The sequence below is a fragment of the Chaetodon trifascialis genome, chromosome 14 (genome assembly GCF_039877785.1).
Source record: "Chaetodon trifascialis isolate fChaTrf1 chromosome 14, fChaTrf1.hap1, whole genome shotgun sequence".
Taxonomy (NCBI): domain Eukaryota; kingdom Metazoa; phylum Chordata; class Actinopteri; order Chaetodontiformes; family Chaetodontidae; genus Chaetodon; species Chaetodon trifascialis.
Window position 1 is genome coordinate 11,378,670 of NC_092069.1, and position 288,358 is coordinate 11,667,027.

A 288,358-nucleotide genomic window follows, 5' to 3' on the forward strand; every position below is an offset into this window, starting at 1 on the left:
AGCAGAGGTGTGTCATTGTTGACACAGACAAGGAAGAATGCCTGGACAGTTTTCCTCTGTTACTGTGACTGGATCCACTTCTGTGGTCTGGGCTGTGTGTTTAGAAGCGGTTCCAGGTCGTTGCATGTGATCTGTGTCATGGGCACAGGCTGGCTTTGTGTCTGCACTCTGTCCTCTGGGTCGGAAATCATTGAGCAGAACACGTTCTGCTGCTTTGTATATACCACAAATCCTTTGTTTTGAATCAATGTAGGCATACGAGCATTGTTGTGGCTCCTTTTTTTTAAGTCCATTACTCTGATCATCTGCTAAACCCACCCCCCAAACAGAAACTGTCTAATCTTAGCTTAGCAATTGTGAGTAGGCACGGCAGCGCTGTTAAGATTTCTCCACATTCTGACACCACTTCCTTACTGGAAACGATGCAGATGAGCAAACATCAGATTGTTTCAGTTTCTCACAATGAAGTTGTCCTAACCTGCTCCAAGCAAAGCGAATCACAGTAATTCGTCATTCTAGTTGAGGAAATGGGTAAGGGGAAAATGACAAGCAGCGGAAAAAAAAAAATTCATATATCATCCCCTCCTATGCTCTGGCAGAGTTGTAGATTTTTTTCGATGAAAACAAAACTATGAAATAAAACTATATATAGTGTAACTATATAAATAACTATAGAAAACCGGTATTTGTCTTTCATATTGTAGCCAGTTACCGCAATGTAGCAAAAACATTCCTGCAATCTATTAAGTTTGCATAACCCCTGCATGACATAATACACAAAACACGCATTTCTTGTAAACATGCCTTCACTCAATAGATGTTAATTAAGAATTATGCCCTTAGACTTTAATTCAGCAGTATCCTCAAGGCACACACACAATAATCACACACAGGCTCACAAACAATACAGTAGAAAAGCAGCACACATAATCATTAAACATGTGTGGGCAGAGTGGGAAATTAACTTTTCAAAATGTGAGCAACTACGACCCACTGACAGATAAACGTTCAAATTCACCAGCCTCTCAGTAGCAAATCATTATTTTGTCTATGAAGTCTACCAACTGCTTTAATATTTTACCACCGTTTGGCTGGTAGCTGGTGCTAATTTCCCTATCTGTGTATGGGCACTGTTGACAGGAGAGCGAGAAAAACAATGTATATTCCGTTATTGGCTCTAATAACCACACTAAAGACAAGGAAGAAGAGGCACAACTTATGAGTACAGTAACTGCAATATACTCCTGCTCGCTGTCTCTGTTTTCTTAATTTTTCTTTCGGCAGTGCATCAGGAATACTGGCATTTAGAGGCGCCATCATGTTGTAGTTGAGCAGAATAATGACTGATTGCTGCAGTTGCTGCCTGTCAAAACCTCACACTATACCATGATCTATCCATTGACATAGGCGCCCCCTGGATCAGACTGGCTGCAAGGCCCTATGCAATTGCATATTCAGCATATAGGGATGGCTAGCTGTGGCTATGGTATTAGCAATTCTCAACATTCAAAGTGTTTAACCTTCTAAAAGCTTAAGGGTTGGATTAAACAGAGGAAGCCACACAGCATTTTTCAACCAATTCCTGGAGCTACATTAGCATAATTAGCTAGCTACAGCTGGCAAAATTGACAGTTGTCTGCTAGGAGCAAGAGGCCGGATGTCTGAAGGCAAGACATTACGGGATGGGCTGAGTGAATGGTCAACTCTGGCCTCATTTTTTGTCCATGCATTCTTGCACTTTTTCCTCGGCATTTTATCAGCTGTCCTTTGGGGCGAGTCTTCCAGATCAGGCCCATCGGAACGCTGGTATGTTCCCCTCAATTGCCTAATCAGAGGAGATGGTGAAATCAATGAGGTGGATGGATCCTAACAGGAATCTGAAATGAACACCAGCCCAGAGGATCAATGTGTCTTTGCCTCTGCGTGTTTGTATGTGTTAGTGTGAGGGGCTGAAGAGATTCGACCTTTGTCAGGACAGCAGCTCTTACTGCTTGCACTGTAATGGACCACTTTTGGGAAATGATAGAGGGGGAGGAAGAGGAGGATGGAAGGGGTGTTAATTAGAGGTCAAGGGTCTGCAGAAACCACCACAAGCCACTTCACTAAAATCAGAGCACAATCTTTTGAGGCTAGATCAATCTATTGTATGAAAGGACAACTGTACAATCAATCAGAGCCACCATGAAGGATCTGTGAGTTGAAGTGAAGGCATTGATTTAGTCTACGGCAATTGTATTGGAAACCATAGGCAATAAAAAACACTTTGTTGGCGACAGCAGAGGCCAAAACTCTGAGAATCTGACAGATAAGATAAGCAAAGGCTCAGAGGAAACCGCATGGATGAGACGTGAAAAGAAGAGAGACTCAGGAGTGGCTCGTCACCATCTCTTCACCATCTGGTCCCCATCACCTCCACTATGACTCCACTGATGTCACTCTGAGGGGAGATGGTACCAATTAGGAGCCAGACTGAAGACATCTCCTGAACAAGGAGATATGGGCTCAGTCCCAGGTTCTCTGTACCAGTAGTCAGTAGGTCAGAGGCTGAGAAGGACAGCACCTTTGCCACCAAGGTCAGGCATGTATGTTTCTAATTATGGCTGTCAATATTGTCTACGCACCTAAGTATTGATCCTGTAATTGTCACAAAAGAAGAAAATCACATTATTCAGACTGATAATAGCAGTCTGGCTGGGAAAATCTACCACGTTTTAAAGCTCTTCTGTCACCTCAGGAGCGAGACAAGCAGCGCTGGCTCTCCTCTTATTTCTTTATCAGGACCGGAGACGGCCCAAGCTCTTTCCCAGAATCTGTCAGGGACCGGCGCGCACAACGCTTCATCCATCACAGGAGCCAGCTCCACAGGCTTTTCATTTTACTGGGGAGGCCCACTTCAGAGGCCAGGCCCATTAAGTTTTCACATTCGTGTCCCAACGCCTGTCATTTGGCTCACATCAACCGAAGCACTCTTTCATTCTCGCTGTTTCTCTCCCTCTATTCCTCATGTCCCATCTATCTTTATTTCTAAGCTTCTCCCACTGTGCCCCCCCCCCTCGCTCCATCACTTTTCTCACTTCTAATGAGGAGTGAACTCGTTTTGAAAATTATGACGTGATCCCAAGGTCAAAGCTGCAAATGAAACACACGTTTCGGAGCTCACCCAAGACAAAGCAGTAGAGGATGTGCAGGGCTTCCAAAATAAAGCTGCTTCAGTGCGTGCGTGCATTTGTGTTCCTTTCATGGTGTCACTATTGGATCTGAGTTATCCCACATTAACAGAACATCACACTGTAATTGCTGGTTTCACAAAACAATGTGCCTTAATCCACAGGTCACATACACCAAACAAAAGAGTGAGAACAGCACTGGTCTTCCTCAGCAGTTAAGCAGAAAATTTCTGGATCTGCTGAATGGCTGAATCTAAACACTATCAGGTTCCTGCTATTACTCTGTTTCCCCTCCTAAAAGCATTGCGTGCAGTGTGTGTCGTTCTGGAGCGCCAGATCACAGGCTAACATTGTTGACAGTCAGATTTAGTCTTGGAACAGACCTGATGCCTCAATCGCTTTTTCCCCCTTCATCTTCTCTGGCCATTTAAAAGTGGTTCTGGTATCACTGCCAATCATTCCGCAAACATTTCCCCTAATAGGAATCCGATGACTCAAGGCAATTTATCCCTCATTCTGGCGCTGCCTGAAATTGTTGTGAGGCCACAAATCTGGCATGATAACATTTGGTCTCAAAGGAGGCGAAATGGCGTCTCTGAACTATCCTTGTTATGGGTCTGTACTGTAACACAGTGATGCAACAGTGACCCTGAAATACTCTCTTCTATATTGGTTCCTGTCATGTATGCTACAATATGCCCCATAGCAAAAAATAAATTGTGCATTCATTCTCTTAGAAATGAAAAGTTAAAAATGCACAAAAGCTCATTTCTATACATTCCTGGGTTTTACCAATACAGGCTTACTTGGTCTGACATGACCAGCAGTTTACTTGTTTATTGTCTTATTTGCTAGTGTTCGCTATCCCTGGCTTTTGCTGTGTAACGGACATTATTCAGTCCGCCTGGTAACTTGATGACTTCAGATTCATTATATTGCGAGTCCACCCCTGACAGAGAATATCTATGCTAACATGACTCAAAATCTATCCATCCATCCATTTTCTATGCCACTTATCCCTTTCGGGGTCACAGGGGGGCCGGAGCCTATCTCGGCTGTCAATGGGCGGGAGGCGGGGTACACCCTGGACCGGTCGCCAGCCGATCGCAGGGCACATACACACAACCATTCACACTCACACCTAGGGGCAATTTAGAGTCACCAATCAACCTAATGAGCATGTTTTTGGTCTGTGGGAAGAAGCCGGAGTGCCCGGAGAGAACCCATGCATGCACGGGAAGAACATGTAAACTTCACACAGAAAGGCCTGACCCGGGAATCAAACCGGCGACCTTCTCGCTGTTCGGCACGCGCACTACCTGCTGCGCCACCGTGCAGCCCCTGACTCAAAATCGTGATCGTTAAAGAATTAATAAGTCGGTGTTTCTCACCAAACCTTGTTTTTTATTTATGTTTTGCCATGTTTACAGCAGTCTTTTTTCCTGCATATTGCTGGCACTTTGCTGTGTGTTTTGGATCACTACCAACATTATTGGTTGATCAGTGGAATAGTAATAAAGCTGACCTCGCAAGAATATGTCGAGTCCCCCGCATGCATGTGAGCACACGTGCATGAGTGTGCTTGTGTGTGTTTCCAGTAGAGATACAAACAAAATGGGGACCTGCTCTTGAAACCTCGACCCCGTGGCACCACTGGTGGTCAAAAACTTGACAGGGTACCTCCAATTAATTCAGATTTTTCTATCTATTTATACTTTTTTGTTTGTTTGTTTTTTACCTCTGTCATCCATTATGCATAAAACCTCTTTTCAAACTTTGAATCATTTGATCTGCATATTATAGGCATGATCTAGTAGAAGTAATGTAAGTCTACTGTTTGCAAATGCAGCCAAACCCAAGTTCAACCCAGATTCCAAAAAGTGGGGACGCTGTGAAGATTTGTTTATCCAAGCACATCTGTCCTTGCAGCTCATCCAGTCTGAGCATGTTTCAAGCTGTAACGACGCCTTTTTATCATTGCAAGCGTGTCCCCACAAACAAAAAAAAGGCACGCTGGCTTGCCTTTTACTTCAACAACAAAAAGGAAGTGTTTGTCCGTTTCTCTTGGAAAGCGCAAAAGTCCATTTCCACTTTTCTCGACAGTTGCCATGACATCATGGCGATTGTGACAACATAACCGCTACGTGTGGGTTGCTTTCAGGGGCCACCCAGAAGGATGTGTTAACCCACTACTTTATGTTTTCTTTTATCGTAGGAAAAAAAAGTGATTGCCTCGAGAATTTTGTTTGTATTTCTGAGCTGCTTTTTTTGCTTTTATGAACTACCTTGTGGGTCACATGCAGCCCAGAGGCTGGACGCTAAACGTAGCTGTCAAGTAAAGCCGCCAATGATTTCTGAAAATAATCGCTTATTCAATAAGTTTTAGAATTCCTGGAGGTTTCAAAATCATTAGCACAGAAATAACAACACTAATTCTCACTTCATTTTAAAATGTGTCTCCACTACGGTGAAATTTACTCCCCTCCAGCTGTTCATTACAAAACGTGCCACCCACGTTAGTCAACCCCATGTAGTATTTCTGTAATAGGTGTTCTGATTGTAACCACAGCTCCCAACTCATTAGACATGAGCAGACACGGCCAGGGTTGGGTTCTGCCATCTCATTTGCATGTTTTCATTGTTGTTGTGCCAAGTAGAAATTTGTGGCAATCCACATGAGACAGCCAATAAAGCTGCATTTAAAGCATCATCCATCTCATCCAGTTTAGCATGTTTCAAGCTGTAGCTGTAATGCTTTGAGATTAGCCTTTTTTAGCAATATGAGCACTGTTTAGTGTCAATTAACAGTTAGGGTCCAAAAAAAGAGTATTGATTAGGGGTCAGCGGTGTGCACACGGTTTGTTTACTCCCCTCTGCAGCTCGCAATTTGAGGGGAGGAGCTGACAAACTTTGTTGAAGGGCCTCTTTGTCAATTTTGACCTTATCACTCTCAAGCACTCGAATCTCCATCCAGGAAGGAAGCAGTTGTTGTGAAACACTCAGCCGGCTTCCTCTGTACATCATCTGTCAGCTCTCTCGGAAAAACAAAGACAGAAGTGGTTTTGGACATTGCTCTATCTATCCATCAGTGTGTTTGGGTTGTCTTGCAACGCACCAAACATTGAGTTTGAAGTCTTTTTGCATATGTGCAGCATTCCACTTTTATTTAATCTCTACGTTTTGAGAACTGCTTTTTGACTCTCCTTCCCGTTCTCTCCCAGCTCTTTAAGGTGTTTACATAAAGAACATATTGAATTTGTTACTGGGCCCAAGTCTTATTTCCACTTCGCTCTGGGTAAATAAAAGGATAGACCTTATATTAAAACATATTTTTAAAATTATATGATAATTAAACCAATTAGAAGTTGTTTATGAGCCTATGCTTGGGTTATGGCCACTTTGGGCATGCCATTGAACAATGTGGATCTTGTTTGGCTGATGTTTGAAGCGGTTTGGCTGTTTGGAGGGTCCTCTTAACTGAGACTTTTAAATAGCTGCTTTTTGAAGCCCTGTCATGCGCGCCGCACTCAGCCCAATCCGTTGGCTCCTGGAAACCCGAGGGAAACATTATCAAATTTAACACAAAAACACACATTCTGTTTTACATTTTGTCAACCATATCCCCTCTACCAGCCAACCCCACCCCCCACCCAGCCACCATAAAAAGACTCTGGCCCGTTTTTTTTCTACCAGAGCTCCACCTACTGCATTTCACCATCTTCATCTTGACTAGAGAGTGTTAATCAGACCTGGCCATATCTCAAATTCCCTGGAAAGGTGCAGGTATGTTACATGTTGATGAATCATGTCACGTTTGAGTCACTTTATAAAGGCATTACAAGCTGCTTTATGCATCAAAATATAACATTTTTCCATCTAATTTCCACTTCTACAATAGGAAGTGTTTGAAAACCTTCATTTATTTTTCTGTTTATATCACCTCAGCTTTTAAAAGATCTGGTTGATTTTTAAAAAGTTCACTGCACCTACCGTCTTGCTGTCTGGAGTTCAGCAAAGACTGGCGAGAAACCATTCGCCAGTGCCTTTCCTCCTGTACATTTCAGAGAAGGCTTTCACAAACCGCTGGTAAAAATGTTTGTCTCAAGTTAATGGTCCTCCCCTCACACTTGAGACCAAACAGAACAAACAAAAAGCACTTATGTCAAACAGCATCCTTCATTACATAGGAAAGAGAATGTTTTATTAACTCTAAATAAGCCCCACACCTATCGTAAACACCTATATTACTGTAATGTTATCATTAAATGAGCATGAGGAAGCCTTTCAGCCTGATAAACAGCAAACAGCTCTCCATTTGCCTCTGGCTAAAATGATTTAATGGCCAGATTGAATCAGTGAAATTAAGTTGTTGTTTCAGTCCCAATGTATGAGCAGCCTAGCCTGAGCCAATGGGAACTTAGAGTATATTCCTCTAACTCTGCGTAGTTATGACCTCCAAGAATTTGCAGCCCTTCCAAATATTTATACTAAGTAACCCAAAAGAAAATATATGTTTAGGTCAAAATCAAGAATATACCTAAAGATATTAATAAATATTATTAAAAAGAAATATAATTCCTTTTTCCACACAGAGACTCCGGTCCAGTGCTTGTCCTTGGCCTTACACGGACACGCCCATCTCATTATCATATAATATATCATATGCATTCCAGGTAATATGAAGACTGTGTACAATGTCAGCGACAGGCCTAGTGTGTAGGGGGATTTATTGATAGAAATAGAACAGAGCATTCATAATTATGTATTCGTTTGGGTTCAATCACCTGGAAATAAGAATCATTGTGTTTTCATTATCTGAGAATGAGCTCTTTATGTCTACAGCGGGAGCAGTCCTCTTCCACGAGACCGCCATGTTGCACCGCCATGTTTCTACAGTAGCCCGGAACAGACAAACCAAATACTGTAAAAAACAAAAGCTTTTCCCTTTTTTTACCAGCTGCTTGGTGCACACATAAATCTATCCACTGCTTTGAATATTGCTGAGTGTAGATAGACACAGCATCATTACATCATCATGCAGCACGATAAGGCCTTGTTTACTTTTGAGTATCAAACGACTTGTTTTACCCTCATGTCTTCATGTGTGGGAGAACTCCCGCGCCTGCACTCATACATCTGGTTAACCATTATCTTACATCAGGTTTAACATGCTAGGCCACAACCCAGATCAGGCCTGAAATGAGTGCTTGATGTGAAGTGTGTGTGTGTGTGTGTGTGTGTGTGTGTGTGTGTGTGTGTGTGTGTGTGTGTGTGTGTGTGTGTGTGTGTGTGTGTGTGTGTGTGTGTGTCGGCTCCAGCGGATTGGTGTTAGCTGCAGCAGTTCGTCCTGCTCAGGGTATTTTTAACTGTCAGCACTAAATGCCTCATTCAGCCACGCCATACCCCCCCACCCACCTCGTAACCTCAGCCAGAATACCTTCACTTCTGTTTGCACAGCACCACAGGCAGGCTTGCCAGCTGTTTACACATGCGCACACACACTCAGACTCACACACACACTCTTACACATACCTAAAAACACAAATATGCAGCATGCTTTCTCTGCTACACACAGACAAACACTCAAACAGAGAACACATCTATATAAACTCAACCTCCATGAAAACGTATTCATATTTGCAAATGTAGACGCACAAATGGACTCTTCCACTCATACTGCACACACACACACACACACACACACACACACACACACACAAACATCATGTGATTTGGCCCAGGCCTGTCCCGTCTGTTGGCGAGTTAGAGGAACGGAATGTGTTAGAAACAGTGCCCACACATCGAGCAGCCGCCCAACGCTCGAGTTGGCATCACACACAGTGGGGAAGTGTACAGAGTGAACAGCAGGAGAGGAATGTAGACAAATAACTTAGTAGTACTCAGTATTAAACAATACTGCTGCAATTAAACAGCTCTTCTCACCTTCTGCCTCACTCTCTCTATAATTAGATTGGAGATAATGCGTGGCACTATGTGACGAGACGATGGTTATCTGTGAGAGCCAGCCAGACGGCTATCATTCATTTTAGTGAGACAGCTTTATGAGTTCTAATGAATTTCTCCCACGCCACCACCAATGCTGGATATTCAATTGTAGCCAGAAGGACTTTTTGTCTCCATGCAGGCTGAAATCTGAAGGCATTTATCTGAAGTTGTGCTCATAAGTGTGTCAAAAGAGCCTCAGCTTTGGGTGTAAATTAGACCTGAAGTTGTCTCATTGTTGACAGCCATTGCGTTTCCACACCTACTGTTTCAATATTGCATCACCCCGTGTACACAGCCGTCTCCTGGGCCGCTGCGTTTCTTTCCCTCTGTTAGCTCCTGAGTCTGGTCAGTGCTAATGAATGAACGAGGGGAGCTGTGGCTCAGCTTCTCTGTATTTTTAGGGCTGTGCGCCTGTGGTCTATGTGGCCTGTCCCATTCAGAGGAGCCTTGGGGGGATATTTTTGGCCACGGGCTGAGTTGAGTCCAGGCCCACACAGAATAGCTTACAGACACAGGCGAGGAGGAAAGAGGGATGTTTTCCTATTGGGAGGAAACCAGGCCTGATTATGGAGGGAAGAGAGAAACCAAGAGAAAAGGCAGATGGCTGTGTTTGAGTGCGTGCGTGCGTGCGTGAGTGCGTGCGTGCGTGTGTTGTGTGTGCAGGAGCAGACATGAGGAAAGATAAGATCATTTTTCCCATCTCTGTGACCCACATATTAGAAAAGCTTCAGATTTGACATTTAGATCTAATGAAGGAAACAAAGTGAGCCTTTTGTCTTACCATTATCAGCTTTTTATGTTTAATTATTGGTTATCAGTTAGCCAGTGAAACACACGCACACAAGGTCAAAGCGGTCACAGTCACATGCAATTAAAAAATTAAAGCCAAATAATGATAATTACAGTAATTAGTTCCCAGTTTGGTATTATTTTTCCCTCTGCAGTTGGTTTAGTTTATATTAATGATATTAAAGATGCCCATAGTCTTATTTATACTGCGCTCCAGATGCTATTTCAGTTGGCTTACTGATTGGAGCGATTTGCATGCTCCATGTAATGTGGATACAGCTCTCAGGCTATGATTCCCCATATTAATATTTAATTGCCATCAAAGTGTGTTTTCAAAGTATAGGGTGACGCTCCGGTCTCTCAGCCCAGTCACGATAGAGCTGATTCCGGAGCGGGGTGAGGAGCGTAGTGCGGTTCCAAGGAGACGACTTTTCGGTCATCTTATCCCTCCCTTCTCATGTGCTGGCACCTGTAGCGCCTCTCCAGCAACAGTAAATCACGTGACCATTTCCTCGCGAAGAAATCCTAATCCTCGTGCCAGATCCGTCCGAGTGCAAGCAGCTGCCTCGGCCCAAGACATGTTGAAACCGGAGGCAGCGGCATTAAGAATTAAAAACGGTAGAAAGTGGTCCCTGTGCGCGCCTTGTTTTGTCATCAATGTTCCATTAGTGTCACTTTATTCTGCGCCTCCCCTCCTTCTCCCCTCTGCGTGTTTGAGTCAATATCGGGAAAGCCGGCCCGTTTCTGCCCAAATGGTTACAATATACCTTCTTCACGCCTAAAGAGCTGACAAAGGTTATTAGGCTGGTCTGCGTTCTGAGCAGCGGGCAGGGCCGAGCAGATAAACCAGAGCTGCTGAAGATATGTAATCTCAAGCCCTGTGCTCAGAGAGAGAAAGTGTGAGCAGACGCAGGCCTGTTGAAGTCCATTAGTTATTATGAAGCAGCAAATTGAAACCATCTTAAGCTCTAGAAGAAGTCAAACTCACATTGAGACACATTTCACAGTCATTCTCGCCTCTATAGTTACCCTTTAATGTCTTGGTTTCAGAGCAGGGTACCTGACTTCCTGGACAGTGGCCTTGGTGTTTAGATGGCTGTCCTCCAGCAGGAAGTCTCATGGATATAATACCAATGTGTGGCTCCAGCCAGTGGCCAGTGTGGTGATGTTGATACAGAAGCAGACCCGACACACAGCTGTTGTTTATGATGTGGCTAGCCCAGGTGGACAGGCCACGGCCACAAGCCAGGCTAAGCCAGAATCCACAGATCTATAGTCCTGAGCCGAGTTGTTTTTAAGTCTTTTGGGGAAAGACAAGTCAGTCAGATCTGTCCAGGCAAGTCTAAAGCACAATCCCAACTCCTTTCAAGCAAGTCCAAGACAAGTCTGATCATAAGCAAACTGCAAGTTGCAACATGGGTTTTAATAACTGTCAACATTTCCTTTTAAAGATCTCGGTGCTGTCAACGGCTGAAATCAAGTCCTTCAAACCCATTTTACTGGATTTCTTCAAAAATATGAAATATGCAACAGATTTGTAGGAAGAAAGAAGTGTTCAAGCTTTTACAGACTTGATATTTGTTGCTCAAACAGGGATGTTACATCCTTTACTCTCCAGTTCTGTTTCTGAGCAAATTTCAAGAGAGGAGTTTATATGTAACTATTCATTTTATAAGAAGTTTCCTGGAGCCATTATTATATATTCATTACATTGAAAATGGAGTAAAAAGTGCACAAAGCACAGTTGGTGAAGGCCTCCCAGATAATGTTGCTTTCGACGAAAAAGTCCAGTAATTATATAGTGGTTAGGCTACATAAAAATAAAAGAGGTCAGTCTGATTGAGTCCATAAAGACACTTTTAATGTCTAAAAAATATTTTCCTGGAAAGAACTGTCAGGATACAGGATTCATTGGAAAAATTGAGGCAGAGGTCCATTGGCTAAGTGAGTAAAGTTTATTTAAATGCTGGAGCACCTTTCTAGAGTGAGCCTCACAAGTCTTTAATAAAAAAAATATATATTAAAAAAAAAATAAATAAATAAAAAAAACAAGCAAATGACAGACATTTTTTAGACACACAAACATCAATGACAGGACAGTCTGTGCAAGTGAAGGTTTTCAGAAGCTGTTCTAAATACAGAACAGGCTGCTGATGGAAGCCACAATGGGAAAAGCCACCCTCACTGTTGGATTTTGACCAAGCGACTCTTCCAGAGTCCGTCATGTACAATAAAGTGTTGAAGGAGTAGTTTGACATTTTGGCAAATAGAGGACGCTTATTCACTTACTTGTAGAGAGTTAGATGAGATGATCGATACCACTCTCACATCTGTACTCTGAATATGAAGCTGAAAACAGGAGACAGCTAGCTTATCTTAGGATAAATACTGGAAGTGGATGGAAACAGCTAGCCTGGCAACGCCTGTAATACTTTTTGGCTTTTGTATGGAAAAAACAAAAAAGATATTAAGTCTTAATTAGTGAGCTTGTGGTTCTGGGAGGTGGATTTTGCAGCCTTTGGACAGAGCCAGGCTAGCTGTTTCCTAAGCTAAGCTAACCAGCTGCTAGCTATAACTCTGTACAAACACGATAAATCTTCTCACAAACTTTCAGCAAGAAAGCAAATCAGCATATTTCCCAAAATATCAAACTATGTTTCTGTAAAGTTCTTCTCCTGGCATTGATTAAACCTCATCTCTGTTCATCAAAATTGCATATTCATAACTTTTGGCAATGATTCATGCCTTAAAATGGCTTGCATGTAACTCTATACCTTTGCCTTTATTGAGCTTGTGCAGATCTGTGAATACGCACCACTCAAACACACAAACACAAACAATGGCTCTCTCTGGTTGAAAGCCCTGAGGGGAAACTTCTCCAACATGCCCTCTGCACTTGAAGTATCTTGCTAACGCTATACTAGAAGTTTCTGAGGACGACCTTTATCGTTCTTCTTTATCTTTCTTCATGAACAACCCCAACGTCATGTCAGGTTTTCTGTCAGGTTCATCATATTGGAGACAGCCATCATCTAAATCAGCAGCTTAGCCATCTGACAAACTGTTTTGAGCAGCGTTTGTCGTACCTTTCTTCATCAACACCCCCAAGCCATAAAATGTCTTGTCACCACTTGACATGGATCATCATGTAACTTAGCACGCTAACGCTGGCTATTATCTAACACATGCAGATTGCCAATACGTAGCTACAGCTGACTTCTTCTCTGATACCCCTCACTTCACTGTAGCCCACCCTGCAAGCTTGTCATCAGTCCCCTGCAGTTCCAAAACGGCGATGCTCAGCCAAACACCATATGGACATGCTAACAAGGTTAAACACTTGAGAACTTAAGAGTTCAGATAAAATATACATTTACAATGAAACTGAAAACAGTCTTCTCAGTTAGCTGTTAAAATGTAGCTTCTAACCACAAACAAATATCCTTCCTAAGAAACAAAAGAACTCAGACATAAAGATGATTATCTGTTCTTTAGGGACAGTAAAAGATATTGCTCTTTAAGCTTTCAGCGTTTTTGTAGGAAAATACAAGCTTCATGTGTTTTTTTCCTGTCATGAGAAATGAGATTTGACAACCCGTAGGTGGCAAACAGCCTAAAACATTGTTAAACCCGATGGCTGTATGTACAGTGCTCGTATTGAGTCGTACTGATATGCATCTAAACACAAAGGCAGTAACAGAACTCTCTGCTCTCTGGCCTTCGAGTCCTCTCACTACATCAATAAATACAGCAAAATAGCATTAGCAATAACTTCAACTATATGACCAGGCTCTAATATGATAGAATTAGTATCAGTGTTTTAAGGTTTGGCCATTTAGGTGAAATTCTAAGCCGGGCAGGGAGTAATTTGGACACAGGGAAAATTGATTTTGACCATCAGCACTTTCTCATTTTCAAACAGCGCCTGCGGCTAAATGGGTTAGCCTGTTAAGCACATTACACAGGTAGCTTCTCCTTTCCTCCCCAATGATTATGTGTCCGCCTTGAGCAATTGATATTTCTTGCAAATAAGAAAATTATCATATTCTATGACTGGAAAGAGAAATTAGGGCCTGCTGCTTTAGAGTCTCAGGACTGAAAGAGGGAGAGCGAGGAATATTTTTCTTTTCTTTTGTTGTTTTTAAGGGTGGGGTGTATGTATCAAATGTCCTAAGCTATATTGGAATCGGGGCGCTGTCAGGCCTCATCAATAAAAATATGCGGCGATAGACTGTAAGTGGTGGAGGGGGGACAATGAGGGATGGAGGGACGGCGCTAAGATAGAAAGGACAGGCTTTTACTCTGCGCTGAGGCAGAAAGAGCTGGGAACATATACAGTAGGGTGTGTCATAGAAAGCTGCAATTTCACCACCAAATTGTGCATCGGTCTCATAAATCATAACTCAAACAAAATATCTCCTCTGAATTTTTATTTTGCTGCTGCGTCTGACTTAAGTTATTAAAGAAGCATTTCATCCAAGTTAGCATTTAATTAATGGATTCATCTTGTAATAGATAATAACAACCAGACTGCCTCTCTTTGACTTATCTTATCTCGAGCAAGTAAAGAAGCTCAGTAATGATCACTGGTCAGTAACACATTCACTCGAGGCAGCCAGGCACCAAAGAGGCCATGAGGCACCAGTTGCTAGCAATGAGGTGTGCACCATGATGTGGGTTATTGAGCGTGCTGCATATCCAGTCAGTGGGGCCTTCCCCTGCACCGCTCCCACCCCATGGCCTGAGAGGCTGTCTGCAGACTGCAGCTGGAGCGCCTGGCGGTCTAAGTAGAACCACATGGGGGAACCTGATAGCGCCGCTTGGCCAGAGGAGAAGTTAACCTGGGCAGTGCGGCAGGCAGCTCCGGGCCTGTGAGATGGATAGTCACCACCACAGGGCCTGACCCTTTGCTTCAGCATATCCACTCAAACAGTCATACACAATATCATCACGTAAGGTCATCAAGTATGCACTCATATGTACAGTATGTACACTAAATGACATGCCAGACACTTTCTCTCACTTGCCCAGATATATGCACCTCATCCATCCTACATCCTCTCAGGGGTTTTCTGCGGCTGCAGTGCCCTCAGGAGCGGCCGACCGATAAGGAGCATTTACCGTAGGGCCAGTCGGCATGCAAACAACACCAAACACACTAATGGGAGGGAGACAAAGCCACAGGCCACAGACATCCAGTAAACAGCAGACCACAGTCCACGAGATGTATGCTCTCTCCTCCATTTGACCGTGCAGGTACACCAAGGCATCAACCAGAGTTGTGACTTCCTCAAGTCTTTTGTGTGTTACCACTTGCTGTGTGGCCAGGGTAACCCGAGCAACTGTCTACAGTAGGCTTGTATAGACCAGCAAAGGGTCAGCTACTGTGGGATAACAGTGTCATTAAGATGGTCGCTCTCTTACACCTCAGCACTGTGAAGGATCTTTAATTGGTGGGTCAGTCAATAGGAATAATCAGTCTCCCTCTATCTAATGTGCTCTGCAGCCATGTGCTTCCAGTTAAGTTGGCGCTCAGCCCTGAGCAGAGGTTAAGTGAAACTACCTGCTCCTCTGTGTCTGGCGATTATTTGCTTTGTCCGCAGCGCTGCCAGATCATAAAACACTTGCGTCCACTTTCCCCCTGGTCTCAAAGTCCCCAAGGTTCATTATTGTTACGCCTGGACGTGTGGCTGTACAAGGCCGCCTTTTTAATGTCGTGCTGTGACAGCCCACTGAGGGTTTCACTAACAACACGTACCACAGGCCAATATTTCAACAGCAAACTATTATGCACTTCAAACCTCTTCCAAAAACGTTTGCCCCCCCCCCCCCCCCCCTTCATTTACACAATATTGATGATCATCAATCTGGAAGTGATACAGTAAATAATGAAAAATGAGGTTTCTGCAGGCAAATGGGATGAGACATGAAAGCAGACTGGAGTGCTGGCTCTGGTTTCCTGTCTGAATGGCTGTTAATTAATGGAGCAGACGAAGGCCATAATTCTCCACCGGCCCAAGACTGCCAAAGTGCCAGGCAGTTCAGTGATCACAATCATCAACATGCTGCTGGCCTCCTGCTTACATTGTTTTAGAGTTGCATTTTTTTCAGTATGGAAGAATTCATGTCTATTAGTCTTCTGAGAAACCCAAGCCACTCTCTCTCTTTCTTTTTTACCCCACACACACTTCCAGAAATAAAGACAGATAGGGAATCTGAAGCAGTCGATCTAACAAAGATCAAACCTTTTTCACCCCCTATCAGTTTGGAAAGCCAGTCCCTTCTAAATGATTTCCAAAACCGCAGGTGATTCGTCTCTGTCTCTCCCCTTGACTTCATTTGCAGGATTCAGAGATCAAAAGGGGCGCAGCTCCTCTAAGATGAGCTCTAATCGCTTGAACTCCAATGCAGTCATTAAATACAGTAGTATGGATGTCTCTGCCTCAGTGCCAGCTGAAAACGGCCCGCTCCAAATTTCTGCTCTCTTTAGCAGACGCCACTCATGGGGAAACACTGGCGCCTCCCATCGGCTGTGATTAAAGTAAATGAATGAAATAAGATACAAGGAAATTGAAATGATTAGTTTTTATAGTAACCACGACGATTGGCAAGGCCCCGCCGTTTCAGAACAGGAATGACTGAGCCAATTAAGCGATTGCATTCATCTGTAAACCAGAGGGTGGGCAAGCAGGCGAGGAGGCTATAAGAGACAAAAATTACATTGATTATGTATTCCAACCCATGGATTTCTCGATGAAATATGGTCGGCTTTCAAACATGGTTGAATTTCAGAGGCATAGTCAGAAATCCCCTAAACAATGTCTGGTTTCCATCATTGACAGTGACATATCTGCCATGCATGTAACATCCAACAAAACGCCACTCAAGCGTCAATTTTGCTCCCAATGTTTTTTGTAATGTCCATAACTTATTTTGGCCTCTTGGAGGCAGCAGAGACAAGCTGTGACCACACCACGGACATATTATTACCTTTTAAGTTAATATGTTATTACCTTTTACACATCCACAGGATACAGAGCAACATTTGTCTTTTTAGCGAAGTTCTCCACTGTGTTCCTTAGCTGGTCACTAAACTTGCCTGTCAGCCATTTCTGTCTGGGCAGGTAGGGTAAAGTCAGTTGTTCGTAGTTTTTGTCTGGAAACATTTGCCGGCTACACCCGACAACATGACAGTGGTGAACCAAAACACTAAAGCTGCAGGCCAGGAAAGCAAAACTTTGAGCTGAAAGGGACGATTAAGTTTTAAATAGTTGAGGGAAACTGCAGGGTTGAGTGATAATTCTCTATAAATTCACCACTATTAGCAGCCCCTTTCACAGACATATTGTCATGTGATGCGTTGTTTGTATAAAAATGTAGATTATTGCTGCTTTAATGTTTGAATTGCATAAGAAGTTCAGGCTAAGCTTACACTACAGTTTCACCTTTGACCTCAGCTATGATTTAAGAATTAGTTTCCTCTAAATTCCTCCTCACCATAATGAATACCCAGTCACTCTCATAGCCCATTCCCACAGTATAATGTATGTCTCTTTTTATAGACTGAATTCAGACATATTTTATTCATGCTGTTTCTTGGGGACTTAACTTAGCGACCTTGTTTTGCAGTGTCAGTTTCACTCCCCTTGGCCGTATTTCTTTCTTATTTTTGTATTTTTACACCTCATCCTCCCTCTCTGTGTCTTTAGGCGTGGGTGTAAAAGGGACCGCATTCCCAGCGGGGACAGTTAAGTCCCTCACAAGGGGAAGCAATCAGACCCAAACCTCCAAATGACGAGTGTCGTCTTCTTCTCTCCCCATCCGGCCGGAGCCTGTAAGCGGTGGTTGGTTTGTCCCATCCTTACCACCACTTCTGGCCTGGGGTTCCCCGCCGAGAACCCACACGCCTGAGCTGGAAGAGCTGGGATAATGAGACGCTACGGGTACAGCAAATGCATCTGCCCCTGCTCTTAGTCACATTGCAAATATGTATGTGAAATTCCCAACCTCAAATACAGTATGCAGAATCAGTGTTTGGACAGTGATACCATTGACTGGCAAATTACAGACATCGGTCATGGTGAAAAAGTGTTATATTTCATAAAATATAAAATATAGTGCATGGGGTGTGGCAATTTAAAACATCATATTCATTTAGTGAGCTTTTCATCTATAGGATAAAGAGAGTAGGATCTTTTTTCGCTTGAATGTTTGCATGGAAAAGAAAGTGAAATACAGCTTCTAAAATCTTAATGAACGGGTCATTAATGGCCCTGGGACTATTCCAAAACCAAAGATGCGGGGTGCAGTAATTAATTACACACGAATTAAAACCATCCAGTCAATTGACCGGTCCTCACACTCACCACACAACCACCAACCCCCACCACTGTCACCCTCCACTGCCTCTCTGCTGTTTGATCCCAGGCCTGTGTCCGCCCACCAGCCCCCCAGTGCCCCCTTTCATCCCTCACCCACCTGGCACAAGAAGAAAGGCTGCTTCTAAACACAGTGCAGAGTGGGCTGGGCCCAGCGGGCATCATGCCATGCGTACATTTCCACATTCGCTCATCGCCTGCGCTGTGTTTCCTCTCCAGAAGCCATACATCAGCCACCGCTGGGCCCGCACCTCGCCCTGCCCTGCTCCTTTCCGCCTCGTAACACAACTACAAAGCCATGGGGTAAATGACAGGAGTGGAGATCCTGTACAGCATGACAGGGAAAGAAGAGGGGGGGGTGGATATTTAACATGGAAGAATTAAGGTGAGCGCAGAAATAAGGGCACAGTCAAAAGCTCTTTAGTGAATTAAAACATTCAACTGCATTGCTGACTGTCTCGCTGTGAAATTGGGTGAGGGTGTGGATATCATGGCCGCTTGCCAAGTTGGAAGCTTCAGAGCTTCCTCGTAGGGCACAAATTGTCACATGCACCAGTGGCCAGACCCAAACCACCATGACCAAGGGTGGAAATGACATCATTCTCTATGGCTTGGCAGGCAGGGATGATGGCATTATAATAGCGATGGCGTCGCACTAGAGGGTACGAGCCAAGAATTGGTTAACCGCTGAGGAAAAGACATGGGGATGCAATGAATGACAAGAAAGGAAAGGGGAGATTTGTCCCGCTTGTCAGGTGAAGGTTAATTGATTTTGTTTTTAGCCACGCTAGCGGCATGGATCTCGCAGTTGGTCCTCCCACCACCGGCATATTCATAACTGTTTGATGGATTGCAATGAAATTTTGTGAAGACATTCATTAGAATGAATCCTAATGAATTCAGTGACCCCTTAGAATTTCTCTCTGATACCACCATGAGGTTTTGAGTGTAGTGTCTCCACAATTATTGGATAGATTGGCATGAAATTTAATACACTCATTTTATTTTCTGCTCAGGATGAGTTGTAACATCCCTTAACTTTCTGCCCAGCACCATCATCAGGACAAAATTTGACTTTGTCCTACATTTAAGCTTTGTAAGTTATTAGTCAGAAACTGACATTGACCATTTGACTAGGTCGAATTGTGCTCAGTGCTAATTAGCAAATGCTAGCAGGCTAAACAAAATGATGAACATAGTAAACAAATACCTGCTATTTATCAGCATGTCACATTGTAATTGTGACCATGTTGGCCTGCTGATGTTTGCATTTAGCTCCAAGCGCCACTGTGCCTAAACACAGTCTCAGAGCACCAAAAGCATGGCAGTGGGCTGTAGAGTCTCAGTCTTGCTCTCAAATACACTGTTAAATAAAAGTATTACATGTGGTAGAACTCAAATATCCAAATGCAGAGTAGAGTTTCTGTTAGCCCGGCAGTTTTAGAGTAGCTTCGTCAAGTGGCACCGTTTCAACACCTCTTTTCGCTCTCAGGACACTGAAGCTCTATGCTCAGCACTGGGGCTTTCAAACGAATGATCCTCCCGCAGCATCCTGAATGTATGTTTATAAACAAGACTCAATATTATTGTGATGTCTGAGCTGAATTCAATAGATTCCTCCTCTGTCAGTTGTGCTTCCACTGCAATACGATCCGAAATTACATTCAACAGCAACAGGAGACGGGCATGGCTCATTCTCTCTCCATGCCGTAGCGCTCCTGCTGCCTCTATAACTTCATCACGGGGGCTCGGCGGGATTCGCAAGGGGCCATGGGAGTCTGAAAACACCCTGGTCCATTACTCAGAGTGAGAGGCTAACCTGGAGTTAGAGTGTCTTGGCTACCTCCATCAGAGTCCCATGTCTGGCTAGAAGCGTTCCCTCAGAGACTTTTGGCTTTAATGGACTCTGCTAAACGCATTCTCTCTGTATATTACCTTTAGGATTGGCCATATCTGGTTTCTATATACTCTGTTTACACATGGCTCAAGCTTGTTCTGCCTAATGCTCTCCTGTTCCTTCCTTCTCAACCGTCCATTTCTGCAAATATTCCTTTTAACTCTTTCTCCGCACTCCTGTTTGTTCTTGGTCGACAGCGATTCTCTTTTCTCCTGCATGTACAAGATTCAAAAATGGACCTCCACTCTGAATTCGAGCTGAATGTTTTCCACGGCACTCCTCCTGCTCCTCCCAGGAGGGTCAGATTATAGCCCACATTAGGGAAAACACCTCATTCGTTCACACACACAACCCTACATCACTGCAGATTGTCTGGCTGAGACAGTTCATTGACTCTGGAATATCCGTCATTGTTTTCCCTGTCCTGTGCAGCATTCCCACGTGTGTGTCTGGTTTTAATGACTGCGAGTCACCCACACACCCGTTTATAACTTGATGGGCCAAATAGTGCCAATACCACACTGGAAATTTTTACACTTTAAAAAGGGCCTTTTTTCTGCCTCTTCTACCACCAGCAATTGCTTTTGTCATTAATTGTATTTGGTTGTCATGGTTTGGTTGCATGCCATGGCTCTGTCCTCCCCTCTTTCCTCTCCTGCCTCTAGCAGCAGTTCATCACTTCTGCCTGTTTGCAAGCCTCTCCTTTCATCTCAGACCTGCCATTCCTCACCTGGCCACCAGCCGTCACTACTGGGTTTCCAGCATCTGCTCGCTCACCGGCCTACAGCCCCTCATCGACAGTCAGTCCAGCTGTAACGTGAGGGGAGGCTCACCACCAGCATTGACCAGGATGTCTCTGTTGCTTCAGTTTTGTGTCCTTTGTTCTATTAACCAAAACATGAAGACATAATGCAACACAAGACGACATCACAGGCAACCTTTGAAGAACAGATAAGAGAACAAACAGAAGAACTCTGACCACATAAAGGGAGCATAAAACACGACAAACTGATAACCGTAAAGTACGAATATTGTCTCCCAAAGGTGCAGTGGTTAAAGCACATACCTCACAGCCCAAATGTCCCCCATGTTATACCTCTTTCTCTCTTTCCAGGTTTCCTGTCTGTCTCTACGCTTTCGACTGTCAAGTAACAATGCAAAAATAACATAGATACAAAAAAGTGGAAGCACATTTTCACAGTAAAAAACAGCAGAAATATATACATCACACTGTTACATTTCCTTCTTTATATGAATTAAAGAATGAGACCAAATGTCAGAGAAGTTCCCCTGATAATTAAAAGTCCTTTCGATTCAAAATCCATCATTAATTTCAACCATCCAGCAAAATCTGGACGTCCTTTGTCTCACTCTTCCATCAGAACAATTCCTGATGTATTCTTTTTCTCTTACACTTCCATTAATGATCCTCGATGAGTCTGATTGAAGTTTGAGTGGAGTATGATGGTGGTATGTGATGATTCATCTATTGATAGAAGTGAATGATTTTGGTTGACAGTTTAGCTCTTGCTGATGTGACCTTGGTCTTCAGATGGTATTTGCCTGCTCTGGCTTCTTGTTGCAGATTGTATGCCTGTCTTTTGTCCAAATAATAGCTGTTTTTACATGCTTTGTTTCCTGAATCAAATGAAACCAGAGCTGTGAACCCGTGCTGCAGTGTCTGGATCCAAATGTTCACACAAGGTTCATGGAATTTAGCCAGTTGTCATGAAATTGTAGATGTATGCATTTCCATTTTTTCAGAGTGCTTTATATGTGATGTATAATTATTTTTATGCACTGTATGATTGAAAGTTTTTATGGCTGCAAAAAGTGTTCAAATTCTATGAGTAATAAGAGCATTACATTTTCGTTCCCGGGGGAAAATGCTCTGCACCTTGAAAATGAATGAAAATATTCTGCCCCTGTTTGTTCATGAAAATAAAAGATCTCTTTAAGCCTGAAATAGCTCAGAGAATAAATCATACTGACCCTGAAGAAAGATTTCATTTATCACTCAGAAGTTCACAGTGGTGTTGTTGTTGACACTTGTTTTAGATATTTGGCACTGGTTTGCTCATCATCAGATTCTGAATAAGATCATCTGCGCCTTGAACTGGAGATGAAAGGAGCCACCACAGTTTTTGCACTAAACAGATTGTTCGTTCTCAGAGCACAAAATTGGGTGGGAATGGGATTCACTTTGTGTGTGAGAGTGAATGCATTTTGACACGTGTGTGTGTCCTTGTGAGGTTACTTGATCTGGCTGCTGATTTTGCGTGTCAGGCCGAGGACAGATCGGGAAAGCTGTTTGCCGACACAGCTGCATGTCCAGAGGCTGTTGACTGGCCACCTCTTATCGCAGGCCTCTACAACAGAGCATTGTTTGGCCAAGTGAGAACTTTACTCTCTCATTAAGTTCACTGGGTAAGAGGATGGGAACACAGAAGCGGAAACGCATGACACTTTTGGACCCCGCTCAAGGGGAGACACTCATATTGAACTCGCATGTGGGTATGGTGGTGAGTGGATGCTTCACGGCAGATATTCAGCCCAGTGCTTTCATCTGTGGTGAGAACTCAGATCTATGAGTGATCGTGGCTGTGGGAAACAAACACACAATAAGTGAGAACAAACATGAAAATGTGCCCTTTTTATTTAATATCAATCACTCAAATTTAATAGGACTCTCATTTCAGGTAAAATATGAGGGAAATGCCTCCCTCTTGTGGTAAATGGGAGTTTAATGGGCCGTCGTGGCCTCAGTCACTGCCTCTGATCGCTTCAGTATACTTTCCTCCTCAGGATGAACATCTCTAAAACACTTACCTCTGATAGTCCCACTTGGCCCTCTTTACCGGAATCGCTCAAACTTTTTTTATTGCGTCCTCTGAGTTTATCTTGTTTTTGCACTTTAATTTTGATCAGTAATTATGATCATAAAGTTTGTGGATCAGTCTGAGTTCCTTTGGATGACAACACAAGAGACATCTGTGTGCCCGCAATGTACGGGCCGTGGAGCTGCTCTCCCTGTGGTTGCTGCTAGTGGAAAACCCATAATGGCCTTTAATTGGGACTTTAATTGTGTGTGGTGGAGCAAAAGCATTGACTACAAAACTGGTGGTATTTGAGTGCATGCATGCGTCTTTTGTGTAAGTATATGTGTTGCTCACCAAATCCTCTTCCTCTCTTGGCCTCTGAATGGCTGCAGTTGGAATCAGAGCAGCTAGTACTGTGTCAAATCTTATCCCCGTACATCATGATGTACATGCTATTAGCATTATTCGGTCTGCAGGGGAGGATGGTAATTCAGACAGTCAAGCACAATAAGGACAAACATACATTAGCATCCGTGCTGGCGCAATGATGCTTTTGCTGTGAGGCAATTTACAAATATTCCCATCGATATAGCTCTATAGTTACTCTGTTCATCCATGCCCTTTGGATATGTCTAACACCAGCTGCAGCAGCGGCAGCTTTGAAATCAATGGGAAGCATTTTGAATACTCAGAGGGGCTGATAATGATGTATTGTGAGGAATGTTTCAGCTGAAAAATTGTTTGATGACATATGACCCTGTGAGAGACTGCAATTTCTCCCTTAGAACATATGTAGCCGCAGCAAGAATTTGTAGTTATTTTTGCAGCATTACAGACTGATGCTCTCTGAAGTCTTATCGTCACCTCATATGTAATGTTAACGAACCTGCTAACCAACATGGACAAGATAGAATTGGGAGACATGTCAGAGAAAAACCAAGGGAAGGAATGAATGTAAGGGAAGAGTAGTATAAATAGGGTGGAGGAAAAGGTGGAGGGGCACGTGTTGAACAAACAGAAAAGCAGCAGGAGAACAAGAGCAGGACTGCAGAGGGGAGGAGGAAGGAGAGACATGAAACAGGACGGGTTGCGCCTGTCATTATTATAGTGGCACCAGTGGGAACATTTGGATGAGATGGAAAACAAGACGCCATCTTGTGTTCCATTCATGTCTGCAGCGCCTTGGCCTCTGTTCCCTATACACACACACACACACACACACACACGTTCACAGCCACACAAACGCACACTGGCAGAGCGAGGCAGGAGCTTGTGGTTCCACTCCAGTGACAGCGGCCTGTAGTCAGGGTGGCGACGCTTCAGGAGTAGCTCCTCGTATTGGAGAAGCATGTTTGTGTTGGCCCTGAATTAATAACTTTTCATTTAGTGCGGAAATGACAGGAATAGTAATTAAGGAAATGGAATGATTTTATTGGCCATGATGTTTATATTAAGTTCCAGATGTTAAGCAGCTGCTTGCGCAGCAAGAGGCCCTGCCCCCCATGTGCTATCTAGAGGAACTCTTATTAAGATCAAGATAACAGCCCCAGTTAAATGTATGTCTGTGTGTACAAACAACATAGTATCTCATTCACAGCGTGTAGCAAACTGAACTAATACCATGTCCGGTTTGATTAATGGGACACGGTTATGAAGCACCATGAGGGCTACCCTGTATTTATAAATATGTCCCAAAAGTGCAATTTATTTGCAGATATAATGTTACTCTATTTCAGGTCTGATTTGGCTGACTGGAAAAGTTAATATTGAAGAGTGGCTGTTCAGCATTTTTGGGTGGCCTTAACACATGTGAGATTCAACTTGAACTGCACTTAAGTTCAGTATCCCCTAAATGGTCATGACAGCGTTGCTTAAATCCTCACATTGCCTGTCACAAGGTCAGTTTGGATTTCAAATTTAGATCAAACCAATCTCTACTGTAACTTATGAAGCTGTTGTCAGGCCCATGACAGGCACTGGCACAGGAATGGACAGAAACACACCTTTTCCTTTGCCTTAACCAAACCTAGAGTGTCTAAACTTACAGTAATGTCCACACATGCTCCACTGTCAATCCTCATGTTTCTGTTTTGTGCAAAAGTTTAATATTCTCGTGACATACTAAGTTATCCTAAAATTCATTCTCTGCATTTAACCATGGGTTTCTACATGACATGAACATTAAACAAGGCCTTCTAGTTGTTACTACTAAAAATTCTTGCTAACCAGCTCTCTATCCAAGCCAAACATGTTGGAGCTTCTAGGGCAGTGAGTGAATGCACCCTGAGGGTTTAGTTCACACATGAGAATACTTGAGAACAGTAAAGGATGTGTAGATGACAGAGATTAACAGCGATTGCAGAAAAAGAACGCACCCATAGACCTTAAACACACCGTAAACTCTCACGCTCGTTTAATTTTGATGTTTGGAAAATTAAGTCATATACACAACTCCGAAAGTCTCTGTTCCTGTTGTTTTGCAACTGCTCTGCATGCTGCTGTTGTAAATTTGAATGAAATACAGAGGACATGCTAATTAGTTTCATTTTCTTTTTTTTCCAGTTATTTTACTGTTTCTCTCTCTTACCCGTTTGAGAGTCATTTATTCTGAAGATTTTTTTTCTCTTTTGCACGGCTATAGTAGAGCCCTGCCGATTACTGTAGCCAATGATGTTTTGTTCTGTTGTGATGTGCTCCCATCTGGTTTCCAGTGAAAATGCATCACTCCATTAACATTGCCTGTGATCTAGAGGATGCTTTAATCTAAGACTATAAACTCCACTTAATTACATCCTCCAAAAGAGCTCTATTAGTATAATGCAATCAAACAGGGAGCACATCCATTTTGGCAAGTCAAACATGCTCAAATGGCTCTTGAAAGTGTTTACTTTCTTCTTCTGATCAGATTGTACAATCATATTTGGAAGTCCTATTTTACGTTCCAAAGCCCTGCTTCATGGCTGTGTTTTTCTGTGGGTAAAAATGAGATACATCGGTAATGTATGAGATTCCATTTCTCGGGCAGAACGGTTGAGTTTAGTGGAGTCTAAACAGACTCTCTGTGTGGCATACTGATGACTTTATGCTTGACCTTTCATGCCTCTCACTGTATAACCTCCAGTCATATTCATAATTGCTGTCTGTGTGCATCTTGGCAGTTTCCATTAGCCTACCGGTATTTTTCAATTGATTTCAACTTCAAAAGGATGTACGATTGCCTGGTTTGAAATTATACACAAAGACATTACTGTAAAATATAAGATGCCTGGCAATTACTTTCGCCACTGTGCTGTAATAAAAAGATCTACCAAGCACACATCTTGCAGTGTTATAGCTAATAATTATGAGTTTCTTGCAGGCTTGACATTGTTTTTATGTCAAATGACTTGAGTCTGATGACACCAGAAAAGACTTTCTAAAAATCAGATCATGTTCTATGGCCACTCAGCTGTGTGTTAGGTGTGTGTATGATGGCATCTCATCTTACAGAGTGCAAACATCACAAGGAGAGGACCATGGGGTGTGTCTGATGTTGAAAAAGTGCCACATATGTTTGTATGGCTGCAAATATAAATTGGAGTCTATCCTCACAGAAATTGCATATGCAGCTTCCTTGTCGTTAAGCCTGTTTTTATGTGGTGTGATTTCTGTCAGCTTTCCTACTTAAACAATAAAAGGACAGCTTTGAAATATGCACCAGATCAAAGAGCAGGGGAATCAGAGGCTCGCCTTGGTATACGTGATGAACAAAAGTAAATGATTTTGAGATTAAATATATAATTGTTTTTGTAAACAGCAAGTTTACATATACATTTGTTTGCATATACATCAAAGAGAATGGTAAATGGACTGTAGTTATACAGTGCTTTTTTGGTCTGAGGACCACTCAAAGCACTTTTACAGCACAGGTCTGCATTTATTATTCACACAGATGTGCATTGGGAGCAATTTGGGGTGAGGTATCTTGTCCCAGTATATCTCGACATGTAGACTGTCGAGGCAGGGGATCGAACCACCGACCTTCTGATAAGTAAACGCCCGCTCCACCTCAGCCACAGAAACTTGAATAAACACGTAATTTTAAATATAGTTCAAATAATACAAATGGTATGAATGTATTTTTCACTGGCGCTAAGAACGAAAGAGTGATGTATTTCTGAAATTAAAGAAAGGGAAAAAAGATTTAGAATTACGAAAAAAATGTAAGGTGATCTTATTCCACAAAAAACTAGAAAAGTTGTCGGTTGTCTTATGAAGAACAGAAATGAAGAAAAGTGCTTCAAATGAATCTATTCGGTCATATTAAAATGAATAGATGAATCTCTCTCACAAAATCGACATTCATGTCTCTACATTTTTTCTGATAAAATAATGAAACGTAACCTTTCATGGTTATTGTCTTCGTAATTTCCGGTCTGAACGCGCACTTCCTGTCTTCTTCCTTTGCTAAATGTTAGCACAACAATGGCGTCCTGTGGCGAGGTTGGTAGTTTGTTCACTGTAATGTCAAACGACCTCGTTTATTTGATGTTGTGGCAGAGTACAGTCGATCCTTATCATTTCTTTGAGACCGATATTTGATTTTGCCGGCGGAGACGGTGTTTGTGTCTCACGCTTGTTGTTTCTGATGTCGCGTTTGTTGTGCTAAGCTAACCGATGTTAGCCATTCCTATTTAACGTCAACGTTAACCCGTTACCTGCATCCTTTCCCTCGCTGTTTATTTCTTCTGGGTATTTTGGGCTCTCTTGTCTGTTCTAGAATACACTTGGCTATCAATCAGTCTCATTTTATGCCTGTATTGTATGATTATTAAGTGGTAACTGATGTTTTTAGGAGTCTGCTAACGTAACAGCCACCGAAGAAGAATCAACTGAAACGCTTCCGTCCCAGAAGAGAGAGGATAGACTGCGAAAATTTCGAGAGTTACATTTCAAACGGGTGAGTTATTTACCTTTACCTGATTAAAGCACATGAACGGTACACAGAAAATCTTATGTCCCCCTAAGCTGTTTCGCTATGTAGTGCTGGCAACCTGGACGTATTGCTGTGAAAAACACTTTTGACATGCTGTTAATGTTCAAGAGTCAATTCAAAACATAGTTGTGTTGACTCCAAGAAATAGTCATGTTTATGTATGCCGTCTGTCCCAAGTGATTGGACGCTTGAATGGGTATTTGTGATGAACCTTCTTGCATGCAGTTGCTTGTACAACATGTCAACATGTGTTATTTTCCACTGCAGAATGAAGCACGTAAGCTCAATCACCAGGAGGTTGTGGAGGAGGACAAAAGACTGAAACTCCCCTCTAACTGGGAGGCTAAGAAAGCCAGACTGGAGTGGGAGCTCGCTGAAGATCAAAAGAAAAAGGTATTTGAATATAGTATTCATAAGCCCAATAGTAGTCTGAAAATTCAGCACAGTGACGAGATGCCCTGATCACATTGTCAGCGTTTAGGGTGAACTGAATCACAGATCAGACAGAGTTGCTGAACCCAGAGCAAGTTTACCGACATGGAAGTCTTCTGATCATTTCTGTCCCCATATTGACATTCTTGTGATGTCAAAGTAAAAGCTAAAGTATGATAAAATTGATGATAAGGACAGGAGGTGTAGCTTGGTCAAGAGGATGGGTGTCCTTGGGATCTAAATGTTAACACACACTGACTAAAGTGCTGTGTTAGTGTATCAGAGTGTGTGTTCATGCATGTCTGCTTGCAGCAGTTGTTTCGAAACCAATAACGGTTCTCCCCCAAAGATAGGTTCACTTGGGCATATATGAACACAGTAGCTGCACTCAGTTGTTCGAGTGAGATCACCACCACTTCCACTCGAACCCTGGAGTTTGTGGTGTGAAAGCAAATGTATCAGCCACCAATTCCATTAAGTCATTTGGCAGACACTTTTATCCAAAACGACATGCATATAAATTCACACACACCGACGGCACAGCATCCCGGGCAGTTTTGGGATTCAGTGTCTTGCCCAAGGATACTTCTGCATGTGGACTGCCGAGGCGAGGGATTGAACCACCGACCTCCTGATTGGTAGCCATCACTGTTTTGTGATGGTACATATGTGATTTTAGCATGATTTCAAGAGTATAAATCCATCTGCTGAATGGGAAAGCTGTTAAGGAAACGACCGTATTGATCTGTATTTAATTATGTAGGTCATTTGTAGTCATGGTATTTTGTCTGATCGACAGGTCAAAAGCAGTTAATACTGCTTGTGTCTACTGTTTGTCAGTTCATTAAATCCATTATAAATTTTGTGACAGCAATCCAACAATAATCATTGTAACATAAAAGAACATAAATATTAACATCAGAAGCGTTGAAGGGCTGCATAACGTCTGTCTGTCACTGGAATGTGATTTACCTGCATTGAAGCAGGATGACAGTCGCCAAAACTGTCCAGTCAGCGAATCACCGGTCAGTCAAAGACTTTGTGTTTACTCCTCTTGGTTCATTTGTAAAAAGTCAGTTTGAACAGGAACTGTACCAAAATTAAATGTAACAATCTATCATTTTAACCCTGAATCGGGACAAAGCAAACAGGCAATGTGTGTGATTACAGCCTTAATTAACTGTGCAGAAAATTTAGTTCACACAACAACTTAACAAGATGCACAGTGCATCAACTTCCATTCCTGCATATCCATTTACATACGTACATTCAGAGCCTAGCTTTTGTGTTAGTGCTTCATCTAAGACAATGATAATAATGATTCAGTGGGTGCTGTTGGCGAACCCTAAAATCTTCCACCAGTATATCGTAAATATTGCCACAAACCGAACCCAGAAGCAGTTGACTTGTGAAATATCAAATGCAAGACTCTGATGCATTTAATCTTGCTTTGAGTTGATGAAAATCTATTTGGTTTTCAGGAATGTGCTGCCAGGGGGGAGAACTATGACAGAGTGAAACTGTTGGAAATCACTGCTGACGATGCAGAGCGATGGGAGAGGAAGAAGAAGAAGAAGAACCCAGACACTGGATTTGCAGGTTGGGACAAACTCGCATCGTTTACAGTGCACTCTTTGGTTGCACTTAGTTTATCGGCTATGAGACGTTCAATTGGGAACAGCTTAATTGGCAAATGACCGGTCATCCTGGTCAGGTTTTGTTTGTTTGTTTGTTTGTTGTTGTATAATCACGGGTGTATTGGTCTCAGATTAACCTGACTCAGACCGACTTGCACCCTGCCTGGTACAAAAACCAAAGCCCTCTCTGTTAAATAGCTGTGTGAGTCAGTTGAGTTCAAAACACATAATATGAATACCACTTTCGCACAGTATTAAGCTTATTTTTTTAAAGAAGTCTCAGATGATTACACATTTCTTCATTGATCAAGGGGAATGTTTGTCTCTTCTACACCTAATATGATGATGGTTGGCAGTCATTGTTTAACACACTGAAGTGGTTGACTCTTACTGATTGTGATTCTGAAATTTTAGAGACACATCAGGAAACAACATGGAAGCAAATGGCGATTTGATCAAACTGCTTTATTTCAGGCACGAGTCACTTCCCAATCACACTACAGAACCTCAGTCTATACATTTAGTAAATGGTATTATAATAATTTACCTTCAGGAAACAAGTGGTATACAGTGATTCAGGTCTACTGTTCTGTTCTGCTGTGTCATGGCATGTGATCATTTTAGAAGTTTTTCCTCTTATTTGTCACACAGAGAAAAAGTTGTTACATAACAGCAGTGCATCGAGCAATACTTAATCATCTCGAACTGCTCCCGATTTCATCTGCCGACAAAAGACGTGCTGTGTCTCCAAAATATGGCTGCCATCTGTTGCATCAAAACCTCCACTGAATTAAAACTTCTGGGGAGAAAATTATCACCAGAGGGGCTTCAAGAGAGGAAGGGAGGAGGAGAGTTGCCTCTTCATGCCCTCTTAACCAGCCGCAGGTTGTGTTGCTGAGCCTCGTGCCTGCTTGCTGTTTGTTCCGGTAATTATAACTCAGTCAATGTTTTTTTTCTCTCTGCCTCACACAAATGCACCGCAGGTTATGCAGAGGCCCAATTCCGACAGTACCAGAGGCTCACCAAGCAAATCAAACCAGACATGGAAGCCTATGAGAGGCAAAGGGAGGAATGGTGAGTTCAGCCTCTGTCCCGTCTCCCTTTGCTGTGACAGTCTGTGGCATTACTGGATTGTGCATTCCTACTTACACGGCCATAAAAATAATGCATGAAAATGCCTTTTCCATTAAAACAGGAACTGTGAAATTTCTAGTTAAGTACAATAAATTCATCTTAGAATTCCCCCATCACATGTGCACAAAGCGTTTTCTATACGGTAGCTTGTACCCCCTTGTTTGCCCTGAGGTTATTGTTGGCCTAGCTGCACACTAATGACACAACTTAAAGCGCAAGCACGCAGACAAGTTCAGTGCCCGCAGGTTTTTTCGCCCTTGAAGGCTGATACATGCAGAACTGTGAAGGATGCACCGACACATTATGCCCTGAAACCAAAGCCTCTCCTCCCGTTAGGATGGCCTCAGTGACAATGATGGAATAGAAAAGTCAGTTTAAATGGTTATTACCAGGGGTTATGCATTCCTAATTCCTTTACTTGTGCTTCACAGTGGTGAGGACTTCCACCCCACGTCCAATAGCCTGATCCACGGCACCCATGTCCCAACAAAGGAAGGCATTGACCGCATGGTGGAAGATGTTGAGAAACAGTAAGTCGTTCTAAAGGCATGCCATATCCTTTCCAAACCATCAACTAGTTTAATCTCCCAACCTTCCCATTAATTATCAGCTGAACTCAATGGACACTGCGAAGATAAACCTTTGGGCCAACAGATGGTTCTTTAATTTCTGCTCTCTGTGGCTGCTCCCAGTTAGAAATAAGAAGCGCCAGACTGTACTAAGAAGCTAAATGCTAATGAAGAGACAAACTAATGAACTGTACATAAAGCAGGTCATTAGTCATATGTGAAATCTGAAAATGCAGCACTGAGATGAGTACTGTTTAGGCTCCCTCGTGCTTATTTTGATTTGCTTGAGCGATTCAGACAACCCAAAATGTTTTTTTTCCATGTGAGTTCGGTCAGACCGTTTGTCGTCGCTGGCACACCACAAGCCCAGTGTTCAAACAGGGCTGGGTATATGATACTATCTCAGTCGTAATAAATGATGTGCGGGTGAGTCTGACCTTTTTGCCGATTTGGAAGAGGGAGACATTGTGTGTGAACCACGGCCTGTGTGGCCTCCAGAAAGCAGCCCCAGAGTGAAAATCAAGCAGCTGACAGGAGGCACTTCATTCTTATTTGCATGGGGTGATGCTCGCGTTGGGGGGCACCGACTTACCCCAGTGTGCCACCATAAACAGAATATCTGTCGGGATCGGGATATAGCTCCTGGTTAGACTATGGCTATGTCAAACAAATGGCCCATAGCATACTGAGTGTTGTGGTGAGTAGGTGTGGGTGGTTGGTTTGGTGAACCTTTATGAAAGCCTCACAAGAGGCCACTGTAAAGTCACAACACGGGGGATCATACCACCAGTGTCAGGCTGCCGCTTCAAACACTTAAGTTCTTCATTAAGTTTTTGTCTCGCCATAGAAGCCCCTTTCACCTTTGATTATCCTGGGCTTTCCCTGAGCTGTTCTATATTTGAGACAGTCTGAGGCTTGTGTTCGAGATGCGACTGTGGGGCATTAGACAAGGATTCGGTTGCCAGGGTATGACGCACAACAATGCTTTGAAGACACAGTGAATCAAGACTGGGAGCTCACAAATTGACAGTATTTTCCCCTGAGTGTGTGTGTGTGTGTGTGTTAGGTTTTCCATCACCACTCTCCTTGCCAGATTTAAACGCCCCCCCCCCCCAAATTATTGCCTGTAGCCAATTATTGTTATTGGATATGCCATGGATAGCGGCCATACTGGTTTATGAAATCCTCCCTAAGCTGCTTTTATTTGCGATTGTCAGGATCGAGAAGCGGGCCAAGTACAGCCGACGCAGGGCCTACAACGACGACGCAGACATCGACTACATTAACGAGAGGAACGCCAAGTTTAACAAGAAGGCAGAGCGTTTCTACGGCAAATACACGGCAGAGATCAAACAGAACTTGGAGAGAGGCACGGCTGTCTAGTGGGTCGAGTCACCTCAGGGTACAGGTTCACTGCTTCAGTTTTGTCTTCATTTAGGACTCTTTGGATGCAGTTTTTCCCTCTTACTTACTGTTGCATTCCATGAGTATATGTATTAAAATGCTTCAATGGACTCTATTTTCATGCTGAGGTTGTTCTGGGCAGAGATAATTCAGTTTTCTGTAAGATATGTAATGTGTGATGTTTTTTGTACAGTATCAGAAGCTGAATAATTTACTACTCTGTCCTTTGTTTTTAAATAAACCACTTTCAGTTATCCAGTTATCTTGCACACGTTGTTGGTTTTTCTGTTGGTGGTCTCAGGACCGAGACGTTTTGAGCGTGAGAATGAACTGCCATGAACTACCTCAGGGCATGTTTAGCAGAAGATGCCAGCCAAAAGAATGTTTCAGTGTAGGTGCACACAAGAGATAAGGACCAACAATCGAGCTATTCACTTTATTCATTATCACCGACATCTGCAGTTCAATCCACTTGCCCCCAAGCTGTGACACAAGCAGGACAGCCTTGTGACTGAAGAAGCCATGAAAACAGGTTCTCATGCAAGTCTCCCATTCCTGAGCTGCTGCCTGTCAGTGTGGGGGCATTGCACCCTCTACAGGGCACACGGGCATCGGCCTGTGAAGGGAAAGAGGACTCAAACATATATGTCTTAGTTATAATATTCTGTTTTATTGGCATGAGTCAATCTTGGTGAACCACACAGTAAATTTATGGGGGGCCCTCAAAGCATAGTGTGCAAAGACACTGTGACACAAGTTGTTTATGTTTCACTGATGAAGGGTGGGGGAGGTCTTCATATGATTCCTTTGATATCTGAGTCTGCTCTGGAGCTGTTAGGGAGTGGATTAAGTGTTCGGCTTTGTGATTGGGATATATCTGTTGTCTAATCTGATTAGCCGGAGGATATTGGCTGAGAATTGTGTAAGGAACAACAAAACATAAATTCACTGTTGTGTCTCGCAGGAAATCTGACAACTCTGATTCTTTTGAAGCCAAATGACAGTTTAAGTGTTCCGTGTAAAGCAAAATGAGTTTGATTTAAGCCTGGTAAACAAAACGACTAGATAAATAATAAGTAAGTGTCAATAGGTGAGTTTTCCCACAGACACAAAAGCCTGCAGGTGACTGAGAGGAGCCAACCGAGTTTTTTTTTTTTTTTTTTTTTTCAAACTCCAAGAATAAACAAAACGTACTCGCACAGTGACTCCATAAGACAAACCTGTCGACTAAACTTTGTTACTGTACATATTAATGATGTGTACCAAGTCAACAGTACCTAGTCTCTGCTCTAGAACCTCCTCTGCTCCAATCCCACCAGCCTCTCTGTGTTATGTATTTGCATGTCTTATCTTTTATCAAAGTAATTAATCAGAATTGCAGTTAACAGCAGGAGACACGCAGTCTGGCAATCAGACACATTCAAAACTGTGATTTTACCTTTTTCTTACAACAGATTGTGACATGTATGGAAATATCACCCTGAAAAGTCTTCAGAGGATTAAAATTTATTAGCTGCTCAAGAGATGGTAATCTCACCTAATAGATACGTTACCCTCTGGCATTTACTCATTAGCAGTTTTAACAAATGCCAAGAATCTGTCAAAGTACATACACACAAGCTTTAGGGTATGTAGCACAGCAGCCACAACACTGGGATATATCAAGTTGCTGGGTGGGGGGGCATGTCCAAACACTGTGCAAGCAGACACATGATGGTGACTGATGGTCCCATCAGCAAAGAAGAGCTCCGTGAGCGTGCCTGTGATTGAAACAGTTATCGGTGCATTATTGCAGGTGTTACTCACAGCAGACACTCTGACTCCTCTTAGGAGAAAAAGTACAGGTATAACTAATAACACAAGGATGGCTCTGCTCTGTTAAAGTGTCCAGTGAGCATTTTTACATTTATGTTTTACCTGCAGCCTGTCAAAACGTTCTCTGTGAAGAAGGCTACTGTACAATTTGAGTAGAACGAACTCCAAATCACGAAGAACCCTGTCATGTGAAGTATCGTGGGTTTGTGGAAACTCTTTTTGTCATGTAATACAGCTGTATATTGGTACCTTGGTTTTGTTATTTTTATGCACTCTTGGGACCAATGCATCAACTAGATTGCTAATCACATCATTTATATTTAAATCACCAAACAAACTGGGTTTGTTGGGGATGAGTCACAGGTCTGGAACCAGGCTACTGTAACAACTGCAAATATATGATAATACTGGCACCTAGCGGTCAACATAAGAACTTGCATCTGACTCGTATGCTCCAGGTTTGGTTGTTTGCCGGAGTACTTGGTCAGACAACAGTAATAATCTCTAAAAGCCAGACTACAGTGAGGCAAACGTGTCACTGGTTGTTCTCAGCAATGAGGCTATTTACACATTTCCAGGTTGTTTTTTTCCCCAATTGACATTGCATCACATCAACAGATTTAGGTATAATAATGGCTGATGATAAAATATGAGTAATTCAGTATTCCAACTTACCCCTATTTGACACACATTAATTTGCACCATTATGTATTTATCAATCTTTTAATGTGTCCTACTGGAATAATTCTAGTCACTGACAAGTAATAAGGAGCAATCCTGTAGGAATAATTAACCTTGACATCATTAATTCACAAGACCTAATTTTTCTACATGCATCAGTGTCATCAGTATTGGAAGAAACTAACACATTTTATTCTCATTGACTCCCCTTTAAAGCTTTTCCTCTTAATAATTTCAAGGCTTGATGGTAATCAGTGATACATAAAACCAGTTACAGAAAGACAGAAACAGTCACTCTTGGTCAAATAAATTTTTATTGAATCCATGAACGTCACAATGCTTGAGGAAGGAGGAAAACAAAAATTCCCACCTGGACGAATCTTCACTTCTTCCCATTTAACTCTTTCACATCTGAAAAAAATATCAGCAATGATATGTACAATATTTACAGTATTTACAGTGTCCATGAACTCTGCCACACTAGCGTAATGTGGAGAGTGTGTGTCTGTGTGTGTTAGACTTTTGGCCTGATTTGACTGGAACCCAGTGGCCATAGGGCTTCCTGCTTTCATAGATGTCCACTCTTGGTGTTACCTTAGCACAGGATGGAGCGGTCACTGCAGGTTTGACCACAGAATTCTAACAAGATTAGGAGAGAAAAACATAAGTTAGAACATAAATACACATGCTGAATATGTAAAGAAATGTTTGGGGGAAGAAAGACGAAATTTTCATCACTTACATTAATGCTGAAAGAGATGATTTTCCTTTTTGGGGATATCCTTGGGCTGGACACATCATCAGGCTCCACCTCACTGCTCTGTTTCAAAAAAGACAAGAAAAACAGACCTAGTTAGAAATGTTCAGAAAACATGTGGTAGAACGAGTTTTGACAGTTTTAGAAGTTCATATAAATGGATGATATCTTCTACTACTAATATTATAAAGCACAGATAATTATTTTAGAGTTAGCTTCAACAAGCTGCAGCTCTCATGCACATCTCATCCCCTCACACTGCTGTCAAAGGCTAGTCTCAACCATTACAATGAATGCTTCAAGGGCAGCCCTCGAAACAGAATAGAACAAAAAAAAAAAGCAAACAAAGCATCAAAGTAAAAAGGATGTCTTCTCTGTCTACAGTGGCAGAATGATGGTGACGTAGGTTTCCCAGCCCCTCAGCACACGGCCCGTGTACCAACTTATCTTTGGCATAGGGAGAGGAGTTCTTCGTCTGTTTTTAGCTCTCTTGACAGGAATAGTCACTATAACGCAGTCCACACGCCTGCGCTCCATCAGCGAGTGGAAGATTCTGCTAAATAACAACGACCCATTTCAACTGCAAGCATAAATACATTTGCAATGTCAGAATTCTAAAAAACAAAAAAAAGTGTATGAAGGAGTCCGTGTAATACAGTAATGAATCGCTTGAGCATCATCTACATCTCTGCTATGTGTGTAATTAGCATTTGTATGGACTGTGTGCATCGTGTCTACATGTGAGGTAATCTACATGTGTTTCATTGCAAACGTCTGGTTGTTACACTTAACATGGTGAACATTTCAAGAGTTCAATTTAATCAACCTTTCACGCAAACACATTTTGTCGTCACCCAAGTCACATGACAGCCCTTTAATCCCAGGTGCCGATGAGTGAAGGAGACCACTGTCATGTTATCTATGAAGACAGGAATAAATAGAGAATATGTGTGTTCCCTCAGGGGTCCAAAGGTTAACACAAGACAGGAAATTCAACACAACATAGACCTCAAGCTTATCGACAACTGGAAACATTACACGATGCTTTACATACACTATGTATTTGTTGCAATGTAACTTAATTGTGCAAGAAGTAGGATAAACTATGATTATAAATAATAATTCTTCCTGTACAGCAAAGGACTTAGGAGTCCATTACCCATGTGTTAAAAATTAATGGTCAGTGCACTGCTATGCACAAGTGGTATAACAAACTATTAGCTGGCCCTAAAATTCTCAGCAACCTTTGCCTCCTTACTTACATCTCGTCCAAGAGTAATAAAATATTTCTAGATTTTAAGTTACAATCTGTGACAAAGCCCTTTCTTAACTGTGTCATGTGTTCAATGTGAAGTCAAGAGGCACTCTCAGACACCCACCTGTGACGGACTCTTTTCAGGGTCTTGTCTCACCCTTGTCTCTGCCGACACCCATTTGGACTCCACCAACTGCTCTGACAGGATTGGTTCCACATTCTTGGGAAGTTCCACATTTTCTCCTCCTGGGATCTTCGTAGCGTTGGCCTGTGCAGCATTAAGGTGTTCCCTTTTTTCTGGAGAACAGAGAAGTTTTGAGAGAAGACTGAAACCATTGTACAGTTCAACATTTTTGCCAACTACAAAATGCCTCTCTTGGCAATTAATACAAATAGAGTAATTACTATTGTCTTGTGTTGTCCAAGGAGCTTACCATCTAAACTCAAACTGACAGCGCGTCCTGAAGATCTGGACTTTGAGCGGCTCCTGTGGGTTATGGATGGGGATTGGGACAACCTGTGTGTGGACTGACTCACATCCCTCCTGCGCCTGCTGGAAGACCTGGAGCGTGGCTTGTACTGTCTGCGATGTGAGTATCTGTCTGGTGAGGGCGAGCGGCTGTAGGAGCGAGAGTGGGCCCTATAGCGCCGTGGTGGGGAACGGCGGGAGCGGCCACTGCCATATCTGCGATGGCCATCACAGCGACAGCGGGATGAGCGTCTGTGGCAACGAGGGTGAGAGCGGGACCTGGCGTGAGAGGAGGACCTGCTGCGGGATGAAGATGAAGACCTGTAACGACTTCTGTGGCTCCTGCGTCCCCTGTGGTGGGATGAGGAGCTGCTGCTGCCACTGCTGCTTCTGGATCGGGAGCGAGAGTGAGATGAGGCGGGGCTGTTCTGGTCGAAAATCACACTGATGCCGTCACTCTGACGAGCACGGGCCATTTCAGAGTGGGAGTCTTTGACCTTGGCCATTGTTTTGTTTTTTGTGACAAGCTGAAATGAGACAAACAAAAAAAAATCAATATTTTAGAGATAACTTTTTACAGTAAATCAGTAAACTTTGAATTTGGCTGTCCCATCGTAGTCATAACAGCAATAATCTGCGTCACCACATCTGTTGGAGACGTGCCTTGATATCAGCTAGTCTGTGTATAAGCTTTGACTGTTGTTGCATAAGTTTTCTCAGTGCTGCCCCCGAACGACTAAAGCAACAATGTGCAACAGTATCGCCTGACCAGAGAGGACTGGAAATTTCCACAATGACGCAAGCTAAAGATAGCTTGAGCTACCGTATGCTAGCACTCAAAAGACTTCATTCCAAATTCTTCGCTCATTATTGAAAAACATTCTGATATAAACTCTACAATCACATGAACAATATAATGGTGTTTACAAGTAACTGTTCACAAAACAAAAAGCTTAACAAAACAAGGATATGCTAACGGCTGTTGCTTTTCTTACCCGTTCGACTGTAGCTCGAGACCTTTGTTCTGATAATGCCGATTTGAAGGATCTTTGTTGAGAAAATCGCGTCGAAAACGTATCAAGAGACAATATCTTTGAAATGGTACTAAAAACGCTCAAACTTCTTGGTTTTTAGCAGTATTTTACGAAAACGCAATCGTCTGCTCTTCCTCGAAGATACACCTTCTGCCGTCGTCAGAGTAATGGAACAGACGCAGGCGGAGCAACGTGTTTATGAAGTCTCTGGAAAATTCCAGTCACGTGGTGTTCGAAAGGATCTGATCATTTTGAACGACTGTCTGAACGGGTGAAAGGAGTCGATTCACTCTGAGTGAAAGATAATACTTTTTTTTATTTCCATGACATGTAAACTTCAAGAGTGACCTTGTACCTATGCAGGTGTACCTATTAACAAATAAGGTTTCAACCTGGATTCGGGACTAAATTATGTCGATTCAGCATCGGCTCGTGCAGTCAGACTGATTTGTTCAAAATGATCCAATCATTTTACTAACCCGCAATCTACTTTGACCAAAACTTTGGCAAAAAATTACTGAATGCAGTATTTGCAACAACAACAAAAAACGCCTGTTGTGTCTTCACCGCTGTGGTGAATGCATATTCTATAAAATCATAGTCTTACTGTTTGTGGATGTTTTTTAATTAGGGAAACATATTTGAGCTGAGCCAGCAGTGCCTTCATCAGCATCCATTGCAATATGTTTCCTTCATATGATGGGGGGTACGACTGAATCCTGCAATTCGCCTTACGTAATCACGTCCTTACATGAACTTTCCCCTTTAAAGCATGTGGTCGGAATTGTTATTCCACTTAAATCTATCTTCGCCATGTATGTAATCTCGCGATATTTTACGTAATCTCCAATCTGTTTACCGCGTAGCTTCCTGCCTTTTCACTCTGCTCAAAAACCTGCCTGTCGTAGTTCTGTGTTCACTTGCTGGAGAAATATCGAGCAAACATGGACATGCTGACTGTTCTGCCCCCCAACTTTGGATATGCCATACTTACGTACTTGTACTGCTGGTTCATGGTGGCCTATTTAGGAATGAAGGTTGGGAGTGCCAGGAAGAAGTACGACGTCCAGGTAGTTGAAATGTGACTTAAGTGAAAAATATTGAAACCAAATTACTGGATGGATACTGGATGGTTACTGCATTGAATGCATTTTGAGTTTGTGTCTCCTGCTAATTTTTCCTATATTTGATCCTCTTTTACTTTGCAGTATCCCACTATGTACAGTGACAAGGAGCATATGTTCAACTGCATCCAGAGAGCACATCAGAATACCTTGGAGGTGATCCCTCTGTGGCTGGTTTTCCAGACCATTGCAGCTCTTGTCTACCCGGTATGTGGCATTGGTACCCACACACAGCCACAGATTAGTTTTTGATTAGTTTCTGCTATGAAGGCCCAATACAACTGTTACCACACGTGTGGGAGGGGTAGGCAGTCTTTGTGATCTTTGGCAGAGATCGTTCAGATCAGAGAGTCAAGCTCAAAAAGACAGTGTCACAGTGATGCAGCATATTTTCCTCAAACTGTACTACCCCTGTATTTCTTAGCTGTTTTTGTAATTCTCTGTGTTTTTTGTTCATAATATCAGTTATCAGCATCTGTGCTGGGGGCTATTTTCGTGACCAGCAGATTTTCCTATGCCTGGGGCTACTACACAGGAGGTAAGACGAAATTATGTTAATGTAAAGAAAAATGAAATTAGATTATGAAATACAACACATCAAAGATCTCTCACAACAAAGCAGTGTCAAGTTGGGCCCTCTTGTTACATTATATGTCCATGAGCTGTCAGCAGTGATTTTCATTCTGAACTTCTCATATGATCTGATTTAGATAACCTTTCAGGTCCAAAGAGGTAAAACTATCCAACATTTCCCAAAACACTTTGCATCCAAAATGCCACCTTGGATTTATCTCAATCCATGTGACCCTATTGGACGGGGCCAACCACCAACCACTGAATTAAATAACAGAATATGGGTAAAAATAGATGACATAGAATGCACAAAATCAAGTAAAATGCAACAGTTTAAAAGAAGTACAGCAGTGCATAAGTGTGAGGCAAAGCGATGGCTTGGGCCTCACCCATTCAGGGTTTTGTATGAAAGGAGAAGGACCTTAAAACAGTTCTGAATGTTATAGGCAGTCAGCACAGAGCAGCAAAAACCAGACTGATGTGCTCTCTTGTCTTGCTTCTGGTTAATAACCGAGCTACAGTTTTGAATGAGCTCTCTTTTTTTTTTTTCGGGAGGTCAGTAAGTAGTACATTACAGTATTCAAGTCATCTTGAAATAAGGCATGGATGAGTTTTTAATCATCTTTTTAATTTAAAATGTTAATACCGTAGCTGTTTCTAAGGTGAAAAAATGAAGTTTTCGTCACCCTGATGTCAGACTTGAATCTTAGATCTGAAGGTAGATGGTTAGATTATTCCAGTACCAACCAGCGTAAAGTTGATCCTATCTGTCTAGTAAGAAATGTTCAAATTAATCATTTCCAATCCCCAAGCAAAAACACTGTAGCATTAGAAGTGTAAAGGATGCATGCCAGGTGTCACAGAGATAACAGTCCAGTGTGGCTCAGCATTTTTATTGCTCTACACCCAGTTTTGTTGAATCATTTACAGAAGATAGCATATGAGCCAAGGATAATGACAGAGATATAACACATACAATACATCAGTAAGGTCCAAATGATTGTAACTGTTTAACTGAAGTGAGTGCAGTCATGTAATATTCATGTTTCATGTTTCATATAACTCTGCATTGGTCAATGCTTACAGTGCCCTGTTTTATGTCTTCTTCCAGATCCACAGAAGAGGATGAGGTCTGCATATGGCTACATTGGATTCTTTGGTGTCATGATTCTGTCCATATCTATAGCCTTGCAGTTGCTTGGAGTCTATTAAGACAGTTGGAGTCTTGTTTACTCAGTTACACTGGCGTGCATTTTCAGTTGTATCAGCTCTAAAGTAGCTGGATAATTCTCTAAATACTCATTTCAAATTATGATGACAAACATGTTTTTGGACTGCTAACTTGAGGTCTTAACATTCCAGTATTTGTAGTGAATGTGTTACTCAATCTGATCATCAACAATAAAGCAGATGCTGACTGACACTTCAGCCCTTGATATGTCCTTTATATTGCTGTGTTCATATTTGCAGGCATTACAGTTTGTCTGTAATGAAAGGGTAAGCAGCAGGCATGAAGGCCCCATGTGACTCACACATGATGTCTCAGGCACAAATCTCTTATTAGTGCAGCACCAGCAAATGGCTTCAAGAAAATCTACTGGTCACCTTAAGAAACAGCAATAGATCTAAGAAAATGTTCAGTTGATTGGGTCTTGAGTTGTTTCCTCTGAGATGACCAAAGTGTAAACCTTTCTCCTTTGTTCCAATAACCAGCATGTTACAAACATTTATCCAGCTGCTCTGCACCCCCACATCCCTGAACCACAGATTATATGGTCACATGCAAATAGGCCTATACACAAGGTATTTGGAGTTGTTTTTGTTTTTGTTTTTTTAATCCTTGCTTAGATATATGTTGGTTTAGTGGTAAATGTAAGATACTGGTGTATTATTTTCAGGATCAAGTCTAGTATGTGTGGCAACTTGCAATAACTTTGATAAGTGAATGTGAAAGTAGCACTGTGCTCACCCGCTGTGCGTCCTTCAAGAACATGTGCTGCAATCGTACATCCAAACAATGACCCATAAATGCCACATGCGTACGGCAATTTAAGCATTATTTTCTTTGGACATAATGGACACGATAATTACGAAGTCGACTCTGTAAAGGTTGGTCACTGTGTGCAAGATAGGTGTCACATACTATATATTCAGAGCTTTATTGTACACTGTTGTATTAATCGGCGAAAGTACGTATGCGCTATGTTCATTAAATTAGTGTTAAGAACTGGTAGTTCCGAGGTGGAACTTCTTACATCATTGCGCTCATTTATACATAACATCTTTGTAATGTCTCAGTAGATTAATGTCTAAATAGAGTGTCGCAATCTTGAGTAAATTCCCGTTTTGTCAACAACACCTGAAGGCACCAATATCAACAGCGTCTCGGCGGTTCCCTCATCAAATGGGTGTGGAGCAACTGCGCATGTGCGTGACCGAGATCTTTCGGAAGCGAAGTCGGGCTTATCTTGGGAGAGCACATCAAAAAACAAGAATAAAAGGTAAGAAGTCCTTTGAAAATGACATTATAGTCGAATAATGCCGTCGGTGCGTCTGTTTTCACTCGATTTTCCCGCTGTCGTTTGAATTCGGCAATTATTTTTAGCGACTTCATAGCAGCAGAAACCTTCAAGGAAATGTTTGCTAGTACCAAAGCGATGAACAAAAGAATCCGACGACACGGCCGTGTTTCGTATCGACTGTGTGAATACACTTTTATGTTTTAACATCTATGAAGTGGATACCTCGACAGACTTGTTGTCGCATGGGTGTTACAGAGCTTGAGCGTAAAAACCAGTAGTTGGTGATTGTTGGTGCTTGCTTGCTGTATAAGGCAGGGAGTTGAGCATCATCCTGACAGGACAGCGACTGCGCACAAACACTGTTTTCAGAGTTCTGATATCAGTTTGTGAAGGAATTGAATCAGGCTATTATACACCATGAGCATTTTTCATGACGAGATGACTGTATTCCTGTAAAGTTTTTTTTGATGTTGTTGTCATTTCCGCGCATTGTTGGACCTAACGCCCTTTCCCAGAGTCATGTCAGGTTTTCTGGACGGAATCCGGTGCGGAGATTGCGAGTGCAATGTGGACTGGGGAGAGAGAAGAAACACCATCGCATCCATAGCTGCTGGAGTTCTGGTAATTCAGATATTCTCAATTAAGACCAGACAGACTGTAACTCCAGAGGAGAGATGCAGGCTCCTCTGATTTGTTCCTGGTCTGTGCGCATTGTGACATACATGTTCAGACCTGTCATGCGAGTCCTCGGGTTTACTGCGGATCTTGTCGTTGCAGTTCTTCACCGGTTGGTGGATCATCATAGACGCAGCAGTGAAATATCCTGACGAGGGACAGTTTCACCATGCCTATCACACTTGTGGAGTCATCGCTACATTGGCCTTCCTCATGTAAGACAAGACTATGCCGATTTTTTTGTCACACGAAATGTCAGATTCTTCCATCACATGGTTCAGTGACTTGGTGCTGCTTAAGCCTAAAGTCCTGTTTCCAGGCCTCCCTCCGCATATGGAGTCGCTCATTTGTCATGGAGATGGTGTAGTTGTGATCACATGATATTTAAGTGTAGAGTTTCAGTCATATGAGAACTGGTTGCCCTCTGTTGGGGAGGTGGGGTTGTTACCTCTGTCTCTACATGCAAGAGACAGAGGTAACCTTTCTTAATCTTTCGCCGCTGACCCACTGACTCTTGGTTGATGAATATTGTTAATGATCATTGCTATGATGTGATTGAAATTGATATTTAGGTCACCTCAAATCAATTTCATGGCAACTGGGAAACCCGTTTTGTCAAGAAGGGCCTTGCTTTGGGGCTGAAAGCCTCTGAAACACCTAGTACCTAGTGGTAACTTTCACTCACTCATTAGATCTGTGAGTTTGGGATACTGTCATGCCTTTAATTCTTACAATCTAAGGGACAGACATACTTATTCTATACAATTATTGCCATGGGGTCTGTCAACACAAGAAATCAGGTAAAAGTTACTGAGTTGCTTCTGATGCTTGTAATTTTTTTGTTTTGTTTTATCTTGTTTGACCCGTCTAGGATTAATGCTGTTTCAAATGGCCAAGTGAGAGGAGACAGCTACAGTGAAGGCTGCATGGGACAGACAGGTGTGTGTGTGATTATATCTCCCCACAAACATGTCATTTTCTCCATTTACTCTAATGATGGTTTCTTCTCTCTTTGATACAGTCACACCTGGGTTCTGCAGTACTAATGCCCTGATTTCAGACTTTTTTTATAGTGGCATTACAACATACATGCTGTAAAACACAAACTCATAAAGAAGCCCTGTGTAGAGTCACCCAGTGATCCACCCTTTCTTATCTCTGCTTGCAGGCGCTCGAGTGTGGCTCTTCCTTGGCTTCATGCTGGCTTTCGGCTCCCTCATTGCTTCCATGTGGATTCTCTTTGGAGGCTTCGTCGTGCCTCGTAAGTCCTGTTTGTAGGTGTTCGGTGATCAGCTTTGGGGTGTGACATTGAGGGGCATGTTAAAGTATTTGTCAACTCATAAGTGTGTTTTGAAAATTAAGTGAAGCCATTTTGATGCAGTAACTTAAACGTATCTGGTATGAAACAAGCAAGATGTCAGACCAGCTCGTACTGAATGTGATGGTTGGTCAAATTAGAAATGCAGCCTCATTTTGTAACCTGTAAATCTGTTGTCCTCTGCAGAAAAGCCTGTCGTGTATCCTGGCATTGCCATTTTCTTCCAAAATGCATTCATTTTCTTCGGGTAAGTTAACGGTCCCTTTGCGGTGTCTCACTTCAGACCCATGCTTCCACTTCTGCACAGCCTTTTTTTGAGGAAATATTTTTCTTATACTATGTTTCTGTCTTCTGATCAGGGGGTTGGTCTTCAAGTTTGGACGTACAGAGGATCTGTGGCAGTAATGGACTCTTGTGTGTCTTTATGTCCACTGTTTATACACTCTGCTTTCTATACTGTATGAGACTATGCTTTCGTGGTTATTCAGTTTATATATATATATATATATAAATATATACATAAACTTTTTCAGCTTAACATGTTTAATTTATATTGTTTGCTGTAAAATGGCTAAATCATAACTAAGCACAAGTTTTCATAGATTCCTTGAAAGTTGAATATTTTCAAGTGTGGCACATCTTTAAATGTGTCTATTTGCACTCAGACTGTAGCCATGTTGTTATAATGGTTTACAACTTGTGTATAAAACTGTGTATTTTGGGAGCTTTACTTCCCTGAACTGTCCACATTTCCTTTGGGTAGACTTACTTCTGTGACATCCTTTAATTTCAACTGTCTCTTAAGTGGATAAACATAAATTATTATGGTACAAATTATCAGTGAGGGCAGTGTTTCATAATACTGAACACATTTTCTGAATGTAACCTTGTGGGGTTGTTTGTATTTTTCCTGAAATAACAATGTCAGCTCTGAAACTTTGCAATCATCCAGATTTATTGTTGGCAGTGAATTTGCTCACAGGGCTGACCTGAAGTCAACAACGGTTTCCCAGCTGTAGGGTGTTGTATGTGTAATGAGAATTTGTATTTGACTGCAACACTTATCCATTTGCTTGTGTAACATCCAAACCATGAGGTCAGTTTCTGACAACTATGGCAGCATTAAACAGAAACATACTGAGCAGTAAAGGAGTCTTTCATTCATGCTCATTGTCACATTCCTGCTTCCGCAGTGCAACCTTGATTTTTTTTTTTTTTCTTTATCCTAGTCTTGCACAAATAAAACATCTACCAAGCACTTTATACAAAGCTAAATAGTTGTATGAAATTATATACATTAACCTAAATGAACAGCAAACGTGTTTGTACTTCCAGACTTGGTCTGCTTCTCCATACTCTTACTTGCGCACTGCAAGATGGGGGAACTGCAAAACATGAACATATGTGGTTTTCTGAATTTACCTTGTTACAACATAGCACACCAAAATCGAATTATGCTGAGTGCGTTACCGTGAAATATCTCTATATATCATTAGAACTGGTGACATCTGTTCAGTGCAAATGTAGAAATCTCTTCAGCTAGACATGATTGCTTACCTCCCAGAAAGCCTGATCATCAAAACATTTCTTGTCTTGTGGTGGTCTCCAGAAGTTCCACTTGAGAAGGAGCCCTTTGAATAATTAAATAAATAGTCATTAGGAAAACTTACCATACAACAGTGTTGATCTACACCTGTGGTCACCCAAAATACTGAGAAATATTTATGTTGTGTCCAATTTCACTCATAATGGCATTCTGCTGCTACAGAATAATTCAAAATGCTGTCGATAATGGAAACCTAACAAGAGGACTTACCTGTAATGATTCCCATGGACAGACTTAAAGCGATGGTGATGAGGAGAGCAGAAATGTGATATACAGCAAACCGGATTGCCCTACAAAATACAGGACCGATTTCACAGGGCGTCAGCCTTTTTCTATGTGCATATGCATCTGAGTGTGTGTGTGTGTGTGTGCGCGCGCGCGCGCACGCTCACATACGTGCATGCGTGTATCATACGACAGTTGCATTCTTACACTGTATGATCATCACTGTCTCTGATCTGTAGAAAGAGTTGTGCAAGCCATCCGAGCAGACCAGGAAGCCCATGTGTGCTCAGTACAGCACAGGTGTCATGGCACTGAAATGCAAGCTGCATGTGGATCTGTGGAAAAAATAAGAGCTCATGAGGCGTTGTGATGGAGATTATTTAATCAAGGGGTGCGTGTCCATGTGGTGATGAAAACCTTGAGGTATCGGAATCCAATGGTTGATACAACAGCAGCACTGAATCCAATTGTCATGGCTTCCCATGGCTGATGGACCGCTGACATGGAAACCCCAACAGCAACACCACCAGCGAGGATGCATGACTGCATATGGATCTGACAGAGGAGTGAGGATATATACCTCATTATGAATCACATTTCACTGATATTAGTAGGACTGATTCCTAACATTTGTTGAGGGACTGTAGTGTCAAATCTTACCAAGTTGAATTTTCCCTTGGGACTGGAGAGCACAGACACAGCAGCTGCTGTTACAGCACTGACAGCCAGGGCCAGGTAGGTGCTGCACACGGCCCCCACCTTCTTCCAAAGAGAATGATCGTCCACAAGGACTGAATTAAAACTCGGCCAAAACATCCAGAGAAACAGAGTCCCTGGAGAACGGAGAACACAGGATTCTATTCAGGGTCTGCTTTGCTTATGCAGGCTTTGAACTTAAATCTCCAGCTGAAGGATAGACATCCCACTTGCTAAGTGGGATGCCTAACTTACCCAACATGGAGAATAATCCTGATCTGCTGTCAAATTTCTCTTTTTCAAATTGCTGCTTGGATCCATTCCGATGCAGGATCCAGGTCAGCATGAGTCCAAAGAAGGCCCCAAAGATGTGGAGCAGCATGATGCAGTTCAGGAGCTGAACCTAGAGCCAGAAAACACTGTTATTAGCAAATAGCATCTTCTTCATATGCATAATATAGATATGCTTGGCCTGAAGAAGTGATGTAAGGGTGAAATACTTAGCAGCTGCTTACCTTGAGCAGAGTCTGGAGGAGCCATTGATTCAGGACAAACCCTGACACCTCCAGCAGCGTGATGATGATGAGGTGGATGGGGTTGGTCTTCCCCAGCATGGCTCCCATTGCTATGAGGGCAGAGGCTGCACACATCTCTGCAACTACTAAGCTATATTAATAAAACATTATAAGCATTGACTTGTAAATCACAACTGTGAAAATTGTACATTATGTTTGTTGATGCTACACACGATGTGTCATTAAATTCAAAATGTGTCACAATGACTGCCTCAGCTGATGACCTACCTTTTAAAATCGATCCTGATCTTTCCTCTGTAATACCAGGACTCAATTCCATTGAGTATGATGCCCCACTGGGTGGCAATGACTGCCACAAGGAGATTGAACCCAGAGCCACTGAAACCATAGCGCACTAGAAAAGTACATAAGAAACCAAAACCTAGAACCACCATCACATTCACATCCTGGAACTCTGCAAGAGAAAAGAAGAAGTAGGCTTTAAAAACCTATTCTGAATCACAGCCCAGTTCAATACAGTCCCTTCTGCTGGGGTTCAGCTGAATTTTTATGAGACAAGCCAGTATTGCTTATCAATATTCAGCAGTTTTAACTGCAGCCCCTCCCAGCACTCCTGGGTTCTAGAACATGTATAGCTTTGTTTAAGCTTTTTGAAGAAAAACACATATGAAGTATCTCACAATGTAAACATGAAATGTCTTCCTTTCAACTCCCCTTGCCCTCCCCCCAACCCAAACTCACTACTCACCTGTGTAAAGGTTGCTGAAGGTAATCCGATCTACTTTCACATGGCTTTCAGTCTCAGTGTAAAAAGCGTATATCACAATGAACCCTATCTGCAGAAAAAGCAGCAAAGGTGCCAGTCGGGAGCGCAGACTTGGTGCATACAGAGGAGCCATTGGAGATCTTCCCTGCACTTCTCTTCCAACTGACGCATGTGTAGCCCCGACTCTTTGAGTAGGGTGCAACTCAAAGCGCTTGTTTTTATCAGCTGCTGGACCTGTCTGCCTACTCTGCCCTACCCCCACACACGAAAACTGCCAGACACACACACACATAAAAAAATACAGTGTCATTAGCCTATATAAAATGAGTGATGAGGCTAATTGACATCCTAAAAACTGTCAAAAAAACTGTTGAAAAATGTCGTAACATAAATTTGCAGACTTGTGTTTTTGCACATTTCTCTGTTCTGTTATTTTTATATGCATTTTTGTCAGGGTCCTAGAGACAACGATAAAGGACATTTCTACCAGCATTGTGCATTATCTGTCCTGGATGTATAATATTATTATATATAAATTATATAATCCAAAAATATCTAAAACTGACTAGATGGTTGATTTCTGTGAGTTGTTCTTTGTAGGAATCTATCATTCATTAGGTTCTCTTTGTTAAAAAACACTTTTAGAAATTATAAATCCTGATAAATGACCTGTTACATCTTTCATAGTTTAGTTATGCAAAAAAAACTGTCATCAGTTATTATCACCAACAGTTTCAACTTGGCGGCACAGAAGATATAAACAGTCAGCACAGTTTCAAGGTGGGCACCCAAGATTAGTGTCACCAATTCAGCATCTGACTGGATGTAGACAGTTATGGCGTTGAATGACGGACATAGAATTCTTTTTGCAGAACATTATGACTTCACAGTTAGTTAACATTTGACATTTTGAATTCGGAGTTTGGAGTCGTGTGTAGCAACAAGGTATTCCTTGGTTTTTGAGAGGAAGGGGTGATCGGTGATTGGCCAGTCTTGGTTGAGGTAAGATGGATCAAGAGATGAGGGAGGGAGCAGCTGGAGTGAGCAATGGACAGGCAGCGTTGGTGGAGGTTGGAGAGATCAAGAGGGATGGAGAAGAGAGGAGCAGGAATAGGCACTGCTGGGTCAGGCACAGGGCACAGTGATTCATGAATACACGTGATTTTGTCTGCAAATTGAAGGAATAAGTAGCATTATTAAGATGGAGAGGACATTGACAATGGACTTGAGGAGTGGAGAAGAGGGCTTGGTGGTTATATCTGGACTCACTGATGATGGTGGAGTTTGCGTGTTAGCTAACATATAGCTAACGTATTAGGAACTCCTGGTGCCATTGCCATCATTGTAGACTTGCGTTCATGTTTCTCTTTTGACACACTGCTTTGTGTTTGATGTATTGTAATGTTATCATGTTTGTCCACACGATGTAAAATCTCAGCGTGGACAAATGCACTGAGATTGTGATTTCATGAGGGAAATGCATATAAAATGTATTATTTAAAAAATTAAAATATGCTGAAATGGCAGTTTATCACGTAACTGCAACCCACTCTTTTTAGTCAAACGTCAAATTTTAATTACATAAAACATAGATGGCACACAAGGCCTAGGGGCGGGTCTGTCCACGATCCACATACAAAGACCCTGATAAAAATAACCTCACGTTGGAATGGATGTTTTGTATCGGGCACAAACGGAAATTTGTCCCAAAGACTGCATATTATCTGCTCATAATAAACCAAAGGAGAAAAAAAAGTCGAAGACAAAAAACCCCGCCTCCGTGATCGTTTCATTGGTCAATCAACGATGCCCAATTTGTCCACAAAAATCTGATTGGTGTTACTACAAGACCCTCCACACACAGCGGCCCTCGCCATCTCTGTGTACCCAGTTGTCTTTGACGGAGGAGAAGCGAGTGACCGGCGACGGTGGGAGATAAATGGCTCATCTCTGTATCCGTCAAAGAGAGGGGCCACGGCCGATAGATTGATTGGTTGTACCACCCGTCTGACAAGTGGACGTAAGAGGCAGCGCGGTTTGGACTTATTGAGTCTGCGCTAACAGAAAAAGAGGAGGTTCCCGAATAGAGTCCTTTATTTATTTCTTTGTTTCCACTGGGGAAAAATAATAACAGCGACATATACCACAGGCACTTCATTTATTATCTTTGTCCGTATACACAAGAAAACTGGATAAGATTACAGTCGTTACTCGAAGGCCAAAGCCAAGGGGAGGAGGATGAAGCGGCGCAATGCGGACTGCAGCAAACTCCGACGGCCGTTAAAACGGAACCGAATCACTGAGGGTATATACGGCAGGTAACTTCTATGGAGACTGACGAAAGGGTCTTCCTCACGACAATGATGGGGGACTATGAATGGAGATATTTGCGGCTTGATGGCTACAATACGTGAAACTTCCCTAATGTTACCATTGATGTCAATGAACTGCCAACGCTAGCTAGCTTATTAACCTAGCTAGCTGCTAGTGATAGCGTAGTGTATGCTAGCGCTGTGTTTTCGTTGTACATTAGCAAGTAACGTTAGCTGTTAAGCTAGCTGTAGCGCTAGGCCCGAAAGAGCCTGTTTTGAACCATGTCACAAGGTCTCTTTCTCAGCAGTGTCACTGTTTTCAATAAGTTGTGTAGGATTTTCGGATACTAATGAAGCAACCCTGACTATCTACCGTTTGCCCACGTCAGTTGTCATCTGCTAGTCGCGTCAAAATGAGCCGCTTCACTGTTAGCTGAGGTTACTTGTGTTAGCTAGCACCAAAGCAGCTTTGTCTGCTCATTGCCAACTTCTCCACATTTTCCTTATATATCCAGTAATCGTGCAGGTTAACATTAATTTTACACATGAGTAGACCAGACTGCAGTCAGTCTGTCTAACTTTTGAAAAGCTTGTGTTGCACTATTTAGTTTGGATAATTTCATTTTGCTTGGTTGTCCTTCCCAGCCGTACCTGACAGGTCCTACCTCTCTTTGACTTCCTATGTATCTGATGAACCAAACGTTAAAGGCCACTCGTTACACACGTGGCATCTAGACCTAGAGATCTGGGACAGTTCTTGAATTATTGAACTGGTGACCACCACTAAACAGTCATGTTTTGATATCACAGAACACCCCTACTGTGCCACTTGATGGGTTTCAGTGCTCAACAACAAAAATGTCAATAGCAATCAAATCTATTTATCTTATTAAATTGACAAGAATTGTGGCCCTAAGAAAGAACCAGCAACAGATCACAGCATTCTATATTTTTTGCATTACCTCCATGACAGAATATACTGTAGTTTGGCACTGTTGTCATGCTCAAAGCAGCACCATGGAAGAACATACCAAAGTAGAGACATAGACCTTTTAAAGAAAGGCTTCAACAGTGATAATGTGCCATGCATATTGACATGTAAGGGTAAAAATGAGTGCCATTCTTGTTGACACAAATCAATATAAAAACAGTTGTGCTGTTGTGGTGTGTTGGTTTTCCAAAACAGCTTTTGTCATCCAATTTTTCTTCTAATGTTTTAGTACCTTCCTGTACCTGAAGTTCCTGGTGGTGTGGGCACTTGTGCTACTGGCAGACTTTGTTCTGGAGTTCAGGTTTGAATACCTCTGGCCATTCTGGCTCTTCATCCGGAGTGTGTACGACTCCTTTAGATACCAGGGGCTGGTGAGTGGCTATGTCCTGATATTTATTGTGCTGTCAGAAAGCCGGAGACAGAGATAGCTGTCTTTTCTATCTTTTGTTCAGCACAACCTTTAGGTGCTGCAGTAAAATAAGCAAGTTAGGACTTAGATTATAACCCTGTTCTGATTTTCCTATTAATAAAATGAGTTTTGAAGGTCTTCAGCACCAGCTGCTGTCACAGTCACTGCAAAAAAACAAAAACAAAAACAGGTTATTATTGCCTTCCTTCAGTAACTAATATTGTCTTCCTTCAGTAAAAAAAACAGGTTATTATTGCCTTCCTTCAATAACTTGTTTTCTTAGAAGAGTTAACGCTACCTAGATAAGAAAAGATAGATTCCTGTTGGTGAAATAAAGCTCGTTGGACATGTATGTATAAGATTAACTGGGGTTCTAACAAGGTTTGTATAAGAGAAACGTGCATGAAAAAGAAGATCCACTACTGCTTAGAGAGCAGTGTGGTGCAATGAAAGGAAAGCTCTGTACACGTTGTGGTGTGTATTTGTATCCACAGTAATCCAAAGACAATAAAAAGAAAAAAAGTCGGATTATTGTAAGTAATTTGCCACAACTGAACAGTTAAAGGTTATTTGTAAATGTCGACACCTGCACACAGTGAGAGTGAGAGTCAGTTCAGATGCTTCAGCCTGAATATGAACAACTTGATACAGTATATTGTTTTTCACTCTTGTGTTCATCTAAACATAATCAGATGGTATCTCTTCACAATCATAAAATATCCCACAAGATGTTAACATTGATTCTGAGAGAGCCAAACCCCAAACAAAAGGAGTAGAAACTCCTTGAGAACCTGGGAGGTGAGCAAGGCTGATGAAAATCAGAGTTAGAGGATGCTGCTGCAGGTGTCCAGTGATTATGATCAGATTATGAATGTAGGAACATCCTCAACAAATCTGAAGTTTCACTTAGTTTCAGATGAGTTCTACTACACGCTAAAAAACAGCCCGTTGTTTTCACCTCTACATTTTTTGCTGCCTCGGATTTGAATTTTTTTGTCAGATCTTAGCAGGCTCGCAAGTCATTAGTCTTCCTGTTGTCTACATCACATGATAACGATTCAGTTTATTTTGCCATGGGTCCGTTATTGAAGGCAGGCAGCTTGTTCTTATTGAAATGTATTGTGTAGGTGTGTGTTTGTTGACACGTCTGTGTCTCACAGAGATGCAGAAAGAGAGAACCAAAATGTAATTTTTGTGTAGCCATTTGTTGTTATTTCATTTGTGTGATATAATTTTTCATCAACGAAATGTTTAGTTTAATCAACTAGGATCAGCTCACTCCCATTAGAAAGAACTTAAATTTGGCAACCAACCCTTCAATGAACTGGTGTCCAGCAGTTAAAGGCTGGATGCTAGCCTGGAAACAATTTCCATTTCTTATTTTTATTTTAATTGCTTAAGTTTAGACCATGAAATAGTAACAAGGACAAACAATCTACATCTCTACTGCAGATGTTACTGGTTTATCATAACCTGCTCTCCTCTCCTCAACAGGCTTTCTCAGTATTCTTTGTGTGTGTTGCGTTTACCTCGGACATCATTTGCCTCCTCTTCATCCCAGTGCAATGGCTATTCTTTGCTGCCAGTACCTATGTGTGGGTGCAGTATGTTTGGCACACAGGTAAAGTCATCCAGTGTATTGATGTCTTGATATTATTTAGCAGAAATACAGCATATGAGAAATACCAGAGATTAACTTGACTAATGTTTTGCAAATGACTCAAACTGTGAATCAGGAACAAAAGCTTCTTTGTGGTTATGACCTTTGTCTCCACATTAATTCTCTTGCAAACAACGAAGCAAGCAAGGAAGAAAGAGGCTTTCTGTGTATTTACACGATGAGCTATTAACACAAATAACTCTTTTCAATTATAGGCCACACCAGTTCTCAGAAATTGCACTGTTTTGTGTTGTTCTTCCACTTAGTGCTTCAGGGAAAAGCAGGTGTGAAAAGCATTGTGCAATACCCAGTCACATTGTGTTACCTTATTTACAAATTGTTGGAGTACTTCTTAGAATATTGCTTGGTGTATGTAAGTGAGCTGCACTCTGCAGATAGGTTGTCAGTCTGATTTAGCGGTATCCCCCCCATGTTGACCAAAGGCCAGGTGTCAGATTGAAATCCAAGTGCTAGTTGGGGGAGGGAGAAACATAGAGTGGTCCCCAGTTGCTTTCTGAGCCCTCCAACTTTACTCACCAGTGACATTCACATCCATAGAAAGTCACAGGAGTATTAATATCTCTTAACACTCTGCAGCCTGGTGGGGAAAGTGTCTGAGTTTATTGCAGCCAAGGAGACAATGACAGTGTCTGTATCCTGACCACCCTGCCTGTTCACTCATAATGGTGTGTTTGTTTGATGCCTTTATATAATAACTTTTTTCTTCTTGGTTTTTCAGAGAGAGGTGTCTGTCTGCCCACCGTGTCCCTATGGATACTCTTTGTGTACATAGAGGCAGCCATCAGATTCAAAGACCTGAAGAACTTCCACGTGGACCTGTGTCGTCCTTTTGCTGCACACTGGTGAGCCAATATTCTCTTGTAACTCGACCATGTTCGTAAAGGGGGTTGTTTCCCTCTGACACCACGCTCATGGTGAGAAGATGTCATGCTGTTATCAAAAGGATGTCGTAATGCAGTGTTTCAGATTGAAAGTCAGCGTAGGGAATCTGACTTTCAGTTATGATTGCACCACATCATGACCTGACAGCTGTATGTTTGGTACTGGGTTCTGTGTTTAGGGGAAGAAAAAGCCAAAACAAAAGAAACAGGACTGAGGTTTCCCAAGACTCCTTTAATGAAGAGACATATAAGCATGCAATCTGCACATTTATGAAAACTCCTGAAAGGGGTTAGAATTATATGATATTAGTATCTTAAGTGCATTTTTGTGTTGTGTGTTGTCTTATTTAGTGATACTTCTTGGTCTATGACCAAAGAGTGGACTTATGAGTGTACTTTTTGTGTCCATCTCTGTAGCATTGGCTACCCAGTGGTCACACTGGGCTTCGGCTTCAAGAGCTATGTAAGCTATAAGATGCGCCTCCGGAAGCAAAAGGAGGTGCAGAAGGAGAATGAGTTTTACATGCAGCTCCTGCAGCAGGCTCTACCTCCAGAGCAACAGATGCTTCAGAGGCAAGAGCGAGAAGCAGAAGAAGGTAAGATTCAAACACACATGCGCTGTAGACTGTATGCACACATGAAGCAGCAGGTTCAGGAAATCAGAGGCTCTTATCCATCTACTAGGACTAAAGAATAAAATCACCTATTTGATTAGACATCCAAGTAGACATAAAGTGTTATCTTGTCCGTTTACTGTTTGGTTAGTGAGCTCACTACCTGGGTCACTGATGACACATCTATGGATTGGGTAGTTGAAAGATCTGTCATTCTTGCGTCAGTCAGTCAAAATTGTTGGCAGAGATGGTTGTTGGTGACCAGAAGGTTCTGAAAAACGTCAGCAATGCCTGTCATGATACAGGAGTGGTTTGGTCCTGTGAAGCCTGATAATACAGATGAGTATGTGTTTGAATGATGTCTTCGTAAAAATTATAATCATCTGTACCTTTGTTTCGAACTTGTCTGGCTTTGTGTTGAGACAGTTTGCAGTGGACAGTTTTTGTTCATGTGATTTAATGGATAGTGACTCTAAACATGAACCCTAGAAACAGAACTGTCCTTTTAATCACATCCAGGCTTTTGTCAAGTTCCTGTTGCTTTGTCACGGATGTGTTTTGTCAAACAAGCCAGCTAGGTTAGTAGCATGTGCAGCATTTCTCTCTATTCAAAGTCTGGGGTTTCAGGTGCACCTGCCTCATCGTTTAAACAAACACACCAAGCACATAATGATCACAAGAGGCTCTGGTTGTTGGCTGTGATTAGGCAGAGATTTGAAAGGAGCTCTAATATTCCCACAGAGCAGAAAATTGCTTAAAAATCACATTTGTGGCTAGCAAAGGATTTTTGACTAGCGAACCAATAATGATGATGATCACAAATGCAGCACAGCTTTGTGGTTATGTTGTGCTGTTGTAGGCAAAGTCTGGCCATTTCACACAAGTAACACTTCAGGAGCAAATGTGAACCCTCTGTCAATGTCCACACTGGGTACATAAAGTCATGCTTTAGGTGTAAGATATGGAGAATTACACTGGTCAAGAGAGGCTGGAGAGCTTCAGGAGACTCTCTTAGTGTCATGGCAGTAGTCATATATACTCTACTTGATGTGTTTCACCTCCCTCTTTATTCATACAGCAGCAGCAGCAAAAGGAATATCTGAAGTGGACACACCTCCAGTGTCACAGAATGGCGCCCCAGCCAATAAAAAGACATCGGCACCACTGCCAGAGTTAGAGTATAGAGAAAAAGGGAAAGAGGGACGGGGCGGCGGGGAGGCTAAAAAGCAGCACAACAGCAACAGCATCCTGCCATCATCAGTGGACTCTAAACTCCAGGAGATGGAGTATATGGAGAACCATATGAACAACAAGAGACTGACCACAGAGCTGGGCAGCACAGAGAACCTGTTGCTTAAAGAGGACAACAATTCCTCCTGCTCGTCCTCATCCTCCTCCTCCTCCAAAAACTACAAAAATGCTAGCAGCAATGCCGCGACGCTCAATTCCTCGCCCCGCGGCCATAGCGCTACCAACGGCAGCGTGCCCTCCTCTGCACCATCATCCTCCTCTTCCACGGGGAAGAATGAGAAGAAGCACAAGTTAGCAGTGGGGAAGGGGACGTCAGGTGGCTCCCACAGGGATCCCACAGACAACTGTATCCCCAACAACCAGCTGAGCAAACCAGAAGCACTTGTTAGGTAAGAAGCACATGCTCAGACACAGACACAGCTCATTCAGTCTATACCACACTGTGCCATGCTGTGTTAACAAATGAACGATACTAACAGAAACATTGTGGTCCCATATTATGAAATCATCTATTTTAAGAAGTCTTAGTCAAGTGGTCCAAGTGTTTTGCAGCAGAATATCTCTTTCTTAGGAAAATAAAGCATGCATCAGAGCTGACCTTTGATGGTTTCCTGGAATATTTTGTTGTGTGTGGTAGTTTGTCTAATATCTGTGGTCAGCAGAGGAGTATCAGTGTGGTTCTGATGTGACAGAAAGGTTTGAACAGGATGTGGATTTATGTTCAAGACCTCTCATTTAATAGCAGTACTCCTCAAAGCATAGCATATGTTTTTTAGTTTTCTTTTTGCATCACTTGCTGCTTCATGCTGGCATAGAATTCACTGGAACTCTTTGGCAGACTGCTGTTTATTTTATGGTTTGTTTATTTTATGCTTTGCTCGCAAAAGTAAGTGGTTCCAGTGTTTTTATGTAGTGCATCAGTTACTTTTCGACAGCTGGTGCACCTGGAGTTAACAAACGGAGGGTCAAAAATTGATTGTGCTTTTTATAGCTGAAATAGAAAAAAAGAGGGAAAAAAAGCCTGAATTGGCCCCCTATTCTAATCAGCTTGTGACATCCTTAGTTGCAAAACCACTGATTGCAAACAGATGGTCATTAAGAGTGTCTCTTGCTGGTACAATTTAATTGGACTGAGGCTGAAAAATGTCATTTCACTCTTGATAAGTTTACAGTCTTTGGCACACAGCACGGTGGAATGATGATTTAAAAGCAGATAATGGTGTTTTGTAAGGGAGTCAATTCTCAGGTGTAAAATTAGGTTCAGTGTGGGGTTGATGTGGCAGATTATTTAAATTTACAAAGAAAATAGGCATAATGTGCAATGTCTGTCATTGTTTTAGTGCCTGCCTTTATGTGTTTTCTGTTTAACTGTCAGTGATTTACTCTCTGCAATCTGGATATCTGGATTGTTGTTGCAGATTTTTCTTGGTGACTGCCACATTTGACAGCAAATAAACCAATATAGATTTACCGTAACATCACGTTCTGCAAGTCTCAGCTTGTTTTCATCATAAATCTGAGACTTTCTCAGAAATATTGCTGAAACTAAACCAGCACTGATAACATTCTTTCCTCTGAGTAGGCTACGTTTACACTTAGGGAAAACGCATGTTTTCATGCGGTTTGGCCTCTTGTTTACACGCAAACAGAGTTTTTTTCACAGAAAACGATCATTTTTAAAAACTGCAGCCAAAGTGGAGATTTCTGAAAACGCCGGTTATGTGTTGCCATGTAAACTGGGTTAAACAGCGTTTTAGGTTCCGAAACATCACAACATGCGATTGAAAATACTTACTGTCATGTGAGTGACCTATGTTTACACTCGCACCCATAGGTTTGGCATAGTTATGATGGCGCTCGACGGCGCATTTATCTGGGTTCATGTAAATGACAACATTCTTGAAAATGATGTTGTGTGCACGATGTTATATACCCTGCTACGTGTAAACTTAGGCATAGACATGACTATGTAGCTTCGAAAGAAACACAAAGTAAAAGTGTAGTTTTCGTGGTGACACTGTGTATGTGACTCATTTAAGACTGAGGGTAGTGTTTATTTATAGTCTGCAAAGATTGAATATGAAAGTGCCTTGGCTGCAATGAATTAAAATACAACCCCTAAGAAAAACAGAATTCAGTCATTTGCAAATAAACTGTGTTTACCGATATCATTATTCTTGAGTCCATGCAATAATATCCTTTGTACCAAACAGTGAATGATCTCCAGCTACACTGAATATTCAAGGCCACTAACAATTTATTGATCAGTAGTAAGTTTATTTCAAATTGAAAATAATGTTTCATAACATATTGTGGCCAATTCATAATGTGTAGTACAGCAAGGGTCCTCAGCAAAATGTTTCCAAGGGCCAGAGTTATCGACCATCACCCTCAGGACGTCCAGGGCCATCAGCGAGTAATGTTAGATGCTCACATTTTCTGAATTTGATAAAATTTCAGACTGGATGTGCCCTGCTTTATACAACCCTGTGTTTTTCAAAGTGGTGAACCTCGCCCCATCCTTGCTTGTGGACGACTGAGCCTTTCATGAACCTGTTTACCTGTGGAATGTTCCAAACAGGTGTTTTTGGAGCATTCCACAACTTTCCAGGTCTTTATTTGCTCCTGCCCCAACTTGTTTGAAACATGTTGCTGTCAACAAATTCAACAAACTTTTTTGGAATCAGGGTTGTATTAATAATGTCTGGACTCATGTATCCACAACAACATACATGTATTGATACTAAGGTATAACTTTGAATGTGCGGATGCACTTTTTATGCATTTTTATGAAATTATGCTAAATGTCATATAACCAACATGCGAGTGTGTCTCTTTCCTGTTCACTCTCCCACCTGGGACAGATTGGAGCAGGATGTTAAGAAGTTGAAGGCAGACCTGCAGGCCAGCAGGCAGGTTGAACAGGACCTGCGCAGCCAGATTGGCTCGCTGGGCAGCGCTGAGCGCTCTATACGCACTGAGCTGGGCCAACTGCGGCAGGAGAACGAGCTGCTGCAGAACAAGTGAGTGAGGCTACTACTCTCCAGATCAAAGCAAGGTCACGCAAGTGATGCTTTTGGTTTTGGATCATTACTAATTGGGGCATTGGGGTGTTCATTGTCGTGCGTTAGTATAATTTAACACTGTCTGAAAAGAGCAGTCGGCAGCAGAAACATCATCACATCAAAACGGCTTTGCATTCACAAACTAATTTCTGATCGGGAAATGTCTGCTGAAGAAGTCCCTCCGATTGGTGCAGACTTCAGTCAAACCAAACAGTTGGGATGGGCTGTGCAAATACATTCCATACATGTGATTCAAAGAGTGGTGGATACATACACTGCAGGTAAGAAATACTGATCCTGCCACCCTGGATCTCCTGTCTGTTAATGTTCTGTTCTATGATATGTGTGTGCACTTGCAGGCTCCATAATGCTGTGCAGGCAAAGCAAAAGGACAAACAGGCGGTGGGCCAACTGGAGAAGAGGCTCAAAGCAGAGCAGGAGGCACGAGCCGCTGCAGAGAAACAACTAGCAGACGAAAAGAAACGAAAGAAGTTAGAGGAGGCCACAGCAGCCAGAGCAGTAGCACTGGCGGCAGCATCCAGGTAGCGTCCGACACTGGAAATTTGGTTTCTGTGTTATCCTTGCACATCATAATTTATTATTAGCATTGGTATAAATTCACCACTTTTTTTGCCTCCATTTGTTCAGAGGGGAGTGCACAGACACGCTGCGGCGGCGGATCACTGAATTAGAAACAGAGTGTAAGAAACTAACAATGGACATCAAGCTAAAGGAGGACCAGATCAGAGAGCTTGAATTGAAAGTTCAGGTATTATTCATTTAAATATTTCTAAGAATTGTCACCATAAAGTACAAATATGAATTACTATATTTTTCCAGTATTATTGTGCTTTAATACTTCTGCGCCTTGCCACTTACATCTAGTGAGCTAAAAATGTTACAGAAGCAAATATCAGCTGAACACAGACCTTCCAGTTGCACACAGTAACTGCCTGACTTGACCCTAACTGTGTCTGTCCTCCTTCTTCTCTCAGGAGCTTCATAAATATAAGGAGAATGAAAAAGACACAGAGGTGCTGATGTCAGCGCTGTCAGCGATGCAGGACAAGACCCAGCACCTGGAGAACAGCCTGAGCGCAGAGACCAGGATCAAACTGGACCTCTTCTCTGCGCTGGGAGACGCTAAGAGGCAGCTGGAGATTGCACAAGGTCAGCCAGATAAATGATTTCTTTTTTTTATTTGCCATATTGGAATAACGATAGCCAACTCTGAACCATATTCTCAAAGTGACCTTGTGTTTGTCGTCTTTCTTCAGGTCAGATCCTGCAGAAGGACCAGGAGATCAAAGATCTGAAGCAGAAGATAGCCGAAGTAATGGCCGTCATGCCCAGCATCTCCTACACAGCCGACACCAGCAGCATGACCCCTGTGGCCCCCCACTACTCCTCCAAGTTCATGGACACCAATCCCTCTGGCCTAGACCCCAACGCCTCTGTTTACCAGCCACTCAAAAAGTGAACACTTCGTCCCGCCCCTCCCCCCCTCCTCCATCCCCCCATCTTTTTTTTTTCTTTTTCTTTTTTTTTTTCTTTTCTTTTCTTCCTGCAGGCCCAACACCTTCCAATCTGCTCGGCATGTCTGCGGCTGAGAACATTGTTTTTCTTGGGTTTTTATTTTTCTCCTCGCCAGGTCAGAAGGATGTTGTATTGTGTGACTGTATTTGTTGTAGGTAAAACAAAAGACAAAAAAAACTTTAAACGGACATCACATGTCAACTAGAAAGTCCCAGTTTTTTTTTCTCTTTCTTGTCTAGTGAAACCTCACAGAATCGGGTATGTATCGTCATCTCAAGGGCGTTGCTCTCCCTCTCCCACCAACACTGCAACCATCTGCAACCAGTTCCCTGCTCTCTGGTCCTGGGGAATAGCTGCTCTATTATTTTAGGTTGATTTCTTTTTCCCTCCTAAAAATTGAAAAACAGAGTTCTCCTTTATCATACAGCCTTACTTGTATCACAGTCTCTTTTGACGGATTGTTTTCTCCCACCATAGTATGGCAACATCTGTACAACCAGAGGAATGTAGTGCAAAGTTGGCACGGACTCTTGCCCCTGTTCTGTTTAATTTATTTTTTAAGGCACCAAATCAACCCTGCTCTCGGCTGCTTTGGAGTTTGGTGGTAAATAGTTTTTAAAGTGTATTGTGTGGTTCTATTTGTTCACTCTTTATGATTCAAGTGTTGATTTCAACAGGCTGGAAGTGTTGATTGCAACAAGTTGGAAATGATCTTGTGTTGGAAGCAAAAACCTAGACCTTCAAATTAAGCAAACCCAAGCAGCTCCTATTAAGTTTTTGAATTAAAGAAAGAGTGCAGTAAGAGAAGAAGTCTGTGTGTGCAAGTGTGCCGGCTTCTCAACACTCTGCATGGTCTTTCATCAGTTGTCATGATCACAGTGCCTTGAGTTGAGGACATAGAGTGAGTTTGATAATGAGATTTGGCCCACCCCCTCTGATTTAGTGCTGAAGCATCTGGCTAAGCTGGAAAGGATAAGAGTTTGAGTTTGTCGAGTGGCATGGGACAAAGCTTCCTCTGGAGGCCGATTTGGTTTTTGGACTCCCTACTGATTTCCCACCTGGTGGGGAAGCTCATCCATTGTGTCCACTCGAAGACAGCTTTGTCCCTTATGTTAGTGGCATTCAGCAGATACACTGGACAGCACCAAACGCAAGACTTTTCCCACATTTACCCACATATTTACCCACTGTCAGAATGTTGACACGATGTTAGCCTCCAAAGTCTACTGCACACAGGTCACGTGGCACATCCACTCATAAAAGATCATCTCTCCTGCTGTTAAAACTCAAATCCCTCTGTTTAGCAGCTGCCCTCTCGTTTCATTTTGGTTTCCACTTTAAAGTTGCAGCATAGTAAAACACATGCTGTGTGAAAGGGAAAACTGTTAAGACAGGCTGTGCAATGTAAACAAAGCTGTGGAAACGCCAACTTAAATATAGCAGTTCAGTAATTTTATTTAATTAATCCTCCACTTCAGTTCGAGTGCCAAGACTGAATTGCTTGTTTCTCTAGTAATGTGTAAGAGTGTGCTGCAAATACATTGGCTGACATGTTTGTCAAATATCCAGCTGAACATCTCTTAATGGAAGTTTCTGTTAAGCAGGTAGAGGAAGTGGTCACCTGTTCGTAGTAGGCCGTGTAGTTAAAAGTGAAGGGACTAGAAAAGTCTTTGTGAATGTTACAGTATTTGCAACTGTTCGGGACAAGTGGCTGTGGAAAGCAGTTTTCCTCACTCCTGTTTCTAGTATTATTGTTATTTTCCTGCAGGGAGAAAATCGCTCGAGTCTGATGTGGTTTCACCATCATCTGAAATGGTCATTGTTTGCGTGTGGTTTTCACTTACTGTAAATGGAGAAGCTTTTTTTTTTCTCTCTCTCTCGCTCAGATTGCTGTCATTGGCTCCTGGAAAAAAAATGTTGTGCAAATTACAGTTTAGTCAGTTGTTTGGTCAACTGATTGTTGAAATTATAGAGAAGTGTTTTGTTTGTTTTTTGTTTTCTATGCCCACAGTCACTGCTCTGTTTCTCCCCAGGTCTGACCTTGGCTGTGCTCTCGCTCTGTGAGGTTTACAAGGAATAAACATTTTTTTCTTGCAAATTCACTTTTCTCTGCTTGTTGCTGTTATTCTGACAGTTTGTCTGCACATTTCAAAACAACCCGTCAGCTCTGATTGTGAGTTTGTTTTGTTTGCACAGATTTTACACAGTCCAGTTCATTCACTTTCCAAGCAGATTAGTCATCAGGGTTAGACTCGGAAAACCTGCATTACACACTGAAGTTGTAATGAAAGGCTGTGGAATTGCATTATGGGAAATGTAGGATCCAGTGTTTTTGTAGCTTGAGCCATGCTAGAAACTTAAAGCCAGGATATCTCACTATCTGTTGCTTCTATTTTATTGATCTGTCTCTTGTAAGTCCCTAAACCTTTATGGAGGTAAAGTACTAAAATGGAGTACTCAAGAACCACAGTTGATGTATAGCATCCCAAACACTGTCAGGCAATTTTTTATTGAGTGACATGGCTCTAATGAAAGACTTAAATACAGTTGAAGTCAAGAAAACAAAAAAGCAGACCAAACAAACCTCATCTGGTATTAAAGGTTAGATGCACTGTTGTTTTATTGCCAGTAGGAGGCAGTGTCCATTTATATAATGAAGGTTTAAAGAGAACCTGTCCACATAGGCTCTGGTTATTAACTCTGTCAAGAACCATTAATTCCTTCTATTCAAGATCAGAAAATCCCATTTAGGTCTGACAAAAGGAATTTAAGGAATTTATGAATAATTTGTTCATGCTAACCTCTAATCACGACTAGTGAACACACGGTGACCACTGGTGCTCCTTCAAAGCTGTGCAGCAGCATACGGTTGGTAGGTAAAGGAAGTGTGGGTATGAACACCAATTTAAATAATGCCAGAGGGGAGTACCAGTCTTTAATGTTAAAAGTCAGCATTTAAGCACACCTTTCCACACTCCCCTCGCTGTCGACATTTCAGATTCAAAAGTAATCACCATCAGAGAGTTTATGTGTTCTGCTGACCTCAGGGCTTGAGATTTCACCCAGTGATGGAACCATAAAAGGGAACAAATTATGGGCTGCCACGTATTTTGATCTGAGTGATAATTCATTCATGTAATGCACTTGGAAATTTTGGGAAGGAGATAAAGAATCCCTCTGCCAAGGACACTGGATTTCCGTGCATGAAAGAAGCCCTCAGTTCAGCATTCTGTCACATGCCAGGCTTCCCCAAATACGCCTGATTAACCTGTGCAGCGAGAGCGATGTGGGTAAAGCTCCCCACTCATTTTCCCTGCATTAACCGGTGCCTAGGCCGGGCATAAATTTGTTTTACTCTCAATCCTTAGTATTTTATTGCTGCTCTTGTTCCAGTTTGGCACCACGCTGTTTGGCAGAGTCGAGCATGTGGAATTAACAGATTATAAACGGGTCTTTTCTAACAGTCTGCATTTGGCACAGCTGTACTCGCAACACCATTAGGCCAACAAATCTACAGCAAATCCAGCTGTTTGAAGAGAAAGAGCCACAAATGAGAAATTCCAGGAATAGCTCTCCTGTTTCCGCTGACCTCCTCAATTAACAAAGTCCACAAGCAATATTCTTGATGGAAATACACTCTCCACCCTCCCGCCTCTGTACCTGCTCCTCTGGAAAACAGAGACCATGGAGCGATATATTAAAAATGAATTAGTTTTCCCGTATGAGAACTAAAGTTGGTGTATTTACAGTGTAAATGAGTAGATATGTGTACAGACTGAATCCCATGGCTGATGCTATGAGGCTGCTTGCCTGTGTTTTGTCCTATAAATAAATCATGTGTGTTTTGGCTTTCATACTCACCTTCAGACTGAAGAATCATCTGTTGAATGTTGGGCAACCTGCTCACGTACCCCCACTTCCTTGTGTGCAGTTGAACCTTTCTTTTTCGTTCCCAGCAGAAACTCATTGATTTTTCCTCCCAAGCGCACCTACTGTTACTATTACTCTTGCTGCTGCTTTAAAAGTCAAAGATATGTCTTGCATGCTTCAGTAAGTGGCAGATTTACTCACAGACGGTGCACTCCTTTGTCTCAAGCTATTCAGTGGAGTGTGGTTGTAGCTGCCGACAAAGAAACAGTGATTTAAAAGGAACACACCTGCCTGAGTACAGAGGGATGGTTTAGTTTTCAGTGCTGCACTGATGAGGTGATAATTCTCCCTTGGAGTCTTTTTTCCCCCCTCCAAAATAAACTCTGTCTATGCTAACTAGGCTTCAGAACAAAGGGGATGGTGTTGCCTAATATGTCCTTGGGGAGGTATTAGCCTGTTGCACTGCTGTATCCAAACTTGTCATCTCAATGAAATCTGGTTCTGCAAGATTTTTTTGAAACACCATTCTCCTGAGTGACTCACTTGGTGGGTGACGACACAACTCAGTGAAACATACTTCGAGGATGATTTTCACTTAACAAAAACGCTTAATGTCATCTCCATAACTTTGCCTAAAACAGTCTACATTCATTAATTCATTCATGTCTCATTAACATTACAATATAAATGAGCATGCCATCAAAGAACTAAAATAACTAAATAAGACTTAAGTTAATAAGTGCTATGCTACATATTTTGGTCAGCACTCAAACAGTATTGATGATCAACTAAGCATAAAAAGAAATATATTATTCATGATATGGTGGTGCCAATGTCACTAAAAATAATTTGTTTCCCTCCACATCTAAAAGTCTTAACACTCTCCTGAAAATGTGACTTTTTATAGTCCTATAAAAGAAATAGTCAGACATAGTCTCTCAACTGTCACAATTGCTGTTTGTTGATCATATCTCATCCTTTTAGCCATTAAACAAGTATTTTTAATCATGCACAAAAGAGGTCAATATGACTGTGGGGTTTTCTCCTCAGGCTTGTTACATGAGGCATCTTTGTCTGCAGTCTAGATCTCATTAACTTCATTTTTTTTTTTCCATCAGCAGACCCCCTTTCTTCCAGATGCCCAGCAGGGACTCAGTGGTGTTCAATTTTGAACAATGACTTACTGTTATAGCTCGTCTTTTCCAGGAGAGACCCCTTACAGCCTTCCTGCCCTGCAGCTGTTCACTTGGATGATGGGCCACCAGAGCACAAGGGCAGAATATTGGGTGTGTGTGTGGGGGGGTGCAATATTATATTAAGTGAATATAATATATTCACTTAGGTGTATATGGCAAAAAAAAAAAAAAAAAAAAAGTACAATAAATAGGTCTGTCAGTGGTTAGCCAGCTGCTATAAGATTTGCAACAGTAGTAACAGTCAGCCTTTAGTGACTGGGATGCATAATAAGAATTTGACTGCTTTCTGGTGCTCCATCAACTTGAAAGCGTGAGTCAACTGAATTGAAGTAGTTCCACTCTCCACCCTATTTCTGGTCATGACATTACTGACATTCCCACTGAATAGACGATGAATTTAGAAGCTCGGTAAAGAAGAAACCATGAATTAAACATGAACGGTCTAACCACAGCCCGTGATGTGACTACCAAAGCATTTGTCACAAAAGACACTGGGTGGGTGTAAAAGTGTACCGTGTTATCAGCAGGAACAACAGCAACACCGCCCGCCCGGGATGTGCTGCTGCTGCTGCAACAACCTCACTCGCGTGATTCCACAAACGGGCGTCACGCGCATTATCCGGTTCATTTACATACATAACGCCGCCCAGGGGGACGAACATGATAATCTGCCATCGATTGAAAGCTAACCGTGCGGAGGGGAGGAAAAACAGCTGAAAAAAAGTTTGGACGTGAGAGGGCTGCTCTGAACCAAGAGAAGTGTTTCGACAGAAGGGAAGAGGCGCTTATCGGGCTCTTTGCCCCACTTTTGGATTACGATATGGACGCTTTGAAATCCGCTGGAAGGGCAATTATACGGAGCCCCAGCATCGCCAAACAGTCGTGGGGTGCGGGCAGACATAAAAGTGAGTGTTCAGTTGTTCAACACATTAACACGAAGGCGTTAGCTGCTGCTAATTTGACTAAACCAAGGCTAACTTGGCTAAACCAAGCTAGCCCTGACATGGAGCTAACATTACAACCGACGTGTACTTAACGATAGCGTTACTTTACAACTCGTCTGTGGACGTCAGTTCACGTTACAGTTTATGGGGTCAGTATGGGGCATGCTTCATAGACCTGGTAACTCGCAAAACGACGGGTTTGACGTAAGAGCGAGCGTGTAAAGTCGGAAATGTTTTGGTGTGCTTCTGAACTTGACGCTCGCGCTGACAGCAGCGCTCCGCCGCCCGTCAACTGACTCCTTGTTGAGGCTTTTGTAGCAACTTCAGCTTCGAAACTGCTTCTAGCAAAGTCACATGAGTTGCTCGGTTTCAGCCGCTCGGACTCAAAGCGACCGCGTGTCACCGCAAAAGTTTGAGAGTGCTGTGAAATCGTTGTTGTGCGCCACGTCACTGTGCCGACGGGCTGACACGGCTCACAAATGTACGACAGGGGCTCCACGGGGAGCTAATATGATGCGATGTGGACTGCGGAGAGGTGCAGGTGAGTCACGGGAGTGAAAACGCAAGAAGAGACGAGTGGTCGTCTCCTGGCAAGGCTGCACGAGCCTAGCAACGTACTGTTGCTAGGCGATACACCATGTGAAACAAAAAAAGAGAGAGGCTGTATAAGGAGTGGTTACAGAGTCCAAATCTTAAAGAGAACTGTAGTTCCTCCCAATGCCAAGCTCATATTAGGGGTTGGTTATCATGAAAGCCACCTGGGTTTTGGTTTGGATGTCCGTTTGATGCCTGGCCTCAGCTGCTGCTGCTGCTGCTTTGCACTCTCCAATGTGAACAATCAGACAGCTGGCCGTGATCACTCTGACGATGCTAGCGTGGCTTTCGCATGCAGGCTGAGCCGCCTCGACCCTTTTATGTTTGCTTCCACAAAGGGGCAGTGCCCCCCGCTCCCATGCGTGTCCCCTCTTTTTTTATTTCATAGATAATAGAACGGTTGGCAGCAAGACGTGACACGTGCCAGACAATGCAATCGATGCTTTGTTTTGGTCCACTCCTCTCTGAGGGGGTGGGGTTGATGCACAATCAGCACTGTGCCTCCACATCTGACCAGGCAGTGGTCACAGAGCGCTGACAACCAATCAGTCCCTAATGCTGGCAGTTCAGGCTGATCGTGAAGCTTTGCCATGACTTCACATACAATCCGTGCAAGAGTCACATCCTACCCTCTCTCTGCTGCTGCTGCTGCTGCTGCTGCTGCCACGGACAAAACAGCCAAGCAGAGATAAGGTGGTCCCGTCAGTCCTTTTTATATCCATCAGATCATTTCTTCACCCACGTTGTTTGTCAATTTGAGCTTCCTGTTTCGTCTGTGATCAGCTACAGAACTGTTCATCATCCTCTTTTTTTTCCCCGTCTGTTGTTATAATTATAGGCTTAACTGTGTTTCAGAAGGCGCCAGTGAACTGCAGAGTCATGAATAAGAAGGCAACTTGTTTCATCTTGTAGTGGCAGTAAGCTTCTGCTCCAAGGTGGACCCTGACTTATTTTTTTTGCATGAGATGTATCCAGATACTGCAGATATTTAGAGGGCAGAACAAAAAAAAAACAAAACGTGTAATTTCTTTCAATGTTGTGCCTTCTGGCCTGGGTTGTATTATCTTAAAAATACAATATTACTAGATTTAGACATGCCCATAATCTGAGGCCAGATTTTGCCACATGTCTCTAGTAAGAAGTCTCTTCCTCCTCTGTCTAGGCTTGGCCCTGTCAAAGCTGCCTCTTCACTTCATTGGCATCTCTCAGCACTGCATTCCTTCTCTACCATCGTCAGTGTCAGATTGTAACAGGTTTCAATGTTGGTTTCATAAAACCGCCCCGTGTGTCTTTAATGATTGCTGCATGTCAACATTGAAAGTAGGCTGACATTTCCTCTGCTTTTGCAGTCTTGTGCCTCTGCACAGGCAAAACTGTGTCAGTTGTGTCATTTCCTGCATGGTTCTAAACAGCTTGATTGCTTCTTGGCAGTCTGTGGGACTGACGAAACATTCTGCACTGCCCTAACATTACAGCCAAAAAGTTTCCAATTTGAAGCAGGTGGGGGGGATTGGCTTGTAACATTAAGCATCTTTTTAGGCCACGAAGGCCCTGATTTTTTTTTTCCTAACCAGTCTGAAAAGTATGGGATGCAGAAAATCTCACTCTGCATTGAAAAAGAGACAGTGCTTTCCTATGTTCCTGATCAAGGACCTGACTTCTGTCGGATTGTCAATACTGAATCATATCAGGTTGTCAGTTGACACATGCATGCAGGTGGCCAATGAGGACTGTGCACGGTCTTTCAACCATTTAGACCACATCATATTTAACACCTAGATGTGTGAGCCAGTGTTGCTGACACAGCCACCGGAGATGGTAGTTTGTTGGTGAATTTGCATTTTGCACAAAATTCAGAATGTGTCACTGCAGTGACAGCAGTTAGGTTTGCGTTCAAGAATTCATCTTTAGCCTTAATTTAAATGGTTAATGACAGACACGGTAGGTCTTAATTATCTTTGTAAGCACTGTTTATTTTCAAGAAGTAACTGTTTTCTGCATCAGCCAATTCCTCCCTCCACCTCTGGCCCTGCCCTGGCCTGGCTGTGCTATGTCCCCTACACAAAGTCATCCAAAGGGGGCTGCCAGGCCGTAATGAAGATTGCCTCCTACAGGATTCCTTTATAGAGTTGTAAAGTCCTCACTGATTTATTGCCCTATGAGATCTACTGTATCTGTAAGCTGCTTCTGTATATGGAGTCAGTGTATGGAGTCACAAGTGATTGTGTTTGTGGGCAGCACTGCATAGTCATGCATTGTCACTGTTCTTAAGAGGATGATTTTTGGACTTGCGGGGAAATCAGTGTTTGACATTGTCCTATCAAAATAGGATAGTTTAAACATCAGAATTGTTACCATTACCACTGCAATATGATGGATTTGTGAAGCAAAAGCCAATCTATTTGCATCTGTTATTCACTGTGCTATATTGCACTCAGTTGCCTGTGATTAGAAAAATGGACATCTGTTCCCTTGTGTTATTATTTCAGATTAAACACTATTTCCTTTTCTTTTCAAACTGCAAGATTAGCTCCAAAATACATTTTTAAAAACACACAGAAAATACAGAAACAAAATTAGACAAGCACCCATCAGCTAATATTGTTTTTTTTTTTGAAGAAATAGAACATCTTCTTTTTTCCCCCCACTTTGTCACAGTAGGGACTACTTTGAAAGACTATGCCATAGTCTTTCATAGCCAGGAGGGAAGTCTGGGCAGGAAGCACAGTGGCTAACCAGTTCACCTTCCTGGTGAGAAATAATTGATGTAATCTCCTTCAGCCATATGTGTAGACATATGGTCAGTGTGGTAGTTCTTTCGCGTCATGGTCAGTAGGAGAACGTGTGACTAAACAAATGCCATCTGAGACTTATACAGCAAGGGGGAAGTCTACAAATCCCAATTAAGTATTTTTAGACAGCTATCTGAGCCTGGAAGCAGTTGCACTGTTAGTGACTCAGTGTCCCCAACAATTACGACGCCTTCCCTTTTTATTTAATCTGTTCTGAGCAAGTTAGTTAATAATGCTAGATTCAACTGCAGGCATGATAAGAGCACTACTCTACAGCTTCTAAAGCATGAAAAAGAAATTTCTGTGCACCCCATTGTAATAGCCTTCCTTTTCTCTAACTTGTCAGTCAAGCTATGGAGGTTTATGGATGTCCTGTGGGTGTTTCGTCAGTAGACAAGAGTGAAACTCAGGCAGCAGATGAAGAACCCTGTTCTCTCCACTCTGGTGAGCATGTAATTCAGGAAAGACTTGCTCTTTTTTAGCCCCCCCCCCCCCCCCCAATTGATGCTTGTTCCAAAACTCGTCTTTTCTTTTTTCTCCAAGCTCCCAATACACCTGTGAGCAATTGCCTGGAGAAGATACCTGTTGTGCTAGTGGTAGTGAAACTTCATGAAACCTCTCATGACACACCCTTTATCATAAAGTCTTCTTGTATATGAAGACCATAGTAAAAAGGGTATTACTTTTATTAATGCAAGATTCATTTACCTCTCAATGCCCCGTCTTTGTCCATCTGTGCCAACATTCCAAGTTGACATGTCTCTGCAAACAAGCACACACACATATTTGGAAGGATGCAGAGAAGCTGACAAGCAAAATCTCAGGAACACACTGTGCAAATCTGTGGTCCTGTGTGTCAAAAACTGGTTGAACAGGAAAGAGTTTCATCAGCCCTTGGAGCAATATGTGGTGAAATTGAGTCAAACAGGAAAAAAAAAACAAAATAAACAAACAAAGGAATGGTTTGTTTTAATGCTTGTGCTTCATTTTATGCCAGTTTTAGATGTCTTTGTGGGTCTTCTCACTTCCTAGTGACTGACACCTGACCCCCGATCTGAGTCAGGCTGGATCCAAATTATGTTTAGTTTAATTGGGTCCTGGTAGGGTCTCATTTTATTGTGTGTCAGTTATCTGACAGTCTGAACCCCTGAAATATTCAGTTTACTTGTCAATTTGACAGAGAAAAGCAGCAAATCCCTGACATTTGAGAAGCTGGAATCTGACATCGTTTTGCATTTTATTTTGCAGTTTGTACATCGGTTGTTCGTTGTCTGTCTCTATTTCGGTCTTTTTTTGCTCAGCCACATTTTGTATAGGGTCTAATTGCCATCAGTTTTATATTGGACTGGTTCTGACTGTCCTTGGTTTTGTTGAGATCAGGAAAGATTTTCCACAAGTGTGTTTTGGATCAGGTCCGGGGTTTTAGGCCTGTGAGGATATCTGGCTTATACAATCCCGCCAGTTTACATGATTTGCATGTTCTGTCTATTCATAGACTTAATGATGCACCCAGTCCTCTTTATAAAAATGGTATCTGTAGTTGTCATAATAATTTGAGTCTCAATAGAAACTAGCTCCTCCTGCTTCGCAAGGCTGTGCACAGGGTGCTTTAAGGATCAGTTTCATAACCCTGTTTCTTGTTGAGAGTACATTCTGGCCTCAGCTGGTCATCAGCTGTAATCCCTGACTGGCATGACCACTCATTTCTCCTCCCTCTCCCTCTCCTCACTTTCCTTCTTTGAGTGGATTTTACCACTACTGAAAGACACGTGTCTCGCTGTTAGACTTAAACCATAAGACTCTTATCCTCTACAAATCCTTTCCTTCACCCAACTGAAATTGTTTTGGATGGTCATCAAATTAAACACTGATAGCTACACAGTCACGCACCACTTCATTTGTATTATTGGGAGAGCTCCAACACATACATTTAAGAATATCATAAGTCTGCTGGTGTAGAGGATGAAATTAAAGGAGCAGCCTCGTGTCCAAGGACATATACAAAAAGGTCACATGCTGCTGGCCATAACCAGTCCCCCACTGACTGTTCATCTTATTTACTTTGTATTGATTGTGCCTTTAGTGAACTGGCCTGTAGTTTTCGTATCTCATGCTGTTGGTGTATTTGTGTACACAGACACTTTGAGCTGGGTTTCCAATGATATGTAAAACATTTCCTGTATCCTTTTCCCCTGAAGCTGAAGTTAAGAGGGGAACAATAGTACTGGATCAGCCCTTTGTACCAGACAGGGACAGACAGTGACAATTGCCCCATGTGTAGTAACACGCATTTCCCTTTGACTAACACTCACCCTTTCTTTTCTTAACAATACTCTATCTCAGCGTTGTCCTGTAATGACTGTGTTTCTTTTCAAGACGTGGTGATGATGGTGCTCATCTCTGACCTGCACTGAAATGAACAGCCTGAACAGAACATACTGTATCAGGTTACATCCACACAGTGCATAACATGGTTACATGAGACTCGACCACAGAAGATAGTCTGCACTAGAGATGTAGGACTTTACTTTTTCTGGCATAGCTAGAGGTTGTCTCTCTCAGCAAGCTGTGTGCTGTGTTTGTGTATTCCTCCAGGCATCTTTCCTCATCTGAGTCGGCAGTTTCTAAATTAGCCCAAAGTGTCCTGATTGGAGTCTAATAATGCTGGAATAGGACTTTTCTGCATGTATCTCACCATTGAGAGATAAGAGGTTTTCTCCTCACAGGCCTAGGTCCGCGGACGACACATGAGCAAATTTAAATCTTTTAGTCACTCCCTTTGTTTTCAAAGGTTGTTTGGGATTTATCTTAAAGCACAAGGGTGGTGATGTACTATGTTTTTCTTGTCAACAAATAGCACGAAAAGAGCTAAACAAACACAGGATTGACCCGAATGATTTCTCTGTGTGTATCCAAAGCCTGATAAGTCGTATTACACTGTGCCATAGATTTTCACTGTTGTCAAAAAACAGTTCAGTGAGCCTCACCCTTGCATGGGATCTTTGGAGTCCATTCCAAATACACTGTCATGCTGCAGGACATACTATACACAATACATGACAGGCATGTCTTTGACTGCCAGTTTGTTTGGGTTGAGAATTGCCCCTATCTTGCACATGGACACACTAAGTGTCCCTGGTGAGGAGATAGTGTTACCTCTGTCTACAGTTTAACACTGATCCTCTGAGAGGACCTCATGAAAGGCAGCCAAAGTGCACACCTTTTCCCAATGTCCCAGGGTGACGCACATCTCCGGCACAGCAAAAATTGAGACCCTGTTATTTGCCTGGTTTCGGTGCTTGTTTCACTGTTTGGCAGCCGGAGTGTTTTAGAGCAGCGAAGCCCCAGTAGAGAATGGAGATTTATTCATTTCCCACCATGTTCAGGGGAAGGTATGCAGGTGCGCAGGCGTGTGTCCAGCCAGACCAAAAACAATGAGTCATTCACAGTTTTGGTATCCAGAGGCTCAGATGAATGCACTGGGATTCTCTCCTCTCACTCATTGACCGACGCCAATGCGACACCATGCGGACAGCTCTCAGTGCTCAGAAGCTCCTTTCAAATCTCAACAAAGGGGAAACTGTTGATGCAGCAGGCTTGACTTGTGAAGCCTGCTGGAGCTGTGGAGTGGTGCTGGTGCTTTGACTGTTGACCCAAAAGTCTTTAGTTGTGTCTGTATGTTAAACCAAGCCACGGTGCGTTGCTGCTGGTGCCCCTCCTCTTCCTTAGAATCCAAAAATCATTCATAACTGTGAATATGTAACTGCTGTAACCCAGGGTTTCAACACAGCAGTGGCTTACTCATGTACTCACAGCTTAACTGGCATAATCTGGTATCACTTGTAAGAATGATGTCAATAACAAGGATGTAAAAGGATTTTCCTGGATACGGCTAGAACATTAACTCCCACTGTTTGATGTGCTAAAAATTGTGCAAAGTCGCAGTAGCTCTGACTCAGTGGCACCTAGTCATGTCACCTGCTCAGCTTTGTCACCTTGGAAGTGGTTTCGGTCAAGAAATGTGTCACTGACTGTGAGGAAGAGTGGGCATTTTCATCTTGAATTCATCTCTGTCTGTCCTCAACTGTTGGTCAATCAAAGCTTATATTCAGCAGGGCTTTTTCATCCATTTTCAAGTAGAGAAACACTATTAATGTTGGCTGGAAGCAAACTAGATCGCAGTGATAGGATGGCTAAGTTGTCAGGATGGCATTGTGGTGGCATTTGTGTTTTTACGCCTGTGCCGATGCATGCACGTCTCCCTCTTTGCCAGCTCCAGACTATTAACTTCATTATTTAGCCTGCACTCACCGCATAACAGAGTGCTTTTGCTGTTTCCACTGTGATTAAACTGTTGCATCTTCCTAATTGTTCATTAGATTTGTTGTACGCATATGAATTTGTGGTGGGAATTTTGTTTCTCTTTTATCTGCTTGTTTTTAATTTATGAATGTCTTGTTGCCTCCACCCATCTTGTCTCCCTCTCTCTACCTCTGACTGTCTGACTTTCTGTCATTTTCTCTTCTTAAAGCAGAGGCAAAGCCAGGAAGAGCAGATCTTCTTTCCTCATTACTGCCTCGCTTTTTGTTGACAGGGAAAGCGATAGTGACTCTCTCTGACCCTCTCTTGTTCAAATTGCCTGCTTCATTTCCTCTATGTTGTCTTTGACCAAAATACCCACCACATCCACCACCCCTTCTCGTACGCTACGGCTGCACAGGCTCAGTCCTCAAATCCCTTTGATTATAATTCCCGAGACCTCTGTGCCGTCTTGCCTCTCCAGATCTCTTGTTGCATCAAAAGGGCCCAACTGCCTCTGTAGTTTTAGCTTCATTAAAACTTCATGAAAAATCCTGGCTTATGCATGGATTCAAATGATCGAATTGTAAAGAAGAGACCAAGACCTTTCCTAGTGTGTTTTCCTCCGCAACAGTCTTGTGTAACCACCGTAGGAGTTCGATGACCACAGCCTGGCCTGATGCTGCCTCCAACAACAGACACACTCTCCGTCTGGGTTTATGCTCACAGTTCATTGAACCCCACAGCTCCGATAACCTCGTTGAATTCTGCAAATGTTGGCTATTGTTTTGGATACTGGTGTTCATTTCAGTATGAGAGAAAAGTCTGGTAAAGCAGAGGTAATTGGAAAAGGTGGTATGATACAGCAGACTGCTTTCCTTGAAATTCTAATTACATTGAAATTCATTGAAATACCACAGATTTTAGGAACTTGAAATATGTGTTAAACACATTCTGACATTGTCATGCAGCCTAAAATACAACCAGACACATTCTTTGTGAAGAAACTTTGTGGCTTCAATGACAGCTGTGTCATTTACAGGAACGTTTAGTCCACAGGTCTGATGTTCATGTCTGCTTTTTACACTCAGTTGACAGTGTGATATGGAGATATTAAAGGTTGGTAGACTTGCACTACAGTTCAGATGAGGTGAACTGCAGAGTGAGGAAGTAGCCTCCTGTTTTCTTTGTTCCTCTCATCGTCCTCTGGCCGAGCCTTGCTGCTGGAGTGTTGAGACTTGTCTGAGGCAGGAGGAGACAGAGGGGATGGAAGCAGGTTTGCATCTGACTGCAAGAGTGGACTTCATACTGGCTGTGTGATACAGGCCGATTACGCTTCAATGAGTGGCTGCCAGTGGGTTTTTTGTGTGTTTGTTAGGTGCTACTCTGACTGATCACGATCACACCACATACTGCACGTGAAATGTGTATGGATAGTTAATTAGGTGTTAATTTCAGATCCTGTCAACAGACAGGCTTGTTATTTTCACTGTAATGTATATTTACAATATAGAAAATTTAATATCTTAAACTACACCAACACTGTTTGTGTTTTATTTTTATGTATTTGTGCTTTCTAATGAATGATTAGAATGATGTGTACGTACAGCGACAAGTATTATATTTGAACTCTGAGACCTAAATGAACTTGCAAAACTATCACATGTGGCAAATGTTGGAAACACTACTGGGACAATGGTACCACCAGTAAATACTAAATTGTTTGCTGAGATAAGATCTATCTCATGGTCTGATTCTCTGCCACACACACACTTGCAATACTGTCAATACCCTGATAAATTTGAGCAAAAACTTGCAGGTAGAGGGCTATGAATGCACTCATAAAACTGGAGTTACATCCACTAACTACTATTTTCTTCGCTATAATGCCAGCTCCAGCAACATGAAGATGTGGAAGGTAATGAGCAACGCAAGCCAATCTTTCTTTTGGTGGCTGCAAGAACTAACACAAAATCTTAACTAAAAACCCTGTGAATTAACTTAACCTTCTGCAGCTAATGTGTCTGGTAGCATCCATTGTAGACTAATGTTGATGGACGGACGAGAGAAACTTTGTGAACATTAAGCCTCATTTGAAGCCAATTAAATACCAGACTAGGAGGCTGCATGTGGAAAACTGTTTTTCATGTTGCTTTTTGTGCAGTCTCACATAACCAGATATTATCTCCATGCTTCATACCATAATGCAAACTTATTTAATAACAATACATTTTAGGTCATATGGCCTATATTGCCCACTGCTATTAGTATTTTTTCATGAAAAAAAAAAACCCAACAGAGCAAAAGAGATGTCACTTTTCTGTTTGAGGGCTTTCATTTTTCTTCCATCACTGAGAAGAGTCTCATCTGGGAGTTAATCCAATGTTGACAGATGCAGTTCTTATCTTTCAATTCACCATCATTTTGTGGTCAACCAGCAGATATTTGTTTTGTTTCTGTTTGCTGATTCTTTGTCCATAGCACATATTTCCCTCATCAGGCCTGACCATCTGTGTTGTAGTGTGGTTGATATTTATGGTTTGTGTGTTTGAAGAGGTGGTCAGCTGGGCAGCTAGAAAATGTTTTCCAGTGAATCTAGGTGCAGACACAGTGTTGATTTTCAGAGCAGGAGCCAGAATGAAAGACTGAATGAGCCCCACTGGTTCATACACATTGTTCTTTAAAAATGTTTGGTAAAACACACCCTTGCATATCTTTCGCTCACTGTGTTGGCAGCAGCTGCAGCCTGCTACCTGTCTCTCCAGTCCCATCCCTTTCCACTCAGCAAACATCACTGTTCCATTGCCTGCTCTCTCTGGCTCATTTACAGGCAGTGTCACCCAAGCAAGCAGCGCTCACTGACCAGCCAGAGATCCAGCATAGCCAAGAATCCTTTGAAGTTTGCTCTAATCAGCACCGCAGCTGCAGAGAGCTGCTGTGGAGGGGGGCTGCTGCCGATGGGGGTGTTGGGTGGGGGGTTGGTTGTGTAAATGCAAATGTGACCAATATGAAAATGGATTATTCTTCCGTACAAAGCAGCACTCCAGGGATATGTACCAGTCTAAAAATAGCTATGAACCAAAGCTATTTTTGCTCATTTTAAATGCCATTGTGTCAGTGTTTGATACAGCTGTTGTTCATTGGTCACTAAAACTGCTACAGTGAGGTTGCACATGTTTTTTTTTTTTTTCACAGAATTCATCTCCTCATCTATTTTAGGCAGACTGGGCTGAAGATTTCCCATCATCTGCATAGTCTAGTCTTAGAATAGCTTCCTCTGGACCTCTTAGGATGGGGGGGATTCCCAAGACTCTGCAGTCAGGGTGAGCTGCTGGTCAGCCCCAGAGACCTGCCTCCTGCAAGCATTAGTATGGGCGGTTGAAGTATACAGGCTTACCTCTGATATCTCCACTGGACCAGCACAAACCTGCTGCTGCTGCAGCTGCAGCTGTGTGTATTACATGAATGACACCTCTCCTAAGCCTTGAATCACTCAGAGCATTTTCAAAGTACGTCTGACAGATTGTTGAAATTCAGTGAAGCAGACCTGTCAGCAGTGTTGCCTTTTGTAAACACTGAAAATCTCTGGACTCAGGTTCATTGTTGCCTTCACTAATGCAAGCAAGTACTCCAGGTTAGAAATGTCATGCTAGATGACATTTAGCCTGCATTATCCCCATCATATTTGTGCAACTGTCTGCAAATGTCCTAAGTGGCTACACCTTGTAATGGACAATTATCGTCCACTTGGTAGATTGATTTAGATCATGAATAGGAGCTAATGATTCCTCGCTGCAGATTATATTACAGTCAGGGTGCTTCTTATTGAAGCACTAATGTAAGTACATGATCAGCTGAGGAGGAGAGCCTGATCTGTTCCCCACACTTAGGAGCTCAAAGACCTTGACCTTAGAGAGGGTGTTCACTGTCAGACTCACCCATTAAGTATGGGTTTGGTTATAGCTACATTTAGACCATTTTTAACCCTTCTCCATAACCACTCACGGTTGCCTTGGTTTGGCTGGAGATGAAAGGAATATTATAGGCTAGCCTCTGCTGCCTTTCACAAGTGGTTTATGCTCCCTACACGATATGGGTTCTTCAACCAAGTGATCACACAGTAAATGCGTCCAAAAAGCTTTAAAAATACTTCTGCTACTGAGCTCACATCTGGTCATTATGCAGATGATTAATATTGTGCACTTGTAAAAGCACCTTGAAGTAAATGTGTTCCTGTACGTTTAGTTTTTTTTTTTTTTTTTGTACATTGTTTTAAACGAAAGATGGATGTAAAAAGGAAATGCTAATATTCAGCAACTGTCTCATCATTACAAGCTAATAAAATACTAAATGCATTGCTCAGTGGAAGCTTGATTTGAACAATTAACATGAGCAAACAAGTAACACCTTCTACTGTTCCAAGAATGAGCTTGTTCAGTTAAATAATTAACTGAAATTGTGTAAAAATAATGTGTCCTACAGAAAATTAAAATACTCAAGCTATGAGGAAAACAACTTAAACCTTTATGTGCGTGCTTGCAGATTAATCAGTTTTCATTATCAAGTAAACTGCCAGTCTGTTTCCTATTTTTTCAAAAAATATTAAATTTACTTTCATGTAAGACTAAAAAAACAGGGGTTAACCCAACATTTCAGACCCAGAAAAATATTGCAAAGCACATGAGCATAAGCTTTTTTTTTTTTTTTTTTTTTAAACAATTGCTTTCTGCACATCTCTTTAACCTGCATATGAATGCAGAATCTCTAGGAAAGGGACAAGATTTTGGTGGCGCTCATCCCATTTGTAGTCTGTTTGTGGTCTGAGTAGTGTTGACCAATCACATTTGATCAGGCTTTGGTTGTATGCAGGTAGACAGTCTGTTTGGATAGCAAAAGAAGTGAAGAACATTGGCCAAAATGCAGTCTCAGAACCCGATTTATTTATTGTTTTTTTTTTTTTGCATTCATATGCAAATATCTATTTATAGAGATTAGCAAAAATGTTGAATTGTTGTGTCAAGTTGCTAATCGGACAGTGAACAGTGACTGGCCCATGGAAGAGCAAGTCTTAGCCTCAATATCCATTATTCAGATGTCTGCTGGCTACTCCGGAAGCCCTGCAACATTGGCTGTTGCCCCCAGAGGCTCAATTATCATCAGACGTTAGCCAATGGGTTCTGAGATGCGGCAGCGGTGACCCCCCCCCCCCCCCCCCCGCAGATACTGGGTGCCATGAAAACCACCCAGGAGGGAAGGTGTGATGTTGTTGATTGTGTTTTCTGATGGACCTTTTGAGGAGACAAATGGATCTCTCTGCCCCCACTCACCTCATTGCAGCAAGTCCATAAACCTTTTATGAGCGTCAGGGAGAAGTTAGTATGTCTATTGCCCGAGCAAATGGCTGAATACTGAAGAAGCAGTTTGTTGTTTGCATGTCTGAACTTCCACTTCCAACAGCTGGTTCCTAATTGTCTCATGTTGGTCAGTTTGAAAGCTGCTGAATATTGACAGTCTAGTTTTGACTGTCAGCATAATTCCAAGTCTGAATGATATGCTGTTATTTAAGGCAGGTCAGTTCATACAAGTTGTTCTCTGTCACTGCTCCCTCTCTGTGGTGTAGTCCTGTGACCAGGCACCCCTCTCTGTCACCATACTGACATAATATGAGGAGAAGGGCACTCACTCAGCATTCCTGTGATAAAAGGAATCAAAACCAGTGTTTCATTCTCCAGACAAATGTACAATATTGAGTCCTAGATAAGTCTCATTCTCTAGTGCGCCAGAGGGGATTATCTTTTATAAATGACTTCACCGACAGTAGTTGGCAGGATTGTAACTGAGTCCTGGCAAAAAGTCAAGAGGACCAGTTTTATCTCTTGAAAGTGTATTTGATGTCCGGTTTAAAATAGTGAAAACGTACTTATTCCAAATGCCACCGCTGGTGTTTATTTATGTTTTTTAATATTTTGTGGTGACTGAAGAGTATTTGCAATTGCAGACTAACACGGATGTCTCTTTACATAGCCAGGTCACGTTTAAAGCTGTTAAACCACAGTCAGAAAGAGGCTGCAAATAACTTACAAGCTTGGCTGAAACCTCACCCACCTAAACTACACTACCAGCAGTGACTGTACCTCAACACTTCCTCTGAACACTTCCCGCTTCACTTCAGTCATCTCATCTTGAAGACTTTAACTTTGAAGCTGCTGTAGGAAGTGTTTGTAGCAGTATTGGGAAATAACATGTACCCTTTGCTCAATCTTGACATCATCAACCAAAATTTAAAAGCTTTACTGTCATTTATTTTTGTCTATATTGATGTTATTTTCTTTTCTTTTTTCACACATAAAAATTAGGTTAAATTTTTCTTGTTTTGTACAAAGCTAGCGAAGAGATACATCCCATCTGTCTACCTGGATAGGAAATAAAGAGGCAATTTGGAAAGTTATTTTGCAGCAGAATGTTTTTCCATCCAGGATTCTCGACATACTTTCAGAACACGGTTTTTGCCAGATATTTATTTTTCAGAAAAAAAAACTATGCTCAGCTCTGTGATGTGATTGCAAAGGTTAAAAACAGAGCAGCCAGAAACTGGAGCTAATTGTGCTAGCGTTGGACATAGCCCTCACATGCTGGTCTGTCCACGCATCTGCTTTCCCTGCTGCTTTTGCCCTCTCTTTACAATGAAGTTCACATGAACAGAACTACAATTTGGAAGGCCAAGTTTATGACCCACCCTGTCTGTTTTCGATTTGCAAGAAAAGCTTGGTGCCAGATTCTTTATTTCAGCAAACAGTAGGCGAGCATACTCTGATTTATTTTAGCTGGTGAAATGTATTTTTTGTCAGATTACTGGCTTTGCCTTCCTGCAAGAAGGAATAGCCAAGGCATGTGCTCATCACTCACACCCATAATGAGGATATGGTTTGGCTGCTGTTGCTTCAAAAGCGGCTGAGTTTACCATCCCACAAGTGGGCTGAGAAAATGCTGTGCTGCCCTTACAATTGTCTGACAGAGTACCTCTTAGCCTCCAGCAGGGTTGTTGGCGAGCAGAAGTGTCAATGGTGCGTGTCTCTCATTTGCAGAGCTTCCAGAGAACTGGACGGACACGAGGGAGACCCTTCTGGAGGGCATGGTGTTCCAGCTCAAGTACCTCGGGGTCACGATGGTTGAGCAGCCCAAAGGAGAGGAACTGTCGGCGGCTGCTGTCAAGAGGATAGTGGCCACGGTGAGAGACAACACACACCTGCATACCTGCAGTGGGCTAGACACACACATTACTGGAATAGCTCAAACACGCAGAGAAAACTATTGACAGAAAATGAGTTTCTCACAAGCACGTGTCTTTCCCACATCATCACCTCCATCACTTGGAAACTGTAGTCATCCAGTAGTTTTCTCCTGTTTATGACCTGACTGACACCTCAGTGAAAAGTGAGTGCTTTGCTGCCTACCCCCCCCCCCCCACCCCACCCCCCACCCCCCCCAGGCTGACATTTAGAGGAGGATGCAATTAGTTTGGACACTGTTGCTCAATGTATGGCTCAGCCAGCTTTATCATGTTAGAAAAGGCTTAATGTTATTGGATCTGGCAGCTCCGTGGATAATGAAGTTAGTGGCGGCAGAATGGTGGGACTCGAGACACGGTGATGTATGGAGGGAAAGGCAGAGGCTGTGATTGGGCCTAATCTGTTGGCTGCCCTTGGTGTCCCTCTGAAAAGGATGTTAGGCTGCTGAATGGGATCATTTTTAAATTGTCGTATTGTGCATTAGTTGGGACATTTGATGTAAAGTAATATTTTGTCCGGCCATAGTTGGAAAAGTTCTCATTTACTCAGGGTTGGATGTCACGATGGTTGTCACTCACACACATTTGTTGTTACACTAGTTTTCTTCGGAATCTCTCTTCACATGTGTTTATGTGTTAGTTTTGATGACGTCTTTGTTAATTGGCGTATGGCTTGGGCGCATTTTCCTACATTTAATCAGTCCAGCAGCTCGGCAATGTTTGTTTCCAAGGTCTGTCATATCTCCAAGGATTTAAGTTTTCTTTTGCTTGACATCTTGTGACCTACAGTTTTGATTCTCTGTGAGCTCGATGACGGGGAATTTGCTTTGTAACTTGATTGTTTTTGTATATTGTATCCCCGGCATCACAATCCCTCTTTTCTCCACCCTTTCTTTCTCCTTCTTCCCTTCCGTCCAGGCCAAAGCCAGTGGAAAAAAACTCCAGAAAGTCACATTAAAGGTCTCCCCACGAGGAATCATCCTTTACGACAGTGCCTCCAACCAGCTGATAGAAAACATCTCCATATACAGGTCAGTCGTCCTGTCTCGAGCTGTCAGCTCTTTCGACTGTTATAGCGCATCATGTGTCCTTGACTCAGTTGGGCGGCCCCAGTTGTGCAGTGATTTCACCCTAAGCTTGTCCTTATCACCTACAATAAAACAAAAGTTGTTATTCTCCCATTGCTCTCATCCATCAATGGGTGGATGCAAGTGTAAGGAGGTGTGGTACTCCAAGGCACTGTGTGTGTGTGTGTGTGTGTGTGTGTGTGTGTGTGTGTGTGTGTGTGTGTGTGTGTGTGTGTGTGTGTGTGTGTGTGTGTGTGTGTGTGTGTGTGTGTGTGTGTGTGTGTGTGTGTGTGTGTGTGTGTGTGTGTGTGTGATGGAGAGAGAGACTACTCAGTCTATCAGCAGTAAGTCTCATCAATCTCAACTCACTTGGGAGCACTACAACAGCTGTATGTCTGAGCTTGACACACACACACACACACACACACACACACACACACACACACACACACACACACACACACACACACATTCTCTCTAGTAAATGCCTACAGATCTCACTTGCCTGCCACAGCCTGTACGCTTAAAGCTGCCTAACCTCCATTGGCCTCGAGCTTATGAGCCAAGCTTGAATCACTTTTCTAAAATTCCGTATTTATGAGTCTGCATATCAAGGAGAGATGGGACTTTCCATCATTTTTCCTAGCATGAATAGGCTTATGTTGAATAATTTCTCCTAAAAGCTGGCAGATTGAGGACAAAATCTCACTGCTGAGAGTTGTCTAAAGTTATCCTGGAACAGTTTTATTTACAAGTTGTCTACACTGACCATGTTCCTGGCTTTCCAGTGTCACTTTGAGATGTTCCTTTACTTCAGACGGTGTCATTCTTCCCACCTGCTTTATTTAGCATAGCATGCAACTGTGTCCTGGCTGTGCATCTTCGAATAATGAGGATGGAGTTAATGTCTCGGGAATACAGCCTTTATCTATATTAAAAATCTGGTCTCCACATCACTGAGCTGTTTTTTCAGATTTCACCTGAGGAACATTGCACACAAAAGTTCATTGCAAGAGGGGAAGGGCAGAATGAGAAACAACAAATCTCTTACGCTGTGATAAAATTGAACTGATAAGGTATGTTCCTGCAAGCTTTATCTGCAAGACACACTGAGATCAAACTGAACCAACGTGGTCAACATCAGCTGGAGTATTTTCGATGCAATTTTGATTCATCGACAAGTTGGGCGGCAGCTAACGATTACTCTGAAACTGAAACTGAACCAATCCCTTAAACTGTCCAGCACCTCCCAAGGGGGGCCAGGGCTCACAGTTTTAAGTCCTCTGAGCTTATTGTCAGCTCTGCTGACTATGTTTTCACCACAAATTTCTATTATAAATTTATCTTACAGTGGCGTCTCTTTTAGTTTTGTGTGCAAAAATACACAGCCTGTACAACCCCCTTTTTTGCAATGCATCTCCAGGAAAATGCTGCACCGATAATGGATTCTCTCATTTGAAGAATACGAGGTAAATATTACCGCAATTAAAAGGCTGACGGTGCGAGGTGAGTCCAGCTGTGACCTCAGGATGGCGTGAAGACATAAAGCAGCTGGTTGTATCTCGCACCCCACTGGAGTTCTCATCCCTAGACATCTGCTAAGAAGATGGACGACCAATAAAAGAAATGGATTTGCCTAGACACCCAATTTCCCCGATGCCCTCCTTCCCAAACATTTGCCCGTAAATCCCGCTTGTGTTGTACAGACAGCAGCTGTGATTCTTAAACCTGTCCAGACTTTTCCTCCCTTGCTTTTATTTATTTAGTTATTAATTCCACAAATTCTGTGGTCATTAGTTAAGCGGGTGTGTGACTATCCCACAGTGAAGTTTCAGCTGATGCTCAGAGGGGAAAGGAAGGACAGATGGCAGACATTCATTATAACCTTCCTCTATCGTTTTAGGTCTCCCTCCCCAACTGGCCAGTGTACCCGTCACTTTGGTATTACGGTAATGACATGGTGATCAAATAGTGGAGGAAAGCTATTTGTGGAGCATTACAGCTTAATTTAAAGCCCTGCTCTGCACCTGAGACTGACAAGCCAGACTGATACCTCTCTCACACGCGACAGACAAATCGCAGTGCAGAAGACGACCTTCTACATCACAGACAGACAAGGAACAGCCACCTCTGTCTGCATGAGTCTTTTCATGTTCCTTGCAGGGGCCTGGCCCAATCTAAAAGCAATGATTTAAAAATCTGTGTGTGTCAAGGTTGTTAAACAGGTGGACACAGCGGGAGTGTGCTTTAGTGACTTGTTTGAAAAGCAGAAAGGAATGGCAGATGTCCGCCGCACACGTGTTCAGCTCACATTCATGATATTGTTCAGCTCAGTACCTGCGCACAGCTGGGGTGTGTATTTGATCATGTGCAGAGCAGTGAAATTGCGAGTGCAGATGGGGTTTTTTTTTTTTTTTTGCTATAACACTTAAGAGAAAAGCTGGATTGAACAGTTTGACTCGGATTGCTGGACTGGCTTAAGGGCTTAGTGCAGATGAAGTTGCAAGATGGCTCCACTTGATCTGCGATAACTCCATAAAGTCTCAGAGTTTTTATTAAAGTGTGTGTGTGTGTTTTTTTTTTTTTTTTCAGAATATCATATTGCACGGCAGACAAGATGCACGACAAAGTGTTTGCCTACATCGTCCAGAGCCAACACAACGAGACTCTGGAGTGTCATGCCTTCCTCTGCACCAAGAGAAAAATGGTAAGTAAATGAGTTTGTGCATATATGTGTATCTGAGACACCCACTGTGTGCACAAGTAGATGTGAGTGGACACAAAGAGTTTGAAACCAACTGGATCTGAATGTTGGGTTTAACGTTCAGTGCTCTTTCCATTTCTCACATCTAATTGAAGGACCGACCAGCACCCCAGTGTAAAAACGACTATTCTGCTTAATGTCGGACTGTTTCTTGGCCAGGTGCAGTGACTTTCTGAAGTCTCTTGGTCACTGTGAGGTTGCCAGGCAACCAGTGGACACTCCAGTAAGTCACTGCTCCAAGCCAAGGAACTGTCCAGCACATCACCCAAATTTTTGCACAGTCAAATTATCAATCCAAGTCTAAAATCATTATAGTAGCTGCCCTCTTTTGCATAATCAAACTAATATCAATCAAATCCTCATTCAAATACCATTTTAAAATGCATTACTTAAGCAAATGTTCAATAGTCCAGTGCTGGTTGTGTATAATGTCTTGTTGCCTGGTGATTGCTCCCAAGTCCAATTCATCCTCACTGGATGAGCAGAGTCACAAACAGAAGTACAACAGAATGAATGTTTCTTAATGAGACACAGTTATAGGGTGCATGTGTGATGAACATAACACAAAAGTGATGTATGTATCGTGTGGATTTTGTTACCTTTTGACAGAATTAGGCTAGCTGTTTCCAGTCTTTATGATACTCACTGTGGCTTCATGTTTAGCGTACAGATGTGAGAGTGAGCGAATTTCCCAGTTTTGATCTAATGCTTTAAAGCTGTTCTTTACATATTAGAATGTATAGTGAAATATAAGCCTGTAACTTCAAATGTAGACTGCAGATTGTTGACGGCGCAGAAATCTGCATTCAGGTATTCAATTCAGCTTTTGCCCATGGCAATCTGTGGAGAGCACTTAATGCAGACACAGTATGCTGCAAAGAGACCTGAGAACAACCGTGCTGCCACTTTGAGCCACACTTCAGTTGTATGCATGCAAATGTCCAAGTATCATGTCTGAGAGTGAGAACATGAAGGGCGTGGAGGTTGTCATCCCTCTCTGGCATTCTCTCCATCCCTGGAGGTTTCCAGAATGAGTGTGCCACTCCCTCCTTTTCCTTCCCCTCACTAATTTAGTTCTGGCCAAAAGGCCACGTATCCTCCCAGTTACATAAACAACTCGTCATGGAGCTCACAGGTTTCTCTTCCTCCTCTTCAAGTGTCCATGAAGGAACTCCTTCTTGTGTATGTGTTACTTCCTGTTTTTAACGTGGTCATAGCTTCTAGACTTCCTTGTGTTTCCATCCTGTCGCTGAGATGCATGTGTGTATTATTCATCCTCCTTTTATTCTTTCACTTTATCCCTTTGCCTCACTCTTTGTCTCTCTGGCTCCCTCCAACAGGCCCAGGCGGTAACCCTAACAGTGGCTCAGGCTTTCAGAGTGGCGTTTGAATTCTGGCAGGCTGCCAAGGAAGGTATGCATGGTCGCCCCCGACGACTAGAGGAGTGTGATGGATGAGTGAAAATGTTCCTCTCTTCTTTTTCCTCCTCCCTCCCCCACTGTTGTTATTCTCTTCACTTATTGTGTACATCCTCTATCTTCCCTCTTAGTGGCCAAACAGTGATCCTGTCTTTTATCCTGAGGTTTCCTGTACAGTGTGGAAACATAAATTTTTTTGGCGTCTTCCTGGTCTTGGCCTTGACACCCTCTCCAGGGGTCATGTGAAATAGTGGAGAACTGTACAGCTGTTCCTGACAGTCACTGTTGTTCTTCTCTCACACACACACTCACATATAGTAGAGGAATGTCTCCATTGATTGAACCAGTCCCCCCCCCCCCCCCCCCCCGCAGACAGACACACAGTCGTTAAATGATCACCCAGAGAGCAGAGACCTGTTTCAGTTTAGTGACACCTCTTCATTACAGGAAACTCAGTCATGGTTAAAGACTCATCTAGGTATCGACATGGGGAGGGGTGCAGGGGCATTGAGGCTCGCCTGGAGCAGAGGTGGGCTGACTGGAGTAAATCTTCTCTGTTTCCTTTACACTGACAATATGACTCTGGTGTGTAGGAGCTGGGATTTTCCCTGGATGTCTTTTATCTTAGCTGCAAAAATGTTCCCTTTTCTCCTCATTATATATTTATATTTTTCCTGTTTCATGTCAAACTTGGAAAGCCTCTTTAAATTTGTGGGCGCCATTAATACAGCAGATGAGGAGGTGAGCAGACGGTGCGTGTTGAGGCACCGCTGTGGACACAGCAGGCAAAGTGCTGTGTAAGGATGGTGTCACACACATGCTTTTGTACAGCTCAGCAGAACATGCATGTAATTTACTGCATGTATGACTCCAGAGTAAATGAGCGTTTCATGCCACATAATATTGGCTTCGGCATCACCACCCCCGCACACCTTCTCCATCCTTACATGGGTGTAGCCTTGTAGGTTCTCTTTGAATTTTGTGATTATCCATTGTTGCCGTCCGTCTTGTTTTGCACCTGGCAACCCCCCATCCCCCCCCTCCCCCTTCCCCATCAAATTATTTTCTTTTCCCTCTCCTCCCCCCCATCACAGCGCTCGGTTCTGTTTATTATAAGGAAGGAGACGGGTGAATGAGGGGGATGGGATGAGGAGAGAGGGCAAGAGAGCATGAAAGGCTGGTCAGAAGGGTTTGTTGGGATGGAGAGTGTGTGAGAGAAAGGAAAATGATTGTGCGCGTGTGTCAACCCCCTGACAGATTCAGTGTCGGTGCCATTGATCCTGTCTCACGCGAAGGCGGGCTTATTTATTCAGTCCTTTAGAGACACACACTTGCACTGTATGAAAATTCTAGCATCCTCTTTCATTTACTCCACATTTCCATCCCTTTGTCTTCTTCTTCTGCTGTGGTGTTTAGGAATGTTTTCATGTGGGCACATTTCCATTTAGGGGGGGATTATTTTTCCCAAGATCAAGGCCACAGGCTCCTTGCCTCACGCCTCTTGGTTTGGTTATTTGTTTTTTTGAGTTGAATAATAAAATCTGCTGCTTCGCTTGCTCTTTCCCTCTCTTGACATTCGTCACCTCTGCTCGTCTTCTTTTCCGAGGCGGGCCTAGTAATCTGTTTAATTTGCCGGTCTGTTTTCCTTCTAGTTCATTTTGGTGTCACTGATGAAGGGGAATGGTAGGAGGTTATGGAGGGGGAAAGAATGTTTTTTTTTTTAAAGTAGTAATTTTGTTCTCTTGTGGCAGAGAGAGAGATGGGGGGGTTCTTTCGAGTCTGTTTCATTAAAGTTACACAAGCCTCGAGGATGGGTGCAGGAACAGGGGGTATCTGCTGCATGTCTGTCTATTTTTGCTGCTTCTGTTTCCTCCAAACTCTCCTCCACCACCCACAGTGGTTCTCCACAGCCCACCACACATTCCTGACCTACATTCTTCTGTATATTACAGCTTACATTGAATATTCACTGTAAACTCGACAGCTAGCTTTGAACTGGCATATCTTTAGGTTGCTTCCATGTTTAGCAGGGGTTTGATTCCCAGACTGAAATCTAGGCATGTGAGAGGCCATGGGGGAAAAACGGGAACACTGCCATCACCAAGCTACCTGGGCTCATGGGAAACGGGATGTTTTTAGAGCCCAAGGATGATGATGTAATAAAAAACACCTTCTTGCTGTAAGCAGATGTCTTTTGGAAGGACAGAAATGGACATTTAATCTGTAGCCACAGCATTGAAAGTCTGAGTTACAGTGGGTCAGCGTCTTATCACACTTGCTCACGACAGTCTCATGTTTTCCTTTGTGAGTTTCCTGTAGCTGAGGCAGAAATGTGTCTTTATGGATGCATGGACTCCACCATTCATTAAAATAATATCTGGCCCTCTATTAATCAAGTGTCACAGAGTAGGAAGTGAGTCTCAAATTTTCTTAACTTTCTTAACTTAGGAAATCACTCGTATCTCTGCTAGTATAACTCTGCTAGTAAAATAACCATAAGGATGTGAAAGCTGCAGTTTCCGCTTCTCAAATGAAAGGATTTGCTGCTTTTCTTTGTCATTTATAATAGTAAATGAAGAGGCTCTGTCAAATTGCAATGAGTATTTGTCACAGTTTTTTTTTTTTTTTTTATGGAGCAAACCATTTTTGTAATTGATTAATCGTGACCGTAATTGCAGATTCATCAATAGTGAAAATAATTGTTAGATGCAGCCCTCGTGAGCATCCACGAATGGATGTAAACAGTAGCTCTAGCTGTGTCCGCAGCTTGGGAAAGTGGATGCTGATGACCTGGCTGATGCCTGTCAGCGTTTCCATCGTTCATCACATCTCTCTGAAAGTGATCCCAACAACGTTGTTAGCGACTGTCATTGTCATCATAGTTGTGGTGTGGACACGTCATCCACTTAAGGTAGAACAGTTTTTAAAAGGATGTATTTATACTTATTGTTGTAATCATGGTTCTTTGTGTGGACAGCCCTTCAGATGCTAAGAGAGGATGGTGTTCAGATTGAGGTACATCATGAGATGCTGTGCTTGATGACAGTAAGCTTATTGAAAAGATTGCTTTGAATAATATGTTAGACTGACCTTGTGTGGGATGCATGGGAAAACAACACGCTGTTCCTGCAGAAACTGATGTCCTGTTACGAGGAAAATTCAGCTTCTGTCTGAACCAGCGATTTGGGGAAATAATGAATCAAACTTTGATCATGCTGCTGCTGCGCCACACAGTGAGGGTCCTCAGTGACAGAGGACTAACACTTACTGGAACGCAGTCATGTCCTTCTGGTTGGATGACAGCTGCATAATGAAGGATACCTCAAGTTAATGACAACAGGTCAAATATATTTAATGGTCTTATATCTTATGTTATATATCTTCAAAAAGTAGTGGGCTTATAATGTTACACCTACACTACACCTTCCCCTAACAGGTGAGAGTGTTTGGAGTGAGCAGAGCTCATTATCTGTCTGACCCAGATGCTAAATGCTGCAGTTACTGCACTCACTGCTGTGTGAAGTATGACATGTGTTACCATGTTTGAAGGCCAGACCTTCTAGATTTCAGCAGATAGCTTGAGTAATGCTAATTTGTTTACACATATTATATGCTTGGTTAGTGAAACGTTTAATACCCACATTTTCAGCAGCTAGAAAAGTAAACAGTTCATTTAGCAATGCACTGCGAGGACACTCACCCTGTGGGTACTCGGCCCAGAATAGTTTGCTTGTCTTCACCGACTGCCTTTTTTTTTTCTTTCTGTCTCTTCCTCTACCACCATGTCGTTCCTCGCGCAGAGAAAGAGAAGCGAGTGAAGTCGGGTTCAGACGGAGAAGGAACCAGCAACTCTCAGTCGGACAGCTCAGCCAGCCTGGGTAGCCTGAAGGGAGGAGGTGAGTTGTGTCACCCATCATCACCCTCTCTGTCGCTGCAGCCGTAGCCTCGGGGGAGGGAAGAGTATTCAGCCGCTTGTCAAAGGTTGGCTTATATTGAGGCTGCAGGTCAGCTGATGACAATCTGCATTTTCTAGGTTAGTCTTTCTCAATAGCATCATTACAGCAAACAGCAAATGACATTTTTAGGTGATTATGTGTGATGATAATGGCAGTGAGGAGGCTCTTTAATTTAGCCCCCATGCCATGTTGTTGGTCGGTTGAAAAATCTCTGCTCACTGATCCCTGTGACATTTTTCGCTCATAGAGAGCTATTCATTGACAAACAGTCGTATCCTGTGTGACTCTGGAAGTGCGTTCGTGTAAAAAGCATGAAAGATGCCTAGATCTCCTTGTTCGATCAGGTTTACTAATTTTCCAGGACTTAAGGCGCGGGTTATCCCTTCTAAACATGCTGTCGACATTCAGTGAGCCAGACAAGCTTAAGGCATCATGAGCTCCATATATTGTCCACAGCCTAAGAGACAATAAGATGAGAAGAGGAGTGCCCGTGGCACAATGGCTGTTCACTTATTCCTCATAATTCTGTCTTTTTTTTGTGCTTGCTTTTTTCCTCTTTCACTTTGTATGTCTGAAAGCTTCTTTTGGGACAGGACGTTTCAGTCTGAGACAGTGGTAGTCTTTTTTTTTTTTTTGCAGGCAAACATCTAAAAACATCTGCTCTGTACTGAACACCCCCCCCCCCCACTGGGCCAGGTGGCCTCCAGCCAGAGAGGGATCTCCCTAAATCTGTTCTGACACTTTATTTGAGTCTGTGGCCCTGAATGTGTAGCATTTTACGGCCAACACAGGTTTTAAGGATGATCCCTTGTGTGAAGACTCAAACTAGGACTTGGATTCTGGTGACAGAGAGGCTTGCTGTGTGATTTTGGACCAATGTCATCCCACTGATCATTCAGCTGCCAGCGGATTGTATTTCTGAGAATCAAATTGGTGTAATTGTACAGCAGAGTAGTACATGATAGAAGCTTCTGAGTGCCTTTTGAAACCGACTGTGTGTGTTCCTCTCCTGCCAGAGGTTTTCAGTGCCAGTCCTAAATCAGTTATTGGGGACAGCAGGGCTTTAAGAGCTATCAGAAGGTTACATTTATGTACCCTTCACTTTGGCTGATCAAATGGCATGCCACTGAGTCAGATGAACTCTCAGGATCAGTGGTGTTGTCGGAGGCGAGTCAGCTTTATTCATGAGACATGATACCTTCAACTCTCCCCTGGCGCCAGGCCTCTTAGAGTGACTGCCACTTATTCCTGTGTTATCGTCTGATTGCTGGGGGATTTTGCCTGCTTGAAACTGATTGTCCTTTACGCAGTCTTCACAGGGCTGCAACTGACATCTTTTATCACTATCAGTTAATCTGCCCATTATTTTCTCAATGGATTGATCATTTAATCTGTAAAATGTCATAAATAGGGAAAAATGCTCATTGTGACATCCGAAATGAGATCCTCCCATTTCTTGTTTTGTAAAAAAAAAAATCATTCACTGTCAGAAATGACAAAGAAAAGCAGCAAAGGATTTGAGGAGCCACCAAATGAAAATAGGTGAAACAATTAACTACTTATCATCTTTCGATGTACCGGCTGTGCTTTACTCCCAGAGCCCCACTTACATCCCAACAAACACCTAAGCTGTTAACTTAAGGGCATCATTGTAAGAGGAGCCTTGATCTCCCCGCTCTTTCCCCATGAATGACAGCCTCAGTCCCACAATATTGCCTTCTTCATAACAGCAGAATACTCTAAATGCCTTTGAGCCAGTGTTGACAGAGAGGACAGACTGAAGTCAACTGGTATTGCATCCTGTGTCAGTTGTATGTGAGACTCTCTTTTGAGGAGCATAGAAAATAGGGAAAAGGTAATTTAAAGATATGAAGTTTCTGCATAGATGAGCTCTAAATAAGGAAGTTAAGTTGTGCTAGCATGATACGAGTCACTGAGTTTTTACTGTTTCCTATGGACAACGTTAGCCTAAAAGACTAGACAGAAATTAGTGTTGACACATGTTACTGACACTCATTAATCATCAGGCAAGGCCATTACAAGCCAATCCCATTACAGATCAGCGGTGTCAGTGTGGTTAGGCGTGCCAGTCAGGGGGTGACTGTGTGCTCACTTATCACAAAGTGACAATCCACAGATGGCTGCATCCGTAACATACATTAGATGCTTAATAAGGAAAGTGGACCTTAACAAATAGTTTGGCGTCATAAACTTTGTGTTTGCACGCTGCTGGTTACTGTTTCATGAGAGTACGATAATCACAGGAGGTGTTTGGAGCAAATTTATCTTTATTATTACATCTTTATTATTATGTTGTCTGTGAGCTAGGAATTGAATCTACTGGTGAATGTGGAAGCTTGCACGTGACTTTTAATGCATTTATATGTAAATGATCGACAATGTTTCTTGTTTGTTTTGTATTACAGAGGTAGCCACAGGAAAACTTCTGGATTTGGCCGAGGGAGCCAATGTGGCGCTGGTCCACTCAGGAACAAAGCAGACCGAATCGGATCCCTTTATGGTGCATAATCACACAACAGAGAACAACAATACTGTATGGGTAAGACAAGAGTCGGGCTGGTCAGTAAGTTTCAGCTGCTTGGGTTTGATAAGATGGGAAGACAAGAATGGCATGCAGGAAACGCTGATTAATTAGCCAGTGCCTGGTGATGTACTGTACCTGCTGTATTCAAAGGAGTGGATTCTTTAGTCGTGCAGCTGCTATGCAGAGTCAGACAATAGCCTATTGAACAGAACTGGCCTTATCAAACGGTCACATAGCTGGAGTGGGTGTGGGGCTGCAAGTAGCCCAGATTAACCCCCTGAGACCATTCGAGGCTAGAGAACAGTGGCAAGAGGTGACTGTGTGCATGTGTGAGTGTCTCAACATCTCATGACTAAACACATTTCACTCACCGGAGACATAAACTTTGTCTTTAACTAATATGTGTCCATATGTTCTGTCTGGCAGGAGTTGGAGGACGGTCTGGACGAGGCTTTCTCAAGGTGAGAACCAGTGTGGATTTTGGTTGTCCCTAGGGCCCAGTCTCTGCTAAACAGCCACATAAGCTCCTGTTCTGGAAATAACCACCTGTGGTTTGGGCTGCTCTCATCATAAACACTGCCTCTCCCTGTCCCTCTGCGCGGCTCACCCTTGGTGCTCTCCCACAGGCAGAGACGGGCTCGGTTTACAGGCCCGGGCGCAGTCGACACCCACCCTGAGTCATGCTGCTTTTGCAGGCTCTGTTTACCATCATCTCAGGCCCACACACTGATTTCATATGAGCTCATAAAGCCTGTGATTACGAATGACTGCTGCTGAGGTTAACCTATTTTATGGTATAGTACTCTTTTGAGCGTTGATCATTGTAGTGGAGTAAAAGCACACTGAGGAAAAACTCAGAATAAAGATCAGCTATCATAATTTGTAGGTTTAAGGTTGACAGGAAAGTCCATTGCCTGTGCTGATTGGAATTTCTTAAATTCCATCCACACCATCAACAGACTAATCAGAACGGAGTTGGAGTTGTCTGTGATTAATGTTTCAATTTAGTGTGTATCAGCAGCTCGCTCAGATAAGCTGTGGTGGTCTGCTGTCAGGAGGCACAGTGCAGCTGTTTACAGCGGTTTGTTTGGGACTGCCATTCAGCACTTTATTAGTGCATTTATTTCCTTTGGCTCTGCTTTTCATCCCCTCTGCTAATTCAACAGTGGGGCCTCATCTCCAATGTTCATTTAGTGAAAGGGAGAATGGGCTCCGCAGTCTCTGTAATCAAGCGCTAAGAGGCCATTTTAGCCCTGTTATTGGGCAATTATTTGTCAGCACACACTGTAATTGCACCCCAACGCTGTTAATCTCCCGCTCTATGATTAATGAGGAAGCTCTCGGCGTAAGCAGAGATGCATCCACATGTGGATGTCTGTAATTGAGGGAAATTCAGGGGCCTGTGGGCCAGGTTGATGTCTTTGTCCATCAGGAGAAGCTGATTTTACTGGTTGATGTTGGGGTCAGAGCAGAGGAGAAAATTAGAGACAGTTATGATTCTGTGAATGAGAATATTCCAGAATGATGGTGTTTCCAATCTCTTCACTGTACCTGGTCGTGTGGCACATTTTTGCTTGAGGATTGAGATAAGATCCAGATTAATGCACTGTTTATAGACGAGGAACATAAATGTGCCTTGTCATCACAATATTATTTCAAATACAAAGACTATAAAGAGCAGAGTGGGCAGAGGGTGTAACTTACAGTAAACTTGAGAAACAGGCACCATATACAGCTATTTTGAGACTGCTTTCTTAGGAAGAGATTATGCATTCCTAAAGCTGATGATCAAGGTACTTATTATGCGACATGTAACAGGGAGCAAGTTGTGGGCATCACAGAAACACCTGCTCTCTTACTGCAACACCTATGTTTCAGTTCTAAGGTCCAAACTGACTGTTCCTGACTTTAAGTTGTTTTTATTGTCTTGATTGGTGACATTTGAATTCTTTTAAATGAGCAGTTTAGTCACTGTACTTGTCACTGCACCCTTGATCAATTCATGCCAATAAATTCATACCTTTATACGTTCTTGTTGCTATTTGTGAGAGTCTACTGCCATCTGCTGGTGGTGAATTGAACACTTTTTTAGATGTAAAGATGTAGATACCGGTTGATAATATTGGAGGAAAGGCTGGTATGATGTGCTTATGTGTTGTGCCTCACAAAGATGGAGGTAAAATGGGCTGTTTTCTACCTAATATTATAGCTTTAGCTTTGTCAGATTTCAGCATAAGAATTTGGACATAAAGTCACATTATGGTGACATTAATGTATCCAGTCACTTTATTATGAGGCTGTTCAGGATAGTTCAGAGATTAATTGTTGCCTGACTTGTGATGTTTCCTTTGCACCCCCAGCCGCAGTCTGGATAGCTTTGAATCCTACTCAGGTAACGATGTCATTCACTGGATCTAGTGACTTCCACCTCATTTTCCCCTAGTCAACCCACTCTTCAAATGTGCTCATCTGTCTGGACATCAGTGTTCAACCAGATTGATTAGAGACTCATGTTGTTTCACATTTTGTTTTCAGGCCATATACCATTAACGAGACTTGTCTGACTTAGAGATACATGAATGGGGAGAAGTCCTCTCTGTCATCGCCACAGTTTGATCCATCCCTGAGCTTCATAAGACAAGGTTCACTGCCACAGAACCTGATGTAGTCTGCCACTGTGTCCATGTCTTCATCACAAATGTGTGTCTCTGCCTCACATCCATCAGCCGTGCACTCCGCTAGTGCCATGACACTGAATGAGAGATGTCATGGTGAATGAAAATGGCATGTGTTCACATGTAGAGCTAACATGTTTTGTATTTAACAGGCGTTTTTAAATGTGTGTTTGGATGGGCTCATGGTTGGTTGCTATGATTAGTTCACAAAGGGAATCATTTTATTGCTCTTTTATCATGATTCTCTTCATTCCAAATAGGAATTGTACTGTGTTTATAACTCATGCTCATACATGTACACACTGTACCTGCTTTTTCGATGATGTGATGAATTGTCATTAGTAATAACAGGAATCTTGATCATCGCCCAGGTTTTATCACAGTGCTAATAAAATGTCTGTTTTCCTTTGTTCCTCCAGACTCGCTGAGTCTCGCACTAACCCCCAGGTCCTGGACATTGGGGTAAACCCTCAGGACTTGAACACTGAAGAGTGCCTGTCCCCAGACAAATGGGACCAAGAGGACACAGACTTCACTGCACAAAAAGACACTTTTGGGTTCTAACGTGAAGCCTCTCCAAGAAGGGAAAACAGGGAAATGTGGAGAAATGGTGGAAGATCGTTCGGAAACTGAAGTGACAAAAGAGACGTTTGTGACGTCAGTGAGGTTTCCCACCTTCTCCCTGCTGCCAAGTCCTCTCATTGCTGCAGACTAGTAGCTCTCTGAAACTTCTGCATCTACGCAACCAGAGAAGGACGACATGAGCAGGCTGCTCTCAGACAGGCCAAAGCAATACAAACCAATTTATCCCTTTTCTATGAAACATGCAGTCATTTAATGTTTGTTACAGTCAGTGTATTACTTCCTTTTGTGTCTGTTTACCCATTCACTGTTCGTAACGTGTTTGTGGTCTGTGCTTGTGTACATTGCGTTAAACAAAGTGTGTGAGTGGATGTACAGTATATAAGTGTACAAAGTGAGATCTGAGAAGTATGACTTGAGTTTATATCAGTTCATTCAGTGTCAATAAGGTAAAGGTCAATAAGGGTGCTGTGACATGTTTGATTTACTTCCAGATGGAAAAATGTAACTGGATTAGAGAGAACACTTACTGGTGAAGCCACCAGTACACCAGTTCCAGTATTGGGCAAACAATAAAGTTACTACCTATGTGCTTCAAGGATTCAGCCTTTGGTTGGGCAGAAAAAGCTTTAAAAAAAAAAGTGTGTGTATGTGTTGTTCAAAGAGTGTTTGTGTAAAAAATGGATATGAACAAAATGACAATCTTATTTTCTTTCAAATGCAAAATCTATTTTTGCACTCAGCATTCATCCATTTTTAAAAGCACAGGTCATGTGAGGGAATTTAATGTCATTAAGCATCCAACTCATTTTTAAGGCTTACGTGCAGGCCTCTCTTCACTCTTCCCCTTGGACTTTCTGCCATTTTATTGCTTTTTTTCAATTTTGAATCACGGCGGATTCATTCAGCATTTTTCGCTGTTGTGTTGGTGGCAGTTTTGTGCCTCACAAGATTTTCAAAACTTCAAATACAAACACATTTCAGTCATAATATCCACTTGCAGGGGATGGAAGTTCAGCGTTGCTTTGTTTTTACTTGTTCATTTCAGTGTAGCAAGTTGAATCAATCCACTGTGATCAATAGTTGAAAAAACAAAACTTGAAGTCCAAGAGGGCGAGTGTGTTTTACTGGCTCTCTACCACTGTTAAATTATATTGTTACATTGACTTTGCTAGTTTACTATTTTTTCCAGGGATTGTTCCCAGTGTTATTTTTGGCATTTGTTTCTGTATGAATTTAATTTAATTCATTGATTTACATAAATTTCAATCAAAGTCAAAGTGTGTGTGTGTGTGTGATGTTTATTCCACAATCAGATTGTTGTATTTTTGCAAACTCTGATGTTCCTCTAACCCCAAATGCTTTGTGGTATCACTGTTGTCTGTCTGTCTGTCTGTTTGTTTGTTTGTTTGTTTGTTTGTTTGCATCTTTAGTCTCAGTGCAGCCAGCGCACAAGCTCGGAAGAAATATTTAAGCAGTGAAGGTTTGTGATGAACTGAATCTGGTCAAGCAGACATGTTGGCTTTCATGTTTTCAGATCTCTGGCAGCTCACAGCAGCACTTTGGAAATGTGTTAAGCTCATTAATGGTCTGTCAGTCCAAACACTGCTAACTGTCGGCATCTGACTGGTGCTGTCGACACTGTGAAAATTTTTTTTTTTAAGAGCACAGACACATTCAGTGAGTTACAAATGCAAGTTTTTCGATGACCCAGTTGAACTCAGAGAGAGATGCATCGCCCAGGCAGCAGAGAACATATGATTGCTAGCTAGTGGCAAACAAGCAAACTAAAGAGGAAACTCAACGGACCAGTGACTGACCCCAGTTCAGGTGTTGCACCACCTCAACATGGAGGGAAAATATTTACCATTTGAAATAATTTTAAAACGTTTAAAATCGTTTTTTTTTTTTTTTTTTTTTTTTAATTCAATACCCCCAGTGTCGTTTAAGTAATTAGCTTGTTACCTACTGGCTAATTAGCCAATAGCTAACAAGCTAACTTTGACGTTAGCTAACTTTAATGATTTAAGATTTAACAGTCAAAAGTTCAAATTCATGAATTTAGAGTAAATTTCTGTTATGTTTTAGCATAAATGATTGAAATTCTAACAAAGATGACTGTTTAAAACCATTTCTTCTGGAGCTTTTTATTCCAGGTCTCCACTTGGCCAGTGACTGCTCAGAGGTGGAAAGCTTCAAACCATGCATTCAGTGTAAATAACTGAAATTTTGTCTAAATAACTGAATACTGATTAAAATTACGGCGCAGAATAAACAACAAACTGACAGATGCCTTTTTTGAAGTAACATGTTTGGGGTAAACAAAGGACTGCATATTGTACAATCATACATTTCGCAAAGCTAACACCGTCATAGCTTTTCAGTGCAACAATCAATAGGCAATTAATAACATGATAATAATCGCTGGTTTGTCACAGGGCTGCCTTGGCTTTGATGGTTGCTGCATTGATGATAACAAAATGTATCTAAAGTCTCGGTTCAATGCTGTTGCATTAACTGATTGTGTGTTACTGATGTATGATGCTAACCCTTGTAATACCTCATCATATTTGTCCCCATTTACAATTCAAAGAAATTTCATTTGTAATATGACATACTGTCCAATAGTTGTTGTTTTTTAAAAAAAAAAAAAATCCAAAAGTTTAATAATAATAAGTGTTTTAAAGGAAGCAAGTTATTTTCTTCAACCAAAAACTCTGTCTGACAACATTAGGGAAAGGGTCCATACAGAGATAAACCTTTTCGTTAAAGAGTAAGATCCGTTTTGTCTTATCAGAATATTTGTTGACAACCCAACCAACAGGTGAGTCTTGCTCGGCCAGAGAGGAGCTCTAGCCTCCAGCCATCCACCTCTGGACAGCGCTGTGGAGGGCAGGTGGCAGCAAGTCGTCCACCCTCAGCACACAGGAGAGTTTGTCTGGAGCAATCCTTGAGCATAATCACTTTCTAATGAATCCCAGGAGGCATTTTAGAGGAGATCATTTAACAATAAGGCTGTTCATGTGGATGGACTTTTTTCCTCCAAGAAAATATGACTGACTTGTGAATAGTCTCAGTGTTTCTGTTGGCAGAGTGACCTCCACAACCTCCCTCAACCCAAATGACTTGACTGTTTGTTTTTACTAAACTAGTTTGATCTGTTCCTTTTCCTCCTCTGTCCATCTCGCTAACAACCTCGGGAAGGGAGGAGGAGGAGGAGGCAGCAGCATGTTAGATACCACAGACTCCATTTGACCTCATCTTAACTATGACTGCTTAGGATATAGTGCAAGAATTATTGGCATGGAGGATCGACACTGTGTTAACGCCACATCAGTAGGCTATGCATCCTATGAAAGTATCTGCAGGCATGTGCATCGTGTCTCTCACATGCTTACGCATATACATATGCGTTCTCAAGCACGTGCTATGAGAGCAGCAGACACAATCGAAACAGGAACCAAGTCTCCATAGTTCCTCCAGTGATCAAAAACCCCACAGGGTACCTGTTATTGAGATTGTACCGCCACTTTAACACTGCACACTCCGGACCTCTTGTGGCTGAAACTTTTCCAACACATTTTCTATGAGCTGCTTCGCTCCTGGTATTATATCAGGAGGCAGTATCAAGAGGAAACATATTAGTGTCAGCAATGCTTCTGTCTATGGTATTAGTGACATTTCAGCCTACAAGGCCGTAGGTTTGGTTTTCACTTTGGTAAGGACATTTTTTGTTGGACCGCTAATATGTGTACTTGTGAATGTTTGCATATGCTCTATAATTATTTGCTCTTTCATATGCATAATGTGCAAACACGCACGAGTAGCTTGTCTCTGCAAAATGTTTACTTTATTTGATCTGTATCTGCTTAAATAATTCTCCCAAACATGCTGTATATCAAACATCAAATATGCAGTGTCACATATTTCCGACAATTTTGTGTATGATGTGTATTTTTGTATCTATGTAATGTATGGATTTATTACAGAATGAAGGATTTTTTACAGAATGAAGCCAAACCACATTTTATGTACTCAACTAAGAATCTAGGAAGTAACCAATAGGATGGGGGGGCTACCCAAGCGCAGCTGACCAATGGGCTAACCGGAAGTTTAAAGTGGGCGTAACTTCCTGTTTGGAAGTCATATGACCAAATTGAAGTCGTATGATGTGAATTTTCCTGTCGTATCGAGCGTTTTCGGTGCCGGGACACAGTGTTCGGAGGAGCCATGTCTGTTCGGTATGTATGACAGAGATTTTAGCTCGTCTGTGGGAGTAAAACTCGCTGTTTTACACTTCTCCGTCTTTTGCTAGCTTGTTTGTCGGCCCTGCTGTTTGTCTCCGCGGTTGTTTTTTTGCTAACTTTACAACACAGCGACTGTAAACTCGAGTGACTCGTCATGATTTTGGAAATTGGAAAGTTTGGCCTAAATGGATAAAACGATACTTTTCATTTGTTGTTTTTGCCGATTTACGTGAGGAAACGTTCGCTCATCACTGTTTGAGGTCCAGACTCAAGGACCAGTAGAGCGGCACAAGTTGAAAAAAGTCGTTTCTAAGTTGAACATTTCCAGAGTTGAACGTGCGCCTTAGTGGAGCCTGGGTACACCTGTCGTTTGTCTGCAGCCATAGTGATGTTTTTCATGTGTGTTTAGTGGATGATGTGCTGTCTGGCTTTCCTTCGGCGGCTCTTGTAGGTGGTCCACACATTATGTTCTGCCACCTCCTGTTTACAGTCCCACCTGCAGCTGAGCGTCTCCTCGGCCTGACCTCTCTTAAACACGATGAATCCAGAGCAGCCGAGCAGCCCTCTTCCTCAGCCCAGTGCAGAGTACTTCTCATGGGACTACCGCCTCCAGCTGATTGGCCTGGGCTTTGCCTTCTATGCAGCAGTGTTCCTCCTGTCCCACCTCCTGTCTGTGGCTCTGTCCCACACCTACAACTCCCTGCTGGCTAAGGAGAAGGTTTTCTGGAACCTTGCAGCGACTCGGGCGGTGTTTGGCATCCAGAGCGCTGTGGCCGGCCTGCGGGCCCTGACAGAGGACTCGGTGTTAACCAGAGACAGAGTGAGGGGACAAGAGGACTGGTCGTGGTTCAATGTCCTCACAGCCACAGGTTTCTTTGTGTTTGAAAACGTGGCACTTCACGCCTCCAATGTGGTATTTCGGTCATTTGACCTTCCGCTGGCAACGCACCATTTCTTCGCCCTGTCCGGATATGCAGGGGCAGTGGTGTGGGATTCCCTGGGCCACTTCCTGCCGATGGTGACGCTGCTGCTGGAGATGAGCACACCATTCACCTGTATATCCTGGATGTTGCTGAAGGTACTTCATAGTGTCCTTGTGTTCACTACCTGTCATCACTCTGCTCTTTACATGTCTGACACATGGTTTCTTTCAGGGCTGCGACTAGCGATTGTTTTCATTCTCAATTAATCTGTCCATTATTTTCAGTCAGTGTATCCCAAAGCCCCAGATGACGTCCTCAGATGTCGTGTTAGAGTAATTTCATAGTTGACTAAACGATGAATTGATGATTGTTGCAGCTCTAGTTTCTTTCCTTCATCACATTGGAACAGTGCTTCCAGTAACAGATTATTGTTTGATGTGTGCAGAGTTCAAGCACGCTGAGTTGCACCTGATGCTGCTGGTTGATTATCTTTTTCTTACAGATTCTTGACAGTCAAATTACTGGAAGTGTCACCAGGTTCTAGTTCCTCATTGGTCTTGTGCACTTTGTGATTGTCAACAGGTTGTTTGCATACTTAGTAAAAGTTCTATGAAAAAAGATTGAGCCAGCACCCACACTTTCTCTGTTCCTCCTGCTCACAGGTTTGACTCGGCTACCCATAAATTACATGTGATGCTGCTTAAAATAAAAAGCAAGAAGTTTGTCTCCAATCCTTAGCATCATTTTCTCTCTCCGTCTTCCTCCCTGACAGGCTGGCTGGGCACGCACCCTGTTTTGGAGAGCCAACCAGTGGGTGATGATCCACATGTTCCACTGTCGCATGGTGCTCACCTACTACATGTGGTGGGTGAGCTTTGGCCACTGGGGAGAGCTCAGCACCCACGTGGCCTTGCCCCAGCGCGTGCTGTTCTTCAGTGGCCTCGCTCTGCTCACGCTTATCATCAACCCCATCTGGACACACAAGAAAACCATGCAGCTGCTCAATCCGGTGGACTGGAACTTTGGCAACAAGCCGGCACCCACAAACGGCGCCACGCAGGGTCAGTCGGAGGTTATCAAACCCCACGCCAGCTGAGGGGTGATGATGATAGTAAGGCAGGTGTTTTTAAGATTTATTCTGTTCTGACTTTTTTTTTAAAGTAAACTTAGCATTTCAAAAAAGCCCTGAAAGGTAAATCTTGTTGCATTGTTTTTTGGGAAGGAGTATTAATTTTCCATATGATTAGCAGGACTTTTAACATGTAGGAGTGGTGTAGGGCAGTGGAATCAGGCCCCTGCTCGTTTCTGTCACCTTCAGGACACCGTGTGTGAAATATCCACTTTGCCAGATTATTTATTCACAATAAAAAAAATACATGAGACGGCACCTCTTACAAGAGCCATTCAGAGCAACAAACTCAAACATTTAAAATCAGGAAAAAGTCAGTTTATGGAGTTATTTCCTTTGACTTCTTTTATTAAGTTAAAAGAAACACAATGAGCAGAACACCCCACATCTACAGTGTTTTAAAGCTTGACGTACTGAATTGCTTGAGGAGATATTGCACTATAAATATTTTCATCTGCTCACAGCTGCTTTTGGTCCAGTTGATCTTTCAGGAAGAAGAAGTCTCAGAACATGTGAACTTGTTGATATGACATAAGGGAGAAACCAGTGGTAAAACCACCCAGTAGTCTTTGTCAGACAGGGCTCCATTGGTGCCTTTACAACAGACACAGACAACATCATTCAGCACTCATTGGGTGGTGTGGGCAGGAAAATTGGTTTAAGTTTAAGAATGGGCTTCTATAGGTGAGCTATTGGAGTTATCAGATCACTAAGTGGACAATTAGATCTGCCCATTCATAAGTCATATTGGTGTTTTTGGGCTGTGAATCTTCTCTAAATAGAGAGGGAAATGTTTACCGTGGTCATGAAAGAAAAGGCCTTGTTCACAGAATCTTCTTTGTTGGTGGACAACAGCTCAGGCTGGTCCACCACACAAAGGTTTCTTTGTCTGAACACGGAGAAAACTGAAGCAGTGTTGATGCTAAGAGAATAACCAAGCAGCATTTTGCTCATGGTTATTTTTTTTTGGTAATATGAGTCATATAGAGTGTTATTTCTGCTGATGCCACACCAATATTTCAATAATATTTTGGTTTTGTGTTTTTCACACAATGGCCTCATTGTACTGGAAATATTGGCCCTGTGTGTTTGGTATGTCCTGTGTCATGGACTATATCTGGCATACGTGTTCATTCTTGTCACTCTGCTGCAGAGTTTCACATCCTTTCACAGACAATTTATTAGACTGCTCAGCCAGGTGTCAGTAACAGCATTGCTACTGTTGCTCGTGTGTAATAATGTTAATAAGCTCTAGAATTGCAGACATTGTATTTTTACCTTTAGTATTAATCTATGTTAATTTTTTTTCTAGTACCCTGAATTTGGCCTGAGGGCCAACTCAAAGTTAAGTATAACTCAGTCCACTGCGGTGGTTACTGAACAGTTGAAGACATGGAAGGAAGCTTTTGTATGTTATTTTATTGCTTGCTGTTTCTCACAAGAAGCTGGTTTACTGAGTTATCTGTGTAAGTTTGTTGAGTCGAATCCGGAACCCCCTCAAATCTGAAACTTTGGCCAATGTTAGACGAAATGTGCTGTGTTTTACTCATCAGCTGAACCCAGATAAGTCACCTGCATCATGAAGAAGGTGTCAGGATGACTGAGATGAAGATACACTGTTTTGTACTTTTGTGCACACGGTGCAGCCTCAGTGGGTGAATCGACACAAGTCTTAAGAAAAAGTATTTCTAACATTTGAAAGTATTTTTATTACTTTATTTATGAATAAAATTATTCTCTGTCCTCTCACTGTACATCTGGTGTTGCTATATCATTACTAAAAAATACTGATACCAGACTGTTTTGTCACTGCATTTCATTTGTTATGACAGTGTAGAAAATTATGGGGTGGGTGAATGATTCCCTGTAAATTATACACCATATTTCAGACTAAAATAAAATGTTTTCACACATACAGTATTGTGTAAGCTTAATTCATGCTTCCACTTTGTAAAGGCTGTGCAATAGAGCATCTGCCTGTAGGTGGCAGAATGGGAATAGTTATCTCTTTAGTATGTCTCCCTATTTTTTTCCCCCATTTGATGACTTCAAAGAGTTTGACATGTCCAGTCCAAATTTCAGTATCATTAAAATATTTTTGAAAAGAACTTTTAATGGGTTCTTTTTCCAAAGCAGAAAAATATATTTCAAATGAATTGCTGGTCTCCTTTCAAATTGCATATGAAAACTGATAGGTTTTGTGTTTGTGTGCAGAGTTTGGAGGAAAAAAGGCTTTTACATAGGAGATCGCAAAATTAAAAAATATACAGGTTTCAGTGTAGTGAAATGTTTGGACTGTGGATGAAGGGGAGAAGTCTGTGAATTTGTTAAAACTGCCATTCAGTCTGGAGCTGAAGGAGTTCTTTTTGCTCTAAAACAAATCAGAAGAAACAAAAGTTAGTGTAGACTTATCAATGTCTCGTTGCATGTTATCACATTAATTCAGTGAAGTTATTTCCCTTACCCTCAGTTATTTAACCCCTTTCTGGATGCTGTTTCAATAAAGCATGATAAGAGGAAACAAACATTTCCTAAAATCAGACTAGAAAATACTACTTATTTTCCAGTCAAAAGGGCAAAAATGTTGGTTTGTTTACAAGCCAGACTCTCTGCACACTTAGACAAAACCTGAACGCATCATCTGCAGACAGCTGTTTCGAGCGGAGCCACCTCACACGTCACGTGGGCAGTCTGGAACTCCTCTCTGCGACCCGAGCCGATCCCACCGGAGAAGACGCCGGAAGATTGATTGACGTTCCATACAGCCAATCCCAGCTTGCTCATGTCGACCCATAGGCCAATCAGCTACTTATTGGAGGCAAAGGGGTTTTCATGGATGGAGTCAGTTTACAACGAAGAGAGTGAAGTTAGGAGGACGCTGAGCGAGAAGTGGATGTGTTTTGATGTGGTTTAAGTTGTGTTGAAGTTAGAAATGCATTACGTTTAACACTTGTGTGGTGTTACGGCGAAGGAATAAGGAAATTCTTCTGGAAAAAAGTCATAAAATGGTGAGTTGAGGACTTTTTCTAAGTTTCTAGCAAAGTTTAAAATGTCCCTAACATACCTGTTTTGCTAACTCTAAGTGAAGTTCATGTTAGCAGTACGTAACATAAGACTAAATATTTGATGAAAAGACGTGTGAAGTGTGTCTCCTGTGTTTTATAGTGACTTAAATGTATTTTTGTTGTGTAAAGCTGTGTATTGGGAGATGGCTATAACGTGGCGCCTCAGCTAACTGCCATCACTGTCAACTATCTGCTCCAGGAAAGACACTCACTACTTTTCTCCACGCAGTCAGGTTTATTAATGCGTCCTTATCCCGAAATGAACTGTTACAGGAAAATCTCAGCTAAAGTCTTTCCGAGTTTTTGTTGAACATATCAACTGAACAGGATCCTAACATATGCATTTCCGCAGACTCTGTCATGTAACATGATAGACGTCTCAGTGTTGAGCACAGCGTCATAGTCTTCTGAACCCGCTGTCCCTCTTCAAGGATGCAGTTGCAGGTGCAAGATACCCTTTTGCCTTTATAAGACTGACTGAAAAGAAGATTGATAGTCACCATTGCTTAATTATACAAAACATGCATAGTATATGTTAGAATCCCTGTAGACTTTAACACTCACCTAAAATTAACAAGTGGCAAGTTAACAAGTGGCGATGTCCTCCTGAGCTGCAGCAGTCAGCCAACCACAAATTCAAGTAGTCATGCATAGCATTCCTCAGTGAAAGCCCTGCACAGCTCCAGTCAACTGGAAGATCCATCGAAAACAGGTAATAAAACCGTGATTTCATTCAACTGTGTCTCTTAGTAATTGTCTTTCTGCACAGCAAAAGACCAGTGCTTTCAGGAATCCATTATGCTGAGTTTAGCCTTCAAAAATAGTCTAACACTGAGCACTTTGATCTTCTTTTGTATTGTCTGCTCTCATGCATGTCCAGTTCACTTGGTCAGTACGTGAGTCATATGTAACATTCAGGGGGTCACATACACACACAGACACACACACACACACATGCATGTACACAGAAATCTCCACTGGGAATTTGTTTAGCAAATAAGCAGGGTGGCCTGGCTGCAAATACAGATGCTTAATACCTCTCCCCTCTGTAGTAACACCTAGCGAGGGCTGTCCAGGCAGCACAGATGGTTTTTTTCTTTGCTCAGTTTACTAATGTAAGCACTCATGTAAGTGATGTAGTCACAGTCCTTCTTCATCAAACCAAAGCTGCTTTCTCTCATAGTGAATGTTTTCAGACACCTTTGGGACAAAACTGCTGGTGCTTTGGGGAAACATGTCAGCAATCAGTGCAAATGCTATTTTCCATATCTGTTGCATGGATGCTTAGGGATCTAGGGGTTTTAGCATCTTATCAATCCTTTTGTCATCGCCTTGAAAACATTCAGTATAGCCAGCTGCAGTATCCTCTCCTGTTGTTCTAGTCTGTGAACACAGATGCAGTTCAGTGGAGAGATGCTAGGACTTGCTAATTGCCAAAGCAATTGTGACGAGACAGTAACTCCACTTTTCCATGAGCGGCTCATAGAAATGCCTTCTGTTTACCATGACTAAGCTTGGGGTGTCAGAGCACACAGTGCTTGAGCAGAGGAGCATGCCATTCATTTTTAGAAAGGCCATTATGGATTCATTGTCCACCCACTACCCCACCAAGGATCCACTGAGATAAGATATGGATTAGCACCATAGTTTAGAAACAGCTGAGAAAGGAAAGCCAATGCTCTCCAGCAGGTGGACATGTAAAATCACTCACATAACACACACTTGAGTAGTTGAGAACATGTGTCAGATTTAGTGCATAATGGAGATTATTGGGTATGCACCTTACAATACACTCTATACTCCCTGTCAAGATTATTTTATGGTATTTTAGCCCATATTTGACAGCAGACAATATAGAGAGATGTGAGAAATGAGGGGGAGGGGTGGAGAGGGATTTGACATGTCACCAAAGACTCAGATGGAACTGAACCATATACATTGCAGTTATATGGTTCATGGTGGGCTTCATAAACCACTTAATTACCAAGATGCCTAATTCCCACCATCCAAATGTCTGTGTTCATACCGAATTCTTTGAACAGAGCTACAGAAGACGACTGCACAGTAAAGTGAGGGGTCGATGGCAGTCTTGGTTTCAGAAAGTGTCAGCAACATTTGAAGTGCGCCATGACCAGCACCCTTGACGATCACGTTTTCCTGTGGTCATTTATTGTTATCACACAGAGTAGCTCCATTCATATTCAAATGAATTCAGAGCTTAAATCCAGCCAGTCAACCGAGGCTCTTTGAAGCAGCTGCTTATCCACTGCTCACCACACACTATATAGTGTTCCTCTGGTGACATGTTGGGCTCTGAAAGCTTTGGTGTGGCTCACTGAGAGGGTGGAGACCAGTTAGGAGTGACAGCCAAGACTGTGGTTACTTGTGTTTTCAAATAGTCATTAGGTTTCAAATATTTTACAGCCCCAGTCTTTCAGTTTGCACAGTGAGTCCCAAGCCAGGAGATCCTTGTCAGTACTTTGTCTCTTTTACTGAGAACAGAATCTGCCTCCAAGTTGAAGCCAATTTAAAAAAATAAGCATTAAGGTCTTAACATTTAAAATGCCACTGTGATAGTATTGATCTCAGGATGTGTTTAACTGGCTCCTGCAGTGTTGTGTGATGCATCATAAGGGTTATACTACATACTGAAATGTGGCTTTGCAAACATGGCTTCAGAGCTTGTTGCCTCTCACGTGTCCAATAGATCACACCTCTGACATCACATGAAAGGACTCAATACTTGCGGGTCTGATTATTGAAGTGTTTTCCCTGTAATCAACACCCATTAAGCCTGTAATTATAACTGGTAGCTGATGGGGAACGCCAGACTCATCCGCTGCTCTGTTGTTTGTTCAGTTTGTGGAGGGTATGTTTCTGAGTCGGGGAGTAGGTGGAGGCTTAAGTTTCAAGTGTGCATGAGGATGCTACTACAGAAACAAGAGAAGATGACATTATGAGGAGCATGGCTTACTTAGCTGTGATTTCAGGGTCAGGGTGGGAGGTGAAGTGTGGCGTGTTGTCAAGGCTGGTTTGCTCAGACACTGTGATACTGTGAAGGTTGCAAGGTTGGTCCTGAATGAGCCCCAGAGCTTTTGATTTGAGGCTTCAGGAGCAGGCTATGCTACCTGGCACAGCACACAACCAATGGATGTCCATCATCTCGTCACCATGTTGCACACAGTTCAAGGAAACACAAGCAGTGGGTTGCAAACACTGGTTTGCTCAGTTGTTTTACAGCACAAGCAATTTATATGACACATAAACTACACAAACCATCAGTACAAGGCACTTGTAGCAGTACTGTTATTTTCCAGCTCTTTACTTTAATCATGACGAGTCTAGAAAGAGGCTAGAAGGAGGTACCTTTTTTTCCTTTTTAGTATGCTGCAGGATGCTGTCCTGTCCTCCCCTGAACTTCCCCACAAATGCTTAAATAAATTCCACTACTTTGTTAAGCCCGTCCATCTACTCTTTGTAGGCCTGGGATGTGCTGTTTTCGGTCGAGGCCTTATTACTGTAATCCTGGCAGAAGGAGAAGATTGGGACACACTGCACAATAAAACATTCAGTCAAAGAGCTGCAAAGCCGAAGACAGACACACAGCAGACTGCAAGTCTCTCTCTCCCATACCACCCTCTCCTCCAGGCTTTTGTTTATGACTTTCAGCCCGAGTGTGGAATGCCACTTGTCATTAAGTGCGCTCCAGAAAACCCCACAGACCAATCAGAGCCCCTTGCAGAACCAGGGTGTTTGATTGGAGAATAGCTCTCAGCAACACACACAATTCAGTTTTGACTGATCTCTGGTAGCCATGAGTGATGGGTAAGGGGTTTGGGGCAGATCAGGAAAGTTTGTGTTTGTTAGTGTTTTTCTAATTTTTTCAAATCCAGGTTGGTAAACTAGGTAAATTTCAAGAAATCTGTAATGAAAGGTATTGAGAAATGTGAGCTGTGTCTGTTCCATCGTTCCTTTTGTGTAATTTGTGCATTTTTATGAATTTGTAGAAAGGTGAGCATGTGTGCTCACTCAGCCCCTCCTTGATCTAAAATTGTTATATATGTTTTTGCAGTGTCGGATTGAAAAAAAATCCAATGAATGTAGTTAATTAAGGGTTAATCTTCCCTTTTTGAAATAGAGAAATCTGCAAGAACTTTGCAGTTGACCTTTAAAGTGCCATCCTAGAGACAGGTGTAGAATTATCATGATGACTTAACATAGGTGGCAATTAGTCCTCCACGCTATGGAATATGTTAACAATATTTATGGTACATGCGTATAGATTGTAATATAATTTGTATGGTACATACATACTGTGAACATGTATTTGATCCTTGCCGTTGCCTGTGCTTTAACATGGGTTATTAGGAATACACAGGTGAGCAAATTGTCTGCATTACACCAGCAAGCCGGATGACTGTTTTCCTGCCTGCAGAGCTCAACTCTGCCTTCCTAGCATGTTATGACACGCTTAGCTGAGTCTGTCATCAACTGTATGGTTGATACTTCCCTGGTGTCTTCTGCTTTGTCCTCGATCATTGCTTACAGATTAGACTGTAACGCAATACCTTTTAATGACACACCGAACAGATTAGCAGAGCGATTATAAATTAATTATGATGACTATGTTGTTGTCCTCTCTGTAAGGGTTTATAAGCTACACCTGCTCACCTGCCTGCTTTGGTTGCACAGTGTAAATGTGACACTGTTTACTGTGCTGCAGTGCAGAGAGGTCGCTGACAGATGTTACAGATGCAGGGAGGGCTTTGGTCGAGTTGGTCATCTCCCTGGGCTGAGCCAGGTGCTTGTACATATGGTGCACACCACACCACAGGCCATGAAGGGTGTAATTTGTGGAAAGGTGCATTTAGTTCTCTTCAAGAAGCAGGTAAAAATAACGAAAACCAGAGTAAATACTGGAGAGAGGAGGAGTGGAGGGATCTGCAGAGCGGTTTTAAAGCTGGAGTGAGGAAGGCTTTCTTTGCTTCTGGGCTTAAGAAGGCAGTCAAACACAGAGCCGCTGTGTTGTCTTAATGCATATTACAGAGGAAAAAGAATGTAAAAAGAGAGAGAGAGCACACCTGAATGCTTTTCTTTCCATCCCTCCCTTCCTTTTCCTGCTGTCCTAGACCTCAAACAATGCATTTGAAGGGAGAGATGAGTCACCACTCAAGGCTCCTGTCAGGGCTAGGCTGCAAGTTGTCGCTCCAAAATGTGCCAGTCACTTTACAACCATGTGTTTTATGTAACTACCTGTTACACACGTCATGTTTCTCAGGCACCACATTACGCATAAAGAGGGCCTCATCGGACCATGTAATATTGGAGCTGCCCCCCCCTTCGGATTCTTCTCTATTGTGTAGGCTAATTTCTCCTCAGGCGATGCATACTCTACCTGCTTGTTAGCGCTAGCATCATCTGTCAGCCGCACTGTATTCAGCAGACACTGGCCCTGTGTTTTCACATCCACTGTTCTGGCCTTGCGCCCGGTGAATAGGGTGGAGGACAGAGAAGCAGAGGATTTCACATTATTTGTAGACAAAACAGGCTTTGAGACTCAGAATGAGTTATCCTTGGGATCTTGCTTGCGTGTACGCTTGTCTTAGTCAGAAGTAGACTAGCTGTGCTCTTCTGTTGTGGCTTATGTTGAACTATAGAGATTGCATGCATGTAATAAATGAGACACACATACCACAACAATGGCTGCTTTATGCCACAGCATGAAGTCATGAATCTGTCATCTGTTCTTGTGGATGCAAGGAAGCTGAAGAAGTCTGGAAATAGCACCACCTTTTTTTAGAGGAGGCCTTGACAGAAACTGTCACCTCTGGATACAAATTGTGCATCTGCAAACAAAGGCTGTGCTGCCGAGGAATGCGATGTTTCTCATGCCCATGCAGGTCCAAAGGTCTCTCCTGTCTCAGCATGCCAATGACATTTCCCTGGGCCAAAATGTGTGATTGCTGTAGAGTCAAAACGTCACATTGACCTCTGCACCCTAAATGCTCATACGTACTGTAGCCATGTCAAGAGTCAGTTCTGTATGTAGGGTATTGGGAGGGGAGGGGAAACCTAATTATGAGAACATTCTTGGGTTTTGGTTTACATTAAAATATTTTTCACAGCCTGGAGCATAACTTAACCTTTTTGATAATTAAGCATGAGAATGGATTTTTTCCAGGGCCTGAACACTAATGCATGGTTGTGGTAGAAGCAGCGGTTGCCTTTAGCTGTGTTTGGTTGTCTGATCTACACCTGATTGTTTTTGAACTCCTGAAGAAGATGTGCAATGTAAGTAGTTGTGGAAAACTAATTTAAGCCTCATTTTGATAAGACCACAACTGAGTGAAGTAATGGAGGGATGCGTGTTTACTGCTGACTTACTTTGAATCAATTAGTTACCACAATAAACAGAGTTCAAATCTGAACGTGAACCTGATTTGAATAACTTTGCTCTCACTGCAGCCCCCCACCCCCCCACCCCCACCCCCACACACACCATAGGGTACGGCCTATCAATTACAATGGTGGCAAGCCTGTTTATACCCATGACATCACACACGCCCACAATTAGCATATGAGAATGTTGTGTACACTTCAGCACATGGTCGTCAACAGTCCCCAGGAGCACTATGAGACCTTCTTTTGTTTTCATTCACTCGTTCATTTGTGTGAATTAGCTTTGGTTCAGATTGTGATGTTGACACAAAAGGTACCAGACCGTGACGACAACACAGCCACGCTCCTCTGATGACAAAGCGCTGCTTACATTGAGTAACAAGGGCGGTTGCGCTTTCAGGGACTGATGGACTAACATATGCTGAGTCACGAGTGGCTAAGTCATGATGTATGGAAACATTCTTCACTGCTTGATTCATTTGGAAATACTGTGCATATAAACCCGCCTATTTTGCCATTTTATGACGTTTGTCTTTTTCTTGTAGGAATGTGTGTCGGCGTAGCTGATCCCCTTCATGCTGCTGACTGAAGAGTTTCTGCAGGACAAGAGCGGCAAGCATGGACGTGGAAGACTTTCCTCCCCCACCTCCTGAAAGTAAAGTCAACAAAGCTTTGTCACTCACACGATGCACTTTTCCCCTCTCAACTTCACAGACCAACTTGGGAAACAAGCAAACATGGTATTGATATTGGCTGGTTAGCTCAGTTGGTTAGAGCGTGGTGCTAAAAATGCCAAGCTTGTGGGTTTGATCCCTGTACTTGCTGTGAATTTTGAGCTGAGGTTTGTAAAACCACATGAGTTGAATGTGATTCCAGTACACACAGTGTATTTATTTACACACTAATTTTTCAAGCAAAAATGACAAACGTTCTATAATTTCTAAATTGTGAAGATTTTCTGCTTTTCATGTCCTGCATGATTATAAGATGAATACCTCTGGGCTTAGACTGTTGGTCAAACAAAGCTAGAAATATGAAGACATGACGTTGGACGAAAGGAAACAGTGACAGACATTTTTCACTGCTTTCTGAAATGTTATGGATTATTTGTAGATTAATAAATCATTTGCAGATTAATCAAACTGATATGAATCACCCAGATGAATTTATGTTGACAGTGTTTCTTGTTCATATGTGTTTGGTAGAGTCTTTTTCCAGACAAATTACAGTCTTACATCACCTGCTAGCAGGTAGGACTGTCTGTAGGACCTCTTGTGGTCAGGAATCACTTCCTGTAGGACTGGTGAAGCCGGACAGCATGAGTAAACAACACAGATTCCTCTCCTCTGCTTCTCCACCGCTGTGGAGTGTGTGGGCAGAGGAGCGAGGGAGGACGGAGGGTGAAATGTGCTGCGGTGCTGCGAATACCAGACAATGTGCCTCAGTATCAGGCTGAATACAGCAGCAGCGGCACGCACACACATACACACAAATCACACAGCCTCCAGGGATAGACACAGGCCAGAGAAATGCTTCGTCTCCAGCTGGCCAGTCACTTGCTTTGTTGCCAGGACGATGCGAGAGCGGATTGTAACCCGGTGACTCATTTGAGCGGACCATTATGTTGCAGAGTGGAGATGTGGCCCACAGAACAGAATCCATATTGTGATTATGAATTGACAATGGACAACTCGGCAAGGGTATGTGTGTCAGCGTGCACACACACTTGCACGTACAGTGTATAACTCCATGAGCTTGTACTTTGCACAGATGTAGGCAGATGACAGAACCCTTCAAAGTGATAAAATATATATATATACACACACACACACACACACACACACACACACACACACACACACACACACACACACACATTTTTTTTTAGGCATGGGGGATGAATGGTCAAAGGTCATCATCCAGACCAGTCTCTATAATTAAGCTACAGTCAGGCATACCCATATGACCGACCAATGATCTCCTCGACCCATCGTTGCAGATGTACTATTGAATGGCCTGTTGTGACTTGTCATCTGGCCAGATCCAATCAAATCATGTCCTGTTCTGTCCTGGCACAGTCAAGTGTTTCACATTGACACCACAGAGAGGATCTTAGTGCATATTGGGGCAATTATTAGCATATGAATATACATGCTGCACTCTTAGAGCACTGACTGTCAGCCAGTTTAGCTGTGCCTTATCTCTGAGTCCCACACCATTCATTATTGCACAGATGGAAACAGACAGATAGCATCTCTGTTTCCAGGTTTGTTCTTTGTAGCTCTCGTGGCGTACACCTGAAGTCATGGGTGCAGATGGACCCGGGGTCACAGTTTTGACCTGGAACATTAGTCACAGACCGTTCCCTCACGCGCTGACTGCAGGGTGGAACGACTGGCTGTCAGAGCCTGAGGGAACCATGCTGGTGATTTAGAGCTGTGTACGTTGCTGTGAGGGACTTCAAAGTGATCTGGCTTGTGAGAGGGTGTTTTATTTGAGTTAAGATTTACTTGGTCGCTATCAGTGGACCGCTCATGCCCGGAGGCCGAACACAGCATGTTGCAACAGTGAGCATGCTTCTTTTCATGGTCAGTGTGTGTAAAGAATAACCTTATCAGCTAAACGTTAAATGGTCACATGAATGCTTAAGTTGAGTCCAGCAGAAAGAATATGGAAATGTTGGAAAAGTGTAATAGATACTGACATGTGTCAAAGGGGAAAGGTGCACCTCAAGTGTGAGAGGAAGGTTTTATAGAGGATTTACAAAGATATTCAGCTGTGACTGAGAGGTCAAAATGCCGAAACCCGGGATCGAACCAGGGACCTTTAGATCTTCAGTCTAACGCTCTCCCAACTGAGCTATTTCGGCTTCTGATGTTTTGTCAGACATTTCACCAGCTAGTCTGGGACGTGAACTGGGAATTTTCTGTTTTCTTTAGGAGCACAGTCAGGATATGAGAGCAGGACCTTAGACATGAAGTTAACACCATCAAGCTGTGACTACTGATGAAAGTGCTCACAAAGAATTTGTAGTATGCTTGAGAGCAAAATTGTGACAAAGATATAATATCATTCTAAAAGTAAGGGAGACCTCCAAAATGTTGGCTCTCCTCAGGAAAATCACGGTTGAATGGTGGGAATGGGAATTCAGTCCATTTTAAACTGTCGGTTTTGGCTCAGTTTATATTTCTGTGAACCCTGTTTAAATGATTACCTAACATTTTCCATAACATTGAATTCAGGTTGAAGTTTTGGAATGTTTTCTCTGCTTCAGTCCTTTTTTTTCCTGTCACGTCTCTCCTGAATGAAACCTAAAATACTGTCTGTACTCATTCAGCTCTCAGGCCCCAAACATGCAGCCAGCTGATCAAAGTTGAGCCAGTTCATTGCTAATCCTTTTACTCTCTCTCGGTCTTTATTGAGTTCACTCACACTCTATTCATCAGATCAGTAATAATGCAAAACTCAGGCTGTACTCCCCACTGGAGGGAGGAGCAGCTCTCTTTCCTGCTGGCCTAATTGCAGTGTGGAAACTGGAGAGAGATTTGTTGTTCCCTTCCTGTCTGCTGCCAAGCGAGCACTCTGATATGACGCCTTTGAACGCTCGCTACATCTTGTAGCTCTGCCCTAGTTTGTTTTTGCTATAAAGTCGAGCAGCTTATGTGCAGATCCTTGATGTAAACATTTCTCTAAGAAAGCATACTGCTGCAGTAGATCCCACCCTTAATTATAAGTCTGTATGTGGCGCAGTCCTTTAAATTTAACAGCCCAAGGACTGTAACTGCCACCCAGTGTGTGTCTGTTCGCTGTCTGTTTAGCCAAACCCCCCAAAGCACACAGTGTGGTGTGATGATGCGTTATGTATGTTATTAGTCTAAGATTATTAGTAAAGTCTTTTTAACACAAGGGGTCACCTGCCTGTTACAATAGACAAAGGTTACAACTTTCAGAAGTTTAGTGCTCTGTGTGTCGTTTCCTTGATGCCTCTCATTCACAACAACACTTTGTATACTGCAACTGAAGGACTTCTAACTGTAATCTAACTGTCTCGTAGTCTTTGCCCATTTTATATACATACACACACACACACACACACACACACACACACACACACACACACACACACACACACACACACATATATATGTATTTTATAACATGAGGATCCCAGAGAGGCTGAGTCTTTCTGAAATAAAGATGGGGAGGGGTTCAATATGTGACAGACTGTGCCAGCAAATAGTGCAAGAATTTAAGGCAAATGTTTCTCAATGTAAAATTACAAAGAATGTGGGGATTTCATTGTCTACAGTACATAATGTGATTAAAAGATTCACCGAATCTGAAGAAATCTCTGTATGCAACGGACAAGGACCAAAACCAATATTGGATGGCTGTGTTTTTCAGGCCCTCAGACGGCACTGCACTCAAAGCAGACAGGATTCTGTCGTGGACATCACTACATGGGCTCACTTTCTCTGGTCCTGAGCTCATTTAAGATGACAGCAGTTGGTCTCCTCAGTTCTCAAACGCTTACTGAGTGTCTCTGTTTCCAGTGCTGGCAGACAGCGTCCCTTTTGCAGATGAAGATGAGGGGGAAGCCTTCGACTTTGATGACAGTGGTGACGACATTCCTGAGGCTGACCGTCCACCCCCTGCACCTCCAGCTCCTCTAGCCCCCAGCAGCGCAGATCAGAGTGAGGACAAAGTGGTGGCCAGTCCCCCTGATGCCCATCTCCCCAGCCCTGACCCCCCAGCTCCTTCTACCACATCTGACACAGCTCCAGCATCAGCAACAGTGGCCACAAGCAGATCCTCCACAGCAGGAGGGGAGGGGGCATCTGCTGCGGAGGGGACTGATGATAAAGAGACAGATTTACCACCACCCCCTCCTCTTGATGATGACGCAGAGACAGATCCTGGAAGAGCAGGTTTGCAGCTCAAAAGTGTTGACATTTTATTGTTGGCTCTGGGGGAGTGAGAGTATTTGCATCCCATTTTAGCCTTTCCCTGAAGAAGAAACCCCTCTGCACTACAGTTGGCAATTAGTTGACTGCAAATCATGCTTTGAATACGTCTGATATTTTCTAAAAGCAATCAAAAATTCTCCACATTCTTCTGTCATGTTTGTATGTATTATCTGGCTCTAAACCAGCCCATTACACTCAGGATAAAGTGGGGCAGTCTGTCTCGCATGACGCCTTGTATCTCCGGCTGCCTGCTGTTAGAAGTTGTCTGGCTTTTATCACTGAAAACCGTGACAGCAGCAGCAGGCAGGGCCAGGCTCTTCTTATTCTCACTCATTCGCTCACTCGCTCTGTAGTGAAAGGATGTTAACACTGCACTAGTTTTTCAGCTTTTTCTCCTTTTAAAGCGTTGCTTTTTGACTTTTTTGACAGCGTATGCTGCTTTTGTAGAACTCCAGAGATTTTAACCTCAGCTGATCAGTAATGATGATGCTGAAGTGACAGGTTCAAATCCTGTCCTGGCTTTATGATTTAGTCAGTGCGATCTGAGTAATTAAAAGTGCAACTTGAATGGGTGGAATAAAATCATTTTTGAAAATAGTTCTAGTCCCTTTAGGGAAGTTATTACATAGCAGTGTCTCTCACACCCGACTTCTGTGGGTCTATGTCAGTAGCTGATATATTGGCTGATATTAGCATCACAGATATATCAGTATCAGCCAATAGCTGAGTGGGGGTGTGGCTGCTTGGGCTCCAGCCCCGAATGTTTTCTGAAAATCCCTGAATCTTTAGGCGTTAGGGAAGCATTTTTGTAGAAATGTCTTCAAAAGTCAGTGTTCCTGACATGGCTTATTTCCATGGTTAAAATTCACCTTGTGATGTATCTTCTTTCCCTCACCAGGCAGGGAGGGCCAGCATGCATCCTTCAGTGATCCTCACGCTCCACAGACTGTCTCTCGGACCTCCTCCCAGGGCAAAGTCAACCCCTACTCTGTGATTGACATCACTCCTCTCCAACTGCAGCAGCTTGAGCAGCAGCACGGACCCTCCTCTTCCGCCTCCTCACCGACGGAGCCCAAAGAACGAGAGGGAGAAGGACAGGATACTCACACCAGCTCCTCTGGTATCACTTCAGGATACTCGGTCCCAGTGCCCTGTGGCTATGCAACCCCCTCTGGTGTGCCGCTCATCACACCAACTTACACCACACCCGTCATCATTCGCCACCTCTCCATGGATGAAGACGGTAAAGTAGAGCCTGTCACAGTGGGAAAGTCTGAGAATACTTCTCTAAACAATGAAAGTAATAATGATAATAATGAGGTAGAACAGATGTTCGCCAGTCTCTATGTCAACTGAAACTTCTCTGATTATTCTTTACTTTGAGTGAAATTCTTCTCTCTCACTGCACTCAGACCGAGAGATACAAGGCTATGACACGTCAGTGCAGTCTCAGCTACTTCTGTCCTCTGTCCTTTTCCCTCTCTCTTGTTTTTCCTAAAGCCTTGCCACAAGGAAGTAGGGACTAAATTTAGCCCTCCCCAAAGATCTGCGTTGGCTGTGAGGATTTTCCGGTTTCCCTAAAATCTAGCAGTAGCTGAGTCCAAGTCAGTGGCCTGGCACGCCGAGGAGTCTGATTACACTGTAATTACCTTACGGAGGTTACGCCAGAGTGAACTACTCAGATGCTTTAGCAAAAGAGTTTGGAAAGCCATAGATGTGTGTGATGAGGTCAAGAATCCTTCACACTTGATGCAGTGTTTCTTCATTTTGAGAGGTCCTCAGGTCATGAAAGACAGAACACAACAAGGACATTTTACTACTCTTATCACTTTTGATTGACATGTTCCAAGAAAAATGCAAAGTCTATCGTTTTGTGGACCTTTAAATCAGGTAGATGTGTCAAGCGAATTTTATGGAAAGACACTTCCAAGAGAATATCATCTTTTCTAAATCACACTGCAGGTAATCTAGGAGATAAGGAATCATCAGTGCCACCTGGTGGCAAATGAAAAAACCTTCAGAGTTTTAAAATCTTGGAATTCAGAGGTTTTTTGGAGTTTCTTGAAGTGCAGTGTGCTAATTTATAAAACAAGCATACTGATAAAGTGTATTTTATTCTAAAAAAAATTATTTTAGCATATGTAACACTCTCTCTACAATAGTATGCTATGCTCAGATTTACATCCCAGCTTTTGCACTTGGATCATGAGAACTGTGGTCACAGGCAGGAAAACGTATGGTGTTGTAGGTTTTCTGTGTGTAATGTTTTCTCCCTTTCCTCCTTCAGTCAATGTGGTTGGAACTGGCAGCACCTCAGTTGACAGGTTTGTGGCACACTACACAAATGTTCAGCACAATTTGTAGTTTCTGATAGTTGCCAATATGTTATAAATGACTGCCGTCCTCTTGTCATTGGTATCATGTAGATTTATAGAATTATTTATTGGTTTTCTGACAGTATACTTACAATGAAAATAAGTATGTGTAGAGTTATAATTTTGTTTGCTTGCATGTTTTTTCCAGTGTTTTCAGTGAAGACTATCCACCTATCAGAGAAGAGGATGCTTTGGCTAAATGGGCGTCAGATCCTGCCAACACCGCTTGGATGGAAAGTGAGGAATGATGTCGACCACAATTGCACAACTGATAGAGATACATGTGTAATTTCCATAGAAATAGTACTGTTGTTTGAGTTCCCTGTCCTTGCATGCCTTCAGGGTGCTATTATCTTTTTTTTTTCTTCTTTCTTTGGACGCTGCTGGATTCCCAGACACTTCCTTCCCCGTTCTTTTGAGGAAGCAGACCCTTGCCTGTGCTTTTCTTTTAGATCTCCCCCACATTGCATCCTGTATGTTGTGTGAATGACCCGAGCTATGTGATGTGAGGAATCATGCATTAATTATTGTGAACGCGTGCTTTAGATCCAGATGAGGTGATTTACGATGACGTGCCCAGAGAGAACTCTGACTCCAACACAGGTCTGTGAAATTGAACTTTCATTCCTACATTTCGCACATTCAGTTTTTCAGTTCCTGTCTGCCGCCTTAAGCCTGTCAGCGCTGCTTACTTTCGCTTCTACCGTCCTACTGTTGTGTTTATCTGCATATACCCCACAAATTGCACTGTAGGCCCTGTGTTTTTTATTTTTGTGCTGTTTTTTCCACGCAGATCCAGATGAGATGATCTATGACGACGTGGAACTCGGCGAGGAGGGTGGCTGCAACAGCTCCCTCGACAACGGCTGGAGCTCCAGCGAGTTTGAAAGCTATGATGAGGCCAGTGATGGGGAGGGTCGCCCTGAGAACGGCCTGCCCCACGCCTTCATGAGGGGAAAGCCACCGCAGAGGAAAACCCATGTGTGTATATCAGTCAACCTCCCATTTCTCTGTTAGCATCACAGCCAACAAACAAGTCTTATGTCCCTATGCTGTACATCTGTAGGTGGGCGAGGACAGCAGTGGACAAAGCAGGGACTCATTTTGTAAATGTTGAATTGAGTAAGAGGGCTTGTGCTTTCTGTTCTACCCTCCACAGGCCCACTTTGACATAAATCTTGACGCTGGAGGTCATGTGTTTGTTTATATGAAGTTGTAATTTCTAGGTTGAAACAAATCCTCTGACTGTGCTTATTATTAATCTTTGGTCAAATTATTTATGGATCGAGATTTCAATAACAATCAGTCGATTTGTGCATATCATGTGGATTCAACAGTTCATCTGCTTCAGCAGAGCTGAGAGAGATCAGTCTGGCTTTCACTCAGTTTGCTTTATTTTGTAATGTTTTGGCTTATGGTTTTGAGAATACAGCTTCACTTTGTTTCCAGTTTACCACGGTCAGAATTTAATGATTGCTTCAAGCAAAAGAAAAAAAAGAAAGAAATTGAAATTTCATTAAATGCCAATCACCTTTGAAATCAGTGGATGAAAACTGCCCCCAATAACTGGAAAGCTGTTTTATTCCAATCTTATTCAGTATTTTGTACATTTTAAGGTTTGAGCTTATAAATATGTATTTATACATGAATGAAACTACTAAGGAAACAACTATTGTGTGAAACTGTCACTGTTATCATTATATTTCAGTCAAATCAGACCCTAGTGATTCAACCTAGGTATTAATTTTCCGGTATGTTGTGCATGTGCATTTTGCCACATTTCAGTGGCCTCCAAAAAGGAATAAAAGACACCCCCCGCTGGAAAAGTTTAAACGTTTTAAGAGGTTAAGCAAAGGGAAATATTTGGAGGAGGATAGAAACACGCGCATCAAAACTGAAGCGACCTTGCTGTGACTCTAAGGTGCAAGTTCATTCCAAAACCATTGCCAGTAACACCTGCTTTGCTTTTGTTTAGCTCTCTCAAGATCTGACACGCTTGAAAGAACACTATGAGAAAAAGATGAAAGATCTAATGGCAAATACAGTGGGAACGGTAGAGCTGCAGCAGCTAAAACAGAAACACGAGCACAAGGTAAACTACCTGAGGCTCACCTCACCTGTCTGTGCTAGACAAAGTAGTCCCAAGCCTTTACTCTCAGTCAAGCTAACCACTCTGGGCGTCTGTCACTGGCTCGGTACCCTCATCCTGCTCTGATGTGAATGACTTGTGGTGGTGGTGGTGGTACTGGTGATGGGTTTGCATTCAGTTCATTTGCCACCCTGTCCGCTGCTCTGACCTGTCTCTTTATATGTTTATGTGTAGGAAGCTGTTAAGCTTAGCATATATTCTTGAGTAAATTCAACAGTAAACTGAGACACCAGCAATTGAGTTTTAATTTGATGGGCAGTAACCATTGATTTAAGATTTAAGACTGTAGCATATTGCAACAGAGATCGTGGCACGTGCAGCATCTATTATAACGTCAATCAGTCGTTTTGTATGTACAGTAAGCGCTGTGTTGCTTTGAGCTGATGTCCCAGTTACTGTGTCAGTCCCCGGTCATCTTTGCACCCCTGTGTTACATCATCTGAGTTTATCTTCCTCCCTCCTCTAACACTGCTCCTGTCCTGCTCAGCTCATTTCAGAGGCTTTTTAACCATAGGATTAGACAATGTGAACTAAACCTTACCTTGAATTGAAATTCTCAGCTGTGGAAAAAAATGACTGTGTGTTGCTTTTGCTCTGCAGTTAATGGTGTGTTTTGTCTCATCAAAGATGCAAAAGCTGGTGAAGGCAGCAAAGGAAGGGACCAAAGATGGGCTTGAGAAAACCAAAGCTGCAGTGAAGAAGGGACGCTCTTTCATCAAGACCAAGTCATTCTGTCACGGTACGTATGTAATCCTTAAAGACTGTTTGCCTCCATTAAAAGCAATCCCCCCCCCCATGATGCTGAAGTTTAATTGCTTAAGTGCTTTTCTTGCTCACCCTTCTGAATCTTTTAGAGAGGAAATCAGCCTGTTTTGAGGATGAAGAGTCAGAACTCTTCATTGAGGTGGACTGTTTCAATGTTGAGCCAGTACTGTGTCCAGCACCAGAGGGTCTTTCACAGCAACAGGTGATGAACTTCCCCTCAACTTTTATCCCAATTTATGGAAGTCTGCTGTTAAAGAGAACATGCCGCCTGTCTGAAGACCAATGATTTGTTATTTTTTCCTCTACAGCTGGTGAGAAGATGTATATTGGGGTCTATATTGGAGAATGAGAAGAACTATCTTGATGCACTGAAGAGGATATTAGAGGTATGCATGTATGCCTGCAGTGATTGCCAAACCCTCTTTGAAGTGTTTGTTATTACAGTCCAGACTGTCTGCTTTATCAGCAATATGAGAAGCCCCTGTCCCAGATTGAGCCGAGGCTGCTGAGCGACAGGAAACTGAAGATGACCTTCTATCGTGTGCGTGAGATCCTGCAGTGCCACTTCCTGTTCCAGATCGCCCTGGCGAGCCGTGTGGCCGAGTGGGACAGCCTGGAGATGATTGGGGATGTCTTTGTGGCATCGGTAAGCTGTAATTTTAAAGCCTTTTTACACAAACTGCACCAATATATTAAACACAAGTCTACATTAGCTGTGATACCCCTGAATTCCCAGAATCCAACTGTTTTTAATCAGTTTGAAATTTATGGCATTTATGATTATTTGGATGCCGCACAGCTGGACCGCTCCCCTCATTTCTGTCTTAACCTCATGACAAAGTCACTTGTATCATGCAGATACAGAAGGCTGCGCTCTGTCCTCTTCGAGTATATACTCCCCTCTCAGCGTGGCAACTCGTAGGCAAGGATCATCAAAAGACCTCATCTGTGACAGTCTTGCTCGTTGCTTCACTTCCTTTTTGTGCGTGTGGAAATCGACCCTTGGCATGACATCAAAGGAGCAGAGAGACTCTTCTGAAGGCTGCTCACTGCCCTCTCTCACCTCACACTTCTCATCCCACCATTAAACAACATGCAAAGATCTTATTTTGGAACGGAATATTCTCTATTCCTTAGTGTATATTTATAATAATATAAAATAATATAGTCATGTTTAGACTTTCAACATTTGAAGTTATTTCTTTCTCTTCTTGTTCAATCTGTCAAATTAAAAGAAAAACGCCGGGGTACAAGGCTCATTCAGTGTGAAGCTGACCGTGCATATGAATAAAATCAAGGGACCTCAACAAAGCTTGGATATTTTGAGAGTATTGGTATTATTCATCTTCCAAAAAAGGCCCAAAGCCCATAGTGTGACTCCAGTCTCTGCTCTGGTGATGACTGACAGAGAAGTTTGAACTAAAGAGGTATAGTCTCATCTGCTGCCATCCGACTGTTCAACTGACAGCACTGTCAGCAGCCCAGCAGGAACGACGCTTTGTGGTGCACTTAATAAAGTAATAATGGAAATCTGATGTCACATCACAGATGACAAAGAAATGCATTAAAATGGGAGTCTTATGCCTGAAACCTGACTACATAATGCTTGTCAATCACAAGGATCCGCCCCTCAGGATGAAGCTGATCGATTTCAGTCCGACCCGTCCAGTGAGCACAGTGAAGGTTGGGATGAACATACAGCCTCGTGCACACAGGGCTCCAGAGGTGATCTTGGGCCTCCTCTGATCTGAAACTGGTATGTGGGGAATGCGATGCATCATGGCATTCCTGCACTTTGGCACCAAGGTCTTCCCTAATCACTGTACTTATGACTGGATGAAAACGTTGCATCTGCTGGGTCAGCCAGAGGACCACATGCTGAGTGCTGGAATAAAAACTGCAGTATTTCAGCACTGACGAAGGCTCTAGCACTCCAGGATGGACACTGAAGCAAAGAAGGAGGACAAGGAAGGAAGCAACAGGTGTCTACCGCCCACTTTGGCGTGGAGGTTTTCTACTCTGCCAGGAATTTGGACAATGCAGTACAGACCTACCCAGAGAAAAGAGACGCTGTTGAGAATGAAGATAGGATGGCTTGTCTAGACCTCCTGAAATCGTGCCTACATCTGGATGCTGGAATGAGATCGTTTCCATCCTAACCGACTTTTGGCCAAGTCCAACTCTTCAAGGTATTTGACACAGATCAAAGGACGGCAAAGCATTCTGTGATCATGTCAGACCGCTTTGCACAAAGGGGCTATGAACAAAAAATGTACAGGAAGCTTCCAAAACTGATCTTTAGATTTGAACTCTTTAAGAAAAACAAAGGCAATCTTCAGGACCAGAGCAGGTGTAGTTTGTCTCAGGATGTAGCTCTCCAGTGAATCCAAAAAATCAGATAACACACTCAAACTGGAATCTCATCAAAAGTGACCCTCAGGAATCTGAGGATATTTTTCTGGCCCCTCCTGAGATCAGTTTCAAGAGGGCCCCTGCGTTACAGGATATTGTAGTACCAAGCCGCCTCCCTGTTCTTTGACCATCAAAGATTTCTTACAAATGTGCCATTTGTAACCATCATGCTAACAGAAAAGAGTGTAAGCGATTCAGTGACTTTAAGACTCATGAGGTGAATGACATCAAAACATTTATTACCTGTGACACCACGTCTGGTGTGTGCTGTCTATCTTGCACCTGCGGTAAACAGCCGGACAGAGAGATGATCAAAAGACAGAGTCCCGGAGCATACAGTAAGTGTACCATCAGAAAAGTGAACTTGGACTCCCCCTGTGACTGAGCTCTTTCATAGGTGGTGTGATAGTAATCCAGGCAGCCTTATGGTTGAAACGTTTTATGTATACCACATGCAGGCCGCAGTATACTCAGGACTGAATGGAGAGATTTAGTCCTTTTTTGTCATTGTACTGATGCATGAGGTCTGGTGTCTATGGGTTTCTTCTCTCTGTATATGTTGCACAGCCATCTAGTGGACATACTTTGTCACCTGCGTACTCTTCTTCCTCTGCTCAGCATTTGCAGTTATTGTGTTTGTACTAAATGGGAAACCGTGTGCTGAGGGCTGCACCCTGACGAAGGCTGTTTGTGCAGCTATGTGTGGATTGTTACTCAGCTCGTTTTTATTGTCTATGCTTTTAAGAATTTCACCATGAAACAGCTGTTTGAATGAAGGTTTTTAACTCTTTGCCAGAAGAACGTCGGATCCTTCTTTTTGAAAGACAAAGGAGGGTTCAATTTTCAATTTCAATTTTATTTGTTTAGCCTTTTTTCGCAGGTGCTGTGCAAACAGTGACCAAATGTTAAGGGTGAAGGTCCATTCAAAAGGCTCAAATTTGAAATCTCTACACCTTTTGTGTGAGGAAATTTAATTATAATGATACTGAAGCCATTGTTTCATACTTCACATACCAAAGGAACTAATCCCATCAGCTTGTGAGTTGAGGCTTTCCATGTCATGATAAGGTAGTCATGCTGAAGGCCCATGTTATCTGTTACCATTACTTTTCCAACATTGTGCACACACTGATACATCCCTGTACAGTTCACTCTTCTTCTTTGGATATTCCAGTTCGAACATGTAGCTAGAAAAACACAACAAGCAGAGGTTCGTGTGTTTGGTGAGCAGGTACACTGGAGCTGCAGGCAAGTGGAGGAGTAGTGGGTGGAGAAAGGGGGGGGGGGGGGGGACTGTTTGCATAGTGATAGATCCATGTGTACTAAATAAAGACAAAGGCGTAGAGTCACACATCTAAGCCATTCAAAGGAATGAAAATATTTTCCCACAGAAAATACTGCTAAATGTGTCATTTTGATGAACTTTAAATCATCTGTGTTTCTCAACAGTTTTCAAAGTCCATGGTGCTGGATGCCTACAGTGAGTATGTGAACAACTTCAGCACCGCAATGGCAGTGGTTAGGAAGACGTGCGCCTCTAAACCTGGCTTCCTGGAATTCCTCAAGGTTTGAGAAAATCACACATGCAGTTTTAAACTAACACACGAACTACAGTGTAGTTTATAAACAGTGTCATTAATAAGGATCTTATGCAAAAACATCATTTTTATTTGTTTGCATTTATAGACAGAGAGGCCTTTTAGCTAGATGTTTTCAGCTTTCGTTAAGTGAAATTCTTGCTGTTCAGCTGCCTGTTGACAGTAAAGACCACTAATCACATTAAGTACAAGACAGGAATGAATGAATTGCTTTTAGTCTCCTCTATCACTTGCAACTTCAGCCTGCTTCCTCTGCACTGAAGTCACACATCTTCTTACCCCCAGCATCGCCAGGAGACCAGCAGTGACCGAATGACTTTGTATGGCCTGATGATGAAACCTATCCAGAGATTCCCACAGTTCATTCTGCTCCTTCAGGTATAAAAAGCAGCTTTACAGTAAACTCAATATACAGGCAGACAACTGTTGTATGCATTTTCACCAGCAGAGGGAGCACCGTACACGTAGATCAAGGCACTTTGTTTTTCAAAGTTCTTACCTTCAGGGGAGGAGAGGGAAATGCTCTGAGGGGAGATGGTTTCCACAGATCTCTTTTAATCCTGCCCTGGTATATTTACTTTTCCTGTGTCTCTTGGAGAAAAGCTCAGACATAATATGGGACAATGGGTTGATTTTTTTATTATAAACATGTATAACTGCAGCGTAATGACTGCAAATAACAATCACAGTAACTTAAGTGGTCATGTTACCCGGAGAGTGTAATTGCATAGATGTTATTATTAAATCCTCATCATTCATGAATACTTTGTAAATGTATGGAGTAGGAGAGAGCATGCTTTCATGAACAAGGACGTTATTGTGCAGATTTAGAGAGAGTTGTTCAGGTGCAGGTTTATCTATTCTATGAATTAAACTGTTAAAAAACACAGAGAGATTGGTCCTGAGTATGGTTAGTCAACACATGACTCTCTGACGTCTGACTTCTCTGCATCCTCATCAGGACATGCTGAAGAACACACCAGTGGGCCATGCAGACCGTCTGCCTCTGCAGATGGCCCTGACCGAACTGGAGACACTGGCAGAAAAGCTCAACGAAAAGAAGAGGGAAGCTGACCAGCGCTGTGAGATCCGTCACATTGCAAAGGCCATGAATGAACGCTACCTCAACAAGGTCTGCCCACCGCTCAGTGTGCATGCACTGGCATGCATGTTTGTTGTTTGGATCACACAGTAAGATGCTGTAGCCGGCGCTTGGTGGAGTCCAGTTTTTTTATGTCCTGATTGAGGAAGTGGTTAGAGTTGATGATGTACTCATTGCTCAGTCAGTGTGCAAATATTTGCCTGATGTTTGATTCTTTCAGCATATGCTGACATTTCTGTCTGTCCCGGTGTGGGCGGCCATCAGGCACTCAATCTTCACATTTTCTCAAGTATTCTCTAGCCTGAAAAGCATATATTTGGCGCATGTGCACAAACAGCAGCTTTCACCATGGTGTAATTATTTGTCTATCTGCAGCCACCCACTCTGGCATCTGTGTAGAAACATGTGTTTACAGGATTCCTACACGGGGCAGAGGAGTTTTGTTCCTCAAAGCCTTTAACTGCACAGAGTCATGGTGATAGCTATGTATTATCTGCTGTTGCCCAAAGTGGATGCTTTTCCAGTAGAGAGCAACAGGAAATATGGGGGAAGGAAGAGCGTGATGACACAAGACAGAGGTTCCTCACCAGATTCAACTTTGGGAGTTGAATGCTCCATGATCCAACAGTATCAGCTGAAATGCATCAGCATTGTTTTTTCGTGTAAGACACAAATGTGCGGTCACATGGTATCACTCTGACTTTTCATCCCTGTCCCTTAGCTTCTGAGTAATGGCAGCCGCTACCTGATCCGTTCAGACGACATGGTGGAGACGGTCTACAACGAGCGTGGTGAAATCATTAAAACCAAGGAGAGGCGCCTCTTCCTGCTAAATGACGTTCTCATGTGTGCCACGCCCAATATCCGGTAAGAGTGACCACAAACCAGACCTGTTCTTTATCTCCCCTTTAATTTGCACCTTCCCCTGTCCTTGGGTGCAATATCCTATAATCTCTTAACCACTCTACAAGTTTAGAAAGTAATTCTTGTGTGTATATTTTTGTTGTGATCTTAAACGTAAAGTTGACTTTGTCTACTGTAAGTTAAATGCAAACAGGATTTCCTGCTAGTAAAACCCTTAAAGTGATCTAAACTGAAATGAAACTCTCATATGTAGAGAAAGATGATAAATTCAGTATGTAAACAGTGTCCTTGGGGGGACCCACATATACCCACTGTGGCTTGCTATTTAGCCAAGAGTGATGGAGAGCCCCCATTCCTGGGCTTTTCAGCTTCTCTCCTATAATTGTAACAAGTTGGTCGCCACGCCGCCTCAGGGAAACATGCACTGACTGAATGACATTTACAAACATGGCATCCACAGGCCTCCTGCACTACCTTCCACACAGTGCTGTAGATACATTTATTCTCCACGAACTAGCCGTTAGCAGCATGAACCAGAGCCACTCTGTCACATAACCTTCATCTCCTTCTGCTCTGTTCAGATGTCAGGATGGCAGTGGGAGTGGGAGTGGTAACGCCCCACTCGACCAGAAGTTCCTTCTTAAGTGGAGCGTGCCTCTGAGCTTCGTGGAAGTGTTAGAGTTTGGATCCAGCGAGGACATGGCTGACAGCAGCCACTACCCCACAGCCCACTCTGGGGAGAAGGTGGTCATCAATGCTAAGCCAAGTATGAACCACAGACGCACATTCTGTCATATTGAATCAGCAGTCCGTCTGTCCGTCCGTCTGTCTGTCTGTCCGTCCGTCTGTCTGTCTGTCTGTCTGTCTGTCTGTCTGTCTGTCTGTCTGTCTGTCTGTGGAGGAGGCTGTCAGTCTCTCTCTAAAGTAGGCCCAGAAGTTCAGGCTGAAAAGAGAAATTAGCTGAGTTACTACAGAGCGCGAAGTAGTTAAGGATATTTTATGACGTCATGTCCCTTTAAAAAAATAATAAGTAAAGTTCTCGTACATAATCCTCAACTTGAATAAAGTCATTCATCAGTTTAAATTAGTCTTTTTTATTATTATTAAATCAACTTTCTTTTAGAATATAACAGTTTCGTCAGCATAAAAACATGCAGGCTGCAGGCTAATCCAACAGAGATGTAAAACAATGATGGAGTAATAATTGTGTCCTTTGGCTGATTGATGCTGGACCGCCCTGTTTAAACAGGTGTGTGCTTCGCTTTGTGCGTGCTCAGTGGGAGATCAAACAGGTTTCTGACTAGAGTGCAAATGTTGTTCTTGAAATGATAAATGGCAACAAATATGGACTGAGGACTGTTTCATCAGATGTTGTGAATTATGGAAATGAACATCTATCTCTTTTCAATGAATTTTAACATTTGGACTTTGCAACGCTCTGAGTTGAGTGAGATGATGGAGTTATTGGAAACTGGATCACACAAGTCGGAAACAATCCCACGCAGTCGCTGCTGGAATTTAATTCTGCAAATAGTATGAAACTATTTATATTGGTGTTTATCTGCCACTATGCAGAAATACCATGGTTTAATAGAGGAAAGACAAAAAGCTGTGCAGCATTCGAGTGTTGATTTAGATTTCCAGTGTCAATAAATGAAGCTTGAAACTACTCTAATGAATCTGTTCGGCACAGACCGTTCTCTAGTTGTCTCCTACATTACGAATACATACCATAAATAGATTTTTTTCGGACAGTTCTAAAATGGTGTCAGCCCTGCACCGACCATCCAGCCACCCAATCTGCTTTTTCCTTCTGCAGTCCTCTGGTCTGCTGGCTGCCGAGTCCAGTGATTTCAGTCTTTCCACTGGGTTCTCCCCTGTCGCAGACAGCTGCTCAGCCACTTTAAAAGGCCCAGATCAGACAAACAAGAGGCGTACTGAGAGTGTATGTTTTTGTGGTCACAGCGCTGCAGTTTTTATTCTAGGATTTCTGTTGGTGTGTGTGTGTGTTTGTGCCGAGGTAATGGTAGTGCACATTGCTGTGCTGGTGAGTACTTTGATACTGTATTATCTCTGGTCTGTCCAAAGTTGTATGTATTCGAGCTGAGTTCAAAGGCTCACTCTTTCAGTTAGCATGCTGGAATCACTACCACTGAAGTACACACTGCACGCTATAGCTCACTCTCTCTCACCCTCAATCTCTCCCTCTGCCTCTAATCTCACGTCTGTAATACAGTTACATAATGTGCAGTCTTTTGCAGCCAGGTGTCACAGTGTCACATTTATGTTTCATAAATCCCTCACGTGTTGTAGTGTGCAGGCCACCCACCGTCTTTGATTATTATGCTTGTGCACAGGGTAGAATGACAACAACGGAAAATGAAATGAGACGATGCTCAGGCTACTGTAGTTGTCCCCCTGCTAAGTGAGGTTGATGTGCAGATGGCAGCATGGGAAGGAGATGGTCCATATGGAGCTCTTCTGTATACACACACGCACACCCTGCTGCCGCCCCACCTCATCCTCTTATGCTGAAAATATCGGCACCTCCACTCCCTTTTTATCTGTCCTTATACCATTTTCCCTTTACCTCCACTTGTGCCACATTTGGCGTGCTCTTCATTGCACCCAGCTCCTGCCAGGAGCCTCTGTGAAAAGTGTATGTCACAGATGGCACAGACAGACCTGAGTAACATCTGCTCTGACTGTAGGGTTTTTCCTTGAGATGCAGCTGACAAACAGGTTAACGGCCTCATCTTAACCTGATGTGATGATGCAAGTGTATGTGCGCTCTCCATAATGGCCCGAGGAACGCCATGTGGGCCTCAAATGCATTGTTTTGTTTTTTTACAAATAGTAGTTCATCGAATTTGATGTTGTGGACGTTGATTGTGGGATCACGTGTCAATGCATAGAACCATTAGTTCCCTTCACAGGACTGAATTACATTGTTAGTCGGTGAAGACTTGCTCTGATTTAGTCACTTCCAAACCAACTTCAGCTCAGTGTGTGTGTGTGTGTGTGTGTGTGCGCGCATACAAACGTGTGCATTGTCCAGGAACTTTTAACAAGTGGAAACAATTGTTTCTCAGTCCACTGTGTTCAGCCAAAAGCCGCTCGGTGACCAGCCTGCAAGAAGGCAGTGAAAAGACTCTCCAGCGTATGATGTCACCTCTTTGCGTGTCTCTCTGCTTAGTTCATCTCCTCTCTGCTCTGCATAGCAATCAGGCCACCGTGCAGACTGGTCATTTCAAGCTACACTCCTGCTTTTTACAGTCAGTATGTACGGTAATTTGTAGATATATTGTTTGATTTTAGGAAGTGTGTAATTGCGGCCATGACTGGCATGATTGCTGTGATGCTTCCAGGCCTGTTTTGTTAGAAAACTTGTGGCATTTGGCACTCTCACAAAGAGCCATTCAGGAAATTGGGCCTGGGTTGAAATGGGTTACACAGTGCCCGTCTTGTCTGTGGGAACGATCAATTCGGTGATGGTAGAATTGTATTTTTTTAGCGTCTTATTATTTTCGGCTATTAAGTGCAGATTAATATACAGGGAAAGATGGTATAAAGCTCTGACTTTTAGATTTTTCTGATGACATCGACAACATGTAGTACAATTACCTTTCCGTTATTAAACAATGCCAATATTAAAGGTGTGCTATGCAGTAATTGTCAGTTCCATTTGTCGTAATGGAAAAGCTGATAAGTTACTTCAGCAAGCTAACTGCCAGCACCTACCTGTCAAGCAGAAAACAGACCAACCCCACATTGCTCTTCATACAGGCTGAGGGCAGGATGTGTGAGTCAATCCATTGTTTTTTTAGGAAAATCCTACTTCTTGTACCTGTAAGTAATAACGCAGCACTCTATTATATAACACTGGCTGTAAATGGACTGTGTCTTCTCACATGACACGCCACAGAGTGAGCACGAGAGGTTTATTCAGCATTTCTGCCCTGACCTGAATTCAACCCCCCGTGTATCAGCCTTTGCTGAGACAGACGAGCCATGAATCTTGCATACAGCTCCAGTCGAGAAGGCAGATAGTTGAAATGAACCAACACACGATCACAAAAGTGCACAACGCACTCCAACAATTCAGCTCTCGTTTGAACTTATTCATGGTTTAAGCAGATAAATATAACCCACATGTAGACGTTCTCTATTTGGCTATGATTTGATCCAGTGACATGAATGAAATGCAATGGGAGGTCACTGACCATGAAAACATCGGTGAAATCCAAAACCCGTCCACACAACTGTAGGCCCGCTGTGTTCTGTGTGAAGGGCTGCTCATGCATGTGTAAGGGCGACAAAGAATTTCTCAGTCTGCGAGCAGCCTCCTGTTTACAAACTCACACAGAGACATTTCAGAGTAATCCTCCCAGAGACCACCTACAAATGTGAATATTGGCAATGCACGAGCAGGGGTAAAGTTTCCCCTGAAAGTCCAGGCAAAGAGACCTGGAGAGGGCTGGAGTGGGTTGCCATGGAGCTGCAGCGCCAGAGTCAGGGGGGAGAGAAAGCAGAATGGCAGAACGAAACAAAGTCATCTTGGTGCCAAAGACTCAGATGCAGTTTAACCCTTTGTTCACAGACATACGCTCTGAGGAGTGTTTTCAGTTTGCCTCTCATTTGAGTCCCGTCCTTGTTAACTGAGCCATTTGATGAGATGACCTCAATAACTTTTCTGTTAAGCACTTGAGCCAACTGACAGGCATTCTCCCAAACTCTTCTTCATGATTATCTTTATAATTTTGTGCCTGTGTGTGTGTGTATGAAAGCGAGAGAGAGAGAGAGAGAGAGAGAGAGAGAGAGAGAGAGGCCAGCCAGACCTTTGATGAGTTACAGTATGAGGTTGTGTACACACAAAGCAGACCGTTGTTTCCTTTTAACACAGTAACCGCTCTCATCACATGGGATCATCAGGTTTGATACGTTGAGTGCAAAAATGATTAGAGGCAAATAAGAAACAGCATCCATGTTGCAGCGCACATACAGTAGGCACACAAGTGAAGAACAGATATATATGATTGGCCTATATGCTGAAATGCAAGAGCAAAACCAGTGTTTGTGCAGCCCCTGAAAGCTAACATTGGCTCCTGTGAACAAGCGGGCGCGCTGGTGAGAACCGCTGCCAAGTTTGCGGAGCTGTCACTGCTCCCTGTGGGAAACTGACTGATTGGCCCTTATTGATCTTTGTCCATGTTTGTCCAATTTAAACTGCTTCTCTCATCAGACTGGCCTCACTCGTTGCTGCTTGTATATCAGACTTTTAGGTCTCGGCTCGATTTCCTTGCTAGCCATCAGTTTTATGGGCTTTAAGTCTTTCCAGCCGACAAGGAAACCACTGTTCATATAATCTCACTGCTGTGTGAGTTAAAAATAGGGCTAAACCACGTTTTTTTAATACAAGTCAGTCTCAATTTTTCATTTTTGAGTAGCCGACACAGCTTCAGGGTGTCAAAATTGTCTTTTTAAAATATTTTACTTTTGTGTTTTCTGTGTAGACAAGCTGTACATGGGCCCGGGTCAGTTGTACCAAGATCTGCAGAACCTAATCCATGACCTCAGCCTGGTCAACCAGATCTCCAGCATGATTGGCAGCCTCAAAGGCAACTACCAGGTACTGTATGACTGCATTATACATGAGCGCTGAGCTACAGTCACATCAGCTGAACTCAGTACATTTCCAGCCTTCTTCGTCCATTGAGGGGAGTTTGATTAAAGCGTGTATGAAAATCACATTTCATCATATTTAATCCAATTTAATGTCAGTAATCATGTCTGAAAAGGAATCAGCATAATTTATGTATCTTAAAGTTGTAGTTATATATCTAACTAGTGTTTTTATGTGACTTTGACTAAAGTGAGACCTTAAAATGGTTTAACTGGCTGTTAATATTATTGGAAGCTCGACAGATGTTGGCACAGACCGATGTTCCTCCAGTGTACCTCAGTTTTAAAATCACATTCATGTGTTTCCCCTCAGATGTCCATAAGGGCTGGGCTGTTATGTAGACATATAATGTTTAAGCTGTGGAATGTGCCAGCGTGGCCAATTTGTCTCTTGGAGACTAGGAGTCTCTTAAGTCTTGATTTGCACCATTCAAGCCTGTCGTATCATGTGGCCACACACACGCACAAGCCGAGCTGTGCTGTCGGGATGGTGGTTTAGTTTGCAGAGCGCAGCACGAGTGTGTGAGGCTGTGTTTGTGCTGTGCTGGTAGGTCTTGTCAGAAGCAGAGTGGGAGGCAGAGGAACAGAGAAGCTCTCAGAGGGACATGTGTCCCAGAGATGGGGGGGGGTGGAGAGATTGATGGGGAAGGAAAGAAAGAAGCAGGGCCGAGAAGTTTGAGCTGTGCACTGCCAAGCATTTTCCTACACACTAAATTTCATAACCTAAATGATGCTGACAGCAAGCTAATAATAGATGTGCAGTGAACTAACTAAGGAAGTACACATTGAAAGGTCAAGATGTCCTTCAAATTCAAATGACAGTTAAAGGCCAAATTTATAGTATGCAAGAGTATTTATTAAAAAAAAAGTACATATAGAAATATGATATATATGTAATGGAAAGGAAATGTTCAGTTTTGGTAGTGACTGTAGTTGTAGTGATTATGTATGAATTACGTCCACCTATATAATGCAGTCTAATACAAAAACGTATCAGAAGCTCTCTTTCACACATTTCTCGAAGGTAGTACGTGCTACAGGACTCTTACACTGGATTGCTTTAAAGTGACTGGTTTTTGCATGTGTCACTAAATGGCAGTATAATTAGTAGAACTTCTAACTTAAATTATACTAATTAAACTAAATGAATGTGGTCTATTGAGGTTTAAATCCTCTTAAGTGCATTTCTTTCCATGTTCCTTCCATTCTTGTGCCCATCCCTGAAGCTTTCTTTCACCCACACTCACTTATTTTGTCCCATAATTTCATGGCTCTCTTCCTCCGTCTCGCCTTCCCTCCATTGTCCTTGTGTACAGAATGTAAACCCCACAGTGGCCCAGGACTGGGTATCAGGTCTCCAGAGGCTGATACTGAAGAAGGAGGAGGAGATCAGGGCTGCTGACCGGTGTAGGATCCAACTCCAGCTGCCTGGCAAACAAGACAAGTTTGTGTTTCACACACACACACTGTATATACACACATCTTTCGCTTTAATTGGTCCTTCATACAGACAGCACAGACCAACACAACAGTCTCCAGTCTCAGTCTGTGCCCCCCACCCTGGTTTTGTTTATCCTAGGTTTGTCTTTATCCCTTTTTACCCTGCCTTCTCCGTCTGTCCTCCCGGCCTCCTTGTATGCCTTCAGCTTTTGGAGAGAGTATTAGAGCACATTTGGATATTTGGATAAACAAGTTTTCTCCACCGCCTCTAATCTGAGGCATGAATCTCAGGGGAGGAAATGTGCATCAGTGTTTGCATCCAAAGGCTGCTCAGTGTTGCAGCTGTTGCTGAGCACGAATGCCCATGTCACACATTTACACACACTATTATAGTCTGCATGTGGTCCCCCATGGGTGCTTCTTGTTTGGGCTTTTTCACATTCTCCATCTCTCTTTCTGTCTGTCTCTCTCTCTCTCTCTCTCATCCCTGCTGCACTTAGCTGGTGATATAATCCACGGGTATGTTTGGAAGCACAGCTGTGCCTCTCTCATTCCTCCCCTGATCCCTCAGTCGCAAAACACAACACTTCCTACCAGCAGCCAGTGACAGGAGTGATGCATTTCAGACAAGACCCCACCGTGCACGCACACGCATGACAAATACACACACATACAGTCTACATGAGCTGCTGGTAGAAACAGTAATTGACATTGACTTCTACTGCACTTCTGTCACAGGCTGTCCTGTCAGTCAGCCCTGCAGAGGCAGACTGACGTGCCCCTTTGGCTGAGATTCAGACAGTTTTCATTTAACCCTGTTGGGTATTTTATTGTAAAAGATGCTCATGTGGACTGATGTGAATGCAAGAATATTCAGAAATGTTTGAGAAATGTTACTGCAAATCCAGGCTTTGGTTGCCAAAGCGTTGACACATCTCGCAGTGCATTAATCATTCAGTCCAATCTTGTTGAAGCCTCTCTGATGTTTGCTTCATGAACAACGGTTCTGTATTTGAACAATGTCATCAGAGGTGCAGCAGTGTGTTTCTATTCTGCTGAGTTTAAAAAAATGTAAATATGTAAAGTAGATTTAAGAGGACGTTGAGAGGCACTAAAGAGTCAGTTTAACACTTTGCCACAAAATATCCTCTGAAATGCATTGATTACATACTTGTGTTTTAGATGTAACAGCATTAAAGGTTAGAGTTTAACGTTCTTCCTCTCCATTGGCAGATCGGGTAAACCCACTTACTTCAGCGCAGTGTTCAATACTCTCAGCCCAGCCATCAAACAGTCATGGATCAGTAACTTGCAGATGGCCAAGCTGGCTCTAGGTACAGTACACGTTCTGCCTGTACACCTTCACTGTCTCTGCTGTGCAGTTGTTTTTCCATTTGTGTCTTTCATTCTGAAGTCAGATTTGTGGTTTAAAAACACTTACCACATACTGTACATTACTGAATCGAGTACTGTTTATGTGCCTTTTTACATCAGAGGAGGACAATCTGCAGGGCTGGTTCTTCGCAGAGGATGATGGGAATCAGATCAAAAAGCAGAAGCACCCTCTCTTGCTTCGACAAATGCCTGTTGTCATGTCAAAACTGCAGGAGTTCAAGGTGAGACGTTTCCCTACACCGTCACTTTCTCAACAGAAGGCAACAGGCAGATTTTTCAGGGCCGGTTAGCTCAGTTGGTTAGAGCGTGGTGCTAATAACGCCAAGGTCGCGGGTTCGATCCCCGTACGGGCCACAGTGCTTTTAGAGAGATTAAAGCACATGGTCAGTTGAGGTCAGCAATAGCATGTGAAATGCTATTTTGGTCTGTGTGAGTCTAACTATGTATCACACATGTCACACTCTTCCCTGTATGTCTCACAGCACTTACTGTGGTATGATGTCTGACCAACTCAAAGCCAAAACGAGAAACAGCCCTTTCCTGTGTGTATGTGAGGCTGGTTAGCTCACTTAGAGCGTGGTGCAAATAATACCACGGCTGTGGGTTGATCCACATATGGGCCTGTGCTCTCATTATAGCGCTGACATGTGACCAGCAGTTTGTTAAAATACCATAGATGTTGAGTGTCGTTACTCCACTGATTATTCTATGTGTCACCATCGAATAATACTGATATATTCATTCACTCATTTGTGGAAAGTTGGACTATATGAAACCGTGTTACATCTTCATTCATCACCAGGAGTCCCTTTCTAAACCTTGCCATCATCTATTACTCCTCAGGTTCTTATCGCACCAGACAGAACATTAAATATGACCTTGCTCGCTTTCACTCCTCTCAGCGCAGCAAGAATTGAGTACAAAATAACTTGTTTCTGTATGTACATATTTATATTGGCTGGATATGATGCTCATATGTGGAATGAGGTTTTTGAATGTGTTTGGGTTAGCGTCAAACTGTAAGAAAACTGTCACAATGAAAATCTGGTTTATATACAGTACAGTGTACCGTCTGAGTGTCCTTATCTCACTGTTTGTGTGTGTAACTCACATCACAATGCTAACATAGCGTGGTCCTAATAATGCCAAGGCCTACAGTTCGATCCCAGTATGGGACATGTGCTTTTATAAAGCCTGTAATCTATCACTGCTGGATGCTGTTATGTGGCACTGATGTGTGAAGTACAGATCACGTGGCCAGCAATGATTGCCTAACTGGTGCAATATACACTCTTATGTTTTACAAGTTGGCCGGTTAGCTCAGTTGGTTAGAGCGTGGTGCTAATAACGCCAAGGTCGCGGGATCGATCCCCGTACGGGCCATGTGATTTTGAGATCAAAAACTAGTACACTCATTAAGTAGTACTGAGTTAGGTTAGGTTAGGGTTAGTCTTGTAATTGATTTGAGCCGTGTTGTTGGACACTGCAAATGTCACTTCTTCCTCTTCTGCTGCAGGTGGAATGTGCTGTTCATAATCCAGAGCCCCACATCAACACGGAGAGCACAGCAGACACGCCCGTCGTGGGCCATGGCTGCGTCTGGGTGAGACAATTTTCCTACATTGTTCAGAAAAGAAGGGAGTTATCTTACATGAGAGCTTATTCCATGGTTTACAGTGGCTACCTACAGTAATGTGGGCTTCTCCCACCCAGAGCAGGTGGAAGACCACATTAATGGACCTCAATTCTGAAAATTCTGAAATCTGAGTCTTGGACAAGTGGCTTCATCAAGTGTTTATTGGCAAATGGCCTCGTGGTCTTCTTGTTTTCACCAGCTAAGACTATTTAAGACGAACCACTTCTGTCAATGAGTCTGACTCTTAGTTTTGGCAGAGAGCTGTTTTTGTCAGCAGAGCAGATGGTAAATTCTTGCTGTTTATTTATTAAAATGTCTAATGTCCCCTTGAGATTGACAATCAGGGTTTGAAAATTATTGCTTCAGTACTTAAGTTTTTCTCAAAATAAACAATGACTGCTCTAAGCACGGTAATCGCTGCTCATGCAGTGTTTTCGACCATCAGGGAAAACCTGGCGTCTGTTAAAGATATAAACATCACTCTGACTGCTTATTTTTATGGTGAGGTAATGTATAAACTTTTGCTCAAAGTATATATGAAAACTTTTAAATTGGAAGATGTTAGTTGTTTTTGATGTAATTGAATGTCTTAGGGCAGAAGTGTTGCTCTCTAAGTTTCTTCCTTTAAATTGGCCCATTAACTTGTACTGTTGAGGGATTTTTTGTTTTCTCCTGAGTCTGAAGTACTTCAGCTGTATGATTAGTGAATAACAGACATTCGGTCTGAACTGGGCTGAATCCTTTATATGTTGATAGTAATACATCCACATAACTTAATGAAAGTACTCCTAAAACAAAAGCTTTCTTTGTCTTTGCAGGTTGCAAGTTGCACCAACCAGATGGGCCAGATCTCCATAGTGACCATGCAGAACTCGAGTCCTAAGGTGACTGAGTGTTTCAACGTTGAGTCCCGCATCCTCTGCATGGCCTACGTCCCTGCAGAGCTACCGCAGGAGAACGGCGAGAAGGTCCCTGAAAACAACCATGTCCCCACTGCGAAGGCCACTGATGCCCCCAGCGTCTGTCTGGGCATGGAGGAGGGCAGGTACAGCACACAGTGTACTTCCAGAAGTGTGTCTGCACGTCTTTAATATCTCAAAACATTTACCAGTTTTGTGAAACGTGTAAAGTCAGCTGTACCCACACAATGCAAAGTGTTACTTCTTAATAGGAGACACATGCACCCGTATAGTATTCAAAAGTATCTTTGGCTTGCACATCTGAACACGCTGCATGCAGCAGGTCACAGTGATCTCTTTTACAGGTTGTCAAAAAGTGCTTTTTGGAGTAAAAAAAATAATCAGTTCATCACAAAAAAGCTCCAAAAATGCCAAGTCAGATATTATACATTTCACTTGTTACAGGCTTAAATTTTTACACTCTTACAACAGCACCATAAATGTCCTGCAAACACGACAGCATTATGACTATAATCTCTAATTTTATCTATTGCTAAAAGGTTATTGATTACGTGAAAATGAAGGTGTATATCAGTGAAGCACTCTGTATAAAGTTTGGTCCTAATTTTGTCTCCTGTCCTGTTTAGCATCATTGTGTATAAGAGCAGCCAGCGGTCCAAGAAAATACGTCTTCAGCATTTCTTCACCCCAGACAAGTCCACCGTCACCAGCCTGGTCTATAAGAAACACTGTCTGTACGCGGGCTTGGTCAGCGGCTCTGTGGCAGTCTACTGCAGATCACAAGGTGTGTGTGTGTGTCAGGAGGGAAGGACTTGTGAACATGCATATCTCTTCTGTTATATACTCATAATTGTGCCTTTGCAATGTTTGTTGATACTCTTAAATGACTATAATTAGGACCAAAATGAGGTTAATTCACTGTGATTGTGTGAAACAGCAACGCATTCACTGAGTTAATTAGACTGGTTTGAAAACTGTGTAGGCTGACAGTGTTTACTTCAATATTTAGTCTGCACTAGCCCTGACTTTTGTAACTTCGGCCATAATTGCCCACATACATGAATAAGAGCACTGTTGCTGACTTTGTTGTTAGCTTTAGCATCTTTTAAGACTCTTCTGCTGGCACAATTTCCGAAAAGCAACCAGCAACTTATCTGACTTTTTCCAATTACTGGCAGAACATAAAATGTGCTGCAAAGAGTTTGGTGCTAAATTGACACAGCTAAACCTTTGGCAGCACTGAGTGAAATGGGTTATTCTGGGCAGAGACGTTGTTTTGTGGCCCATCACTCCAACTGCTGTTTTCTCTCTGTGAGTCATCAGGTCGCTCTTAGTGTGTAACTGTGTAGCTCGGGGTCAGGGGGCTCCCTCTGCTCTGTGTTGAGGTTCTGTTTCCGTTTGCTCGGTTGTCTGGGAGAAGCCAATCTGTTCGCGGTGACCTATTTAATGTCTTCCCTCCCCGACAAGCACAGACACATTAGAGGAAAGGATCTGGGCTGCACTCCTCCCACAGTCTTTCACATTCTGTGTTTTGTTCCATCTCTTACTGGCTGTCACAGCGGTGCGGAGCAGAGGGTCTCCGAGTGTCTTCTTCTCTCTGCCTCTGTGTTTTCCTCTGCATCACATCATGTGGGCAAAGATAAGTACTTACTTCAGAACACAAGGGAACTGAATCCTTGTAATTCTTGGCTGTCAAATATAAGTATTGCTATCGCTATCATGTGTGCTACCATTGCTAGAGGCATTTTTTTATTAATCTCAGTCACACATATTTATTCCTCTTTATGCCCTTGTATGATTCAAATTCGATTTCCAACATCTCCAAGGAAGGACTTTTAAGTGTCCCAGCTCAATTTCTTGCTCTGTCGTTGGTGGAGAGAGAGAAACAGAGACAGAGAGAATATGGATGATGGCCTGAGGACAGGAGGAAAATTATTCCCGCTCATTTCACAGTTGAGCCACAGTTAGCCCGGAGGAAGCGTACTGAATGTATGCAACCGTTCAGGAATGTTTATAGGGCTGCTCATTACTCCTTGTTTTGTTGCGCAAATCACCTCTTTTCTCTCCGTCAGTCTCCACACACCAATTATTTGACACTGGTAACTGAATGTTCCAGCAGCTTCAGTAGCTGCTTTTCATCACCACTGGTGTGTCAAATGAGTTCCCAGAAGGATCCCCTGGCCCGAGATCCTCTGAGCCTCACTCGTGTGATTTCTTCCCATCGACAGCTCAGTCACTGTCAATGAAACATGATGCCAAGTGCTAAAATGATGAGTCACCCTGCGTAGTTTGGTAGGGAAGCTGCATCCCTGTTGTAATGCTGCTCAAGTACTTTGTCACAGTGAAAGGCTCTGCCTGTACCCCATTAGCATTTAAAGTAGACCCACGGTTTACATTGCAGAGAAGAAAGCAAGCAGAACTCGGAGAATTGATAGCTTTTATTCTTTGCTGTCAAACTGTCAGCTGATCAAAGGGGACCCTCGCGGTGGGAACAGACGGGAAGATTGCACAAACCGTGCATGGAAACGCTTTTCTACTATAGATGCCGTGCATCTGAAGCTGGCCAGTCAGCCTCATTCTGCCATGTTTGCTATTTCCTTTGTGACTGACTGCGTGTGAGACAGAGAAAGAGGGAGGCAATGATTCGGCAAAGGTCACACGTCACAGCCAGGCAGTCAGAACATAAAGTCTATTCTCCTCTGTTCTGCCGTCCTGCCTTATCTACCTCTTCCTGTTGAGAGCATTGTGCATTCTTTGTTGCGGCTTTATCAGAAGAAGAAAACGATTGGCTCGTTTAATCCACGTTCACTGTCACTGGTTTGTGTGCTACTGTTTGCGCACATACACTGCGATGAGATGTTTGGTGCAGCTGACATGAAGGAATGCTTCAGCTTAAGAAGTGAGAGATGTGGGCAGACTTACGTAAGAAATTGGCACTCCTGTCATTTTTTTCTTTTCCTCCACTGCTGCGTTTTCTCTTTCATTTCCTTGTGTGTATTCACCTACACAGTATGATTATTACAATAATATACACAGGGCAAACCTCTTTGGGAGATTACCCTTGCTTCCCCAGTCATTACTGTACCTCTGAAAGAACATCTCTCCCTGCGTGGCACCTCTGCTTTCAATAGCTGCCTTTGTGCCTTCTCTTGACAAACACTATTGGTGAGGCCTCATTCACTTCCTGGCCTAGATTAGCTCAGGGAATGTGGTATCTGGAGGAAATGAAGTTTGTATTCGACGCAGGGGCCTTCTAGCATATCAGTAAAAAAGACCATTTCTACTGATGCACATTCCCATGTCAGCATCCGTCCAACAAACCTGCATTTCATCTCATTTTGTGACAAGGTTGAAGTGAATATTGTGGTTGCAGAAATGTAATGAGTTGATATTTTTAAAGACACTGCAAGGGGCGTTCCATTGCAGCAGAGCTGGCACTGTAGGTGTCCAGGCACATGTAGCACAGAGCGTGTAGGAGGTGTGAGTGGGATAGAGCTCAGCTCTGACTAATGCCTCGCAGCCCATCTATATTCATAGTGAAGGCTGTGAAAACCATCAATGGCCACTCCACCGGCATTAGCAGGCTTATAAATGCAGATGGCCTTTTCAGGCGACATTTATAAAGATGGAGTGACTGTTGTTATGTCTTCCATCTAAAGTGTTAACTTTAACTACGTTACGTGAAGAATTGTTAGACATTGCAAAAGAGAATGCAGTAAATCTACTATGAGAGATGTACAGTGCTGCACTATTGTCGCTTACGTTTAGCCACACTGCAACATTAGTCGATGTCTGACTAATAAACACGTAATCTGTGCTTGCACATACAGTGAATAGCATTTTGTTCAGAGGGTATTTTGTCGTATGCAAATGTTAATTCATTTGAGCACTGAGGTGCCAGCATTGTGTCTGTTGTTGCAGATGGTTTGTGGAGCTGTGAAAAGCCCAAGGTGCTGAAGCTGGGAGTCCTCCCAGTCAAGGCCATGCTGGCTGTGGAGGAGCACCTCTGGGCTTCATCAGGTGGACAGGTCTTCATCATCAGCACCCACACACACTGTGTAGAGGTATGTAACCTTGCTCTGATGCGGTATTATGTACCGTATGTTTACGTCATAAACAGAGCAGTTTAGCAGACCATTGTGTGCGTGCGTGCATGTGCGTGTATGTGTAGTGTAAATAACCCCTGGTACATTTTTTGTGTGTCTTTGTCAAAGTCAGTCATCCTGTCAGTAAAGAGCAGGAGAGAAAATAGTTCAGTCTGTATGGGAAAGTTGAAAACAGAGGGACATTTTGAATGCACGTGTTTGCTGTTCGGGAGATCTTTCAAGAAGCAATCAGCGTAAACTGTGGTCACTAAAAGTAACATCCAACAGGTGGATGCGCCTCTTCTTTCCACATCCTGAAATATGGATAGTATTCCCTGTGTGTGTGTCCTGGCCTGGTTTAGGGAATGGAAGCACCTGCCGTGGGCCCAGGAATAGTAACCTTCCTCTGACATACACTCACTCATAATCTGTTTAGCCTCATTAAGCTCATTATGTTGGACCACCTGCCTGTCTCGCTCTCTTTTCCTCTCTGAGGACTTACAGTTAGTCCAGAGTGGTGGCTGTGAGGGAAACAGGAGAGGGAGACTGAGAGGGAGAGGAAGGAATTGGATATTTAAATAAGCACCTAATAAATACTTAATCAAAGGGAGATTAAATATGAATTGCGATAGTTAAAATTTGTGAAAAACAGAAATGGAGGGCATGACATTTACATTTTATGCCCCTTCATCACCACTGTCTGTCAGAACCCTGCACAGACACACTTGTGAATGGACCAAATATAACTCCACCTACATGCAGAGCAATGTGTGGTGAGATTATGTAACCAGTGGTGATGGAAAAAGCCCAGTTTATTGGTCTCTGTGCACTGAGAATTCAAATTTACACTCTGCGCATATTTCAAACTATTCTTGCTCATGTTACTGACAGAATGGAGAGTCTAGAGTTAAAGAAAATAATGAATAAAGTTGAATTAATCAAAGATTTATGGACAAGATGGTGTTAAATGCTGGAAAATGTTTAAGTGTGCTTCCTGTTTTCACCACACCAGAGAGTCTCATTATGGTCTGAAATATTGACATCACCCCTCAATAAACATCTCGAGTGCATTTGGCCAAACAAACAAACAAACATGAGTCTGTGTTGTCTACTGTGGAAATGTTTGACACCATTTCAATGGTAAAGCATAATCACAGGGTCCCAGACGGAAGAGCCAGTCTCAACAGACACAGACAGACTTTCTGTGGGTTGACTGGTGTCATGAGCTTTTCCAATAGTTTTCCTCTTGTTTGCAGTCACACACAAGACAAATATTGACCCTGTAGACACAGTCATGCTTTTTTTTTTGCAGTGTCATTTTTAGCTTTATTTGTCCAACTGACATTAAAATCAAGTGGGAAAAATCCATGTTTTATATTTTTGCGTCTCCACGCCGGTGACAGCCGTGCCCAGAGGCATTATGTTTTTGGGTTGTTCGTCCAAATGTACATTCTCACATGTACGACATCTCCAGAAACCATTGAGGGAATTTGGATTGTTGGTTGGACAAAAAGAGCAATTTTAAGACGTCACTGGAGGCTCCTGGAAAATGTGATGAGCGTTTTTATAGTAAATGATTAATCATGAAAATAATCAGCAGATTAATCAATAAGTAATCCTTAGCTGCATCCCTGATTTGAAAGCAGTAACATCAGAGTTTCATCACAGGTCGACGGTCACACACGCTAACAGCAACCTGCTGCACAGTTCCAGAGCCACAGATTCATTAGGATTTAAAATGTCCTACTAAAGTCTTCTTCGTATCTAACTTATAAACACCATCACATGGTCTGTCCCGCACCTCGTTGAATGATCCACTACACAAACCTTCAGTTGGGAAACTGTTAATGTGAGTTGGCAGGCCAGATAGCTAATTAGCTGGTAATCAGGTAATTGACTGTTAATCAGCTGCACAACAGTGAACAGCTTTTCTGTTTCAGTCACTGAAAACGTCTTTAGAAGTCTTAAATTTCACTTGGTAATATTACGATTACAGTCACTCTCTATAAAGGTTATTCTTACTTTGGGAATTTCCCTTCGCGGGACAAATAAAGGAATATTGAATTGAATTGACAACATACAGCAACATGCAGTAGGTAATGCCCATGTCCTGACACTCTGCCCTGTCTCCCCCACCCAGAGGCAGCTGGAGGCCCATCAGGAAGAGGGCATGGTGGTGTCCCACATGGTGGTGGCTGGAGTGGGCATCTGGATCGCCTTCAGCTCTGGTTCCACTCTGCGCCTTTTTCACACGGAGACCCTGGAGCACCTGCAGGACATTAACATTGCCACACCTGTCCACAATACACTGCCTGGTAAGAAATACTGTAGATGGACAAAATATCAATACAGCTGCAAAACATTAGCTAAGTGTTAATTATGTGGAGAATAAGTCATTTTTCCAGGGTCAACTAGTCTGACAGTAAACAAGAAGTGCAAACAGCATCTGTTTTTTGTTGGTGGTTCAAAGCTGAAAAACATTTTTCAATCTTTAATGATTCATTCTACACAGTAACTAAAAACAAAACATACTGCGCTGTAGCATTCAGAGGTATTTCTCACCTTGCCTGTGGTTTACTCAGTCACGGTGATTCTGTGGTCTTACCACCTTTTCCGCTTCAACAGCCACCTCCTCTCTCACTTCTCTCCTGCCCTTGAATCACAACAGTAATGTGATCTGTGCACCTGAATCTGAAAGCTTTCCAGAGCGTCACACCGTCTGATGAAGAACAACACAGCATATTTGTTCTCTCTTTTATATCTGATCTTGTGATCATCTAGTTGAATACACTTTCTCAAACACAGCCCTGTGTTTGTGGACTGTGATGCAGGTCCCATGACCTCATGCATTCAGAGTGCTGTCCTGCTTGGTGCCTGTCAGTAATTAGCTGACATCAGTGAAGGTGCTCATGCAGACAGCTGCTGTTATGGCAGGTTGTCTTTCAAAGCCTCCTTTAGTCTAAACACTGAATCGGAACCTCTCATTTTATCTCTATTCCGAGTACTGCAAGAACATTTTGACCCTGTTAAGTCATTTTTAAAGAAACTTAGTCTGGGAAAGGAAGATCCAGCCCAAATGTGAACACTTGTAAAAACAAATAATGGGACATCCTTAGAAGTATGAATTATGACATGCCATTGAAATATATTTGCAGCTGAGTTACATGTTGAGCTTGTACAGTTCAGCATGAAATAACAAGCTATCTGAAACATTAATGTATTAAAGATCAAGAGCCTGTTTTGAAACTTTTATGATGAAACGATTATGTGAATTAATTCATCACTTAAGAAGAAGAAATAACACATTCTCCACTAGCAAGTACCCTCAATCGATCAGAATGTGTTATGCTGGAACAAAACATTGCCTGTACTGACATTACCTGCACAAATAAAACCAAAGTTAGGGGTAAGTCAGTCAGTAAGTTTTTCCCTTCAGCAGATCTAACATCGCATTGCCGTGAGCGCAGTGAGTTTGATGGGAACAGGGCTTTGTCCCTGCTTTGAAGAGCGATCTACTTTACTTACATCATTCCACTGAAATACCTCACCTTTGATCTGTGATCGTGTAAGGCGCTGCAGATCTGAACCTGTCATTAAAAGGTTGTACTATCTGCAGAACAGTGTCAGAGGCGAGACAAATGAGCCATATCCCATAGATAATTTCAGACCAGGTGCATTTAATTGTAGGGAGCAAATATTTGTTTAGAGGCTCTGAATAGCTGAACTCATTTCCTCTGATAACAGTATGACCCAAAACCAAGGAGTGCATAGCATCATGGCACAACACTGTTTAGAGCTCTTGGTTGTGTTCTTGAGCGCGGACGTTAGCTTTGTTACTATAGGAATTGTTGTCATCACAGTAGATGATATTATATTTAGTGTGTGGCGGTCGGCTGTGCAACAGTTTCCTGCCATGCGTGTTTAAGCCAAAGGTTGGATGAAATGACTGTCAGTGACAGTCGTCCCAGGCTGAAGTCATCAGAGCTGCCTGCTGCTTTGGATCGTGTAATCTGTCACGTTACATCAGCTTGACCCAAAAACACACAGCCTGCAAGGATGATTGTCAATTTTTTTTATTTGTTTTTCTGGTAACAGGAGATTGCTTCTGTTGGTACAAAGTCAGGATTTGTGAAGTCCAGTCGCTGCTGCTTTCACTCTCTATTTCCTCAGTGCTGAGTAGTGCAGACAGCTGTGGTTTGGTCTTGCATCGTAAAGTTTTCCATAAATGTTTTTGGACAATCAGCTGTTTGCCCTCCTCTTGAAACTGGTCGACAAGTGTGGTGTTTTGTGACGGCATCTGTGGTTTAATCTGCATGCGTGTTGTGGTCTGCAGCTAATGACTCCCCTGCAGTTGGGCTGTGCTATCTCATCTTCTGCATCATTAGCAGTGCTGTCATTAGCCCAGCTCCGCCCACGCTGTGTATGCTTATTTAGCCTTCAGAGAGACTTCTCTATTAGTGCCACAAGGCAGTAATAACATTCAGAAAAGGCATCAAAAGTATTAAGCTACGAAGTCATCAAAGCAAACGTGTAGAAATCAGCATTTATTAATCAGCAGAATGTTGGATCTCATGTAATTAGCGTTTGGGAGATGGTTTTAAACACCGCTTAGCTGTTAGAGCGGGTCCTAAGACAGACTCCACTGAAGGCTTCGAAACAAACCGCAACAGAAAAGCATCCACTCACAGCTTTTTGTATCCATGGCTACAAGTTGTTCAACGTGGCACAGTGATTAACAGCATTTCCTCGGCCTCATGCCTCTGACTGCAGGCCTTTGAGGACAGTACTGGCAACAGTTTTTCATGTAAAAATGTAAGAGTTGACCAACTGTTGGGAGTTACCACCCTCCCTTGGTACTGTGGGAGAATCTCACTCTGATACGCAGTGTTTAGAGTTACAAGAGGAAGGCCTCTTTGTCAGACAGATGTGAATGATAAAAGCAGTCTGCTCTGGGACCTCACTGCCCATACTGGCTAATAGGATCCATGCAACCGCAGAGGAAGCTGGTTCTGGGACAGACCACCACACATGAAAGCTTTCAAACTCTGGGCCTCACCATTAAGAGCTCACTACCTCTGATAACAGTATTGGTTCCCTGAACTGTCAGTCAGCGTGGAAATCAGGCGTTTTTCATAAAGTTTAGTTGGTTGTGATTGTCCACCTGCCTGCCGCTCCGTCTGTGCTCCGTTGAGATCTGTGCTTTTCCAGAGTTCTCCATGGCAGCGTTTATCACTGCTGGCTGCTGCTGTGGAGCAGAATGAGATCAAGAAATGTGCTGTTCCTGCACAAACTCTGATGTAATTGGAACCGCCAGCCAAACTGTGTGGACAGGAGAGACTGCCTGCAACTGATGTGTTAGAGGCAAAGAGTGATGGACCTCTCATCTACAGCTTTATGCTCCATTAATGTACATTTACTGAGCCGCGAGTGACCCTTTCAGATATTTAATCTCTGATTTCTGCATGACCCTCATGCCTTACCCTTACATTACACATCCTAATTCAGTTTCTGCATGTCCACAGAGCACACAATCAAGCTCACAATCAGAGACACGGGGCGTTGTCCTCAGTGTGAATGTCTGCATGAATGGTGCAGTGTTGAAAAACAGGAGGTGCTCTAGGTGGGGTTATCCTTCTCATGTTCATGCATGTTGGAGCAATTCTGCTAACTCTCCTTCATTGCAGACAGGGGTTCTTTATCAAAGCGTTACTGTAATAGCAGCAATTTTCACGATAACTCATAGCTAGTGTCTATTAAAGAATCCTTTGCAGCTCATGTTTTAGAGTAATTTAGTGCTATTAGTAGTTGATTAGTTCGTTATTTGAAAACACCACTCTGTCATAATCTCTCTGTATTTCCAAGTCTTTTATATCTATATATGTCATATATGTATCATTAGGACATAATAAGAAAAAGTGATGCAAAGGTTTCTGCGAAGTGTAAATTAAGTTAAAAGTTAAGTAAAATGAATATATCTTAAAAATCTTAAAAGCACTTCAAAAAGCAGTCGTCCTCCATCAAAGCTGCACCGTGGTGTCTCAGAGGACGGTGGCTCAGTGGCTGGCTGCTCTGCTGAGGGTCTAGTCTGTCTTTGTCTGCTGCTCTGTGACCTAAATAGGCAGCCACGCGTAGCCTAATGGGAGACAAACATCGGGGGGGGGGCAGTAAATAACACCTCCAGCTCTTCTTTGTTTGAACGCCAGCATTGTTGCACACATCCCAACACGGATGAGACACTTCTGTCTGAGCGAGCATCCACTCCCTCAGAGACACAAGGGCTGAGTGGACGGGATGACACACTGTAGCTCCACTGTGGAGTAGCTCCAGTTAAAACTTGTCTCGAACTGATCTTCTTCCTTGGAGACATGTTAGATTGACGTGGAAATTAAGTTACAATTCCTCATGATGAGCGAGGTGCACAGTGTACGATCGTTGGAATGAATTCTAATCACCTTGATGACCTTCTGATCCTCGAACATGTCAGCACGCTTACAAGCTAAACAAAAATGTTAAACATGATACCTGCTTATACATGCTGCATGTTGCCATGCTACCATTAGCATTTAGCTCAAAGTACCACGGCACTTAAGTACAGTGTATCCTCACAGAGCTGCTAACGTGGCTAGTGGCATGGCTAGTTCAGCACGTAACTGTAGCTCTCTGAAGGATGCCATTGATAAATTGTATGCTGTATGAAATCGAAAGCACTCACGTTGAACTGATCAGTGTTATTTCTCGACCTCGATTGAATGGCTGATGTCGTGTGTTATTGTAATGTTTGGGATTTGCGCCTCCCTCCTGCTGTTGGTCGTCAGGACTAAGTGCAGATCAAAGCCGTGCTCTGGTGTGGCGCTCAGGGCCAGAGCTGAGCCGTGTTGACGCTCACTCTGGGTTTATTTTAGTTCACCCTCTGGGTGGGGAACTCCAAATATTATGAAAGGAGGAAGTTGAGCAAGGCCCCTGACCAGTTTCTGCTAACTCTGGGCCCTCATTAGAAGCACATGTGGGCAGGACTCAGGGCCCAGTCTCCCACTGTACCTGCATGCCTATCTGGCATGATTCCTGGAAGTGTGGCAGCATGGCGTGTGTGTGCCCCATGCAAAGGGTCAGCTCTAGTGAGGGGGGGTCAGGCAGAGAGACTGGCAGTAATTTTTCCTAAAGCCCAAGAGGATTACTTTGTGGGAGGAAATTCAAGTCAAGCTGTTACAGCAATAATGACTCATGACAGTCTGGCCTCCCACATAGCAGGACTGAAAAGAAAAACCCCCAAAACCCCAGATTCTTATTATGATCATAAAAAATGATGATAAAAATGTCCGATTAGATTGTTGCATGGCTTATTCCTGACAAAGCTCCTGTGTGGGGCCGGAAGCGAGGGCCAAACTCCACACAATAAGTCACTTAGCACAGTGAGCCTGACTTTATTGCCATCCTCGCTGAAATCACAGCTCTAACAGTCCAAAGCGGCATCACAGGGATTCTCGTGACCCGGACGGGAGAGAAAAGGTCGGGTCAGATTGTCCGGCTGTAACTACCACAGAGGCACAGCTCCTTGTTTAATTACAGCATCACGCTTCACTCATTCTGTTATGTAACACATTTGTTTGTTTGTTCGACTCAAAGCGGACCATAATGGGGATTTTTTCTGTGTTCAGACACTTGAAAAGAGCTGCTCTTATCCAGGCTCCTCTTTTACGTTGCCCTGGAGACAAATAACCGTTGTCGCTGCAGAAATGCCGCCACTCGCAAATAAAGATATACCCCCTCCCTCCCTCCCTCCCTCCCTTCCTCCCGCACACCACATTGTATTCAAGTAACCCATTAACTGTCCTCTTTTCTGATTTTCCAGGATGCATAAGTGTGCATGAGCTCAGTGTATCGGTGTGAGGCCTGACAGGTCATGCTTGGCACTGTAACAGTCAATGTGGTGGAATACTGTGTGTCTGCCAGGAGACATTCAGGAGCTGTTTTTGAACAAAATTGAATTTATGCAAGATTAAACTGATGTGGCGCTTCTGTTTTTCTTCCACAGGGAACCAGAGAGTGTCAGTGAGCAGTCTGCTGGTCTGTCACGGTCTGCTGCTGGTCGGGACCAACCTGGGGGTGACTGTGGCGCTCTCTGTCCCCAGACTGCAGGGGATCCCCAAGGTCACAGGTAACACTGAAACATGACTATATCACATATTCAGATGTACGTGCATAGAGGCCTGCTGCAAAGGATTATGGTCGTTATTTATTTGTCTGTTTGATTAATTCGCAAACATTGAGTGTTGGGGAATATTCCTTTGAATTTTCAGATATGCGTACGGGTGATGTATATCTACTAATACACATTTGAGTGTGTGTAACATCCATCCATCCATTCATTTTCTATGCCGCTTATCCCTTTCGGGGTCACAGGGGTGCTGGAGCCTATCCCAGCTGTCAACGGGCGAGAGGCGGGGTACACCCTCGCAGTGTGTATGTGACATCTTGATGAATATTAACGTGGCTCTGCCTGTTGTCAGGTCGGGGCATGGTGTCCTTACATGCTCATAACGGACCAGTCAAGTTCCTCACCGTGGCTGCTGCAGTGTGTAACCGGCCCCCTGGCCTGCCATCCTCCACCCCTCCCACCTCAGAGGCAGATGATGCGGAGAACGTCCAGCCCCCCTCAGATTCAGCCCTGACTCCCCCTCAGGGACGGGGTGTGTGGTTGGGAGAGGCGGGCTGCACCACCATGGCTCTCCAGGACTCCATGTCATCATCCTGTGGCTCGCTAGCCCCATCCCAGGGCTCCTTGGAGCACGGGCCTGAGGACGGGGCCCTTTACGACGTGCTCCACGACCCGGCCCATCAGCAGAAGGGCCGCCGTGCCAGCAAGGTGGATGTCAGCTCTTTGCTGGTGGTGTCTGGAGGTTTGGGCCACCGCAGGGTCAACAAAAAGGCCAAACAGTCTCGCCATGAGGACACCACCTCCACCATCATGATCTGGCAGATCCCCTTACTCAACATGTGACACCCAAAGCACTGGGGTAGGTTAGAAATAACATCAAAAATCAAATCAGATCGCTTTCTTGTAGAAGGATCTTAAACATGTTGTCTTTCTTTTCAGATAAAAACAGAAGTGCCGCACACAACTCTCACAGGGAGATCCAATCAAAACAACTACATGTCTTATGGAAACCAGAAGTGCATTAAGCATCATTCACAGTGTTCCACTGATGTTTCTAATGACGTCTCCTCCCATAAGAAACAGCAAAGGATCAATATAACCACTCATCCAGGATGCTCGATGGAACAAACAGCCCTACAGACCAGTCAAAGGATATACTGTACTTGTTAAGGATATATTTGTTTTAAAACACTGAAAGGACCTTAAATGCACCCTCTGATAAAATTGGTTGTTGTTCTGTAACATGGCTAATACATTACTCTCCAGTGTTTGTGCCATACCGGTCGACTGTATAGGACTTAGTATTTAAATCAGTGTTGAAAAGAAGTGAAACAGGCGATCACGTAGACGTTTTTCACAAGTAGGGTCAGGTTTTGGCCGGACCTTGGATCGTCTGTCAAGGCCAGAGTTGTAAATATAAAGTATGACAACTCAGGATTACGTGTGTATGAGTTTTATGGTCGGAGAAAGTTTCTGTGTTTATACAGAGTCGAATCCTTTTACTATTGGAAAAGCTTGTCCGATGCTACCATTCTATAGAGAAAAGGGATTAAAAAGGTGGAACATCGATGACTGAATCGGTTTGGGAAGGCCTGAGGAGGATCCCTGGCTGGCCAGGTTTCTATTCATAGAGAGATGAGACAGTAGTTATGACCAGGAGAGGCTTCCCCCCCATCACATCTTTGAGTCTCACATGAGGATATTTTAAAAAAGAAAAAAAAAAAAGCCAACCAGCTTTATACTTTTGTCCCTTTTTATGTACTTCTGTGATTTGTATTAACAGATTCATAAACTGTTTTATTGAGCGGCGGTGTGCTTCATTTGAACTTCATTTTCAAAGCGTGCATGCAAGTTTTCATGCTTATTGTCCATCAGTGGTTTTATTAAATTCTCTCTTCCTGGGAACATGCAGCAACTATGTGGCAACTTTTCTGCAGTTTTGGCAAGTTTTTCAGCTGAACAATGCACTGCGAAGGAGTTGAAACTTTGATAAAGCACCATTTAGTGACTAACTTGAGTCGTATTGAGCACATGGTGAAGGGAAAAGTGTCAGTGTGCCTATTTTTCGTGACTCAAACTAACCTTGCACTTCTCTCCGCTTGTGCACAGCCATCAGTTCATGCTGGGACTAGCAATGTGCCTGAGGGGCCGCAGGAACTGAGCCTGATACAGCTCTTCCGGGATTTCAGTGCTCATTTCTCCCACTATCTAACCGAGAGGGTCAAGACTTTTTCTCTCTTCTGACGCCCACGCCCACTGTTGCACAACCATGTTTCACTACATTGTCAGTTCTAACAAAAATAGACAGGCTGATTTCAGGTTGGATGTGCTCCCATGCTGCAAACCACGGCACCACGGGCTTATTCCAGATATGACCTGATCTGTTGTTTTTGGTGGTAACTAACATTCTGACTTGAAAGATAATATTTAACTTCTGTAAACGAATACTGGCTTTTATTTATTAACTACAATGCCTCAGTCTTGGACCAACCAAGTAACCCAGATATCAGTTTGCCTGGCTGGGTGTTGCCACTGGTTGCATATCAGTACATCTCTGCAACTGGAAGTCTTTTGTTTTCCCTCTGACCCTGACATTTCCATGTAGACCTCTCACTTTGTGTGTCAGTCTCCCAGCTGAATGCCCGCAAATCTCAGACGGCTGATAGTTGTGTGATGCCCTTGCGGCGGCTTCCCTCTATTTTTATATCTGAAGGCCAGCTGCTAAGACACGCAGTCTCCTCTGTGGAGAGGTTATGGACCCTGGATAAAAACATCTGCTACTGCTGCTCTGCGAGGTTGTGCTATTTCTAATCGGGCCCTTTCAGCTTATATGCCTTGTGTGCCTCTTTCATCGCTGCAGTAACAGAGTTTTCCATTTCCAAGGTTACTTTACATACAAATCACAATATTGCGGCCCTTGTTTGGTTCAGGCTGTATCTCTCATAGGAGCTGGTTAGAAACAGTGTAGGGGATCATTTGCAAAAGGAAAGAGTGACTCATATTTCCAGAGCTTTGTTTGGCCTAAAGTGCACACTCAATTTATTTAGGGAGCCATCCTGTCAGTTCTACAGATATTGTCTCAGGCACAAACAGGTGGTGCACTAATGGAGCATTTATTGATTTTGAAATACTGTTACTGTAATATAAAAGCCCTTTGGGGACTAAGAGTTTGGTATTTAATCTTCCTTTAACAGGTACCAGCATCTCTCTAATATTAGAGGAACTGCATTTCACAGGGTTATATTACATACTTCTCTCTGCTAAAATTAGTAGGGGGGGGGGGGGGGGTTGAATTTCCCATATCTTCAGTCCTCTAATCCCATCCCCACCTCCACCCATCGTGGTACCCAGGACAGGGATGATGCGTAAAGGAATGTCGCATCTCTGGGATGCGTCCGGCGCGCGCACAACAGATGGAGCCTCGTACTCCTGCTGTTGAGTGTAGGGTTAATGCCGCCCGAAGGAGGCGTGGTTTCGATCAATGATTACCGCCTCACTGTAGTCAACTGTTCAAAAAAAAAAAGAGAAAAAAAAGGACAACAAAATCATAGTCCTGACGGAGCGGGTGTCTCTGCGGTCCACGCGGGACTGCCACGGTCTCCTTGGAGAGGGAAAGACGCGGAACGTGCGCAGCAGCTCTCCCCACTTCCATCGGAGGGAATCACTTTGCGTTGATCTGAAGGAGGTGCGACCTGAAATGACTGCTTGATCGTTCCTCCGACTCGCCCCCACCGCTGATCCCGGGCAGGTTTAAGGCGCAGGAGCGGATGAAACAGCAGCTGAAGGGTGCCGATGGAGAAGAGGTGAACGGACGGGATAAAGCCGCTGGAACGGTCGGTGAAGGGGAGTCATCCAGGGGAGCACAGCCCGGTTCGTTCAGCGGGATTGCGACTACCTTACGTAACGGAGCTTTGTGTAGGGGCCGGCAGGGAAACTGCTGCTGCCGAGCTGCTTAATCACAGCGAGGGAACGCAGGTAGGTTACAATACACCGTCAGCGGATGGAGATCCTTATTTGTGGATTCTACTTTGATTAAAATCAGGCGTGCGTAAAACACTTCTACTTGTCCTTGATTTGACTGAATGATGAAGCGCTTTTTTCTCAGCGTTTGTCCGACATTATGCGTCAGACGAGTTTTGATAGATTCCAAACACCCCATCCGAGTCATATTGGAGATTAATTCCATCAGGGCAAAACCATTTGCGCATGCGCTCTGAATATCTCCAGATTACCACAAATAATGGACAGGCAGGGTGATTATTGGAGTAGGTCATGCAGTTTACACCCACATCTCGCTGCGTGTTGGGACTGCCTCCGTCTCTTTAAAGCTGGAAATGCTGCACACGAAGCGTCAGTTGCTTCGGCTGCTTTCACTGAACTGATGACACGTTTAGGAGGGTATTACACACTATAGTTGGCAATGGCAGCACAAAGTAATTTTTTCCATGAAATTTAGCTGTGTCCAAGCTGTTTGTTATTAGAGAAAGGGCGCCCCTTAGAGAATATAGAAGTCTTTGCAGTTTCAAGGCTGTTTTTGCTCTCGCTGGGCCTTGGTTGAACTCCCTCCTTGTTTCCCCTCATGTAGGTGAAGGCAAAGGAGTTCATCCCTCCACCCAGCATGATCTGCGAAAACGCCGTCTCTCATCACCAGTGAATGATGAACGAGGGCCGCAGGCAAGCAGGAGGGGCTATCACTGTGGAGGCTGACGTCATCCTCCATGCTGTGAACCCTGACCTTGTCACACCCTCTGACAAAGATGGGAGTTTATGTCAAGCTTATGTCCAAGGGTTCCTGGAGGACCAGCAGGATTTCAGCCCCTCTCCGGTGTTTGAGAAGGAATACCTGTTAGACGGAAAACTGATGGAGAATAACCATGTGGATCATCAGAAAGGTAACGGCTCGTACATCTCAAGAGCTGACAAGTTTCACCTCCCCAATGATAAGGGGACTCCAGATCTTCCTCCTCACATTGACTCCGCTGTGTCCAATCACATCGCTGGCATGCAACAGAACAGTGCAAGCGGTGAAATCCAGAACGGCGCCAGAGCTAAAATGTCTTACAGTGCGGATTCATCCGCACGCTTGCCCAGCCAAGCCAAACAGGAAACTGATTGGTCAGTCCTAAAATCGAACCTCGAGCGCAGGGACAGCAGCCAGGAAGCTGAGAATGCACAGTCTAAAAAAGAGCCTGATTTAGTCATTGAAGTCGGCGGGCAGACGATCAACGCTCACAAGTCTGTCCTGGCAGAGAAGAGCGACTATTTCAAAGCACGTCTGTCACGAGACATCCTCAAAGTGAAGGGCGTCAGTTACAAGACTTTGTCTACATTGATCGACTATGTTTACACTTCTCAAATGAATGTTTGCAAGGATAATGTTGTAGATGTCATCACGGGGGCTAAAATCCTCCAGATCCCTTGTGCCGTCCAGGCCGCCATGGACTCCATGTCTGCACAAATCACTGCAGAGAACTGCTATGAGATTCTGACCATCGCCAAAAAGCAGCGACTGAGTGAACTGAAGGAGACCGCCTACGGATTCATGAGTGACAACTTCCTCCAGATCCTCAAAGACCCCGCTGTGTACGGACGCCTGACCGGGTCTGAGCGGGATCTGATCCTGAAGAGGAGAATGGAGGGGAGGAAGACTCTGATGGTGGCAGAGATAAACGATGTGTTTGATCGCGTTGGGAGTCGGCCGCCGAGCCGCTGCGGCAGCCGGCCGCAGAGCCCGTTGTCGGTTGGGTCTTTGGAGGAGAATCATATGATTTACTACTTTAATGAAACAGCAAATGACTGGAGACCTTTGACTGCGATGCCTGAGGACATAAACACTAAAGGGTGCGGGATCTGCACCATGTATAACTACCTGTTTGTGGCAGGGGGAATAAAGGGCTACGGGGACAAGGGCAAGGTTTCAGACAAGGTGTTCTGTTACAACCCTGTAACCAACCGCTGGGCCGAGGTCAGACCTCTGATCCAAGCTCGAGCCCAACTAAAGCTTGTGTCTACGGATGGCTTCTTGTATGCCATTGGAGGAGAATGTTTGTTCACAGTAGAAAAATACGACCCTCGCATGGACCGCTGGACCACGGTAGCCCCCTTACCCAAGGGAGCCTTCGCGGTGGCCCACGAGGCCACGACCTGCAGCGGAGAACTGTACGTTTCAGGAGGCTCTCTCTTCTACCGCCTTCTCAAGTACGACCCCAAGAGGGACGAGTGGCAGGAGTGCCCCTACAACAACAGCAGGAAGAAGTCCACCGACATGGTGGCTTTGAAAAGCTTCATTTACCGCTTTGACGTGAACCGCGAGCAGGGAGTCACCGTGTTCAAGTACAACACCATCGTGAAAATGTGGCACGACTGCGCGTCGCAGAGGCTTGGAAGTCATTTACCCTTCAGGTGTGCCGTTATCGAGAACTGCATCTACTGTGTGAACAAAAGCCAGACATTTCAGTTTGTAGTGGAGGAGGAGAACGCCTACTTTGTCGAGGAGCCGCTGAGGGCACCTCTGGAGGCAAAAGGTGTTCTTTTTCCTTTTGTTCTGTCGTTGCCTGAAAAGCCTGAAAAAGTTGCGTAGTGTGTGTGCGTGATCCAGAGTAACACAACAAACGTGTCACAGCAAAACTGGAATAAGCAGAAGACACACACTCTTCAATGTCCGCTTTCTATCTCAGTGTCTCATTACCTGCTTGCAATGGAATGTGCGTGTTTGCATGGCGATTTAATGTATCTGCAGGGTGAAGCCTTAAAAGGAAAACTTTTTTTGTGTGTTGAATGAATGCAACAATCTTTGTATCCAACTGTAGATAATGACATGATGACAGTGACTGTAGGTTATTTTGTGTATTTCCTGTGTTCAGTTTGGTTTGGTGCACTTTTGTAGTTAGAACAGATGTTATTTAGCATATTAACTAGTTGACTGGTGACTTTGGTAACAAAAACTAGTGTTTTGTTGAAAGTTGTGTAAAAAAAAGGTTGGAAGAAGTTGTTGTGCGCTTTATGAACGATGCAACACAGGTTCTATGCAAATGAGACAGAATATACAGGTGGGTCTGCTGTAAAGCTGTGCTGTTTAATAGTTACTATACGGGAATCTGACTGGGAAGGAATACACTATTCCTCGAACTAGGGCTGATTATTTTTATTATTTTTGTGATTAGTCAAAAAATTGGTATAATTTCCCACACCCAAGGATATGTATTAAAGTGTCTTGTGGTTATACAACATACAACAGACAAAAGCCCAAAGAAAGTGAATTTATTATTAAATATTATAAGAGAAAGCCTCAAATCCTCCCAGGAAAAGCAAATGTTTGGCTTTTTTTTTACTGGGAAAAATATAAGAATGGTCGAACTCTCCTCCAATGATTTCCTGTCAATTAACTAACCGATTAATCAGCTAATGGTTGCAGCTATATTTCTGAACTGAATCAGTCCTGCACCACACAAATATTCCCTTTGCAAAGCATTTAAACAGCACGTTGTACCTGCTTTAGTTCAGGGGGCCTCTTCAGTCAAAGCAAATTCTATCATTTCAACTCAGCATTTCCAAGAAGCTAAAAACAATCTTGTAAAACAAGAGGCTTTGAAACAAAAGTGGAAGCTGCACAGATTTAGCTTTAAAAGTACATAAATAACATTTATTTTTAGATTCAGAATGTACTATTTTACGTATACTGCATACTCACAGGTGTCACAGGTCCTATATTTAGCTGCCAAAGATAGAGAACATTTCATCCAGGCTAAAATGAGTCAAAACTGACAAAGGCTTTCACATGTTTTGTAGGTTAAGTTCTAAAAAGTGTCCCTCTGTACCACCAGAGCAGGTAAAAAAACTAAAGCAATAGTTGTAAGAGGGAGGACATGTTTGCTCCTGACAGCCACTGTCTGCAAGGTTAAGGCGAAATGAGCCATTCAAAGGCACAAACATACATCTCTTATCTTTCTTTCCCTGTGTGTGTTTAAGTAAACAGCAGCCGACCCATGTTCAACTGCGAGCAGGCTTTCCTCACTGACGAGGGCTGACCCATTCTTCAGGTCAAAGGTTAAATCAGATACTACAGTGCTGCCGCATGGCCAGGCTGTGGCCTTCGCTGCTTCCCCAAACAAGATATCTTGCTGTCATGACACTAATGAACCCCATTCCTCTTGAATCACACCTCATTAATACGAAATTTGTGCTAAATTTCCTTCTTTTAGACATTTCACAGCATTTGTTTACTGCTGCAGTATCATAGTGGAAGTTTTGTATGGAAGCTAACGCTGATATATTCTTGGAAACACTTGCTTTTGATAACATTTGTAGTCGTGTCTCCAAGCAGTTAATGTGACGAGGACAAAATGGATGTGGTTTTCATATTTTGCTGGCTGGAATCTGTATTTTTGTGAATTTTTGTATGGATTTGATAGTTTTGGATCTGCTGCTGTGATGGACAGTAAAGTAATGCAATGCTAAGCGATGGCTTCCTGTTCAAGGTATATGGAGTGGGCTAACAAATTAGCTGTTGGATAATGTATATCAGTCAGAACTAAGTGCTTCAAATAAAAGATTTTGTGTCTGAAAATGATCCGATTTTCTCTGATTTCTCTAGCATGCTGGGAAAGTGCTAATCTGCCATACCTGTGCCAGAGCTGCCATCTAGTGGATACTGACTGTAACAGCACCCAGTAACACTGCAGCGCTGTGTTTTCCTTGCCAACAAGTGTGCAGTAATTGCTGTAATATTCGTAATATGACTTCAAGGGAAACTCCATGCCTCTGTGAATTTAGGCCAATATGAACATCATCATTACAAATCCATCTTTTGATAACTGATATTTCAGCCAGCCCAGCTGTGAGTGTATTCACTTCTTAATTACAAACCAATCAGCTGCATCATCCACTGATTAATATGTGACAAAATGAAATTCTGATGGAAACCTAATTCCACAATCTTCCTTTTTTATTTTCACCACTAAATGTTTCTATGACTTATTATCTTGTAATTATGTGTTTGCATCCTAATGAGGTATTATTATTGTGTAGAATGGTTAGAATTATGAGACAGTACGTCACAAAGTATGACTTAGTATCATAATTATAAGAATCTTTCTCAAACTTTCCTTATAATTATGACATTATAAGATAATTATCACATATGAAGTCATAATTATGAGAAACGTTCTTATGACTAATTAAACGCTTCTCATAATTATGACAGATAATCTGGCTGCGTGAATGAAGTTTGACTAAAATAAATCAATGTCTTATAATTCAGAAACACACAAAAGTTGAGTTTGACTTCTTAGTTATTTAGTTATTGTTTATTTGGCTATATTCCAGTAATGAAAGCAATATGTAATGTGCAAACAATTCTTCCATCCTCCAAATGTTGAGAAAACGTCCTGGTGCAATGCCACACTTCAATCACTAGAGGGTAGTATTTCTCTGCTATATGACCAAGCTGCAGTAAAGCTTAGAAATTAAAGTGAAAATGAAGCTCCATCTTCACTTTACAGACAGCCAAAGGTCAATATCTGACACCTTTCAGCCTTTTCTGTGTAGTAAGTTGTCTGGACAGCAGAACAACAATGATATGAGAGGAGAAGTCAGAAGTAACACAATAGAACATCATCATAGACATGGCTACAGTATAATTAGCTCTACAATAGCTGCATTTACTCTATATTATGTTTGTATTAACAACAACAACAGACAGGCTTCTACTCAGGTACCCTTTTTTTATTTTTAAAAAAAAGGAAGAAAGAAAGAAAAACCCTTCCTGAAGGTATAGCTATGTATGTGTGGACATGACGGGAGAGCAAGTGGAATGGGACCGCAAGCAGGAAACTACAAACATGTCTCCATGGTGAGTTTAACGCTTGTTTTACTTTTGTGTGAAAGGTTTTTCTGTGACATGATAGAGCATTGTGTTACAGTAGTGCAGCACTTAGTCAGTTACAATATGAGCCATCTAAAGTCTGCTAACAACATAAGCCACTGGTCATACCAGACCATGTTAGGCTGCAGCAACAAAACTCCTGAATGTGGTGAACATCATGAATTCAGCTTTTTATTGTATTTGGAAGATTGTGTGACCACAGTTAAATCAGAATCACATTACTTGTTTAACACAGTAAATACTGTGTACAGCACATATGTGTATTTGTCTTAGAGGCAGCAGGACAGATGCATGTCAGTTTTTTATCAGACTGTCTCTCAGCACGTGATCCTTTGCATGTTCTTCATCACACATGCACTCGTATGACCTGCTGTTTGCTGTTTTTGCAATTTGTTTATACTGTCCCTGTGGTGGCACATGCTGTTGTCATATATACTATATTCACCTGCTTGTTTTTGCATCATATTTATTTTTACCTTTGTCCAGCTTTATTACTTTTGTTCTGTTTGTCTATTTCTCTTTTTGTGAACTAATGAACTAATCTAATGCAATATCACCACAAATTCCGACTGAAAAATGACCACATAGTGAATATTTGCACCATAAAGGAACTGTCTTTTCCACAGTTGTTACACTGAATTGGTTTACATTGAACAGTTGTTGCTTCTTTTGTCTCCACTTCCTGTGTTTCTCACTGTCTTCACTCTTTCAACACTGGAGGGCAGTATGAGCATTATGTAAAGAATGGACGTGTCACAGCGGCACCCTAAATTATCCATACTCCATCTATAGCATACACTCTTGAGTTCATACTTGTGTATGCTACCTATGCCAAACAGGTAATGACCATATCTAGCTCACATGCAGGTTGAGCTGGGGCCAAATTATGTTGTGGCTCTGAAGGTCATTTCACAGAAAATGACCTCATAATATTGTGAGATATAGTTCTGCTCAGCTAGTTTACCAAAGCCAATTTAAGAAACAATATTACAACAATTAGGTGTTAAGTGTAAGCTATTATTTTGAAGTGTCACCAATTTCATTTGGAATTTTTATTTGAGAAGGAAAATATATTATAGCTATTGCTATAATTATATATAAAAAAATTCTGCCTTTATCATTTTAACAAAATAAAATAGTTAAATTTTTTAACAACTTGTTTTTTATATTTTTTTTTTAAATAACTTTTTCAAGGGTTTTTTTTTTGCTATGATTGTCAGCTGTGCAGTCAGTGTATTGGAAGAAGTTAAATTAGTTATAAATTAGAACTAAATAATGCCTTATAATTAATGATTTCGGTTTAGGAATGTACATTTATTTTAATATGACCATATCACATAAAATTCCGCAGGTCTAGGTGAAGAACTAAGGAAATATCACGTCTCCTAATTGCCCTGATGAGTTGTCACAACAATGCAGTCAACATGAAACCCAACTCAACTGCTATCAGCCTGTTGCCATGGAGCCCATATGATTGACAGCCCCCTGAAGGTTGAACCCGCGCATCTGGTTCTGAAGTTCCTCCTGTCTGCCTGCAGGTTTGTCTCTACTGAATCGCAGGAGAAAGCTAAGTATTTAGCGAACTAGCCAAGCATATACCGGTTTCCAACTTACTGTTTACTAATATATTTTAAAACTGTCACAGAAAACAACAGAAACCATATTGTTCTCCCACAAGCTAATTTCACAGCTGCCCTGCCTAATTGGATAGCTCAGCGGCTAGTGTATAATTAGCATTAGCATGGTTTAACTTCAGTACAGAAGCTAATGTAAAGGTATAGCCAACACCTATGAGCCTGCTGCGTTCTCTAATTGAGGACCTTGAGATGCTAAGTTCTGAAAGAAGTAAGTAACTAATACTTTAGGTGGGATGAATTTGTCACACGTAGCATATATATTATGTTAGCTAAGTTAGCTAAGACATACTAACTGTGGGCCTAACAGTTCGACTGGCCAACGCCTGATAAAAGGTTAAGGTAACTTGGTGTTCAGAATGCATAAATGTGACAATTGTGTAAAACCTTTAACTTGTTTAAATGTACCTAGGTCGCCTAGGTACGCCGCAGTCAATCTTAATCTTGAAGAAAATGCTACAAATTACACATCATGTACCTATACTTGTACATATACAAGTTAATTGAGGGAAAAATGTACATTTATTGAGCTTCTGCTTTCAAAATGCTGGTGATGGGTTAGCAAGAGTCAAACTGAGGTGAGAAGTTAGTCTCAAACTAATGTTTCTCTTTTTTGTTTGTTTGTTTTCAGATTGGTAAAGAGCTGAATGCACTCATTGCATAAGCCTGCAACACACAGTAAAAGGTAAAGGGGGGGGGGTCTTCTCATATATGTTGAATGTGGTGGGACTATACTTGCAGTTCACTTACTGTGACTTGTGTTGAACTTGTTAGCATCCCTTGAGTAATATAATAACCACCAGCAGCAGGCAAGACCCTTACCTGCTGCATAAAAGTTTTGCCTTGGAACTTCTAATCTAGGCCAGGACTCTTTAATTGCTAATTATGACTTACCATTTAAGTGTTTCACATCACACACAGGTTTAAAGTGCTTCCTGTTTGTCTGGCTTTCAGATACCCACAGGAGGTATGACGTTGGAACTCTGATGATTTGGTTTTCAACTTGCGACGTGAAACATGGCACGTTCTTTGAGAACCTTCTGGAAGTGAGGAAATTTGAAATGTAAGAATGGGGCTGTGTGATTATTGGGTGTGACCTGTGAATGCATTTCATCAGCTGTGTCACACCGATAAACCACAATCTTGTCTGATGGGGCTCTTGTTGGCTGTAAGCAGCTCGCCCCATGCTGCAGTTGTCTTTAGTTTTCTTACAGAATACTAATTATGTTTGCATAATTGGTTTTAGTAATTTAAATGGGGAGCTTGTTAAATCTTTTTCCCCTGTTTTCACCTACAGCTAAATTTAGCTAACAAGGTCTGTCTGAATCTGAACTGCTTTGTTCAAAGAATGAAGCATTAGTGGTTTAGACTTCAGAGTGCAGTGTCAATTGATCTTACATCTTGAAAGAATGAAGATAAAATTTGAAATGACTTAAAACCGCTTATGTGATACGCTGTTGGGAATGTTTTTGTGCTTTACTGCTGAATAGCTTTGAGCAGCCTCTTTTGCTGCAGTGGCAGAACGATGTAAAAAATGTGACATTTTGTTTTAATTTCCAGTTGATTATCTGTGAATATGTACCAAAACAGCAAACTTGCACCCCTTTAAAGAGACAGAGTGAAAATTTAAAAGGCTGGAAATTAGAATCACCAGAAAAGAAGCACGGCCTGGGGAAAAGCATCATGTAATGTGCTTTTCCGTATCCACCACGCACTCTCTCATTTTTGCCATTTGAATATACACAGAATTATTTACACCTTCAAGGCAACTCAACTGAACTGCACATCAGTCAATTAGTAAATCAGAAATTTTCTGTGATTCCAGTTTAGCGTGGAGTCCTTGGCTCCCTCTGGTCCCCCCCCCCACCCCCCCCTTTTAGTCTCCCATCCTGACAGTGACAAATTACTCCTCTGCTTGGCGAGATTGAAAATTAAAAGCATTTAAAGTTGCTCATGCATTTATGCTAATGAGAAATTCAGATATGATTTGCATGCGAAAGAGGCTAGTCTGAGAACTCATCATTGCCCCCACCACCTCCAGCCCTGCATTTCTTGAGGCTCTGTTTTTCTTTATATGCGAGCGAGGAAGAAAATGCAGTGTGTAAACACTTTCAAAATGTGACATTTTATGTGGCTGCGTTTCATTACATACAAGAAATTGTATTATTGCCTCTAAGAGGGTCTTTGTACAGTATTTATGATGCAACCTACCATTGGCACCCCCCTATAGCCACTCAGGCAAATTGGGTCATTGTGTCTGGCGTTGTCACATCACACCACAGGAGGAAACACTACGAACATAATGACATTGTGCAGTTACCTCTCATGCTGTCTCCTGTCGGCATTTGGATAGGGACAATTAAATACAGGATGTACTTACTAGTATAACATTGGCACAGCAAAGTTTGAATTATGAACATTATTCTGTGGGCATAAGCTCCTAAAGTCTAATATTAAAATGTTTGTTCAGATGAAAAAGGCTTTGTTTAGTGATAAACATGTGCAGAACACTTCGGAGCCGGAGGATTAAAACTGTGGGCTGATTTGTTTTCCCAGTAAGCTCCATCCACGTCTTCCTCTCAAAATATCAAAGCACACCCTTCTTTGAATTTGTTTGTTCCACAGTTACTAAATGATTGTAACCTTGGAAACAAGATGCATTAATGAAGGTGGAAAATGAAATGGGACTTTAATTTGTTTCAGTGTTCATAGCTGAGGTGAAATGGATTAGCTTTGATTGAGGTGGGAGATGAAGAAGGAAAGCGCTGACATGACACTTGTATTTGTCACCATGTCATTTCAAGGAGGATGCTGCAGCAATTATGAATATGGGTACACAGCAATTAAAAGCGGTAGTATTCATTAATAATTTTTATATTAATTTTTCAGTGGCCGCTTAAATGATTGCCAGTGCACACAGGCTTTCCAATTATGCTGCTTAATTAGAAATGTCAATATTAAGAAATAATTAAACTTGGGAATACATTAAGGTTGTCAGAAATACTTAAAAAGTTATGACCATCATTCAAATGATGTTTTTTCTAATATGTTTTGCACCGATTTGTAAATTAAAGATGAGACTTTGATCAATGCGTGTGGCACACTGGACTGGATAATTAGTAAGTTACATGATTACCTATGTTTTTTTTTTTTTTTGGCACTGATCTCAGAGGTAGCATTCATGTAGAGAACTCTTGATAATGTCTTACTAAGGTAAAGAGTGAGAAGCTGCTTTACCTTTAACTCCTGTCTCTTTGCAGAGCAGTTCCTGGCCAGTGTGCCTCTGCAAACTGTACTGGCTGAAGGTCATGAAAGAGATGGCGAAAGGATCCACATGTTAACTACATCACAGGTACTCAGATCTTTCGTAAATGTAACATGAGCCTTCGGTGAAATTATTTTACCTGCGTTTCATAAGAAAGAAGGTAAACACAGTATTTGATTGTTTCCAAGATGCATGTCTCTGTTTAAAATAAGGTGTATGTTTAAATCGAGATATCATTGCTTGTTTACAGCTTTGATACACACCTGTTAAATAGTCACCTGCAGATCGTAGATTAAATCATAACGGAGTGATTATCTTTTGACAGAGTTTCAGTTTTACACGTAATAAGCATGCACTACATTTATGTGTTTGTGTGTTCATAATTGAACCGTTGATAAACCACAAATAAGTGCCTGCTATTCAAATAGAAAGCATCATTTATACTTTAAATATGTCTACTTTTGCGTGTGCCTCCCTGTCAAGTTAACTGAAGTGAAATATTCTTCTGAATAAACAGTGAATTTAAGTTATCTTCCTCTCTCTTCAAATAATAAACAGAATATATTTTGTAAGTGTATGATGGCCTTACAGCAAACATTTAACTCATTAGGTCATAATAGTATTTAATGCATTCCTGTGCTCTCAGATGCGTCAAATAATACTTTTGATACTCTCTTCCGAAAAATCTAGTTCTATTGTGAAATGTTATCAGAAGATAAAAGTCAGGCAAGCTCCAACCAAATGATATTCTGAACTTCTATTAACTTATATCCAAGGCAGTAGCTGTGATTCATGTACTGATACTGCGTCTCATTCAGTGCCTGTGGAGTGTGCAGTTGTTCTGTTTGTGTCTCGATATTAAAAGTATTACGACAGTCTTGATTTACTTGTTTTTATCTTGAGAGACAAACTAATTTTGGACTGCACTTTGATCAGAGGAATACATTTTCATTCCAGTATAGATCTCACAGGTAGCTGCATATTGATATTAGTAGATTTAAGGCAGACTAATAATCAAGTAGAGCCATCACCTGTTGACTGCAGCGGAAGCTGATGGAAAGAAAGACTTGAAAGCATTTGTACCTCAAAGCGATGGCAGCCTCTAATGATAGGATCGGTTTTGGCACAGCACGTTGGCCATGTTTCCCTCAAAGCCTTGTGTGACAGGTCTTTAATTGGACTGCTCTGTTCCGTCAGTGCTGTAAAATGTTACTAGCCAGTGCTTGGCTGTTATGGTATAATTATTCCACAATATACTGTAATAAAATCAAGCAAGACAAAGTTTATCTCAAAGAAATTCTGTACGTCTGTTTATGGATACAGGCAATTTCATGTTCATTTGGACCTTGATATCCCTCTCTGAGACTTACTGAATCATTTCTCCCCCTAATCAAGTGCTAACTGAGCGCTCATGCATGTAAGAGAATGAGGAACTCACACTCCTCGGTGTTACAGTTAAAGCAATGTTTTGCGCCTCCATCAGAGGATAATTACTAAAACCATGTCCAATTACCTTCACGTGTTGTTTGTAGTTCTTCAAGTCAATAGTAAAAAGGATTTTGCAGTGGTTGTGAGAATACAGTGTCATCATCCAGCCTGTGTGTGTAAATAATACGTGTATACCACACATGGAGCTCCGTGAGAGGTTGTATCCTTGACCTTGATACTGTTGACATTTCTCTCTGTCTGTCTCTTACTTGTTGCTCTTGTTTTCACCCGCTGAATGGAAAGAGTAAAAAGACCCTTGTGAACCAAAGCCCATATCAGTCAGATGAGAGAAAATTGTGTGTGTGTTTGTGTGTGTGTGTGTGTGTGTGTGTGTGTGTGTGTGTCCCCTCTAGCCTGCGGCTGCAGATTAGCCATGAGAGCCAGAGGATCGCTCCCGCTCTCTGACAAATGAGAAAAGCCACAGTGGCCCTGGCCAAAGTGACAGGCCAAATGGAAGCAATTCCTCCCGAGGCGGGGGAGAGCAGCTGTGACCAGGGCTCGCTATGCCACTCTAGACAGGACCCTGTGTGTGAGTGCGCGTGTGTGCGCGTGCATGCATGCAAGTGTGTGTGCACGCGTGCGAACATGTGTGCGTGCTTGTGTGTTTTTCTGTGTATTTTCTGTGCTGTAAGTACTTAACCCATGAGACAATTGGCATTTCTCTCTTGGCGGTTCCCGTGAAGCAGTGTGTGTTGCAGACCTATGGGAAACCCCATCAGTCACAAATGGCCGTGCACCTTTACCTGGGGAGGAAAGTGGGGTTGTGGGTTACTGTGTTTGTTTTTCCCTGCTCTGTGTTGCCGGTCATGGGGCTGGTGTTTAGGTTGGTGCCGAGGTCATGGACAACGACCCTGCATATGGTTGTGGGATCAAGGTGCAATGTATAAGATATGGTGAGAATTTTAGTTTAAAACACTGAATAAATGACCGAACAGAATGAACAGATTCTTACTATTGCTTGACTGCTTTGTCAGAGACATCTATGTATAGCATGCTAACCAGCTAGCCCGGCCAGCCCTGTGTCTTAATGGTAGTTTGTACCTCAAGAGGCGATAGTCTGATGGTTTAGCCTCTGGCTTTACATAGCGCTGATGCCTGACCTTTCTCTCTCTCCTCTCCTGCTTCACCCATCTCCAGTCCCCACCTGCTCTGTCTTCGTCATTCCTGGGGTCAGAGACCTGGTCATAGCCACCGTAAATCACCTCAGCACTGTTTTCTCTGTCATCAAACTGACGTCCATCACGCTCAGAGGCTCCAGTTGTGTTCACTGGGAGGCTGCTGAGTTCCGTCCTCCCCTGGCAAACACAATCAGCTAATATGGCCAATAGCTGCATGGCTAACTCAGCTAGCTGAGGCAAGCTAACTGAGCTAACTAGCAAATGGCAGCTTGTAGCTGCCAAAGATGGCTAGAGCAAAGAGTACAGTGAGCAGCAGTTAGGTTTACTCTTGGGATATGCTGCCCCCTTTTTGTTTGGATACGTTCGACAGGTGGCCGGTTCTTGCACATTGTATCTTTAAAGAGCAGCGTCAGGGTATGTCACACAAGCCTCACTTCAGAGCCTTTTGGATGTGTGAGGAATTAACTCTGAGTCTTGTGGATTAAATACAGCAATGCTGTGACTGACTCTGTCTGCTGCCATGGGACAGTCACCTGCTAGCAACAAAACACTTTCAGGGCCGAGGATGGTGTGTGGTGGGTGTTTATCAGTCCCAAAATATCTAAATGAACAAGACCAGTGGACATGAGGTGTTTGAGTGAAAAGGCCTGAAAAATGAGGATTACAAGATGGATAGCTCAGGGTTGGAGGCTATTCCCACCAGTGTGTTGGTTTCTGACACCAGTTGAGTCAGGCTATCTGTAAAGAGATATATCCAAAACTGTGTCTCCACAATGTCTTTCCTCCTTGTCTTTAAATCTCTCCATTCTCCTCTCCATTCTCTCTCTCTCTCTCTCTCTCTCTCTCTCTCTCTCTCTCTCTCTCTCTCTCTCTCTCTCTCTCTCTCTCTCTCCTATCACCCAAGGCCAAGCGGATCAAGTTTCACTTCGACACAGCCATCATAATTACTCCACGCCGGAAGAATCAATTACAGCTAAGCACCATTATTTCCAGAATGGAGCAAAACATTAAAGTTTAAAAATTCCAAATTATTAAAAAGTCATGCTCTCAGGGACACATACAGAATATTTACTGTTAACAAATAACTTAATAACTTCACTGCAAATTATTAATTCATGGCCCACATTGCCTCGACAAGACTTGTCTCATGGTTAATTTCTCTGCCTTTATACATTGTTAAATATGCATCACTTCTTGACTATTCTATATGAGCACTTGGTAAATCGGCCAGAGCTTTGTGACTTTATTAGGAAATCTGAGCTGCAGTTTTCACTGATTTAAATATTCCAGTCTAAACGAATGCTTTGTTTATAGCTCGAGAAATGCGTGCAGTTTCTTCTGTGCGTGATGCTAATGTGGACTAGCTGGCAAAGCTTGATACAGTACATCACTTTTACTTTGATGAATGTCATTTAAGTGAAACGTCTTCAAGTCTGCCTTGTTTGAGCTAATGAGGTCGTTCTGATTTGAGCAAATAACAATCCAGCAATCACGGGTCATGTTTTTGATGTTTTTTCTCTTGGAAGGTGAAATTATCAACTGACTAATCAGCCATGCCACTTCAATTTGAAGCGGAAAATGATTGTCATAAAATAAAGGTGGAAAACCCTGCAAGCGTGTCTTTGGACATCTCACTCGGTGCAGGTAATGTCACTGGAAAGTGATTTTTGAATTAAATAGCAGTACTTTTTTAGCCTATTTAAGTCCTTGGTCATAAAATCAATACGGGCAATCCAGACTGCTCTGGATTTGTTGGTTTTGATGCAGATTTGCAGAGTCTCTAGGCTATATCCAGTCCTTAAGCCAATTGCTGCTGATGGCACTTCTCATTCACTACCTCAGGGGCTGCACACAGAATACCACCAATGGAATTTATGTCCTTATTGGCGTTTTATGCTCAATTCAAGTTGTTGGGCTTCCTTGAGATTCATGTTATTGCTGATCTGTTCCAATAGCAATTGCGACAGGCAGCAGACAATTTCTAATATAGGTTCCACACACAGTAGTCCATGAAATGTAAATGTTACAGGATATATATGAATGGAGTTTAATGGGCTGTGTGAAGATTGAGGACAAAGGAGAGCGAAGGTGCTTGTTCTTTTAGCCTCTTCCATCTGAGTGAATCAAAAACAATGTGGCAGAACCTGAAATAGTTCGCAGCTTTAGAAAAAAGTCCCCAGGGGCTGTAAATTGGCTCTCAGAAGAGGGAAAAAGAAACAATTGCCCTTTACCTCTGAGGTTGCATGTCATCTCTCTGAAACTCACTACTGGGCAGATTAAGGTCAAGTAGACCATTCCCCCCCACCCCCCACCCCCCCAAACTCTGAAGGGCGCGGAGAGAGGGTGAATAAAATGATGACAGGGAGGGATTGAGAGAGAGAGTGAGGGTAGAAACCGGGATTTTGAAGGTCTTTGAAATAGGTTTTACACCCGTCCCTGGTGGTTTTCCTCTCTTGCTCCAGAAACTGTGCTGATAATGGCTGCTTGTCAAGGAGGATGAGCCCACCTGCTCTTTATAACTCAGTCCTGGTGGTTTAGCTCATAGCCTCAGCATAAATATGAAAAGAATGCGATACAATATTCCAAGAAAGAGCGCTCAAGGAATACATCTTACTGGGAGAAGACTTGATCTTTACCTGGCTGGTTCTTGGAGTTACACAGTACCACCTGTAAGCCAAAGTGAAGGCCTACAGTAGGTCAGCTTCCTGACAACACAGGCCACTGCAACGCTAACACCATATTATGTCATTAGGTACTCGCTCGTCACAGATGATAAATCAATGAAACTGAAGTGGCAAGCCTGCCAATTGTAATTAGAGAATCAATTGACACACAATTAAGTCTTTTGTTTCAGTGGATTGTCCTGTCAATCACACACATTCAGTAATGTGCGAGTGAATGGCATAACATTTTGCCTTTCCATGTCAAGGGCACAGAAGCGATGTCTGCCAGCAATTAAGAACTATAATATGCTGAGTCGAGCACGGCAACAAAATAGGCAGCAATTTCTTCTGCTCCTGTTGAAATTATGCTTATCAGGTACCTCGCCTCAGCAAAGGTGAAGGGTCGGCCCGAGCAGGCAGGCAGCATTTCTCCACATAATTGAGAGAAGTTTGGATTTAATTGTATAATTAATCTTGTCGAATTAAGTTACACAGAAGTCCGACCCCTAAATTAGGCAGTCTGGAATATTTTAAATTGCCTTAATGTGAATTCTGGCTCCAGAATGCACTTTGTTCCCTCCTGATGGTATGAGGTAAGTTTTTAGCCATGATGAACACGGCACGCTGTAATAACCTGTTAGCAGTTCTTATCACGTTGTTCCTTTATATGATTAATTTCCTCAGAAAGTAATTGCAATTTCAAAGAGAGGCTCGTTTTATTGTATAGCTTATTGTTGGCCGGTGAGGTGAGAATGTAAAGACAGAATTCACGGCGATGCTCATCAGCTGAATGCTGAACTAAACTTGAACATGAAGTCTACATTTTTGACGATGGCTCTTTTTGATGAGGGTTTAGTCGTGTCCTACTGCGTTCCCCTTTTGTTGATTAACATACTCAGTTTGAGTTTAATATGACTCCCTCTGTGAGCCAAGTGGATTGATTTGGCTTTGGGATTATCCTGACGTTATCACAGTTCTGCTGTTTAGAAGTGACGATCTATTGGGGATGCTGGCTTGCGGCAGCCTTTGAGCTCAAGGTTTACATATGTGAACCAAGCCAGGCCCATTCTGGCAGCGTTGGAATAAAGAGAAGCATAAGATAATGTTCTGTGCAACTGGACTCACCAGAGCAACCTTCAGTTGTCTTGTGTGGATTTCATTATCTCATGATATGTCATTTATCGGCTGTACAGTATGAGCTGTGCTGTCCACATCACAGGCTCCAGTGTTGCAGCGTCAGTGTCAACAAAGGGACTATTAGCTAATTGATTGATGGATGAATCAGCTCATTGATTGAGAAATGATTCAATGTGCAGAAATACTCTCGAGATTTATGAAGCAAAGCAGTATATCGTTGGTATGTTTTTACCGCTTGGTATGTGTTGTCTCCCTGAGGAGCTTATTCTAGTAAAATAACCGAATGGAAGCAAAGCGGCAGAATGTTCATTGGTTTTAACTCTCAAATTATGAGAATTTCCCTCTTTTATATCATCCTAAATGTAATGTCTGGGCATTTTGTCTATTTTTCTAACCTCACTAACAAAGCCCAAATCTGGCATTTAATAGATTAGTCAATACATCAAATTCCTCATTAATGAAAATAACTGTTGCTTGCAGCCTTGAAAGAGACCCAGGCCGACTTTTAGTATAATGAACATGAGCAGAATTTGGTAGCTTTAGCTTGGATTCAAACTTAATTTCCTTTTTTATGCTTTCACAGGGCAGAGATTAATTTGATGCAGTCAGTGAATAGACATGTTTTGAAGATCACACCATTAATCCTTTATGTATGTGCTCAATGGTAGATGCAGATGGATGCATATGAAATGCCACCTGAATGTGACACCTTTATTTCACAAACCACAAGTAGTTTTATGTACATTGACAGAGTTGTATGTGTAATTGTGGCTTGTCATTGAATAGCACTTTATCAGTGGAGCTCACAACCAGCAGTCTTTAATAATTCCTGCTAAGCTCCGTCCTATGGAAGGTTGGCTGGAGTCTTATGGTCTCCATGTTATGATATGGTAGCATTGTCATAAATCCAAAAGCTCAAGCTCCATCTCTGAACAAATGAATGCACCTCACAGTATCTCAGCCAGATAATCTTGTTTCAATTCTCAGTTAAGGGTGCATCTCACAGCAGTGTCTCTGAACAGACTTTGCAGAGATTAGAAACACTTGAGTGGAGATTGGTTTGGGAGCGAAAAGCCAGTTGAGGGTGTCACACGGGAAGGCATAAAAAGTCAGGAGTATCAATGACCTGACAACAATCTGAGATGTTGATAACACAAACGTAAACACCATGAGTTCGGCTGCTCATCGTCATGAGGAAAGAGTCATCTAAACGTGAATTTAGATACATGCACAGCTCTGATATGCTCAGATTCTAGTCTAATTTTCTCCAGATATCATACGTATATTTTCTTTGTTATGCTGCATCTGTGCTATTGACTCAACTCTAATGACAACATTCTCAGATGAGAATGCACGTCGCCTGCTGCCTAGAAAGCAGGAGGCCCATGGGGTGTTTGCCGGCATAATTTTCTTCTTAGCACAACGACCTCACTCTGCTGTTGTTGTCAGCTTTGGTAACAGCAGACGCATGAGAGGAGCTGGTGGGGAAAAAGTCTCCTCTGGCTTGTTCGAATGCCAACTGTGTATGAGCTTTCAAAGGGCCCTCTTTTATGTCTGTGACGTATGACTGTTTCTGTGTAGACGGCATCTTGGAGAGAGAAACGCTACCCCAGCACAACGTCGCTGTCACCCACAATACAGATGGAGGATCTGCCCTTGTGCACTTTCCCTGTAGTACGCACTTACATAGATGGCTCTATTCCGCACTGGTGTGTGTGTGTGTGTGTGTGTGTGTGTGTGTGTGTGTGTGTGTGTGTGTGTGTGTGTGTGTGTGTGTGTGTGTGTGTGTGTGTGTGTGTGTGTGTGTGTGTGTGTGTGTGTGTGTTCCTGTACAATCTACTTTCTGCAAGTGGAGAGACGCACTGTGGCTGCAGTGGAGTAGTCTGGAGTGTTATTATTTTTAGTGTCTGGGTGTCTGTCTCTGTGTGTGTTACCAATTGGAGGCAGGTATCTCAACAATAAACCCATTTCTGCTTCCTGGTGGAATGTAAGACTCTGAAGTGAGGAGGATGGAGATCTGGTTTGTGGTGTGTGTTTTCTTTGTCCAGTACCTTCCTGTCTCTGACAGAGCATCAGCATAGCATTAGTGGTCTCTGACTCCAATCCTGGTCACTGAGACTGTGGCTAGTCTCATTGCTTCACATTTAACCTTGATAATCCCACAATATTTTATACAAATCCTTCTCTGCAACAATTCATTGCAGCACACTGTTTTGAAATTGAATCTAGTCGCTTCTTTTAGGACCTCACGCTTTATTTGGCTTCTTCCTCTTGTCCCAATCCGTCTTTGATTGTTCAGGGAAATCTTGTGAAATGCAAATGGGGCCAAACAGAATGTAATTGCTGCTGTGTGATGATTACGAGGGAGAACTAATGATGTCCCAACACCGGGGTCAGGTAGGGTTTAATTAGAGGAGGCACAATCAGTGTCACTCCACTGTTGGCGCTCTCCTGTTCCCGGTGCCTGCCTGGTCCTGTGCCAGCTCGCTCTCCAAGAGAGTTTAAAGAAAAAAAAAGCTGTTGATGTGAAAAGGGGATGGGGGTTGGGGAAGGTGGGTCGCCTCTCGTACTCCTGAAAACAAAGCCTTACTAAACCTGCACACAGTGGCACGTACTCTCAAGGTAACCTCAGTAGCAAAAATGAAACGTGTTCCACGCTTTTCCCAGTGATCACAAATGATTGTTCGTCAGAAATATGTTAAGCAACTGAGCAGATTACTCAAACAAGGAGACCAGATTGGACAGATGAGTGAGACCAGCCAAGGAGAATAACTGTGGCCAACATTCCTGATTATCCAATCAGCGCTCCAAAAACATCAATTCCATCTCGTCAATAGATAATTAAGAGGGATAATTGGCTGGCTGTGCTCTGGGCAGACAAGCTCTGCTGGTAAAGTTCCATCCTCTTACCTCGGCATCAAAACACACTCTCACACACACACACACACACACACACACACACACACACACACACACACACACACACGCACACACACAGCAGAGACATCTGTCCACTGAGGCTCAACATCATGTCTGATGTGATAGGATGAGGTTTAAGATAGAGCACTGATAGTGTGCTTTTAGTGATCCAAATGGATTTTGAAATTGTTTAGAAATATGTGTTTTAGTGTCCAGTAAACATTTTCAAGCATTTAAACTTCTAAACATTGAAGAGTGCAGACAGGTTATCTTTTAGGATCTGTGGAGTGGAGAGACCAGTCAGCTGTTCCACATTAGGATCCTTTCTGTGTGGCCTCTGGTGTTTTTAAACCACTTCGAAGGATTATCTGACTTGGCCCATTTTTACCAGGGCATCACCTCAGCCTTTAGGAAACCAGAGTTTTTTTTTATTGTCAACCATCTTGCCCAGAGCGATTCATCCCTTTTAGATCCATGAGTGTCTGTGAAGTACAGGCCAGCAGATTTAACCGGACGGGGCCAGAGATTTAAAACATTGACCTGCCCTGTCTCAACAGCTGTGTGCTAATCCATTCCACTGCTCTGACTGTCCTCCCCCTTTTTCCTGCTCTGGTGAATAGCAAGGTCCTTAATGTGTGAGATCAAGAGGAAAATAAGGCTCTCCAAATGGAATCAAATCACACGGAGGGGCTGCCCGGCTAGCCGCAAAAGGCTGCGGCAGCATTAGGGCCAGAATAAGACAGAGCAATTGGACTGTAATTCCTTTCCCAGCTATTAGCAGTCACAGCTTGGCGTTTGCTCGGTTCGCTTCTCGTCCCCCTCCCCAACCAACCGGCCTTTGATTAATTCATTAATTCACAAACAGAGGCTGAATCACATCTCAGCACTCGGTCGACTCAAATTGGATGCAGGGTAACAATCAGTCCCTCCCACCCCAGACTGATCTGACAAATAAAAAAATACAGCATTACTGAGTAAATAGATCTCTGTCCATTCGGCCTGATAATTTGTTCCATTTTCATGTTTTATTTATGCTCAGAGAAGCTGCCTGCTCTCGTATATCACAAACCCAACGAGGCAAGGCTGGTAGGGGTGTATTGATTTGGGTTGACTGTGTGCCCCTCCACACAGCCCTACTCCTACAGCCCCTGCTACGCCCCTTCCAGTTTGTATTCGTCTCAAGCTTTTAGCCCTCTAGCCCTTGTGCGTTGGCTCTCATTCATTGGTCCCCCTTCTTGGCTCACACAAGGCCCAATCCCATTCCCATGCATTCAATATTCCCATTATAAGCTCATTAGTCTACTCATTGTTTTGGGCTCATTAATAGGATATCCATCGCCTTAGACACCTCTGAATTACCATGTCACAGTGTGGCCCCTTTCAGAGCATCAACAGTGGGTGGATTTGCAGAGTTGTGTGAGCGTGTGTGTTTGTGCGCGTCTCGTGCTTGTGTGTGCCATGTCGACCTTGAGTTTGCTGACATGCCAGCCCCTCTAGAAACCTGCTGACACACTTCATGTAGATACACATGCACCCACGCATACACACACTGAAGTCCTCCCTCCTCAGCCTCAGTTCCCCGCCCACCGGCTCCCAGAGGCTTGGCCGTCAGTGATGCAGGAGACAGCGGAGCGAGCGGGCAGGGGGGCTGGGGCTGGATCAAGGTTTTTAACATGCGAAACAGGTTCTCCTGTGCGTACGTATTGATCCTTGGAGGGCTCCCAGGCCCCCTTTTCCTTTCTTTCCCCGGCAGTGGAGGCCATTCATCACCGAGGCCATGACTGGAGAGCTCAAACAGCCGTCTCTGTCAGAAAATGGGCTGCGGCGGGCTGTGCCGTGCCACACTGAACCGGCCTCTCTCATCAGGAGGGATGAAGCCTTGACACAGTGGCTCATGGCGTGATCTGTTCCTTTCACTCACAGGAGTCATCCATAGCGTGCTGGTCAATGCACAGTCATGCCTCTATAAAGCCAAGCTTCCCTTAACTGCTCTATTGGATTGCAGTGTTCTGCTCTCAGAGAACATGTTTTTATCGATTTTCAGGGAATAACAAGGAAAAAAAGGAAAAGAAAAATCATAAAAAGATGATACCAAGCATGGTGTTTTGCTATTTGGTAAAAGCAACTTGTCTCGCCGACAAGAAAACAATCAAGTTTTAAATGGTGCTTTCTCTGCAGGGTCATTTTTTAATGTGCGCTCAAAGAGGAAGTCTGAATCTGAATATACAGGTCATGTTTATCTCTGACATCTCTCCCCCAGCTGGTGATTTATGCAAGTCTCCTGCAGTCTCCCTTCCTTCCTGCCTCATGCCACACCTAGGTCCTCCCCCGCACCCTCATGTTTGATTGATAGTGACTTTCGACGCCATGGGGAGATGTGCATCCCAGCTGAGCTGCTGAGGCTGGGGATCCAGCCTCGGCCTAAGTTCGGTCCACGACAAGGACGTACAGAGGGAAAGACAGATGGTGGGAGGGTGCAGAACAGAGCGTGGCCTCAGCGTCAGATGTGTTTTAAATAACTTTGACAGAGGAGTTTGAACCGTCTCTCTGGACTGGAGCTAATCTGATGTGAGAGGATGCCACACTGAGGCTGATAGGACACAGAGATAGAGGAGGGGAGGGAATGGCAGAGAGAGGCATGGAGGGAGAGAGAAAGGGTAATAGAGGTGCTCACTCAGCTGGTGGGAAATCTGCCCTCTTCATCTTTTCATCTCTCCAGCCTCTCTCTTTCTCACTTTGCCACTGCCTCCCTCACCCAGTTATATCCATTTACCACCAAGCCCAAGCTCTCCTCTCTCCTCTCTTTCACACTTTGCGTCACGCTCCCTCTTGCCTCCCTCCATCTCTCTCCCTGTTGTCCCCTTCGCTCGCCATCTCCCCCACCTCATCACTCCCTCCCTCTGTCTTTCACAGACGATTTAGGAAGTCACAGCCTCTCCCTTCCATTTATGAAATTGCTCATGTTATTTCCTGCCGCCCCCCCCCAACTCTCCCTCATAAGTCTTAGTGGATGCATCATCTCTCCGCAGATAGTCCCTCAATGGCCCAATCCTTGATCCAGAAAGCTTACAGCTCAGTGGCCAGTGCTCTGAAAAAAGAAAGACAAAAATTCATCCGGAGGGTAATATTCTCAGACAGCATGACTAGCCCCTGACACCACGACCCGGCCATAACACTAAGCATCCATTCTTAATCCCCACCCATGGCCTCTTGTTTACCTCCTCGCCCTTTGGCCACTGTGAAAAGGCACATGATGCCCCATTTTTCCCGTGGCTGTGTCTTTTTTATGGTTTATTGCTCTGAGGCCATCGCTGTTATGAGCGTTGTTCGAGTGCAGGTATAGTCAGAGAGATTTACAGGACCTCACAACATTTTTTTTTTTTTTTTCACATAATAGTGGAGCACTGCACCTGTTTGAGAGTTGTAGCAGCAGGATGAAATTATGCATTCAAGAAGAAGAAACTTTTTTGAACGACAGGTGTCACATTTTTGAGCTATATAAAATATTCTGAACTGTTCTAATTTGAAGAGGCCAGAGGTTTGGGTTTAATTGAGCTAAAAGTTAAACTTACATTAATTGTTTTGTATTGTTTTTTCTTCTTTTTTGGCCAGCTGTAAACACAACACTGACATATTATCACATTTTAAAGTCACAGAGTCCAGAGAGCTGGGGTGGGTGGGAGCATTGTCACCACAAGACACATTTTACATTACACATAGTCATTTGATCTATTGATAATGGAAGAGCATTGATCAGACAACTTTAATTAATACTTAGTAATCACACATAGTAACCCTACGGTAACACAACAAACAGCCTGTTCTGCAGCCTTACGTTGTACATGCACATTATCACAGTTAAGCTGTTAGCTTGCTAGCTAACAGGATAAAACATCTAAATAAGACAGTTCTGATAGTGGTTGTTTTTATTTTTGATGAAGGCTAACTTCTAGTCTTCATGCTAAGCTAAGCTAAACGCATCTCACATCTCCCCTACACTATTGAATACACAGGTGTGACTGATGTCTTCTTTTCTAATTCTTGGTAAGACGTCGAATAGGCAAATTTTCCAAAATGTCTTTGGAAAAGCAACGCTGTGTTATTAGTGAAATCTGGTTATTTTAAACTATGCAACCTTCATGAACGTCTGCCTTCAAAATCCACTGTAATTGGGTGTAGTGTAGTGTGTAGTGTGCATGTAACCGTACACAATGGAAAGCCCCCACATGAATAGGAATACACAGATGCGTGTGTGCCTGGCTTGTGAACGTGTGCATGCAAGCACATACAAATGTATTTTTTCAAGTTAGAGTGTGATGTAGAGCAGAACAGACAGAGAGCCAGACAGAAGGAAGTAGGGAATGAGTGTCAAGTGCTGAAGAAAAAAAATCCAGGGGAACCTTGATGGTGCTTGACTTGCTGTGGGTGGGTGAGGGATGGCAGGGTAAGGGAAGGAGAGAGATTGAGTGAAGGGTGTGTGTGTGTGTGTGTGGGGGGGGGGCTACTGGGAGGGGGGTTGTAGAATGTGGCGGCCTGTCCTTGTGCCTCACTCCTTTCCCCTCAGCCTTCTCCTCTCTCTTCTCAGTCTGTTTCTGGCTCATTACCCCCTACGCCAGCAGACTTCTCCCCGGGCGGCAGTGAAAAGAACTGTCCTCTCCCTCTCTCACCGACAGCCGCAGCCTGAGCACTGCCCTGCCCTCCTGATATTAATCAACACACACACACACACTTTCAAGCTCGCACACACACTCTCCCCAGCGAGCTCCTCTGACGGACAGGCTGGTGGGCAGCCGTCTCTTCTCCTGGCCCTCACTTGCAAATGAGACATCCAACCCCTTAGAGAAGCAGGCAAGGGACAGGATATTAGAAAAGTTTTAGTGGGAGGAAACTTTGTTTTCATTATAAGGTCTTATATGGTATGAGTGACTGTGGGAGGAGATGCTAAATTTGCTTTGTGGTACCGGGTGGTTTTTGTATTTCCCTCAAATACTTTGAGATCTATGATCCAAATCTCACCTCCATAAAAAATCAAAATACAACCATGGAACCCACCACTGATACCAAACTGCATGTTCAGTTCAGCAGCATCTATCCCGTCATCATATCGTCACTATAGTGAAATTTGGGACTGGATGTAGGAAACACCTTCCATTGCAGTTTTTCCTGCAATACTGTTTTTAATAGAAATATTTGGTATCAGTGGCAGAGATAGATAGATAATAACGTCTATTCGCAGCTTCAGTCAATATTTATATTAGCCTTAAAGCTAAGTCAAACGGCTAGTGGAGACAGCTGACTTGCTCTCCAAAGCATTGTGGTGTGTTTATTACACACTGCCGTCTCTTGCCTAAAGATATCCCAGAGCACCAGCCCCTCCCTGTCTTACCCTCTTTGCCCTCTCCTAAAACCTGTGCCCGCTGACAGTCTGCCAGGTGTGCCCATTACCCAGGAGACGTGGCCGGTGTCACAGAGCAAAGCGGGCTTACATTGGCTGCGAAGAGAGGCGAGACGCCAGCTCGGCCACGGAATAACTTCAGTGGGGGTCGGAGAAGATCCCTGACGCTGGTGTGTGTGACATTAGCTGGCTGCCTTCCCTCTCCTCTCGGCAAAGCTTGCGGCCCCTCTGCCTTCACACGCTGACTGGATATGTGACCCGGTGTCCGACTGACATATTCTCTGGCAGGGAGTCAGAATATGAAATGATCATATTATTCACGTCCTACCTTTGACATTGTCTGTTAGCTGTGCATCAGGTAGCACAGATAGAGCCACAATCTGGCAGTGGCGTCCACCCGAGGCAGTGTGTCTAAACATCAAGTGGGGAAAAACCCAGGAAACCTGAGCATTGGCGTGCACGTGTCTCTCATGCATTGTTACACAGCATCATTCAAAACAATGAATATCCAGCGCGTCTCTCTCCTGGTTTGAAGCTGTGCTAATAGCTTAGCTCCCACTATTGTGGTGCTGTCTCCTGGGTGTTCCTCGAGTCTTCCTGTTCTGATGAGAGCAGCTGGACACTGGGGAGTCTTCGTCTCCTTTCTCAGGCAGACTATGCAATTTAAACCTGCCTCGGGCATGTAGATATTACTCCCCGGCGAGATGGCTGAAAATTAATGGAAATTGTTTTAGAGGAATCATTATTAACATTCTCCTTTGGATGCCCTTTTGTCATCTCAGCCCTGTCGCCTCTCCTGTTTCATTCTCACGCTAATTTATGCAGCCGTTGACATTCTTGTTGGTGTGTGAATGTGCTGGGAAATGTGAATAATCAGACTAATAATTAGTAATTGCTCCGTCACTTCAGTGGGCATATATTTTGGCATTAGAAGAATATCAATCATGCATTTATTATCTTATTTAGCTGTTGTTTTCCCTCGTTGTCGCTGCCACCATTTCTGTTAAGAATTTTCTAGCGCTGTTGGAAACTGTAAGCACCACTAATGCACAGGGAAAAAGGTATTACAGTTTTCCTCCTCATGTTTTCCCCCTGTTGAAGAGGACTTGGTTGTAGTATAACATAGCAGATATACTCATGTCTGGAAGCAGGAAATCACATTCCCTCACACATACGACTCAATTTCACACCCCAAGCTGGATTAAGAGGACTCTTCACTCCGGGCCTGCGCAGGAAAAAGGGTAAATATCACCCTTGTTCCCGGTGCTGGAAAATCCGCTATTTAAATGGGGAGTAATATAAGTGACATTTTCCAGTTCATTATGCAGCCCCTGACCTTCACAATGCACTTCTCTGGTAAAAGGCGAGGCCTGGTTTTCCCTAATGGGAGATGTTTGACCTTGTCAGGAACTAAGGGGAGGTCAGGGATGAAGGAGGTTGTAGTCGGCCCAAGAGAGATGGGACAGGGTGGAGGAGCTCCGACAACAATGAGTAAGAACACTGTAACAGCAGTTCAGGTGGCATTCAGCGTGATCCGTAGTAACCAAAAACTTTAAAATCGCACAACTTCTTGAACGAAATGAGCAAATAATCTATTTGTGTCTTTTAGGAAGTGATAAGGCCTTTGATACATTATGTTAATTTCAGATCTTCAGGGATAATCTATAGCTGTCGAATGTGTATTACATCATCTGGTCCTCAGATTTGTGTTTATCTCTGTTTGTGGCCAAATTGCTGAATCTTATCACAGATGGATTCAACTAATCTTCAACTGGCTCTCTGCCTTGATGTCCAACTGTACTTTAAAGACTCCTCAGGATTCCAGATAAATCCATCGCACTCAGTCACCAAACGTAATAGAAAGTAATCATATCGGGAGTCTTTCACGGATTAGGCTGTTTTGAATGTGACTTATAATCTCTTCCATTTGTGTGAACTACAATGATGTGCACTGGGCGCCTGGCAGAGATAATCTTATTACCCAGTTGGCTTTTGTTTTCTGCTGCCTTGCTTTTATTCTTTATTAAAACATTTTGCTGCATTAAACATGCTAATTTGTGGCTGGGCATAATTGGGGTCTTGCTTTAAAAACCTCTCCCCTGTTTGGTAGAAGATTAGGAATTTCATCTTCAGGATTATGTAGAGTACAGTGAAAGCCCATGAAATAGTCTTGCTTTCCATTATGTTTAAAGCCACTCAAGCTTATTAATGTGAAAGGAAAATGTATTATTCGCCATATAACGCCATTGTCATATGACAAAAAGATGTCAGATGGCAACTATGTTGATTGATGGGATTGGTCGGCTGATTAGTTCTCGTCCAATCAGTATGCTTCGGGGATCAAATTCATCAAGACAATCAGCTTTCAAACGGACAGAAAAATCCTGGTAATTCTAGTTCAGTGTGTTTTCAGGATCATTCAAAATAGCCCGACATTCGCTGTCAGGGCTGCAACAGCAAAGCTGTCAAATCTTCTGTATAACTATAATCAGAAATGGAACAGCAGCAAAACCTAGCTTTGGACACCAGAAGGCAGAATGTGAGGCAGATAAAACCCAGCAACTCACGCAGGAATCCTCATTGATCATTGGTGGCTTTTTGTGAGCCTCAGATGTGGCGAGATCAGAGCTTCAATCTTACTATGAAATGATATCTCACAATGTGAAATGATTCCCAGATCTGCACCAAAAAAAAAAAGAAAAAGAAAAAGAAAAAGTCAAAGAAAGTGCAAAGAGAATATTCAGGTGTCAGTATTTCTGCCTCGTTCACCTAGGGGTCTAATAAGTGATCACACAGAAAATGGGGAATCTCTCCCCCATAATGGTGAGCAACTTTTGATTTTATGTCAAAACATATTTAAAATTTGAACAGTGCCGTCATTCCTGTGGCGTGCTGCTCTCTCCGTGGGGCTTGTCACGGGAGGCGTCACGGCATGCGGCTCCAATACACGAGGCTCTTTTCATTTTTCTGTCTGACATGTTAAGTTTGATGGTACAAAGAGGTTCCATTTTAATTGTTTGGACAGATCACTCAAGGGAGAGGGGTTTTGATTTTGGGTGTTGACAGAATAGGCACAGGCTTGCTGGGTTGCTTTGGTGTCTGTCTTGCCAATTCTGGCGCTGCACCGTATTGATCGTGATAGGCTGTTTACCTCAGGCTGCATTTAAACTAAAGGCCAAGTGTTGTCCAACCTTTCACAGCAGCCGTTGTTGGGGGAATTAGCTCGCTCGTCAGTGCTATGATGCCGCTATGATTTTTATTGGACGATCTTTCTGGTAGCTGTGAGCAAAGTTATGCAGCAAGCTTAGAGACAAACATGCCATTGATCTATAAGCATGGCTCAGCTGTATGTGTAATATCTGTATTAAATAAGATGAATGGGCACTTGAGCTGTGCCATGCTGGCACTTTATGAAATAGGAGTATACTTCGATGCAGCCTAGTCAGTGGTGAGAAATCACCTGTTGATGGGCCATAATGTAATAGAACATTCCTTTTGAATGGGCGGGAACCATAATGTCACACAGTCCATTAATATTTTCCTGCTGTGACCACGTCCTGGCTCTCTGCCTTGGGGGAATGATTAGGGTGACGGACGACAGGCCGATGACACAAGAAAACAACTTCCCTGCCTCCCTTCTTCTCCTCGCCACCCCCTCCATTTTCTTCGGCTCCCCTCAACCCTTCAGCACAACAGCCACAAATTACCCACTTTGCTTGCAATATTATCAGGGCTGATCGTTGGTGTCCATAATTAGAGTCTTAGTGTCGTCTAGCCTCCATTAGGCTAACAATAGAGCCTTGGAACAAGGCCACTTTGGGAAAATAGCATGTTGAGAACACTTGACTTTTGTGAAGAGATAGTGAAAAGCATCTGAGGCCATTACTGATCCAAACAGCCTTGAATGGTTCTGTGGCTGGTTGCTCCGTGAAAGGCAGACTGTGAAATCATCTCCATTGCACAAAACACAAATATAGGGCCAGAGATGCACAGGATGCAAAAGCAGAAACACAGACACACACGCATGACTTTGTGCTGAAAGGGTGACAGTGTTTTGCCTTTCTGGGCCCATATTCCTTTGACAGAGACACAAATACAAATATCATCACACTGCACGCTGCAGCCTACTGGAGCTTGTATTTCAATCACACAGAGTTTGATAGCGAGCTGCTGAGATTCCTCTCAGGCTATGGAGAGAGAGAGAGCACGCTCCGTATTCTGAGCCCAGGCCCCGTTTGATCTCCGTCATCGCCCCTCTAAGACATCATTGTGTAACACTGTAAAAGCGGACGGCTTCATGGAGCGAAGGAAATATCAAGGAAGTTATTCATAAATATTAGATAAGATCAAAACAGCCAGTTGCTCTCAGACTCAGAGCTCCTGGGTCAAGCCATCCACATCCCTTTGATTTTTCTTCTTCCACTCAGGCTGAGCAGGGAAGATTGAGCGTGCATTGAAATTGAGCCCCCCCTTTAAAGAGCTGGAAAATAGGAAAAAACCACAACGAGTCCAATCCTGTTACTAATAAGCCACTAATAATGCACAAATCTACTCCTTTGTTTCATTTCTGATCAACACTTTTCATTATTCATAATTTTCTTGTTTGATTACCGCCCCTAACACACAGCGCACCGAACCTGAGGAGATTAATAGGCAGCATTCTGCAAGTCTTCCTCCTCTCCTCCGGAGCTGACACAAATTGGTGAAATATCACTTTGATCATGCCTCCTGAACAACAAACAAAACACAAACCTAATTAGCCTAATTCAAAATCGTTCCAAATGCCTCTGTTTTTTATGAAAGCCTTCCTTTTCTGTGCCGTTGTTAAAGATCAAACTGAGTTGGACGGGCATCAGTGTTGTACCTCTGCGTATTCTATGTGTGTGCGTGTATGTGTGTGTATTACTGAGCAAATGAGTCCCCGAATGTGTCATCTGACCTTTGACCCTTCAGTTGACAGAAGGCAGGGGGCGCCAGTTGCTCTGATACGTCTGTCCTCTTTCCTCAAGACCACTTATACCAGAAAGCAGAACAAAGAAAACCTGCTTTAAACAGACTCGCAGGCTGTAGTGAGATCTTTCGATGTGGGAGAACTCGCTTTGCTGACTCCTTTGTTGATGTTAGTCATCCCATCTGGGTAGAAATGTCAAGTGGCAGGAGAATCAGAAAGCTCTCTGATTTATTGCACCACTTAAAGACAAATCCCAGTAAAGAATGGGTGCAGGATCTGCTGATGTACTGACTGTAAACTGGATAAATACGTCTTTCCATAGGGTTTACATTTTGCAAATCGTATGGAGTTTGTTACTATACTCTTGTTTATCACATCAACAGTGTATCAACTCATGAATATGTTAAGTCCACCACGAAATGAGCACAGCACTCATCTTTTGCAGCTAGTGCCACTAATTTGCTGTAAAAGTTGACGCATCGCGTCAGCATCTATTTGCCAATGGGGACTTTTCCAAGGGCAGCAATGCACCAAAGCTGTACAGCATTTGAAGTGTTCACTTACTACAAGCAGCATGAAGTCTACCTTGCAATGCTAGCGGATTAGCTCACGTTGCCTCGCTAACATATGCAATGACTGCCGGCGAGCTCTTCCCCATTAGGTTTGCACATCAAAGGCGGCGGGAGAAGTTCTTCACAGGCAGTTAAAAGTGGGCTCAGTGTGGATCTTGTAAATACCGTCTTTGAGTCTGTGCCTCTCGGGGGACACTTCACACACTCCTCCAGTCAGGAGAAGGGAGGGAGGGAGGGAGGGAGGGAGAGGAGCAGTGACAGGCATCAGAGGGGGCGGAGGGGATGGAGGTATGGGATGGTGGTGGTGGGGGGGTGTTTCTAAGAGCCCAGTCCCCTGTCACCATCAGGATAGGATCTGTGGATGAAGAAAATCACTCTCCTCTACTCTCCTCTCCCTGTCTGTATCTCGCTCTCATCCTCTCCCTCCTCTTCACACTTCACATGATAGCTGACAGTAAAAGTAGAGCATAGCTGTTTTCCGTTTTCTTTTGAGTCATCTTTTTCATAACACATAAATAGAGCATGCGGCGTCCTGGGAATTCTGTGATTCTGTGTTTCAGTATACAGGCGGACACAATAGCATCCACTCCTCTCAAGCGTTGTTGAAAACATTTTATCCATCATAGCCGTTTGTAGGGCTCTGGTGAGGCCCCCGACTCCGCGAGGAGCAGAAAGGAATAAGAGATGTGTTTTGTTAGCAGCCACACAAACACACACACACGCACCCAGACACGCACATACCGTATGCTCCCAAGCCCATCGCTGCTTGGTTTTGCAGACTGATCAATGCAAATGCTGTTATTTACCCAAGCCTGAAATGAAAAGACTATGGATCAATTTGATGCACTTCCATAGGGTGTGCTCATAATGGCTGGCTGGCTTTTTGTCTCAGCTGCACCCCCTTCTCCTCCTCCTTAGCCATCCACCCTTCATCTTAAACAAGACCCCCCCCCAACCCCCCAAACATCACTAATGCAAAATATACTACCATGCTCTCTCTCACGTACACAAACCATCATCCAGGCATTCTCTCTCTGCATGCTCTTTCTCTCTTTTTCTTTCAAACACACCCACTGTGTGACACCGGGGCTGCATCCGTCTGAGCTGTGTGTGTGCGTGCATGTGCGTGTTTGTGTGTGTTTTGGGCTGACCCACTTTCTGTGCTTGGCCAGGCTTGTGCTGCTGCTGCTGTGCTGTTCTGTGCTGTGCTGCTAGGGGGAGATCCCTGCAGACTCCCTCGGAACAGACTCCAGCTCTCTTTCTGACAGACACTCACCGTGGCATGTTATCCCCCCGCGGATAGGAGACCTCTGCCTCTCTGTCAGTGTGCGTGCGTGCGTGCGTGCGTGTCTGTGTGTGTTTCTGTGTGTGCGTGTGTTTGTGTTTGTGAGTTTCAGATACACCTTGATGCAGACACACACATGAATACTCACAAAAATGCATCCACATGGGTGCACATGCAGCAACAGCATCCTCACCGATGCACACACTCGCACACTCTCACACACATATGCAAAGCACATACCATCCCTGATCTGTATATTTTTAATTCCATCCACCCTCCTCCGGCTCCTCCTCCTCTCTTCCCCGTGTTTGTCTGGAGTTATTGTTTCAATCTTGCTGCATCAGGGGGCCCCTGAAGGTTATAAATTAAACATAAATGCAAATGCGCTGAGCCATTGCCCTCCTCCACCTCCCTCCTCCTGCACACACACACACCCATCCTCGCCATTCAAACAGATCAGTGTGTCTGCGAATTAATAGGAGAACAGTGGGCTTTTTTTAATGAGCGAGAGAGAGAAATTAGAGTTGCAAAGCCACAGTGCGCACACCCAGAGCTGCAGCCGAGCCGAGGCTTGAAAAGCCGGGCGCCATCATAGAATATGCTAATGCTCCAGGTCCCCTCACTGTCAGCCTTAGTGTTGCTCTAGATGAGATCAGAGCTGAGGCTTTGATCTGGGACACTGATGGGAGCCAGAATCGTCATGTGCACAAAGTACAGAGAGCAGGAAGGGTGTGGATGAGGCTTGTTCTAATCATAAAAGGTGCGCACGATCAACAATGAAGCCCTAACATGAAGAAATTGTTGATCATTTAAGGAGATGTAATTCTGTCTTAACATACACACCAGCAGCACTCACTGTCTGTCACCTACACATTTTCCTCTCTCTCTCTCTCTCTCTCTCTCTCTCTCTCTCTCTCTCTCTCTCTCTCTCTCTCTCTCTCTCTCTCTCTCTCACACACACACACACACACACACACACACACACACACACACACACACACACACACACACACACACACACACACACAGAGGATGTAAATGTGTCCTATAGATAAATAGCCATCTGGTCCTGTTGATGCTATAGGCCGGGCCTGAGTACACTGAATGGTGAACGCCATGGAGACTTTGTAGTTGGACCATAACAGCGGTATAGCTTTTATTCTCTGCCATATGGGCTCATAAAGGCAAACGGCTGGGAAAGGTTTCTAGGGATGTCACTCGCTTTCATTTGTCTCCAGTGATTTTTTTTTCCATGTTACACAAATAGTTTCGCCGAATGCATCCTTTATAGATATTTTTGCATAAAGCCATGCAACCCTCTCACTCAGTTCTCTCATGCTAAAACACAAAGAGTGTTTCGGCTTCTATGTTTTATACATTTATTTCTTTTTTAAGCTCTCACTTGTACTAACACCATATCTCCAGCAGGGGTCTTCCCATTGTCACAGACATGACTTCATACTGAATTATCTTACACCATACACAAAGTATAAGGCACAGTGAATTATGCCTCCCTATTTTAACCATATGTGACCTAAAGCAACATTTAGGTGTTAAAAATTCAAGTCATCACCAACTCCATTACTTACTTGTTACTATTACCTCCACCACTGGCATCTTTGTTACCATCATCATCATCATCATCATCATCATCATCATCATCATCATCATCATCATCACCACATTTGTTCCCACCACCAGCAGTCATCATCATTATCATGGCCATCCTCGGCACAACTCTCATCCCCAAATCCTTCTCTTCCCACCCTCCCTCCCCCTCCCCTCCACCCCTCTTTCATCCGCAGCTCCCTCTGTTGATCAAATGCATCTGATCTCATCAAAGCGGACCCTCTGCTCATTCAAGTCCCAACAGACACCCCAGCTTCTTTACTAAGCACTATTTTACATTCATGTTTGAATACCACTGATGGGATAGCAGCATATCTTGTAGACTTTGGTTTTGTGTGGTCCTACATTGCAGCCTGGGGTTGATTTTTTTTTTTCCCCGTTTTTTTTTTTTTTTTTTTAAATTCATTATCATTTCAGACAGGTTAGTCTCTGACAAAGTAAATCGTATGAAGGAAATTGCAGCCTTTTATTCTAATAAGACCTTAATGAAGAATTCCTTTAATATTCATAATATTCATATTACATTCCAGTGGACACTTCCAGTCAGTTCATACTGACCTAATCGTATTGAATGCCATTTTTTCACGCTATCATACCGAATAGTCCTGTAGAATATTATAAAGTTAGTGATATTTCCATGCTTTCCCTGTTGTTGTAGGATTGCTATGGTTCTTCATTGTACGGACACATTACTCCTTCTCAGGCTGAGAAGAAATGATAGGAGCGCGCAGGGGATGAACTCTGTGGTACAGATATTACAACATTATAGCTGCTATAAAGTGTGATTACGTTCTTATTCCGATGGCAACATTATTGCGCACAGCTTGTGGTTGCGTGTCCGACTCCTGTCAGAGCTGCAGAGAACTGGCTTGAGCCGAGGGACAGAGAGGGTGGGGAGAGGGAAAATCAGATCTGGATAATTGCGGAGAAACTCACACGGACAAACTTAACAGCTGCTCGTGTGCTTATTGGAAGGATCTGTGTGGAGCGGAGGAGCAGTGTCCTAGTGTGTTTTGGAAATGCTCCATCTGTCACGATCATTTTTTTGGTTAAAAATAATATTCACGTTGAATTCGTGGCAGGGAGTCATTCCTCGACCGTCTGAGGCGCAATCATGCAAAGAAATCGTGGTATTATTATGGAAATAGGATAATGTATGCCAAGTCAAAGTACTGCCACATCAATGTGTCTTTCTCTATAGTAAGATCAACCAGCAAAGCATCGTAAAACACAGAAATATCAAAATGCAGCGTGCGTAATGGCTCTGTAGTCCAGTCCGGATTTTCCATGCGAGGCGCGCCAGAGCCCCGGAGGTGGATAAGCTGGTAGAGCCCGCTCTCTCTCATGCCATGCTGGGCCACAAGGGCTCCGGGAGACGCTGCTACATATTACCGAGAACCGGGATGGAGGAGAGGCGGAGGGGGCGAGAAAAAAAGTTTCGTTTAAACCTGGCAGAGAAACTTTCAACATGAAGCCTCACTGACGCACCATTTCACCACCACAAACAGCAACATCAGCGCTGCAACAGAGCTTGCTTTTCCACTGAATATATATATTTTTTTCACCTCTCAGCTTGTGTTTTTCTTCCCCTCTTGAATTATTTTCTGTGAGCAAGGCTGGTCGGGGCTTGCTGTCACTGCGCGCTGAGATGTTGGAGTGACCATGGCTGCGCAAGTTGCATCGGCTCCGACCAGAACTAATAAAAATAAGAAATTATCCAGCGGTTTGGGTCCGGAGCTCAATTCGGGGAAATCCGGAGGAGGAGGAGGAGGAGGAGTGACCGTGCAGAGGACTGGACCGATGCTGGGTGCCGGAGATGGGACTCTGAATAATGTAGACCATCACCGCCGAAACGAGCTCAACATGGTTCATTCAACTTCCACGACTCATAACGCTCCGGACGGCCACGACAAGGATGGAAATAACCTCACGTCCGCCCCGGCTTCGACTAATTCAACCACTTCCTCGATGGAGACGGGTTTGATCGCGAACCACAAGCTGAAATGTGTGGGGAGCGGAGATCCCCCTCAGTCTCAGCCGCAGCAGCAGCAGCCGCCGCCGCCGCAATTCGGCCAATTTGCGCCACATCAGCAGCGACAGATTCAAAGTAATAACGCCGCCAATAACAACGGACAGGGGCCCCGTGGGGACAGAGGTTTGGATCACCAACACCACCACGGGAAAGAGAACCTGTTGGGGGGCCAGGGGGAGCCACAGCAGCAGCACATGCCAGGAAAAGGTGAGGGGGAGCTCACCTGTAAACCCGCGGAGAGGATGATGGGTACCAGGTATGAACACTCCAACTTGGGGCCAACTACTAACAACTCTGAGTTTAATAACAACTATTACACTCCGAGGCCCTGTTATGAGCAACATGGCGGACAGCAGCAACAAAGCAGTGGGATGGGGATAACGCACTCCTCGGCACATAACAGCATGGAGAACTCCCACGAAGCAGGGTACCACAACAGCCAGTACAATCAGTACCCGGCATACCGGGCGGGTTACGGCGGCGGGGCCTACGGGATGATGGGTCCCTCTGGATGCCGGCAACCTGGGAACATGATGATGAGCAGCAACTCCTCAGCAAGCCACGGCAAGTCCCCCCTGGGAGCTGCTTCGGGTGGCTTTCAAAGGTTCCCAGGACAAACTCAGCAGCATCCATCAGGGGCCACCCCGACCCTCAACCAACTGCTCACGTCCCCCAGCCCAATGATGCGCGGCTATGGCGGCGCATATCAAGACTATAGCGGCTCCACGGCGCAGCAGCAAGCCGGCATGGGCCTAGGGAAAGACGTGGGGCCCCAGTATGGAGCCACCTCGGCCCACGGCTGGGGAGGGCAGCAGAGAAACCACCCGCATTCATTGAGTCCAGGCAACGGAGGACAAGGCCTCAGGACGCAGGTAAGTTTTGGAAACTTCTCAGTCAGCAGCTCCGGTGTTCACCAGTGAACTTGGGTTATCAAAGCTGGTGTGTGGCTCGTTATTTAGCATGTGGTGTGTGTTTTCTCTATATGTTGATCACAAATTACAGCACGTGTGTCTCGGACAAGGGCCACTGTGTGTAGACGAGAGAGTTACGTTTGTCAGTGAATTATATGAAAATGACATGGGTTAATATTTTTGTCACGGAGAGTTTATGCAGAAGAAAGGCCTCAGCTACACGAGCACAATTCTGACTTGTGCAAACGTGTTAAATATTAGACCAACTTGAGCGTTAATATGACATAAAGGTAAGAAAACGCACATTTATTTCTAAAAAAAAATTGTATCATTTTAATCTTAATGAGCCAAATTATCAGGGAAAACGATAGGCTCAGTAGTTCATACTCCAGCCGTTTGCTCTCCGTACTATTTTAGTTTTATCCGCTGGATTAAGAAGCATGCTTGATGTCGGGCAGATTCACTCCTCTGCCGACGTGTTGTGAGACACGTTGCGAAACGCCCTGTGCTGAGGACGTGTTGTGTTCGAGGCGGTCGTCAACAAAGTCAAATACTTCTCTAGAAAATGCACGTAAATGGCCATTAGAAACGCCACGGCTGTGTAATTTGTATCATGTGTTGACGTTGAACTGATTTGAAAAATGAAGCGCAGAGCCCGTCTGTCCCTCTCCTCGCGCTCCGTGTCGAGCCGGAGCGCGTCTGTGCGCCTCGTTTATTCCCGTGCAGCTCTGTTAAGAATTTGAATAGTGGAGGTAAACTGGCTTAAAGCTCTCCTACTCCCGGCTCACAGTTGACACTCAGTCTGCCATCTGATTGGCTCCCTGTGGCCCCGCTGGGCAGACGGCACTCAAAAAAAAAAAAAAAAAAAAAAAAAAAAAAAAAGATGCTTGCAGAGATCCTTGGCCATGGCGCTGTAGTGATGTTGCATTCACGTCTTACGGGAATACTCCAGACTTGGAGGCCGTCCAACGCAGTAATTGAAGTTTTATGAAGGTTTAGGCTGCTCCTGATTATCATTCTCATAATTTTTCTTTCCATACTTAAGAGACACTGCAATGTCAGCCCTAAATGATAAAGAAAGTCACTATGTTTTCATGTGGAGTGAGTTATAACCTTGATTTAGCCTACTTGTTATGTTTAGGGTTATCAAGCCTCATGTGTTCTACCTCATATAAATGAATAATTTCCCACAGAATTCAGAGATTGTCCAACACATGTGATGTTCTTGCACAATACTCTTATGTATTCACAACCTCAGTTTTACACAACAATCCCTGCAAGCTGACTTCTGTTGACTGCTGCTGCAGCTGGGGGTTGCATGCTTTGCTCAAGGGCACCTCAGTGGTAACATCCGAGGAAGGAAGAAAGTGCTACTAATTGTTCAAGTATTCCTCCTTCAGTTTTTTTTTTTTTTTGGGAGCAGGGGCTGCACGCAAGGATCCCTGGGTGTCTCCGGACCCTGTGCTGTAAACAATTATGTGTCAACAGCGTGCAGGCCGACAGCCAGGGGATGCCTGCCAGTTCAGAAGCCTGCCCCAAAACAACACAGTGTTTCCATAAAAGAGCCATTATTCTGTGGTTGTTTCTGAGGCACTAAATTATTCGCACCGCTGGATGGCACATCTGGACGACTGGAGGGCAAGGTGGCTGAGCATGGCTTGTACTGTCTGCTTCTCGCAAAACAAAAGCAGTTCATTAGCTTACATTGTTTCAATCAAAGGCAATTTGCGTTGGATTCTGGGAAAATTAAGTGGATGTTTTAGCGTGGGAGGGTTTTGCTGTGTATTGATTGTATCAAATTATGTGCTGATAAGATGGTCACTGGAAACCCACAGTAATGTGCAGATTGGATATTAAGAGAATATAAAATGTGTGTGTGTGTGTGTGTGTGTGTGTGTGTGTGTGTGTGTGTGTGTGTGTGTGTGTGTGTGTACACAGTATATTGGAGACACTTAAATGAGACTCAGCATGTCAGTTGCAGCTTACAATTATATTATATATAGTTTTATTCTACACTGTTCATATTCTGTTTTTTAATGCAGATAGTCAAAACAAACCAGCCCCCTAAACAAATCTTACATTTATCATTTTATACTGCAAATGTTTTTTTCTTCTTTCAGTTTTCCACTTAAGGAATAAGTGCATGCGCTGCTGTGTTTTTTTCTTGACTCTATCAACATTTCAGCAGCAGTATATTCACGCTACAAAAGCCCTATGTTTAATTCATATTTGGAGCAGCAGCTCTGCTCTCCTGTGCACTGACAGGCTGTGTGAGAAAGGCGAGCAGTGTAGTGCATAATACTGCCTCCAAATTGGCCCCGTGATATGACTGCGCTTCACTTCAGAGTGCGTTTGGTCGGAGCACGCCTCTGTCACCTGTTGGCACAGTTTCCCCTCTTTCAAATTCAATTTCCCTCCCCACTGCCTCTCTTCAGGAGCAAGTTGTGAGTGAAACGAGTGCACCTCATTTACACTGCCGCTGCCCCCCCCCCCCCCCCCCCCCCCCCCACACACACACACACACACACACACACACACTCACTTGTCTGGCCACTTACCAAAATGAAGACACACCACTGCGTGTGTGTGTGTGCGCCACACACAGGGAAAACTCGAGATATGTTATTCAGAAGTGTGTGTTGAGCCTGCTCTCTCATCAAAATGACATTGTCCTAGTTTTGAAATTTCTGTGGCCTATGTGATCGAGGAAAAACAATATTCATTGTTCAGCATGTGACCTTCTGCCTGAATGTGTCTGCATGTTTGTGTGTACGTCAGCTGCTTTAAATCCCGGCCGTTCCCGCCCACCGTGTGTTTTTCCATGCTCATGTGCAGCGTTCACCTGTAGCAGTGTCATAACGGTGTGCGTGCAATCGCGATGACTTACATCATAACGGTTTACATCGTAAATGAAACAGCGTCTTCTGTCTCAGCCTATACATGGAGCAGGGATCTGTCTGTATTCCACTAATCGGAACACACACAGCACACACAGAGAACAATAAGAGTAATTAGTAGAAAATAATGAGGGCCTGGCAAGTTTGAAATAGTGTTGTTTCTTAGATAATTACAGCAGCAACTCATTTAGAATCTGACCTAATAAAACAAAAATGGATATCTGCAGTTTCCACTAATTTATCACCATTATGCTCAGTGTTTTGCGTTCGTTTTTTTTTTTTTTTTTTTTAGAATTGAAATCAAAGCTCAGTAGCTCTCCATATCAAAGACTAGACCCAATCCCATCCTTGGTAATGTGCTTACCTTGAAATGATTCCTGCTCACAGTGCTCTCCAGTGCATACTGTTTACATTTCTCTCTTATGAATTATTAGTGTGATACGAACAAAGACTTTATAATAGGAGCAATGCATCAATGTCACATTGTATTATGCGGCTATCTCAGGGAGCCTTGTGCATAGTGATGGGCCTGACTGTGGCTGCTGGAATTTAATTTATGGTCCACGTTCTGCATTGGACGCACAGCCCATGGGGTCTGGTCAGGAAATGGGCATGCAGGTGTGTGTGTGTGTGTCTGTCTACATGCATGCATGTGTGTGTTTGGGTGCTTCTCTTTATTCTGGGGTGGACGCTTAGATTTTCTGTCTGGGTGTGCGTGTCCTTTCTTTCTGTGTGTTCAGACTGGAGAAGGCTAAAGCCCCTCGTCAGCACTAAGCAGTCCAACGTCAACCCAACCCCTCTCACAGCGTTTCTCCCTCCCTCCCTCTCTTGCTCTCTGCCCCCTCCCGTCACTTGTTTGTTTATGTTGTTTTGTTTACATCTCTGTCTTGGCCAGCTAGCGCAGTGCTGATTAGCAACACTGGAGTGAAATTTTAATTTGCTCTGTTGCGTCCGATAAGGGCCCCGCGCAGCGTTTTTCATCTTCCTTGGATGAAACACAGAGCCTGCTAAGGTAATTGGCAGGCCGGGGTTATCCCTGGTCTGCATGCGGTTTCCACAAAGCGCCAATTAATTCAGATTTTTAAAAAACAATACATGTAAGAAAAAGCAGCTGTCCAGTTACATCACTGGACTAAGCTCACATATTATTAGCTCGCTAATAAAACAATTGTAGCTTTTTTTTTTTGTCTGTCCCCAGTATGCACTCAAGACGTCCCCTGGAGTCAAAGGTTGATGTGTAAATGCCCTGAAGAAATGATTTAATGACGGCGGTGAGCGGGCGTTGATTTGGTGTCAGCTGTTTCTCAGCTCTGTCTTAACTGAAACTGCCGGTGTCAGGAGGGAGCAGGAAAATCAAAACGACAGCAGTTTTGGGGAAGAAAGTTAATTGTGCATATGGGAGAATTTGACTTTTCCGTGTGGACGAAGTAGTCCAAGGCTTTTTTTTATTTGATCTGATAGTCATTTCAATTTCATTACTGAGCCTTATTTAGTCCGTGTCAGCAGCGGTGGATGCTGCCGATGACGACCCTGTATGAAAGCTACAGCCGTCCTCTGGGCTGTAAATACAGCACCTAACACATGTCACCACTGCTCCCTCCTAATGAGCCTTACAATGACGATTCCATCAAAAACCCAAGAAAACGAAACAAAAAAACAAACATTAGAAATGTCACTGCAAACAAATTTCACATGACTGTGAGCTTTCTGTCTCTCAGCATTTTGAACGCAGTTCCAGCCACCAGCAAAAGCTCTGCAGCCCGAACACTGAAGCAAAGAAAAGCTCTTCCATCAGTGTGACAGTGATCATGTAATCACAACTTCTGCATACTTATGAATTTTTTGTGAGTTCTGGCAGCAAGTTTCAGGCCTTTTTTTTGTGATAATTGGGATTTTAATTTGGCGTTCTTATTTCAATAGGCCATGATTTGCATAAACCTGCTCGCAGTGAGACTTATCTGCTGGTCTTCTCTGTGGAAACAGAATATAGGAAGGCCAGAGATGAAGAGATGCAGAAATGTAGGCGATATTTGAAGTGAGTCACATGGTCACTGCTCACTTCAGAGGAATGGACCTGACAGACAGACAGACAGACAGACAGACAGACAGACAGACAGACAGACAGACAGACAGACAGACAGACAGACAGACAGAGAGACAGAGAGTCGGTGTCTGAACTCTGGCAGATGTCATAGTTAAAATCCTCTCCCTCTGGATCCCACCCCGCTTCAGCCTTGTGAACGATGCGAAGCAAAAGAAGTATTTACGAGTTGTTACCCTCACAAACACACACACACACACTCGCACACACACACACACACACACACGCACACTCACACACACACTCACAAATATATTGGATTTCCTCCTGTCAGTAGTGTGTGTTGCTGGCAGGGCGCCAGGTCTCATGGCAGTGGGTGCTGTGGTGGCACCCCAACCCCCCACCCCAGCACCCTGACCTTCACATATGCTAATTAGCCACGTGGAGCTGCTGAAAGGAAGGACCCCCTCCTTCACCCATCCCAGAGGAGAAGTGTTCTTTCTTTCTTTCTTTCTTTCTTTCTTTCTTTCTTTCTTTCTTTCTTTCTTTCTTTCTTTCTTTCTTTCTTTCTTTTGTGTTGGCTAAGTAACTGTATGGTAGTTTTAAATAATAACCATAGACTTATTAATGAGAATTGGCCCACTTTACCAAACACTTTGCTTTCACGTTTGCAGGCATTTATTTTGGTTCTTTCTGTTTTTTTTTTCTCTACGGTCTCTCCTCTTTTTTCTGTCTCATGTCCCTGGCTCTCAGTAGCCAGCTCGGTCTCCCAAGGGACCGGCAGTCAGTTCAGAGGTATTTAGACAGCCAGCGTATCCTATCGAATATTTATACACTGTAGTGAGCAGATCTGTGGGCACTGCTGAAACACTGTCCTGCTTTCAGTAGCCTCCACTTCCTGTCTCTGCTCTGTGGACTACAGAAGAGGAAATGGTGAGCGTACGGGTCAGTCCCTCTAGAAATTAGCTATTTTGTGATTGCGGCAATTAATGTCGGCAGGACATTTTTAAGGTTCACCCAAACTCTGCATCATCTCCTCCCCCTTTGTGTGATAAAGCTAATGATCTGATGGTTCAGCCAGGCGAAAGGAAGAGAGAGGAGGATAAATGGCAAACGGTCCTGTCTGTTGTTTTTATTTGTACTGTGAGGATATAAATGATTTTTGGTGCATGTGATATTTCCTGAATATATTTGTTATTAGAATTTACCTTGTGCTTTTGGTTTAGTTGACGAACAAAATAATCAGCTGATCACAAAATGAGCACATTTGACACGAAGCAGGTGAGGGAACACCTGAAGAACCAATTCTATGAAAGGCACATTCTGGTAATATGTGACCCAGGTAGACGGACTTATGCTATGATGTGACTTCAGACTCATTTTAATTGATTGTTCTTCACAATATTTATGCTGCTGCAGAGTCTCACATGAAAATGTAAATACATGTTTACATAGAAGCCAATCTGTAAGCCATATAATGTGTGTGTATGACTTCATGTATGCCTTCCCAACTGCTACCATCATCTCCTCCTCTCACCAGCCTGTAAGAAAATAATCATCATCATCATCATCATCATCACCATCATCCGTCACTTTGCACATCAAAGCCCCTGCGCTCCTCTCTGTCTCCACACTGTAGACTGCGCACTCCAGTCGCACGTCTCACTGTTTGGTTCGAGTTGATCCTAATCAGCGCTGGCACGGTGGGACCATTTGCTCAGCTAAAAAAAAAAACAAAAAACAAAAACAACCAAACAGCACCAGCAAGGCGCTGTCTGTCGTTTGTGAAGCGCGGAGAGACAAAAATAGAAAGACGATGGGACACGGACAGCGCACCGAGTTTCTGTTGATGAGTTTTGGCTTTTATTTGTTCGTTTCTCTCCCAGTTCCCACTTTCTTTCTTTTTTTGTCTTCTTCTGACACCTACACACACACTTGCACACACACACATAAACTCTCTTAAACATACACTTATGTGTGTACATCGCTTTTTCTTTTGTGTTGACTGGTCAACCATGTATTTTCCAAGCCACAACATGTTCCTTTCATCTTTTTCCTTTCCTACCAAACTAAGATTGCCCATTACAGCTTACTCACTCACACTGTGTGTTTGTTTGTGTGTGTGTGTGTGTGAACACAGCTGGTGTGTAGATATGTTGGTGATTTATAGACACTGGTCACAACAGGACACTGGTGGTCACTCCTGGCTGAACGCTACCTAATTTAGATCAATTTTATCTCAGCAATTTAGGAAGCAACTTCACACCACATCCTCTTCCACATATGACATATGCACATTGGACAGACAGACAGACAGACAGACAGACACACACACACACACACACACACACACACACACACACACACACACACACACACACACATATTTGACACTGCTCACTGGAGATATTGTATGTGGGGGAAGATGTAATGTTAGAAATGTGGTTGTCATGTGCTGGAGTGGGTGTGGAGTACAGATATTTACTGTTGGTGTTTCTCTCATTTACTTGTATTGAGCTCCTCTCTGAAATGGCCGGACTTGTGTTCTGCATTCCAGCCACTCCTCTGACACAAACTGGATGAACTGGATTAGATATTGACAACACAAGTGAACTTTATTTTGAAGTTTAAATGTCTTATTTCCTTAAGATGTCAATTCCTCCAAAGGATATCAATATGGTTTGCAAGAACAGATGTTTGCTGTTCACACTTAATCTCCCTGTGCAACTGCACCTGTGTATGTGTGTTTCTAAGGGCATGCGCACGTGTGCGTCTTCCTACTCAATGAACATCCATAGCTACTGTTGGCTAAACATGCAAAGGTTACTGTAATGTCAGACACATGCCAGAGGGGAGTGTGGAATACCACATTAACATAATCCATAGACAACTGTCCCATTTCCAAACACTGGCGTGCCAGGCTGATCGCCACCGCGCTGCAGGAGCACATGACGGCTTGCTTCCGCTACACCGCACGAGGCTGAACGGAGGAACTATAACACAGTGGCACTTCTCTGACTGAAAGATGTTTCCAAGGAAAATAGCCGGTTGTCAGATTTTGGCATGACTGGCTGGGACAAATTATGATGCTTGAATCTGAAATATTCCTCCGCTCTACCTTGGCCAAAGATTGGCAGCTTGCATCGCTCGCACACTAACAAAATATGAATGTATGGTTGTTTTGTCTGACCTGCTGGTCTTCAGCCGCGTGTGTCAACAGTTTGTTATGTACTGTGAAAACTAGCAGTGAGACTTGATTTTGCAGATTACTGGAGTCAGACTAGCGAAGACTGTGTGGAGCTGATGAGAAGTTTTGGATTAAATTTAGCTTTGAACCACAGATTTTCTTCTATTTTTTTCTAGAGCCTTTTATCATCAAACTATACACAGTTTTGCAGGATGTTTGTATCTGCTGCATGTATTATTTTCTGTTCTTTTCAGCAGTAACATGCCTTTATTTGGGGACTCACCACACACATGAATACAAAGCAACCACTGGACTAATATGTAAAGCATTCAGTGTTAATTAGATGCTTTATGGTGGCTAACTTGTTGCCCTCTCACCCGCTGGGGCTGGAGTCTGTGCTGACAGTCGGAGTGATTGTTTTGATAATTATGTGTGCATAAGCCGGAGAAGAGGCTCTGAGTGCATTTTGAAAAATACATTGCTATATTTACAGTCGTTTTTGACTGAGAGTCCGTGCTTTCAGCGTTGTTTTGAGGGATCCATTGTTTTCACTCGCATAACGGGTATTTTAATTAGTCTGCTTTTGGAAATTCCCTGTGTGTGTTGTGGTTTGCGTTGGACACTGCAGACTCCCACAGCTCCCAGACATTTTTCAACTTTTTTTTTTTTTTTTTTTTACACATTGGCCATATTCCAAAAAGCAGAGTCATGCGTGGAAAGTTCTGCAAATTCACATTTTCTCCTCTGTGTTTGAAGGCATAAACAATGTCTCCGTCTCTCTCTCCTCTTTTTTCCCCCCAGTTGTTTCCAAGTCTCTGTCTTTCCGTCTTTTGGATGCTAGTTGTGGGTGACCTTGCCTGGTGACTAGAGTGCCTACTCATTAAGTAGTAAAGATGAATGGTTCCATTATAGCAGGGGGGAAAAAACGAGCATGGCCAATTAGTGGTAATTAACAGCGGTGAGGGCGAGGCGCTCTGGAGGGCACCCTGACCTGGACTCTGGAGGGGGCAGAGGGGAACAGCGGGCGTGTGTGGAGATTTAGGTATATATGTGTGTGTATTAGTGAAGTTTGTACATGAACCCGTGTGTGAGTTAGCGGAGCTGATTATAGATATATGTGTTGATCTAATGGAAAGGTGTGTGTTTTTGTGTGTGGGAGGGAAGCAATTAGAGTTGTGTGATCAATGTATGTGAAAATGTCTGGTCAATATTGAGATCCTGGTTGTTTACCACTATTCTTTATTATTGCATTATCTGAACTTAAGAAAAAGAAGTGGATTTTCTTGAAATATTAATATAATTCAGCTGAAAAACTAATAAAATGTATAAATATCTTATAATAATACTTATATGTATTAATAACATAATGTGCAATAGATACAAAGATTTAGTTACAATATGACAGGTATTCTAATGTAGTATTGCAGCATAGTGTGGAAAATGTGAGGATTGTTTAAATGCAGCTCTCTCATCCTTTTTGGCCGCTCTAAGCACCAGTACAGTAACAGATATGTGCACATCAAAATCCAAGCGGCAGCTGGCTTGACCAGGTTTTTGCAAACAGTGGCTCACTTGACCGCATTGAGGTGAACTAAACACGCCACAGACTCGCTGAGTGAGTAAGGGGTGCGCTTGATGTGTGACACAAGACAAAATGAGAGCATCAATGTGAAATGCGGCATAATGATCATTTTATCTCGATTATCTTGTTTTCGTAACTCTGGAAGCCAAAATTAGAATTGAAAAAAAAAAAAAGATTTATCACGTAGCTTTGTGTAATCAATGTCATGAAATGTGCTTCTATGTGAATATGAGTGTTAAGGTTACAAGTGGTCTTTGAGGGTGTTTGTGGGACGGTTAAGATGCGTGTGTGTGTGTGTGTGTGTGTGTGTGTGTGTGTGTCTCATATGTACATTATAAAGCAAAGCTGCAAGTGCATATCCTTGTACACATTCCTGCGAGCTGACAGATGGGAAAATCACAGGGGGATTCAGCACATGTGAGCGTTTAGAGGTGACAGAGGTCAACAACCGGCAACACCTCTCTTTGACTTTTGACCCCTGATGTGATGTCACTCCCCCTCCCGCAGCCCTTTGGTGTGGCCAGGGGAGCTCGTTAGGCAAAGGTCTGAGAATAAAAGGCTCTGAAATGCCAAGCCAATATACCATCAGCGCTAATGAACATTTTGTGATGATTTTTGTTCTTAATTGGGGATTTTTTTTTTGTGCTGATTAGCAGTATTTTAGCATCTCAGCATGAAGGAGAAATTCAAGGTTGTTCACAGAGAGACTCTCTTACTCTCCCTCTATCTCAGCGGCTGTGCTTGATTTATTCACCCCGCCTACTCCTCTTTTATTTATTTATTTATTTATTTTTTTATCAGTTCTTGGGTGAAATTGTCACAGCCGTGTAATCCTTTGGGCGCCACTAGCTGGGACACACGTGAGCACGCAGCCAGAGAGATGGGTGTGTGCGTGTTTGTAATGGTATTGGCGGCGGAGTGTCTAAACAGTCGGCAGCAGCAGGTCTTGTGTCCAACATGGAAATCCTGGCAAGTCAATAAAGTGATGTTCAATATACCAGGCAACAAGGCTGTGTTGTCACTTTAACAGACATGCTAGAATTGGCAGTTAGTGAGAGAGAGCATTTGTAGAGGCTGGAGAATTTTTTAAGGTATTTTGTAAAGTGCTGGCGAAGTGCTTCTTTCAGGGCCCCTGAAATTGCGATGCCTGGTAAATGGATGGTTTGAGGAGTATACAATGTATTAGAAGTCAATTGTGCATGGGAGGGCCTATTTTCCATATCGCTAGTCGAACAAGTGTGTCACTGTGTGTGTGTGTGTGTGTGTGTGTGTGTGTGTGTGTGTGTAGGTGTCGGTGTAGGTGTTGCGTCTTTGCCTTCGTGGCACACGCACACACTCAGACTGTACATGCCCTCTGCATCTATTCCCCTGTTGCTTCAGCATCTCTCGGCTCAGTCATGTGCTGGTTTGTCTGCATGGTGTGGTTGAGGGGGTGGGATGGGGGTGGGGGTTACACTGTGGGAGCTGCGACGTACATCAGAAACCATTACCCATAATGGCCTCTTTCCTCACACCCCGCATATCCATTCCCTTTTCCTCTCCTGACATTTATTTTATGACTGCTTACATATCAAATATTTAAATAAACAGAATCGGGGGCTTCGGCTGAGGTTTGCCTGGGGGTGATGGGGGGAGTTGCGGCGGAGGGAGAAAGGGGATGGATGATGACATTCATTTCCGAAACGAGGAAAGAAAAAAAACAGGGTTGGGTTGGAGGGGTGGTAGCGGTGAAGGGTGGGAGGAAAGGCAGCAGCTTCAGAGAGGAAGGGGGAGAAAAAAATGCTTTGCTCGGCTCCAATCAAAGCGGGTGGAGGAGGGCGGCGTTGTTTTTTTTTTCCGCTTACGCCTGGCAGCAACGGTGACAGGCGGTTGTGTATGTGCATGGGTGTATGGGTGCGAGTGTTTATGTGCGTGTGCACCTTGTCGCCGGGCTCATCCGTCAGCATTTCCTGGGGACGCGGAAGGACGTGGGAGAAGGCCCTTGTGGCTCGTAAAAAGCGGCCCGCTGTACTGAAACAATATCAATTGCGCGGTAACCGCCAAGGAGATCAGAGCACGACACAAAGTAGCAAAGGTAAAAAAAAATAACAAGAAACAAAACAAAGTGTAGCGCGGCAATGAGAGGAGGTAGAAAAAGAAAGGAACGAGGGAGGGAGTGAAGGTGAGGAGGAGAAAGATTTATCTCTTTTTTTCTCTCAGGAGAGGAAGATGGAGAGAAGGCGGGAGAGGAGTGTGAAGGGGAGAGGTAGAGGATGAAAGGGAGAGAAAGAGAGGAAGAGAAAGGTGTGTGTCTATATATATATATATATATATATACACACACACACATATATATATGTCTGTGTGTGTATGTAGAGAGACAAAGTGGTCCTGGGGTGCAGGCGGCCACTCTTGTGCTGGCTGGCGTCGGTGGGAGGCCCATTACTGTCAGGCTAATCTTAAAATAATTAATTGCGAAGTCGACGCTTTTTAAAGAGTATTGTAATTGAATCCTAAATTAGGCTTGGGAAAGGGGACGCGTCCTGCTTTGCTGCAAGTCTGTTCCCATTCTCCAGTCATCCACACACACACACACACACATGCACACGCACACATCAGCGGGTTGTGCGCGCAGACGGGCAGAAGGGAAAAAAAGACAACAGGCGAAGGAAATGCTAATGAAATGCATATTTGGGGAGAAAGGGGCCATCTATAATTTAGCTGTGCTCTTTGAATGTGAATGATGTGTGTGCAAGCGCTGTGATTTATTTTTGTTGTGCAGAGGGATAATTCTGTCAGAGTAGGCTTTTATTCTTGTAAACAAATGTGGGGAAAAGAGCAGAATAAAAGTGGAGTAATAAAGTAAACAGAATGGTATGAATACATTTAGCTAGTGGCATGAATAATTTGTATAGGGGATGGAGGGGTTTGATGAAAGAGAGATGACAGATATGAGAGCTGTGATATTGCCTGATAAAATTTTGGGTTGGCCTCCGATTCGCTATTTTCTGCCGCTTGTTTTTCATTTTTGTGTGATTTGTTTCTCGAGGATTAGCGCTGTGTAGCTCTTCCTTTCCCACACCCGCACAGGTAGGCAGAGCTTAGCCTTCGGCACACCCGGCTTGCACCTTATAACCCCTCAGGTCCCTTCTGCTCTAGCCTCCGTGCTGAGGCTCTGCTTAAAACGAGCCGCTCAATGTGCTTTCACTTACGTCTGCCGCTGCCCACGTGGCTCCTCTTGGATGACCCCTGCGAAACTATAGGCTCTAGAACTTTCTGGATCAAAGCTCCAGGAAAAGGGGCTGCCCTCCATAAACGTCTTCCCTGCTCCATAACTCTGGCAGAGGCCAGGGAAGAAAGATGGCACAGGGTGCGAGGTCAGGGAGACAGTTCTGCAAGGCGGTAATGGAAACTAAGTGGTCAACAGATGCCTCGTGTGAAAGCAAAAAAGAGAAACCACAGTAATGTGCAGCGTAATGTAGGCCTTTACTAGTTATATAAGCTGTTAATGTCATAGCTGTGTTGTACGTTGATATTATTCAAGGGGAAATCTGCTTCATGTTACATTATATATGTGTGTGTTAAAGTATGATAATGGCTGGTTGAATCAGAGATTACTGGATTAAGTAAACAGGAGTTGCAGTCAGTCACATTGCTGAGATATTTTCTGTCATTCTGCGCTGTGCCTCAGTCTCACCTCCACAAACACACAAGAACCAGTCCGACCGCTCCCGTCAACATGTCGGCCCTTGCTGCCGTTCACCCCAAATGCACAGGGCTGTGCGCTTAAGGCTCAGCTTTGTAGGCATCTGCATTAAAATCCTTGTCAGAATTGAAATACAATGAAATTCTTCAGCTCTGGCACAAGAATCTGGCTGCATCTGTATGACAAATCAAACGTTCCTCATGCTGTTTTCCAAATGTTTGAAACCTATTCAACTCCTATTTGGCTCAGATCTGACAGCCATAAACTTGGCTCAGAACATCCCATTTTCTCCTGGCTGACTGGGATGAATAACAGCAGCGAGGACAATATTGTGGTCTAGCTGAGCACGGCTGACTCTTCTGTCTCTGTGATCCCTCTATCAATAAGGAACACAGGCCTGTCAGAAGGCCTGCCAACTGTCTGGCTGTCCACGCAGCCTGCTCTCTACGCAACATCTGGACACAGATGGTACGCACTGATCACACACTCACACACACACACACACTCTCAAAATACTTATACACATGTTTAACTGATACTGGCAGACATTCACAGACATGCTGTGCATTTACAGTTGGTTAATATACTGATGTGTGTGTGCATTCATGTATCCACACACATTCATATCCATAAACATTTTTAAAATCATTTCTATCTGCACCTATAGTGTGTAAAATCCTATATCTACACCACTGGGTCACACAAACATTGCCACGTGGTTGAATACATACAATAAATACTCACACGCGCTGACACATACGCACGCCTTGTTGCACAGATTTGGACACATGGTGAAATCTGTGTTGCAGCCAAAGGATCTGTTGCCTCTCCTGGGAAATATGTGCGTCCCTTTAATATGTCTGGCCTTTAATAAAAACCTGAACATAAAAGGTCGGTCAAGGTTCGGTGTGTAAAACAACTCATGATCAGGGTACTTGTTCTTGCCATAGACTGGCTTGCTCTGCTTTAAATCCAGTGTGTGGTTGCACTGTTACTAAATGCTGAATTTAGTAAGAGGGACATTCAGCTGTTGTTTAATTTTTTTTCTCATATGAGCTGAAGAAACCTCAAAGATTGGATACTATGCAGAATACTAGGGGTTGGATACTGTACAGTGGATGTACATAGTCACAGTCATTTTCTGCATAATCATGCGCAAATCAGATTAAAGCCATTTACCTGCAAATATCACTCGATTTTCTCAGTCATACACGTATGCTATTCATTTGGTCTAGCACAGCCAGTCCACTGTAAACATAGCTGCCCTGGAGCTCAGTGATAATGGAAGTGAATGGTGGCATGAAGTGTGAGTCAGAGGTGTGTATGTACAGTCAGGCCATGCATCAGGGCTCCCACAGGCCTGGAGTCTCTCATTGATCGACTCAGCTCCCCCACCTCATGTTCCCAGCCAGCTTTGGTGATTGATTCCCAGTCCGGGCTCTGGAGATGGGAGGCCTGGCCTGGGCTCACAGAGCCTGGGGCCTCCCAGAGGGTGACCTGGAGGAGCTGTGGGGGGAGGGAAGCCAATTTCCAGGGCCCCTAACCCAGGTCGAGGAGCCCGTTTCTGGGGAAGCCTTCACAGCAGGGTGGAAGAGTGGAGGCTCACATTCATTACAGGAGAAAATTAAGGCCACGTCTGCTGCTGCTGCTGCTGCTGCTGCTGCTGCTGCTGCTGTGACCACTATATTGAGGTGTGGGGAAAAACAAGGGGGGGGGAGTGTGTGTGTGTGTGTGTGTGTGTGTGTGTGTGTGAGAAAGAGAAAGCGTGTATGCATACAAAAGGTGAGGAGGTTAAGAGGTATTGGTGAGCGTGGGTTTTGGGGGAGAGAAAGCTACCTTAACATGCTATTACACAATCTGTCATAGCCCCACGCACACACACACTGTTCCATTACCACTGAAAGCTGGAATAAATTTTCCATCTGCACTTACAATGCTCAAGCCTCTAACCTGCTGAGTTCCATCCACATTGAACATTGATGCTGCCGCCGCCTCACGTGAACAAGCCCCTCTTCATGTCACTTTACCATCATAAAGTGAAGGGGGGAAAAATGTTATATGAAAATCAATTTTTTTCTAATTAACTCTGTAAATTTCCCGCTGAGCTATCAGACATGGGGGCCTTGCGTGTCGTGCCGAGTCCTATAATGAAATCAATTTGGTTCAAATTGTTTCAGGTGACTTTTAATGAGTATCTAATATCCGCCTGAGGAAGGAAGGTCAGGATATCTGTTTGCTATTTGTGTTTTTGTTTGTTTTTTTTAAGTGATGGATCACCCGCAGGAGAAATATGGATGGTTACGTCCTGGAGGACTGGGCAGTGCTCCAAAACAAACAGCCTGAATGTAAATCCTTGCTTTTAGTGGGGAGCCTCTTAAACTGCACCACGGGTGTGACCTAGTTTGACAAGTTGCTTTTTATAGATACAGTATATTTACTATTTATTAATTCCTTGATGAAAAACATTTTTTTTTTCATTGGAACATTACAGCTGTGTTTCAGGAGCGCCAAACAGAAGGAAGGAGGAAAAGGTGGAAAAGAGCTTAAAAGTGGGGAGGGGGCTTATTGTAGTCTAGCTTTAAATGGAGCTTTGGCATTCATAATTTACTCTGTTCCCTCTCCTTCAATGGCCAGCCTCCCAGCCCGAAGAGCTCGTTAAGCTTTGCCTTACAGGGAAGACTAATGGATGGCAGAGAAAGCCCCCTCAGGACCCTTTAGCATCGTTTCTGTTGGTCTACTCGCTTAGTATTCACTTATGTATTTTCACCCTACTCTGAGCACAATATCATGAATAACCATTGCTAATTCATAAACACACTTGGCGATACGGGACCTCGTTCATAATTATCCAAGCTGTAGAAATGCAGTTCCTCTCCAATACCATTCCATTAGCAAAGGTGGTTATTTCCTTGAATAAGGGGGGAATCTAGCCTGCATATTTAATACCCGCATTTTGTCTCGGCTCCGGGAGACGAGGCAAGCAAAAGGGCAGCATATTTACTCAAATAGCCTGTTCTCTCTCTTTGGGGCAGATGGAGTTATTGTTATTTTCCTTCCTCCTGCCCCATTTTTCTCTCTTTCATTTGGTTGTGCAACAGCATCTCTCCATGGGGTTCTGCGGGCTGGGGTAGTTAGAGACGAGCGCATTCCTCTCGTTCCACCACGGCCCTTAGATGAAATGGGGTTTTTCAGCGGCCCTCCGCTGTCCCAGGGTCGCGGCGGGCAGGAAGCACACAGGACTGAGAGACAAGAAAAGACTGAGAATACAGCAAGGTTCTCACATCAGTAACAGATTCTATGAAAATAGGAAAGCAGCGCTGCAAGAGGTGCCTTCACTATTTCCTGAAAGCATTTAATTTGCATTGGTTTCAAAGCTGTAGTTGTCCCACCATATGGTCTTGCCTGGAGGCTTTTCGATGGATTTTCCACCCAGTGAGAAACTTTCTGAAGGGGAAACACTGCTGGTTTGTAGCAAAGTTTGCCAGATGATTTAAGAATACTCGCTCAGCACATGAAAAAGCTGTGAGGGTGTTAGAAGACAATGAGGAATTTTGATCTTTGGCCAGACTTGAATAACACTGCAGAATGTCCCCTGGGAAAGGCTTTTTGCTCTAAGTGGGACCTGTGCGTGTTTATCAAGTGCGCTCCCTGTTACACACTAGAACTCTGAATGAATACAGCGTTGGAAAACTGCATCCTGGCAGGAGATTTGACTGGCAAATTTGTGATCTGTGTTCCTCCCCACGTGTTTCCTCCGCTGCTTGCAGACGATTACATTTTATTTGTTTTCATTCTCTAATGGCATGTCAGCCACATCTCGTTTTGTCATTGAGGTTTTCTCTCTTTTTTTTTTTTTTTGTCTGTCCTTGCCGCTTCCTCAGCTCTCAGTCTTGGTGAAGGAAAAGGGCTCCAGTGACCCTGCGACCCCAATCTCACTTGAGACAGATGAAGCAGCCTCTCTCCTTCTCCTCCTCCCTCCAGCCCTCTTCTCTTCCATCACCCTCCTCCCCTCCCTTAATGACGTCTTTGTGCTGGATGTGACGAACCGAACGCTCAACAACTTTTCCTCATCCACAGTCGATGGGGGTTTGGAAGGGGTGGGTGTGTTTCCGAGCACCCCGGTGTTTGTATGTATGTGTGTGTGTGTGTGTGTGTGTGTGTGTGTGTGTGTGTGTGTGTGTGTGTGTGTGTGTGTGTGTGTGAGAGAGAGAGAGAGAGAGAGAGAGAGCATTTGTGTGTGGTGTAAATACTGGTGTCAAACACAGAGGGCACACCGATCACCGGCTCCGAGGACGATGCAGGAGAGAGAGCAATTATGTGCATTGCGCCAAACACAAAAGGACGCTGGTCGGCTGCATAACAACAGTCTCTTATCTGCTTTCCCCCTCGTCTTTCTGCTTTTCTCTCTCGATTCCGGCGTTGTTGCCAAACATGCACCGCACGTGTGTATGTTTCCCGCCGTCCGCTCTATGGCTGCCACTTTCTGCACCTCTCTCTCCTCAGATAATTTCATGCCTCTCTATGCTAGCCAGCCTTCATGCCTAGCTGCCTGTGCCATCCAGGCATATTGGGCTGAGGAAAGGCAATTTGGCTCCACCAAGCTCCCCGCGGACCGGTGCTACTCTTCACACTGTCATTCGTTATGAGACTTTTTACTAACAAGGCGTGCGTGCTGAGATGCAGGATGAGATTGTGTTTCAAGACATAATTCACTGAATTTGGTGCTCTTAGCGATGCAGCTCTCGCATGGGAATTCGCCATGCACACAGCTCAGCTACTTCACTGCACACTTACACAATAAGTTCTGTGTTATAGGATGGGGTGAGTTGATAGGAAAGATCTGTCAAGGCTAAGCAGTATTAGTATTTGGTTAACTTGCTTGAGTCCTAGCAGTGAAATGAAATGATGAACCGATACTTAAGAATAGTCTATTCCTCATGGAGGCCAGGCAGGGAGGAGTTAACAGTGCGCCGCTCCTCTCCTCTCCGCTTGATGACATCAGTATTGTCTCTGCATCCATGAAATTAATTTTTCTAATCTTAGTCAGCAGGAGCGGGGGAATTTGCACACATTAATATGGAACTCGATCTGTACTCGCCCACTGCTGCAGTCTCTCTTCTCCTCTTTCTCTCTCCCCCCCCTCCTCCATTCCCATCTTTTCTCTTTCCACCCTTTCTATTTTTCTTTTAGCTCGAAACAGTAGGCCCAAATGCACGGGGTTACAAGCCTGAAATGCCGGGCTTTGTTCTGGAGGCCGGGGCATTGCCGGGCCCCGCAGTGTAATAGCAATTGGAGAGTGCTCTGCTGCATGGTATAAATAAATAACATAAAAGACAAGGCTGATTGTCCCAGCAGACCAACCGGCTCTGGCTGCAGCATGTTGATTCTCCAGAGACAGACACAGCACAGAGGATAAAGGGGATCCGCTGACAGTAATTATCCTTATTTGTTTCTCCTACACAAATACACACGGGCTAAAATGGTTTATTACACAGGTATAAAAGCAGGCATTATGCAGCAGTCCTTCCAAGAAAAAGAGAAGATAATCAATACCAAAAAGGCATCTTGGGGCTAATTTTCATACACAATCAGGTTTGATGCGTCTTTCTTTGGCGATATTCAGAACAATTTGCGCCATGCGAATACCAAATAGGTCTTTACACCTAATAGCTGAAAATATGAATCCTACTATTTTTGTACATCACACTGAAGACTCTGGAGTATCCAAGTAGCTAAGTACACTGAGCTCTGTGCTCACTGTAGCAGCTCGTTCACTGGACCTGAAATGTTGTTAAAACAGCATTAAACCACCAAGTGATGTCAGAACAGAAAGGCTTGCTGAGCCGCCGTATGGACGTATGAAGGAACATCTTTTATGTCAGTTTTGGTTGCCGTGTAAGCATGTGTAGAGCAGCAACGCACATCTCACTGTATTGTTACTGCACCTGCTAAGTGGGTGAGCCTGAGTCTGTCATTTTTTCCTTTGTGTGTGTGTGTGTGTGCGTGTGTGTATGTGGGGATAGTAAATAACTGAAATGAAGGGCTCATGCAGACAGCTGATGATTTGGTCATCTAGTGTGAAGGACAAGGGTAGTAATAGCCGCAGGGACACAGTGCGTAAGTGAGTGTGTGCGTCTGAGCCCCTCTCGAACGCCTTCGCTCACCACGGCTGATAAGTCGGAAGATTTTGGAAAGAATTATTCCAGCATTGGAAACGAAATTGGAATAATAACCATTTACCAATATTGTTTTATGTTTGTTTGATCCCAGTGTGCGTCTCATAATCCACATATCCGAGCCTTTTGTGTCGAGCATTTTGTCTCTTTCTGATTAACAACTTAGCACATTAAAGCGAGGAGTAAAATCATTTTTGCAACATAAAAATGTTGAGCTCAGAAAAGCAATTTAGCAGGTTTCACCCCACAGTAATTTCACCCATGTTCTGTTTTAATGGCTTTGTTTTGCAAAAAAAAAAAAAAAGGGGGGGGGGGCTCACGAGAGTCAGAGCGCTGGAGAGGAGTTCATAAATTGAATTTTAAATTTAGCAGTTGAATTACTATTGTCTCCCATGCCTCCCCCCCCCCCATTGAATGGCATGCCCAGATGAACAAAAGTGAAAAACACATTTGAAGAAAATAAAAAACAATTTCTGTATATTCCCTCTAGTTTTTTATCTGCTGTCCCTCCTGGCACAAACACGATTCACTTCATGTCATATTCATAATTTTTTTCCTAAGTACAGCCATTTCTCTGAGGGGAGAAAAAAAAATAATGTTTCAATTTGTCAAGAATTGTTGTCGGGGGGTTTTTTTGTGCCTGGTGGTGTGAGGGAAATGGTGGGCATATCTCGAGGAATAGACTGCAGTGGGCTGAAATCTCATTTAGTGGAACTTGTCATGAGAGCAGATATGAGGCTGTGTTTGGGGAGGCGGAGAATACTTTTTTTTTTTTTTTCCCTCTGTGGACAGGTGTGGATAATGCCATGTGTAGAAGACTCACCAATGTGTCGGATAGCTCTATATCATTTTATTGTGGCTGTTTTATTTAAGAATTGCCCACAAGTGTGTGTGTGTGAGGGAGTGGGAGATCAGCAGTGAGAGCCAGAGCGAGATTGTGCTAATACACATTTCTGTGTGTGTGTGTTTAATCGAGCGTCCACTTCTCCGCTCACAAAACTCTGAAGTTGTTTTCTGCGTCCAGTGCCTTTCCAAGTGCAGCCGTTAACCTATTTCTTTTGCAAGCGTGTGTGTGTGTGTGTACACTTTTCAGCCCTGTGAGAGGATTTACTTGTGTTGCACTCAGCATTTTTGGCAAACGGAGGACCTCTTGAGATGGATTGGTGAAGTGGATGGAGCTGGGGAGGGGGTGTGTGTCCCATATCATGGGTGGCACAGTGCCCTGAATTTTCAGAGACTGAAGAGCGTCGCCCTCTCACTGCAGATATTACTTAGCGAACCCATGTGTGTGTGTGTGTGACTGGCTTGTGGTGTGTCCTGTGTGAGCGTACAAACGTTGAAGCAGATCATGTGTTGTCGCTCTAGAGAAAACGTCATTACTGCTACATCAGAAACATATGACCAGCGACAGTTATAGCAAAAAGTGCTCTAAAACAAACCTCTCCTTTCATCTTCAGACGCTTTAACTCTGTATATTGCCCAGTTCAGATGCAACTAAGGATCTATTTTAGTTGCATTCTGCATTAAGTTATTAGATCATGTTCATTACTGTCAAGTCAGGATCGTCATGCTTAACAAGGAGGGAGGCTAATTCTATAATGAGTCAGAGTTTCTTTCCAGAAAGAGCAGATCTGGAACCAATGTTTCTCCTTCAGCTTGAAGTTCATCTGCCGCTGTTTCTAAAATACAAATGATTTTTCTGAAACTTTTAAAACAGGTTTTGCTCCATAACTTTAATTATTCCCCAATGCGCTTAACTCAAATGTTGGCAATCATTTTGTCAGACGTCAGCTTTGTCTGGTGGTTAAATGCTTCATTATAGATCAGTGCTGCCAGTTCACATAACGTCGGGAATGGTCTGCTTATTCCTAGTTTCATACATGACGGAGGGCAAAGCACAGCACACAAGCAGGAGCACAGTCATGCATTAACGCACACTAAAAGCCTTTTTTCCTCTTTCTTTGGATTAGATTGTTCCTGGTGAAATCCTGGTGCAGGATAACCCCTCTCCTCACACACACCCACGTACGCCTCCATGCTGTGAAATAACTTTTAAACACCCAAGAGTACTCATTCTTCTATCTCTGGCTTTCTTTCTCCATCTCTCTCACAACCCAAACACACTTTTTTCTCTCTGTCTTTCTCCTCCGCACTCTGTGAAATAGTCCAAACTACTCCACGCACATGCCTCAGTAGACACAACCACTTTAAAGCTAGAGCGCCGTAACCGTCCGCACGTAACCTGCTGAATAAAGTGCTCCCATCCCCTGACATGTCTTCTTGATATTAGCCTGGCAATATGAGGCAGCGGCAATTTCTCCTCTACAAGAGACAAGGTGATATTGAGTTGGGGAGAAGAGAGGGAACTGAGGAGGGAGCTGGTGGTGGTGGAGGACGAGGAGGAGGAGGGGTGGGGGGATGGTTAGTTGGAGATGAGAGAGGAGAAGTGAAAGTGTGTGTGTAAGAAACAGCAGGAACAAAATGTCATAAATCACACATGATCCTACACGGCGGAGACAAAAGGGAGAAAGCATGAGAGGAGAGAGCGAAGATAGGAGAAGTCCACATTATCTGCCCGGGAGACAGACAAACACGCCGCTATGGGTGACGGATTAGCATTAGCCTGACGCACTGTACCGGAATTTTCCAATGGCTCACTGAGACCCCAAACAACCTCTAAAAAGGCTCTGAAATACTTACAATGGAACAAATCACCCTTGACACCTTCTCTTTCTTCTCTTTGATTTTGTTTTGTGTTCATATAAGAAGCTAGCTCCCCAGTTGTGGCTTTGGAGAGCAGGTACTTTGACTGCTTGGCTGCCCTAAAGTCCCACCTGGGATTCAAACTTGCAGACTTGAAATGCCTCGTCACAACTGTCATGCAAAGCTCGTATCCCTGCCAGACTCTCAGCCCTTACCTGTCCTCTTATTTTCATTCCAAAGAGCATAAACTGCAATGTAATAATCAGTGTTTCCGCCAGTTTGCTGTAAGCAGCAACATAGCTAGTGAGAGGCGAGCACTGTACAGTGATTATTGGCACGGCTGGGCTGTGGTTGTGGGAACACTGCCATAGAATTTTTATTGCTATTGCTTCCCATCGCTTTAAACAACATTTACAACACTTTCAAAACCCTTTCAGACATTAAAAGAAAGATACAAGCTTCAGGTTTTAATTAAATCATTTTATTTTGGCCCTCCTCCAGCAAAGTTTGCTCCTGATAGCTATGCAATAAACATCTTTGCTTACTTAATTCCATTTGTAGCTCATTTATGACCTGTAGGCCTTAATTTAAGGCTTCCACCCGCTGTGCAATTATAAAATAAATCAATGGTGGCTGTGGTTTGGAGCTTGTGCACTAAGTGGACTTCTGTCAGGAGCTCCGGCTTGGCAGATGGTGGATGAATTCGTTTGAACACCTCTCAGCCAATCACAGTGAACCTGTGGTGAATGAATGTGAAATATTAGCAAATAAGAAGAAGAATATGAAATGCTGATGACCTCTCATTAAGCCTTTTCTTTCCTTCTACAGGTGTCATCCATGGACTTCATGGCTATGAAACGCTCCCAGCTGTACAGCATGGCCAACAACCCCTACTCTACCCCACAGCAGCCAGGGGCCGGGCCTTATCCTACTAGCCAGACATACACATCGCCGCCTCCACACAGATATCCAATGAGCATGCAGGGGAGGGGCCAAATGGGCATGGGCGGCATGCAGTATCCTCAACAGCAGGTATGTCAACAAAGCCAAATGCCACATCTTTGCACATGTGCGTCCGACCGTGATTCATGAATGAGTCAGCCCGCTCTGCAGCGCTGGTCCAGACTTTGTAGCCGGTATTATGAGTGATATTGCTGTGGGACGTCTGCTTCTCGTGGTGAACATTCTCCAGCGATTTTCCCCTCAAGGCTTGGCATGTTCAATTTGAGACGCAGCCTAAAACACCAGGCAGCACATCTCACACCCTGGCATGTGGTGGTGTCACTCCTGTTCATCACTCAGTTCCCCTCAGACTCCCACTGGAGCGAGATGGGTTTGATGCGCTGTGTGTGCGTGTGCGTGTGTGCGTGTGTCTAAGCATGTTCATTCTTTATGCTTGTTTAATGGAGCGCTTGTATGCTTCATTATGTAACTCTATAAGCTTCTGCGTGTGTGTGTGCTTGTTTATTTTTTCTGTATGTATGTCTCTTTGATTGTGTGTGTGTGTGTGTGTGTGTGTGTGTGTGTGTGTGTGTGCCCGCTTGTGTAGTGGAATGCTCGCTGCTTAGTAAACATAGACACAGCACAGCCGACCCACGTCACAGTCTCTCTGTTAGACACAATAGGCCTGTGTTAGAGACAATAGTGCTTCTGTCTGCTTTATTGAGTCTTAAGTAAATCCAATTTGGATTGGAAGGGTGTGTGTGTGTGTGTGTGTGTGTGTGTGTGTGTGTGTGTGTGTGTGTGTGTGTGTGTGTGTGTGTGTGTTTGTGTGTGTGTGTGTGTGTGTGTGTTTGTGTGTGTGTGTGTTTGTGTGTGTTAAAGGGAGACACAGAGAAAGTATGCATGTGTATTAATCTGTGTGCACCATAGATGTGTTTGAGTGGATGATATGATGATATATGTTTGTTCCAGACTTCTGGCAGAGAGTGAACGTCTTTTCACCATGCGCACGCGTGTGTGTGTGTGTGTGTGTGTGTGTGTGTGTGTGTGTGTGTGTGTGTGTGTGTATGTGACAGTCTAGTTCAGTCACTGTAGTTTGTCGTGAAACAGCAGTTCTGAGTGCCACAGCGAGAGGGGGGAGTGTCCCCTGCTGTCACTGCCTGCTATATTTAGTTTGGTTTGGACTTGGACCCCTCTCACTGGGACGAGCGAGCTTCCACACATAGCAAGAACACAGCGAGAGAGAGAGAGATGGTGAAAATAAGAGGGAAACACAGATGGAATGATTTTTCCTACATTGTCTTAAAATACTGTACAAATATGCATACATGCAGAAAGAACTGGTGTGTGATGCTCATGTATTTATATGTAGACTCGCTCACATTCGATTTTCACATTATGCAGTGAAGATACGTTTTGTATTTTTTTAAGGAAAACATCTTATGGAGATGGAGAAGGCCTCAACAAATAGGTATGCTCAGAGGTGCACAAAGAGTTAAAGGGTTACTACACTGATTTTAGACATGAGGATTGGTTTAGCCACCATTGGGAATACAGCTTTATGAGGTCTGAGAGGATAACCAATAATGTTGCCAGGGTTATCCCAGGTGGACTTGCAGATAAATGTTTAATGGAAAGCCACTGGAGTTGACGTTGAGAGATGTGGCTGTCTACCGGGCAGCGAGGGTCGAAGTTGCATTTTGGGAAATCTATGATCCAGTACTGTTGGAGATTGACCAATACTATGGACTGAAAGTCAGGATATCTTCTGCTGCATCAGTTTTTAAATATTTGAATTCAGACTGTGTGTGGTACTCAAGTACTTTACTGAAGTGCTATTTATTTCAAGTCAAATTTTTCTGTGCTTACAATCAAAAATGTGCTTGTATTTTTTTCAAATCTATTTATAATGTATTAATATTACAGATTTTTTTTATTTTTGTGTGTGTTTATACTGTTTTGGTTATTGGTGTGTAGGCATTACCTTTTAATATGAATAACAGCAATGGTTATAATTTGAATTAAATCCGATTTCATCCATATTTTGTGCTTAAAATTGCAATACATAAATAAATGAATAGCTTCAAAATAATGTGTAACCTTTCTCACAATAAAAAAGGTAGATACTACTACTACTGCTACTACTTATAATAATAATTATTGTTATATTAATTGCCAAAGAAATTCATTCTAAATAGCTCATTTTCTCTAATTTTGTCATACTGGTCACACTGGACCCTAACAGGGAGACTTGATCTTGGACTTCATTACCCAAGCTGCAGGTCTTAAGCTCGTCTGACGCATTTTGATGATGTCAGCACACTCCCAAAATGGGCATTATTGCGCCTGCAGTGGGGTTTTGCGGTATCAAATACACACAATTGGGAGCCAGCGGGGGTGTGTATATGAAGACAGGCTGTGCATAGAGAATAATGCCAACGCATAATGACGTTCAGTCAGTAACACACACAAAAATACATCCCTGGTACTGTTTTGTGATGAAATCCTCGGGCGTATTACATAGCCCGAGCGTTGCGCTATGGAACGTAATTAGTTCAAATAGAATTAGTTGTTCACTCTGGCTATAGCCATGGGAAATGCGCTTCTAAAGTTTCTAATTATCTGGCTCTGGCTTTAAAAGCAGCACCACCGCATTGCCTATCTGCAGTCGGTGAAATCTAGCTCACAGTAATGAGTTCGGAGGAGGAGGTTTAATTCCACACTCTCAGATGAACGTAATGAGCCTCACCTACAGAAAAGCGGTCAGGGGTCTGATCAGGGAGGAGCGGGGAGGGCTAAAAATGAATGCCCCAGATGTGTCCTGCAAAATATACTGTATATCAAGTATTGAAGTGAGTATTAATTACGTATCAAAAGATGCAGCGAATGCGGTTGAGATGGACATGATTGCAGTCGTGTCTGGGGGAGGAGAAACCAGCCGCCCTCTGTCTTAACCTCGCGCTGCAACACTGTCCTAGAACATTCTCACCGTCTTCACTGTGGCAGCATCAGCAAGGGGGGATTGTGGGTGATGTAAGACACGGCACACACACAATCCCCCATGATGCATCGCGCTTCAGGGCTGAGACCTCAGCTTGTCACAGCCAAGCATGCTGGGATGTTGCCATGCAACGTGACGTCAACAAAGATATGCGTGTACATCCACCTCTGTAATTTCCCCTCGACTGAGTGACTGTGTGTGTGTGTGTGTGTGTGTGTGTGTGTGTGCGTGTGTGTGTGTGTGTGTGTGTGTGTGCGTGCGTGCGTTTGTGTGTCGGGGGGGTTTCAGCAGAGGAACAACAGGTCCTCTTTGAATGCCTTTCATTATTATGATTAAATCCTGCCAAAATTAAGCCCCACTTGTATTAAATAATAACTCCACTGCAATACATACATTTCATCCAGAGGACGTGCTGGATGTGTGTCAGGGACTCAAACCATGGCGTCAGAATGAACCTTTGTAACAGCTTAAATCTACTGTATGATATGATGCAGGGTAAATTATTACTTTGTCACTTGAAATATCTGACTGACATTTCTGCTGTACAATGAAAATGACTTGAATTTTGTCTTTTGGCACTTCCTGTCATCTCTCGACTGTTGCTTTTCAATAAAATGCTCCTAAAATATAAAAAAAGAGAGCAACATCTATATCCAGAATTTGTGTTCCCATTACTCAAGAAAATCCACCGACCTCCCTGTGAACAGTTTTTATTGGAACTCCTCTCTTATCCCGAGTAACAGGGACAATGTCATTGTTTGATGTTTTGAGCAGCACAAACAAATTTCTGTTTACTTCCATTATATCGGGGTGGAGTAAGAAATCTCTGAGATGATAGATATCTCAAAAAACAAAGACTATTTACGTGGCTTTGCTTTCCCCAAGTGGTAAGTGAGAAAATAAATTTTTCTTTGTGTGTGTGTGTGTGTGTGTTATGTGTGTGAACAAGCTCTAACATTGTATCCAGAATAACTATATCTTCATGACTAGATTCTGCAATTTGTATGGCCTGAGCACACCCACAAATCAAGTCATCTGATTTATTGTTATTTCTTTATGTTTGTTCGCACTCTGAAATATGCAGTTATGGAAAAGATGTCACACCTACACTGTGACATTTACATACATACACACAGACGTGTTCACAGATCCATTAAAAAAGCTTGTTCATGACTCAACTAATCTGGCTGTTTACAGTATTTGAGTCAGTGTGCGTGAACATACACAATGTACACAACCCAGAGGCCATACGTGACCCTTCAGTCCAGGCTGAGTCATCGTTTCTGGGGGGTCCTTGTTTATCTGTTCAGGCCCTCAAGCTTAATGTCTGAAGCTCTTTGTCTTCTACACATGCGCAGTCACATAAATGCTTACACAGACAGCATATTTCTGCAGATGTTGACATACGTGCACTCTGATGAATGCTCATACATATTCTCAGCAGTGTAGTTCACTGCCATTTAGGTGCTCCGCTCATGGCCTCCTCCCTTTATTCAGACATAGCAGGCAAGCACAGACACCGATCTCGCTGTTGACGTCTCAGAGAAAAAAAACAACCTTTCCAAACAGCCTCCAGCAAATACAGTAAGCCTAGACCTTGCATAAGGTGTAGTTAGCATCATGCTGCGTCTGCATGTGTACGAAAGACAGTTTGAGTGTGTCACACAGGGTGAGAGACGGAGAGTGCATGTGTGTGCGATGTGATGGGAGCCACAACAAACATATCAGCTGAAGAAGAAGAAGAGGAAGAGGAGGAAGTAGAAGGAGGAGGCGGGTGTCTTGGGGATGACAGGCCACACAAGAGTTTTGGAAGCGGAATGAAGTTGAAAGTGAAAAAAAACAAGAAAGACAAAAACAGCGTTGCCAATTCTTAGCGTAATTTCCTGTGATTTCAAAGTTGGCAGACAGAGAGGAAAAGGAATTTGAAGGAAACATTAGCGTTTGATGTGAAAAGAAGGGGGAGGGGTGATGGAGTGGGAGAAAGGAGCGGGAGGAAAAACAGATATCCTGGGAAATGAAAGAGAAAAAGGAAGGAGTGCATCTGTGCTGTTGTGTGTGTGTGTGAGAGAGAGGGTGTGCGTGCGTGTGTGTAGATGGGGGTGAATATGTCAACGAGTCAGGCAGAAACCATTACCAGTGTTGGCTGTTTGTTCCTTACACACTAGGCCAACTTAATAGAAGCCAAGCATTTAAAGTCAAGTGGAAATGTGGCTGACCCTCCGCCTGTTCACTCCATACAAACCCCTTCACAAGCCTGCTGTTCTCTGCCGCTTTGTATACCCTTCAAGTCCCACTCTCTCTTTAAAGATTGTTCAGACATCATCTTTATTCACTCATGATCAGCGGGCAAAGGAAACAAGACAAATGAACAAATAAAATAATGCATCTGTATTCTTTAAATGCCTCTTTTTCTTTCAACTGGGCACTGACTGTGTGCATTCCTGGATAATAAGCAGCAATTCAAGATGGCTGTTCTCCTTTGTTTTATTCACTTCATGTGTTTAATTTATTCAATGCAACTTATTTACCCGTGGTTTTCAAAACAGCTGAAACTACTAAAATAAATGAAGTGTCAAGCAATTATCAGATGTGCTTTATAGATTTTTGAAAATAGTTGTAGACACTCAATAAAGCTTTTGTTTGAATTAAACGGTTATGAGAATAATTTAATAATACTATATATAGACACACACACACACACACACACACACACACACACACACACACACACACACACACACACACACACACACACACACACACTGTCTCAGCACCAAAGCTAAATGGAATTCAGCCATTGTAATTTTATTATTTACCCTTTCCTGCTGAGACAAAACCTCTAAATGAAAATAGTGATTGACAGGTCTCTTAAAGAGACAGCAAGTAAGTCAGTTTGTGGTGTTTTCTGACAGTGGAAAAAGGTTAGATTACATGATTAATGTTTGTGGACATTTGACTTAATCCAGTGTTAATTTAAGATTATTACCAGTTCAGAAACAAACACAGCGGTGATAATTAAAATGAAATTTGTGAGTGTACTTTAGAGGGTCAGACAATAGTTGACTGGGCTTTTAAGTTTCCATTAAAATAAAAAGCTGGTAAAAGTCCTTGTCTGTCCAAACATCATCTTGTGGGCTATCGACTTTAGGGAGTTAGATGGGTAATTTACGACATCGATTGAGCCTGGGCAGGGGGGTTCCTCACCAGTGGGGAGAGCGAGGGCCACTTGGAAGCACTTAGGGGCCCCGGGTGCTGGGGTTGTCTCTGGGGTTAATGCAGCCAGCGCTGCTGGCTCTGACGGATGGCTGGGAAGCCCCAATAAATCAGCCCCTCTGCCAGGAAAGATGGAGGCAGAGGAGGGGTAGAGGTACAAAGGGGACCACTCCAGCGTCGTCACGCCCCTCCCTATTTGAAAGGCTCTTGAAACGTCGGTGCCTCGCTGTTGAAAGTACACATCTCAACCATGCAGATACACACCCACACAACACACACTTTCTTTCTTCTATCTCCTTCACAACTCCAGACCTGCGCTCCATGCCAGCCCATGGGACCCTGGGCATTTTCACCTCACAATTAAAAAAGACATTAGGAGTGAGAGGGGGTGGGGGGGAAGGGGCTTAACAGAGGAGAGAGAAAAGGATTGAAAGAAAGGAGGACAACGATATGGAAAGGCTGATTAATTAAGGGTTCCTCTCTGGCTACAAAATAGATGAAGTTTCAGGATCAATTAATTAGCAAGCTAGCCTACGCACGTCAATGGCTCTAATAGCCTGCTCTCATTTGTAACTTTTATTACCCTGCTGCTGTGGAGTGGCTCTCAGCCAATCAGACTCCACGTGGAGATGATGCTACGTGGCTATTAACTGGAAAGTGGGGAGGTAACCCCTCCCATTTCACAGACCAGTTGAAGTGATGCTATCAATTATATCAATGTAAAGTGTGTGTGTGCCAGATCTAACATAAAGGAAGATGGCAAAACACAGAATGGGACGTGGATTAGTGCATTCTGGAGAAGCAGCACATACACATAATATATAAAAGTAAATTGTGATATGTATGATGTGACCCAGTGGATTACACTGTTTCATTTCAGCCATTAGTTAAATTACAAAGCCCAGGTCTTTCTCGCTGTTGCATTAGTTGTATGAGCTATAAACTCCATCATTCTCGCTCAGGCAGGTGAAGTGATGTTGGAATTTAATATAATTTAGTGTTGAATGCAGGCGAGCGGTGTAAAACGTCACAAACTGAGTGTTTTTCAAAGATCCAGGCTCGGCGCTCTGTGTCTACAGCGCTCTATATGTGCCTATTGATAAGATAAAAGAGCAGAGAGATGAAAGTGGAGCGAAACGGAGGGTGCGAGGAAGAGAGAGGAAAAAAAGGGATGCTTTACGTCTTTGACGAGTTACTAGGGGATTAGTCGCTGCTCTAATTGGCTCACCGAGAATTCATCTCATTTTTCTCCCAGATTAGAGATAGATTTTTACGCAGGTCAAGTCTGCTCCGGCATCGCACTCTCTGGGCTTCATTTTGTTGAAGCGAAAGAGACGTGATGTGCCATCAACATTTGAAAACAGATCTGAGAAGACATTGATTGGTATAAGAAGCGTAGATGAAGACAGAGCCCGGCTGTATAGACCATAGAGTGTAACTTCAAAGAACGTCTAGCATACTGTATTGAATTGAATGTAAATCCATCTGAGTTTTAAGATGACCCCCCCCCCCACCCACCCTTTTGCAACAAGATAATGGCTAAATACAAGATGATAGATAAACACAGAAATGTGAACGTTATTCAAATAAGATCTACACATATAGCTTTAAATATTTTACATTTCTTTATCCAGAGAATCATCTTTAACTAGTAGATTACTATTAACCAAACATCAGGAGCACTCAGTTGCATTCAAGTAACCACAGAGAAAGCAGACAGACAGAGACGATGCTGAATCCTCTCATATTCAGGCCAATGCAGCTTATAGATCTTTTTGTCAACATGGCAGTTTGCTGCACTGTATGTTGTGTGTTTTGTTGTTTAGTGATCATGCAGCGATGTATGTTCCCTCCTGTGGTTCTCTCAACATTCCTACCAAGCTGGTTGACATGGCAATAAATACATAGTAATTACGTGTCTCCAGTTTATTCTGTACACCTAGCTAAATGTAATGGAGTCTAACACAACAGTCCAGCCATAAATCCTCCCTTCAAGAAGGTTCAGTTTTTGTTGTTGTAGAGAGGTGTTGATTCAACTTTACGGTCATTTTGAAAGCTGTAGTTTGCGGTGCTGTCGAGCTGCATTGCATTACACGCAGAGGTGTGTCTGATATGTAGCCCCCCCCCACTCGTAGAAACACCTCTCAGTATAATGCAGTGCAGCTCTAATGACCATTAAGTCAACTCCACATAACAGTCAAAAACATTGTAACATTCACAAAGGAAAGATTTATTACAAGACTGTTGTATTAAACTGCATTAGATTCAGCTAGGTGTACCTAATAAACTGGCAAGCTGTCATGTGGAAGTTGTTTTTTGTGAAAGTAGGAGGTACATGAAGTTTGCTCATGAGCGCTCCAGCATGGACTCACTGAAACAAGGTGTTGACGCAAAGACAGGTGCCTGCTGACCCTTCAGAAGGTGTCATGGACAACACAGGCCTGCTTCCCCGGAACCCTTTTACATCATCATCCTGACACCACCGACACCTGATTCATCTCCAACGCGCCGACCTGAAGGAACCCGACAATCCATTGTGTCGCTGTCGTTTAGCACAGCGGCACCTCAGAGCGTAAGCATCCGAGAAGCGAGCCTCGCAGCAGGGGATGTAAAATACGAGTGTAATCTCCTGCGCTGATGTCGACCGCTAATGGCGAACAAGCATGTTTCAACTAGAAGCCCACCCCCTCTCGCCCCCCCACTCCTCCCTGTTCAGATGTAATTGACATGACTCCTACACAAGTTCGAGCCTGTCATCACAGTGAGCGGTGAAAAATGTGGCCAGGCACCGCGTGCCGGAGTGATTGATCTGAAAGACTCTTTAGGGCTACTTTGTGTTGAATTGTGACGTCTGCATGTGTCGCGAGCCGTCTTTCCTTCTTCCCCACTTTGCACTTTAATGATGATTATTTTTTATCTGTCAAAACTTCAGTTTGAGTTTGATGTAGCATTAGGTCGGCTTTTCCCCCCTGAAATTTCCAATACAAACATTGAGAAATTCTGTGTCGGTGTCTCGCTCACATTCCCTCTTTGGGGAATCCTGCTGTAACTCCTTCAGTATCAGTAACTACGCCGCCCTCCCTCCCTCCCTCGGCCGTTCAGATCCATTTTTGACCCCTCCAATGAATCACATTTGCTTTTTTTTCTCTCCCTCTTTCTCAATTTCCCCTCTCTTTTCTGTCTTTCTTGGCCACAGATTGGGGTCAGGAGTTTAGTAGGGGAAAACATTTGGAGCCGGTGGCACGGGGCCCAGAGGCTCTCGCGAAAAGGGGAAAAAAAGAGAGAGAGAGAGAGAAAAAAATAAAACGCTGTTCACACACACATTACAAAGAGCATTAACCTGCCCTGCTCTGCCTCTCCAAATGTCTCCATTACAGCTCTGCCTGGAACAACACAGGCACCGCTAGTCACAGCCAGCCATCAATTGATGTGAGCAGAAACAGAGAATTAGAGAGAGGGAAAAATAAAGAGAGACAGACAGGGGGCAGAGAGCAACATTTGGCAGTCTTCAGAAAGGGATCCGAGATGAAAATATAGAAAAACACGCCTGTGTGTCTATCAGTGGAAAGCTACACTATCTGCTCGCTTTCACTCGCCGTCAGTGCGATGTTGATGTTATCACCGGGTCGATAAGTCACAATCTCTGAATAGACAGGCTTGTGTTTTCATTTGGGAATAAAAACCTCTCGGTATATGAAGTGCACCATGTTTCATATCAACAAAAAAAAGCTGAAGCAAAATGGAAAAAAAAAAAAGTTAATTCATCTGCAGCCTAGTTTTTCTTTGTTCCCTGAATGTGACTGCTGCTGTATTTTTATATTTAGTCTTTGCTCCATGTGTAGTGTCTAGGTCGCTGTATATCACTCCTCCTGTCCCTCACTCTTTCTCTCACACTGGTGAGGGCAGCTCATTCCTTGTGGTGTCAAGGGCCTCCTGATGTGTGTGTGTGTGTGTGTCGGGGGGGTAGATCAAAGAGAGGCATGGAGCAACGGAGAACGCCGTCACCTTGGGGGGAGAGATGCGAGGACGATGACGAGCACGCTGATGCATCCCCTCTCCTTCCCCTTATGTTTAATCATGAGCCTGTTGATGCTGATCCTTCCCTCCGACGCCTCGCATTTCATTAAGGGACTCACCTTCGCCTGCGACTCACAAACCAGTGACGGCGTTCCTGCCTCTTTCCGCATACAAGAGATGAGCGCATGTGGTGTCGGCTGTGAGCGGCTGATCTTATCGCCGCGCCGAGCTGAAGAAGCTGCTTGATTTGTTTTGCTCCGGAGTTTAACGATAACCTCTTGTCGACTCAGCTCAGATGCGAAAGTAGTGATGTGTTTCTTTAGATGTCAACTTTGTGCGTCGCAAAGATGCCGAGGGTGGACTTTACAGCAAAGTCATGAATGCACTTGTGTTGCAGGGGTCTTAGCAATGATCCCATCCATCCATCCATTTTCTATACCGCCTATCCCTTTCGGGGTTGCGGGGGGCTGGAGCCTATCCCAGCAATTAACAGGTGAGAGGCGGGGTACATCCTGGACCGGTCGCTAGTCGATCGCAGGGCAGCAATGATCCCATGGTTCAAATTAGAACTAACTTTCGACGATTCAGTGACAAACTAAGAGTTGTCCAATGCGCACCTGGTGGACAGGTGTGTAGCAAATTGCAGTCAGGCAAAGGAAGCTGTGTTCCCACACAGCGTCAGCACGGAGGGGATTAGATATGGACTGTTTTGGTAATGGACTGTCGTCAGGCAGCAGATTCACAGTAGAAAGCCAAAGCAGCTCTATACTAAACCCTCAGGCTGCAGCAGCCAATCACAAAGGAAGGACACCGTAGACAAAATCCACATTAATAATCGATTGAAACATTCGTAAAATGCGAGTATACATCAAGAAAACAATGAAATGGAAATGTTACTTTTTATTTGTTGGATTCCCGCCTATAATAATACAAATCTAACCTTTTGGAGAAAAAGAATTATAGAAAAAAATAAAAAATAAAATGTTAATCTTAAACAATAAGATTGAATAAGATTGTGTAAGTGTATTTAAGACTGTACACTGTTCCTTTAAGTAGATCACTTCTTTAATGTTTTACCTGAAGTTGTCACCACAATCAGAAATATTTAAGGGCGCATTTATTTTACTTCCATCCTGAAATGTGCAGTATTCATTTGAGTCTTTGTCTGTCTTGTCTTGCCCAGGTTCAGATTGTCCCCCAGTTTCTTGTTCAGCGTAGCTCGAGGGTTATCTCTCAACACAATTTGGTCACACAATTTTGAGATGTTGCACAGGAGTGAAACAGAACTGGAACGTACAGTAAGTGAGGCTCACGAATCGAGCACATCATTAAGTTTATCGGTGCAAGATGTTTGAATTTGTCAGACGTTATAGGAGACATTATGCTGTGGATGTGATCCCTCTGCTGTACAGTATAATGTCTCCTTTCTCGATGGTTTTATGTTTGTCGATCTAAACAACAAAAAAAGTTTTCTTTCTTTTTTTAGGTGCCACAGATCAGACAGAATGAGGAAAGGGGACGATGCAGGTCAACTGAAAAGCGTTGCATTTAAACGCTTCAGCCACTTACAGCAGACGAGCTTCAGAAAAATAGTTGTTGCAGTTATTTTGATGCCGCTTTACTTTTTCACTCTTTTGACTGACACATCTGTCAACAGCCTTCTCTCCCTCACTGTTCCCCTGCTGCGCTCCCTTTCTGAAATTTCCTTTGATTATCTGCCTTTAAGTTAGGTTTCAGATTGACTGAACTGCTGGAGAGTCTGAATGTGAGCGAGTCATATTTAAATTTGCACTCTGTGTACAAATGTAATTATTTTAATGTCGTTGGCTTTTTGCGCTCACGTCCCTCCAGTGGTGCTGCGATTAACCAACGCGAGGATGGATCTATTTTAAAAGAGCAGCTGACTGTCAGTGAGCACAGTAGCTAAGCTTACACTTCTCTGTGCTTCTATTCAAACACCTTGGCCTCTTCCTGTCTCTGTAACACCTTTACGTAAGTGATGTGGTGGCGCCTCAATATGGCTGGAGGGCTTCTGAAGAAGTCTTATCTTCCTTCACTTATTTTGCAAACAGTGCTGTAGAAACATGGCTTCCATCGAGACAAACGCAGTGAACCTGCCACAACAGGTTCCTGATCAGTATCTGTCCTTGTATGATTAAGTACAAGTAATAAAAGTTGCATATAAAGGAGTTTGTTTGAATTGACTACGTTTTTTACTGTAATGTACGCTAATGTTAGCATAGTGGGTATAGGGTGTTGCAGCATTCATCAGTGTGCAGGATATAAATATAATACAGTGCAAACAGTGTATTCTATCATTTCTTTTCATCAGTGTGTCCTGCAGTCATTGCAGGGATGGTGGATTATTCATTAAGATTCTTATTAGCTGCTGTTTGGTCATTTCCATCTTTATAGATGGGGCTTCTGAAACTGTTCAGCATGGAGGCAGAGCAGTGCATTCACAAAGGAAAGGAGACATAAATAAAATATGCCGGTATGCATACTGACTTGGCTTCATCTTTATAGGATACTGTTTGTTAAGTTAATGTACTTAACTGCTTTATACCAGTAAGAATTCTACAGTATGTGCGCTGTTGGACATCAAAACTGCATCATCATAAAACCGAATGGTTTTTAAATATTTCCTATTTTGTTTTTCATTTCTTTGAGCTCTTTCATGAGCTGTTGAACCAACTTCAGCGATTTGCTCACATTTCTTATGTCTTTGACTTCCCTGTCCTGTCTGTATTACATTCTGGGACAATAGTTTCAACCCACGCAAATGACAAACAAATGTTTTTTGGTATGCATACTCATTTTCTTTGGGTCGACGTTTAAATCTGTGTCGTATGAGCGCAGCTCATGTTTCTCATTTCTGGCCTCAGAACTCAAACTGGTGCTGCTCTTCTGTCCAGCTTGTTAATGGTAATGAATGAATTACATTCACCTAGTGATCCTGTGGGATCTATAGTATCTGTCTGTCTGTCTGTCTCTGCCTCTCAATCCAGCCTCTCTTACATGTTCCTCAGATTATGTGAGTAAAACTACTTGAAGCTCCGCGCCATCACATTTTCTTTTCTCCGATCGTCTTCATCATTATTTCACATCATCCCCATCCTTCCGCTCAGCCTCTTCTTCCTTCCTTCCTTCCTCTGCCTTTTTTTACACTTGCCTTTCTCTCCACATATCCCTCTGTCTGCATCACCGTCTTTTTCCGTCTCTCTCTGTCTTTATCACATGAAACATCGCTTTATCATCCCTTTAAGTATCTCTATCTGTAACACCCTTGCTCTATCTCCTCTCTGCCCATCTCTCCATCTCTCTCTCTAAACATCTTCCTTTGCCTCCTCACATGTCTGTATCGTGCTTTATGTCGCTTCTCTTCTGTTTCACTCTCTGTCAGCTCATCTGACTCTATTACTTGTAACCCTTTCTCTATTTACTTTTTTTATTTCAAGCTGGCACTTCTGCGGTGGCCCACTAGCATGACAGCATGCTAATGCTGATGCGGTGCCTATGTGTGCCTGTCATGCCTCTCAGTGTGCGTGTGTTTCAGGGGTCGTGGGTGGTGGTTCTGCTTAGCGCTCTGGTTGGCTGAGCCCATCTGTCACTCAAAATGGGCGACCTGTGGTCCCGGTTGCCAGCCAGCCGTATCGCCACTCTGACAGAATTATGAAAATCCCTGTCTATTGCTCATTGGCCCAATTGAATTACAAGCAGTGCCTTGTTCCGTGCAAGGTTTTTAAACGGCTGATTTAAGGCACACACATGTGCACATACACACACACACACACACCACTGTCATGGATGAGGGTTAGCATGGCTATTTATTACTTCCATTTGCAGAGCAGGAAGATATTGTCTGCCTTTTCACATGACTCTTGTTTTGATAGATTTTTGATTGAGTTCTTCTCACTGTTCGTGTGAGTGTTTGTGTCTTAATATGCCGCCAAGGCTTTTGTTTTCATCACACTGTTTCTGCAGTTTATGGTGAATTATTTGCTTCGCAGGACGTCTATTCTGCATCATTTCTCCCTACAGCACTTCGCATCTGTTGTCATTTCATTACAGACATTTATTTGACACCGTGTGCCTGCCAAGACACTCTGGATAAATCACACTGTTATTTTGTCTGCTTCCACACACCTGAGTGGAAGAAAAAGACAGAGAATGGTCTTATTTTCCACTTCCAGCAGTTATTTTTATTGTTAGAAGCAACAGCACCGCGAGTCTGTTTATCACTAAGCATATTCTCAGTCAAAGAAAATCAGGTTTCAGTGAGCTGGTGTGTGCTCAGTAGGTACAGTACATTCACACAGTCGCCCCCAGCGATCAAACAGAAGCTGCATTTGAATGACTCTTTCTTCCCTCCCAAAGCCACTGTGACAGGTTGCTACTTGTTAGACCTCCAGTCTGCCTGCTGTCTCTGTACCTATTTGACTGACTGACTGACGGTATTTCTCTGTCTTTTTCCGTTTGTCTCTGTGTCTGTCTCTTCTGCTTGCTTACCTGATTGCCTGTCTACCTGCTTGCATATCTGTCAGTCTCTCTTGTTGAGTACACTGAAAAAGGACACTCTTTAAATGTCCCCTGTAAAAGTCTTTCTATATAAAGTAGTTATAGGAGTAAACCATGATTTGGAGCTCCATTTACAGTCACCACCACTGGCCATGATAACAGCCACAGTACCTCATCTTATAGAAGTATTCAAACAACAGATTTGTAATGTTATAGTATAAAAACAGACCATGCAGATGTCAGTACTGCATGCATCTGCGTATCGTTCATAGGTAATCAACAGCTCAGCTGAATGTCCTCCAAACCTTTATGCCACACTTCTCCCCGGCAGTGAAGTTGTTGTACCCATCGTCTTGGTATTTAATGATTGAATGTCACCGAGATCTTGTCTCGGTGGGATCTCCGTGTGGTTTCGTGTTGTTATGCCCCATGTAACCCAGAGGATGATGCAGTGTGTGATCCGAAAATGGTGTTGTTATGTTAACTCTGCAGCATGTGTGCAAATGGTGTTTCTGTTGCATGCACTAGTTAATCTGGTGGCACATTAAGAAGAAGGCCTCGTTTCTTCTGCACAGACTTTCTGCTGTGTGTTTCTGGACATGTATATTTGATGTAGTGGAGGAAGAGGAGCTATCAGTGTATGGCAAGACCCAATCGTGAGAAAAGAAACCACACTGATTTATTCCTCACTGCTGTCAAAAGTCGACACATAAAATGACATATAGAAACTCTACACTCTTATTTTTATCCATCCATTCAGCCACGGGACCCTTTACCCTGATACAAAGCAAACAGAGACAGCAGACATAACGTTGGTGTGTTCACACTTCCTCATTCCAGCATGCTTGCTCGCTGTGTCCCAGGTGTATTTATACATATAAAATCTCAGCAACTCAAACCGGCGATTTTTAAGACAACAGAAACGAGTGTGGTTTATTATTTATTCATTAGCTTTGCATGCTTTATAACAAGGGTATTTATAGGACTGTTTTTTGGAAGCACAAACCTAAAGAACCGTTTTCTGTTAACCCATGTTTTGTCTTTCTTTCTGCCTACATCTGTCTACCTATTCATCCGTCTATCTGTCTCTGTCTCCCCGTATCTGTCTGTCTGTCTGTCATTGTATTTGTCTAAGAAAGGAACCCACCCACGGTTGTCTGGTCCCGATCTCCATGGCGACCTAATCCTTGCCAATCCCATAACAGTGCTGTTCCAGTCGAGACCCACTGTGTTACGCCAGCCTGTCATCGCTGATCACTGGATAGAGTTGCTGCTGTTTTATCAGAGTGGTTTTGATCCACATCTAATGATGCTGCTGCGTGTGTGTGTGTGCGTGAGAGTGAGAGTATTTGTTTGTTTTTCTTACTTTAACAAACCCCTGTACAGACAACTTGAATTATGTGTATTCATTTGAGTACACTGGTATGTGAGTACTATGTCTGTGAGCGTGCGTGTGTGCGTGTGTGTGCGTGTGTGTGTGTGTGTGTGTGTGTGTGTGTGTGTGTGTGTGTGTGTGTGTGTGTGTGTTGCCCTGGCTGGCAGTAATGAATCCAGTGGTGCTGTTGGCATGAGCAGGGCCATGCTATTAACCTCTCTGCCAGCGAGACTGATCTCACCCTGTCTGTCTGTCTCATCGGCCTAATGACACTCTCACACTCTGTGCACACCACACACACACACACACACACACACACACACACACACACACACACACACACACAGACCTGTCCTTTCTAATCAGATTTCCATTGAAGTGAAAAGTATTCTACATTGTCTAATCATCTCTATTCAGAGAGTCAAAAAGCTCTGGCCTGCATTGAGGGAAGATTTCTTTTTCAACACCCACTCAAAGGAAGTTACTCTTCAAAACTATTTCAAATGTATTAATCTCCACTTGCCCTCTGCAGCCAGATCAGATTTCACTGTATTTTACACCAGCCATCAGTTTCAACAAGGCTTTTATGATTGCGTTCTCTCACTCATAACAGTCACTGTAAAACTCTGAATGTGTGCACTCTTTGCTTTTGATCAGACAAGACCGTAGTGGAGTAGTTACGTCACATCGGAGTCCCTATAATACTATCATTTGAGATATAAATCACTCTGAGAGAGAAAGCCTGCTAAAGAAGATTTAAAGGGACATTTCAAAGTTTAGGGCAAGAGGCTGGAGGTGGACTATGAGCTTTGCACACACCCCAAATTACACCCTGTGCGCTTGTTTGATGAGTTTGTGGCAGCACTTTGGGTTGTCGCTGAATAAAAAAGCAGCGTGACATGATGGGGAAAAAATATGACATGAAAAGTGCTGTCAGATTGCTTCACCAGTAGTCGTAAATGTTGTTTAATAGTCTGCACTTGGTTTTTGTGTGTGTGTGTGTGTGAATGAGAAAACCCCAGCCTCCATAGGAAATCCTTAGAGGAGCGAGGAGCACCTGGTGCTGTCTGTAGTCATAACAAACGACAAGGATGGATTTAGACTACATTTGTATTGGTGCCAGCTTGTTCCACGTACTCCCTGTTCACAATGTCTCTCCGGTAAGCACCGTGTAATGCAGCATCGCCACTTGGCGTGGCTTGGCCCTCGCAAGTTGGGTTTTTTAACTGCGCTGCTCTGGAATGCCCCGGCTCATCCATGTGTCCCTCATTAGGGTTACGGCCTGGGACGGGCCAGCAGTAATATCCAGCACACCTCATCCCATCTGTGAGCTGGCCGAGACGGAGATAATGTAGAGAGGGGGATGCATTTGGCAAGCCAGAGGACATAAAGTTAGACTTCTCTGCAGTGTGAGTTCATTAGGCAGAGGACTGCTGGGAGACGCGTGTCAGCCTGGTCTGAGCTAAATTAAGAACTCTAGCTGAGGGACAATCAACTGAAGTGGGAAATGGATAGAGGCCAGTTTGTGAAGGCTGGGTGGGATGTTTTGGTTTTATTTCCCACTACTTCCAAGAAGATTACAGGTTCGAAGACTCTCCTGCTTTTATATGAATGGATCTGCTGTGTTAGGCCTCTAATTGTACCCAACTGCCTCTTTGCATTACTTTTAATCTGAAGTGAAAGTTTTGCTTCTGCCTCAGCCATGACCTTAATATCTCCCTCTAACCCTTGTGTGATTGGTTGTTTCAGCAGGTGGCGCCATATGGCCAACAGGGGATGGGGGGTTACAGCCAGCAGCAGCAGCAGCAGCAGCAGCAGCAGCAACAGCAGCAGCAGCAGCAGCAGGCGGGGCAGCAGGGAACCCCTACGTACTTTAGCCCCCCTCAGCAGACCCCTCCAGGCCCGACCCAGAGCCCCTACCTGCAGCCTCGACCACCACCACAACAGGTACCAACGCACACACACATAAACTCATCACACGCGGAACCAGACACCCTGCCGCGCTGGTTCCTGCGTGGAAAAAATGGAAATGATGACCATAACTTAATAAATGCAAATGAATAACTATATCAGTTACACATAGGTACGCAGATGTCACCTATCAGATGTAACATCAAGAATTTAGAATTTGAAATATCAGCAGGAAAGGGATTTCATCCAAATCTTTTTCCATGGGTTGTATATTAATATTTTAGTCGTGCTGAGATTGGCAAGATCATCTTAAGGGATAAACTGTGTGTGAGTGCGTGTGTGCGTGTGTGTGTGTGTCCATGTGCAAATGATAGTGTGGTGTGTCGGTGGTCCTACATGCCTGCTGTATGGGTCGCATTATACCCTTGCATTATTCATGTGAGGTATTTTAAATCTCACCCTCTGTGTTTTCCTCTATTTTCATATTCTCTTCCTCTCTCTCTCTCTCCACACACACACACACACACACACACACACACACACACACACACACACACACACACTTACTTAACAGAAACAGGACATTTGAATGTAATAAGTTCACAGATTGGACAGTCATATTGCAGAGATACATATTGTTACATTTTTTAACCTGCCTGAGCAAATCCAGTCCTCAGTACTACAAAGGGCCTGTTCCACAGTTATGGATCCAGACTTGCCCTGCCAAGTTTCAGCATGATGTTCTGTTGAAGTTTTTCCATTGGGAAGCCAGGTTCAAGCAGTTGTTTTTGAGTTGAATGAAGGCTGCCCATGTGTTTCCCATCCACTCTACAGCCAGAGATCTATCAGCCTGTGTGGAGTGACTCTGGCCAACAGCCCTGCCCTGGATCAGAACAGAGCAGAACAAAACGGAGCAGGACAAAGAAGGCAGAGATTACAACAGAACTGGACAGGAAGGGAGAGATCAGACAGAACAGGGAGGGAAAGGAGAAGACAAGCCGAAGCAGAACAGGAAAAGACAGATGAGAGGAGCAGGGATGCCCCGAGCCATTCCTGCAAGATCAGTATCAGGGCTGATAAAGACATGCTTTAATTGAAGAATACTGGCTATATTAGTCCATATCCAAGCTTTTGTTTGTTTTTTAATTATTCATTGTGCTCTTGGTACACCACGTCAAAGACACCTGATTTCAATCCTGAATCCTAATGCACAGCATTGCAAACCAGAGAACCACAGTGTGGAGCTGAGAAGTGGGACTCAAGCACTACACTACAGTTTTGACACTTTACTTGAGCGTTCATTATGTGCAAATTCGTATTTCCACTCCACTACATTTCAGAGGAAAATACTGTTTTTATAGATGTAGTTCATACTTCTTTCAAAGAATACATCAGAATGGAATTGCAGATTTTACATACACAACATATAAGCAACTCATGAAACACTGCATTGTTTTAGATTGCAGTGCCCAGGAATACATAAAGTACTTAAATGTAGCACTATCTTGGACAACTACAATACCAAAAATGCTGTTTAATTTAGTGTCAGAGCATGAAAAGACTGGGAAAGATGTGGAATGTTCCAAAAACACCTGTTTGGAACATTCCACAGGTAAACAGGTTCATTGTAACAGGTGATTGAATTATGATTGTTTGTGAAAGGAGCATCCTGGAGAGGCTCAGTCGTTCACAACTGAGGATGGAGCGAGGTTCGCCACTTTGTGAAACAGCAGACAGATTTGATTATGATATCCAAACTGTAAGCTCATCAGTACAGAACTGTATTGATTCCATAAATGACAGGAAGGATCAAGATACTCAGAGAACAAGTGCAGCACTATTTTCACACAGCATCCTTTCTTTTTATTGGCCCAGGCACCACATCAGCCATTAGTAGTTCACAAATGTGAATAGACTTACGTAGCATGTGCACTAGTTGATGCCATTTGGCAGTGGTGTCGTCTTGTCTGTCTAAGTAGTTACACTGTGATTTACTGAGATGTAGTTAAACCTTCTTTTAGACAGCCTTGACTATTGAGCACACCAAGACAAATAGCCAAGCAAAAAGCCATTGTGAGCACAAAAGCAGGTTGTCAAAAAAGGAAATCGTTAGTCTTAGCGTAGTAATTTTCATACTGAGTGAACATTTCAGCCAGCATGCCTTTTGTCTCACACTGAAAAAAGCACTTACTCTTGTTTCCTCACTTAACATGCTGACACACAGGCCGTGCCGCCTACTGAACAAACATTATTCACTCTAACTAGGAGAGGCTGAGATCCATGGCCACTGTGACATTTGGTGACAGTAATGGTGTGTTTTCATCATCGCCGATGATGTGGCGGCAGTTGACCCTCGCTGACATTTATACACCAGGTAGTTCTGCCCAAGCACTCTTATTGGCCAAAGCCCTGTTTCACCTATGCTGATAGATCCCATATTGGTTGCTATGCCAACCTGTGTGACCAGGAGGCTGCTTTCCTTGTTTTTGATTGTTACTGTATGAATACACGTTACTTTAAGGCAAAATGGTTCAATCAGCACACATGCTTGTTAACACTGCATGAAAGCCTCAATACCCTCAGCAGCCATGCATCAGTGTAGCATCCCGCTGTCTTTACCTTTAATCTAGAAATCCGTCGTATGTGTTGCAGCTATACAGCATTTTATGTCCCAGCAACACAGCAGGCAGTACGCCAACTCCTACCAGGTCCTGTTTACTCGCCATCAGACTATAGATAAAACTAAATCCACTCTTTCCTTCGACTAATAAGCTCCCAGCCCCTGTACTATGACATTTTTACATTTTGGCTCTGTGTGGGAAATGAGCTTTAACAAGAAATCCGGCTATTAATGGACAAGTACAGCTAAAGGACAGTCTTTTCAACCAGCAGTCCAGTTCATCTGAAACTTAATGGTGTAGATGGGGGGTGGGGGGCGGGTTTGCGCTTAGCTGCACCAGTCCCATCTTGTGTAACAGTGCAAAGGTCAAGTCCAGTAGTAATTACTGAAAATACACAATATTGATCATTAAAAAACATGACATTTTACACATAACAAAAACAAGCCTGTTCAGTGGCATTAAGACAGAGTTAATTGTCCATCGATTGAGCGAGAGACAAAAGAAAGGGAAAGAATGCCACAAAATACCAGAATAAATTTAAATAACAAAGAAACTAGGTCCCTGTCTTTGATTTTGGATCCAAGAGTAAACATGTTTGGAAATTGAACTTACATTGTGCAGTTGGCCAATATAACAAATAGAAGATTTGTTGTGCTTTCAGCTCAGCTCTGCATTACTTTCATTTTTCTGCTCTCCGTGAGTGTGTGTCTTTCTATCGGTTTTGGTGTGTGTGTGTGTGTGTGTGTGTGTGTGTGTGTGTGTGTGTGTGTGTGTGTGTGTGTGTCTGCGTGTACACTAATCAGCCAAGTGCGCTGTAGCAATTCTGAGCTGTGAAAAGGTCAAACGGTGACCTTTGTCTGTGATTCTGGGCTGAAATGAGACATGATGTGAGCCGCACAGAACGGATTACACGCACACACATACACACAATTGCAAGCGCACGCCAGATTAGGATGTCATTGTGGTTTTGACCCCTGTTTTTTGACCCTGCATTACTCGGAGAAATCCAAGCTGAAAAGTTCTTTATTTTGTTCTTCCGGCACTCTCTGCGGTTCCTTTCCCCCCACTCCACTCCCATTAACCCTAGCCAGAGGACATCCTCCAGCTGATGGAACCATTCCAACTGCCTTTGACACAGAATTTGCTCTGCAACGACCGCTATTAGCTGGTTTTGTAACAAATCGAAGTGAAAATGCCGTCTTTCTTTGAGTCCATTGCACTGCTGTGACCTCATCTGATTGCACGGAGCAGAGCAGGCTAAAAAGACATTTCTAAGACATCAAGGCTACTACGGAAAAATAAAAAAAGATATAATATCCCATCAGAGAGGAAGTAGATTTTGAAAAAAAATTAATGTGGGAGGTTTGCTGGTGGTTTTTGAGTGCTGTGGGTGTTTAAGAACAGCAGATATTTTGAGTTCTCAGCAACGTTGTGACACATATACTTTAACTTAATTGATTGAGAAGACTTTTTGACCTATAAACTACTTGACATGTTATTTATGTGTTAACATGCTCACTATTCATAAAGTATATTTCTAAAAGACCCTATAGATATATTGACCCTAATGTTTTTGCCGTGATTGTTGGCTACAGCGACAAATTGCCTGAAAGGATGATATCGGCGCCCTTTCTTCCTCTTCGTGGCCATATTACAGCCGACACGTAGCAGATGAAGTGCATGATATTTTGTTACTGTCTAATACTTTCTACCTCATAAAAAGGGAAATGAGAGAGCTGTAATTTCAAGAATTTGGAGATTATTTTTTATGGCATGTTTGCTTTATTAGGTAGTATACACTGGAGTGTGACAGCAGAGACTGAGGGAGTAGAGGGAAAGGAGGTGAAAGGCAGCATTGGCTAGCTGCCAGACTTCAACTCATAACGCTGTGAGAACATGGTACTGGCTTTGATTAGCTATTCCATCAAGCAGCCACTCTTTCATTTTTCACCAAGAAATACTTCTGTTTAGAGAGTAATTACATATAACAGGATATAGCTTTGCCGTGTTTTAGTGTTGTATAAACTGTACGGTGAATATGCCACCGAGTGGTTTTTGGGTGCGCGGTCGAGTTGTTGTGATTTGCCTGCTGGTCTTTGAAGAAGGGAGTCATTCCCTGTGACATTTAGTCTCCGTAGTAAAACCCCCCTAGCCACTCTCCTGTGTGAAACTGATCCCACCGGTCGTTTCCTCTATTGGCCTTAACTATTTCCTCTTCCTGTCTGAGAGTAGGCCCAGGGGAGCGGTGCTGTGGCATAGAGGAGCTCTCAGCTGATTGGAGGAGACAAGCTCACTTTACAGGGACCTACACGGAAGGAAGCTGATTCATTGGCTTAGATGCTGCTTAGTGATGCTCATGAGCACGGCATCACATATTCACGTGTGGTGAGAACTGAAAGACGAGGGGGGACACTCTTAGGCTATTCTGAAAAGACGATGGCATACTGTACACTGTGAAACTCGAAAACTGCGTATCTCCAAAAACATCAGCTTTTCTTCAGTTAAGAAAACCTTTTTTTCAGCTCTGTGACATTTTTCAGAATTTAAATTCCTTTTATTTTCTCTTTATACTCTTAATTCTGTATTCTAGTTGCTTTAACCTCCTAAGACCCAAACTCTTGCATGGCATGCATTTTTAATTTCTCTCTTATTTGGGCTGATTGGGAGCTGATGAGGGTAAAAACAAAGAATTATCTTTTTACATGATGCAGTTCCTGAGAAAAATGACGTTCATATATGAGGACATACCTTTTTAAATTTGTAGTAATTTTGTATGGTGATGTCCACATATGTGGACGCCAGGTCCTAGGAGGTTAATATAAAAACAATTGTTTGCAGGTATTCAGAGAAAACTCTCCAGCCACCATAGGGTGCTGACCTACCACCGCACACACCTGAGTCCTATACCTTTCACCACTTCCTATTTCCTGTCTGTCACCCCTTCACCCCCCAACCAACTAACGCAGCAGAGCCTTTCCCCCACCCTCCACCACCCCCGCTTTTAATCACACCAGGTTAATTAAAAGGCCGTCGCTCCTTTCTGCAGTCTGCCCCCCTGACTTTATTACCCCTCGCTGTATAGCCGCTCTGCTGCCTCAATCACCGGGCCTGCCCCCCATTGCACACACACACACACACACACACACACGCTATGTTGCACGGAAATGGGAGCTCACCTTGGCGACAAGGTGGAGGGATGGAGGGGAAGTTGCGAGGAAATGAGAGGAACGAAGGAGTGTGTGTGTGTGAAGAGAGTGTGAATAGGATGTGGTGAAAGTGGAGGAAAGGTGTGTGTGCATGTGTGTGTGTGTGGAGGGGGCACTGCATGTGGGTGGGTGGGGCGCCCAAAGTTCAATGTCATTAATTGGTCACCATTTGAATATTAAGTGAAGAACTCTGTTAATTAACAGGATAATAAAAGTGCTGCTGGCTGGAAGGGGGTGGACAGAAAGAGGGAGGGAGCGAGGGATGCAGGGAGGACAGGCTGTGGAAATGGAGGGCATATGGTAGAGAGAGGAGAGGAGGTGGAGAGAGAGAGCACGAGCGAGGCTGGGCGCGGGGTGATAAGAGGGAGAGAGAGACGTCCGTGGGTAAAGGTCTGGCAGTGGTAATTTGCGGAGAACTGCGTTAATTGTCATAACCTTTTAAATGGCAGAGTTTATCGGAGTCCTCTAAATGTCCCCACGTATCGCCACGGCAACCCTGGGCCTGCCGCACTCCGATTGGCTGCAGCTGACAAGCACTTAAGCTTGATGAGTTTTCAGGCAAAAACTACATGATAAAAATTGAATATACGTATATATATATGTGTGTGTGTGTGTGTGTGTGTGTGTATGTATATTATGCCATATATATATATATATATATATATATATATATATATATATGTATGCCAGATAGATATGTGTGTATGAGTGTCTGTGATAGTGTGTCTGCTTGTGTTTGAGACAATGTTTTTAATTTAGTGTGTTTTTTACCTCCACATTGACTGACACTTGCTAATTGCTCGACTAGAATCCGCCACTGTTTTTTTTTTCTTCTTTCTTTCCCTTTTTTGATTTATGTTTGTTTTTGTACAGCCGAGCTGCAATTCAAATGCAAATGAACGAGAACGGGAGAGGTGTTTTTGGAACGGTTAGGACAATCATAATGGCTCAGAAAAAAAGGGGGCCGGTAGTTAGCGGCACAGCACCCTAGGGGCCTCATTTAGCTGCCATTTGTTAGGAAATGCCGCTACATTTGTTCCTGGATACAGACTTCACAGACAGAGAGAAAGAGAAAACACCAAAAAAAAAAAAAAAAATGTCACAGTCAAAGTCGAGTTCGCCAACACACCGCTATTGTTCCTCCATGCTTTAGCAAAAGTCATGTGGGTGTACACCAGTTTGGGTGGATGTCCTCTTTAACTGTGAGCCAAAGCAATTGAAGTGAATGGGCGGATGGGGGTGGTGGTGACTTGTAAAGAGTGTGTGAAGTGAAGATGGCACAAAGACTTGCTCGTATTTGATTAGTCTGTGTAGGGGAATGGGAATGAAAGCCCTGGCAACGGCATCTGCAGCTAACACTGCTAGCTACATCTGACATCATCCCAAAGGGACGGCCTGCACACGTACCAGTGTGTGTCTGCGTGTGTGTTTGTCTGTGCGTGTGCATTTCTTTCTGTCTGCATGTGTGCGTTTCTGTTTATATGGGCAAGAATGAATGCTTGCTTGTGGCTGTGTGTGCGCACAAGCTCTGTGTGTGAATGTGTATGTGTGCGTGTGTGAGTGTGTGTTCCATGTCAGAGCTCTGGTCCTCTCTTGTAGTCTCTTTGTGCTAAAGGTCAGGGGGATTGCTGAGATAGAATCCAATCTGAAGGACACAGCACTAGAACAGGCCCTGATACAAATGGACCTATTAAGATAGGCCGGACACACACACACACACACACACAGACACACACGCACAGAACTCAGATGTATAGGCATGCACACACAGGCATCCTCACACACACATATGTGCATACAATAGCTGTTTCCATTCTAATGGTCACCTTTGCCGTGATGATAATAACAGGCTGCAGCCTGGACTGAAGGCATTTACATGAATCCAACCAACACACTCTCTCTAAAAGCTACTCACAGGAGACAAAAGTAGGTCTGCTCTTTAACACATTTCCAGCTTATCTGACATAATCAGAATGTAACTGCAGTGTTTTCCAAATATTCTTAAATGGATCAAAAAGATGTGAGTGTCAAGAAGACATGAAAGACACGCGTATCATAACCAAATGTTGATTTGTCACGTTTTTCAGCACACAGTGCAGCTCGCTCTCACTGCTGATTGTTGCTTCAATTATGGTTCAGTCAGTCTGATTGGTGTGAGTATGTGTGCAAGTCTGAACCAACGTGTGTGTGTGTGTGTGTGTGTGTGTGTGTGTGTGTGTGTGTGTGTGTGTGTGTGAATGCAGGATGTTGAATATGGATGCCCCCCCCACACACCACCACCACCACCACCACCAGCAGCGCCGCCTCTGTGGCGAGGAGAAGCTGTTCCTTAATGTGTGTGCTGGCCACACACACACACGTACACACATCAGTAAAGACATTCAGACACAGCAGAAGCAGTGCTGTGGAAGGACACTTCCTCACTCCATACCAGCGTCTGACCCTTCCATCAGTCTTTTCCCAGTGATTGAACCAGTATATCTGAGTGGGTGTGTGTATGTGCTGTCCAATGGACATCAGAGACTTCCTGTCCTTGGGGTAATGTGGCAGAGGGTGGTGGCCGAATACACTGGGGTTCACAGTGTGTATGTGTGGGTGTGTGTGTGTGTGTGTGTGTGTATGGTTTGGCACTGCGTTGGGGGTGGGGGTTTATGGGCCTCTCTCCTAAAGACACGCAATTAAGCTTAATTTTTAATGAATATTAATGGCATTAGCGTCAGATTTTGTGGAGATGTGCATCTGCCAAGGTGCAGGGGAAAAGGGGGATGACTAATTCATTTGGTAGTCATGAGGAGAACGGCTGGAGACAGCGAGGGACGGGGGAGAGATGGGTGGAGGTGGTTTTGATGAAGAGGAGCAGGGTGGAGAAGGGGATTGAGAGGCTGATAGGAAAAGAGGAAGAGTGATGGATAAAAAGAAAGAGATGGGATAGAGTGTGAGGGATGTGAGAGGTGTGGAGAAAGCAATAGATTAATGGTGAGAGGGGAGGAAGAGGAGAGAGAAAAGGTGGAGCGATGCAGTTAAGACTGAGAGGAGAGAGTGGCTGTTTAGGGAAGGTCGGAGCAATTACAAAGGTAAGAAGAGCAGAGCGAACAGGAAAGATGTGAGGAGAAGATGCAGAGAAATATAATTAAGCGAGGATCCAACGAGTGACAAAAACACTGACGTGTGCACACAAAGTTTACAAAAGCAGGATCGCTCAGAGCAGACAATGATGGCGGAAAAAAGGATTAAAAAGCAAGCATGCGAAAATTTAGAAAAATAACGCTGAAGTGTGATTGAAGTCATCTTTTTCTGGCTGTTCAAAAAAAAAAAAAAAAACAAAACAAAAAAGAAGGGAGCTCGAAACAAAGGTCAACCAAAATCAGATTAACCTAATGGCTGTGAATTTCGCTCTCCGTTGTGTCAAGTGGCGCCATCAAATGTGCTTCCTCGCTGTCGTGCCAATTCCACCTCTTCTTTTTTCCGAGGCAATCAAACTCGCACAAACAAAGCAGCGTTTCACCTTGCCCCCTGCTCGAATGTAGCTTTAGAAAGCAACCAAAACAAAAATAGCCGGGACAACATCCTTGAATTAGGCGTGAGCCAAAAAAGAACCAAGGTGTCAGATTGTTTGCGTGTCGTGGTTGGAGTTCCTGTTTGGTGCGGCGGCGTGGTGCGAGCCTGTTTCTCTTAAACCGAAGCACTCAGATGATTGCTCCATAGCAGAACTTGACCTGTCACCTCTTCTTTGAGGAAAAGGAAGTTTCTCCTCTGGGATTAACAAAGTCTGACATCACGCAGACACAGTACAGAAGATTGAATTACAAGCCGACTACTTTTTGAAAGCGAGCACGTGCCAGTCTCATATTCCAAACAATCGTCGGCACGCAACGCCGTTTCTGCCTTTCCGAACATTTCACACTTCCCGGCCGTCTCCCGTTCCTGAGTGGCTGGGATTAACATGGTGCTGCAATATTGATTTACGTCCGCATAAAGCCTCTCCGGCTCTATATATTACACCACATTCAGCAGTCATCTATTCAATCAAATCTAATATTACACTGCCTCTCCACACAGCTGTCTAATAGCATTTAACTCACAGTTTGATTCCTGCATTCCCTCATGTACTTCAAACGCTTGCCTTCAATATCCTTCATTCGTTTCTACTATGCCAAGATGAAGTCTTTTGAAAAGCACGGAGGATGAATGAGCGTGTCTCTGTGTATGTGTGCGTGTGTGCGTGCGTGTGTGTGTGTGTGTGTGTGTGCGTGTGTGTATGTGTGTGTGTGTGTGAAGACAGGATTAGCTGTGGCCTAAGGCTTAAGGTATGGAGTGGAGTGTATTTTAGAAGCTTCTAAATTAGCTGGGAAATGGGATTTTGAGACAATGGACTGGAAAAAACTCAAATGAAAGGATGCACTCGCAGCACTCCTTCATTTGCCTCTGATGTTCTGTCGCTCTCGCTTTTTCTACTCTTTTTTCACTTTTTTTCCTCACTCTTCATCTTCCCTCTCTCTCTCCCTTTGCTTTCCTACCTCTTCCTTTTCTCCTTCGCTGTCTTCTTTGCATCTCTCCTTCTGTATGCCCACCCCCACCCTCCCAGTCTCTGTTTCTGTCTCTCTCACCCTCTCTGTCCATATTACAGTTGACAGTGATGATGTAAGAACGGGAGTGTAAACAGTAGTATGAGGCTAACCTCACTTTGACCTACTTAAAACGGAAATCCCCTGGAGAACACACACGCACACACACACGCACACACACACACACACACACACACACACACACACACACACACACACACACACACACACACACACACACACACACACACACACACACACCACAGACTCATATGCCTGAGTAAATATTGGACTTGGGTCAGCAGCCACTCTTCTCTTCTCATCTCACTGTCTGTGCAACTATCTGTCCATGTGTTTCATCTGTGAACTCAGCTGTGCACAGGTGAGTGTGCACACCTTTGTCCTCCTATCAGAAAGCCACCACACATCTCCTTTCCTCTATCCCCCCCCCCCCCAGGCCTTTATTTACCTATGGAGGTGTATTTGTGTCTAAGCCGGGTTTCTGCTTCAAACGCAGCACTTCCGACCATGTAATAAAAGCCTGACGTTTGGCGTGCATCCAGGCTCCCATTGATAAACACGGGGGCTGTGCACACAAACACGGGGCTTGCCCAGGGCCCTGACGAGGAAACTAGCATGGCTTTGTTTTTGAAATAGTGCTCCTGTTCTTTGCTGCGATCCTGTTGTTAAGTGTCTCTCTGCACCCACCCACTTATGGCATGATATGTGATCCAGTGATTGAACCACATCTGGGTGAACAGGGTTTCCCCTCTGGCTTTTAGATGTGGCAAGGGGGGATGATCTGGTTTTTGGGTTTCAGGCTATGATTGGAATAAGGGAGCTATTGTGGCTTGAGGTTCCATTTATTTGACAGACTTTTTTGTTCGTCATAATTATTTCAATAAAGATGAACAAGTAGTCAGTTAACCTTTATTTATTCAGCCTAATGACGATGAAGATGACCTGAAAATAAGCGACATATGCAGCATTACAACATGACAATTCAGCCACATGAAGCAGCCATCATCACACACATCCACACACTAGAACTGAGGAATTATTAATATGTGCTTTTTTCACATCTTCTATATACATCTGCTGTAAATATTTAACGTTATATTCAATGAAATAAATGAAAACAGAAATCATATGACTCAAAAATTTCCCATAATAACATGTAGCAGAAGAAAATATTGATCAATACAGCAGTAAATGTGTGTAATTTTCATTATTTTAATTATTTCCTCGTGTATCTTTAGTAGTTACTTCATATGTGCTCACAGAATTTTTATTGTCAACTAATCACAAATTTCACCACATTTCTTCTCCCTCTCCCTCCCCGTGTCAACCAGAAATGTGACAAATTGTGGAAGCAGGACACTCCCATAATGCCAATTTTCCTGTCACTTTAAATGTTGCTGACATGCCATTATTTTCCATCTTGTCCTAAATTAACTGAGCAGCCCTTGAGGAGAGAGCTTACTGAAAGAAATGTGATAATCCACATTGAAACATATGAACACATTCAGGGATCTGATGCTAAACAGACACGGCAGGACCAGATTTAGGAGGAGGATGTGACTTTACATGAAGTCAATGGGTGGAGCGTGACACGAACAATGCAGGAGTTAGGAGTTCACTTCTTACTGGGATCAGTATTTTGAGGAAGTGTCCACCACATGCCTCCATAGATACAATAATTGACATTGCAGGAAAGAGCTATAGGATATTTGAAATTCTCTATATTTTTAGAATTAGTGCTTCAGTGATTTAATTGGCTAATAATTGAAAGGTGGATATAAAGGGACTTCTCTTGGGCATTTAAGGTCATTACATTCCCTTTTCTTAATAATGAATGAATGAATACATTAACTTTTTGTCCCCGTGTGTGCACAGCTGCTAATGTCGCATGCAAACTGTGTGCCGAGTAACTTTCCAAGTAATGCACAGAGTGTAAAAACCTTATATCAAGATTTCATAAAGAATGTGCAAAAGTACCGAATTGCTATCATTCACCCTGGATGCACAAATTACGACCCATTTAATGCTCTAATAATAGATCCATTTCACATGATACACCTCTTGCTGTGAAGGATAATCTTCTGCTATAAAATTATATCACCTAGCTGACAGGGATATTGCCCACCTACTACAGTATAATCACACAACAGATAAGAAATCAAACTGTGGGGAAAAATGGATTTTGATAGTAAAAACCTGAACACACCCAGGCTGTGTGTGTGTGTGTGTGTGTGTGTGTATGTGTGTGTGTGCGCGCGCATATAACATGAATGTGTGGCTCTGTGTACGTATGTTGTGTGTGCAAGCACTCGCGCGTGATCTCTCGCCGTGTCTCGCCGATCAGTTATCACTAATCCTTCCACTCAGAGCTCTTTAACAAGTTGCTATTGTGCTGCCGACGCTTAACATGAAGGAGGAACGACCTCCGTGGTGAATGAAAAGAAGAGGGAGAGGAAGGGAGGGAGAGATACAGAGGGAGGGAGAGGGAGAGGGCAACACCTCCGACAATGGGGAAGAAAATTGGTTTACACTAGATAGGCTTGTGATTACAGAGGGAAAGAAAATGACTTAGATTGAACAATAGGACTGAGCGTGTGTATTGGTGTGTGTGTTTGTATGTGTGTGTGTGTGTATGTTTCGAGGATTAGTGGGTGGTTAGGCTGGGATTTGGTTGAAATGAATTGGCGGGTATGGTGTGCTGATGGGTGCGTGTTTGGATGGTTTTCAGTCTGCATGTGTGTGTCCATGTCTGTGTGTGCGTGCGTGTTTCCTTGTACAACATGCCTCTTTGTGACTCGATCTAACTGCGAATCAGAGTCTTTATTACAGCCGTTTAAACCTGAGACACACTCAGCAGGCCGACTCGTTCCCTCAATCTCTGTCGCACACATTTAGACAATTTTCAGAACAGAAGAGTGTTGTCGCACGCGCCATGACGTCATGAGTGTTCAGCAGGGAAAGCAGCGATTTCAACTCCAAAGATGCTGCAGCTGTCAATTACTGTCATATTGAAAGTTTTTTTTTTCATGTACATATATACTGTAAATACAAATCAAATGTGTGCTGGCAAAATGTGTTACATGCTATTTAAGATATCCTGATTTGGAATCATCGTCAGAGCTTTAATTATTATTATTGCCAATATACTGTAAAATTAATAATTTTGATTTATTTACTTTTTTTTTTTTTTTTTTCAAGGAGGCCCAACAGGAGACCTACGGCACCAGGGGTCCTGCCCCAGGAAACTCTGGGAAGGCCAACAATGAGGATGGCGTCTCCCACGACCGCCCGTCCAGTCTGCCGGTGAGTGACTGACAGTTCTGCCCGCCAATAATCACAAAGTATGACTGAACTAAAAGAGTTGCACATTAGGGAAAAAAATATGTGTGCGTGTGTGCGTGTGTGCGTGTGTGTGTGTGTGTGTGTGTGTGTGTTGTAGCAGACACCAAAACACACCATTGAGCCTGAAAGGAAAATGCGTTTGCTTGCCTTCATCGACCCCCTGTATCGCTTCCTGTCTGTCAAGCGGTTCTGCCCAATCAGAGGCCTCTGCTGCCCCCCGCGACCCGCCTCTTTGTCTCATGTCCATCGGGAGACACAGATTTGATTGCAGAGCTTATGTCTGTGTTTTGACTGGTGTCCACGCCAAAGGCAAAAAGGCCACATGCATCAGCACCCACTCACACATACACCCACATGCACAGAAAAGCATATGCACAGACACAGACATTCCCGCTAATGCACGCACACATGCGAACCCACACGCATTTGGCATTTGGGCGAGCTAAAAATCGTTAAGCAGGTTGACTGGAGGAGTAATTGAGGAATGCTGAGGCCAGGCTGATCTATTAGCAGAGAGGGATGTGGGCTGCTCCAGTTTTTTGGCTAAACTAATCAGTTTTTACTCTCTATCATTTCTTCCCTCACAGCTCCTCAGCTCTTTCAAGAATAGAATAAATAGACATTTGCAAATGGTGGCAAATATTGGCACTGCTTGAGGTGTGTGCCGTTTAATTTACCAGATACTTTGGAACAGCCTCAGGAGTGGAGGAATAAACTGCAAGAAAAGCTAAATTAAGTGTATGAACTCAAATTAAGCGGTAATATTTTCCATAAGCTGATGCGTGTAGAGTCTGTGTTCACCGGTCGTCGTTCTGTCTTTCAACTCAGATGCTTCACTTTGCTTTTCTTCGGATTTATCTGTCAGTCTTCTGATTCCTACTCCTCTTTCTCATGCACACACACAGTGACACATGCTTTCTATCTCTTTCTCTGTTTTTTTTTTCCCTCATACTAGTAGTATGTCATCCGCTTTATCTTGGCATTTCCCCTTGTCTTTCATTTTCATTCTCCCACACTCTTTACAACCCCCCCTTCCCTTTTCCTCTCTGTCTTTCCCTCTAAAGTAGCATCATGAAAGCGCTTTTTTCCCCCTCGTGCTATAATGAGAAATGGCCTTGATGTATCAGTGTGTGAATCCGGAGCGAGAGAGCAAGGCGAGGCGAGGAGCCACTGCAGTCGCGGGGGCCGATCTATTTGAACCACCACCACTATCACCCCACATTCCCTCGCCACTTTAATCCTGGCGTTTTACCCCTTGGGTTCTCCATGTGTTTTCACATCCCATCCAAAGCGCGTGGCTCGCCGAGATCCTAATCGGCGGCAAGTTTTGATGAGCGAGAGAGACACAGAGAGGGAGAGATGGATAGATAGATGGGAGAGAGAGGAGAGAGAAATTGCTCAGCGTTTGCCAGGCTCTTCCAGCAAGCTGTCACGGCAGAGATGTAACCGTTTTTTTTTTTTTTTCTCCCCCCTCTCTCTCTCTTTCTCACTCTCTTGCCGGCGTTTGATGTCAGATCTAAAGCTGCTGTCATCTTTTTTTCCCCCTTTCTCTCTGTCAGGAGGGAGGGAGCGCGGGTCGGCAAAGTGTCATGTTGTTGTTTTGGGACGAGTCTGCTGTGTGATGTGGCGGGATTTTTGAAGGGAGACCAAAGGGAAAAAGTGCTTTAGTAACTTATCACAAATGCAAGTCACAGTGCCCCTTGGGTCTTTTAAAATGTAATGTATTGGAGATAGAGCATTTCTTGTATTCCATATCATTGATCACTTAAATGCGGCAATTAGAAAAAACACAAAGTAAGTGCTCGGCACCGGCTTGTTAGTGAAGCATTAGCAGTGCTGTTAGTGCTGACCTATCTACATTTCCATGTAACTTTGGCAAAAACGTTAATGTTCATGCGACTCTTCAAAGCGTGGCATTAACATTAAATTCCGTAGCTTTTCTGTCACAGCGCTTCTCTGTATAATGAATGAATGAGTGAGTGGTGTTTTCATTGCATACATTTCATTTTTCAGTGTATCATGTTAAATTGACCTGACATTGACCGCCCGATTTTTAATGTAGGGTTAGCATTATTGCTACGCCTTTCCTCTCACAGTGTTTTCACATGTGCTCCAGTCTAGCTGAGCCTGTTCCTCCAGTCCCACACAATAGTGAAGTCAGGAGCCAGAGCAAAGATCGTCTGTTGAGAGGATGAACCACTCGATTGTGAAACTTTTTAGCAGAAGGTTGGAGCTGGCCCCCGTATGTTTTCTCCCCCCTTGTAGTTGAAAAGGGAAAGGTAAAATACTACAGAAATGTAAATATTAGCTAAAGGTGACACCAACATCCCTTTTTGTTTTTGGGTTTGGGTTGAAAAAATAATAATTTAAAGTTGATCATCAGTATTTAGACAGAAACTTTTTTTTTTTTTTTTTAAATGATCCCGATTTCCCGACAACAGGTTTTGGCAGTTGCAGGTCAAAAATAGGTAAAATGTCATGTTGCTTACTGGCAGGGTGTCACTGAGCTGGACTGCATGATTGTCACAGGATGACATGTTGACTGCTGCCTTGTTATTTCGTACTGTGTGGCGCTGACATTAGTGGTACATGAAAATTGAAGGAGTGAGAGCTCTGTTTTCTTCCCCTCTTTAGAACCCTAAGCCCTTTGCATCTTTTGCCTAACATCGCTAAGCAGAGCCAATCCTTCCAGTGCCACAGTGAGGTGAGGAGCCAGGGCTTTCATACCCCCCCCCCCCCCCCCCCAACCCCGTTCCAGTCACTACATGTTCCCTGCTCTCCGGCGCTCCCCTGACAGCCTGCCAAGCTGCCGCACAGCCTCCCATCCTCTGGGACATGGGAGAGGATGGCCAGCCATGTGGAAAGACAGAGAGAGAGCGCTAGGGGTGGGAGGGTGAGGTGAGGAGGGAGGAGGAAGGGGAGGAGGGGGGGAAGAGCAGGATGAGAAAGAGAATGAGTAAGAGAGAGAGAGGGTGTGAAGCGGTGAAGTGAAACGTGGTTATCTTTTTGTCACTTGTTCAGGGTGAGGGATGTTGAATTCAGGCTATGGGGTTCCGGCAGCAGCATGTTATTCACACTAGCACTCTCACACACACACACACACACACACACACACACACACACACACACACACACACACACACACACACAAAATATTTTTGTATGTCTTTCAGTGTTCATTTGCCCCTCCTTGACTTATTTTCCATCAGACAAAAGGGAAGATTCAGAAACTCTATCCCTCCCTCGCTGTCTCTTCCCTCTCACTCCTGTCCACCTTGCCCTCCTCTGTTTTTCCGATTGTTAGGTCATGAATGATTGACAGGGCACAGCTGGAGAGGCCTGCTCCCCTCCCCTCTCTCTCGCTTTCTCTCCCTCCCTGCAACCACGCTCACACAGACCTCTTTGCTAACAAACACAACATACACCACACGCTTTGATACACGTTCTGTCCTCAGCAAGCTGCTTTCGCACACCCTTGTGTGTGCGTGCGTGCATGCTCTAGCAGAACATGTCAGTCAGACTGCCTATACAGTCCGTGCTCACACTCTGGCTCTCCACACTGCTGTGTTTTATTTTAGAGTCCCCAGGCAAGCAGACAGGCCAGCAGGCAGCGCAGAGTAATGTCATCCAGCAGGGTTAGATTCAGCCCCCACATTAGTGCACACATGGTGGAGGAGAGCAGAGGAGAAAAGGAGGCAGAGGGAGTCATGAAAGCAAAGAAATATGAGGGAGATGAAGAGGGAAGGATCTATGATGGGGGAGAGAGGGAAGGAGGCAGCGGATGGAGGGACTCGTGTGGAAAGGAAAATATGTCTCTTATATTGGTCTGGACATATGGTTTAAAATATACAAAAATTACATACTGCACATGCAAATCAAATTTCAAGAGAGCATTCGAATTACACCAGCAAAATACATTAGCAGTCACACCAAGTACCTTTTCCACTGTAAAACCTAATTTCTGCTTGTATTTTTGTAAGTATTTAAGCGCTATATACTTCAAATATATTTTTTTGCAGCATGTGGAGAGAGAGACGGAGGGTAGGTGGGGGGAGAGAGGGAGGCAGGGAGACTCGGAGACGAGATGTTCTCTGGACCCTGCTGCCTATTCTTAGAACAGACAGCAGCACTGAAGGCCACAGCAGCTCCCTGCCACAGCTATGAACACATAGCTGCTCTGAGAATAGGACAGCTAATCTGAAGCCAGTCTCACACTCGGAGGCGCAGCGGAGCGCTCGCTGTCACGCCAGGCTTAACCCTGCAGACCTGTTCGCTCAAATATGAGTAAGAGCGATTGATTCATTGTCACTTTACGTGCTGGAAGTCCATAATTTTCTTTGTGAGTTGAGATTTTTGCAGTATTTCTCACACCATTACTCGCAGCCTCTTCAAATTTTCTACCTCACACGCATAATCCGTGTTTTCACCTCTGCCCCCGTTTCACCGCGGACCCTGATATCATGACACAGCGAGACGGAGGACCCTGGCTTCATCTAAAATGCAGACGGGTTATTTTTCAGCTTGTATGCCAGACTGTTTTCGTTTGCTCCTCATGAATCATTTAGCGGGCACACAAAGCTTCATGTACATGCGTAGTTTTTTTGATCCTCAAGAGCCGGGAACACGTGTTTTTGCCAGGGCCGTACAATTTGTTCCCCCATGGCTTGAAAACACAGATGTACAGGAAGTGGAATTGATCTGCGGCGAAAATTTCTCTGGGCCTTTCATCTGTGCACATCATCAACATCGTTCTTAACCCGGAGAATTCACCTGTGATTAAATCTGAAACCGTGTTTGCAGTGACTGTTGTTTTAATTAGGCAGTTTTCGAAATACTCGTTTTTAATATTTCATGCGCTCAAATGTCTGCGGTGCCTTGAGATGAGTAGCCATGTAGGAATTCGGTTTGAATTTCATAACACACTTCAGTCTGTAGCTCTGCAAGTCCAGTTTGAAATGATGTCCGCTGAAGCCAGCTGAAAAAAGGCCAGCCAGCATTCGGAAGATCCAAGTTTGAACCTCCATGTTGTCAAGCATCTGCTCTGCTGAAGTGTCCTTTAGCAGGACACTGAATCCCCACCAGCGCTCCTCTGCAGCTGACACTGCATTCTCATCCCCTGTGGAGGAAAGACACAGTGAAAGAGAATTTTCCAATGGGGATCAATAAAGGTTTTTTTTTGCCTGAAGGCTTTTAGTCGTGTCTTATGGCAAAGTTTGATGGCTCCACACTGTTCTACCTACTGGGAGCTACACTGGCCAGTGTAGGTTGTTAAAGCAAACTGGTAACACAAGGCTGAGCAGCAGTGGTACAGAAGGGGGGGGTGGGGGGGCTCCTCAGCTGCGGAGGAGGCCATGTTTATATCCAACCACCCCTGACAGGTTTGCTGACTGAAACCCAGCCCAGCAGAGTGAAGGGTAGATAGAAGAACTATGTGTGCACACGCTGTCCGAGCACTACTCTTACACACTTGCCTACCCCTATGCTCACACATAGGTACACCCCCAGTGTGTGACAGGCTTTATGATTTGAGTGCAAGGGGGGGAAATGGAGAGGGATGAACTTGGTTAAGAAAACACCAGTTCGGTTCCACTGGCGCCTCTCCACCAGCCTCTCCTACAGAGGAGGAGAGACAGAGGGGGTAGATAAGGGAGGAGGAGGAGAGGGAGCGAGGACTGACCCTAAAAGGAGAGAAATGTTTCCCCTTTGCATCTTTTTTTTATCCTCTGCCCATCAGTTCTCCTCCTCTGGCTGGTGTCTTTCGTCAAAGCTGAAGACTAGTTCAAACTCAGGACAGAAGAGGACACACACACACACACACACACACACACACACACACACACACACACACACGCACACACACCAGTGATCTGTATTTCTGTGAAGAACAGGATTCTGCATAATCATCTTGTAAAAAATGATGATGTCAATGGAAAGTGGATGACTGTGTGTGCGTCAGTAAGTGTGTGCATGTCCTGATATGTGCATGCGTGTGAGCGTTTGTATGCATCTGTGGTGTGTTTGTGTGTGTTTTTTTTATTTTTTATTTTTTCAGGGACACAAAACACACATCAACACCTTCCTAACTGTCCTCCCCGTTCCACCATGGGGCAGTCAACAGCGTGACAGTGTGTGAAAGCTGAGGCTGCTGTATCGTGATCTCGGAGATACACAGTAAATGAACATGACACACTGCGTGTTTTACCAGTTTGCCTTGTCCTTTCGAGGTGTTACATCCGGTGTTGTTCTTAAAATGTGATGAGGATCCCGGCTGGACGTCACCTCGGTTCACTCAGTTCAATTTGAGTTTGATTTCGCTTTTGAAAACACTCTCAAATGTATTCTTGATGTATAGATTTCATTTTCACCAACCATTAACGCCAGATATACCCTTCTGGCATAAGCCCTGCGTTACAAATGGTGATTTTCTGTTACCACATTAATATTTAAATTAACTGTTAAAGTGGCTTCAAATGTTATTGAGCCAATCTGAACTGAAGGTTGGAGTCATCTATTTGATATTCATTAGTAGGTTGGACGTGGGAATGTTTTCTTGTCAAATGATTTTTCAGTGTCTGTATCGGGAGGAATTTCTCTTCCTCGCTGGATAATAACGTGGACAAATATTTGAAGCTGAGTGACATTTGCTGTAGCTGACGGTTTTTATTTTCATAATCCACCTTTTCTTCTGCTCAGCTTTCATTCTTTTGACTGTAGCGCATAAAAACAAAGAGAAAGAAAGAGCTAGTGAGTGGAAATGGAGTTGCTGTAGAAGGAAAGAATAAGTAAAAGACTGTATCATCTCCCTCAGTTCCTTTCCTCCTTACCTCCCTCCTTGCCTTCTCCCTTCTTTAGCGTCCACGCTCTGCCCCCTTCCCCTCTCACTCTCCTCCTTCCCTAGCTTCAGTTTTCCACTTCTAACCTTTCTGGGTTTATTTTTATGTCTGGTCCTGGATGCCTGGCCTCCCAGCAGGCTGGCTGGGCAGGGGAAAGAGGAGGGAAGGAGCCAGCAGAGGAATGGAGGAGAAGTAAAGTGAAGGTATTGAAGGAGGGATGGAGGGAATGTTCTGTCATCACCATGGCTCCCTCTGGCTGCTGGGAGGCTGAAATTACATCTGACTTTGAAGTTCGGGGCAGCAACACTGCCAGTGTTGCTATAGTGACAGGAAGTATGTGTGCGTGTGTGTGCGTGCGCATGCATGCATGTGTGTAAACTCCTTGGGAGGTTTATTATGCATGATCCACACTGTGACTAGTCCTGATGGCATTACAGTTCTGTTATTAATCTACTCTCATAAGATACCTGTGCTTTAAACACATCCACACACACGAACATATCTGGGAAATCATGCTAAGATGTATTCACGCACGCACACACACACGCACGCACACACACACACACGACCCATTTCACAGCTGGATTCAAACTTCATGTTGTGCCTTTTAAAGATTAAGATAAAGTTTTTCCTCTTATTATCTTTGAGAAGGTTTAGCTGGCTGCACACTGTGCTTCCAGGCAAATGCACAAGCAAGTGTGTTTGAAAAAACACACACATATGCACACTCACGCAGAGTTGTTCAGATTGCAGATAGCTGTGTTTGGGTTGTTTGAGCTGCTAATATTCCACTGAGTCCTCGAATATTTATGGCTTTTGTTTCATCAAACTCTGAGCGTGAGGAGAAGAGCATTTTCAAAGGTAGTGTTAATACAGGAGATAGATAGATAGATAGATAGATAGATAGATAGATAGATAGATAGATAGATAGATAGATAGATAGATAGATAGATAGATAGATAGATAGATAGATAGATAGATAGATAGATAGATAGATAGATAGATAGATAGATAGATAGATAGATAGGTAAAGAGGTAGAACAGATTCTTTTTTAGAATAAGACAGCATAATAAAATAGACGAAGGGAGGAGAGAGTAGACGTATATGGAGAGGAGGGATGGTGGGAGAGAGTGAAAATAATGTTCCATTAATGCAGAGCCAGGCTCTCGCTGAGGGCCCAGCGCCAATCTGCATCTCCCTACAGTCTGCCTGCTATACATTTTTCATGAACGAGAATTAGCGACGGATTGCCGCTGCAAATCGCTTCTCCTTGGTCGGGGGGAAAGGAAGAGAAAGACAGAGACGGCCGAGAGTCAAGGAGGGAGGGAACAGCGCAGAGATGAGGAGAGGTGAAATAGAGGAGAACAGAACGGAATGATTGAAAGGGATGTGGAGAGGAAAGGGGAGGAAAGGATAGTATGTTATATGACAGGTGTGGTGTCCATGCACACTGTCAGCTCTCATTATGACCAGGATGTACACACTCCTGTATGTATTGACAGTGCAGGGCTGGCTCAGTATCTAGTGTAACTTTTTTACTGACATTTTGCCCCTTGTTCTATTTCAAAACTCATCCAGAGACACAAAACACATTATGCAACTGTTTTTACAGTAGGACTCCTCATCACTAGTAAGCTTGACCTCTGTTTTTTTAGAAAATGTTGTATTTTTCTTATGTAGTTCAGTCTGGTCTTCTCCTCTCTTCTCCATATATTTCCTCTCCTTGCCCTGTGCTCCACGCTCTGACCCCAATCTTAGCCTCTTTCTGCTCCAGTATAGCCGTCTTTCCACTAGTGGCCTTGCATTGCCATTGCAGACCCTGGCTGACTGACTCATATGCTAGTTTACTGACTGCTCTTTGTCTCTGAAAAGAATGATTTTCTGGAGTTTACCTTGGGTAAGATTGCATGGGTTTGTAGATGTGTGAAGGCACCAAAAATCACTCTCCAATCAGTCCTCTCGTAGTTAATTTAGCTGTCTGTGGTTTATTGTAGAATCAATGACATTTAATGTTCCATAAATCTTATTTTTGCATCTGCGGTTCTGTTTTTAAAATTGGATGGTGAATTATTTTGTGTTTTTGATCTCAAATATTTGAAGACATACAGCTGTAGTTCCCTCTGTTGAGGTTTTCAGAGTGTGTTTTATGTCCCTGTCCTGGCCCTGACTGTCTGTGCGTCTTTGTGTGCAGCATGTTTCAGTATTACTCCTCTCACAGTGGACCAGGAACACACTGTCATCACTTGGCTGTCCACTGCGACAATATCACTGATTTATATGGGCTACAGGGTGGACCCAGAAATGTGCATGTATCTGTATTGGTGATGAAAAGATGAAAAGAAACAGGTCTGAAAAGACTTGTATTTGTGTGTGTGTGCGTGTGTGTGTGCAGGCCCTATGATTGCTGCTGTAATCTGCTCTCTCCTGCCAGCCACAGTTATTACAGTTGTCGATATGGTGCTCAGGGCTTTATAGACACAAGCAACAAGAGTCAGTCTGGACGCCCGCCAGAGTGTGTGTGTGCGTGCGTGCGTGCCAAAGTGCTTTACAGTTGTTTGCACGCTTGTGTGTGCACGTGTGTGCATGATCCTTTGCTCTGTGTATGTCACTGAGCTTTCCTCTCATGTAATGACTGGTTCAACAGTGTGTTAATTGCTTATGTTACGAAGTGTTTGGCCCAGTGTTGCGTGTTTGATATGTTCAGTGTTTACTTTATTCCTGCGTGCGCGTGTATGTACAGTATGTCAGTTAATGTGTGTGGGCCGATCTTTGCTGTTACAGTACCCGGTTGCTTCACTGTTAATGGATGGAAGAGGGGAAAAGAAACAGACAGCAGGAAGGAAAGGAGAAGGCTTTGGTGTCTGGAAGGCGTTTCTCAACATTAACCACGTGTTTATTACTGTTGTCATCAAGCCAGCGTTTGAAAGTCTAACTGGACATGGATAACCGGGGCTTGCATGTCTTTTATTGCTAACTTGCCCTGCATATTGTGAAATGATACTAGGTGTACCCATTGCCTTAAAAAGTGTCACTGTGGGGTCCCGATCAAGGGTCCGTATGTGACAATTTTGGAGAATATGTTGGCATAGAAGAAGAAAGAGAAAGAAAGAGGGAGGCGGGGAGGAGAGTTTTGGCTGGGAACAAAAGCAGGGAAGGAAGGGAGGCATTGAGGTGTGGAGGGGTTTTCTCCTCGTGGCATTCAGCCCTGACTGACGCCTGTTGTTCAGTCCTCCTCTGCTGTTTACTGTCCTGCCAGCCTGATTACTATCAGGGCTTGGCAGTGACTTACAATGGGACTGAAACAATGCTTGTGTAACAGTTGCTTTTGTAACACTGTCATACATGCATAAGCACACACACAAAGACACACACTGCGAGGGTCACTGATGGCCCATTTTCACAGTCACACTGCTCTTTTTGAAGTGTATGACCATCTGTCAGTGTTGGCCAAACGATTAAACAAATCCTCCCTCTCGCTTTCTCTCTGCGTCTCTTTCTCTGTGTGTCACTACGTACACGTGTTTGCGCACCACCGGAGTGTTTCGGGTCTCCGAGCGTATCGGCAACCTGCGACCTCCAAGACATGAAAAACCCATCTTCTGTGGTGTTCACAGAGGTGTGTGTGTCTCTGTGTGTGTGTGAGTATTCTTTTGTTTTGATGAAGTAAAACTCCCATCTCTAGATGGATGTACCATCCCAGAAATTAAGAAACAATATCCCTTCTGTTCAGTGAAAACAACTTGTTTTTAATGGATTCTTTATGAGCTCTAATTCTTGGAAATGTTTCTGTGTGTTCTGAGTAACGTTTGGTTGTTACGATTGATTCTTATTAAGTTTTAATTGTTGTTTCTCTATGGACTGAGTACATTTTTAATGATTTTAATTATTTCATAATATTTTAAGACCCCCTGAGCCCACATCACCCATAAACACCCAGTGGGATTTTTTAGATAAATATGCAGCAATCCATCTTGAACAAACAACTCTTGACCTGGGGGGGGGGCACGCAGTCAATTGTGACTTTTTTTTTTTTTGGTGTGTATGTCTGTCTGTGAGTGTGTTTGAACAATTTAATGTTTTGTCTTTTTGATTTCTATACATGCCAGTAATGTATCACATGATGCAAAAGAAGAGATATGAAGACAACAGGAGAGGAGGAGGAGGAGGAGGAGGAGGAGGAGGAGGAGGAGGAGGAGGAGAGATTAACTTTGTCTACAGATGTTTTACATTCTACGCCACCGGAAACTTCCTGTGTGTGCATCCATCAGTGCTACATTTTGCAGCACTTGTGCTTGACTTGAACATTTACATTTTGTCTTACTCAAACTTGCAATAACTTTTTTTTTTTTTTTTGGCAACTGAAGCGAGCTGTGAAGACAACATGAACATGTTTTGACACATTTTAAGCTGATATGGCGAACTTGTTATCAGACTGCTACCTATCCTGCAGATACAGAGCAGCATTGGCATTCTTTTGGAGTCACATTTCTGTGTACTTCATAAATCAGTCTTTTAGTAGTCATCACAGATCATCATCGTTATGAATCAGTAATTCATGATTCACTTTTCTTCTAGCTGTGCTTTAGTGTCCTCTCTCTGTGGAGGGAAATATCGGCCTCTTTAGCTGCTAAATGCTCCAGTTAGTTTCACCTGCTGACTTTATGAACAGGTAGTGTGCAGTTTTTTGTTTGTTTGTTTGTTTTTTTTACTTCATTCATTTACTTGCTATACTTTAACTTAATTACAAATGGAGGATTTATACTTGTTATAGAGTATATTTACATATTACACTAGATTCCTTTTGGCGCATGCTTTTGTCCAAAGCAGCTTACATATCCCCCCCACCAAGGATCTGAAAATGGATCTGACTACTGTCCATACTGACCAAAAGACAAATGAACATCTCGGCACCCGAACACCAGCCTCATCAGAATAATCACCAAAAGATTAGTCCTGTTAAGACAGCACGAGTTTCACACACACACACACACACACACACACACACACACACACACACACACACACACACACACACACACACACACTCAATCGGGGTAATTTTGAAAGAGTCTTGTGGTAGCTTTGCATAGCATTTGGGCTAATGGCGTGCCGTGCGCTTCCTCCCAGGTCGGCGCATCCATTAGCAGCCACATTACTGCCACATAATGGCTTATTGGTTGGTGGGAAAAAATTACCAATGAGCCAGGACGAGAACAGAGAGACAGAGCAAGACGGAGAGATAAAAAGATGAAGAGAGAGAGGCAGAGAGAGAGATGAAGAAAGCTGTCTCTAGCAGGGCCTCCGAATTGAGTTACAGCTGTTATGATTTGTTGTCTCTCAAGTCTTTTTTTCTCCCTTCTTTTTCATTTCTTGTTTCCGCCCCCTTCCCTTTCACCCTCAGGGTTTTGGGAGGTTTTTATCTTTCTAATGAGCCGTTGATTCTTTTTTTTTTTTTTTCTTTTTTGTCCTTACCTCATTCGTTCTGGGTGGAAGGCAATATCTGTCATACTGTCAAGCCAGAGTTTGCATCCAGCACGTGTGTGTGTGTGTTTGTGTGTGTGTGTGTGTCTGTTTGTGTGGACTGTGGTGGAGCTAAGTGGTGTAAAGTGTTTACGCTGTGATTTTGGTTGGCGTTGGTGGAAGGAGTGGATGCATGGGTCAGAGTAGTTTGGCGCGGTGGCCAAGGTCTCCATGTTGTACTCCCAGCCTTATCAATATGCAGCACGGTGGGCGGTTTGTACTTGACTTGATTGCTTTAATTGGTTGGACACATTTGCAACACATACACACACACAAACACACACGCAGGGTTATAGCACTATCTGCGGTGCAGCGGTTGCTCCAAATGTATTGTTGTTGTGATGTTTTGTCCAGCGAATGTGGGACTCCGCACTGCTCGGTTCAACTTTGCATGAGTCATTCTGCTCCTACACACTCATATGCATATTCTGCAAACACACATGCATGCATGCACACACTCACACATGCATATACAAACAGACAGTTTGGAGTTGGGAGAAGTTTAAAGGTGAGCCTCTGTTATGAGCAAAATTCATAAATATGTATAAGACACAAATTGTAATGCGTACGCTCACACGCACAAGCGCGCGCGCATGCACACACACACACACACACACACACACACACACACACACACACACACACACACACACACACACACACACACACACAGAAATTAACTGTCTAGTGTGTGTGTCAGCCGCTGTATGTATGTATATCTGTGGCTGCTTGGAGGTAGCTCAGCAAACATGTGCTTACTTGCTGGCTTGGCTTGGGTAGCACATGTGTTTATGTGTGTGTGTTGAATGTGTTTGTGTGTGTGTGGGTGTGGGGGGGGGTTAAAATGATGTGGAAATCAAATTCACCTTGAAGTGTCCTTCTCTCTCCCCTCGCCACCCCCGTATTTTTGCCTTCGTCTTTGCTTTGAACGCACTGCAGCACTCAGTTCAAAGAGAAGCGCCTGCTTGTGCATGCAAGTGTGTGTGCGAGTGTGTGTGCTGGTGTGTGTTTGTTAGGAATGACAGCAGGGTTTGAGGTGGAAAGGGGGAGAAAGAGAGAAAGACCCACCGCTGCATTCCTTTAACTTTGCAACATCCAGCCCCCCCATCCTTCCCCATCAAAGAGCAGCCAGGCTTAGAGGAGCACTTGTCCTTCTCACCAACCCCCCCTCCCCCAATTAAAAACAACCTGGGACAGAGGGGAAGGAGCAGGGAGCGAGAGGGTGAGACAAGGTCGATTGAGGGAAGGAGGCGGCAACAGAGAGAGGGGATGGAGTGAATCGACGCAGGATGGAGATGGATGTATGGTCGTGACAGAGAGAGAGAGAATCCTCAGAGAGACTTCCCGGTGACCTTTCACCTTTTTGCTTCTTTTCAAGTTGGAGCACATAGCTGGTCAGGTGTTTTCCCTGCAGAGGTGGGAACCTTTGAACAGTGCTTCATTTTCTACAGGGGGCTTTTTAATCAAGGGACCCTCATTGCCACCCACGTTGCGCTAAAGTGGAACATTTTGTGACTACTGTAACTTTAGAGTTTTTTAATAGTTTTTGGAATTTATTGAATTTGTGCGTGTGTGTTTTTATGCATGTGTGACATTATGTGCACAGAAGAAAGTGTATGAGTGTGTGCACATCAAGGTAAGCATTGATTGGTATTTTTGCAAGTGCGTGTATATGAATTTGAGCCTGTGTATGTATATTTGCACACACACACACACACACACACACACACACACATACACATGCACTCGTGCACTGGGACTCTGGGGATCTGATTGGAGCATTTGACCTAAAGGTCACCCACTGGTGGCAGTAGACAGTTTGAGATTAGCAGTCAATATCAGATATTCACAGCTGACTTTTGCACAGGTTAATCAAACATGATTAATGACTCCAGCACTTCGTATTCAAGTCTCAGCTTCAGACAAGACCTGAAAAAACCAAGGGACAAAGGAGGAAAGAAGGAAAGAAGGAAGGAAAGAAGGAAGGAAGGAAAATTTAAATAAACATGTTTTTCTTGGGCATCAAAGGAGGGAATCATTAAAGGGAGGAAGGAAAGAGATATCAAGGAAGGTTGGAAGGATGAAGTGACATTGGTAAGGAAATGATGTAAGAAGCGCTGAGTTTGAAAGATCTTGGGAAATAAAGACAGACGATAGAGACACGAGACCTTTGGAATGCAGGAAAAGAAACGTTCACGTCGTTACCAGGTGGCCAAATGGAGAGTTTGTGTTCCCCCTTCTCTCGCTCTCTCTCTCACTCCCCTCACTCGCTCCTCCTGGGTCCCACAGAGGCTGGTTTTAGACGACGAAGCAGCAGGGCAGTAGACAGTAAAGGTCACCTCGTCTTCCTCTTCCTCCCCGCTTCCTCATTCCTACCATCTCTACAATGATTTCCACTCAGAATCCTTGGCCAAACTTCTGCCTCTGTTATGGGGAGAAATGTTTACATTTGGCATCAGAATGCAGAATTATTGCCAGAGACAGACAAGAAAGACCCAAATCTTTACTCTAAAGGTTTGCCCACATCACTTTTTATAGCTCAGCTAGCGCTTCAAATCACATTTGTTATCATATTAGTTTACTTTTAGCCTCTTTTTTTTATCACTGAAGTCTGAATTCACTAAGTGCTGTCAGAATAAGATCCTAATGATAGTTAAAGAAATCACAAAATAAGATACAGAAAATAAGAAAATGGCAATGAAAGTAAAAAGTCAAATCCTAAAAAATGTAAACATAAATAACCAGTCCATCCATTTTCCTTCCATTTCTCTTGTTTCTCTGCCCCTCCTCTATCTTCTATCTCTCCTGTCACTTTCTAATGTTTCTCCTCTCCTTTCTATTTCTCACCATCTTTTTCATCCTGATCTCTTCTTTCCTTTCGACCTCATCCCCTCTTATTTCCTGTCCTCCTCCTCCTCTCCTCTCTGACTCAGGAGGCTGTAATCTCCAAAAGGTCAGTCCTAGCTGACATTTTCCGTGGAACCTCATTGATTTCCGCTCCGCGCGTTGCGATTGGCTAACCGAAGCTGCCTCCATTTCCCACCAATCCCCTTTAACCAGGAAGGCAGCCAGCCAGCCGACCCCGGGGTCAACCAGCTCCAAATAGCTTTTTCTGGAGCGCTACATTCTTGTTTGCTCTATATTTCTGCCTGCACACCTTCCTGCAGGCTGAGGAAAGAGGGAGAAGAGAGAGGGATGGATGAAGGAGGAGGATTAAGGCTTAAAATGGAAGTTTACAAGGCCAATGGTTTTCATACTGTGGTACAGGGGTTCCCATGGGGCCCTGATAGGGCTCCAGAGGGCCCCTGGCAAAACAAGGAATTACTTCATTTTACTGTATTTCACCAGAAAATGTGAGAAATTGTGAGAATGACATCCTACCATATAGAATGCACTCTCTGCTATTATACAGTATCTATTCATACAGTACTAAACCCTCAGAATCCCCCTGTGGGTGTTTGGGGAAAGTAATATCAAGCTGGGGTCTGCGGCCCCAACAAGCTAAGAAATCCTGCACTATGAGCATTGTACTCTGTATTTTATTTGAATGTAATCTTGCGATCGAGATCTCTACTTGGTTTGTACTAAGTTGAGATGTGAGAATCCCTGCTCACATGCTGCACTGCGCCAAGGCGGCTGAAGAGAGAATCGAACCACCTTGTTGATGTTAGAGAAACAATCTGGATTGCTTGTATTTACTATTTGGGTCAAGTCATACACAGAGGACGCTGCCAAATGTTTTCCTGCTTGCTGTAAGTGCACCCATTCTCTCACAGTGGAGTGTCTGACAAGTTGCGAGGTGCTTTTTGTGATGTCCTCTGATCCATCAAAGAGCAGCCCCCAAAAGTCAGCCGACTGCAACTTTGCTCTCAGCTCCCTGCTGATTTGTGCAGCTCCAACATTCACTCCCAGCAGCTTCAGTCAAGCTGAATCCTCAGCTAAACGTGCCTGTTTAGCCTCGTGAAATGCTAGACGAAAAACATAACGCAGAACTCGTTCTTCGTTCAACTTGTGTCACCATTAAGTGGACAGCTGAACTTCTCAGCTTGACTAGCTGGTTTGTTCATTGCTAGTTGCTAAATGTGCATTGCTGACCAATGATGGTCGCTGTCGTCTTCTTCTGTTGAGTTTTATGGCAGTTGGTGTCCATAAGTGTTGCATTGCCACCATCTGTTGAATTGTAACAGCTTCACAGTGAAAACTATGTACAGTGTTCACAGAGAGTCATCCCATTCACAGCATGGTCCGTTCTCCAACCAGGACCCAGCTGAACTGCTGCTTGGTATGCAAAGGTGCACTTTCAAACAACTGGTTGCTATGCATATCTGATTTTTGTCACGCATGTGTACCAATTATGTGCACCCCTGATTAGGAATGAAGCATGGTGGTGCTTCAGAGATGCCCTGGCCTACAGCTCTCATTCTCCAGACATAAGGGAGCTTGCTTGTTCGGTACAGACCTGAGCAAAAGTCCAGTTTTCTGTGAAAATGAAATGCAAGAATCTCTTTATCATGCTGACTGTTCTTTGTATGGGAAGCTCTGTAATGTCACTGTTTGGTTTTCGCTACTTTATTGATGTCTCCAGGAAATGTTGCTCACTTTCTCATCATTAATAGCTCATGTCAGTTACAGAACATGATGATAATCTGGATTGAGTGTCCTGCTTAAGGACACTTCAGTAGGGGTGGTACTTGGGGGGCTTTGGCTCCTGCTCTCCAGCTGAAAGTTACCCTGGATTCAGCACAGTTACAGAGCCTATGCACTTACGCCATAGGCTACACTATCGCTGATGTGTGCCTTCTCAGACATGTAACTACACATCTGGGCTACAGCAACACAGCGTGGAGGCTGTATGAACTGTGATTGCTCAGCTTGTGCTGCATACCTGACGCCATGATAAGTTTCAACTGTAGACAAAGTGAAATCTATAGTGATCCATCTGAATATTCTCAGCTTATGCAGACCCTGACTGGTACCCGCACGTGGTTTTGCATGACTCATACTGAAGTATTGTACCTCTTTCCCTCTCCTCTTTATCTGTTGGTGTTTTCTTCCTCCTGCCCCTCCCGGCTCTGCCGCTTCTTCCCGCAGAAAACGCCATCCTCGTGAGACAGTAGTAGCGGCACTGGTAGAAAATGTCCGAACGCAACGGCGTAAACAAACGGGCAGACAGCTCTCTGTCTTTCTCTGTGAAGTGATAATGTGTTCCCCACGCTGTTTTTGTTCTCATGCTAATGAAGTGGACCGCATCGGTAATCACTTTCAAACCCTCAGCCAGGGAAAGAGTGGAAACGGCAAAACAAAGGCTCAAACAAAAGGAAGCTTTGCTGTTGCGTGTGTGTGTGTGTGTGTGTGCGTGTGTGTGCAGAAGTGGAGGTAGAAATAGAATTGGTGGTGTGTTTGAAGTGGGCTTGTGTGTGTGTACCCTTTTCTGTATTTATACAAACCCACAAGTACACTGCCAACCCTCGTGGCTGGCTGCAGGGGGAGGTCAAAGGTCACTGGATTCATCTGATGAGATTGTTGCATTAAATGCTCAAATACAGCAGAGCCTCATCCTGATTTATCAGTTCTAGTAGAAGTGATTAAACATGACAATATATAGGGCATAAGATGTCCAAGCTACCAATTCTCACTTCCTTGTCTGACATCATGTTTCCCAGCATGCATTTGACCGTGCTGCAGAGGTTGTCCACTTCAAACCGCCTTTAGAAAAGCCCCTTTCCTTTGATCCTATGTGTGCTGATAGATAGCTGGTTGAGGCTTATCTGGGGCAATCACTGCTCTTTCAAAAAGCTTCTCGCATTTGTCTTTTCTGCTGTAAGTCTTCATCTTGTCGTGAGTGTTTGACAGCTGCTGCAGACACACACTCTTTACCTTGTTTACTGTGAAGAAACAAACTTAAAAGTCCAGGCAGAGCGGCAGAGTCGCTCAGCATCTGCTGTTATGGACTGAAAACTCACTTTAACTTCTCTCAGGAATATAGCAATTCTGTCTGGTGTCTCAAAGTTTGGACGTCTTGTCTCAGCACTGCTGTCTTGCTTGACCATACATTGATTACAGCAATATTGTAACATCAGGATGGCCTGACCTTTGACCTCTTTACTACCAGTCGTTAAATGCAAGAAGTGATGATTCTTCTGCCCGTGCACTGAAAAGAATCGTTGAAACAGCTTAGCACGATCTCTCCAGCACCATAAAAATAAAATGACAGATCCAATTGCTAAAACAGGTTTTAGCCAAGAAGCTCGGCAGATGAGAGAAGGAATGAAAACTTTCATTTCCTGCTTAGTTTCTCTCGATATATTAACGGCTCCACTCCTCCTCCTCCTCCTCCTCTCTCGTCTCATCTCATCTCAGCTTTTTCTCCTTTTTTTTTGCTCTCCTCTAGGCTGACTGAGTTTAGGCCGTAAAGCTGAAACGCTGCCCCTTGAGAGCTATTTGTTTACCGGAGACCTTGGAAATTAGCATGTTTCATAAGGCAAGGAACTGTTAGGAAACAGATTGTTGTCAAAGATTTTGTTTTTATGTTTTAAACACTCAGTGTGTGTGTGTGTGTGTGTGTGTGTGTGCATGTGTGTATGTGTGTGTGTGTTTGTGTGCACACGCTACATAGTGAGGTAACCAATGGCGTGAGGAAAATATTGTGCTGGGATAGAATTAGGTGTAGGTTAGGGTTAAGCATTTAGTTGAGATGGTTGAGGTTAGGGTAAAGGACTAGGCAATGCATTATGTCAATGTCACAGAGATAGCAGTACAAATGTGTGTGTGTGTGTGTGTGTGTGTGTGTGTGCGCGCGTATGTGTGTCTGCTCTCTCGGTGGAAGACATTAGGCTGCAGTAACAAGCTATTGATTGGCCTTGGCGCGAGGCTGCTGCTGATCTCTTATGGAAACACTGAAACTGGGATCAAGACACACACACAAACAGACACGAAGCAGTACATACAAATACATTAATAAGAAAGATAAAACAACACACCAAAACATCTTTTGGACATCTTCCTCGTATTGATGTTCCTGCGCTGTACTTCTCAGAGATCTCTTGTGAACTCAAACTGTTTGTTGTCGATGTTTCTTTTCCTTGTATTTGCTGTTGATAAAGTTGGGTTTTTCTCTTTCTTTGTCTGTTCAGCCACGTTGGCGATCGCTGACCTTTACCGCCGCGTCTTCAAAAACAATCCCGTCCTTGTTGCAGAGGAGTCTTTACGAGACGTGCCTTCCCGTCAGCATCTCCAGCTTTTCAGAACCGCAAAAGTGAAACCTTTGATCAGCTCAGCACCAGTGATTAGTTCTAAAAGAGCGCCGCAGTGGACATTTATTTATAATAAAATGTCACATCAGGAAGCTCCTGTCAAAAATATTCCCTGTATTTTTACCTTTGGGTGCAAACTAGAGAACCTGTTAACAAGAAAATCAGCTGTGGTTTGTGAAATATTGATCAAGGTTTTTATTAACATTTCTCTCTCAAAATACATTTCAATTTGGAGGGCCTACAGAGACAAATACACAAGTCAGGACTCTCACTTTCTCTCTCTCTTTCTCTCTCTTTCGCACACACACACACACACACACACACACACACACACACACACACACACACACACCTGCTTTGCTACTGGCGTGATGTTGGCGTCCCAGAGGTAATTAGACTGAGGCTGTTGCTGGCTGTGCTACAACAGCTCAAATAACTGGACTGACTCTACTACACCTGTCTGGAGGGGAAAACTCTGTGTGTGTGTGTGTGTGTGTGTGTGTGTGTGTGCACAGGTCTGTGTGTATGTGTGTGTGAGAGCCATGCCCTCCTAAAGATGTACGGTACATGTCTGTGAATATGTGTGTATCCTTGCTGATGACACATGGCTTGTATGTGGTTGTTTGTTACGAGGTGAATGCACCCGTCTGATGTGGATGTACACACTTGAATCCTTTTAGTGGCTTATTTGTGTGTATGTGAGTGTGAGTGTGTGTGTGTACAGTATGTGCGCCAGTGTGTATGTGTCATCACCTGCCAGCACACAGTTGTTTTGACATCGCTCTGATCTCAGTGATAAGCCTTAACAACAGGAGCATATATGATCATCCTCTCGCTGACTCTCTCTCTCTCACACACACACACACACACACACACACACACGCACTGGTGTAGATGAAAGGCTAGACGTCTGGATTATGGAGGAGCTAACATGACAAGGCTGTTATCTGCTATGCTCTTTATGAATATCACTCGATGGTCTTTAGGATAGATGGCGCAGGCTTTGATGATCGTTGTGTTACTGGAATGACATTTTGGCAGTTGTGTACACTGAAAAACACACCGCAACATAATTCGCTAAGCTCAAACACACACATACACGAGCACAATCGCAAATGTAGGGATTTTCACGCAAGCTGTCGCCTTCTCTCTCGCACAGTCACACACACGCATTTTTTGGGAGAGCATGCTGCTACATCTCTTTGTTTGTGTTTCCTTCTTGCACACAAACACGCAGCAGCCGGCTCAGTGCTGCGCGTTGTGAGCGGCGTGAAGCTGACAAAGGTTAGTTAGTTCGACCTCTGCCTGCTGTATTAAGCCTCTTTTTCGATCTATTGGAAAGGTAAAAACACACATAGGCTCACCAACTGGAGGCCAAAATTAGCGCTGTAATTGGGCTGATTTTTGGAGGACAGTAATAAAGAGATTCAGAGGAAGCAATGAGACACACACACACACACACACACACACACACACACACACACACACACACACACACACACACATGCATACACTGCATTTCATTTTAAATTGAGCTTTCTTCTCACTGTTTATTTCTGATGGCTTTCTGCCACTAGACACAGGCTAATAGGATTCTTGCTCATAAATTAACTTGGCTCTTTCCTCCTATAGGGCCAATTCTGCTCTTTGACCACTCGCTGTTCAATTATATATTTTTTGTAGTTTGTTTTATTATTAAGTGCTGTGTGTCCCACAGTTTCCCTTCGCAGTCTTCTAAAAGTCTTCCTCGCTTTGCCAGGAATGAAATACTGGAGGGGAAATACTGATTCACTGTATTTTTTTATTTATTAATCCATCTCTACCCATACTTCCACTATTGTATTCTTGGTTTTAAAAAGTCAAATTTAAAAACATCCACTGTGTTTTGGTAGACTAGCACGAGCGCTGCGATGACATCTTGCTGTTTTCCTAACCTTGAAATGTGCTTTGCTTGTCGGGTTTGCTATTTTCATACCAAGTGCAGTGTGTATGGCACACACTGTGGAGAGGTGAAGATTAGAGTTTCATGCAAATGAGCATGTGTTGGTAGTTTCGTGAAAACGGCAATCTCACTCAGTTGCTAATAATGTGTGACTGAAATGTTACAGCAGCTATAATGTTGCTGTTAGCATTACTGTTATTCAGGAAGTCTCACTGAGATCAAGACCTCTTTTACAAGAAAGACCTGAGAACAAATTACATATACAGGAGCAGTCATCATGCACACAGACACGCTTATGAAAACAAACATCAAACCCTGTTACAAATAGCAGGAAGTAGGACCTTTGAAATACCTCAGACATCAGTGGCTCTTACTTTCATTTGTGTAGCAGTTCATTCCAGTAGCAAGTTCCATAGTGCTGGAAACCAGTCCTCCCCAGTTCAGAGGAGGAAACATGTACATCACCTCTTTTAAGTGAACACTGCCTAAGATCAGCATCATGGATCCAGATTTAAAGAGAATCTTTTGCCTTTCTATCAGCGTCAGAAATCAGACAGGTGGAGGATCGTGAGCTGACTGATGATCACAAGCCACCAGCTTACCCAGACTTATTTAGAAATGTTAAGACTAACAGTAAAAACATTGTAGTATAGCTGATAGAAATGTTGCTGATAAAGCAGTATTTACCTTTATTGTGATTTAGTGAGACTGCACTGAGCTTATATCCATCCACAGTTGCTTTGAGGCCGCATATATGAAATACTTGCTGATGAACTCAGCAGGACAGATATTAAATACATAATCACTAAAAATATCAAATAAGGACCATTGTGAAGCGTAGGGCTTTTAGACGGATGGTCTGTTTTGGTTATGCACACACCACCACACCTCTACAAATCAACCACACAAACTTCTGTGTAACACATCAACTAGTCAGTTCTAATCAAGGTTACAGGTGAGCTTGGATACACACTTACTACCCCTGTGCACACGGCTCAGTTTATAATAGGGATTTGAACTGTGCTTCAGTTTGCTAATATCCCAGAATCAGTAGAAAAACATGCCAATGTCACGACCTTGGTGTCCCAGATAATAGATTTAGTGTTTTGTGTTTCACCTGTGCGTTTGTGTGCAAATCAGTGCTTGTTGTGTGATAAAGCATGTACGTTTTAATCACGGTATTTGTTTGTGTACTAGGATATCTGTGTACATACAGTAGGCCAAATCCATGAAGGCTGTGTGTTTGCGTGTAAAAATACACCAAAGCTGACTTCCCTCCTTCAAAATGGTAGATCAAGGATTGCTCTCAACTCAATTTGGAGAAACAGAGAGATGGAGAGAGAGCAGCCACACAAAGAAAACAAGAAAGTGGATAAAAAGGAGAGGAAAACTGCCAGGCTGTTTGCTCCCACCTGTCTTGACTTGAAAGAAGAAAGAGGGAGAAGACAAAGACTCGCAGACGCCTGGGAAGACTTGAAAAGGGGAACATAAAGGAGAGAAAGAGGGGAAGAGGAGGAAAGGAAGAGGAAGAGAGCTGATATGTGCACAGCCCCAAAAGGCACGTCTGCGTTTGAAGCTGAAGCGCTGGAACAAGCAGTAGCATTGACTTCATACAGATCAGTCCGCGGGTAAACGACTGGAGTGGAAGGAGACGTTTGATACTGGGAACGCTGGAAGGGAAGGATCGCTCATTAGACGCATCCGCCAGCGCAGACACACACCAAACCACAGCCGCACCGCCCGCTATATCTAAAGGATTAGGATATGTAAACAAGACTGAAAGTTGTTTTAATTTCATTGGAATAAATTTTGGTCTTCAGCTGGTGTCTTTTCTTGTGTTTGGAAATTAATATTCTGTAAACTTAGAAATATTATAGTACAGTAGTCACAGATGTAGATATGAACTCCATACACGCACACACGTATTAATATGGGACTATAGGTAGACTTATATCAAACTAATAGGTTACTGTAAATTGTATTGTTATTTCAGATGAATTCAGCTCTGTATCAAGAAAATAATACTCTAGAGATATATATAGACAGTATTTATGTATTTATATCAACTCCGCGCTGTGTTTTTTAGTGTGCAGCTGCAGTGATTCCGAAGTGTCGAGGTGCTCCATTGAGCTCACTGTTTTTCTGTGTTTAACAGTGGGGAATTGGTGAGGGATCCCATCCTTGTCAACACACTGTAGTGACTCTCAACTGTTTGGTTAGCTTGTCTGTATGGAGGGGGTGGAGGGATGAGGGAAAACCTCCAGGAAGTTGTTCCTCGTTAAGGTTTTATGACAGGTGATAAGAAGGAGCTGAAGACATGCACGTGTGTCCACGCAGACCTCAGGACTGAATGTGCCTCACTCTCTGCTCCTCAGCCCAACATGGAGACGGAGAGTTTATCAACAGCAGCCGCATGATCAGATGTCCGTCTTGGACTTAATGAATGTGGATGTCTGGACACATCTGCAGAGAAGTGCAGTGGATAGATGAGGCAGGGAGATTCTCTCTCAGGTTCATTGCAGGAGAGGACTAATATGTGATGTGGGTAAGAATTTGTGGCCAATGCAGAAGACAGAGTTGACTATTTCTACAAGCCTGAGTTCAAAAAGTGGGTAAAACATAAGTAAAAGAAGAGACTACTGATGTTTTGTACAACAACTTTTTTGGAATTGGGGTTGGGGGGGGTCTATCTGTAGCTGTCCTACACAGGTCAATATGTGTAGTCTTAGTTTATTGTGTGAAATAGCAGTAAACAGCAGTGACACACATTGTAATGCTACCTGTTGTGAGTGTTTTTGAGGTCGTTGTGTAATCGGTGAGGGAGTGTTACTGTTGGCAGGCAAATGTTGTCAGTGTTCTGGTACAGGAGTAGATCCTGAGATGTGTGTGACGTGTTTTGGTTCCCTTAGTGCATTAGCTGTTGTGCTTAGAGGTGTGTCAGTAAAGAGCGCTGTGTGAGGAGTTCTGAAAAGGTGAGCTCGCTTTGTTACCAACTGTAAAAAAAAAAAAAAAAAAAAGTAAAGCTAAACCAAAATCTTGGAAAGTGTGGCAGAAAGGTGCACGCACACACAGGGTTAGTGTGTATGTGTGTGTGTTCGACGATGCATTTTGGTTTAGCTGTTTAAACAGGCAGCTCCTCAGTCGGCCGTGCCTGGGCTGCATAATGAAGGAGCCCAGTCCATTGAGTTTCCTGCTGCGTTCATACAGAGCAACCAACACACTGCAGTCTGCACATACATACACAGCCTCTCTCTCTCTCTCTCTCTCTCTCTCTCTCTTTTTCTTACTTATTATCTTTCTTCCAGTTGCCCCTCTCATTGTTTCCCTCTCTTATCACCTTTTAATACTCTAAATTCTCGAGCTGTCATTTCTCTCTCTCTCCGTCTCTCTGGCCTGATAATCTGACTGAATTTAGTCTTTATTATTCACTGTGACGTTGTTGACACCAAAGCAAACATCGGCGCTCAGAGAGGCCAGAACAATAGTGTTCATGTTCACTTTGCGTTTGCGAGAGAGGAGGGCGGTTGTTTTGCTCTAGCCAATCAGAAGTGATCGGTGAATCTGCCCCGCAGATGTCATGGGAGCAGTTGCCAGAAGGAGTGAATGGAGGAAATTCACTCCTTTTGAAGAAATGTGCCTTTATTTTTCTGTCCCTATTTCTCTGGCTTTGGCACAGGAAGATGACGTCCCCGCCCTTTGTCCTGCCTACAAATCTCTGATTGGCTCATGTTTTTTTCCCACCGGGGACAACAGCCGTCAATGAGTGCGACACCAGACACGTTTGATTTGCTGGAAAAAGCTGAGATGTGGACATTGATTCAGACATCTCAAACAAGGCTACTGTGTCTCTATGTCTTTCTCTCCACCCCTTTTTGTCTGTCTTTCCTCTCTCGCTCCCTCTTGTCATCTCCCCTTGGCTTGGTCTGGATCAGTTTATCTCACTATCCAGCAACTTCTCTTCTTTGCCACCCCCATCCCTTTTTTCTCAGTCTTCAACATTATCATTATCTCCCTCTGCCTTTCTCTGTCACACTCTTTGTCTCTCACTTTCTGCAGAAGACTAGAAAAAAGGCAGGATGGAGGAAAATGAGAGGAAAGAGGAGAATTCAGCAATGATAACTTTGTCCTTGCACTGAGAAAAAGGCTAAATATTTAAATTACAATGATGGAGGGGAGCAGCCAGCAGGGTGGAAGAAATGTAGGATCGGGAGGATAAAATAGGTGGAATGAATGACAAGACTGAGGAGGGAGAGGGAGAATGGCAAGTGAGCGAATTATCAAAATGTCTTTAGGGGGATGAGAGCGGAGAATCATGTTCCAACACAAGAGGGAGAGGACCAGCTGGAAAAAGTATTAGCCGAACAGCGTTTTCAGACGGGAAGACGCAGAACTGATGGCAGAGTTTTTACCTTCCAAAAAAAACGAGCGCACGGGCAATGTTTTGTGTGTTAAAAAAGCTCAGAGAGCGCGAGCGACTGAGCTTTCATCTCTTTCTTTTTTTAGTGTTTCTGTGATCTCAACTCTGGAGGATTTCGTTTCAGCGCTTTTGAAATCATGTCCCCGTTCCCCTCTCTGCTTTGCTTCCCTTCCTTCCTGTCGCTCCGTGCATGTGTGCATGTGTGTGTGTGTGTGTGTGTGTGTGTGTGTGTGTGTGTGTGTTACACGCCTGGCTAACAGTGGCAGCAACACAGATGCGCTGATAGAAATCCAGAGGCTAGCAGCAAAGCTCTGAGGGACACACACATACACAGTGTGTGACAACGGGGACACGCTCACCCTGGGAGACTGAAGAAGGACATGTTACTGCATCCCTTTGAGACACAGCAGAGGGACACACACTCACATATGATACACACACACACACACACACACACACACACACACACACACACTCCACAGAAATAGAATTCAGAAGAAAATGTCAAAATGTATCTGTGTTTTCCTCAACACCCATCAGGGATCCAGACGAGAGGGATGGGCTGAGTGGGGGGAGGCAAAATTGACACTTGCATTGACTGTTGCATCCCACTTCACTCGCTTTCAACCTCATTGACCTCGTGGTGTTTTGCTGCCATCACGATAAAAATCACCCCTCCCTCCTCATCCATTTTAAATCCCCCCTTACTCCAATTCTAATTCACTTAAAGGGATAGATTGTTTATCATCTCATCTGAAGCTACAAAACCTCCCCCTTCCCTCCGTTCTTTACCTTTCGCTCCATTCCTCCCTCCCTTTTTCTCAGCGCTCTCCATTTTCCTTTTTTAATTTCTTGCGCAGGCTCCTCGCCGGCGCTCTGGGTAATTAAAATGAGAGCAGGGAGATTGAAAATAGGAGGAAGAGAAATGGAGGGAGGGAGGGAAGGAAGGAGGGAGGCGAGGAGAGAAAGAGAGTTTGAGAGGCCGTGTGACAGAGATGGGTGTGTATGAATCTGTCTTTAATGGTGGAGGGCCTCTGTTGCACGATTGGCCAAGATCAGTGACTGTCATCACCACAGCCAATCAGGGCTCTTCTTTTCCTTTCCTCTCCTCTCCTCTCGTGTGTAAGTAGTCATTATGCAGTTTAAGGTCTTCGTATGTATTTGTATATGTCGAGGTTTAAGGCCCCATCACTGCGTTCATCCCTCAATTTCTACGGCAATAACACTAATTCTCTCCCTCTCTCCCTCTCGCTCTGTCATGTGCAAACACAGTCATTATAAGGCTGTGAAATCTACTGTGAATCTCAAAAGCACTAATGATCCAACAACCACTTAAATAGAGCACGTCTCGCACACACGCGCGCACGCAGACACACACGCAGACGCGCAGAAAAGTGTCACCAGTGTTGAGAAACATTCCTCCGAATATATGTAATTATATGCCAAATGCCTGTTGTAATGCAGTATGTAAAATTAATGAATTGCATGTTTTTGCATGGAAATAATTAAATGCAAATGCTATGGAATGTATGAGTAATTACAGTGATATCATAGAGCTGATCGCATTAATAATTACGGCCTCTCTCTCTCTTCCTCTTATGTCTTTGTTGCTGTTGGTTGTGCTGCGCCTTTATCACTTAGGTAAGTGAATTTTTTAATCAGTATAGTCTTTTAAATGGATTAAAATTACCAAGAGGGTCAGTTTAACGTCTTTTATCGTTTTAAAACCTCAAATATGTATATTTCAGCAGAATAAGTGAGACGCTTGTTTCCACTCTGGTCAAAAGCACCAAGGAAATAGAACTTCAGCATGAACTCACTGAGCTCCATTTTAACTCATCTTGTCCTCATCTCAACACAAAATAACAGAAATCACAGCAAGGATAGGTCACATGCATTGCTTCATTTACACTCAGATATAGATCATAGACTGGTCTCACTCCAAAATGCAGCCTTTAAAATAAATAAGCTCTAGGTGTAGGAATAATACCTCTTTTCTTTGTGCGTGAGGGAAAAACGCTGGGTTAAAAAGAAGGTAAGAAGGAAAAAAAAAGTAAGAAGGGGATAAAGTGAGAACGATCCAGACGAGCGCTGGCTGTGAGAATGAGGGTCCCTCTGATCGCCGCAGAAGAATGTGCCTTTTCAGATGTTCTTTCCCCCGCTCTGCTTGTCCCTCTAAGGGCCCCGTAACAGGCCTTATCTAAGAGCTGTGCATGGCTACTCATCTCTGACACACTGAATATGCACCACGCACCGGGACACGCCAGCACACACGCGCAGTTACTTAAGAGTGTGTGTCTCCACATTATTCACACTAAATGCCAAAACGCGGCCGTGTCTGCGCTCTTCAGAGGCGCACGGCTGAACGGCGCTGCGGTTTGACATTGAGAATACATTGTGAGAATGTATGAGTGGCTGTAAGGGACATTTGCAGGAGCTGCATTAGAGATAGGGCTGTCATGCGCTGTCGTGGATTAAGAATGTGATGGATTTTGGCCACTTGTGGATGAGTGAGATGCGAATGTGATCATGTGGCGATTGCGGCGTCCAGCCTTGATCAATTTTGATGAAAAAACATTGTTTTTTTTGTTGTTTTGTTTTTTTTTACATCATATTGTGAGGAAGATAGTGGAACAACTAATATATGCCTCCTCACCGGTATACCTCAACTATATATCCAATAGCTGTGTTACTGGAGGATGGCCTCAGGGCTCCAAGCCCTGAGTAGCCTGAAAAGCCTCAGGTCCTCTGCATATAACTGTTTATTCTTATTTTTTGGAAATGTCATTAATTAGCTGCTAAATTAGGGGCTTTGCATCACTAAGGTACAATATCAACTGTGTATTATTACTGCATTATTGTCATTTTATGGCCCTGTCTTATAGAAGGGCCATGTGTCCAAATCCAGCTTCAGGACCCTCAGAGTTTATTTTGTCCTTTAATATTTCTAAACAATGTTTTGATTATTTAACACAAACTGTAAAAGGGCCCAACAACAGTTTTCTGTGTATGTGACTATTGCAGTTATTGACTCAACTTGTCGCATTCTGCCGTTAAATCCGTCAGTAAATAAATAAATAGAAGCGTGTAACAGTGCAGGTAAAGCAGTGAAGATATTTGCACATGTAATAGTTTTTTTGGTCTTCATTTGATGGGCGACTCCAGCGCAGGATGTCTCTGCTTGTCTTTGAAGACGGCAACGTGAGAAGCTTGTTTGTTTGCATCTTTGGAAATTTGAGAATTTGGTGTGACCACTTTTCCAAGAATGGGGGAGACCTCTCTTTTGTGTTATTTTGTTTTGTTTTCATTGAAGCTGCGTGTGTTCTGTGGAAGAAGAGCTCGTCATTCAGATTACATGATGAAGCAGCTTTTAAAAATAAGCGCTCTTATGAAGAATTACCTTAAAATTTACACCTGTGCATGCGTTCAATTTACAGATAAATGAATAGATATAATATTTATTCATATGAACACTCCACTAATTATATCTGACTGCAAAATGATGAGAAATCACATGTGTGTTTTTTACACTGTGTTGCTTTGCTGACCTTGCCTTTTGAGCCGTCCCCCGTAGAGAGATCTTACCCTAAACCCTTTCTCCCCCAAAAATCAATAAGCTAATGGAGAATGCAGGACCGTGGCTGGGGCTGTGTGTGTGTGTGTGCGTGTGTTAGTTTGGTATTTGTGTCTCAAAACAAGGGCTAGCCATACTCCATATTGCCCCGCGGTGAAAAAGGGGATTTGGAAAGTCTTAATAGCTGAATTTCCCCATTGCTTCCGAGTCTTTTTTTACCCTGCGAGGCGTGAAAAGAGCAAATAGCTAACCTTAGCTTTGCTGCAGTGGGAGTCACCAAACAGGACCATAGCCGCTGGTCTTTCAGGCTCTGAAAAGACACACACACACACACACACACACACACACACACACACACACACACACTGAGAGAGACACATATTTTTTGTGTTACAGTCAGCATGTTCCTGTGGTGTTTGTGATTTGGTGCTTCCTCGTCCTCACACACACACACACACACACACACACACACACACACACACACACACACACGCACACACCTCGACACCTTCAGAGGATTTACTGTGCTGTATTAGATATTTGCTTTGTCCAACATCCTGGCAATAATACACAAGCTTTGGGAATATCTCTCTCCCATTTCTGGAATTGGTTCTATCGCTCTTTTTCACCAGAGCTGACACGTTATTTTGCCCTTCTCGCACTCCCTCTCTCCCTTTCTCCCTCTCTCCCTCCTTGGTTCATCTCCCTCAGGCTAGCGGAGAAGTTTGGTGCCCTTTCCTTGTGTCTGGGGTCCTGGTTTAGGACAGAGAATCAGTCACAGTTACACATATTAGATTAGAGAAGAGTGGAAACCAAATTGCCCTCTCCTCCTCTTCTCCTTTCCTTCCCAACCTCCTCTCCTCATCTTCCTCTCCTCTGCTCCCCCACATCCTCCTTTTCCCAGAGGAGGTAGAGTGTCATTGTCCTCTGCTTTTCTTTTTTCTTTTTTTCTGTCTCTATATTTCTCCACCCGCCTGTGTCCTTTGCCTTATCGCCATGCGTTGGGGTTTCAGGGACAGAGACATTAATGGAAGGAGCGCTCGCTGTCGGTCGAAGCGTTCTGAGGTCAACAAGTCAACAGAGTCGTTGTTTTGGCTCGCCTGTCCTTTTTGCTCATCACAGGTTCTAAAATACTCTTAAAATACATAAGTGAGAACTAAACTTGGCCAGTTTTTATTCATCTTTTCAAACAAACTTTTTCTTGTCTGTTTCATTAACAGTTCATTTCCTTGTTGGCTTTACCTCGTGCTGCCAATTTAACAGAATGTTAATTAGCTATTTTGCTCAGTTTTGCCAGCTTTGACTTTTATTTTTTTAATTTATCCTTTTTTTTTGGTTGGCTTACAATTCAGCTTCAGGTTTCTAATAAAAATGTCTTAAATTAGTGTGAGTTTGTCGTGTTACAGAGGGATCCCAGTTTTCAGGGGAGCCTCCATCACTTCATCCACTTCAGCCATTTTTCCTCCTTTTGCTAATCACCCCATCTCACCTGGGAAATGGGGAGCTTGACTTTGACTTTTACCTTTGGATGGCTGTACCTGACACAAGGGCAGTGAGCCAGGATATTAACTTGGATAAATGTGCTTTTTTCTTTGATCTATTGCCTACGGATATATTTTATCTGGCTCGCCTTTGTGTTGTGAATCTGTCATATTCGGAGCACTTCCTTTGAAATTTTGTTTTGATTAAAGCCATATTTTTAACTAATAAACTATAAATATCAGCAGAGAGAATGAGTAGAAAGAGAGGGAGAACAGCACGTCCTCAGGATGACTCCCAGTGTTCCTTCTCCTCCACAAAGAGGACTAATCCCATCATTAACTTGTCACTGGGATGAGAAGGGGATCCCCCCAACGACACACATAACACATGACTGATGAAGACCCGCGTGTTGCCTTTCACCTCTCTAATCTTCTACGTTGCACATTCAGGCACACTCCTTCATTTAAGCAAAATGGTTTAAGTATATGTGTCACGCTGTTGACCTGAGCACTGCGTAACCCTAACCATAGCCATTAGCTGTCAGTCAGCCACACCATGTTCATCTGTAGCGCTAATCCTCGCAGTCACAGCCTACTGTCTCAGAGGCAAGAGATCGTGACCTGACACAGAGAAGACGCGTCTCATGCGAGGACCACTCATATGAACAGATTCTTGAAGTGACACCGACGAAGGATTTCGGAATGAAAACTTGTTGCATTTGTCGATTTTCACGCATATATATTATATCTCATCGTATTTTTCAGTCAGTGTAAGATTGGCTAAGTGTTTGCCACAGTCCAGCAGGGCATGCAGTTACACTTTAAAGGAACATTATATGTGTTCTTTCCTGTGTTAGAGCATATGTCTCTATTTTTCTGTATTTTCTCACAAAGTTTCTGATTGCCCGCCGTTGACATGCTGCCTGCTCGGGTGTCCTCTGTAGTGAAGCTGCAGAGCGCATCCAAAGAGACTTCTGTTGTGGTTTTCCTTCCAGGTAATGTGATTTTTTTGTGTAGTTCTAATTTGTTAGGCCAAAGGCAGTGTTGTATCGTCTGAGGGCTGTCCTGAGGCAATTTGGGCTTTGGCCTGAGGATTTCTCCTGTTTGCTTATTTTCCTCTGGTTGCTTCAAAGCTTTATAGTGATAGGATCGACAAGGATGGGCACTGCATTTGAGCTGATAACGGTATTTAGTGGCTCTTTATTTGGATGTGAATTAGAAAAAAGCATTGACCTAATCCTGCTCTGCACACATTATCAAAGGGTTTTTTTCTGTGTTTTGATAATAAGTTTCCAGATGTCGGCATGTGAAGGAAACTTTGTTTGTATCTGTATTTTGAGGTGTTCCCCCTCCTCAGTAGAGATAAACTTAAAATGCAGTATGTTTAAGTAAACTGACTTTTGATTTGGACTCAGTATCACTTTGATTGTAGCTGCTGCGGCTTCATATGCAGAGAGCGCATCACGTGTGTTTCATGTGTGTCGGAGATTAATTGAATGGGCTCTAATCAGCGATGGATTTGCTCTGAAGGGGATGCCCAGGCGTTGAGCCATGCCAGGGGCCCTGCGAGAGACGCCATAAGAGGTGTACAACACCCCTCTGTACCCCGTACTGTGCTTCATTGATAACAAGAAGATAGAGAGAAAAAGAAGAAGAAAATGAGAGAGAGTGATATGAGAGGCCTAATTATGGGGTCTGATAATTTGCATCAAAGATAATGAAAGTCTTGGACAGTCTCCCAAATCTCTCCCGAGCATTTGTAACAATCCTTTACCTCCCCTTCTTCCTCCCTTCGCTCCTTTCTTTTTCTCTTTCGTTCTTTTCCTTTAATTTCATCGAGCCTATTCCCTGAACCCCCCTCCGCCACCTTCGCGTCAGCATCGAAATGCCAATACATCATTTTAAAGTAACACCTCAAAATGAAGTCATATTTCAGCATTTAGCCCCAGCTATGAAAAGTGAACTTCTCGAATGTCCTTCCCTGGCCTAATGGACCTAGAAATCATTCAGCCATGAACATTATGCTAATACTCGCTAAGCTCGCTCTCTCTCACTCCTTTTGTGAGTGTCTGTCATTCTATTAAGCCTGATAAACAAGTCTGATTTTCAATTATCTCTATTCAAATGAGGCCTGGGGCAGTATTTGCTTAGAGACGTCCAATTTGAGTTGTTTGTGTGCATGCGCGCATGTCTGAGTGTGTATATGTGTGTTTATGAGTGCGAGCATACATCCTGCTGTCAGGAGTGGTTCTCAGCTCCCTCTTTCTTTTTCCAAATTACCTATTTGTGCCATTTGTGTCTCTGTGTCTGTGGAGTGTGTGTGTCCAGAGATGTGTCTCAGTATTTTTGCATATGTGTAAACACTTTGTCTGCCTGTGAGAAGATGCATTCAGGGTATCCCTCACTCAGTTTTATGGAGATGCTGTAAAGCTAAGTGGCACCCTCTTTTTACTACTACCCACTTATTTCTCAGTTCGACACGCACGCACACACACACACAGTCGTGTATGCATAACATATGCATGGGGACATTACATAGACTTACATTCATTTTTTTCCCCTTCCTAAAATTTAAAGATTTACATTAAGGGGACCTGCATTTTGTCCCCATAAGGAAGGTGAGTCCCCACAATGTGTATGTATAAGCAGATTTATGTCCCCACAATGTAAGGAATACATGGTATACACACACGCAGACACACACTCACTGTGGTGGAAGGAGTCCAACCACAGGCTGTAATAGTCAGACAGACAAACTAATAAACTGGTTATTGATCATGTGTCATTACTGTGAGTCGGTCAGACAGACAGTCTGACCCAAACCAAACAGTCAGATAAGAGAAGGACAATTAAAGCAGAGCATGATTCATCTTCCTTCCTCTCTTTGTCTCCCTCCTTCCCATTTCTAAGAACCTCCCTCTCATATGCCCTCCTTTACCACCTCCCCCCCAGCCCTCCCTCCCTCCCTCCCTCCCTCTGTCCTCTGTTTATGAATTCTCCTTGCTTGGCACGGCGGCCGATGGAGAAGTTTTTAGTATGCAGCCTCTCTCAAGGACAGAGCCTTGTTAGAAAGCCTATTGAGCTGTGGAGCAATAGCTGGCTCTAGCCTGGCAGTGCATCTCTCTTTCTCTGCATCTCTCTCTCCCTCCCTCTCATTAATGATGTATTAGTTTATTAGGCGTTGGATATTGGGTCGGGGACCCTGCAACGGACTTCATCATGGCAGCGCTGTGTGGAGAGGAAACACAGGGAGGAGGAATAGGAATAGGGAGGTCGAGTCGCATACAGATGTTCAAAGACTCGCACGCAACACGTGCCCCACACACACATAAAATAAACATGCTCAAACATAATAACACATGAACACTTATGTGTCAGTATTCATGAACACGAACTACTTACTCCGGTGTGATTTAGCTGGAGTGGCTGGAAAACAATGCCATCCACACATAGAGGCCCCCGGTCACCTGGAGACACAAGGTGATTTCCCATAATGCCGTTGCTGTGTGTATGGGCTATGCGCCATGCAAAGTGATGAATCCTAAGAACTGAGAAGTAGTGATGGCGGTTTGTTGCATTTGATTGCAAATGTATAATAGAGCAGCCTCCTGTATAATTTATCCAGCGTGATATTGAATTGTTCCTGGCCTTTAAGACCAATGTTTTTTTTTTTCCCTTGTTTTTGTCTAAATTGCGCCCTTAGTTCCATATTTCCCCTTTTTTCAGTTTCAATTTACTTCTTTTCAAACCACGATCCATAATAGTAAAAGATTTTTCAAAAATTAGGCCCTCGGCAGTATTTGCATAGAGGTTAAATTTCTCCTGCTATTTCTTCGCTCTTCTCTTATTATCTCCCCCTCATAATTCTTTCCTTTATTCCCTGTTTCTAATTTCCTGCATCTCTCTTTTTCTTCCTCTCATCTTCCCTTTTTCCCTCACACCTTCCTACCCAGAGTTTTTCCCTCTTTTTTTTCCTTCCTGCTTGTCCATCACACTCTATGTCCTCTCCTTTCTCTCCCTCGCTTCTTTCAAACATCCATCCTTTTTCTTCATCTCCCTATCCTCCCCCTGTAGTGGTCGATCTCCGTCTCTCTTTTTTCTGCACGGATGATTTTGTTTACCTACTTGTCATTGCTGAGTGCTCGCTCTCTCCATTCGGCTGTGAGCGGTGTATACACACACACACACACACACACACACACACACACACACACAGACACACACATGAATGTATGGGATATAGAGAAACACACATACACATTAGCACAGATCCTAACCTCAGCTCTCTGGCTACAAAGTGGGCCTTGAAAGCCAGCCAGCCCGTCACATCTTACAGTCTTTACCCTGTGCTCTTCTCTCTTTCTCTCTCTCGCACATTGACACACGCACACACTGCCTCACCATAATTTTTTTTTTTCTTAGTGCACTACCGTTTCTGCAGCACTGTCCTCCTTCACGGGGGGAATAAGAGTCGTATTTTAGGTCTAAATGGAAAGCTGTGCACTTAGAGTTTGGCTTTGGCCTTCGTCTTGATGCCAAGAGACGAGAGAAGCACTCGCTAAGTGAAGAGAGTTGACTGTGTGTGTCTGTGTGCGTGTGTGTGTGTGTGTGTGTGTGTTTGTGTGTGTGTGTGTCTGTGTGTCTGTGTGTCTGTGTGTCTGTGTGCCTGTGTGTCTGTGTATGTATCCTGATAATGCTGAGAAGTGTAAATGTTACTGTAATGCTGGAAGGGAGCGTTTGTGGTTCACTGTAAATAACACAGTTTGCAGATATTTGTAACATCAAAAGACCTTCTCTTCATATCTGAGACGTCTGATTTTACCTCTCTGCATGATAAGATGATTCATTTTTCACCAAATTCAAATCACATTTTTGCCTATTGAGAGGCAGCAGTATCCTCTAGGTGTATCAGGAAGGTCACAAATTTGAATCCTGGAAAATCTGAGGGGAAAAGTAATGAATAAAGCTCTGCTTTCCCACTGTCAAGGTACCTTTGAGCAAGATCTCTTTATAGGAGCTGCCAGATTCACAGTCTTAACGTGCTACAAATAAAAGGTACACAGATATTCAATATGCTAAAAACAGCAACGTAATTGAAGATGGCATTGCAGACAAGAATGAAATCAAAGCTCCAATAATCTTTACTGAAATAAGCATCATGTGACAACAACCGACAAAAATAAACATCACTGAGCGTGTTGTAGCTGTAATAATAAAGCATGTAATATGTTCCCTGTATCCAGTCGTGCAGATAGCTTCTTACTGCTGAAGGAGAGTCCCAATGAAACTGCTGACAGCAGAGTGACAGTGACACTGATTCTATAAAAATGTGTTGCTGTTGACATTTTTTGATGTAATTTTTCAACACTGTGAGAGCACAAATGACACTCCATTTACTTATCATTGTGTTGGTGTGGAGGCAGGAATCTGAGGGACAGATATCTGCCTCCATGGCTGGATCCCAGTAGAGGTAATTGAGAATGCATGTTTTCTTATAAGCTCTGCACACCCTCGCAGCTGTTTTCACTTATTCTGTCTAATTAGACCTCTGTTCAGGCTGAAGGTGGGCGGGACTGTGATGGAAATTATGTGACATCATGAAACCACACGTAGCAATAAAAATGCTAAATGTGTAAGTTATCCCACCCTAACAGATGCAACAAAGCTGACAGAGTGCGAGAGAAGCGTCAGTCAGGCATGGTTTGTACGCACATGCACTATTTAGATGTGCAGAGCATTTAAACTTGCAAATGTCCTGTCTTATTAGGCCTTTTTCACAAAAGACATTTTGACATGTCACAGAAGGAGAAGCACAGGTGTAAATAATAAAATGAACAATGGCTGAGTTCCATTTTTCTGCTTTGGTTTCAAGGTCTTGTCTCACTGACACACTGTCACAGAACAAAGACACTGGCTTGCTATAGTACATGCTACATTAACACAAACAAAAATACCATCAATCAGCAAGTTTTATGAAAAGGCGCCAATGTTGGATTGAAGCAAGGATAGCAGTCATCAGATATGTGTCGCCCATCTCTCAGCTAAATGTTCATCTTTTGGAAAATAGTGAAAATCCACATTTACAATTTGTCTTTTTTTATGGCGTAGGGGAATGCTACACAGCTGGTTTGCCATTAGCCATGTTGTTGTTTACTTCTGTTTTCCAAAACTGGACACTGGCTAAGCCGGGCCTCACATACTGCAAAATTGATTTAACTGTTTAATACTGCACACTACTATGAAAAACTGCATGCAGTACATACTGAATATGTACACAGTGCAGACTGTGTTAGTGTGTAATAGACTGAGCCATTGTTAAAGTTATTAGTAACCCCTTTGCTAGCTACACATGTCAAAATATCTACATACATGCTTACAAGTAATCTTAAATTTGATAGCCCTCGCTTTTCAGTGTGCACTGAAGGCTGGCCTTCGCTCAAGTCCTCCATAAGCTGCCTCGGGCTGATATTTGACTAACGTCATGCGTGGCACAGCATTCAAGAAAAGTTTGGACTCGCAGGAGCAGTGTGAAGTGTAAGTCAGTCAGTTGGTCAGTCAGTCAGGTTGGAGTTAGAAAAGAAGTGTCCTTAGAAATGATGTGTTAGTGTCGTTCACGGTGTTCACTGTGACGGCTGCTGCTGTCAGCTCTTCTTTTCCACTCTGTCTGTCTCAGCACCTTTCTCTCTCTCTTTCTCTCTCTCTCTCTCTCTCTCTCTCTCTTTCTCTCTGACATTTGCTCACACAGAAACTGTCCACTCGACCCTTTGTGCAACAAGCTAATACCCTCTCGCCCCCCTCCTGTCTGGACGGAGCATTTTTTTGCAGCAGCGTGCCTCATGTTTGCCTGCGAGCCACCGTAGCTAGCTAACCACTCTCACACTGTAAGAGACAGATAGAAAGAGAGAGAGCTCACAGGCATACAGATCACAAGCTAATATACAGTCAAACTTGGGCTTCGGCGTTAACATGCACATGAATACTTAACACATCTATAATTGCGTGACAGCAGTTCCTACATTTCACAGATGCACTGTATGTTAGTGAGGACTAAATTTCACACACTCAAACAATAAGGCGAGTGTGTTATGCTGTAGTTGGGCCACGCACTGCTGTTACTAGATTAGCACACTATCACTCTCATCAAGTATTTACCACCTATTCTTTGGAGAGGACGAATAGTAAATTGTTTCTTAAGGCGACAGCGTCTCTGTTTTAGCTTTGGAGGACTATTCTCTGTCTCCTCTGACTCTCTCTTTTCTCCCATCAGACAACGTGGGGGTGAGGATGGGGGGGGGGGATAGTGGCTCCTCTGTCTGAGTGTAATGTGTCTTATATCGGCCCCCTACACACACACACACACACACACATGCGGAGTCTCTCTCGGAGTTTCTCCTTTCTCCGTCTTCTTCTTCTCCTCCTTCTCAGCAAAGAGGCGTTCGCTAGCTGTCACTGCCAGGGAGGAGGATGGTGGGAGAAAAGAAAATGGCTTCCCTTCACTTTGGAGCCGGAGCTTATCGTCTTGTTTTCGTCTCTCTGTCTCTCCCTCTCTTCCTCACTCTCTCTCTGTCTTTACACATTTAAAATCAGAGCTTTTAAAGGCTAATGGTGTTATTTGTAGACTGAAGTTTTCAATAGCTGATATCCATTGTATTATACTGCCTGTAGTTAATGCAGATTTTAAAAATTTTACGTCTTCTTATTCCACTCCCACAAGTTGCATTTTCTTATTGATGACCATAAATTGTGATGCTGAGAAGTGCAGTGTGCTTTTCTTAAGACTCAAGTGATTCTTTCCAACACACCTGCACCTCCAATAGTTGGATGTGTGATTGTCTCCTTTGAAAAAAAAGCTGCTGCTGTTACTGTCATTGAAAGGTAGTAATTGCAGTATTGATACCAGCGTACAGTGTACATAACTGACCCTATTTGCCACCATGTGGATAAGCCTGCTTCTTATCTCCATTCTGCCTGCATTGTGCTCAGATTGCAATATGCTTATCGGGGAGGAGGGGCTTACAACAGATTTCAACAAAAAAACGTGCATCCCAGGTCAGAGAAGGAGATGTTGCATGGGCTATAATTATTTTCCTTCGTTGAGTGAGGGATCATCTGTAGTTTGTTACCGGGGTTATTGGAGATAGCTGGAGGAGGCAGA

General features: G+C 43.4%; 11 protein-coding genes and 3 non-coding genes across 22 annotated transcripts in view; 11 read left to right on the forward strand and 3 right to left on the reverse strand.

Moving 5' to 3' along the window:
* The first annotated feature begins 27,478 nt into the window (after positions 1–27,478).
* Positions 27,479–35,269, forward strand: syf2 (SYF2 pre-mRNA-splicing factor). Its single transcript, XM_070980068.1, has 7 exons — positions 27,479–27,538; positions 27,891–27,995; positions 28,299–28,424; positions 29,945–30,062; positions 31,084–31,174; positions 31,666–31,764; positions 33,021–35,269. The coding sequence occupies exons 1-7, from the start codon at positions 27,521–27,523 to the stop codon at positions 33,184–33,186; spliced, it is 723 nt and encodes a 240-aa protein (XP_070836169.1). The 5' UTR covers positions 27,479–27,520; the 3' UTR covers positions 33,187–35,269.
* A 729-nt stretch (positions 35,270–35,998) lies between these two features.
* rsrp1 (arginine/serine-rich protein 1) lies at positions 35,999–39,392 on the reverse strand. The gene is made up of 5 exons (XM_070978764.1): positions 39,180–39,392; positions 38,150–38,711; positions 37,840–38,012; positions 36,446–36,523; positions 35,999–36,342 (listed from the first exon to the last, which is right to left on the reverse strand). Exons 2-5 carry the CDS (start codon positions 38,688–38,690, stop codon positions 36,184–36,186), a joined length of 951 nt encoding a protein of 316 aa, XP_070834865.1. The 5' UTR covers positions 38,691–38,711; positions 39,180–39,392; the 3' UTR covers positions 35,999–36,183.
* Positions 39,393–39,967: 575 nt separating this feature from the next.
* mgst3b (microsomal glutathione S-transferase 3b) lies at positions 39,968–42,338 on the forward strand. Its single transcript, XM_070979333.1, has 4 exons — positions 39,968–40,288; positions 40,427–40,549; positions 40,808–40,880; positions 42,027–42,338. Exons 1-4 carry the CDS (start codon positions 40,163–40,165, stop codon positions 42,125–42,127), a joined length of 423 nt encoding a protein of 140 aa, XP_070835434.1. The 5' UTR covers positions 39,968–40,162; the 3' UTR covers positions 42,128–42,338.
* Positions 42,339–43,323: 985 nt separating this feature from the next.
* Positions 43,324–46,579, forward strand: tmem50a (transmembrane protein 50A). Its single transcript, XM_070979825.1, has 7 exons — positions 43,324–43,416; positions 43,953–44,058; positions 44,215–44,327; positions 44,984–45,051; positions 45,281–45,373; positions 45,617–45,677; positions 45,790–46,579. Exons 2-7 carry the CDS (start codon positions 43,957–43,959, stop codon positions 45,833–45,835), a joined length of 483 nt encoding a protein of 160 aa, XP_070835926.1. The 5' UTR covers positions 43,324–43,416; positions 43,953–43,956; the 3' UTR covers positions 45,836–46,579.
* Positions 46,371–49,446, reverse strand: rhd (Rh blood group, D antigen). Its single transcript, XM_070979824.1, has 10 exons — positions 49,242–49,446; positions 48,761–48,947; positions 48,473–48,623; positions 48,213–48,360; positions 47,922–48,094; positions 47,679–47,816; positions 47,469–47,596; positions 47,247–47,326; positions 46,988–47,061; positions 46,371–46,815 (listed from the first exon to the last, which is right to left on the reverse strand). The coding sequence occupies exons 1-10, from the start codon at positions 49,390–49,392 to the stop codon at positions 46,789–46,791; spliced, it is 1,257 nt and encodes a 418-aa protein (XP_070835925.1). The 5' UTR covers positions 49,393–49,446; the 3' UTR covers positions 46,371–46,788.
* Positions 49,447–51,315: 1,869 nt separating this feature from the next.
* Positions 51,316–64,101, forward strand: maco1b (macoilin 1b). 2 transcript variants are annotated; one of them, XM_070979266.1, is made up of 11 exons: positions 51,316–51,577; positions 52,792–52,933; positions 54,466–54,592; positions 55,371–55,494; positions 55,951–56,129; positions 57,226–57,787; positions 60,263–60,421; positions 60,823–61,005; positions 61,112–61,232; positions 61,459–61,633; positions 61,741–64,095. In XM_070979266.1, the coding sequence occupies exons 1-11, from the start codon at positions 51,498–51,500 to the stop codon at positions 61,941–61,943; spliced, it is 2,055 nt and encodes a 684-aa protein (XP_070835367.1). In that variant the 5' UTR covers positions 51,316–51,497; the 3' UTR covers positions 61,944–64,095. The 2 variants fall into 2 exon arrangements, with proteins under 2 accessions (XP_070835367.1, XP_070835368.1); XM_070979267.1 differs by having other exon boundaries at positions 51,365–51,577; positions 57,229–57,787; positions 61,741–64,101.
* A 3,663-nt stretch (positions 64,102–67,764) lies between these two features.
* On the forward strand, positions 67,765–99,266 carry ldlrap1b (low density lipoprotein receptor adaptor protein 1b). Of its 4 annotated transcripts, none has more exons than XM_070978768.1 (10): positions 67,779–67,970; positions 82,780–82,922; positions 83,901–84,013; positions 86,642–86,756; positions 88,154–88,226; positions 92,032–92,127; positions 94,614–94,747; positions 95,159–95,193; positions 97,093–97,124; positions 97,827–99,266. In XM_070978768.1, exons 1-10 carry the CDS (start codon positions 67,886–67,888, stop codon positions 97,871–97,873), a joined length of 873 nt encoding a protein of 290 aa, XP_070834869.1. In that variant the 5' UTR covers positions 67,779–67,885; the 3' UTR covers positions 97,874–99,266. The 4 variants fall into 4 exon arrangements, with proteins under 4 accessions (XP_070834868.1, XP_070834869.1, XP_070834870.1 ...); XM_070978769.1 differs by having other exon boundaries at positions 94,614–94,708; XM_070978767.1 differs by lacking the exon at positions 97,093–97,124 and having other exon boundaries at positions 67,765–67,970; positions 94,614–94,708.
* Positions 99,267–102,104: 2,838 nt separating this feature from the next.
* LOC139341796 (protein CLN8-like) lies at positions 102,105–106,204 on the forward strand. Of its 2 annotated transcripts, none has more exons than XM_070978472.1 (3): positions 102,105–102,230; positions 102,688–103,314; positions 103,932–106,204. In XM_070978472.1, the coding sequence occupies exons 2-3, from the start codon at positions 102,775–102,777 to the stop codon at positions 104,253–104,255; spliced, it is 864 nt and encodes a 287-aa protein (XP_070834573.1). In that variant the 5' UTR covers positions 102,105–102,230; positions 102,688–102,774; the 3' UTR covers positions 104,256–106,204. The 2 variants fall into 2 exon arrangements, with proteins under 2 accessions (XP_070834573.1, XP_070834572.1); XM_070978471.1 differs by having other exon boundaries at positions 102,140–102,230; positions 102,727–103,314; positions 103,932–106,198.
* Positions 106,205–107,171: 967 nt separating this feature from the next.
* Positions 107,172–154,377, forward strand: arhgef10 (Rho guanine nucleotide exchange factor (GEF) 10). Of its 2 annotated transcripts, XM_070979887.1 has the most exons (30): positions 107,172–107,296; positions 114,298–114,407; positions 118,306–118,680; positions 119,618–119,962; positions 121,007–121,043; positions 121,243–121,331; positions 121,641–121,697; positions 121,888–122,075; positions 123,070–123,186; positions 123,871–123,982; positions 124,098–124,210; positions 124,317–124,394; positions 124,475–124,654; positions 127,870–127,986; positions 128,304–128,396; positions 128,980–129,150; positions 129,842–129,987; positions 130,566–130,750; positions 135,498–135,613; positions 136,983–137,110; positions 138,340–138,440; positions 138,601–138,722; positions 140,018–140,104; positions 140,956–141,182; positions 141,684–141,841; positions 144,979–145,121; positions 147,283–147,457; positions 153,175–153,297; positions 153,650–154,156; positions 154,237–154,377. In XM_070979887.1, the coding sequence occupies exons 2-29, from the start codon at positions 114,371–114,373 to the stop codon at positions 154,138–154,140; spliced, it is 4,311 nt and encodes a 1,436-aa protein (XP_070835988.1). In that variant the 5' UTR covers positions 107,172–107,296; positions 114,298–114,370; the 3' UTR covers positions 154,141–154,156; positions 154,237–154,377. The 2 variants fall into 2 exon arrangements, with proteins under 2 accessions (XP_070835988.1, XP_070835989.1); XM_070979888.1 differs by lacking the exon at positions 123,070–123,186.
* On the reverse strand, positions 116,549–116,621 carry trnaf-gaa (transfer RNA phenylalanine (anticodon GAA)). Its single transcript has one exon. It is a non-coding gene; the product is annotated as a tRNA-Phe (tRNA).
* On the forward strand, positions 138,782–138,855 carry trnai-aau (transfer RNA isoleucine (anticodon AAU)). The gene has a single exon. It is a non-coding gene; the product is annotated as a tRNA-Ile (tRNA).
* On the forward strand, positions 139,811–139,884 carry trnai-aau (transfer RNA isoleucine (anticodon AAU)). Its single transcript has one exon. It is a non-coding gene; the product is annotated as a tRNA-Ile (tRNA).
* Positions 154,378–156,708: 2,331 nt separating the features above from the next.
* On the forward strand, positions 156,709–161,863 carry LOC139342352 (kelch repeat and BTB domain-containing protein 11). Its single transcript, XM_070979418.1, has 2 exons — positions 156,709–157,272; positions 157,883–161,863. Exon 2 carries the CDS (start codon positions 157,952–157,954, stop codon positions 159,875–159,877), a length of 1,926 nt encoding a protein of 641 aa, XP_070835519.1. The 5' UTR covers positions 156,709–157,272; positions 157,883–157,951; the 3' UTR covers positions 159,878–161,863.
* Positions 161,864–192,569: 30,706 nt separating this feature from the next.
* The window catches only part of LOC139341998 (AT-rich interactive domain-containing protein 1B-like), a 167,764-nt gene continuing 71,975 nt past the window's right edge, over positions 192,570–288,358 (forward strand). For all 3 annotated transcript variants that reach the window (XM_070978811.1, XM_070978812.1, XM_070978813.1), the window contains exons 1-4: positions 192,570–194,140; positions 217,279–217,482; positions 235,266–235,463; positions 249,039–249,143. In XM_070978811.1, coding sequence (XP_070834912.1) covers positions 192,899–194,140; positions 217,279–217,482; positions 235,266–235,463; positions 249,039–249,143 — 1,749 coding nt within the window. In that variant the 5' untranslated portion in view covers positions 192,570–192,898. The remainder of the gene's footprint in view (positions 194,141–217,278; positions 217,483–235,265; positions 235,464–249,038; positions 249,144–288,358) is intronic.

What these genes read in the sequence shown, in the direction of transcription:
- syf2 (XM_070980068.1), top strand. An exon ending in GAGAGTTACATTTCAAACGG is followed by an intron (nt 27,996 to 28,298) that starts GTGAGTTATTTA and finishes TTTCCACTGCAG; the next exon opens with AATGAAGCACGTAAGCTCAA. An exon ending in CTGAAGATCAAAAGAAAAAG is followed by an intron (nt 28,425 to 29,944) that starts GTATTTGAATAT and finishes TTTGGTTTTCAG; the next exon opens with GAATGTGCTGCCAGGGGGGA.
- rsrp1 (XM_070978764.1), bottom strand. Translation starts at nt 38,690, where the DNA reads ATGGCCAAGGTCAAAGACTCCCACTCTGAAATGGCCCGTGCTCGTCAG. An exon ending in CTGAAAAGAGTCCGTCACAG is followed by an intron (nt 36,524 to 37,839) that starts GTGGGTGTCTGA and finishes TTTTTGAAACAG; the next exon opens with AGCAGTGAGGTGGAGCCTGA. An exon ending in TCATCTCTTTCAGCATTAAT is followed by an intron (nt 36,343 to 36,445) that starts GTAAGTGATGAA and finishes TAATCTTGTTAG; the next exon opens with AATTCTGTGGTCAAACCTGC.
- mgst3b (XM_070979333.1), top strand. Translation starts at nt 40,163, where the DNA reads ATGGACATGCTGACTGTTCTGCCCCCCAACTTTGGATATGCCATACTT. An exon ending in GGAAGAAGTACGACGTCCAG is followed by an intron (nt 40,289 to 40,426) that starts GTAGTTGAAATG and finishes TTTACTTTGCAG; the next exon opens with TATCCCACTATGTACAGTGA. An exon ending in CTGGGGCTACTACACAGGAG is followed by an intron (nt 40,881 to 42,026) that starts GTAAGACGAAAT and finishes GTCTTCTTCCAG; the next exon opens with ATCCACAGAAGAGGATGAGG.
- tmem50a (XM_070979825.1), top strand. Translation starts at nt 43,957, where the DNA reads ATGTCAGGTTTTCTGGACGGAATCCGGTGCGGAGATTGCGAGTGCAAT. An exon ending in GCTACATTGGCCTTCCTCAT is followed by an intron (nt 44,328 to 44,983) that starts GTAAGACAAGAC and finishes TGACCCGTCTAG; the next exon opens with GATTAATGCTGTTTCAAATG. An exon ending in AGGCTGCATGGGACAGACAG is followed by an intron (nt 45,052 to 45,280) that starts GTGTGTGTGTGA and finishes CTCTGCTTGCAG; the next exon opens with GCGCTCGAGTGTGGCTCTTC.
- rhd (XM_070979824.1), bottom strand. Translation starts at nt 49,392, where the DNA reads ATGGCTCCTCTGTATGCACCAAGTCTGCGCTCCCGACTGGCACCTTTG. An exon ending in TCCTCCAGACTCTGCTCAAG is followed by an intron (nt 48,361 to 48,472) that starts GTAAGCAGCTGC and finishes TTCTGGCTCTAG; the next exon opens with GTTCAGCTCCTGAACTGCAT. An exon ending in GTCCATGGGAATCATTACAG is followed by an intron (nt 47,062 to 47,246) that starts GTAAGTCCTCTT and finishes AATTATTCAAAG; the next exon opens with GGCTCCTTCTCAAGTGGAAC.
- maco1b (XM_070979266.1), top strand. Translation starts at nt 51,498, where the DNA reads ATGAAGCGGCGCAATGCGGACTGCAGCAAACTCCGACGGCCGTTAAAA. An exon ending in CCTTTAGATACCAGGGGCTG is followed by an intron (nt 52,934 to 54,465) that starts GTGAGTGGCTAT and finishes TCTCCTCAACAG; the next exon opens with GCTTTCTCAGTATTCTTTGT. An exon ending in AAACCAGAAGCACTTGTTAG is followed by an intron (nt 57,788 to 60,262) that starts GTAAGAAGCACA and finishes CACCTGGGACAG; the next exon opens with ATTGGAGCAGGATGTTAAGA.
- ldlrap1b (XM_070978766.1), top strand. Translation starts at nt 67,886, where the DNA reads ATGGACGCTTTGAAATCCGCTGGAAGGGCAATTATACGGAGCCCCAGC. An exon ending in GAAAACATCTCCATATACAG is followed by an intron (nt 84,014 to 86,641) that starts GTCAGTCGTCCT and finishes TTTTTTTTTCAG; the next exon opens with AATATCATATTGCACGGCAG. An exon ending in CTGGCAGGCTGCCAAGGAAG is followed by an intron (nt 88,227 to 92,031) that starts GTATGCATGGTC and finishes TTCCTCGCGCAG; the next exon opens with AGAAAGAGAAGCGAGTGAAG.
- LOC139341796 (XM_070978472.1), top strand. Translation starts at nt 102,775, where the DNA reads ATGAATCCAGAGCAGCCGAGCAGCCCTCTTCCTCAGCCCAGTGCAGAG. An exon ending in TATCCTGGATGTTGCTGAAG is followed by an intron (nt 103,315 to 103,931) that starts GTACTTCATAGT and finishes CCTCCCTGACAG; the next exon opens with GCTGGCTGGGCACGCACCCT.
- arhgef10 (XM_070979887.1), top strand. Translation starts at nt 114,371, where the DNA reads ATGGACGTGGAAGACTTTCCTCCCCCACCTCCTGAAA. An exon ending in AACAGAAACACGAGCACAAG is followed by an intron (nt 123,187 to 123,870) that starts GTAAACTACCTG and finishes GTCTCATCAAAG; the next exon opens with ATGCAAAAGCTGGTGAAGGC. An exon ending in AGTTCATTCTGCTCCTTCAG is followed by an intron (nt 128,397 to 128,979) that starts GTATAAAAAGCA and finishes CATCCTCATCAG; the next exon opens with GACATGCTGAAGAACACACC.
- LOC139342352 (XM_070979418.1), top strand. Translation starts at nt 157,952, where the DNA reads ATGATGAACGAGGGCCGCAGGCAAGCAGGAGGGGCTATCACTGTGGAG.